Raw genomic sequence first — 288,358 nt, forward strand, 5'->3', positions numbered from 1 at the left:
TCAGGAGCTTTCTCAAATTCTAGCCTCTAGAGAGTGTTCCTCTTTGCTTGGTCCAGATGTATTGGCTTGGGGCGGTACCTTGTCTGGTAAATATCATGTCTTTGCTGGGTATCAGGAGATAACTAGACAATTATTTGGGGATGCTGAGGTCCCTTGGTGGAAGCAAGTCTGGAATAAAGTTTCTTGGTCCAAGTGCAATTTTTTCATGTGGCTAGTGGCTCACAATCGTTGTCTTACCTGGGATAATCTTTGTAAACGTGGATTTCAGGGCCCCTCTTATTGTGTTTTGTGTGGTAATGGAGAGGAGTCTGTCTCCCATCTGTTCTTCCATTGCTCCTATTCTACTTAGATATGGCACCTTTGGTGGAGCGCTTGGGGTTGCTCTTGTCGGCATGCTTCCTCTTTGCCTGAGTTCTGGGCTCGCTTGGGTAGTGCTCCCTCCAAGTCTTCTTCTCTCCATGCTGCTTGGATTGCTGGCCCATCTTTCATGCTTTGGCATATCTGGTTGGAGAGGAATCGTCGCATATTCCAAGATGTTCGGCTTGGTGTTTTGCATCTTTGGTGGAAAATATCACATTCTCTCCAGGAAACTATTCTTGTGAAGTGTGAGCTTGATGGGGGTATGGATCTGGTTGATCTTGCTATTTGTAATCGCCTCAATTTTCATCTGCAGAATGGGGTTGCGGCTCATAGGTTTCCTTCTATGTCCAGGAAGCTTCACCATCAGAGGAAGGGTCGAGTTAACCGGGATGGGCATTGGACTCCTCCTACCTGTGGAGTTCTGAAAATTAACACTGATGGTTCTTCTCGTGGGAATCCTGGTCCGGCTGGTATTGGCGGAGTGGCTCGTTGTAGTTCTGGGAATGTTAAATTTTTCTTCTCAATTCATAAGGGTGATTATACTAACAATCTCATGGAAGCTCAGGCTATTTTATATGTTGTGGAACAGTGTTGCTTGTGGGGATGGAGTAAGATTATTTGTGAGTCTGATTCCCAGGTGGTGGTGAACATGCTTTCTTCGCAAGAGCTTGAGGATGTTAGTTGGTAGCTGGCCACTGTTGTTAAGCAGATTCTTTTCTTCTCTTCCTCTTTTCAGTTCATTAGGTTCAAGTATATTCCACGAGAATGGAATAGACCTGCTGATTGTTTAGCCAAATGGGCTTCTAGTCATGATCCGGGTTGGAATGTTAGGGATAGGGGGCAACTGTCCTTTGAGATGGTGCAAGAATTTGATGATCTTGTTGCTCAAGATCGAGCTCCTTGTTGAGCTCTCCTTGTTGTATTCCTTTCTGTCTTAATAAATTTTTACCCCTCAAAAAAAAAAAAAAAAACATAGCTTGAACTTGCAAAACCTCTCCTGTTCCTCCACCTTGTGTGTCCCCACTCGGCTTGGGCATAGGTAGTAGAGCTATCTCCAAGTAAAATTCATAGAAAAGGAAATCTAGTCAACCCTATGCATTGTTTAAGTTGATTTCTAAGTTTCACAAACTGTTACTCAAGAAGTTGATTGTAATAGAACTCCCTCAACCCAAGTGAGCATGAAACCAAATTATCATTTCTTCAAAGGGTCGACTCTTCAAACACTAATTTATTCGGCAGGTGGGTTGTTTTATCCTCTAGCTCATTAAAGGAATTGCTAAGGACCCACTTGATCTACTTTATATCTTCTCCCCTTCGGATGCTTCTCTTAAACATTTTCTTCCTGCTGTACAACCATGGGAGATCTTCAAAGTGTAGCGACGACATAGAGGGAATATACTTCATTTCTCTTCGCCTGAGTAATCTCTTGGTTGCATGTGATATGCTGGAGATAAATATAAGGAACAAGTAATAGAATTGGAGGTAGTTAAATCATTTTTATAAGGTACAATGACAATCAACAATATAAAATAAATTACAAAAATATTTCATCCTTTGTCTACAAAGGAAGTATATATATGGTGGGTAGTTGTATAAGCATATATACATGAGTGTATAAATAGATATAGAGAGTATACAATGTACAGTTTTAAATCGTTTACTATAACAGTGTAGTAGGACAGGTGAATAGATTAAAAAAATAGAATAGTACAAGAAAAATAAGTAATAATGGAAGTTATAAAAAAGTTAAGGTATTATCTATAATGTAGGTGACAGTTGTAGATGTGAGAAATTAATTTTATAGTCAGGAGTAAAAGCTATAACGATTGGATGAAGAGAATTGTGAAGAAAGAAATGGAATAATAAGGTAGGAAGAATTATTTTACAGTGAGTAAGAATGAAACAGTTTAAAGAAGGCACAAAAGCATAAGTCATAGAGTAGTAATGAGTGAGTGTAAGCATGTAGTTATTAATATTAAGTTAAAAATTAGTTATATATGGGGTAATTTAGTGACATGTGTGGAAAATTGCATATAAATAGTAGTACGCACAAATGCATGTGGATATAGTAGTAGAAAACTGAGTTTAAAAAACATATGAATTAATATAAGTATGAATGTCAAGTAGTGTAATTAAAGCATAATTGAGTAATGTATGTATATATAGCTATAATTATGTTATAACAATAAGGTTGTAGATTTTATGTAATAGTTCAACAATAGAAGTTATATATTGTTAATGTAATAAATTATGGAAATAAAAGAAGTATATACAAAAGTAGAGATTGTTATGGTTTATAATAAGTGAAAATAAGTGAGTATGTATTATATTATATGATGGGCTAATAATACATATAAAATTAGTGTTTATTAATAGTATATTGATATATAAAATATAGTATAAAAAAGAATAGGTTATGAATGTAGTGATATCACATAGCAAGTAAATATACAAAATTAGTGATGACGATATAAGATAATAGAATACATAATAATTAATTAAGTACTAGTAAATAATATAGAGAGGTATAAAGATAGAGTGGATAATAAGCATAGTATAATGATAGTTAATTAAGTACAAGGCATGAAATTTATGATTATAAGAAATAGAACATGGAAGTAGTATTATATGATAGACAGGGTATATTATAAAAGTAAGTAGTATAGAAAAAGTAATAAAGATTTTATGGAAGTTATATTAATGAGACGACCGTAAGAGTAATGTAAATTGGATAGAGAAGTGCGAGAGAGCCTTCCAAGAGCTCAAGAGAGCTCTCACTAGTGCACCAATACTTGCAGTGCCTAACCCATCAAGGGATTTTTTTGTATGTATAGATGCTTCTTTGGATGGCATAGGAGTAGTTCTTATGCAGGATGTCGAGTTATTGCATATGATTCTAGGAAGCTTAAGACTCACAAGTTGAATTATCCTACTCATGACCTAGAGCTTGCAGCAGTAGTTCATGCTTTAGTGAGATGGCGACATTTTCTCTTAGGTCACCATTTTGAGCTTCATTCAGATCATCATAGTTTGCAATACATCTTCTCCCAACCAAACCTTAATGCTAAATAGACAAGATGGATGGAGTTTTTATGTGAGTATGATTTTGATGTTCATTACATCAAGGGTAAGGAGAATGTGGTTTCAGATGATCTGAGTAGGAAATGACATATGATATCTTCCATGACTACTACCACGGATTTGGAAGAGCACACCTTACAACATTTTCCCAAGGATAAGTTATATGTAGAGATTTTTCAGATTGCACATTCATAGAGACCCCTAGCGGGAAATTTTGTAGACTATTCTTTGGAGCCTAATGGGTTTTAATGTCATAGAGGATGCATTTATGTACCTTCTACAAGTGACTTGCGAGAGTTCATCATTTTAGAGGCTCATCGAGCACCATATGTAGAACATCCTGGTGTCAAGAAGTTACATTCAGACTTCAAACAATTGTATTTCTGGCCTAGGATGAGGGTACAGATTGCCAATATTATTGCTAGATGTCTTGACTGTCAGAGAGTCAAGGAAGAGCACAGCCATCCAAGGGTACTTTTACAGCCACATGAGATACCTATGTGGAAGTGGGATGTGATATCTATGGACTTTATTGTTGGCCTTTCTATGTCTTCTCATCATCATGATGCTATCTTGGTGATAGTTGATACATTGACTAAGGTCGCCCACTTCTCACTTGTTCGTACTACTTTTATAGCACTAGCAATAGCGTAAGTGTTCTTACGAGATGTCAAACTTCATGGCATCCCTCATAACATCATTTCTGATCAAGACTCTCTATTCACATCTTCATTTTGGAGTGATCTTCAAACAACTTTGGGTACTAGTCTTAATCTCAGTACAACATATCACCCTTAGACTAATGGACAGACAGAAAGGGTTAATCAGGTATTAGAGGATATATTGCAAATGTATGTGATGGACCATCGGGTCAAGTGGGGGGAGTACCTTCATTCTGTGGAGTTTTCCTATAAGAATAGCCATCATACTTCTATAGCTATGACTCCTTATCAGGCCTTATATGGTAGACCTTGTAGGACTCCTTTGAGTTGGGATAGGATTGAGGATAGAGTATCCATTGGACCATAGTTAGTCAGAGACATGGAGCATCAGGTTGATTTAATTAGGCAACATCTTAGGGAGGCTGAAGATAGACAAAAAAAAAATGCTAATGCTAAGAGGGCAGACAGAGAGTACATGGTTGGTGATAGAGTTTTTCTAAGAGTGTGTCTGCACAAGAGCCCGATCTATTTTGGAAAGGTTTCTAAGTTGGCACCTCATTTTGTTGGACCATTTGAGATACTAGAGAGGATAGGACTAGTTGCCTATCGTTTACCTTGCCACCTAGCCTGCCACGCATCCATGATGTGTTTCATGTTTTAGTATTGAGGAAGTATATTTATGATGAGTCTCAGATTATAGATTGGGGTGCTTTATAGGTGAAGTTGGAGAGACACATAGCTCTAGAGCCCATTCATATTTTGGGCCAACAGACCCTAACACTTTGAGGTAGGGAGCTAGACCAAGTTAGAGTCCAATGGGATTGTTATGATGAAGTCACAGCTTCATGGGAGGACACAACATAGATGAGAGCTTAATATGCATACCTCTTTGATGAACTCTAGGAGGAGGTTCATGCCTAAGGGGGGAGGATGTGAGGCCTCACCCTGGCCTATCATAACATATCATAGTAATTTATTTGCATTTTAGATACTTTATATTTTGCATTGCAGATACTTTATATTTTGAGACCTTGTTATATGTTGGACTATTTTGGACTGTTACTTAGACTATTTGATACTATGGGACACTTTATTTTATAGTAATCATTTATGATGTTAGAACTTATTTATGATGCTTGATGATTAGTTACATTCATGTACTTGGTTGGTTATTTTATTAATGAGTAGGAAATTATGTTTGAATATAAATGTTAGATGGATTTTATATATATGTATGTATGTATGAAAATCATGAAATATTGCAAAAGAGTTGTATCATGTTTAGTTCGATAATGGTAGTGTTATATATGCACAATGGTTAGAAATGGAAAAATGTTATTCAATTGAGAAATGCCTTATGTTTTGATTCAATTATGAATATAGAATTGATTGAGGATTTATATATGCATATGTTTTATTTATCTTGGACTATTGATATGTGGTTTGAGTATGCAAGAAATATCCATGGAAGAATGGAGAACCAAGACTATACCTTTGTATTAATTGAGATTGCCAAGGTTAGATCTAATGAAGAGATCTTGACCTGATTGCTAAGTATTTTACTTTGTGAACATAATGTGAATGGATGTTCTACATTGGATTTTTTTTTGTGAAAATTGATTTGCCACTCATAATGTTAAATGTATATTTTATAGTGTCACTTGAAACTTGTGTCGTTATATGTTTAAGTGGCAAGTTAGGTTAAGATATTGGAAAAAGACACCCAACCTTATTCCTAACCAGTTAGAAATGTTTAAGTTTTCATCCCCTTGCATAAAAATATCTTATGAAGGTTTTAATTAAATTAAATTTTGGATTTCAAGATTAGGATAACTTTAGAGGGCTTTGTTTGAGTCTTAGATTGTTCTTTTAGTGAAATTAAGTTACCTTCATGTTAGTACTATATGTTAGGGCTTTAATTTTGGCTTTATTGGAGTTGAAATATCTTTTCTAACACTTTTAAAATCTCATTTCTTAAGTATTGCGAAAATGGAAGAAGACTTACCCAAATTCCCACCTTATCTCTAGTGAGTTGATAATTCCAACCAAATAGGGAAACTTAGGTGGAGTTAAAGTTTTGTTCTCTTTCATGATGGAGAAAAATTAGGAATGCTTTTCTTTTAGAGGGAAACTGGAAAATAGAGTTGGCATTTACCCACTCTCTAGCTTTAGAGATTTTTGGTTTTGGAGATTGGAATAAGGAAGGATAGATGGCTCTTCTCAAATTGGTTCATTTACCATAGCTTGGAGAAAGGTTGGAGCTTTTGCCATGTTTTGAAAACTATGTGTAAATTTTTCTACAGATGCATATGTGTGTTGTTCATTGTCCCTGTTATATTGTTGGGTGTGGATGAATTTCTATTGCCTTATTTTCATTTGATTTTTGAGAGTATGATGTTATGGGTGTGTAAGGACATCACTCACCCTTGGGAGGGAAGAAGTGGCCTTTGGGTGAAGGGATTGGTTGTGCCTATCCCCTGAATGCAGAGCCTCTTCCCTAGAAGGAAGAGAGATAAGCATGTAGTATGGGTTGCATGTGCGAGTATTTTGTTATGCACTTTGGGGGTGATAAGGGGAGAAATTTTGTGAGAGTTAGTATTTATTTTGTATGCCTTGTGAAGGCAGATTTGGTTTTCTGTATTTGGCTTCTCCTTAGGGTTTTTAGTCACACCTTCACCCATTCTATTGGTTCCTCTAGTAACCTATTGTGTAAGCTCAAAAGGTGTTAAATGTTGTATCATGTATTGTTGATTTATATGTGTGTGCTTGATTGTTACTTGGTTGGTCTTGGTTCTCCAAGCTCGATGGGTGGTCTCTTAGAGACCTATGTTGGGAGGTGAGCTCTCCATGGTTTATAGGGTTGTTTTGTATAGGTTTTTTAAATGGATATGTGTTGAAGAAAATCTTAGAAGATTTTCACTTTCTATTCGAGATTTGAAGATGATTTATTATGAACATTTGTAAAATTTATGTATTGTAAAAGATAAGAAGTAGATCTTCATGTAATTTGTAAATTGATGTAAGGATCCAAATATGATTGTAATATTTGAAGGGACTTTACAATACTTTGAATATATTTTAGTTTAAATATTTCTTAAATTGTTTCCAAGAAAGAAAATTGAATATTGTTATTCTATGTGTGTATATGTGTATGTGTGTGTCTTGTTCAAGAAAATTTGGGCATGACAGGTTCTACTGAGGAGAACAATTGAATATCTAATATCATCTTTCATGTACCCTAGCATCATAGCCACCTTTCCTATTGTATAGCCCAAGACTTTCCTGTCAATTAAGTATGTAGATTGTACCAATTCCTTAGCCTCTTTCTCATTCCCTCTACACCATCTATTTGCGCATTCATAAGATATTTGAATGTATTGGTCTATCCTAGGGAGATGAAAAACCTTCTCAATATTATGCAACTTGAGATCAAGGACTATCTCTCCTATCACACTCTTGATGACCTTCTCATCTGGAACATAATGTTGAGCTAATGTCATGATTAACTTAGAGGATTGAACTAATATATGGTGTGAAGAAACATTCACTAACCCACTCTAGATTATGTTGATACCATTGTTGATCTTTCTTTTGGTTTGTTGCAAAGGGTCGAGAAAACATTCTAGTCAATGTGGCCAAGTTTTGTGTCTCAAATCTCCATGAGTCTATCTTGGAATTGGGAATTCTTCAAAGCTCCTTGGTATTTGAATGCTAATAACTTTGGTTCCATCTTTTATGCCATGGAAGATGTTGATGATGTCATTGTATATTCACAAAAGGGGAAACATTAATATCTTGATATAAGAAGGCCCTAATGATGCTCAGCCGAGACTTGAACTACTAAAACTAAGAAAAAATCAATTAAGACTAACAAACCCCCACTTAAGAGTCTATTTTATGCACTAGCACACTTATGTAGGTGTGCAAGGTGCACTAGTGCCTTTTTTTTTTGCATTGAGCACAATGTGTGCAATTGCACACCTAGTGCGCTTGTGCAAGGTGCGCATGTGCCCAAATATGTACATTACAGAGTTTGTATGTGTAAAGGGGTCTTAGTTTTTTTTGATGCAAACATGCAAACCTAATGATGGTGCATACATGCACATGTGCACACCTTTATTGGTGTTGTTTAACTTTAGAATTTGGTTGGTCTTGGAGAGCATTCAAGAGGACATGCTCAATTGCGGACTTAACAGGGGTGTGAGGGTGCACAAGTGAAGAGGAAGGAAAAAGGTAATGAGGAGATGAAGGGGGGTATATTTATAGACCCCTAACACAGAGATATTGTGCACCTCTGATGGTGCACAAGTGCACTTTTAGCACTTTTTAAAACAATAATCCACCAAAACTGATCTTTTTGCCCCTCTAACCTGCTCAACACTACCCAATAGGAGACTAGAGTATGTAGACCCTAATTTGGTCCCTCATAGAGGTTTTTAAAACTAGGGGGTCCCCATTTTGTGACTCAAAATGGGGCGTACATTGTGAGACCACAAATAAAGGTTACAATACACACTATTAAATGTGACCTTGTTACAGAATTTAAATACCCTATTAGGAGTGACCTTGTTAAAGGATTTTATAACATTCCATTAAAATGTCACCTAGTTAAAGGATTTACATAGACTATTAAGTCCTTATGACTATTAGGTCAACCTTGATTAAAGGATTTCAAATATTACTCAAAATGGTTAGAAAGTAACAACAGGTTTTATTTGTTAAGTAAAACTCACTTTGCATGTTTAGATCTCTATTCAGCTCCTAATATTGATCCAGTTTTAGGCCTCGATTGTCATCTCAATCTCAAATTTTCTTATCAGTACTTCAAGAAATCACTCTTCTCATCTTTTCAATTCAACTAAGCCTTCTACTTAGATTCTCCAATCAAAAACATTAGTAACAACTCTAACTCTCTGGAACTCCTTCCCACTCACACAAAGATTGTACACTCTACACTCTCTCTTCTTTTCCATGTAGAGAATTTGCCTATGTACATCTTCAAATAAGCAGTTTTGATCTTTTATCACTTGATCAACACCGTAGATCTTAGGATTCATGATTTGATCCATCAGATACAATGTATCTAATTTTCATTCTATTTATCTCATTTTTTCTAGAAACATCTCTTTGAATTCATCTCTTAGGTCATTTACCTAATGTTCTCCTGAAATTAAATGATCCAACTCATCAATCATTATCTTCAACACATTTTCCATATCCCAAGAAATCAACTTAGTTAGCTAGAATTTATGATTCCTCACAAATAGTTAAAATGATGTTCCTCAGCCAACACATTAGTTATGATACTCAGTCAAGTTGTTATAAAACTTCTTGCTTAGCATCAACACTATCACTCGATCAATACTAATGATTGGTTAGCACTAAATTTTCTCATCACTTACTCTAGCTTGGTTGACACTAGGATCACTTAGCATGTTCATCAAATTTCCTTAGTCTTTTACTTTGTTACTTGGTCAAGCATACACAAGTGATCTATCTTTGCTCACATTTTTAAGACTTGAACATTACTATCTTCTCCTCTATCAACATGATTTAAACAATCACTTTGTCTTGTCAAAGTCTAACTAATCAAATGTCCATTTGTAGTTCCCTCTTCATAGCCCAATATTTCCTCTAGATCCTTTTGTTGTGAACAAATTCTCAAACCATCTTCATCAATAAAATAGATATGACATTTAGATCAAATAGAAAATTATCTCACCAATAGATTTGACATGAATTACAACACAATTTGTTCCAATTGTAGTTTTCTACAATATCCCTCTTTGGCATTGATGGTAACACCTCAACAAAAATAGTTGCAAGTATACTTCAGATTATCATACAATCCAAAATTTGTATAGACTTTAAGTAACATGCTTAATGTATCTAATATGTTATTCATATCCTTAGTTTTCATTCTAATGCATATCTATGATTTGGTAATACCTCTTGAGAATTTATGAACTCCTTCTAAGTAATCACCCCCTCTTACTTAACATGTCTCTACCAACATCCAATTTCTCCCTTCTTAAATCTCCCTCTTTGAAGATAATCTCTCCCTCTTTAATATCTATAATATTTTTATGCAATATCTCCCTCCTTGACAACACTGCCAAAGACATTATCTCTTGCTCATACATCTTGATTATGTAGATAGTTACATGTTAGGTCTAAATTCCTCATCTATCATGTTCATATGACCAATCTATTATATTGTTCTTCTTCTTCACTACTACCTTAGGCAACTCCTAAAGTAGAATTGTCTACATCAATGTGTAATATAGTTTGATAAGTACATCTGATGCAATGCTTCTTTGTAGCTTAAGTAGCTTTGTCTAGGGGAATAACACCCAATTTACCAATGAGATATTCATGAGTATCCTTAGGTAAATCTTCAATGAATATATCAACAATTTTATCTTTTATATTCACATATTCCAATTTCACTTATTTTTCTTGAACTAGCTCTCTCAACTAATGATACTTGATAGCAATGTGCATTGTCTTTGTGTGCATAACAAGGTTTTTTGATATGTTAATAAAACTTTTCTTATCACAATAGATAACCAATGGATAAGTATGTAATCTCTTCCTTCATACCTTTCAACAATTGTTTGATCCAAATGATATTTGAACAATTTACTATTGTTGCCACATGCTCAGCTTCAACTATTGATTGGGAAAAGTAGTTTTGTTTCTTGCTTTTCCATGAAATTGATCTCTTTCATATAAAGAATGCACCACCACTTGTTTTTTTCTTGTCATCAACATTTCCTTCCCAATCATAATCAATGAATACCTGTAGTTCAAACTTATCATTATTCTTGTGATACAATCCATAGTCTTATGTTCCTTTCAAATATCTTAGTATTTTCTTTAATACCATCATATGATTGTCCTTAGGACTTGTTGAAAATATAGAAATTTTTCCAATATCTAATGCATTATTTGGTCTGCTATGAACAACATATTGTAGTTTACCTATCATTGATATGTATTTTGTCTAGTTCACATCAGTAGAATTATCATTCCTAGATAGTTTGTATCCATTAACCATAGGTGTACTCATTGGTTTAGAATCTTCCATCCCAAAAAAATTCAATATCTCCTTCATATATTTGGACTAAGTAATGAAGATACCTTCCTTCACTTGTTATACTTGTAGACCAATAGAGAATTAGATCTCACCAAACATTGACATTTCAAATTCCTTCTTCATTTCATCAGCAAAAGTTTTGCATAATGCTTCCTTTCCTCCAACTATGATATCATCGACAAAATTTTTAAATAACAATACCTCATTGTTCTTTCCAATTTTCAAATATAGATTTCTATTATCATTTTTCCTTGCAAAACCAATCTTCACCAAATAATTATGTAGAATTTTGTACCATGCTCTAGGGCTTGTTTCAAACCATGTAAAGCTTTGTGCAACTTGCAGACCATGTCCTTCTTGTCAAGATCCACAAATCCTTCAGGCTGATCTATGTATACTTCTTCTAGTATCCCATTCAGAAATATAGATTTGACATCCATTTGATATACCTTGAATCCTTTATAAGTAGAATATTCAAGCAGTCTTATTAATCCTTCCAATCTTGATACAAGGGAAAACATTTCCCCATAGTCAACACCTTCCTCTTGTGCATATCATTTGCATATAAATCTAGCTTTATTCCTTGTGACTTCACCTTTCTCATTCATCTTGTTCCTAAATATTGACTTTGTTCCACTAACATTTTTGTCTTTAGGTCTAGGTACTAGAGACCATGTTTTTCTCTTTTCAATATGTTCAATTTCTTCATTCATAGCTCATATCCAATCTTCCTTCTCCAAAACATCTTTCATAGATTTGGGCTCAAACTCACAAAGTAAGTATGTGTCACTTCTGAGTCTTTTTCTTGTCATAATACCAAACTCTATCTCTAATGATTTGTTTAGGTGCATGTTGCCTTCTCACATATTTTTCTAACATAGACTCTTTCCTTCTTTTTTCTTCAACAGGTTTATCTTGAAAGATAATTTCAAGTTCATTATCTCTTTCTTGTTCAAGTTCTGGTCAAGGTTATGCATGATCGGCATTGCCTTTTTGTTGTTTCACTTCCTTTGTTTATGACTTGGCATCATTTATCTATTTCTTGACACCCATTTTTTTTTCTTGGCCAATGGCTATTGCAACTCAACAGTCCCAATCTTTTGTGGATCTACAACTTTGATTTATTGTTCACACAAAGTGCATGGAGCACTATCATTCAGATATATGAATGACCTATAATCTTCAAGTTTTTTCTTACATTCAACTTCAATTTTTCTCTGTATTCATCAACTTTCACATTTACACTTTCCACAACTTTGTTAGTGCTAGAGTTCAAACACTTCTAAGCTTTATTGTTGGTAGAATATCCTAGGAATATACCTTCATCAATTTTAGCATCAAGTTTTCCATTCCTATTATCTTAAGTATGTAACATTTTCTTGCAAAAACTTTGAAATATTTCACATTAGGTGCATAACCATACCATAATTCAAAAGGTGTAGCATTTGTACCTTTCTTGACTTGCACTTTGTTTAGAGTATAAATAATTGTACTTACAGTTTCTCTCCACCATTTTTGTGACACATTTTTCTCCATCATCATTGTTCTAACACAATCCATAATTGATCTATTTCTCCTTTTAGTTATTTCATTCTAAGGAGGGGTCATAGGTGCAGACATATGTCTTTTGATTCCTCTATCATTGTAGAATATGTTGAACTCATTGGAAATGAATTCACCACCTCTGTTAGATCACTAACACTTCATACTATTCCTCATCTCCTTTTCAACTATGGCCAAATACCACTTAAACAACTAAAAAGCATTAGATTTTCTTTAAGAAACATCACAGTCATCTTTCTAGAGTAGTCATCAAAAAATAAAATGAAATATTTGTCTCCACAATAGCTTTGAACTCCAAGTGGTCCACATAAGTTAGTATGAACCAATTCCAAAATGTCATCAAATGAATATTTTTTTCTCTTGAAACTAGACTTTGTCATTTTTTCCAATTGATATTGTTTACACATAGCATTGTCAAGTTTCTTCATTTTAGGAAAACTTCTTACTCTTTTCATTTTACTAATGCTAACCAAATTTTCAAAGTTTACATGACATAACCTTTTGTGCCATAACCAAATATTTTCATATTGTGCAAACAAACATGTCTCATCAGATAGGTATAGGTAGAACAAGTTACTTTTTGTTTGATCACCACTTCTAATCAGTTTACCATCAAAATCGAATATTTTGGCCTTTCTATGATGGAATTCAACTCTGTAACCTAATTTTTTAAACTGTGAAATACTCAATAGATTATAGTTAAGTCCTTCAACCCAGTAAACATTGTCACATTTAATTTTATTGGGCAGTTGAATTGTCTCTTTACCTTTTACAAGACATGGGACATCATTAACAAATTAAAATAGCCACTCGTGCAATATCCTCAAAATTACTTCCATCACCAGTCATCTGATTAGAGAAACCACTATCAATTATCCATTTATCTCTTTTTTTCACATAAGAGATTAAAATAGTTTTCTCATCTTCATCAGAATCTTATTTCATAGCAATATATGCCACCTGTTCATCATATCTTTCTGATTCAGTATTAGTTTCTTCTTTAGCAATATAACAAGATTTCTTACCTTTGTCTTTGTATTCTTTGTTCTTCTTGAAGTCTCGCTTGTCTCTTCTTCCTTTATACTTATTCTCTTTTCTTCTGTCATTGTCCTCTCTGTTAGGATACCTTACAACAATATGACCGACCTTGTATTTTTTTTACATATGGGAGGTTTACCTTTGTATTTTCCCTTGCCTCTTCCAAATCTCCTAGCTATCAATGCCTCAAGTTCATCATTTTCATCATCAAAAGTATCACTATCATTTTTAACATGTTTTCCCTTTCCTTTTTTTCTAAGAACCAATTGTGATTTAAAAGAAGATTCAATAGTAGCAAGAGTGTAATTATCAAAATTTGACATCTCAAAAGCAGTAATCCTACCAATTACACTTTTCAAAGTTAGGTTATTACCTGGTGTACATCTTAGTTCGTGTATTGCAAAAACCCTAATAGCATACATAGGAAGTAGAGTTCTTAATACCTTGTTGATTATTGTTTCATCTTCAATCTTTCCTTTAGCTCCTCTAATAGTATTGACAACTTCTTTGATTCTTGTGCAATAATGCACTGTGTTCTCACCTTCTATCATTCTCATCTCATCAAAATTACCTCTCAGAATTTTTGATTTGGCTCTCAAGACATTATCATCTCCTCCATAGATGATCTTCAATTTATCCTACATTTCCTTTGAATTTGTGTGTTTGTTTAGGTCATCAAACTCAACATTAAGGATGATAATGCATACTCGAATATTTTTGACACTCATGTCAAAGTAGGAGATTGTTGATCTCAGATTGGTTTTGACAAGTGAGTGTCAACATGCCTAAGTTATTTACTTAGTTCATGCCAAACTAGTAATGCATGTCAAGCATAGCATGTAAATATTAGATCATGTCGAGTCATAGTGAGTGTCAAGCCACTCATGTGGTGAGTCACTCAAGTGTCAAACAAATAGACCATGTTTAGTGATTCAAGAGCCGATTAAATAGTGGATGCCAAGCAATATAAGTGTCGAGTCATAGCAGAAAGATTAGTGTATTTTGAGTATTAGAGACTCCAGATGCCGAGTAAGATAGTTTTGACATATTTGTTTGTAATGGCACAAACAACTATGTAAAACATTTTTGAGCCAACTTAAGGATGAATTATGATATTTTGGAGATAAGGACAAATCTCTAGTTGGATTTCCTATGCAATTACATGCAACCAATTAGAAAATGGGAAGGATTAAGTGGCAAAATGGATGAATCTTAGCCATAGATTCATACCTAAACCTAAGACACAAAAGTCTTCTTAAGGAGGATGAAACCCTAAACTTTATAAGAGTGTTGAAGGAGAAAAGATGATAGTTTGCATGTGCAAATAGAGCATTCATGGTGACTTAGAAGTTATGAAGTGAAACCACATTACAGAATTAGCTAGAGAAGAATAGAGGATAGAGAAAAGGATACATCAAAGAGACATCTAATCAAGAAGGATCAAGAAAACATTGTTTAGAGGTGATCTATTATCGGGAAAACAAGTTCCAACCACGAGATCTATGCTGAGACATTCCAACAGGTGATTTCAGTCAAATCTCTTAACAGAGTAGTCCTAATAGGCTATATTAAATCATTTAATAGGGTGCTTACTAAATTGTAAGTTAAAGTCCTTTAACCAAGCACACTTCTAACAGGGTTTTAAAATCCTCTAACAAGGTGAGACATAACAATCTTTGTAAGCCTTTAATAGGGTAGACCTCTCATAGGGTAGATCATGTTTCATGGTCAAAACATTGCAACCTTCATTGGATACACTTTATTGTTGTAGTAGTGAAGATTTGTGGGTGTCGTCCCCACCCCAGTTTTACCTTCTCACTTGGAGGGTTTCTGGGTAATCATATTTGTGTTATGTGTGTGAATGATTACATGTTTTCATGATTTAGATGCATATGCTTTACATGTTATTTCAGTTTACTCATTGAATGCATGAGATAGATGTGTGGTAAAAGTTGTATGGGTCCAAGTTTAAACTACTGATTTAGCCCTCCCAGAAGTTTACCTTTCCTATTGTAATTCCAACAATTGATATTAGAGCCTTGTTCTCTAAAAGAGAAGCTTTGCAACTTTGAGGAAAGATCTTGGAATGGAAGTCTACAAGTTGGGAAAGACTATTGAGAATCAGGAGATTGAAATACATCTCATACTACATAATTTGAATTAAGAAAGAGAAGACCTAAAGAATTCCTTGAAGAGAAAGGACGAAGTTTCTCTTGCAGAGAATGACACACAATACAAAGAGATAGTCACTACTAAGCTAATTGCAAATGGAGATTCTAATGAATTTGATGGAACAATTGCAAATATAATGGAAAAAGAATAGAGTCCAAGTTGAGGAAATCAAAAATCTCAAATTAGAGCAAGAATCACAAGCCATGTTGCTATGTGAGATAATTGAACAAAAGAAGAAATCCAAGCAAGGCAAAGCCATAATTGGGAAGACAAAAAGGTTCTGGCCAACAGACTAGAAGAGAAATCAATAGAGCTAACCAAGATTTCCAACATGCAATTGGATACTCTAAGTCAAATGATGAATGCCAACTATGAATTGAATGTCAAGGACATTGAGATAACTACATTGAAGTTTCCAAATGGACAATTGTAGAGTGATCTAAAGAGAGAAAAAGAATTTGTTGAAAGTTTCAATAAACCAAATGAAGCCATCAAATACTTTGAGAAATTTTTGAGATCCCCTAGATCCAATAATGATACATCTAGATTGGGATATACAAGCACTGAAGAAGGAGAGTCATCCAAAAATGCAGAAGAAAGGAACAACAAAAGTAAGAGCTCCAAACCTACTTGTCATAATTGTGGTAAGAAAAGACATACTGCTAATTTGTGTAGGAGCAAGACTACAAATCAGAATGTTAAGCCTAAGAGCGTGGTTCACTACCATAAGTGCAACAAGCAAGGCCATCAAGCACATGAATGTAGAACCAAGACCATGCATACACAAAGATTTGAAGGATACTACTACAACTATTAGAAGTATGGACATAGAGCTTTTGAATGCAGATCAAAACCTATATGGTCATCAAATAAAAAAAACAAAGGTAAGGAACAATGACAACTCTTATAGCTAGGATTATAATACAACATATAGTTGTCATTATTGTCAAGAATATGAATATGTTCCTGAAAATTATATAAGGACACACTTTAGTGGTAACTACCAAAGATGGTTGAGCCAAACTACATGTTTTAGTTATTTGAAGACTGGTCACATTAGTAGATATTGTCCAACTAGATCAAAGGCACCAAGTTGTAAATTTGATAAAGGCAAAGGAAAAGCAGATTTTGAACACATGAAAGATGAGATGAACAAGACATGGAAGAGAAAAGATGATTGCAACACATCAAATAGAGAAGGGATCACTTCACCCAATGGGTCAGGTGATCACACCTCATCAAACTAGGCAATCAAGAGGTATGTGGGACTGATATTTAAAGGTTATATCATACATCAGTTCCAAAAGGAGATAGAACTAAAAAGATTACATTAGCATGAAAAAAGGTGCAAGACATTGATAGGAATTCAAGATAAATCTTTAAGTTTTTCAAGTTGTTGCTGAGCATGAAATATTTCCTATGTATGTAAAGTGGAATGCTAGAAGATGCCAAGCTAGCAATCTGGCTAGTTAATGCCAAACTTGTAGAGGTTGTCGAGTGATGGAAATTTAAATGGATGCCAAGTGAACCTAAAATTGGTCGATGTCAAGCTTAGAGCTATGTAAGAACTCAGCATTAATTGCAAGGTTTTCAAAGGGTATATGATCAATTTTAGCTCATTTTTCATCATTTAAAATTTGAGAAAGAGCGAGCAGAGCAGAAGGCGATCTGGAAATCCATTCCAAGTAGTTGTAGAAGATTCTAGCAGTGATCTCACATCCATTCATTAGATTTCACAAGGTATTTATCAAGAGTTGAGCTATTCAGTTTTAAATTTTGTAAACTCTAGTTTCACATAATGGCATATAGTTCAAAAAATGTTGAAGGGAAGGAAGTTTTGAATATTCAGTTAGTAAGTAATGAAGTTAAGCAGCATATTTTCAAAGCTATTCCTAACATTGTGTATAAGCAAGACCCTTCTGGCACATTATTGATGATTTTTCCCAATGTAATAATGGTGCAAGATGTGAGAAAATGCTACAACTGTAAGATAGGAAGCATTGGGGATATAGAAATTAGGGAAGCATACAAAAAACATAGTGAAAGTGGTTTTTTGAAAGAAGAGTTCAAAATTCTTGAGAGGATGAGATTAACACGAGCCCTAGATTTTCCAAATGTATTTAAGACAAAATGGATCATAATGGTGCATAGTCGAATTCATGATGGTTCATTATGGTTGGACAATGGACCTATTAAAATTACTAAGAGAATAATCCATAGGGTTACTAGTTACCCAACCCTAGATCGGCCTAAGACATTGAGAAGTGATTTGAAAGAAGTGATTGAAAAGAATACTAGAGCTATCTGGAATAAGAAAGTCATGACAATAGATACAATCATTGATCCTCTAATAAACTTTGTTATATGGGTTATATCACACACGTTCTATCAATCCAATAGATTGCATAGTGTACCATGTATAGTTGTAGATGTTGGATACAAGATTTTCAAAAAAGATCATACATATGATCTAGCAAAGTTACAATTGTAACAAATGATGGAGAACATTGGAGCAATCAGGAAAACTAAGAGTGCGCAGTGCAAATTTGGTTCAATTTTGGTTTGTATATTCTTTTATGTACAAAACACATTCCCCTCGTTTGGTACTATTGGAATGGAAAACAAATAGATCAATAGTTATACAAATTGGTGGGTATATTGAGCAATTAGGAGAGAATTTTGAATCCTTAATGACTAGTTACTTTGAAGATTTCAAGAAGTATATGAAGGAAAGACTAAAAAGACTAAGTATGTTTTCTTGTGAATGTTAATTATACATTTGTACAAGCTACTGCACCAAGGGTAAGATGGTTGAGACCCTTAGGCTATGAAATAAATGTGGATGAAGCCTATGCAGCTATAACAGCTCTACTAGTAGAAGAGGTAGATAAAACTGCAAAAAAAATTGGAAACTATGAAGTGGCAACATCCAAAATCACCATGGAACTAAAAACTACTTCAGCTATTAAGAAAAAGGGCAAGCTGGTGAATAAATTGTTATACCCAAATATGATTATGATACCATGACATTGGAACAAATAGGTATATTACAGCAAGCCCTAGAAAGGAAAAAGCAAGAAGAAATGCTTAGGAGAGAACATAGGTAGAAGCAGGCACTACAAGACATTAAGGAGATCTTTCTAGATGCATTTAGCCTGCCAACTCTTGAAGAGACCAAGCCACTAATGGAATAGCTGATAAATACTGTGGAAAAGGTTAGTGATGAATACCTTGATACTAATGCCAAATTAATAGACTGGTCAGAAAAGAAGTTCCAAAAAAAAGTGAATGAGAAAATATCTGGTGACATAGGACTCACACAAGTTGCATTGGCAACTAAGTTTGAGGATGTGAAGAAGGTACTTGAGAACATATTCTCATTGTACACAAAATTATGCAACCCATCACTCTTCACCCAAGAGACCAAAAGTCACATTCTGAGTCTGGAGAGTCAAATTACTGCATCAAATATAAATCTACCAATGAATCCAAGTCAGAGTGAGAAACATTTCAAGACATTGCTTCAAACACAGAGTCAATTAGCTATATTGACAGCAAATGAGGCTAACATAAGAGCTAAACTAACTAGCATACAAGCAACCCTCACCCCACATATGGAATTTTTACACAAGGAGCTAGGCTATGTTGATACTCTACTGAAGAAAGAACCCAATATTTCTACTTTAGATGGTTTAGTTCACCTTGTTGTTGAGCTTTTCATCCAAATCAAGTCACTAGATGTTGCATGTGATAATTGGGATGCAGCCCTCAAGATAATATTGGATGCCCATAAATCTTTTTTGAGCAAACACACAATAAGTGTATAACCCATTAACATGAGTGTCAAAAGCGGGGGGGGGATTTTTTTAAAGGGAGAATAAGATAAAGGGGGAGATATATTTTTGGAGAGAAAGAACAAAGGGGGAGACATAAGGACAAGGAGAAATGGGGGAGAGCATCAAAATAAAAGAAGTATTAGATGAAAGCATATAAGCATGAAGTCAAAGTGTATCAATATAGACACATTTACTCGAAAGGAGTATAGAATTTTGGTTACAGCACAAACTTATCAACTTAGGGGGAGTTATCAAATTTTGAGGTATACAAGTTATTACAAAATTTTGATGTTTTGAAGTTTTGTATATAAGCTGAGTTGATATATGTTATGCTCATAAGATTAAGGATGATAATGTATACTCAAGTGTTTTTGACACTCATGTCAAAGTGGGAGATTGCTAATGTTAGATTGGTTTTGACAGGTGAGTGTCAACACACTTAAGTTAGTTCATGTCGAACTAGTAATGCATGTCGAGCATAACATGTAAAAATTAGACCATGCCGAGTCACAGTGAGTGTTGAGCCACTCATGTGCTGATTCACTCAAGTGTTGAGAAGATAGATCATGCTGAGTGATTCAAGAGCCGAGTAAATAGTGGATGCCAAGCAATACAGGTGTCGAGTCATAACAGAAAGATTAGTGTATACTAAGCATCAGAGACTTCAAATGCCAAGTAAGACAGTTTTGACATATTTGTTTGTAATTGCGCAAACAACTATGTAAACCATATTTGAGCCAACTTAAGGATGAATTGTGATATTTTGGAGATAAGGATGAATCTCTAGTTAGATTCCCTATGCAATTACATGTAGCCAATTAGAAAATGGGGAGGATTAAGCAGAAAAATGGATGAATCTGAACTGTAGATTCTTACCTAACCCTAAACCACCAAAATCTTCTTAAGGAGGATGAAACCCTAAACTTTCTAAGAGTGTTGAAGGAGTGAAGAAGATAGTTTGCATGCGCAAATAGAGCATTCATGGTGAATTAGAAGTTATGAAGTGAAACTACATTGTAGGATCAGTTAGAGCAAAACAAAGGATAAATAAAATGATATAGCAAAGAGACATCTGATCAAGAAGGATCAAGAAAACATTGTTTAGAGGTGATCTATTATCAAGCAAACAAGTGCCAACTATAGGATCTATGTTGAGACTTTCTAACAAGTGATTTCAATCAAATCTCTTAACAGATTAGTCCTAACAGGCTGTATGAAATCCTTTAACAAGGTGCTTACTTAGTTGTAGGTTAAAGTCCTTTAACCAGGCACACTTCTAACAGGGTGTTGAAATCCTCTAACAAGGTGAGACCTAACAATCTTTGTAAGCCTTTAACAGGGCAGACCTCTCATAGGGTAGGTCATGTTTTATGGTCAAAATGTTTTAACTTTCATTGGATACACTTTATTGCTACAGTAGTGAAGATTTGTGGGTGTCATCCCCACCCCAGTTTTACCTTCTCTCTTGGAGGGTTTTTAGGTAATCATATATGGTGATATGTGCATGAATTCTTACATGTTTACATGATTTATATGCATATGATTTACATGTTATTTCAGTTTACTCATTGAATGCATGAGATAGATGTGTGGTGAAAGTTTTATGGGTCCAAGTTTAATCTTGAAATTCCAACAGAAATCACTCTTCTCTTCTTCTCAACCTAATTAAGCCTTGTTCTTAGATTTTCTAGTCAACAACATCTTTAATAGCTCCAACTCTCTAGAACTCCTCACTCGCACAGTTACTCTACCCTCTTCACTCTACACTCTCTATTCTCTTCCATGCAACGAGTTCGCCTATGCACCTCTTTAAATAGGTAGTTTTGATCTTTTTTTGCTTAATCAATGTCGTTGATCTTAAGGTTCACGATTAGATCCATCAAATACAATGTATCTAATTGTCATTATGTTTATCTCTTCTTTTGTAGAAACTTCTCCTTGAATTCATCTCTTAGGTCATTTACCTAATCCTCTTCTGAAATTTAATGATCCAATTCATTGATCCTTATCTTCAATACATTTCACATATCCCAAGAAATCAACTCAATAAGTTGGAAAGTATGATTCCTCACAAATAGTTAAGATGTTGTTCCTCAGCCAACACCAAGTTGTGACAGTCAGTCATCATTGAATTACTTGGTCACTATAAAATTTCTTGCTCAATATCAACACTGTCACTCAGTCAATACTCATGCTCAATCAATGTTGAATATTCTTGGTACTTACTGTGGCTCATTTGATACTAGCATCAGTCGGCATGTTCATCAAAATTCCTTAGTCTTTTACTATGTTACTTGGTCAAGCCTACATAAGTGATCTATCTTTGTTCACACTTTCAAGACTTGAAGATTATTATTTTCTCCTCTATTAACATGATTTAAACAATCACTTTGTCTGGTCAAAGTCTAATTAATCAAATGCCCATTTGTAGTTTCCTCTTCATAACTCAATATTTCCTCTAGATGCTTTTGTTATGAAAAACTTCTTGAATCCTCTTCATCAATCAAATAGATGTGAAAACTAGATCGGATAAAAAACTACCTCATCAATAGATTTGACATCAGTGACAACACAACAATTGTTCCAATTGTAGTTTCCAACACATATTACAGAAAAGTCCCATTTTTATTGCAATAAAACACAATTTTCCTACACTTTTAGAGCTGAAACTAGCACTAAATGTAGAAGAAATGCATAAAAATGTTTAAAGAGACTTGGATTTTTCATAATTTTCTAGATAAGAAAGGTGTTAGACATTGCGAAGAGCTTGCAGAAGCAACTTACCATGATTTTTTGAAGAACTTTAAATCCTTAAAGAATAATGCTTCAAAATTCTACAAAAGCCCTCCCTGGTGGCACTCAAAGGAAAGAAGTGCAAAATGAATAAGTGTATCATTTTTTATTTATTTTAGGGTTACCTAATAATAGCAAACGCTTCAAGTGCATAAGCAAGATTTTGTGGGATTCTTCTTTTAAAAAGTTCCATATCATATAACTTCAAGTCCCATGGGTCATGAGGATACTTGTTTTAGGTTATATTTTAAAACAAGGACATTTACAATATTTTGATGCCTTAGGTTCAAGATAAAGTGAGATATGATAGGGTGGTGACATTAAGTTTAGTAATAGATATTATTTTGTGTATTATATACTTAATAATATTTGTTGATTTTGAATTATTATTTTATTATTTTTTCTATATATGGGAATTGTTGGAATCATATTTTACTTTGCACAATTGTTAATGTGAAACAAACAAGCCAAGGGTATTGGGACTTATTATGTTATCTTCTATCTGAAAACTAGGTAGTTTTTGTTTTTGGCAACATAAGGAATTTGTTTTTCCCTCATATGATAACTTACTTGGTCTTGCGGAGAGATAAGGGTGTGATAATGAAGAGTTAGACCTTTTCTTGGATGCTATGTTGGTTGAAAACATGAGGAACGAATATAGGGGTCATGGAGAAGATTTAGGGAAGGGCCATTTTTTGAATTTTCCAAGGCAATCGGAGGACATTTATGGATTCTTGGGGAATTTTGAGGATAGTTTTGATGAGTTGTTGGGTTATTTATTGGATGGTTTGACTTTTCCCTAGATGGTGGAATCTTTTAATTGGATTTTAGCTCCTAATTTTGAGACTATTTTTATGCATCCAACCCAAGTTGGTTGGAAGCTTATACTTAGTGAGTTTGTGGGCTCAATTTGTTTCTTAGTTCCACTTTCTAAAGTAGCTAGTTTTGGAGTGATTTTCTTGAATCCTATTGGTAGGTTTTCTATATTGTTTGTAACTCATTTTCATGAGTGTATTGCAAACATTCCATTGAAGCTTGAATATTTAAGACAATTTTGAAGGCTTATTTTGAGTTCACTTGGGTTGTTTGCAAGTATTGAGTTGATTTTATTTTTATGACTACGCATTAAATCCTTATGTGTATGTCTCAATTTAGCATTTGTAAGTGAATAATTCTCATTTGCATAGGTCATAGGTTATGAGTTATAGTTCACTTATACTTGTTAACGATGAAAGTTATTTTTCCTATTAACTTGTGTTATGAAATTGTTTCCTTTCTATAAATCAAATATATGTGGAATGTCCAAACATTAAATTTGTGTGCATTATTGAATTATTGTGCTTAAAATACTTGTGTGTTCATACAAGTTTTGGTGCATCACCTTTTTTATGAAAGTTTTTCAAGTTCAATGTTTATGCAAGTTTTATCCCTTTTCCAATTAATCATTTGTTTTCCATTAAGTTTTTGTGAAGTATCAAAGAGGAAGTTGGCCTTCTCTAGAGGTTCATTTAATTTTAAATAGTCCATATATTTTGAAATAATCTCGTGTTATTCCAAAATGTCATGTTTTTGTAACTTGAGAGTGTGCAAATTCTGGTTGGTAACACTTACCATGTTTGGTTATTATTTGATTTGAGGTTTTAATCGACATATTCTCTAGATGACTTAAAATATTTTAATATAAATGAAGTGTTTATTTATTATGTAAATTGAGAATTAAATATAAAAGGAATGGTTTCATTATATTAGAATACATAAAAATGATTACTCAACTAAACTTTCTTTCATTACATTTCAAGATTATTATATATGTCATTTGGCTATTTATATGTGAGCATATACACTTTGCATGTGCATGTTTTAATTGACTCCAACTAGCTTCAAATTTCTAAATATGTATTTTTTTCAAACAATGGAATAGGAGATAGTTACATCAATTACCCCCATACTTAGCCAATATCATCCTTGCATGAAAATGCATCTATGATTGAATTATTATAGATCTATTTATTGCTTAGGTAAATTATGGATTTCACTTGCATAAATTTTTGAGAGACTAGTGAAGTGTATGCATATTCAATTGTCCATTGTTGTCGTAATTGAGTAAATGATATTAAAAGTTGATTTATGTGCTATTGGTTATTTTATAATCTACTGCCAATGTGTTATCGTGGTTTCAATGTAGGGTAAAAGAAAGTTTTGAGGGGACTCAAAACCCCATACAAATAGATTTTAAGGGGATCTAGAACCACACCAACAAGAATATCTACCACAAAGTAAACAAACAAAAGTCAAACAACCCACTGCAATTCAATGAAAAATAACTAGAGTAAAGACATACCAATTGCAAAAGGGAAAGAACTCCCAATTAGCCCCGAGGGATAGAAAACCTCAACCAAATTAAAAAAAAGGAAAACATTAGGAGTTTCCATTACCTCCCTTCTTCTAGGAATGCATGAAGATTCATATCTAAATTGTGTTATTTAATTCAATTGTCATTGATTAATTTAATCCATGTTGGATTTTGGGGTTATTTAGTTAGTTTTAATTCGATTTTAAGCCATTTGGATAAAATTATTTTAAGATTATCCTAAAACTCCTTTTGGAAATTGTTTTTATAATTTGAAGTTGAGTTCATTTGATTCACTTTTTCAATTTTTAATTTAGGGAAACTCTAAAATAATCTTGTGAAGAATTTGGAAAGCTTTATGTTGGGATCAAGTAGATTGTCAAAATTTTGTGGGTAGTGGCTTGTTGGAATCATGGAAGGATCACTATGGTTTTGTTAATATTTTCATCCACTTTGGTGGAGTTTCTAGGATTTTCTGTGTATATTGGGGTTTTTCTCCATTTTTTGAGGTAGGGTTGTATGCAACTTTTTTGTTACTTTGTTTTATTGCTTGGTTATTGTTGCAATTCATGTGGGATGGTTATATGCATTTTTCCACATGTTTGATTGCATCTTATTCATGTTTGAGGCTTGTATGATAATGCACTTTTTGAAATGGAGTTTTTACACAGTTAGTCTTTCATTTTCTCATGTGAAGTCGAATTGTGAGATTCCATGTTTAGTTTTTGCACTTTTTTTTTAAGTACTTAATTTGTGTTGCATCAAAAACAAGATTCTAGCTAAGTTTGGCTTATTCTGAATATTGATCTTGATCATTTTATATGTTTGTAGTCAAATTTCAATGTTGGTTTTATATATTAGGGCTTTTTTATTGTGAATTATAGGTATACAATCAGTTGGTTTTATGTTTAATTGAGTGCAATTGAACATTTTGACAAGTATTGCCAAAAACTTATTTCAAAAGTGAAATTAAAGTTTTATGAGCTCTTTTGTTTTGTTTTGTTGTAAGATGTATATTAGATGATATAAGGATTCATGCTCTTGGCAATGAGGCCAATCAATCATATTATTTTTGAATAGGAAGAATAACTAAGAAGGGTTGAATTAGTTATGCGAAAATACTTACAAACTTTCTACTTTGTCAATAAACATATAAAGCATATCACTAATTAGAAATGTTAACTTTAGATCTTATAAACTTACTAAAAACTCATATCAAAGATAAACATAAGTACAGAAACATTAACACAATTAATACCAAGATTTATGTAGAAACCCAAACTAGGAAAAACCAAGGAGAAGGTGATTCTCATGAAAGGAACGTCAGTTAGGATGACACTGGTTAAGGTGATTTTTACAAGTGGCTCACTATTGTTTTTTCTCATTTTTGTTTGGCTCACTATTAGTTGGGCTAACTACCCTTATGAAAAGGATATATCAAAATAGATATGACAAAACATGAAGTGACAGTATTGCATCTGAATATACATAAAACAATTCAACAATTAAATTTTGTTACCATAATCATAGGAAGATTTGAATAATGATCTCTTCTATATATGCAAGTGTCTGATCCATTGTTATCTAATAGGCAAGCTTCTTCTTGATCTTTAATTATTTTTCCTAACAAAACTTTGCACACATACATCGCCACCATAGGTTTGCACTATATATGCTTCTATAGCTCATGCACATCTATCGTTCATAGACTATTATTCCTCCACACATGCCATGCATTCATGCACCATATGCAAAAGTTTTTCCTCTATTTATATAGGTATATGAACTTACATAAGTAATCCAATACTAAACGTGTATGATGGCCCCACCATAAAAGATGTTATAATTATATTAACGTATTACAACCAATTCTAAATCTAGGAGAAACTTAACAAAGATTTACAACATGTTACATCATAACCCTCAAATAGGTGGCACTTAAGATATGAAAAGGCATTGTACATTTAGTGAGAACATCACAATGACATAGAAAATTCCAAAAGATGAACCACAAAATATCTAAATCCACACATAGATGAACCATGATAGAATCTATTCACAATAGTTTGTGTACCAAAACCATCTAATGAACTGCACCATAGTCTAGATATCATAACCATTTGGATTGACATTGTAGCCTTAGTAATCACTTGGAACCAATAGACAACTTCATGCAACATTGAAAATTGAAAGCATACAATTGTATCAAAACATATATTTCATGAATAAAATAAAGTACACCTACCATGGATAACCAAAACTATTCATACTTAACTTGGCATGTGCATTATCAAAACACTTGTTACATAACCGATAGCCAATACATATATAACTAATATTTCTAACCAGTGACACCGCCAGAGTGTCAATATGAAGGTTTTGACATCAATGACAACTAGTGCTAGAAACAGCTCAATAAATCTAAAAATTGCTATCCATGTCCACATTGGGTTATGTAGACAAAATTTATCATCCCTTGTTCATTTATTTTATTGATGTCTCATAATGGGCTTGCTTTGTAGAACCATTTACATATGAGATGATAGTAGTCCATATGTACTTTGATTTCTATCCACTTGGAAATTTGTACTCTTGAATTTGAGGCAAATTGAGTGTACCCTTGTGCATGAATATTTTATTTTTATTTTATGGTTTTTTATACTTTGGTTGATTTTTCTTTTATAATATTTAATGATGTCGATGTGTGAGACCACATCCTTATCTTATTTGAGCTATGTCTATTTGACGAAACTTGAGAGACCCATACTCTAGGGTGAGACCAATTAAGTGCTCCTTGATATGCAAGTAGAGCTAAGACCTTGATTATATCATGGATGGTATTTATGGCCCTTACTTTTGCATTGTTTATTGATATCTATGTTGTGTTGAGACTACTTTTGATGTGTGGATGTACAATGTTGAGACCCAATCCTCAAGAATATTGAGTTGTGTCAATGATGGTATACGAGTGACCCATGCTTTTGGTTTGAGACCAATTGATCTTCCTCTATCTCCTTGTTTTATGGTTTGATCCTTCTATTGAATTATTACTTATTCATTATTTTTCTCACAGTTGTTGTAATGAGACAATCAGTTACTGTAGGCAATAGAATGGAGTGACTCTTCAAGGCAGGCTAGGACATGAAGGGGTCTCCATGGTAACCATTGGTAGAGTTCCTAATAAGAACTAATAAATAAAATATAATAAAACATAATAATTAGAAAACTTAAAATTATTATTTTGGTTGTCTAAGCAACATTGAGTCACTATAGTCATGGTCATTTAAGAGACACTGAGTTGGTATAGCCATGGAAATCTATAGAGGTTGAGCTGACACAATTGTATATATCTTAGTGGTGTTGAATCAATAGTAGATCCTTCTTGATGAGATATAGACTTCTCAAATCTACATAGATCACCATGTTTCATATGATGACACTCCATTCAGGAGTTTCACCAGCATACCTTTATATAGGTTTGAGTAGTGACCTTGGTGTACTTATATATTATCATTTTATATTTTAGTGATTGCTTGGGATTGTTGTCCCATCTAGTGAATGTTGCACTTGTATGGAGTTGCATTGTTCTACTATATGTGTGTGTGCATTATGTTCATTTTGGGTCGTGTGACTATCTACAAAAGCACAACAGGGTGAGTCTAAGGGTACCACATGCTTTGGTGGCATGACACATCAACACCAATTTACATGAGATGGACCATATCTAGTGGCTCAGTACTAAGCATGATATGATTGCCTTTATCCATTGTTTTCTTTTAGTATTTATGCTAGTTCAATAATCTATACTAGTTGTTTATTATTTTTGTGCCCTTGATCTTATATATTTAGTACTCCCCAATATGGAGCTATTTATTTTTTGGTTGTACATTGCAGTTGGGATAGGTTTTAGTTTAAGTTTCTATATCTTGGAAGAGGCTTGCAAATTGGCATTTGTGTCTATACTTAGGCATTTTCACTAGCTGACATCTCTGACTTACAAATTGGCATCTCGACCTCTCTAATTTAGGGTTTTTTGGTCTCAAAAAATCAACCAACTTTGCTTCAATGTTTGCATTTGGTGAACAAACATCTTCAAAGCTATATGTCATTGACTAGAAAATTGGCACCTCCACCTCTTTGGTTTGAGGTTACTTTATGTGGATTGGTGCCTACATCACAAATCAATGTATATCTGGTTAGACATCTCTTCCTACAACAACAAGTGGATAGAGTTCTTGTGCTTGTTTTCATTAAAATTCTTAGATGGTTTTATAGTTGAATTAATGAACAATGTATGCTTAATCATATTAGCAATACTTATCCTTCGGTGTTTAAAATTGTTGGTGTAAATAAGTATTTCACTTATTACACTTACTTAAGTTTACTTAGGTTAATGCATTATTTAATTATTTTGCATTATTTTATTATTATTTTAGGTGAGACACTTAAGAGTTTGTGTACTCTTATTGAGTTACGCAACTCTAATTATGCACATGGTGTCTACAACACAGGAGTATGCATCATTCACTGAGTTGTCATGTTGACAACACAATTATCCGCACTCCTCATTTAGCACATGTTGTCTACACCACTGATTTGCGTGCTACACCATTGTAGGCTTATCCTCACATCATCGCACTTAATCCCGTGCTCAATGAAGGATAACCCATATCTGGTGGACATGTGCTTAGTTGTATGACTTATCATGATGCTGACCTCTATGCATTCTAGAAGCTCTCCTAAGGCCTTTATATACAGGCACTCCTAGTGTACTCTCAAGTGGGCTAAGCTATCATATTGAATGAATATCGTCATTCTTATCATACTCTGTTTATTTTGGTCTACTATGTGCTTGTGTTGAGTTCTTTAGTTCTTGGGTGAATTATAGCCTAAGCCAAAGTTTTACAAAAATGAACCTTTTTAATATGGATACAGAGGAGACATTTAGTCTCCTCTATGGGTAGTCATGAGTTATTGTCAGCTTATCCTCTTGTGGTACATCAAACATTGTCTCAACTCTTTTTAGGTGATCTCGAGAGCGTGTGCATTTTGTTCTGAGTGTGTATTCCATTTTTCATGGATCACTTGGGAGTGTTTGAAGACTTCTGCTTGTGTTTGATCGTGAAATGATTTTTGTTATGATTATTATTGTTTATGCTTTTTTATAATGTTATGCACTTCAGATTGTTATTATTTTAAAAACATCAACGCATGTTTTACCCTCATTTCTAAGGGTTCCTTGGCATGTTATATATATATATATATATATATATATATATATATATATGGGGAGAGAGAGAGAGAGAGAGAGCCAAACACACAAGAATCTAACTAACTAGATAAAAAGATAGCACAAAAGGAAAAGCACCAAGAGAGAATGAAGAAAAGAAAAGAGAGGGTATGTGGACGAAACCTATTTCTATTGGCCTCATGGTCTACATAGACTGTAAGAGCTTCTTTCTCACCTCAACAATTTAGTTCCTTGCATCTCCTTCATCAAATAGATTGAATCACACAACCATTTTTTATTTATTAATGTCTCGATTCTAAAAAACCCAGATGACTCCTTTAGTCATCGGTATTTCTACAAAGTTGCCACATTGACCTTTATCTTCATGGTTCTGAGCACCACCACCCTAGCCAAAAAGTGAGTATCCTTAAAACCCTTACTTTGAGAGCCTATTAGATTTTTGACAAAGATAACTTAAATAAGAAGCTCACCCATCTTCATCAAGTTTTGAGGTGGAATATTTATTCAAACGAGAAAATTTCTAAAGCCTTCCACCAAGCCAACTCCTAATTTCACTCCTCCAATCCCTCTCCTTCTTTCTTTGAGACTTCCTTGGCTATTTTCCTTCCCTGTGTAGAAGGTTTCTCTTACAAGATCTCTAAGATTTTGGTTTAAAAGTGTGCTATGGTTGCCTTCGATTCCTTGTCCACCTTAGGGAATTGATTTTTTCCTCTTAAAGACTTGAGGGATATATTTTCAGAGTTTGAGGTTTATAAGGTTTTATGTTCTTATGGCACCCCTTACATAGGTGAAACAATTTGCTTCTTTATCACCAAAATTAAAGATCATGTTGCAAATATCAAAGATAATTGTATTCTTAAATCTGATTTAGTTGAGCATTCCTCTTCCACTAAGCACCACATATGCTTAGAGGACACTCAAACTATGTTTAAGGAGGACAACTTCTCTAAGAGGAATCTAAGGAAGGCAATTGAAACTGAGAATAACACCACCATCCTCAATGAATACAATGGGTGAAGCTTAAGTAATCCTTTGTAACCATTATTTTCTTCCCTCAAAAACCTCCACCCTTCTTCAATTGTCTTTCTTCCCCTTCAATTTGCTCCCCCTCCCCCCAACCACCCCTCTTGACCTTCCCCTTTTTTCTTCCTTGTCTAGTTGTGTGTGTTTCTCTACCCTCTACCTTGTTTCATTCCTTCTATTTTGTGGTATTTTCCTCTTCATTTTCTTGGTTGGTTGGCTACTTGAATTGTACTTGTCTTTTCCTTTTAGCTCTCCTTTCTTATTTTCATGCACCCTCTCCTCGTCTCCCTTATGTTGGTACTCATGAGCCTTTCTCATCTATTGTTGTTCTTCCTTCCCATCTTTCTTCGTTGGTTCTCCCCTTTTTCTCAGTTCTTTAGATGTTACATCTTTTGCTATGAGTGGGTTGGGCTCCTTTACTCTCTTAGTTCTTGTTCACTTGCCCTACTTCTCTTTTTATATTATATCATAACGTCTTTATATTAATGCATTATTTTTCACTTTTATTCATGATCTTGTGTAGGTATTTTAACATTTTGTTTTGCTTTTCTTAATCTTGTGTGTGTATTTATTTATGTACATACGTACATATTGCCATGTGTGTTGACCCTCTCCTCCTCCTTCCTTTCTCCTTCCTTTTCATTGAGTTTGAGGTTTGCAATCTACCATATTTCTTCTCCTTATGCTTTCTTGTCTCTTGATGATCAGTCGCAAAGTGTGATCTGAAATATTGATGGTAGAAAAACTCTAATGCAACCCAAAGAAAAACTAGTTAACAATCTTGATTTTAGTTTAGATTAGTTGCCTTGACCAATAAGCTATGCATTTTTTTGTTGTTAATTAAATAGGGGAAGGACCTACTTCAAAAATAAAAAACATCCCAATTAATCAATTCTAACTAGATGACTAGAATATTTATAATTTAAACAATTAAAAATATTTTGAATGATTACAAACTAAAGTATATAAACAATCTTGTGCTTGGAATAAACCAAAACTTGCAAATATTTAACTTGGGAGGTTATTTTTATAAAGAAATATCCTTTATATTGTTAAGTTTATGTATATTATTAGTGTTGCTAATATGTGTTACTTGTGTGGCACACGTGTATAGTTCATGAAGCCTTCTAGAATACAACATTGATTGCCTGTTCACATGGCTATATAGGGAGGGGCTTGTCTTCCACTCACTTAACTTGGGGAGGTTATTTTTAAAAAGAAATATCCTTTATATTGTTTAGTTTATTATTAGTAGTAGTGTTGCTAATATGTGTTGCTTGTATGGCACATGTTTATAGTTCGTGAAGCCTTCTAGAATACAACATCAATTGCCTATTTGCATGGCTATATAGGGAGGGCTTGTCTTCCACACACTTCTCTTTTGAATCCATTTTTTCTGATTCCATTTTTTCTTCACTAGCCTAGTCTAGATAAAATAATCAAAACTAATAATATCAACTCCCTTGAGTATTAATTAGTTAACCTAACTAGATCACTAGAATATTTATAGTTTAGATTATTACAAAATTAAATATGACATACACCACCACTAATCATTATCTTAACCTTATATTTTTCGATATGTCAATAATGATATTATTCTTAGTTTTAGTGTCTCTTCTATGTTGCAAATCCTCAATATAGCTAATTCCCTCAATATAACTAATCTAATCGTTAGTTTTCATGGTAATCATACATGTTACCTATGTGATACAAATTGATCTTATAGATTTCAATACCAATTATGCCTAGTCTAGCCTCAATTCTCTTATCTTCACTCCTACAAAAATTAGCTTCCAACTCATTTAATGTTTGATTTGGCGTTGGCATTTCTCTATTTGCTTCTGTGCTATGTTACCCTAAGTTTCCAAGACAAGGGTACGAAGAAATGGGTTTCCGAGACAATTTTTTTTTTGGCTGAAATAGGGGACGACAAGGGACGGCTATATATATATATATATATATATATATATATATATATATATATATATATATATATATATATATATATATATATATATTCATGAATTTCAAAATTACATTACATTGTCACATTCTTCATAGCAACATAGTTTGAAATTATCAATTTCATTCATCAAATCAGCATAGAACATAGCGTCAAATCGAATCATCGTTTAAGAATAGGAACATAGGATGGCATCAAATGAGAGAATCAATCTGCCATAGATTAGACTTTAGAGCCCTTTCTTATGGGTTTTGGAGGAAAACCAAATTTGTTGTGTCAAATCTTCCTAGACGGGTAGCAACCATCTTGTTTGGGCACTAATCAGCTACAACAATTTATTTCTGGGCAATTATTGTTGCTATTAGAGCATTATCAAAGGTGAAAACAATCTGAGTATTCCTCAACCCAGCAGCAATTATTTTCAGGTCTGCAATATGAATATCAAATAGAAATCTGATTTACAATCATTTTCAGGTCTAGTTTGTTGAACAGAAGTTGAAGTTTTAATTTTCAATCATAGTTGGATGCTAAGTTTGTAACGGCTTCCAAAAAAAAAACTTTCAACATGTGTTATATTAACATATTTTATTATTTTAATGTGGGGCCAGCAAATGGGCACAAAATCACTGTTTATTAATTTTATTTTTTTAAGTTGAATTTTATTTTAAAATCGGAAACTTCAAGTAGTCCCCAGGACGGATGGAAACGACTACGAAGTCCTCGAGACGGTCAACACCCTCTAGAAACGCGTTGACCATTTCCAAAGTTTTGGAGACGGGTTTCCAATTTTCTTGCTTGGGTGGGGATGGCTTGGAAACATTTCCGATCATCCCCAAGTCCCCAAAACGGGGACGGTTTTCGAAACTCAAGGCTTAGAGCTGGAAACGCATCCCCAAATAACATAGCTTCTGTGTTAAATTTACTTCCGACTCAATTGATGCTTAATTTGGTGTGGACATTCCTCCTTTTAGAATGATGGTTGCTTCTATGTCATGTACATATCTTGCCGTCAATAATATTATTATTATTTAACTGTTTCAAGTTTTCTACATTGTATTTTTTTTCCATCACTTCATCCTCATTCCAAATTGTTTGCTAGAAACAGATTGGCTCAGTTGCTTGCTTGTAGGTAAGTTTTGTGGCGGTACTTATATGATACTTTCAGAAGATAGATTACCCATGTTTGGAAGCTACAAGTACATGTTGAGGTGTTATGACCCTTCATTAAGATGGTAGAATGCGATCAATAATATGAAATCAACAAATTTTGTTTCTGAAGAACTGTGTAAATGAATTGATTAAATAATTATAATGCTGATTTAATAATATTTGATTTCAGATATGTTGATCAATAATCACTATTGAAATATATAAATATGAATATATTAATAATATTTAAATTTATATAAATGTACATCTATAATCATTATTTAGATATTTAAATACATTTATAAGTGGAAATGGAAGGCATTGAAGTCTACAGAAAAAGACAAAGGAAAAGGTAAAGCTCCGAGTCAGCACCACTAATGAATTTGTCAGCAAGTAAGCTTCCCCGCATGGCAGCAGTCAACTGCTAGACGCTGCATAATATATTGCATACTGAAAGGAATATGAACTCAAGGATGGTATTTCTTTTAATTAATATACTAACTAGTATATTTATATAAATATATCAGAATGAATAATATTTATAGAATTAAATTGGTATTATCTATACAAATAATATTAACTCATATTTATATAAATATTTCAGAATGAAAGATGTTTGTAGTTGGAATTAATATTTATATCATCATTTGAAAATTGTTGTTCATAATCACTAATTAAGAAAAATAAGATCTAAATGTAAAGAGATTGATATACTTTCTTATGAGGAGGAGATTGATATAATTTTTTGAGAAGGGATATAATCACCACAGGATGGCTGATTAAGATTGATATAACCTCCATTATGAGAGATTGGTATAATCTCCACAGGAACAGCTCGCTGAGATTGATATAATCTCCATAGTGCCAGTATATGAGGATTGATGTTGGAATCAAGTATGCGAACAAAAAATAAGAACAAAAGGTGAATACAAATGCTTATCATCACCCTACAACAATGATTTTGGAAAAGAGGTAGCCTTTTTCATGCCCTTGTTTGTGAACCCTAGTCAATAAACCCTTACTAACCTTTTCCACTAAGAAGTCTTCCTCAACTTCGATGTTCACATACACTTGTGTCTTCCCCCTGATATAATTTCAGCGTATAAAACCTTCAAATCAATGCCCCAATTCTCACCAAATGTTCCATAATGAGTTAACATTCAAAAAGGTAGCACCACCTTGCCACAATATTTTCTTGTTGATGACTCATTTAAGTGTTTATTGAACTGAATTCCATAACTGTAATTGTTTAAAAGGTTTGGTAGCATTTATTAATTATTATCATGAACAATACAATCATAAGGAATACCTACATTGGTAGAAACGAAGTGTCAATTGCTAAATGATTTTTGGTCGTCAGCCAATCCGAATGGTTTTATTCATATACCTTAATGAGTACTTTTCAAATTATGATAGTTGAAAGTTGCTCTTAAACAAATTGAGTGGAATCAAGACAAAATACCTGAAATGTCAGGAAACACTTTAACATGTTTCTAATCAACACCTTCATTAATAAGGGTGATGTCAACTCAAAAACTTGTGAGACGATGGCCTTGATGGACACAAAGTGTTTGTGTGGTATACATAGCTACAACAATCAGTGGTTTAGAAAAGGCCTATCAATATTGGAAAGTGCAGAGGAACAAAAATAATCCAAAACTGAAATGAAATAATTATTATAAAATATATGAGCTTGAGGCTAAATCTGATATACAACAAACTGTACACATTACAATGATGGAAATTACATTCTGAAAGATTGGATGTTCCTTTCCAGTCCTTGAAGATCTGGTGCTGCAAGATGAAACCTTCCATCTCTTAGTCTAAGGAAAACATTGGAGCCCTCTTTTGATCCTACGAATACATACAGGTGATCACTTCCAGCACCAAATATTTTGTTTGGAAGAAACCATAGCTTCAGATTTCAAGAAGAAAATGCAGCGGGATAAATTATCACCGTGCGTGCCTTAATAACCTGCAATACCAACAGCTAGAAATTCATAACATGACTACTATTGTTTCATTTCAAATGTCATCAAAATCAAGCTTATAGTAAGATGAAATTATTGCTCTGAAAATCAATGCCATCCATTCTGTCAACTAAGTTCAACTTAATAGTGTTCCTGTCTGAATGATTAAACAATGAATTCATAATTAATAATGCAATATTATTTTTATTCAAACAAAATCAGATGTTCTATAATAGAACAGCATCTCAGCAGCACAAGAAATTTATTATATTCTAACCTCAAAACCTCTGGGAAAAATAGTATAATCAGCTATTAAATTTCCGAGTCCAATGAAATTCAAAAAGCCATCTCAAGAGCTTCCTATAAAGATGACTACCAGAGAGCTCTTGGTAGTGTTGACTAGGAAGTGCCTTCATCTAGCAGAATTTTCCTAAAGGTTTTAGTTACACCTTCAAAAGCTCTCCAAGAGAAATAATCAAAATTCAACTTGCAACAAAGATTCAATGGAAATAATATATTTCAAAGGCAGTCCATTTTAGAGGGGCGGCAGGGAATGACAATTAAAAAAAAGGGAAAAGTTTGAAAATATTGGAAATTTAAATTATTCATATTAGAAGGCATTCATCATACTCATTATAGAATAAATGAATTGGATTGAGACTTAAAATGAGAGTCCAAACACAAATTAACAAAAATTCATTGTTTTCATTGTCAAAGTGCATATATTACAACAAATGCCCAAAGGCTACAACTACAAAATGACAAACGTGTTGAATGATACCATAGCAAATAGATACTGCTTTTTCTGATATTTGACTCAAAAGCATGTATAATAACCTAAGTGTGTCTGAATCTAGGTCATTTCCAATATGAAGTATTTGCTCATCTAATGCTACCACAACCAATCCTTCATGTGCCCCCTCATTTATGGCATCTTTCAGATCAGCATTCAAATGTGCAGCAGGAGTCTTGTAAATCTTGAAATAGCAACGCTCAATGCACAACCACCAACTTCTCTGCCCACTAAGGGTTGAGCATATTCTCTTGACAGACAAAATGATGATGTAGACCAACTCCTCTCTGCAAAAGAGTAATTGGCAACTTATGGAACAAGGTGAGTGGCAATCCTCCGCTCCATTGCATTTTTACCATACCATGTCAAGGTACTTTACACAGGACCCACTTACTCGTGGAAGTTTGATACTTTTTCTGTCAAGCTGCTACAGACTTTTAATGCAGCTATTGACCCTTTGGAGGTAACTTTCATTTGTCACTGAAAACTTCAAGAGCATCAAGGTCATTATGTTTTTACTATGGAGATTCCAATCTTTTCCAATATCATCTCTCTCCTTCACCTTCAGCAAGTTGTCTTTCTACAAATTAGTCAAACACTCACGTCTCTATTCTCAAATATGGTAACCATACTGTCTTTCAATTACATATATAGTGTATTTCTGACTATGAAAAATCAGAGACTGAGTGAGGAAATTAATTTATAAAGTTGCCATTTCAATAACTATTTCTACTTCTGTACTTATCATAGAACATAATCAAACTTCAAATGCAATCTCCGACGACTGATAAAAAGAGAATTTGTGATGATAAAGGAGTGGAAAGCAGCAATGATGGCTCCACCCTGCTGTTATGTTTCAAAAATGATATTAAATAAAGGAAATGTACCATTTTTTTCAGTAGTCATAAATTGTGCTTATTAATGGTTCAAACATTGTAAGTGAATCGAACATGGCTCTCACGATTTGCCATATACATGTGAATGCATGACACATTTAGAATTATAGCATACTGAGAGGCGATAAACATGAATAATAATTTTTTAATTTTTAATTTTTTTTGTAAAATAACAAAGCAATCCCAATACTTTCTAGCATCTTAAATAAATTACATAATTTCTCCTTGACTGTATATATTTTGATACTTGAACCTGTCGTAGAAAGCTCAATATTCACATAATAATTATATGGCATATTTTAAGGAAAATAAGAAAGTCTCCATATCCCAAAGCAAAAGTGAATATAAAATGTACACAGCTTGTTCCAGAAAATTTTACAGAAGTGTAATACTCTATAGAGAAGCTCAAAGTCAAATAAGATGTCACATATATACCCACACAAATGAGTGTGAAGCAATCATCAATATTGTCTACATTAAGCTAATCGCACATGCTGTCTAACAAGGAAATGGTATTAAATTAATCATATTAAGAATAAATAAAAAAGGCATTGAAGATTGACATTAAAAAATATTGTGTTTGTAGTTGAGATGACTTGAAAACAGTGGCTAGAAATAAGTCAACTTTCCAGCCATCAAGTATTGTGTTTCAGAGATGTTTTGCAGGCAAAAAAAAAGATGGATGGTTCAGAAATGCCTAAGCTATCCCAAAATGTGGTATCCAAAGAAATGCCAACTTCATCCACAAGATGCATTAATTGCAACATGGGATCACACATTATTTATGGGTGTTATTATAGTCAAACATGTTGCATGAAACACAATAAACTAGAAATAACTATTAAACCTTCATAGCTATTTCATCAATTTGTCTTGCATCACTGATCACATTTAACACCCAAATGGGATGTGGTTGTTATAAGATGTAATGCAAAGGCTGGGAAGTGGATAGAAGACATCCAGCAAGCAAAGACAAGCCACCAAAACCCTAAACGACACCTTTCTTTCAGCTATCATGACCCCTAATGACCTGCGGCCTCTTATTTATTCCAAACATGGGCTTATTGAAGTGCAGCAATCTGCATTTAATAAAGTCTTCAGCCCTTGCAAACAATTCTGAAATTAAAATGGAGCTGCCAATCATCAATCTCTGCAACAATGAAAATATCATTGACCTTTGGATGAAGTCAGAGCTCTTGTGCAATTCGTTGGGTGTTTCACCTAACTCACTAAGCTGAAATAACTTGGAAGAATTCACAATTCTTCAAGCTGAAAATTTGAAACCCACGTTTCAATTTCTTCTCTACACAAACAAAGGAAAACACACTAGTCATGAATGAATTGCTTTTTCTCTTGCCTTGGTTTTTTATAATTCTTCAAGAGAAATCGATTTGCATCTTCATAAATACACTTCTCATAACTTAAAAATTACTTAGCTTTTGATACCATTTTCTTTTGTTACAATTCAATTTTACTATTCAGTTACACCCTTTATTGGTGCAAATATTAAGTATACTTTATTAAACACTTACATCTCTTTTTAAATGAAGTGCACTGAAACCATAAAGTTATATTATATCACTGTCAAGCACTATATTAAATGGCTTTTAAGTCATTAAGTGGCCTCATTCACATAAAGCGAAATTATAACTTAATAATTGCACTTTATCACTAATTATTAATAAAATATTACTTTATTAATAATTCAAAATTACATAACTCAAAAAATAATCATTCTTTCTTACTTTTGTCTGAACCTAGGAATTAAACATTGTTTCTATTGTGCATCTGACTTGCTTCCTAGAAATAGTAAGGGTCCTGATGGGGCCTAAATTTGTTTTACAAATTGAGGCCTCCATGCCTGCATAATAATGACTCATATATCAAGGGGGAATGAAAAGACACTTGACAACTGAGATTTATGAACACAATAAAATTAGTGTTATCATAAGGAGAGCTTTGGAGTGAAGGGAGCATCTAGGGATGATGAAACTGCCGACAATATCAATCTAAGTGTGTGAAAATATGATACACGTGATTCGTCCACAGATATTATGGCCAAGAAGTTATAGATGTGACTTACTGGTATAATGGAGCAGTGATGGTGAAGAAGGCCACGATGAAATTCATTGTATATGGCCAAGCCAACATGGGAGTCTCTGTGTACCCGCTGGGAAGAAACCGAGTGCATCCTTGAGTCTTCCGTGGACTTCTCTTATGATTGCCATTTCCGATCCATCAAACTTCAAACACTTCTTTCCAAAGCACAAGTAATTGACTACCAGAAAAACCACTATGTTTATTCATCCTATGGCATTGCAAGGGTGAACATCCTCTACATTAATGAGAGATCTAATCCGGATATGATTTCACTCAAGAATCACTTTTGAGCTTCATTGTTGATTGAGAATATTGCTAATGAATTGTAGGGGAAACTCGGGATTGTAACAAGCTTCAACATGCACAAAGTATCCATTGCAGATTTAAGGGAGATTGATCAAAGCAGATTGGAAGAGCTAGTAGCAGGCTTTGGACTTAAATATACCTCCTTTGCTGGTCACACTTCTTCCATAGCTGGTTATACAGACATTAGGTTGGACATAAGGTTTGAGGGCACTAGCAGCTAGCATCTGTGTTCATTTTATGGCGGTTCTGAGGTGCCCAACCTTGCATTTGCATAAGACATTCAAAACATGGCCTTTGGACACATTCCCAGAGTGGCATCCAAGTGTAGAGTTCCCCGTTTGCTCGTCTTTGGTGCAAATCAGTACTGCCTAATTCAGATTTTCTGGCTATGTCTAATATCTCAATGTAATATGTTTTCTTCATCTGGGTATTAAACTGTTTGAAGATAAATTGTAATTTCAGATAGATCCAAAATATTAGTAATTGTGGGATTTTCCTGCATATTGCGATTTTGTAAATTTATTTCATTCACTATATTGCTCCAAGTTAGAATATTGCAAAAAACGAACTATTTTTTCATGTCCGTATGTTTCTCTAAACCAACTCAACATAAATCAGAGGTAAAAAAACAAGGATGCATATTACAGAAAATAGTAGCTTGATGTATGATATATAGCAAACTAGACATTAAACAACCAATGGGAGTCTTAAGGAGTTATATGTCTAATCTGGGAAAGAAGTTTAGGGAGTCTTTAAGTACCTTCAAGGCAATTCAAAATATTATACTGGCCACTAGGAAGGACTTGATTCGTTGATTCAAATCAGACAGCAAATGTAGTTTGGAGGAAATCTATCAGTGGTTATGTCTTTAATCTGTTTGAGGGTGTAATGCGTTGGACAAGCAAGAGACGGATTGTATCTGCTCTTTCAACTACAAAGGTAGAGTATATGGCAGCTAGTCATGTCTCAGCGGAGGAAATTTAGCTCCAAAGAAGATTGCATTCAAGTATTGGATTAAGTTGGAATACAATGCAGAATCAATGTGATAGCTGAAGTCATCAGCTTTAGAAAGAACCCTACTTCCCATTATCAGACAAAGAACATTGATGTGAAATACCATTCGTTTGTGACACTGTGGAGGACAAAGGTGTTATTGAGAAGGTGGGTATTTACAAAACCAAGGGAACGTAGAAGTATAAATGATGTAGGACGATTGTGGGGATTATACCCTAGCAATTAGTTCACTTTGTTTGAGCCCCATTATGATCCTTTGCAATGCATACATTAAGTGGGAGATTGCCAGAACAAGGTGTATACACCTTTCAGATCCTTACGTTGTAATTATTGTAATGCTGTAAATACTAGGTTTACATAGAAAGCAACACCATGCCTAGAAAGACTCAAGAATCTTCAATGTCAAATAGCAACACTTGTCATGTATCTTGTGATGTGCAAGCGGCCATTGAAAGAAGGGTTATTAGTGGAGGAAATGCATCTTTTGTTGGCTAAAAAAATAATAAACCATGAGGTGTAAATGTAATTATTGCCTCTCCATAGAGGGCTTCAAAGCTACACTCGATTAGTCTTAGGCATCCAGGATCTTCTCAAAGGAGTTGCTTACAATTCCAAGAAGAGTTTCTTCTATGGGTGCACACAGGTCCAAGTTGGAACATTTTGACTTTGTTGGCTAATGCCTAGTGGTTTTGAGCCCATGGCTTTGGAATACCTTTTGTTGTTCCCAAGATCTCTTAATCTAATAAATTGATGGCTTGGGATTGAAATTATACAGTGCTTTTATTTTAAGACTAAGCTGTTCGGTTAACTTCTAAATACAAAATTTAGAACCTCCATCAAAACACCAATACTCTAATCAAATTGAAACTATTTATTTGAGATTTATACATAACGTCCTTTGATGATGAGTTTCTTCCATAACGTATTTCTCAAGATGTGTCTAGTGTCCTCTTTGTTCGTTTAGGAGAATTGCTTCATTGGGCTCAATTTAATGTCATCATTGTCGGTGCTCTAAGACTGACTCACTCCATTCTGTAATTGTAATTAAATTTATATCAGATTAGATGTCTTTTGATTCAGAATTGTATAATTACTAATCTCTGATTTGATGGTTGCAGATTCAGATCTGAATATAAAAGGTTTCGATCAATCACAAATTGTAAAGTATATTCAATATTTATAAATACTGAAAATTAAAGTCTGATCATGTAACTCAAGGAAGGGCAGAGTATTTGCCAATTTCTATGCTTTCTTGTTTGACCAATTATAAGTATATATATCTTAATGGGGAGACATGCCTTGGATAGACGTGTCTCCACAAAGTGGAGACATGTCCATACAAGACATGTCTCTTCACAAACTATGATTAGTTATGCAGATAAACCGATTTCAATTGGTGTTTGTTATTTAGTTTGATTTTAAAGAAACCTCTACATAATGTCACCAATCTCCATAGAGAATTAATCAGACTTCGATCTTCTTATATATATACTTATAAGCAGAATACATGATCACATCTCAGTTAGTATAAGAACATGAAATGTCATATAATAGATCTATATGAGCAGATCGATATACTTGGAGAAGAAACACCGATTTAGCGAATGATGTTATAATAATCTGCATTCTAATATATATGTTTATGAATAATATAAGCGTACTAGGTATGCATGTATGTTTATTATACTATCATCCTATTTATCTGAACAAAGCTATTCATCAACACATTCTACTGGCATCTACAATGATAGACTACCTCCTTTCATGTATTCCTTAGATGCCCATCCTTGGGCCCTTCAAAGGACACCATCAACAAACCTACTAGAAGGTATATTTACAAATAATACATGTAGGTCACCTGGACATGTCCTCCTATACCACTCAACCTAAAGCTTTCACTTTACGTTGTGCATTTATTATAGGTGAGGATGGTATATTATGCCATCCGCACCATCTCCAATGTCACTGATCACATAGCTTGAGATTTAACCTTGGCTATTTGAGGGTGTGTTCACACCAGAAATGAGTTATAAGAGGGCATCATATTCATTCCTTGACTGAAATTGTTGTCTTTGCCCCACCAAAAAGGGGAGGATCAAGGGGAGTTTCATCTTCAAATTCCCCATTTACTATGAGATCCAAGGGAGATATTACTTCCTTTGCACATATTTTGGCAAATAATTCTTTACTTTCTTTAAAAATCCAAACCAACAATGTTTGACTGTTTCTCTTCTGGAGTACATCACCATTCAGCACAGATACTCATGTTACATTCCTAAAGATTATATAGCCCCTAGGTTAATCACCTTCTTCCAACATGTCTAAGAGTGTAATAGCTCTAAGAAACCTTTGCATACTACTACTACTACTTTGTTTATAGATGCAATTTTACCTATGAGACAACATCTCTTAGAGCTTCTACTTCAACATATTTCCCTTCAGCATCATGTTCCCTTCTCTTTTCAAAAAAGCTAGTTTAGCTTCTCATCAGCAACGATCTACTTGTGTCCAATTGCCCTCACCCCCAACACAAGGGTAGATGCATATTACAAAAAATTAAATAATCTAGGAGTTATTTCAGCCTTAGATGTTCTATGCAGTCCATGGGGAGTATCTTTCTTAACACTCCCGACCCTTAGCACTCCTTAATGAGCATTATCAAATCTTGTATCAATCCCTTCAAAGTGATTGATAATGGCACTAGTGAACATGAATATTTCCTTAATGTTTTCTCTTTGGGTTCTTGTTCCCCTTTCTAGGCCATACATGCTAATTTCTTAACCGCTATTGTTGGTGGTACCTTGTTTCTATTTCTTTGCTTTTGTTCTTCCCTTTTCTGGGGCCTTTCTATGTTTCTTTTCCTAGAACTTTCAATTGTAAACAGCTCTACTCTCGAGTCCCCTGAACCTTCTTCGGTCATTTGTGGACATTAATATAATTTCTTTCTCTGATTCTTTCTACCATAATTGTATGAATATCTTTCTACTTGCTTAGTTTATTTCATTGGATTAGCGTGGATCTCTTCAAGTTGCCTTTCAAAATCTAGTTGAAATACAATTTTATTCAATGAATTATCCAAAATCCTACATAATCTGATTTTGTTTATGTGAATGCTTTTATTATGGGCAATTACAAAAAGAAAATTCACTAATAGAATTTATTTAGATGAAGGGCAACGAGCTTGTTGAAGATTAGATCTTGTGTGTGAGATGCAGAGCTGGAACAAATGTGACAGAATGAGTATTATTTGAAATCATTTAAAGCATTACACACAGCTTAGGAGATGGCACGTTTAAAAATGCTAAGCATGCCATTTTTGGATCTTGATTAGATTAATCTGAAAATTATATGACCATCCACAAAATCATCACATTCACAAGAATTACTTGGTTAGACACTCATATGCATCCTAACCCTACTGCTACGGCTGTAAATAGTAATATGAAAAGAAGCATCAAAAGACTTCAAAAGGCTTAGTATGAATGTCAAAATACATCACATTTGGGGAGAACAATAACATCTTCCATCAAGTCACCATCTAAAATATATGTAAGAGGAATAGTAACCTTACTTTCAATTTGTGCACCACTGTTGCCAGAATGATAGACCTTTGAAAACCTCTATGGATGGATAATGGGATATCCTGATGCCATTGGAGGCCTTTGACAAGCAATTTCTCTCACAAACCTAGAAGTGTCATTGATCATACAATGATCCTCTTCAAATTCATGTGGTCTCCTACTGAAATTTACATGCATTGTATCATCATGTGTGTAATCCCATCTTCTAGGACTTCCTTCAGATGTACGAATTAATGGAGAATTCAAATTGTGATCAGTACAGTACTCTGACTGATCTGCTATATTTACAATCCCCACAGCCCCAAGCCTTCCATGAAGGGAACTCCGTGTTTTCAGAGGACCTTCATTCGCAACATTTGCCCAGAATCTATTTTCTACATTTCCAAATAAGGCTTCGGTCTTCAAAGCATTTGAATGTGGTGGAGATAGGCTGCTGAATGCCTCAAGAGTGGAACAAGGTGAAAGCGGCTGATTAGAAGAGCGAGTAGATGTTCCAATTTGAGGGTGAATCTGCTCACTGCAACACATGTAACACAGACATGAAAAATCATGTTGGTTCTAGAAAAAATCAGAAAAGCTTTAAATCTCAAGATATTTGTTCAATACATTTTGAAATTTCTTGAAAACCAACCTTAACTGATGCTGTTTGCTATTTATTGAATGCAAGGAGGCATACTCTGAGGTATTCATAATTCTCTCCCGTGGACCATGCATCAAATTCTGCAGAACATTTAGATGCGTGACAGATCTCAAGATACAAGAAAAACAAAAAAAAATTAAGTCTAATAAATTTATTATTAAATAATTATTGTGTAGTCTATATAATATAAATTACCAGAGACTTAATGCTAGATGTCGCAGCTGCTAGAGGGTCTGAACCCTGATGATTAGCATCTCTCACAAATGTATGATCAAGTAATTGGGATGCTGTTGGTCTTTCTGCTGGGTTTCTGTGCAAGCACTGGGCAATGAAATCCTTTCCCTCTGCTGATAAAGTGTCTGGTATGGATGGAACTTCACTCTTGAACACTTTGAACATTGCTGCTGCCTGAATTTTAAAAATAGAAATATGTAAACATTGTTTGAAATAATTATGTGAGATGTTAAACATAAAGGAATTCAAAGTCAAACCATATGCTGAAAACTTCGTTTACAAAGGCATAAAGTAAATAGGAAATAAATGCTGAATATTTGATTTAAAAAACCATAGTTCTAGCAGCTAGAGAAATGATGTAACAAAATTAATGAAGATGAACATATTTGAAATAGAATAGTTCTAGTAGCTAGAGAAATGATGTAACAAAATGAATCAAGAAGACAAACATATTTGAAATAGAATTTTAATTTTATAAGATTTGATCCCTGTTATTATATCATTAGTAGTCAACTATAGATGAACTCCATGAAAAAACATTTCACTGATAATATTTTTCCTCATTTATGTTCATATCAAGTAAAATGCAAGGTGAACCACTCAGAGTGCAAGCATTTGTTACTAGGAGAAACAATAGGTACCCCCTTGCCTTATAAATATTACAACATTAATGTGACAAAACATCATTACTAATAGTATATATTGACTACTTAGAAGTGTCATCTTGACATGATAAAAGAACAAATATTGAATCCAATAGAAGTTGAAACTGCCTATGAAATCCTTCACTCAACATAAATACACAATCAGGTCTAATTGAGTTAATCCCAAATTAAATGGCCTCTTTTACGGCTGTTTTAGGGGAGCCAAAAAAAAAAGAATAGAAAATGTTATTGTGCACATATTTTAATGTTTTTTAAGCAGTTTTTTGGCTGAAAATGTTGTTTTTGTCAATGGGCCCTTGGTCTATTGGTAAAGTTGAATAGTTCACAAAGAGCTCACAAGGGATCAAGTCTTGCTGAGTGCAAGGCTCCGACATCATAAGGGATGAGGTTGGGATCGTGCCCCGGGTGATTTTGACGGAGTGGATGCCCCTTAGTCCTTGGCTCTAAGCCAGAGAGCTTTCAAGCACGAGTGTACCCATATCAAGATCCTAAATAATTTAAGTGGTGGCCTTCGCTGGTTGGTAGCTAGCATGATGTGCCTTCGCTGGGCTGCCTCACAGGTATGAACCCTCCATTAAAAAAATGATGTTTTTCACTAATTGGGCTTGCAAATGCCTAAGCAAGCACTTGGGTGCCCTGTGAATGCCACCCAAAAGTGCATCCTAGGCCTCTAAATGCTTGTGGATGCGCTTTTGGGTGGCATCAATGGTACACCTGGATCAAAATCTGCATCAACCTACATCAGCTTCCGCCTTCGGGCATAAACAAGCAGCATTGGTAACTAAGAATATTTTAGTCCAAATGGCATAAAAAAATGCCAAAATACACCACCATATCAATATTTCAATTCAAAGATAATAAAGTCAACTTTAATCATCAACCATCACTGATCTAAAATATTCAAAAGCAACCAAACATATCATCATCATCCTATTGTGGCAAATTACAACCACAACCAATGTCATTGTCAGTGATACTAGCAAGCTCAACCTCATCATCACTAAATAGCTCGTGATCATCATTATCAAGTACAAGTGCATCGAAGCAGGCAATCAAATCATCCAACTCCACACACTTTGTTTCATCATCTCAATTCTTTGCCTCCTCTCTTTTATAAGTATTGTTTGTGTTAGGAGCCTCAAGTTCAAATACACGTAGACCAAGTCCTCCACCTTCTTAGTTGTCGATTTTAGGTTTGGAGGCTCAAATTGACTAGAATAGACCAAAAAACAATTTAAAAGTCAAAAAATGAATAAAAATGGTCACAAATTCCTCCTTGGCTTTTCAGCTCATGCACAAATTCACTCAAACTTCTTGTACATCATGCTTGGGTCCTTCATCGCCATTCCGCAACAAATTTACAAGGCCCTAGATGAATTTTGGACAAACCACATCTGGACCAGAATTTTGGCTGGACCAGACCAAGAGACCTTGGACTGCTAGGGAAGGATCTAGTAACATAGCTTATAACCATTACCAACATAAATGAGGGAAAAAGCCATTACTTGAATAACTAGTCATGAATATCATCTTGAAATGACTTAGAAATAAAGGATCAGTCCCCCTAAAATTAGAAATCCTAGGAAAAGCCTTCGATCAATCCTCTACTCAATGTTACTTATTCATGCGCCACATGAACTCAAAATCTAAATAAATAAATAAAATGATTTAAATATCCACTAACTACTAATAATTGACTTCTCTCTATAGATGGAATGATTTTTTAGAGAAAGTTTAAATATTTTAAGCTCTTGAGGTGTAGTGGTGGTTGGACGGAATGCTCAGAAACCACATAATTTGAGTCCAAATACTAAAAAAAATCGTGTTTGCTCATTAATAAAGAAAAACATTAAAGAATAATTACTAGAGAATATATACTATTCATCTCTTAGAAACATTGTCTTTCTAGAACCTGGTATATATGTCCTGATTTAGTTTTCTTTACTTTATGTATAGATGCTTGCACTGATACATCCCATCTCTTCAACATGTTATGAAAATGGTTCTCATTTACCTCCACAAGGACCAATAAGTATGTAAGTAGTTGTTTATTGTATGTTGTATAACCATCATGAAAATGCAGTCATGTTAACCTGTTAGTCACAAGCATTTGAGTCATGGGCATCTTCCTAAAATGCTAGGGGATATTCACGAGTGTGCCCCTGGAATACATAGTTTGCACTTGATGATGAGGCTTCTCTGTGGGTGCCTATCATTTGCAACACGTACAAAAATTCAGAAGATTCTTCCACTTATGGAGCACAATTAATAATGCACAAACAATTCTTGTTTCCAATTAGAACAAAAGGAAATTGGGTTATTTCTTGGATCTTCTCAGGTTCACTCTATTGGAGCTTAAATTTGGATAGAATATTAAGAACTAAACCACGGCAATCCAACTAGAGATTAATGGAAAAAGACTTGAACCCCAGATATTATGGACAGGATAGTAATCCTTTCAGGTTAAGTTATCAGTTCTGATTCAGATCCTTGTTTGGGTTTGAGGATTTGATTCATACGTCCCACAAAATAAAAAATTGAGATTGGGTTCGTTTTAGGTTTGTCTGTACCAAAACCATGTAAATATATAATATAATTGCAAATTAAAATTTATTGATTCCATAAATATTTATATATAACTATATAAATATAAATAATATAATACACAAATATAGGCAAGAGCCTACAACACAATGGTAAATTGTGAGCCTCTTAATTGGGAGGTCTTGGGTTTGAATCTACTCGAGGTTAATATATCCTGCAACATATTGACTAGGTACGAAAGGAAGTGAAAAGAATAGTACGATCTACTGAGTGTGAAACAAACCTACAAATAGCTTGTATCTTCCCTTGCAAGCTACAAAGTTGAAAGATATTTTATGATGGAAGCATGCTAATAATGGCATCAATATTCTCTATATCAACCTCAATGCCTCTATTAGAAATAGTCAATACAAATAGTTTTCCACTATCAACCCCAAAAGCACACTTTCATAGGTTTAAGGACATCTTATTCTTACGTATCCTCTCAAACATTTGTCTCAGTGTAGAAAAATGTTCATTTCATTGCATGGATTTAGCAAGAATGTCATCGACATAATTCTCAAAAAATTTGTGAATGTAATTATGGAATAATATTGTCATAGTGCATTGATAAGTAGCACCCACGTTTCTTAACCCAAAAGGCATACCAACCCAACAAAAGGTTTACCAAGGTGTAATGAAGGTGGTCTTATATTAATCATAAGGAAGAATGAAAATCTTCTTATATCCTAAAAATCCATCCATAAAGGATAATATAGCATGTCTTGCAATAGATCTAGGATCATATCAATTTGATGGAGAGGAAAGTCATCCTTCAAAGAGGCCTTGTTTAAATCACAGAAGTTAGAACACATCTTAATTTTGTTCTCACCTTTAGAAATAGCTACAATATTAGAGATCCAAGGGGAATAATCAATAGGATGTATAAATCTGACATCCGAAAGTTTTTCAATTTCAGCCTTAACAAGAAGAGCAATGCTAGGATTCATCTTATGAATCTTTTGCTTGATAGGCCTAGCATTAGGAGCAAGAATTATTATGACTCATGAGTAAGGATCTTGGGATCAATGTTGGGCATGTTCGAATACGCCAAACCAAAAATGATTGAGAAATCAAGAAGAAGATTAGTAAATTATTTGCATTCATCCTCATTTAAGAACTTTCCAATGTTGATAACCTTTTCAAGGTTATTAGGATCACTTTGCAGATCTATTGTATCAGTGACTCAGAGGTTTCTTTTCTCAGTGTCTTCCATGGGTGGGGGGAGATTGAATAATGTTTAGGATTAGTTCCATCCCCAAAATATGCGTCAGTCTTCAAACAATATGGACTTGTCTTTGTGTGATAAAATATTGTACTAATCCTTTCACTTCCTTGCCGCACTAATTTGTAGTTTGTTTCGCACCTAGCGCATCCATACATATCAAAAATAATTAACGGACACTTGCAGCGCTAAACTGGATCCCAAATGTAGTATGAACTAGACCTGGATCTGGCAACTTGGTTGACGGATCAAGTAACAAAAAATTTATGGAACCATGCAAGCCAACCCTGTCCCTAGTTTCCACTAATTATTTGGGGATGTAAGCAACAGGCCAAGAACTGATGCATGTTGTATTAAATGAATAGGGTAGTTCAAGTAGTCAACCCCACTCAGCAAGGTGTCTGATGGTGAGGAAATGCAAGTGCTCAACCAGGTAGGGACATAGTGACTTGACCTGTTCACAAGAAATTTTCTAATTGAGTAAGCTCATCCTTTCATAATGATTCAATGAGAAATTGATAGTCAAACAACCTTTTGGAATGATTTAGGAGGCTAGCAATGAAAACCACTGAGACAGATTATGAAACCAAGGGAGGCACAGACTTCACTGTAGGAATACTGTTACAATATTTTAACATAACAGTTTACCAACCAGAAATCCTGCATCTAAACAAGAAAATATAGTCCTATGGTATTTACTATTTAGTATTAACACATTCCAATAATCTGTCACTACGCAAATTTCCATTTAACACTTTATTCCCACTCGTTTAGATTCACAATCATTCAAATGAAAATATATATTCAACTTAACACAATCAATTCACTACACCTACATTGCACATATCTTATTTGTAATTTGTTGATAATCAATTTGTACAATTTCATGAATGTTTCATTAAGTAAGCCCAAACTTTATACATCACTATAATCATATCCATCACACAAATTTGCACGTATTAGAACTTGGTTTTCCAATTTCTAATCTGCATAACTCCTTTAGAACTTTTTGTAACCAAAGAACTACATATATTTAACAAAACTACTCTATAAAGTTCAACATGCCCATAAGATGTTCACCACAGCTTGCAAATTTCAAAGATAAGCTCGCTTGATATTTGAAATTTTTGAAACAATTGCCTTGCCTTAGATCCAATGCTTCGTATCCCATCACTAGGGTCATCATGAAACACAATTCAAAGCATTAAAAAAGAACAAAAAGAAAGAACCTATCAAATTCACACAGAAAGACGAACACAATCAAGTCCAGAACATTTGAGAAAGAACTAAATGAAATGTCATTATCAACATTTTCTATTCTTAACAAATAACTCACAAGGTTCTCAAGTATCATCCCTTTACATTTATCTCATACATCAAGTATGAAGACAAAACACATACCTTCTAAATATTATATCATAGTGACATACACACTTCAAGCTCAGAAATTGCAATGGTGCATAGGTATGCAATATGAGACCTGCCAAATTTTAAGTATTCCTAAGCTTTCTTTTTTGCCCTCGGCTCTCTTTGAAAACTCGCCAAGTTTCTGGGATAAGTTCTAGGCAAGTTTCCAGCAAGTTTAAAGTGAGTGCTCAACAAATCCAAGTGAGGAACTTGCCACACTCAAGGATAACAAGCTGACACAAGAACACAGATAAGACACTATCTAAATATGGGTTTTTGGCTTTATAAGCCTTACCTGCCCAAGCTAAAGAAGCACACTAGCATTTCAATATTGTTAAACAGATTGAAGGATTGTGGTTGCTAACTCTCGATCTGTTCAAGGTGTTGCCCCCAAATCCTAATAGGGACACTAAATCCGAACCCCCACTAGCCTCATTTGATACATGTGTAACTGTATTTTGCATAAATTTATATTTTTTCAAATCAACTTGAGCATTTTTTTAGTTTCTAAGTTTTTACCAAGTCAGCAATTTTTTAGTCTACCAACCTTGACTTTTGTCCAAGTATCACACTATGAATGCCATAATCCTACATAAATTGCAGATGGCAACCGTAATACCTAGGACCTAAAACAAATTGCATGTTAAGAGATCTATTTTGTGAACCATTGGCTTTCATTTTAATAGTTCAAATCACAGGCTATTCACTCATCAGTTTGGCAAGAGTGACCTTGCAATAAAATCAACCTGAAAGTAGAAGCAATGACAACAAAAATAAAATGTGGCATGTTAAGTAAAAATGCAGAATAAATAGAACTCAAATGTACATCAAGCATACAAAGTTGGAAAAAGAATGTTTTTTAATGAAGAAAGGCTCCAATAACAGGATCTGTTGAGAATGGCAGCTTAAATTACAAGTCCACAAATTCCATGCAAAGTCACCTGTCAATGGAGTGAACAAATCTTCATATCCTAACATCTGGTCCATCTGCTTCTATTGTGCTATCCAAGTTGATGTTAAAGAAAATTTCGTATTGCAACCTTCCATTCTTCATCACTCTTATCATGGGCACAACAATGTCTCAATCAAGGCAATCATGTGCCAATGCTACATGCTGATTATAGATATTGCCCTCAGCAAAGCCATGTCTAGTATCCTATACTTTCTGATGATGCTGTTCGGAGGTTTAGCCTCAAACACATGATGTTAGTACATGTACAATTGTCCTAGCAGAACATAAAAAGCATCCAACACTGCCGCATCATCGCCATCTTAGCTTGGAAGAGTTTGATAGAATAAAACAGATGAAACTGCCACAAATCATAGGTCCTCTTCACTGTGCTCAAATGGACATATAGTTAATGATGTTGAATCTATCCCTATCAACTACAACCCTATCAAGTGAAATTTGCTAGCACGGAAAACATCAAAGTAATTCCATACGCTCTTGTTGGTCTCACACATATGATTGTATCCTTCAAGGCTTTCTTGCTGTTTTTCTTATATGGAAAAGTATCCTTACATTGTTTGCTGTTGAACTTCTTGTCTCCCTAAGGTTTTGCACACACAAAAGATTCTTTCTTCTTGCTTCCTCTCCAAACAGGTTACAGAGACTTCTTGATGGCTTGGCTTCATTTTGTGATCAGCAACAGCGTGTGGTTAACATGGGTAAGACTCAGGTCATGGTCTTTAATTGCTTAAATACCTCTCATCTCCACTTCATTTTTCAGGGTCAGGAGATTGAGATCACTTCATCCTACACTTATTTGGGGGTTATGTTTTCCGGTCCACGTTTTAGTATGAGAACAGCTATTCTGCCCAGAGTTAATAAGGGTATGGGTTCTCTTGCTTTGCTTGAGAAACAGTGTTTCAAACATCACTTCCAGGATACCTTGTCTAAGCTATCTCTTTTAGACTCTTGTGCGGCCGACTGTTCTTTATGGATTTGTGGTTTGGGGCCCTTCTCTTCTCAGCTCAGATTGGGCTTCGATAGAGCGAGTTTAGACTTTTTTTTTGAGGCGCATCATCAGATGTCACAGGCTCACTCCTCACAGTGTCATTTTAGCTGAGTTCGGTGCTCATCCCTCCAGCCTCGTGGCCATCTTTGACTTGGTTTGTTCCCTTCATCACCTCCGTGGGTTTGTGGATAATGTTGGGGACCGTGACCAATACTCCTATTTAGCTTATTGTTTGTCTGTTTCCACTGTGAACGCTGAGTCTGGTTCTCGTGCTCGCTATTGGTATGCACAGGCTTCTTCTTTGTTGGGTTTGATTGGGATTGATATTGATCATTTCCCCCCTTTTCAGTTCTCATTAGATGCCCCCGCTCATCTTCTCCCCTCTCAACAAGAGCTAAATGAGCATGTTCGGCTTGACATCTATAGACGTTACATTAACACTACTTGGGTGAACCCCTCAGGCAGGTTATGCCCGCAAATGTCTTTTTATGCAGAGCACTTTTTGGAGATTTCTGATGGGATTATTGTTTGTCCTAGCTACCTCTCTCGGCGGTGGCCTCATGTCTTGCGGATCTCCTTAGGTTCTTTCAGAGTTGGATCTCACCACCTTCGAGCTTGGACTGATCATCATATTGATAGTGGGGAACGGATCTATATGCTCTGTACTTTAAAGAAAGTGGAAACTGAGGCTCATTTCCTTTTTCGATGCCCTATATACTACGAGATCAGAGGGAGATTCTTCTGTCTATTCCGGGAATGCCTCTCTCTCTATGACTTTTTCAGCTATTATGATCAGAAATGTCTTGCACTTTATCTTCGTGAGGCCACTACACTCCGTGATAGCCCGATCCAGTCACTGCTTCTGCACCGCCACTCATCTACTCAACTCATTACTACCTTTTTTACAATATTATCTCCTTTGCGTGGTGTGAAAAGGCCTTCTAGCTCTATTAGATCTACCAGGCTATCCAGATGTGTCAGATCTCGCTCCGGTTACTTGCATCAACAACACTCCTCTACGAATGGCTAGAGATAGTATAGTGCCTCTACATATTGGCATGTGTATCATTCAGTGACTGATTTCTTTTCGCCTAAGAATGACTCCTAGTCTCTCTTAGCGTTTTCTCTATCTCTCTCTCTTTCTTTGTTGTTGTTGCTTTGGTTTTAGCCATTTATTTTTGGACAACTTTGTGTGTTCCTACTAGTAATTGCCTCACTATTGTAATCTTTCAGTCCCATAGACCTTTTTTGGTCTTTTGTTGGCCATTAATATCATTATTTTATCTTATCTTATCTAGGTATAAATGCATTTGCAATCATCACCTCAATGTAATAGAGAACCCCAAAAGATTCAATAATCAAAAGACAATCTCTAAATGAATGTAATGATTATGGTCACAACTTGGGACCTAGTACTTCTCAAAGTCCTTATTGTTAAGTTTTAAGAATAATGCACAGGAAAAACTCAAGTAGTTTTCTTGTAACAACTAGTCATTTTGCCATAGTGGTTGCCATTAGATACACTTGTCTTCATTTCTATTTGAGGCTTTTTGTAGAATCCACACAAATTGATTCATCACCTCCAATCATTTTTCATTAGAACATCATTAATCAACACCTTGAAGGAATCCAATGAGACATTAACTCACTCTTTAGCACCCACCTACAATTGTTTATGAAAATAAACAATATATTTGAATGGATCTTTTGACTTCATTATTAAATTATGATATTTCAACCACATTAGACGATACATGCAAAGCAAATAAGGTCTAATATCATTGATCTAAATTAAGCTACTAATTTGAAGTAAAATACACCAAAGGAGGAACAGCAATAGAAAAAAACTCAAAAAAACCAAGATAGGCAAATGCTGAGCTAAATAGATATGTAGATTTTTATTAGAATTAGGAACTCATCTCTTGAGGTTTTCCTAATCTCTTGAGATTAAAAATCTTGGTTATTTGACTCCAAAATATTCAAGCCTTAGAGAGAGAGAGAGAGGAAAAACAATTGAGTGTCACACTTCATCAAGTGTGGACATGGAATAGGAGTGGTCAAGAGGAAAAACATGAAGGAAGTAGGGAGTTGGGTAAGGGTAGCCTTGACTTAGTCATTTGGAGAGAGTATTTATGCAAGTGGCAAAGTCCTTGCATCATAACCTTGTCAAATCTGAGCTATGCTTGGTGGCATTTGCCACATTCCTTTAGTAGATTCAATTACCTTGGCACATAGAGCTAAGATTTCTGATCTGCAACATAAAGCCTCCAGTTCTGCCTTGCCACTTGAGCATCCAAATTCTGATTTGACACACCTCTACAAGATCTCTATTTTGCCAATCTTGTTTGCTTGTAAATTTGCAGTCTCCTCGGTCAAGTTGCCATATGAAGGCCTGATTTCTGAATTGTGCTTGACTCGTGAAGTCTCCAAATACAAATTGACAAATTTGGCCATGAAATTCAAACTTTGTCTTGCCACATAGACATGTAGATCCTAATTTTGTCTTTAAACTGGAAATTGCCAAATCAAGTTGCCACATGGATGCTTGAATTCTGAACTTGCATTTTCCGTATAATGCCTCTATATCCAATTTTGTCTTTGACATATAGAGGTTTGATTTCCAAATCACCTCGACTCATAAGCCTTCAAATTTTGCAATGGCATTTGACACGAGAGGCCCTGATCTCCGCAATAACACTTGATACATAACTCTGTAGAATCCGAATGGTATCAAGACCACTTGCCACATAGTAATAGGAGATCCAACCTAACTTTGTGTATTTGCCACATAGCCTCGTGGATTTCAAAAATGACTTGACATATGGCCCCATGAAACCCGAGTTGCCACATGAAGGTATAATTTACAATTTGCTGCTTGCCACATGGATATGATATTCCAAAAAATCATATCGGCATGTGACACATGACACTGTGGATTCCAATCTGCAAAAGAAGGCATACAAACTCAATGAAAATGGACACGTATGGGTCGGCCTTGAAAACTAATCGAGCAATCCATGCCAACAAACAATGATTTAATGAAGATTGGTTTTATTGAGATGCATATATTAATTAATGGCAAACAATAACTAAATGAGGATCAATTTTGCTAATTGCCAAGGGCCGCAAATGGAATGAAAAAATTAGCATGTATTTAATTTTGTCTCTAAGAGACCAGGTCAGCCTTAAGTGAGAGACATGACCTTTAGACATTTGTAGCATATGCATACATACATATATATATAAAAACATACATATATATATATATATATATATATATATATATATATATATATATATATATATATATATATTGAGAGAGAGAGAGAGAGAGAGAGAGATCCAATTCAATGCCCAACTCAAAACAAATATTGATTGTAGATCAGAATAAAGGAGTGTAGACCAAAATCCTTTCAAGTGAGGCAGCTCATTGAATGAAGGCAATCATAGCTCAAGGGATATTGAACAACAGCTCAGGCCAAATTCAAATAAGCATCGAGCCCTTTTTGACAAATCAAGGTTGTCAAGAGAACATTGAACTCGAACAACAGGCATATTGTAGACTTGGAGACATCAGAAGGTTGAAACTTGAAAGAAACATCAAAAAACAAGTCCAGATCTCACCATTAGAAAACAGAATTTCAAGAATAATCGAACCAGGATGTGAAAATCAGACTTTTCTAAGAGCAACCCACTTCCAGAATCCAGATCTCTATCTTGGACTCAGACTTTTTATCACAAGTAGCCAAATAAGTAGACATTTTATCATATTAGATAAGAAATTCAAGTGGAAATCTAGTAATGATCAAATTATGTCAACTCTTCATTTTGTTCAAGCATAATGAATTTTTAAAGTATAGAAAGTTTGACCATGCAAAGGAGATGGGTGTTATTATAAGTTTTGTTTGTTTGCACTAACTTCACTTTTGATTTGAGAAATTATAAATTCAAACAATTAAAAAGACAATTTTGTAAGGTGAAAGGCTCGAGGTGCAGTACAAGATGGAGATGTTCACGAAAATGGAACTACTATGCCAAGGATTTCAAGCAAAGTACGATATGAATACTTTATGCACCAGCAAGCTACATGTAGTTCATCAATCAAACAAGATGCTTCTAAGTTAAAGATCAAGCCAGCGAAATGCAAATCCAAAATCAGGTTCAAGTCTTCAAGATGGAATTCAAAGAGTAAGTGCAACATCATGATTATAAACAAATGAAAAAGCCATTACAAACTTGAATTTCCTTTGGAAATACAAGTTCAATTGGATGCTCCAGCTACATGAAATATTCACATCACTTCTACAAGTGCAAGACACAAGGTTGGGACAAGTTCAAAATCATGTTAATGAGAAGGTTTCAAGGTGAAGAACTTCTAAGGATAGAAAGATTTCTTGAAGATGAAGCAATTTGGGAATATGAGCCATCACAATTGAAGGCGTAATAATGTTGACCATGAAGAGATATTTTCTCATCATCAAGAGATATTGATCAAGTCTATAAGATAAGCCTATTGAGGTGACACTCATTCATCTTCAACTAATTAGACCATGCAAAGTGTTCCCATTGAAGAGCTCAACAATATTATGATTAGATTCATTGAATTTGCCAAAAGGAAGAAAGTCAAAGGATATTATCTTCTAAAAGGAGATTTGTTGTAAGCTTGAGTGGCATTTTATCATCGGATCCTGATTAGTACCTTCTTCTAAGCTTCTACCTTACCTATTTTCTCATTGGCTCTTAAAAGCTATGAAATTTTCTTATTGCCCCACAAGGCGGTGCTTTCATGTAATTGGTCCAGAATTTAATGCTTGTAGCTATTAGGAAGATTAGGGTTGTATTGCCTTGATCTTGGCCTTTAATTCCAAATCAATCAGAGCCACTCATTGTAATTGAACATCTATAAAAGGCCAAGCCTCATCGTTTGTAATTCATTGGAGGGAGTAGAGTGAGGAGAGGTTTCAAGGTGAAGAACTTTGACGATAGAAAGGTTTCTTCAAGATGAAGCAATTTGGGAATATGAGCCATCACAATTGAATGCTTAATAATGTTGAGCACCAAGAGAAATTTTCTCATCGTCAAGAGATAATGACCAAGACTGTAAGATAAGCGTGCCAAGGTGGCGCTCATTCATCTTCAACCAATCAAATCATGCCAAGTGTTCCCATAGAAGAGTTCACCAATATTATGATCAAATTCATTGAATTTGCCAGAAGGGAAAAGGGCAAAGGAAATTATCTTCTAAAAAGAGATTTGTTGTAAGCCCATGTGGCATTTTATCGTTGGATCCTGGATAGGTTCCTACTTCTATAAGCTTCTAACTAATCCATTTTCTCATTGGCTCTTAAAAGCTATGTAATCTTCTTATTGGCCCATAAGGTGGTGCATTCATGTAATTGGTCCAGCATTTGATGTTTGTAGTTGTGTTGGGTGGATATTTTACAATCGACGGTTTTGTGAAAATCTAGTCGCAATATAGGATGACCAGTCAAAGCATATGAGATAGAGTCTCTCCTACCTTAAAGGGAAGGCTTCCCCTTCTCACTGTTCCTTGGATCAACTCAAGGTAAGCAAGAAGTTGAGGGATTTTGAAAGAGTGTTACCAATATTCTTTCCTCTTAACTTTCAGCAAAGAATCCACTTACTTGCGGAGCGAGTAATGGGCAAGATAAAATCTCTAACTACACTTCTATCTAATAGCTAGAAACGGTGATACTGATAAACTCACACCAACTCAAAGGTTGATTAAAAGTGTACTAGTTTGGATCTAAGTCATGTTTTAACCTATTCTATAAGAATAACCTCTACCATTGGGGCACAAAGACTTCCAGAAGTAAAGAATCCTAACTATTTTTCATGAATTTGAGGTGGTAATACAAGCTTCAGCCAAAGCTTCTAGTCTATGTATCACCACAATCGCTCCCAATCAAAGCTTTGGCTTTGATTGCTTCTTAACTCACTATGCTCTTATTACTGAACACACAATAATAACATGAATCAAAGACAACAAGCACAAATTACAATCAAAGCTTTTAGTTTTCTCTATCACAATTACTTCCAGTCAAAGCTTTTAGTTTTCTCTATCACAATTACTTCCAGTCAAAGCTTTGAATCCAATTGCTTCTTTTATTCACTTTTCTCTCAAATTCGTACTACACAATCAAAGTTATGCTTGCACAAGTTTGGCAAAGCTTTCCTATATACAACAAAAGATGATTTTATAATGAGGGGGTACTCCTTTATATAGGCAAAGGAGTTGAGAAGGAGGAAAAAGTGGGAGCAAATCAACCAACTTTGACCCGGTCTAACTAATGAGAGAAATTATTGGATTACATGCCATAAGGACATGCAAATCGAATTACATGTAATTACATATTTTTATGCAATTCATTCAAACATGAAAAACACTTGAAAATTTTGAGGTTGTTGATTCTGAACTGAATCAATCATGAAGATTGTTGATAAAGGCCTTGTACTTGATGATACAAACCCGGATGATCACAGGATCGAGAGTTCTTGTATTTTGCGCCACTGCATTCACTTTGATAATCATGGTGTTGCCTCTTTTCAAAGCCTCTGACTCACTTTGATGAATTGCCCGTTATCATTTGAAAACTTGATACAATAAAGCTATTTCTTGTTCAAGTTGTCGAGAATTCTCCTTTATAGATTGGCACATTCTAGAGTCTTTGACACCTTGAAAACCTTCTCGATGGTGTCTGAATGTATACTGATAACAACTTTCCATTAGCACCTTTAACTCTCTTTTTTCTTTTCTTTCTAAAGCAAAGTGCTTGGCGCATTCCCACACGAACTCAGGTTCTCTGACAACCATTGGAAAACTAGAGACCAAATGATTTATTGCTTCTTGAGATTCGAAGCATATCTTCTCGATGGGATTTCTTTGTTATTTGAAGAAGTTCTGACATATCTTGAAGAGTGTGCTGCAACATGAAGATGAAAACATCTTCCAATGAGATTGGATCCATGAAAATTTTGGGACTTCGTTACAATGACAAATTCATGAGGGATGAGTGGTCGAAGTATGGATTAGATACTTATGAAACACATATGATAGCTGGAAATGCACCGGAAAGCATATGTATTTAAGCAAAAAGGGCCAAAGTCAGATCTCAAGGGTGGATTGCATATGGGCAAAGATGGACTTTTGTGGGTATAGCCACTTTGGTGTTTAAAGAGTGACCTACCAAAATTGGATTCTCTGGATGTAATTACATGTAAAATGATTTACATGTAATTATGACTTGATGTTACATCCCAATTTTCGACCCAATTTAAAATATTCATATAGCCGTTAAAGTTCACATAAAGTCAGTTGAAATTCAAATTTGTTATAATCCTACAAAATGGTAAGATGATTAATCGTTATAATTTCCTATGAAGATGACATGCTAGTTAATTGTTATGATGCTATTATATTGTTATCTTGAAATCTTAGAAAACTGGTTATTCATGTGGGATGGTGGTTTGCCGTTATGGTGGTTTATGAATAATAATTTCTTATGGTAAATTGTTATTATATTGAGGAATATAATATAATTGTGGAGAATTCCCTTGCAGGAGCACATCGAAGGGGGGAAGCATTGCCAAAAAGAATTGGGCATGGAGGAGCACCACCATCATTGAGCAAATAGGTACAAGCCCTGAACCACCAAAGCTAAGGATAACGACTAGGCAAGCAAGAGTGTACGTTGGACGACCATGAGCTAACTTGTTAAATCAAATATCATTTAATAGTAAAAGAGATTCCTAAGCATGAATTGGAAATTGAACAAGTCTATACCTTTGTAATTGTGTTGTTGGTTGGAGCCTTCTAATGTATAATCATGTCTTATCATGTCGACATCATGATACCTACATATCTATACATGTACATACATGTATATGTGTACATACATAAACCAACTTTATATATATAAAGACGTATACACATACTTGATATTTGGCGTATACGTAAGACATATATGGTTGGGGTTTACACATGTACACGTATATGCATACATACATATATAGGTATCTATAGATACCATGATGCTATACACTAAGACATTATTATTTCTTTCACCTTGGCGGTGGTCTAATATTATTTCATGCGTGTCAACCTTTCATATTCTATTTTTGATTCCATCGGGCCTTATAAGTTGAGATGGCCATTTTAATTTATTTATGCCGATGACTCCTTGTTGATATTGTAACTTCTCCACCGCCACCTTCTTGTTTCTTTTTTATACCCGAGCATGGATTGCTTATTTAGTTGGAGACTCTTACTATTGTGGATATAGATATACCTCAACCTACTTCCAATCGAAGAATTGATCAATTTAAATCTCTTGTTTTGTTTACGCGTGAAATCGGATTGCAATCCTGTGATAGTATTTGTGATCTTTGAAATGGAATCAAATTCTTCTCTCAAGTTGTAGAGTGACGAGGCATCCTCATCTCGTATGGTGGATTGGACCACAAACCAAACGCCTAGTAACGAACCAAGCTTAACTCAGGATACGGGTTCAACTCTTGACAACATCATTTATGGTTCTCTGGTATAGCAATTTATTTACTCGTTCATGGTTTTGTTGAGCCTCAATCTTTGCTACTACTTCATATATTTCCTAGATCACGTGTTAAATTAGTTGTCAATACTAGCATATGTGAACCTGTATGTTGGACTGGGATGCTTCCTTGTTAAATTCATATATAAAATCGGCATGGAATTAGATGGGTTTGTGGTCTGGGTCAGTTGTATTCGTATGCAAAGGCTTTCTTTCATTTTGGCTGTACATGCATACTTTCATCAACAAATGGAGATTCACTTAAGTCTTCTCCTCTCTTAAACCGGTTTTCTTTACCCCATATCATGCTAGTAATCTGGATTGTTTTCCTATCACAGAGCTCTCACTATGATGAAGAGTAAATAAGTAACACTTTGGTTTGTTATGAGAAAAATAAGTGGCCATTAGCTGCTACCATTTGATTCTGAGGTATAAATTGTGGTTCCCATCTTCATGACAATAGCATTTAATCTCTATTCTTTTCCTTATCATATGGTTATGGTGCATGACTTTCATGATCCCACTCCACTACCTTTCAAAGCACTATCATTAGCGGACTGCTACTGGAAAGTAATATAAGTTTTATCTATAATGCTTCAAACTAGATTTCGGCATAATTGAGATGATTGTATTTTATAAACAATGATCAAATTCCATTTGAGGAACCACCCAAGAATTCATCCATGAGGACAAGCATGGTCGAGATGAAGGGTGCGAACAGAAATACTCCTACACAAAAAAGTAAACTTAAATCAGAAATGAATAATCACATCTAAACCTCTAAGTCAGCTCATGGTAGTCCACTATTTAGTTCTTGATGCCTAATCGAATGGTGGGATGACACTCTAGTACCAAGATGCTCGATGGCTGATTAAATTGCTCCATGTCTATTTCCGAGTAGGAGGGTCTTTCTCGTTAGATATTGTGTGGGGATAAGTTATGGTCTGAGTTTGGGAGGTTAAGCCCCTAACAATGTTTCCCCTCTCCACAAGATCTCCACAAGATGTCAAGACATGCATCACACAAAAACAAGTTAAGCTTTCAAACATTTATTGGTAACAGGTAATTTGCTATTATGATGTTATTCAAGTAAAAAGATATAATGGATTAATTTATATTGTTGAATTCAATTATTTCCTTTAATGAAAGCAATCTTTCTCATCAACGAAATTGGTAACCAACTAGATCGGTTGATCTTCCAATTGAACATGGAATATATTTATTTGCAAGAGATAAGTTTATCTGATGGATTATTATTGCAGTCTTTCATTTATAAGAATAATGATTATGAGCATATCTTCTAATCTTTTACGTTATTGCCACAGTTAGCAAATAGGAAGAAAAGGAATGAAACAATGGTATCCGATGCCCTAAATGATACAGTGGTATCAGACGTCCCAAATGATACAGTGATATCTAATGCCCTAAATGATCCAACGGAAAATTGATGCCCTAAATGATACAGTGGTATCTGACATCCCAAATGATACAATGGTATATAATGCCCTAAATGATCCAATGGTAATTGATGCCCTAATTGATACAGTGGTATTTGATGCCCTAAATGAAACATTGGTATTTGTCATTGTGATAAAGTAGTATAGTTATTTGTTCCTTAAGAGGTATTTTATGGACTAACTTGGGTTTTGCAAAAGCATCCCTAGACGACTTTCGGTTTTGAATTCTACGGTATGTAGATTTTAAAGTCCTTAGTAAATTCATTGATGGTATTTTCAATTGTTAGTTATGGAATTTTGTTTAACTGATTGTAACCGTTAATCTCATTCACATGAACGTAAGTGATATAACTGTCTTCCTATGAAAATAAAGTAATATCTATATTTATTTGATAGGTTAGTTGTTAGTTAAGACCCGAGAAACGTGGTTCTTACACTTGATGTAAACATGTAATTAGGTTTGGAGGATGGAATTACATGTAAGTGGGCATGGAGATAGTTACATGTAAATGCGGATGAAGAATGAGATGCAATGTGCTATGGCATGTAATCTTGGATGTGGAATGAAATGATGCACTTGCATGAAAAGGTGAAAAATGAAATGAAGTGAAATGCATTTAAGTCCTTGGGAAAGAATTTGCAATTTCTTCGAAAGAAGAAAAACAAAACAGCAACCAACCAACCAACAAACTAAACACAAAACGAAAAACATAGCTTTGGTCTTTGACTCAAACATGACAAGAAGCAAGTTGATCTCATGCAAATTCAGATTTAGAATTTGGGGAAATTCTAAACACTCAAAAATGTAAGTTCTCCTCTTATTTAAAGAGAAATTGCACTTTTCATGGCACATCTTGGACAAATATACAAGAATGAATGAAAATATGCAATCAAATAGAAAAGGGTTGAAAACTTCAACTTACTTGGTAATCAAGGAGCCAAAAGTGGAAGATTAATAGGTTTGAAGAATGAGTCTCCTCCAAATTTGAATCTTCAACAAATATATTGACCTCTTCAACACTTAAAAGTGATGGGTATTAATGAGCAATCAATGAGCCATTTTTTGCATGGATATGCCAAAAAACGTAGTCAAAGATCTCTTGAACACAACATTTTTTCAAAAATTTCCCAATAGAAGCAGTTTTTATCAAAAACATGATCTTACAAAGCCATTGCATGAGTCATTTTTGTCACTTGAGGGCAAAAGCGTGATCTTAAGAACCAATAGCATGGATCGAAATGCCCAAACGATTCTTCTTTGGTCCAAAATGTCATCAATAATGCCAAGAAATGGACTTTTTGCAAAAATGTGGTCTCAAAACACCACAAAATTCAGCGATTTTTGCATGGATTCCACCATTTAATACATGGAAATGCTCAAGGAGGTAAAAATGACTCTTGATGGAGAGATTTCAAACCATATCATGGGCCGATCTGGAGTTTCTATAGAAAAACATGTTCTTGAGGAGTAAGAACATGAAGTTTTCCCCTCCAATCTCCAAAATCGGGTTCTTACCTTGCATTTGCATGTGTCTCAAAGGCAAATTGCACTCTATAATGGAGATTGCACATTTTAAAAAGCATCAAAATTAGTCTTATCATGCAAATCACATTCTATGATGAGCAAGACATATTTTTAAAAGTATGTATTGGTGATTTTATGCAAATCACATTCTAGACCGGAGATTGCATATTTTAAAACTTGTCAAAAACAAGCTCATAGTGCAAAATTGCACTCTTGGAGGGGCACTGCATGTTTTAAAAAGGCTCCAAGATGCAAATCGCACTCTTGGAGACCCATTGCACATTTTAAAATGCATGCATTTACATGTTTAAAGTGTTTTAACATGGCTTTTTAGTGCAAAATCATGGTCTCTAGAGGCATTTGCATATTTAGATGTCAATGGGTTGAAAGACATGTAATTAAACAACTTAAGTGATCATTTAAGCACATGTCTAATTGATTTTTGAGGAAATATCACTTAATTGGGTCAAAAATAACATTTACATAATAGAATTAACCTATGTTCCCCAAGGACACATACCTGGCCTAAAAACAAAGTTTTAGAAATGGGGACATCCTAGGCACGAGGGGTCGGGTATGGGTTGTCCCCCAGCCATCCCCAAAAAACACAAATTACCAGGGGATGTCCCCGAAACTTTGGGACAGTTGGGGAAACAGCCATCCCTAATAAGGAAAGGGGACACCTAGACGTCCCCCAACCATACCAGTTACGACCAGTCGTCCCCAATTTGTGCAAAAAAAATTAAAAAGTGAATATTAATTTTTTTTAAGGCTCCTTACTAAGTCGTTGAGGTGGGCACCACCCCTCCAAATGTGGTAGAGGCAAAATGGAAGCAACAGTTTGTTTCAATTTTCTATGTTATGTTTTTTATGTTGAATGTGAACATGATTATGATACATTGATACTTATTACTTTATGGCAGCCCTCTAGCCTTTGGGCGTATAGCTTTAGGCATATTTAGATTTAGATTTTCAAATTTATCATGATATTGTTAACTAATATTAATATGCATTTTGACAATTGAGCACTAAAATTGGATATTATTTCCTAGATGGCATTCAAATGTTGTATGTTATGGTTCTATAATGTTTTAAACATGCTTTGTGCTTAGTTTCATATGAATGACATGTATATTTGCAAATTTCAACGTATATTTTAAAGTTCCCCTATATATATATATATATATATATATATATATATATATATATATATATATATATATATATATATATATATATATATATATAGCCATCCCCGTCATCGCCAAAATCACCAAAAAAAATTGTCGTCCCAAAAACCCGTCCTGTCATCCCCATACTGGAAACTTGGGGGAACATAGGAATTAACATATTATGAACAAATATCATTTCAAAAAGTAATATTTAATTAAACATAAAGTTACTCAAAACTAATCAAACTATATAGTTAATAAAGTCACTTAAGGTGAAAAATTAAATAGCAACTCAACTTAAAAATATAACATAAAGTGCTCTATAGTTACTTTAAGTGACAAATTTAAATGATGAAGAAACTTAAAAACATAACATAAAGTGTTTTTACGTTATATTTTTCAATAAGTGAATTTCAACATTAATATATAACATGATTTTTTAAATTATTCAATTGCAGCTGGAGAGTCCACCTTTTGGGCACTAAATGATCATATCTTTTGATTGCCAACTCCAATTAAGCCCTAAGATAGACCGATACAAAGGGAAAGTCAAAAGCAGTGACTTGAGTAGAACAAAAAGACCAAAAGCTAACAAACACACTAAAAAACACAAAAAATGACTTTGAAGGCTTCAAAAATCAAGCATAGGCTCAACAAACTAAAGAACTAAAAAGACTTGACCAAAGCCTTCAACTAAAGGAGTCATTATTTCAATTAGAGTCGATTGGTTGATCAATGTTATCCAATTAAATAATGAACTAACTCAGAGAAATGCGAAACTAAGTTGAAAAAGTTTCATTCTTTTACCTAAATTTTGTGGTGACAAAATTCAAGACAACAAGTTGTTAGGTAGATTAGGGCTATGTTGCCTCGATCTTGGCCTTTAATGTAATGTCCCATGCTAACTCTAGATTTAGTTATTATTAGAATGAGCCCAATTTGAATATTCTTATATCCTAAGTTGAATTGGCAAAAAGATATTTTAATTCTATTTCTACTTTATTACATGGTACAAGCAGAGCAGATAGTTCATTTATTACACATATTAAGTGATTGTCTTCTTGTATTGTTCATAGATCTTTTTGTGAAGTCTAATCTTGTTATTACTTCAAAATGAGAAGTGAGAAGACTCAAATGCAATACCACTTGATAGATTCTCTCAAAATTTATAGATTCAAGCCCTTATTCTATCTTGAGACCATGCCCTCTAGGTTTTGAAGGGGGAGACATTGATCCCTACCTTATACTGGAAACTGTTCTTTTGGGATTTAGACCACTCCTCTATGGTTGCTTCAGCCTTCTCCTCATTAGTACTAAAGTAGTGATAGGATCTAACTATTGTATGTGCGTGTATGCATATATGCTCATACTAATAAATATCAACATACTACTTGTACCTTGTTACAATATTGAAGAGTATTGAATTGACTTACAATATCCTCCTTTGATATTGTACTCTTTATTTCCTTTCCTTAATGCTTCTTGTATCCAATTCTGATTTATTTTGTTCCTTCTATCAATGAATGATGGGAAACCTTTCTTATAGTTCTGAAGTGAGAAGCTACACTGGATATGACATGTCTCTTGTCTTACATTAATCGAACCTATTCATTGTAGCTCATCTGCCCATAGTCATTATTGTTTGCTTTTAACAAATTTAGTATTAATATTTCTATTGAACAAGATGGTTGAATACTTAATGGGCCAAAAGGATAAATAGTTGTTTAGTAAATTGATTATTAATTTGATTGATTCGAGCTACATTTACCGGGTTTAGACCCTGGACCCTCCAACCAGGTCCTAGTGTGAACCTAGTGCAGGTTGCAAAATGGTCTATTTTGGGTCCTCATAGGATCTATGTTTGGACTTGTGGGTCTGTCCAAATGTGAACCATCACGAACCTAGGCGGACCCTGCACACGCTGCTAGGAACTCGTGGTAATAAAGTTGAAATGTGGACCCAAAAACTATTGAAGTGACATTTTTTATTATTTTTTCCTCCTAACCCTAGAACAACTCTAATAAGGAGGCTACAAACACATTTCATTTCACATTTGCTCTCTCATTTGGCTCTCTCCATCTTCCAAGTTTGAAGAGAGGTGATTGTATTTGAAGGAGATCAATTGTGGAGTTGCCAGTAACTTCCAAATAGCAGATTTAGGTGTTTAAGGTATGTATTTCAACAATATTCTTAAGTTTTTTGATAGATTATTTCAAGTTTTTGAAAAGTATTAGTAGAAATTTTGAAGTTCATTTTTTCCATTTTTGTTATAGATTGCAACAATGAGTAGTCAAAGCTCTATGGGTGGATCTCAAAAATCTAAAATTGATAAAGGGTCTCCTCGTGAAAATACACTAAAAGAATTTCTCAATGTTCTAGAGGTGGGGTGTTTGTATGGAAATGTAATTTTTGCAACTCAGAATATAGAAGCTCATATTACCAAGTAAAACTTAATTTTTTGGGGTATGGCGGTAAAGGAATTAATGTGTGAGGGTCCAGCAAGAAAAGATAAGGAGCTGCCACATAGACAAATAGAAGCATTCATTAAAGAACAAGAGAATGCAGATAAATTAGCTTCAAAAGGGAAAAAAGTGGTTATAAATCCAGGAAAAAAACCAACACCAACACCACCGACTCAACCAGCATCTAGAGATCTCTTTTTGCTTATGCCTTCTAGGGAGGATGATGAAGATGTCACCACAAGTCACCACCCGCAAGAGAGGCCCACTTGGTCAGGCATTTCAAAATAAGGCAAGAGATATTGTTGATGAAAACATTGCACATTGCCCCTATGTGAATGGTCTTTCACTCCACTTAGCGAGGTCACCCTATTGGAGGGAGATGGTGACAGCAATAAGTAATGCACCTTCTGATTACCAAGGTCCCAGATTTGAAAAGGTGTGCACCACCTTATTGCATAAAGAGAGGAAAAATGTAGAGGCCCAATTGATAACCAATTAGTGATTCTTGGGTTCAAACATGTGCAACTATTGTATCTAATGGATGGAAAGGCTGCAAAAACCATCCCTTGATCAATATTATTGTTGTGTCCCCAAGGAGGCAAAGTTTTTGAAGGCAGATGACTGTGTGGGGTGTAGTGATAATATTGTCCAAGCAATTGCAGATAATGCAAAAGTTTGTAGGGTTGCAGGTGCTTTGGTAGAGGTTAGATATGATCACATATTTTGGGCACCATGCATTTAACACTAGCTTGATTTGGTGATGCAAGCAATTGGCACACAAGTAGATTGAGTGAAACAAATTTATGAGGGTGAGGTGATTCAAATGTTATCAGCAAATCACCATATGTAACAAGCGATTTTCAGAACTTTATCCAAATTGGAACTATTGAAGCTAAATTTTAAAATTTGAATTATTTAGTTTAATAAAATTAATTTGTGTTGTTTACATATTTTAAATTTATGAGCGTGAGGAGATTCAGATGTTATTGGCAATTCACCATATGTCACAAGCAATTTTCAGAACTTTATCCAAATTGGAACTATTAAAGGTAAAATTTAAAATTTAAATTATTTAGTTTAATAAAATTAATTTGTGTTGTTTACATATTTTATATGTGTTACTAACTTACTATAAACATGTTATTAATTGTCTGAGGATCGGTCAGACACTGCACCAGTCTTTCCAAGCGGCAACACTCATACAGCGGCTCTCAATGACGATCTAAGACCCTAGATTATCCACGGTTGTATCCCTCTGTAGCTGATTTCTTTGTACCAAGGAAGGATCATTAGTCCTTACCTTGGTGTTTCTCTGGTTTTCTGACTTGTTTTGTTTTGTTCCTTCTCAATCACCGTTTGGTGTTCCTGCTTTGGCCGGCTCTTTTGATTGTATGCTCAGTCCTATAAAACCTTGTGGTCTTTCATTGGACATTAATATTATTATCTTATCTCACACAATCATCTTGAGGCAACTTGTGAAGGTAAAAGAGGCACTATCACAAACGGTCATCAACAACCAATGGGGCATTTGGAAGCAGCCCACTATAGTAAGGGCTCAAAAAGTGAAAGTAATAATATTAGATGACAATCGGTGGGTTTGTGTGGAGTATGTATTGCAATTCACCTAGCCAATCATGTTTATGCTTTGCTTTGCTGGCACTGATGAACTGTGCCTCAGGGATATCTAAGATGCCATAGACACCATATTGAAGAGGGTAGAAGTGGTAAGTTATAAACTTTAATTTATAATACATTCCTCCATCATTGTTTATTGAGAGATATCTAAATTTATAATTAACATAACTTACATCAAGATAACTTACAAGAACATTATTCAATATCCCAAGTGATATAAAGAAGAGAGAATGATCTTGATGACACCATTTATAAAAATGTAGAAGCAATTGTTTATTATCGCTGGAACAAAATGACCACACCTCCTCGCCTATGCTCTTTCTCCCAAATACTATAGTGCAGAGGTACTCGCTATTCCTGATAGAGTACCACAATATAGATATGTTGAGGTTGCTTATCAGGTATAAGAGGGCACTTAGTAGGATCTTTAGTGATCCAAAGGTGGAGGCAGCTGTTAGGAGAGAATTTGGATTATTCATCTTAGGGATAGATCTTCTCCCTCTTGTTACAACTGACCAAAGAAAAATGGACACGGTTACATAGTGGTATCTTCACGGTCAAGATTATGTGTACCTCCAACCTCTTGTCATTAAGATCCTCTTGCAAGTAAGTTTTTAATTTTTAAACTTTTTTCTTCTTATTTGGTCACTTGCATTGTAGAATTTAATCTTAACACTCTTGAGTTTATCTTGTATTTATTTTTGTTTGTTTTCTCTCTCCAGATTGTTAGCTCCTTTCTTGTTGAGTAAAATTGAAGTACTTGCTCCTTTATCCACTCAGTCAAGTGCAACCAGTTAGCTGCCAAAAAAGCTGAGCACTTGGTGTTTATTCACACCAATGTGTATCTCGTGGCACTATTCAAGTTCTTGCTAGAGCCACCATGCTTGATGTGGAATATAATGAGGACATGGCACCTAGTGGTGCTAGCGGAACCAGTTTGGATGATAATGAGGATCTACTAGCAGTTGTGGAAAATGAAAATACCAATGACTTTTTTGATACATCATTTGATGATTGATCAAAACTTTGATTATTGATGAACATTAAACACTGAATCATGTTTTAGTTTTCAAACTTTTATGAACTATATTTTAATTCAGCAATTAAATGTAATGATTTTCATTAGAATGATAGAATTGTGTTTTAATGTTTATCTTTTGGCATTGATCAATGATCAAGCATCAAACTATGGAATTATTTGGTTATGCCATGAAATTATTTAGTTTAAAGTTTTGTATATTTCTCTCATTTTTTGTATGTATGTATGTATATATACACACACCCGAGCCCCTATGACCCATAATGAAAGAAATTCCTCGAACCCACGAATCAGGTTCTTGTTCCCGAACACAAATTGTTAACTTAGGTATTGAAGTTTCCATTTATTATTGATAATATCATTTCCATATTATCATATTCAATGCTATGAACTTGTATCAGGTATCGATACAATCCATTAATTGTATTACATCAGTTATATGGTTACACATTCTTAATTATCAAATGTATTCCTTATTAAATAATATTGTGTAGGGGGAAATGTGAAGCAAGGAAACAAACTTAAATTCATCACATAGCCTAACACCTGAAGAGGATGCAGTCAAGGAGAAGGATATTAAATCTTAGTAAGTCAATGTGATCCAAATGATAACGGAGTACTAATGCAAACCAAGATCTAATAGTTATGAAGGTAGGTAAAAATGTCCTAAATCCTTGAGATCATAGTAAATTACTTCTAAATCTAAGAACAAGAATGTAAGATAAATGTAAATTACTGAATTCACAAAAGAAAATAAAGGTACTTACCTTAAAAAGAAGACCAACGATTGGATCCAAATTTCTGCCCACTGTGCTGCTTCAATCTGCAAACGGGTCTGGATCTAGGCCTAAAATTGTTAGATCTGCAAAATTCAGAAATCTTTTGTCTTTCTGGCAAAGTCGACTTTTTCAAGCAGGGTCAACCTAGCAGGAACGCAATGCGTCCCTGACCAGCAATGTCCAATCTCGAAACTGATTTCACACCACCAAAGCTCTACAAAAAAGGTATCTGAATCTGCAATTTGTTTTGTCTTCTAAAATCTGCTGACATCTGAAAATGGGTGTTTTGGCTGGCTATGAAGGGGTTTGCCTTAGTCAAACCCCCATTGTTGTCTATAAATATTGTGTAGCCGACAGGGTGATGTCGTCGGTAAAGATTTTGCAGCCAAAAAGTAGATTAGTATTGTTATGTAGCCGACAGACCCCTTCGGGAAGGTTCGGCGAAAAGTATTTATACCTCATCTAGGATCATTGTAAATCATCCTATCTTATCTTATGCTCTGTATGTAATCTTTGGCATATGCGAATAATAAAGAAGTACTACGGTTGTTGTTCTTATTCATTGTTTGTGTGCATCAATCAATTAATCTATGTGATAAACACCCATTTTGGTGTTCCCATCTCCACAAGTAGTCATTGAGTCAATAGTAAAGTGTGTGGTGCTTGTGTATGAACTTTGAGTATGCAATGCCAAGATCTAATCCCTAGATGCAAACCCTAGCATGAAAGTTGAGATGGAAAGATGAAGCAACAATGCACAAATTTGAGAATACCCAATAAAGCATACCAAGCCTCCAACGCTAAAGTATTGTAAGCCATACTTGTACTCCGTGTTTGCTACTCCATGATTGAATCTTGAATGCTTGAATGATAGAATGGAATAGAAAGATAAAGAACACTTTTTGCCTCAAAGGATGTTTTCAAGCCTCCTTTGCTTCCACCTTGCAAATGTACAATGACAAATTGGGATGTCCACGACAACTTGTCCACATAAAGTATGTATGTGCTTGCTTGATCACTTGATTTCATAACATCATGTCATATATGCCAAATGAAGCAAATTTGAGGGTGCTTATAAAGGATTCCAAATTAACATTCTCCCGCCAACCGACAGGACAAGAAAACTATGCCTCAAATCAACCCCCGACTCAGGGCCCAAAAAGGGGACCCAAAATGGGACGCACTATTTCCCTGATTGGTCAAGTAGGGACACACTACATCCCTACTAAGCAAGTGCATAAATCTCGAGAACTACCTCGAGGTCCCAAAACATGACCTAGATCTCGAAAATTAGTTGCAGATTCTGAGGAAGGATTAGAGTGATTGGAAAAAGAGGAAGGGAGGACCTAAGTAAATAGATCCTACCTCAAGTTTCGCATCATAGAATAGGAATGCCAAGGAGGACCTATTAGGTCCTACTTAAAACTTGTCTACGAGAAGTAACAAGTGAGATATGCAAATGCATCTTAAATGCGGATATAACATAAAATTGCATTAAATAGGTTCTAAATGGTGATAAATTAAAGTGCTTCCAATTTAAGACGATACAAATATTATATTATATTAATTTACTTATAATTACTATTAATTAGTTTTAATAATAAATTATACAAGTTTGATAATCTAATACAATATGTAATATTTTACTAATAAATTTATTATGAAAAATTATTTTCATTCCTTAACTTATTTGTTTATTTAATAATTAATATATTCATTTAATTATTTATTTATTTAATAATTAAAATGATTAATATGATCGATCAATGTATACTAGTTATATTGCTATATTAAATTGTTATTACAAACAAGGGCTATCACATTTAATTCCAAAACAATCAAAGCCACTCATTGTACTTGCACTATAAAAGGCCAGGCCTCACTATTTGTAATTCATTAGAGATAGAGTAGGTTAAGGAGAAACTTGTTGAAGTTGTTGCTACGATCAAGCCAAATTATTTTTAATTCATTGTTGGTCTTCATGGTGGATTACTTACATCATTTTGGAGTATTGCATCGTTTTAAACATTTCCTCACTTGAATAGGATTTGCTTAGGTTTATTACAAATAGTGTTTAGTTTAATGGACGATATTTTGGATGCACCTTTGTGAAACTTGTTTAGTCCATACCACTAGCTACTTGCTAATTGTAAGTTTGCCTTTTGTGGTCAACTAGAAGTTTAATGAGCTCTACTTCGATTATTGCTTGCACATTATCCATCCATTGATGTTGTTTATGGAATGGTAATAGTTTGAACATCTTACATTTACCTTAGGAGATCACATCATCTTGGTTGATGTTGATGGTTAAACTGAGTCTAGTAAAGTAACAAATGTATTCATTATCTCTTGCATTCTAGAAGTAAAATAGCTTTCTCAACCCTTATCCCTTTGCAGTTTGTTTGGTTGGAAGTATTTGTAGTTGATATCCATTGAATGAACAGTGTAAGTCACTTTGTGAGACCTGGCATATCACATCATTACAACTAAGTTAAGTCCACAATCAGAAAGAACCTTAAGGTTGTCCCATTTGATCTCACAATCTATATAAATTGTTTAAGATATGAGCATCCTTATTCACGAGAGAATTGGAGATTCTTTATTTTATTTGTAATACTACGTGTTTGAGTCAGTATGTTAAAGTGGTCATAAAACTCACATCAACACTAATCTACAAAAGACTTGATATAATTTGTAGGTCATCTGGCCACAATGTCATGTCCCCAAATTTTGATATAATAATTAAATTTAATTAATCAATTAATTGGTCCCAGAATTTAAATAATATAATAAAAGGATCTTTAATTAGTTACTTTAATTAATTAAGATGGGGCCCAAGTTATTAATGTATGAATTTGTAGTTCCGATTGATTTAATATATCTCGGACCCATTTTTACTTAATTGTTTTCGTAGGCAAGTGTGGTCGTCAACTATCTTTGTACACCCTCGGAACCCTGACATGTATTTAAGTACGGCGTGTGGGTAGTAGTTATGCAATTTTGGATTATTTCTTTGTACAATGGATTCCCGTTGGGATTCTCTGTTGTTCACCATTTCAGAAGTGAAAGATCTTCCCCACTTAGCTATTCCAGTTTTGGTGAGATTCAACCCTCACCCTATAACGTTGTGTTTTGTTTTGCTTCGGATCTGGCACGTCTAGAGCACCATTTGCAATTATATGTATATGTATATGTATATGTGTGTGTGTGTGTCTGTGTCTGTGTCTGTGTGTGTGTGTGTGTGTGTGTGTGTGTGTGTGTGTTGTTATCTAGGATTGTTACTCCTTTTATTGTTCTAAGTTAATTGGCAAATCTAATCATTCTTGTTTGGCATGCATACTTACTTTCGCATTCAACCTACTACACAAGCCACTGAGGTATGGCTAATAAATTTGGGTCTATAAGCTTATGGTCGCATGATTGAGCACTCCCCATCCGTACACCATTCGCTTCTCGCAACACGCAGAGCATTGTTCTGCATTATAGCATTACCCATCTGTACGGCCCTGCTTTCCCCATCTATACAACCAACCAGTCATCCTCCCCACCACTGTATGGTCTGCTTTTCTCATATTGTACAATCTCCATTATCCACCATGTGGCCAAAATCTAGACACTATACGGCCCCTCCTGGCATTGCATATAGTATGGCCTTGACATAGGCAGGATCACCACACCCACCATACGGCCTCCTGGCAGACAACTCCCACATCCCCTTCTGTATGGCCCCCACACTACCATACGACCCTCTCTGTGCATCAAGACACCATACAGCCAGCTAAATACTTACCCCAACTGTAGGGACATCTGACTAACAGTCGTACGACCAATTCTTGTCATTAGATTGAGCAATTAGACAGAGGTGACGAGAACGAAACATTATAGTGGTATTAGAGCTGGCGATTCTGCCAGCCTGTTGGGAGGATCGAGAGCTTTGACTGGGATTACACTATGACTCATTTTCCAGTCGATTGGAGGGCACATATGTTAGTCAAATACTCCAAGAATACTTTTGCATGCCAACTATTGGATGGTCAAGTACAGGATGACATATACAAGGTAGTTGGTGAAATCATTTACCACAAAGGCAAAATCTACACGATACCTAAGTCTAAGATGAAGCAAATGATTCAAGAAGAAGGTACTTGCACAAATATCATTAACCCAATACCCAACAATCAACCTAATGGAATTTCGGGTTCTACAAGTGACCCTTCGAATAAGCAAGCCCTGCCGGTAGTTGCTCAACCTCCTGGTGATGCAAATTCGTTCAAGGATTATTTTCAAAAGCAATCTTTACAGTTGGTTGATTATGAAGTCTATTCCCCGGTGGCTATCATGATGTATTACACAAATGAATTTCAAGTTTGGGATACTGGTGACTCACGACATGACAATATCCATATAAGAGTGGCGCAGCAAAAGTTTGATGGCAATATGGTGCTACGAAGGATTGATGTCATTTCACTCATCTCGCCTTCATGTTTGATTTGGGACCCTGGACTTGCTGGTGTTTCATCTAATGATGGATTGCTTGAGGGCAAGCAATCTTTGGGCAGCGAGGATTTGTCATGTCCCCAAATTTGAATGCAATAATTTAATTATATTACTTAATTAATTGGTATAACAAAAGGACCTTTAATTAGTTACTTTAATTAATTAAGATGGAGCCCAAGTTAATAATGTGTATTTGCGGTTTTGACTAATTTAGTATATCTCAGACCCTTTTTTATTTGTTTTCGTTGGTAGGTGTGGTTGTCAGCTATCTTTGTACACCCTCGGAAAGGTTTCCACGATAGGTATTTAAGCACGGCGTGTAGGTAGTAGTTGTTATGCGATTTAGGATTATTTCTTTTACTGCAAATTCCCATTGGGATTCTTTGTTGTTCACCATTTTAGAAGTGAAAGACCTTCCCTACTTGGCTCTCACGATTTCGGTGGGATTCAACCTCACCATATTCTATTTGTATGGTTTGGTTCAGATTTGGCAAATCAGAGCGACATTTTATCTATCATTGTATATGGCAAATCTGAAGTGTTATTGTTGTTTCTCTATGTGCAATCATTTGCAAATTGTTATTGGGAACAAGTGGTCTTCCTGTGTGGATGCATTAAATACTCAGGCATAGCGAACACATTTCGTAACCCTCCTCCATACACCATTCACTCTTGCCACATCCTTCACCTATCAAGGCACCCCCTTAGCCATACTCACCATACATCTCATCTAAATTGACCACCGTACTGTAATTTTGACTACCGTCCAAGCCTCCCTTGGACTACCGTACAGCCATCTCCCACAATTGTCTCTCCACTGTATGGCCTCTCGGCTGCCACTTCCATATCACCTACCGTACGACCATCATCACCTATCGTACGGCCACAAGGCTTGCACTCTGTTGAAACATCACAATATGGACACAACCCGTACATGCTTCCCAAACACCATACGGTCTTATTCCTATTACCGTGTGGCCATACTTGAAGCTCTGTAGGACCCTAGCTACATATCATCATCACTATATAACATCCATTTGGTTCACTATTGTCATTCCATTAGCGTCTCTAGCAACGATTGGCAATCATTCCTTGTAAAAGCGTGACAGTAGTAAAATGGATCATTATAGTAGTATCAAAGCTAGTGATTCTGCCAGCCTATTGGGAGAATGAAGAGCTTTCACTTGAATTACATTATGGCTCAATTTCTAGTAGATTGGAGGGCACATCTATTAGTCGAATACTCCAAGAATACTTTTGTGTGCCAACTATTGGATGGTCAAGTACAGGATGACAGATACAAGGTGGTTGGCGAAATCATTTATCACAAAGACAGAATCTACTTAGTATCTGAGACCAAGAAGAAGGAAATGATTCGGGAAGAAGGTACTTGCACAAATATCATTGAACCAACGCCCGACAATCAACTTGATTGAAATTTGGGGTCAAGCTCTATCGGTAGTTGTTCAACCTCGTGGTGATGCAAATTTGATCAAGGAATATTTGCAGAAGTAATCTTTACAGTTGGCCAATTATGAAGTCTATTCCCCGATGGCAACCATTATGGATTACACAAATGAATTTCAAGTTTGGGATCTTGGTGACTCCTTTTCACAATGTACTATAGCATGAGCTTGTTTTTGAGACCCTCCCTAGTTGGACTTCGATCAACCAACCACTTCCTTGAAAATTCTATACACAACCAAGTACAAGAACAAGTGGAGCACCTTCCAGCATGATGTTGGTAACCAAACTATCCCTTCCATTAACCACACACCAAGATAGGCTTCTCAAAAATCTTTGTTTTGTGTTGATAAAAAATCAGCAAAAAACTTTGAAACCATGGGTTTACCAAAAATTGTCAAAAGAAGCTATTGCAAAACAACAGCATGAATTTTGTAGAAAAATCATCAAACCCTTGATATAGTGTTGTGGTCTCATGCAATTTTGTGAAAAATCGTCAAGAACTCTAGTACATTTGCAGGTTCATAATTCACCCTAGAAACCCAAAAAATTGCAAGAAACCACAATTTTATTGCAAAATCTTCAAAACATTTTGTTGAAAAGAGCTAGGCATTATTTTATGAATAACTAACAAAAATCTTTGTTTCGAGGAAAAATGGTAAAAATGACATCCACCCTATTGAATAATATAAGATTATGGCGAACATTAGCCCATTTTATTCTTCCATGGGTTAACTAGACAAGCTTAGGGGGAAAAAATTAATTCAATATTTAAAAATGTCCAAATATTCTATGTACCACAAGGACATCCAAATATTAAAATGAAATTTTTAGAGTCACTTAGGAGGTTGGAATTTGTGATATTTGGAACTATTGTTACAGGATGAATTTTAAAAAGTTTCCAACGTTCAAGTGTATTGTGAGGTATTCACACCATTGGCCCATGAAACATTGGGCCACCCTCTTTTTCATGCATTTTAACAAGTGTTGGTTTATTTCTTTAGGCGTGGGCATTTAGGTAGGCTAGCAACATTTTTAGGAACTTCATTCAGTAAGAACACAATGAGAAGTCAATCTTGGAGAGTGAGTAATTCAAGCTACATTTTGGGTGCAAATAAAACCAAACATAGTGAAATAAGGCTTAACAAAATGTCATACATGGTACTATCTTAATTGTCTAGATTTTCTAAATAATTGGTAGTGATTAGCAAACAAATATAAATTTATAAAATGTTGTCGTGAGGAAGATATGTTGAATTGAGATAGACTTTGCCTAAGTTGATATGGATTTCCAACCTATGCTTCAAATTTGTCTAAGTTCGGGTTGATTTCCACTTTACAATTCCTTGCCAAAATCACCCTTAATTTCAACTGCACACCGGTTAAGATTAAGGGCAACACATTGGACTGAGGTCATATGTTGGATTAAGGCCTGATTTCATGGAAATCATACCTAGATGCCATTAATTTTAACTGATGTCCAATGGAAATCAAGGGTGACTTAGACAAGGTGCAATTGATGTGTTGTGGAAATCAAGGGCGACTTAGGTAAGGTGCAGACGATGTGGAGTGGAAATCAAGGATGACTTAGGCAAGGACATGTAAAGTGAAGTGGAAATCGACATGGACTCGGCAAATTTGAAGCGTAGGTTGGAAGTCCATATCAAATTAGACAAATTCTATCTCAACTCAACATATCTTCCTTGCAATAACATTTTATATCCCTTTGCTAAATGCTGCCAATCTTTTAGCAAATCTACATGAACAAGATACCACTATGTCTTACACAATTTGTTAACGCCAAATTCACTAGGTTTGGTTGTACCTGATTAAAAAAAAGTAAACTAGAATTTTATATGGTAGGTTAGTCATCATGGGTGGAAAAGGTGAAAATCCCAAGTCCAAGACGAAAGCTAAAGATGACTAGGATTTCAAAAGAAAGTCTGATGTGGAAGCTTCAAGACAGCAAGTTGTAACATGTTCAAGGGTCAAGAACAAACAAGAAGCCTGCGAGTCAAAAATCATGGAAATATAAATCAAGACAAGTCAAGGTGCAAGAATTCAAGGAACAGGTGAAGAATAAAATGAGAAAATTTATGAGAAAATTTCCAAGGGTAGATAAAGATAAGATAAACTTATCAATGTCAAACATGGTACCACAAGAATCTAGGGGACTTGAGAACATAGAAAAAAGCAACGGCCACCACCGGGAGCACCAAACGGTGTCCACAAAAAAGAACGAGCAAGAAAGGAAATAGAACAAAACAAAAGTAGATTAAATACTCCTTATAGACAAGAAATAACCCAGAAGTGAAAGATATGGTCTAGGGCAAGGCTGTCTCAAAGACCCGGTGGAGAAAGGGTGATGCTACTGAGTGTGCCCCCTGCAAGGCCTCACAGATCTAGTGTGATCCAAAGAAGGCTCAAGCAATCAATTCATCCCATTGGCCATAGGCACAAGCGTGAAGAAGGAGGTGATGAGCTGGTCCCCAAGCCGCAACGCCCCCTGGAGATAAAGGGCAAAACACCTCTGATCAATGTACCTTAGAAATGACAAAAGGGGTCTGCACTCTTTGAACAAGCAATAAAACCTCCCGCTCATCTCACAGAGGATTGGGCAAGGGAAAACAAAATGAGTCCCCGTTTCTACCTCTCCTAGGGAGCAGAGGTGGCAAACCCTGTCTTCTCTGTCAATCTAGTGGTTAGTTGCGTATGTAGCCAATGAGAGCCCACTTTAAAAGATCCAAAAGAGATGCATAGGGTATGGCCCCAACAGCAAGGTACCAAGGGCGTACAATAACCCCATCTTGTATATTGATGTAGTGCTCAACATAGAAAGCCATCCTTGGACGGAGTTTCCCCGGGGGTGTTACTCCATGTCATGATAATATACTAACTATAGATGTCGAGCCTAACATGCTCATTTAGTTCTTGCTAAGAGGGAAGAAGGTGAGCGAGGGCATCCAGAGAGAATTGAAAGAGGGGAAGGCAGTCCATCACAATCTCAACCAAACCAATCTCAACCAAACCAAGAAGAGCAAAGGCCTGGGCGAACTAACAGCAACCTTTGCCAGCAGGACCGATGCTTGACACCACCTCGGATCACATAGGTAAGAATATTTGTGATGACCCTCAATGGAATTTGCGAAGCTTTGAAGCTAAAAGAGAAACCAAACCAAATCAAGATGGTCCCAAGCCTAAAAGAGTGAGCCCCGAACTTGGCCAAGATAAATGTTGTGGAGAGTGGACTGATGACATATGATAATGCGTCGAAGGAGGATTTCGAATCTCTCAATTGAGAAACCTAATCGGACTCTAAGAGAGAGGGCTCCCATACAATAAAGCCATAGAGAACAGTCAACCAAACCAAGGAGTCCAAGAGGGAAATCTTGGTCATGGTATCCTAGAAGTGATGTCTCAAGCATTGTCTCAAGCATCGCCATGGAGTTGAGCACCTTATTGACCGCAGCCACATGGCAAGTATCAAACTGAAATGTGGACCGAAGAACTAAACCATCGGGCAAGTATAATAGGAAGTCACAAAAGGAGGCCCACAAAAGGAGACCAACCCATCAAGATGTCATTATAGCCCCTCCAGAAAAGAAGCCACAAGAAGTTTATGAAGAGGACAAGTGTTGTTTATCAAAGACTCTGAGATGAACATGTTAGTGTGGCACCCACTCCCCTCCAACCAATTAAAACATGCCCAATGTCCTAGTGTAGGAGGTTCATAATATCATGTCTAGATTCATTGAATATTTCAAAAAGAAAAGAGCACAGGAAAGAAATTCTCAAGTATGACTTGGTATAAATACAAGTGGCATCTTCCTATTGGTTCATTACAAGAGTGGCTTCTTCTACAAGTTTCCTTCTATAAACTTTTACCTAATCTCTCTTCTCATTGGTCCATTTGTTGGTGCAACTTATCTAATGATTGTGCCTATTCTATTCTCATTGGTCCTCAAAAAGCCATGTAATTTTTCTATTGGCCCACATATTGGTGCTTAGTTGTAATTGGGTGGGTATTAACATTTATTAGAAGGGATTGTGGAAACCCTAATTAGGGCTCTAGGGATTTTATTTGGGACACTGATTTGATTTAATTTGTGCCATTGATTCTGATATAATCTTGACCATTCATTGTAATTGAGCTCCCTATATAAAGGATTGCTCTCGTAAATTTTAAAGGAGTTATGTTGGAGATAGCAAGATGGCAAGAAAATTTTATAGTTGGGAGAGCTAAGTCATTTAAACAAATGCAATATGGCATGCAATGAGAGGTATAAAGTTAATGATCGTGAAAAGGTTGGCATATGGCATACAAATTACAACTCCCTACCCAGAGATATCAAATTTGAAATGTCTTAAGGAAGAGTCCACCTTGGAAAAGAGGTCAAGGAAGTTATAAGAATAAAGGTAATGAAGAGATGAAGAATAAATTTAAGGGAGCAGTATCAACACACCATTCTCGTGGGCATGATGCATTCCTTGGGTTTCCTTGCAAAGGATGTTTAGAGAGAGAGAAAAGGGAGAAATATTAGAGATTGATAAGAAAGATATTCAAGCTATGGACCTCAGGCCGGTAAAATACAAATAGAAGAATCCAAGAATTTGGAGATGTCAAATTACCTATAGAGAGATATTCATCCAATATGGATGATGATAATGATATTTTTGATGACCAATATCATATTTGTTCCAAGTATCAATATGGAAGATTGTTGACAGTTGACATTATTATTTTTTAACATTAAATTTTAATATATATCATGACACTCGAGTTTGACTAATATTTCACTGTTAAAATAGTGGAGTATTTTGCTATGTTTTTCAACTATCCGTTTAGTATCGTATTTTGAACTTAATTATTGCTGTGAATATGTAAATGTTTTAGCACGGATCTGCCCAGCCCCCAATATAATTTGCCCAACCATGCAAACTAAACCCTCAAAGCCAAACCTGAGCCCAAGATAGGACTGGTAAGCTTGCTATTTAATCTTACACCAAAGTTTGTAAATGGATGTCCTAGACAACCCTACACATTTTCCCACTTCTAGAGTGTGTTTGCTCTTCAGAAACAATGCCATCACATACAAAAGGTCCTTTTGCAGATTGAAACTTCTATACTTGATGCCCAGGGCAAATTTTCAAAAGAAAAATGAACCCCTACAAATGACATATTGTTACTTCCAAGTTTCTCTAGGAGGCTCACTAAACAAATCTTGTTATTTATAATTTGATAGCATCAAGTCATTCTATCCACATCCTCCAAATGTTTCCTATGATCCAGATTCATCTCAAGAAGCAGCACAAGACACATGTCAATGTTGAATGATGAACAAATATTTACATTAGAGAATACAAAGATTATCATCAAAAAGATATGTGCACAAGTAAATGTAAGCTTTCTTTGCTAAATATTTAAATTTCCAGACATTAAAAGAAAAGGTCAATGATCCAATATAATTTAAAAACCTCACGTGAGAGACCATAACCAAAATATGGTTCAGGCCCAAAGAGAACAACAATTATTTGATATGCATTTCAACAATTAAAATAATATTAGTGTTAGTTCTAGACTAGTGAGCTGATGAACAAGTCAACATCATATTACTAATTGGAAATGGCAACACCACAAGGAAGATCCAACCTATAAAAAATTTCACTGTTGAAATGTCTTACCCCTTCATATTCACTCCATGGAGGCTTACCCGTGGCCATCTCAATGACAGTACAGCCTAAACTCCAAATGTCAACAGCAAGATCATGACCAGTGTTCTTTTGCATCATGAGCTACAAATCATAAGCACAAGTTGCAATTAAACATTCGTAGAATTGTTAAAAATGCACCCTAGAATAAAATAAACTTGTAAAATCAATATACCTCAGGGGCCATCCAATATGGGCTTCCCTTCAATGAGAGAGGTGTTGCTGGACCATTTATCTGCAGCACTACTTGCATTAGGAATGGAGTTATAAACATCAAACCACCATGGTCATGTACTTTATAGATAGAGGCAATAAACACATGCTTTTAACATTGCAAAGAGCTCATACAAACTTCATTGAATGAGCTAGCAATCTTAATATACAGCTTCCTAATACAAGATGATAAGCCATAGACAAAATCTATTTTTATCTACAGGGCATAAAAAATAAATTTCACAAAAGAACAAATGCTTTATTTGTGTTTGGGTGTAGTTTTATCCTATGGATCCAAAGCAAAAAAGAAAAGTTGGAAAATATCAATGATTAAATAAAATAAATGCAGGAAATTGACAATACAAAAAGATTATTAATGCCACGTAGAGGGTTTGAGGGCCAACTGTAAAATGAATTATAATTTCCTTTTTATTGTTCCCCTCTTTGGGAAGGGCCTCGTTTTGGGCATTCTTGGGTACTAAGGAACTGCTGCAAGGTTTTATTGCATACAACTTGGTTGGCAGCAATAACCTTTCTTTAGAGATAAAGATGCTATGCCACCTTCTTGAAGGATGCCTCCCCACTCAGAATGAGGCAGTTTAGGCTTTTCAGGCAAGAATTAACAAGATAAACTGGTGGTTTTATGTTACATCCCAATTTTTGACCTAATTTAAAATGTTCATATCGCTGTTGAGGTTCACATTAAGTCAATTGACAATTAAATTTGTTATTATCCTATGAAACGGTAAGATATTTGTCGTTATAATTTCATATGAAGATAACATGCTAGTTGATTATTTATCATGAATTCATAGAATTAAAAAGGTGGTTAGCCGTTATGATTATTTATGATTAAATAACTTGTTGTGGTAATATGATTTAACTGCGGAGAATTTCCTTGTAGGAAGCACATCGAAAGGGTGGAAGCATTGTTAGAAAAGAATTAGGCACAAGAGCATCACCGTCGCTAGGCAAATGGGTATGAATTATGAATCACCCTAATTGAGGACCTAGCGACTTGCACATAAAGATACAATCGACGGAACCACATGAGCTATAAAATAAACAATTTAAAACATTAATTAACTTAATTAAAATATAATGTCTACGGTTTTGAATGATCTTTCACCATATTATTTTAATATATGTTCACCAACAACAATATATATCTATGTATGTACACATAGATATAAATATAAAGTGACACCATAATATTATTTTATTTATAATAAAATGATGCCACCTCACCAATATATCTACATGTGCGTAGATAGATATAAACCATAATACTTTTCGAATCATAACCTTGAAATCTTCTTCCATCCTTTTTATTCTTTTTCTCGTTTGAAACCGATTGAAAACTTGGCACATTTATTTGGCGTCCAAAAGCCAATACATTTCCTCTATGTTACGGCTTCTTGGAAGCCAAGGAGTCACATTACTCATTATATATTTTGAAGTCAAAGGAGACGGAAGGCAGCATTTTATTCTTATTTTCTTACAACACCTGACTACCTTGTTCTTGCATACGACTTCTGTGATCATTACCTTTTTATTTAAGAAGTCGAGAGAGAAGCGAAGGAGATATATATTATTTACCAAGCACCCGACTTCTATCTTGTTTCAAGCACCCGATTTTCCTCTCATTCGCAACTCCCTCTCTCATTTTCGACTTCCATTTACACCCGATATTCTGCAAATGTCAGTTCGAAATCACTGCCTCCATGGCATTGCCAACCCCTTCTGCCTTGTAATGGTCTTCTTTGCAAAAGACGTGATACATCTTTACACTGGACTTTACGCCTGAAGAATGTTTATGGAGGGACTGAATCATAGCGGCCAGCTAGGCTCATATTTTTTCCAAATTGTCACAGGTTATGTAATCAATCATGTTCCAAGCATAGTTGTATACTTCTTATTATTTGCTACTGGTTTCCGATTTCCGTAACAACTAAACTGTAGTTATAATCATTGGATAGAACCCCTTGAGAAAGAGTTATTTAAGATGCGATAAAATCATGATTTAAATATACAATTTGGAAATCATAAGCAATGATATTTCTGTTAGTTTTAAAGAACATATTCTTTCAAGTCATAGTTTGTGATAAGCGGGAAACATACAATATTCTTTTATCAGTTAAGGATCAATAGAAAGAGCAGGTTGCTCTGAGATTCAAACACCTGGGACTCACCCAGCAGTATAGCCAAGGAAAAGGGTGAAGAGGTGAGAGAAAGGTATCTCCAATAACATGAACAGAATCAGATGAGACATAATAATGTTTATCATTTTTAAAAGAAATCATTTAATAGCTCATTGCATGATCATGTTTATTGAATTCTCCTACTGTCAAGTCGAGTGGTGTGATTAGATACCAGGATGCTCAGTGGCTAACAAGGTGTTCCATGTCTATTCCGAATAAAGAGGGTCTTTCTCATTAGAAAAAGAATAGGGATAATTTATGGTCCAAGGTTGGGTGGTTAAGCCCCTGAAAATGTTTCTCCTCAACACAAGATATCAGGACGTGCATCTGATAAAGATAAGTTGAGCATTCAAACATTTATCGATAACAAGTATTTTTACTTTTATGATATTTATACAAGTAGAATTTATGATGGATTAACTTATATCGTTGAATTCAGTTATCTCCTTTAATGTAAGCAACCTTTCTTGTCAATGTAATTGGAATTCATTAGATTGGTTGACCTTCCAACTGAATATGGAATATATCTATTGGATTGATATTTCAATCTTTCATTTATAAGAATAATGATTATGAGCAAATCTTCTAATCTTGTGTTATTGCCACAATTAGCAATAGGAAGAAAAGGAATGATATAGTGGTATCTGATGCCCTAAATGATACAGTGGTATCTGACACCCCAAGTGATATAGTGGTATATAATGCCCTGAATGATCCAATGGTAATTGATGCCCTAATTGATACAGTGGTATCTAACGCTCCAAATGATACAATGATATTTGATGCCCTAAATGATACAATGATATTTGATGCCCTAAATGATCCATTAGTAATTGAAGCCCTAAATGATACAGTGGTATCTAATGCCCTAATTGATACAATGGTATGTGATGCCCTAAATGATATAGTGGTATTTGATGGTAATTGTCACTTGCTATTAATATAGTGGCATTTGATGATAATCGTCATTTGATATTGATGTAGTGGTATTTGATGATAATCGTCATTTGATTTTGATATAGTAGTATTTGATGGTAATTGTCAATTGATCGTAAGTGATATTTGTGGACTAATCTGGGTGATTGCAGAAGCATCCCTTCATTGATTTTTGGTTCAAATTCTACAGTATGTAGATTTTAATTTCCATAGTAAATTCATTGATAGTGTTTTCAATTCTTAGTAATGAAATTTTGTTTAACTGATTTTAACCATTAATCTCATTCATATGCACGTAACCAATTTAACTGTCTTCCTATGAAAATGAAGTAATAATTGTATTTCTTTGATATGTTAGCTGTTAATTAAGACCTGGAAAACTATATGTTACACTTTACAAAGATGTGAACTCTTTGCCCATAGGGGAGAAGGCTCGGGCGATTTCTTCTATTTGTCTATGCAAGGAGAGAATCTTCTTGTTCAGGAATCAGCATTATGCCTAGATGTTTAACAACATAAGTTTTTGTTCCTTGGGAGTTTTCTATGAAGCAATTTTTTCAAAGGTTATCTCATGACTTTTCCCACAGTTATAGCTTCTAGCACCTCAAGTAAGCACCAAGACTATCTTACAATTATAGTTTTTTTTAAAGTTCAATGTTATTCTAAGTTTCCAAAGTACGAAGAATTGTAAAACACAAAAAGATCAAATTTGGTGGAGGACTCAACAACATATATACTGAGGCCAAACATGTTTCCCATAAGTATAATGTGCTGTTAGAAAATGCTCACAAAAGTATATGCTTTAAATCGTCTTCTGAGTTCTCAACATATCTATACAAATGTGCCTTGGGGACTTGGAGAGACTGAAGAAACATGTATAGCTACTAAGAAACATTTAAATGGAGAAGAAATAAAACTACTTCCATGCTTAGGAGAAGAAGAGAGAAAGGGAAACGTGTGGAAAAGAAATACCATCATGTATACTTACTAACAAGAGTATGAAGTCTACTGAAATATTTAATTAAAAATAATTGTTTAGCCCAACAACAATGAAAAGGCTGACCAAAGAGTGTGCATAAGTGATCATGTTACCCTTTCCAAGCATGAAGATTCTTCCCTTAGATACTGATTCTCTACTCCTAGCACCGGATGCTGAAGTGGATTTGTCTTGGTGCATGGATTCTTTTGGGTTCTGCCTAGATGCACCCAGGAAGAACATTCCGGGCCTGGGGTGCTTGTGGAGGCACTTACAGCACCTCCACAAGCATCCACAAGCCCAGAATGAGCTTCCTGAGTGCATCCAGGAAGCATCCGAGAAGCATCTGCAGCCAATATGCTATTCCAACACCCAAATCACTTAAAGTTTGATTTTAGCATGTGGTTCATTGTTTTTTTGCTCCTTTTTGTTCCTAAAACCCTAAAACAGCCCTAAAGAGGCCACTCATTGTTCATTCTTCATTCTTCTCATTTTGTATATTTGTCACTTCGTGTTCGTGAAGTTTGAAGTTGAACTATCAATCGTTAAGTATCATGTCATGGGATGGTTTACTTTTATATACCTCTTGCATTTTTTTGCATATGTAAATTATAGTCTGTGTGGTGTATAATAATACGCACACAATCAAAATCGGATTGGAATCGGCAAGGTCAAATCGAATCGTGAATTGGCCATGAATCAGAATCAAATCGGCTATGAATAGTCAAATTTTAAAAAACCCTTTAAATTTAGAGATTTTAACAAATTAAAACTTATTTCTTGCACACTTTATTGAATATAACTTATATTACTAATATATCAGTCCTAGGCCTGATTTCTATAATCGGATTTGTCAAATGTATTATATTTGCTAAGAATGGGAGAGTGTTATTTGATTGAATATCCAATGTTCTAGAGGTCCATACGAATTCAGAACTATATTGCCTCATTGTTCTTCTATATGACACCACTGATATAATTATCCCAATTGTATTTGTTGCACATGTATAAGAGTACGTATTCTTTGGATGTTTCTCTTTCTAGGTTGTCAAATCCTGACATTGTGGGGAGAATTTGAATCCTTTCCTTGGTGGGTGGAAAATGGATAGTTCTATTCCTTACTAGAGATGAATGATTTACTATTTTACTCAAATGTATGAGAGGCATGAATTCTGCAGCTATTGCAGAGATACGATGATGCTAGGTAATGGTTTCAATATATATGTGGTGTTAATGTGTACCCCTCTTGACTCTATTTTGGTAACTCAAGCAGTGTTGACTATGTTCTTCCCTCCATGATTGAGGCTATTATGATGACTAAATGGCAAAGGGCAGTATATGAGGACGACGCGATGGATGTTTGGCTAGGGCGAATGTCTTATTGCACTATCTCCTTCATTTATTGCTCAGTTGGTATGAGACTCTGATCGCTAGTTCGTCGATTCCTTTGATGTTGAGCTGCCCATACCAAGATGTTGATGGTCTATAGTTTGACAAAACTGATTTATTGGTCCTCTTTGGAAACATTAATTCCACACTACGTTGGATTCACATTGTTGATTTCTACTACGGTTCTTAGTTTAATTATGTTTATATCCTCCTTTCATTTGATGTCCCTTCACTCCTACATTGGATTCACGCTAAGTTGGATTCACACTGTTGATTTCTACTATGGTTCTTAGTTTAATTATGTTTATCTCCTCTTTTCATCATTGGCCAATTCATGGAGCCAATTCAAGCGATTTTTTGCATGAATCGCATGAATTCGCGATTCAGGCAATTCATGGCAAAAAATCAGCTGAACCAATTCACGACTCCAAGAAAATTGTCAAGCCTAAATCAAATCGCCAAATCGGCGATCCTGGTGATTCTTGGAACTATTACTATATATAGATGCATCCAAAATCCACTAAAAAAATTGCACATCTAGTTCTCTCATCCACATCGGCAACTTAGATTCTCCCTACTAAAGTACAAAATAACTAAATATGCTAAATGAAAACAAATGCACCATTTCAATGAGACATAAGTTAGGCCATATGATATGATAAACAATAAACATGGGAAAATGGTAATATAAGAAAACATATTAAAAAGATTTTCTTACCTTACCCTATCCAAGAATAATAATAAAACGTACGATTTCAATTTTCAACGAGTCAATCCATATGACACTAGAAAACAATTAAAATGGAAAGATGCCATTATAAGAAAAGATATTCATCAATTCTTTCTTTGCATTCATGTGAATAAGAACATCATGAGATAACCTACTAGACAATTAGTTTTACATCTTTACATGATTTCATGCCAAAATGACCTAATCTCTAATCGACCTTGCCCTTGCAAATTAGACCAAAACTTAGAAGCCGGCAAAAGAAACCCAGATACAATAGCAAAAAAAATGTTCTTCAGGCTTCAAAACTCACACCAACTATAGCTCCCTATTGAAGAGGGTAAACCAATCTATTTCTTTTCAAAGTCTGATTTACGAATGAAGCCATGGCCAATCTAATTCTTCTTTGCAGTAAGGATATTATTCCTCGTCAAAGAATTTCATAGGCATCACATGCAACTTAGGAATTGCAGAGCAGTAGTAATTCCATCATTCTTTTAGAAGTATTCTTTGCAATAAGGATATTATTATTCCTTGTCAAATAATATCATGGGCATCTCATGCAACTCAGGAATTAGAGAGCAACAATAATTCCTTCACTCTCCTACTATTCCTCTGTCATAAGAATAGTATTCCTTCTCAAGAATATTATAAGCATCACATGCAACTCAGGAATTAAAGAGTAGTAATAAATCTCACCTTCACCCAAAAATGCTTTAGTGCGTAAAAAATGTTACCACCAATAACTAACACAATGAGAGCTGATTCCACAATATCAAGGTCTTTTTTTGATGAGCAGTATTTCTACAAATATGTTTTTTGTATCAAACAAGCATCTCATTATCTTTGTTTGAAAAAAGAAGCTATTATCACCATGATAACCTGAAAGCAGTACTTCTATAAAAACATATATACATGACTCTCCAAGCCACTCAACAATCACCCAAGTCAGAGTAGTGAAAAACTTTAAAAAAAGTTAAAATTGATCAATACCCAAGACTTTGTGCTTTGGTAGGACTCCCCAATCCCAAGCATGAGACTCCTCAACTTTAGAAGTTAAAACAAAGAAAAGATGTCCTCATTTGCAGGTCAAAAGTGTCGATAGAGATCTTTATCTCTGGAAATATGAATGTTATTACCATTATTGTCATCTTCAGCTGAAAAGGACACTTAAAGTTTAATTTGTAATATTATAAATGTAAATGACATGTGTCATTCACATGCATTGAGGCATGAATATTCGAAGAGTCTATTTAATTATAGGAGTTATGAGAAACCCAAGAGACCTTCAATTAGAATATGAAGAGTCTCTTCTATTGTTATATATTTGCATCAAAAGCGATAAGCATTGTACACTTGAACAAATCATTATCAATAAAGATATTTTGTGTTGTGTGGCTGGGTTTTTCCCTTCATTCTCAAAGGGTTTTCTCAAGATATTTCTAGTGTTTTTTATTTCAGTTTTTGTCTCTTTCTTATGTCTGGTTATTTTCATAGAATTCTGGACTCTAGTTTCAACATGGTATCAAAGCCTAGTTCTTTTGATAATCAGCATCAAGGAATTATTCTCTTATATTGAGTTTCAATCTTGGTCATGATCTATTTTTAATTTTTGGTTTTGTGTGTGATCCGTGCTCTATTTTCTGGGCTTCATGATTGCCAATGCATGTTGGATTTGTTTGTATCAAAAATCTCTTGGCAACATGGAAGAATGGGTATCTTCAATCTTAGAAGACCTTGCTCGAGATAGTTTTTTAATCACATGTTTAGAGGGTGATCAAATCTCCAAACAACAGAATTTTACAAAGATTCATTTTATCACTGAGGTGAATATGGAGACTTTGCAAGATGCGGTACAATGGAAGCTTTGTCTAGAGCATAGTGAACCTGTGAGGAAGCAAAGTCGTGGGCTGTTGATAGAAAGATTGAGGTGCGGAAATAGAACTTGAAATTCTATTAAAGTATAGGTCAAAGGTTTCATAGAGGAAGCATTTGAATAATGGAGACATGTCAGAGATAAGTATTTACCTTGTCTTTTAAAGTAAGATATGCTTATTGTGTATTTTTCATATCATAGTAAAAGATAGTATTTCTCGTCTAGTAATTCACCTATTGAATTCACTGTGACATATTTATGCATAAGTTTCGAGTAAAGGTGTGGCTGCTGTGATTTGAATTTCTGACATTAAGAGCTTTGAGCAATTACAGTATGCATGATTTTTTGGCATAAATATTTTCTTGTTTTCTTGTATTTTAACTAGCGTATTCATTGCGACATGTTTTGGCATGAGTTTTGAGCAAAGCATCACGGAATCTCTCAACGTCTGCATGTTTCTAGGAAAGCTTGGCTTCTACGGTTACAAATCTAAGTCATTTTTCTATGGCAATGATATTCATGTCTATGGAAATCTTTCCAGGCGACAAGTATTCCTCAATAAGGCAGCGATTTTGTAACGCCAATGCAGATTGAATATTTAATGTTTAATGCACCTGTCAACAGCTTGGGAACTCTTTTCTATTCACAACATGTGTCTAAGGTGTATTCTGAGGTGTCTTATTCAAAGGAATCGAGAAACCATTTGCACGATGCCAATTCATGGTTATTGCACGACGCCAGTTCATGTTTATTGCATGAAACATTCTTTCTTTCTCATTCTTTTCCAGCAATTTTTTCTTTCACATATTGTGCTTTGTATATTATTAACATTTATTGGGCATCATTATCAATGAGTGTTTCTTGTGAATGTGGATGCATGTCCTGTGTTTAAGAACAACTTTCAGTTTTATCGAGCAAGGGTTTTTAGATTTTGTTGCGGCTGCATTTCGGGCACTTAATTTTTGGGGAAAAATCATGGAAGTCTCAGCAGGCGATCCGCTGAAAGGGAGGACATTTTCCATAAGAGCTTTCTAGCAATGGGGTAGCCAAAGGCGAGGATACTGAAGAACATAATATCGGGTGTTGTAATGCTTCTAGGGTTTGTAACAAATTGACTCTTAAAATAATTGTTGCAATTGTTGTTAGTGTGAATCTTCTGCTTGAAAAGCACAATGGAGGGAATACGAGAGAAAATTTGGAAGAAACATTAAGTAGGTTTCTATAAAGCGGTTTCTAAGAACTAGATATCTGAATCAAACAAAGCATGCAGTTTGGTTAGAGGAGCAATTTTTATATTGTTCAAAAGTAAAAGTGAGAAAGAGTCTTGTATCTGCTTATTCCCAACAGTAGAGATTTAGAACAAAAGGAGCAAAAGGGCTATGATAATGAGTGAACTTGATCTTGATATGTGTAAACTCTGTATGGGTACAGGTTGTAGAGATAAGTATTAGATGAATTGCTTATATTTTTTAAGTTCTATTATAGTCAAAAACTAGAATGACTACCATTCAGTATTTATGTTGATTATAAATAGTGACTGATCTTTTATCTCTCATTGTTGTAGAATGCAACAAGAAAAAAACAATAGGTTGAGATGGAGATTTTTTCAAAGATATGTTATTGCATTCAGATACAAAGCTTGGCGGGAGCTTGTGCTTCAGAGGGAGGCTTCATAGTTAAGAGGGAGTGTCTATGGAATCCCCTTTATTCTCATTTATGATTGTGATGTTTGTGATATCTGTAAAATTTGAGACTTAAATGGAACTAAGTCTTGTTTTATGCATGTTTATATTCTTGTATGAATAAATGAGATTGTAAAATCAGCTATGATAACTCTTTCACTATGCGATAGTGAACATCATGTTGAGAGAGCCCATGATGTCATCACGTTGAGAGATTCTGTGATGGGAGTTGATGTCATGTTGAGAGATTCCATGATAGTTCACGTTGAGAGAGTCCGTGAACAAAAGCTTAGCTGTGAGTCTTGCAAATCTTTTCATGTTGAGTGATTCCATGAATGTGATTAAATCATACAAGGTTTCATGTTGAGCGATTCCATGAATAATTTGATTGGTATAGTTTTTCATGAATCTAATAGGATATATGGAATAAAATTTCATCATTAACATTTTGGTTGCAGTCTTGTGTGATTGTTCAACTAAAGATCTCTCTCTGGCTAAGAGGGAGTGTTGAAGATAGTAGCTGCGATAGAGATCTTTATCTTTGGAAATATGAACATTATTACCATTATTGTCATCTTCAGCTGAAAAGGACACTTAAAGTTTAATTTGTAATATTATAAATGTAAATGACATGTGTCATTCACATGCATTGAAGCATGAATATTTGAAGAGTCTTATTTAATTATAGGAGTTATGAGAAACCCAAGAGACCTTCGGTTAGAATATGAAGAGTCTCTTCTATTGTTACATATTCACATCATGCGATAAGCATTGTACACTTGAACATTTCATTATCAATAAAGATATTTTGTGTTGTGTAGCTGGGTTTTTTCCTTCATTCTCAAAGGGTTTTCCCAAGATATTTCTGGTGTTCTTTATTTCAATTTTTGTCTCTTTCTTATGTCTGCTTATTTTCATGGAATTCTGATTTTTTTTGATGAGCAGTATTTCTGCAAATACGTTTTTTGTATCAAACAAGCATCTCATTATCTTTGTTTGAAAAAAGAAGCTATCATCACCATGATAACCTGAAAGCAGTACTTCTATAAAAACATGCATACATGACTTTCCAAGCCACTCAACAATCACCCAAGTCAAAGTAGTGAAAAACTCTGAAAAAAGTTAAAATTGATCAATACCCAAGACTTTGTGCTCTGGTAGGACTCCCCAATCCCAAGCATGAGACTCCTCAACTTTAGAAGTTAAAACAAAGAAAAGATGTCCTCATTTGCAGGTCAAAAGCTTCGGTTAGAGTACCCAAGACTTTTTTCAGGATTTAGGCAGGTTAATTTTCCATTGCAGCCTTAACTTGTCCAAGCTGAGTCCAGTCGAGCAAATCCACCAGAAAAGATGCAACATATTATATATGTCCTACATGCATTCTTTTCTTTTAAGTTAAATACCACTGCCAACCTCTATTGCATGTATTTAAATTTTTATATAGTAATTCAAGCATGGAGATGTTATGATTCAAATAATTAAGTAATTTAAGCTTTGGTGTAATGTCCCCATTTTAGCAGTTGACCAAGTGTGTGTGCGTTAGCCTTGTTCTACATGGTCCCGAGGGCTAACGAAGGGTTTAATGGGATCTTGGAGTGTTTTGGCCTAGTCATTTCCAGTTTGGGCCAAAACGAAGTTGATTTACTCAGTTTCAGACATACTTACTATTTTTAGTAAGTCAGCAGGACACAATGCAGGTCAATTTTGGTGATTGGATTCGATACTCCTCGGTGAGAGCTTTCCGATGAGCTATCACTCGCATTATTCGGAGTCCGATTGCTAATGCATTTTAATGCCTGAAGTTTTATTAAAGTAACGTCTAATTTAATTGTAAAATATTAAAGTGTTACTTTAATATTTATTTTATGGTGATGTGTACCCAAGGGAGACATAAGGGGTATTTTAATATATGTTTTATATTACACATCTTTATCCCACATTGCCCATATGAGTTGAACGGACCCGTGGGAATAGAATAAAAGGAAGCATTTGTAGCTTCATTAGACAGGTTGAATATGAGAAGAAATTGGTGTGTGAGTTGCAGCTTTGTTCTTGGCATTTGAGGACGTCTATCCTCTCTTGTAACATTCTAGACGTCATTCCCTTGGAGTTTGGCCTTTGGAATTCTTTCTTATTGGCTTCATTATCAGGCAGTTTAGTTGCATTTCCGGCTATAGGCAGATTTGATATTTTGCTCATATCTTCTTCACTACTTGTCCGACGCTTATGCTGCTTGGAGGGAATGGTATTATGAAGGTAGTGGACTGATTGGAGGACAAAGTATTGTAGCAACAAGTTCGTAAGCATGGGCTGGAGTATTATGACAATATTGCTGAAGTAATTAGTGAGTTGATAAATCTGCCATGTATTTGGTTTTATGAATTCTGAAAATAACATTTTATTAGCAGCAGTTCATTTCCACTTTGCATATTGTTGTAGTTTCTTTCTTGTTTATGTTGTATGATACCAATTCCATGCACGAAACACAACAAACAAATAAACGTTTGATTTCCAGAGTTATAAGGGGTTTTAAGAAGTTGAATGCAAACTGTTTGACATAATTCCTTTCAGCAATTTGGTTTAGTTTTTGGGACATTCAGGGGTGCCCATTTCGGTGGTATCAGAGCTATAAGTCCTGCCATCCTGTGGAGATCTTGTAGATAGCCGGATAGAGGGAAAAGTGTTTGACAAAATGTATATCAGTCCAGATCAAGAAAATGTAATATTTAGATTACTGGGTACATTAGAGAAGGGGCGTCGTATGCAACAGGAGCAAAATAGGCGAATGGATATGATGTTGCAACTTATGGCAAAAAAGATGGGCATCAACATTGACGATTTGTATGTTGCTCCAGAGCAGAAGGTAGTTGATTCTTTAGATGGGATCGAGACACCACCGGGCTATGCTATTGGTGATAGTAAGGAGTCCACATATGAAGCTTTGTCAGAGGATGGTGATGTAGCAATAGTGGAATTAGGAGAATGCAAAGGAACTGTCATATCAACAACCACTTCTATGTCAGTTGAACCATCCAATGAGGAGTTTGGCAGTAAGCATGCGGTTGTAGATGTGTGCTCTGATGATAGTACACTTGTTATTGCTAATGAGGTGAGCAATATAGTGACAGAGTCATTTTATACTATCGATCAACAAAATGTTAATGTTCACTTCTGCGATAGTACTATGTTCAACATGGATGCCACATTGTCTTATGACAATTTGATGTTTGAGGTTGATATTGATCACTCTCCTAAGTGGAGTTGGGCTTTGTTTTCACCATCTACAAAGATACAGTTTTGTGTTGTAGCAGTTGGGGAGAAGAGATTTGCTAGATCTTCTATGGAGCCGCCTTCTGGTGACATCCAGACTTATACTTCATCAGCACAAGTTTTGGGAGCTAACTTGCACGACATGTGGTTGGTCCTGATGATGCTGATTTGTAGTTGGTTTAATGTCCACAAGGATGTCGCATACTACTTCAATTGGGATCCGGGTGGAGGTTGGAGTTCATTGTATTGCTGGATTGCTTGAGGACAAGCAATTTCAAGGAGGGTGGATTTGTAATGATCCCATCTTTTAGCTCTCACGTTCTCCAAAGTCTAAGTGGAGGATAAGAAGAAATTAAATTAATTTCTTATAAAGTCATTCAATTTAAAGGTGACTTTGTATTTAATTAATTTAATTATTAATTACAAGGGAGTAGCTTCTAGGGTATGTATTAATTATTGGAAGGACGGAAGCCCCTTGTCATTTAATTAATTATTGCTAGGGAGGGATTTCTAGAGAATGCATTAATTATTGGAAGGAGGAAGCTTCTAGCTCTTACAATTAATTAATGTTTTAGTTCCTTCTAGAAGGATGAAGAAAAGGATAAATAGGGCTGAAAGTCTCATTGTTGAGCATCAGATTATTGTATCGGATGATTATGACTTGCATTTGATAAGAGCTTGGATGTGTGAATCACACTCTCTTTTTTGGCAATAGGGGACGTTCATTCTCTGTTGTAACATTCTAGACGTCATTCCCTTAGGGTTTGGCCTTTGGAATACCTCTCTTTGTACTTGATTGCAGCATTTTTAGAATTAATATAATTTCAGCAGTTGGTTCAGCTTTTGGGCATTCCTGGGTGTCCATTTCATTTGGAAAAAGAAGGCACGAAAATTTCTTCAAATTGGAATACAATTTCTTTATCCCTGTATCAGGAAGATTCAAGATCTGTAAATCAGCTAAGGTTTTACTTACACATCAAGTACCACTTCTTTGAAATTTCTACTAAGACAGAACAAACTTCCATGTTCAAAACTGTAGCTTAAAACATGCCAAATGGAAAGAGCAAGCTCCTGGTAATCACTTTGTAAGCAGCGGCTCAACTATCCTAGCACTTAATCCATATGAATATTTAGACATGGTTCTTCCTCCATCTCGAAACTCTATTTAAAGTTTAGTAGCCCAACTGAGTTAACAATTACTTACATGTTTGGCCATACCAAAATCTGCAAGCTTTATTTTTCCTGATGTATCTGCAAGGAGATTTGCACCTTTTATATCCCTGCAGAAATAATCAAGATTAGAATTGTTTCAAAGCAAACAGATCTTTTTCATGTAATAAATTCAAGATCATCAGAAGACGACAAGGGATATAAAGACAAAGAAGTACATTTTGATAGATGCATATGCCATGCTTACATGCAATAAACCCAATTCTTCAACTTGCTATATTTTGGTCAATGTTTAGAATAAGATGTCTGTTTGCCAAATATCATAGCACTCTTCCACAGCGGAAGCAAAATTTGTAAGTATGAAGTTGATGCAAAGACTCTGGATGTTATATGTGGAACCATAAGAGCTCTTCTTATATATTCTAAAAGTGACCACTGACAACTACCAATAAGTTAACTGGTCAGCTATATAATTTGTGCATTGAATTGTTGCTGGAGGGAGTGTCGTGAATTTCCCATCATCACCTAAAGCTTTCTCAGCTTTGGCAAATGTAGCTCATTGCTCCACTATTAAATCCTTGTCCTATAAACTGGAGTTGCAAAGAAAAAACATTCAATTGTTTTCTGCTTGGCCACTACAGTAATTTCATAAAAACAGAAGTGTCCTGCACTCATAAAAAGGCAGGCAACCATGCAGAGAAGATAATTTTAGATATGGGAGAGGTTCACCTATAAAGTTGCAATCAGGAGAAAAACTATAACACTAGAGTTGATTTGGATTCCATGATGTGTCCAAAAGACATGATATCAACTGCAAAGTCCACAGTTTGTAGTACTGACAGAAACAAAGAGAAGTGTGTGTCCAACAACCTGACCTACCGCTAATCCAAATTCCATGGTAACCAAACAAACAGAAGAAACAAATTATGCAATGTAAAGTGCTGCATAAAACATTAAACTGTCATTTCATTAACAGTATTAAAAGTTATGTATGTCACCTCTCTATCCACCAAGGATCTGTGAAAGTCAGAACTTGGCATAAATTGGCACATGATAGCAGAATTAGCTCACCTAGCATGGCTCTGATTTAATAAAAACCCAATAAATTTTGAACATCAAGTTGGCAATTTTTGGTATCAATGATAGGCAAGGTGAGTCTAGGCCAATGTTTGCTTGAGGGGCGTTGGAAGGTCAAACCACACTTCACAGAAAATAGAACCTCTGGAAGGATGGTAGCTCAATGATGCATGGATGCAGTTTAATACATATGATATGACTTGATTAACCTAATCTATTGTGAACTGGACCAATCTTCTCTATCCAAAAGACCAACAAGAACATTAACTGCAGCATAGGAAGTGGCTTAGAAGCTTGCGCACTGACATCAGCAAAGAGCGCTAGGATATCAGCAAGGATCAAATATCTGTAGATTAGCTGGTGTTTGCCCTTTGTCTGCTGACAACAGAAAAGTTCTTTACGATATCAGTAGATGAGATTTACTTTAGTTTTGGCTAAATTCAAATGTCCTAAATGTCTCTTGAACTGTGACAATCATAAATGTTGTAAATCAATGACAGATGCACTGATGTCAGAGGATGTAACCTTAAGTTGACTTCTTTTTCACTCGTTTTTACTGTTGATCACAGAAAAGCACTTTGACATCTATTGAATGATATTGACCATTTTCAAATCTTGTACACTCACAAATCCTGTATATCTGCTGTGTACAGTTGATTGACCACAACTGACTGGTGACATAAGCATCTATGTTATCGACTATTAATCTGAATTTGGACTTCTTAACTGTATCTCATGCTTTACTGAGAATAAATTCTATGGACTGTTATTGTGCAACTTGTTGACCTTCATAATTGCACTTCTAGTTACAACTATAAGAGATGTTGTACAACTGCTTTTTCATTAGTTAATGATTTTAATAATTTTGCTGTAAACAAAAGATTTAGATTTAGTCCCTTGTTGAGCTAAATTTTTTATTCACCCATATTGATCCTGTTATTGAACAGCAGTATTTGTGACATTCCAAATTTTAGTAATTTGGTGTAAATTTTGAATCACCGCAAAGTTCTTCCACCATTTATAATTTTGAATGCTGATTGCTGACCAAATTCAGTAATTTTCCTCCAATAAGCTTTTAATAGGCCATTATATCTAGTAATATGCAAATAGGTAATAGTTCATCTGCCTATTAAAAAAACCAATATAACAGCAAGACTCCAAATCCACTTGAGCCACATCAAACAAGTTTCCATCCAGAAGATAAACATTTGAAAGTTAGCTTGAAATCAATAATAGATGCCCAATTGAAAGCTACTTTTATAACAGTAAGGTTTTCTGACAAGGTAGATTTATAGGTATTAATGGTAATTTCGTTGTTTAAACTAAATGCTACCAGAGTCTCAGAAAGGAAAATTCATGTCTGTGATATCTACCACAGATGATTCTGCCTGCAAAAACATAAAGAATTATTTGTGGTAGGATGTGTTGCAGCCCTAAAGAGATACTGTAAGAAAAATAATATGGTCGGAAGATAAGAAATAACAAGTCAAGTCTGATAATGATGACGAAGATGCATTAGTTGTTTTTCGTAATCACGTTTATAAAATATGGTAATTTGATTCAGTGCAAGTTAGAAAATGGCTGATAGGAAGGATCAAGTCTATATTCTTTACTGCAAATATTATGCATTCCAAACGCAATTCTTGATGATACCAAAACATAGAGTAGAAGGCCATCAAGCATTTAGATCAAATTATCAGGAAGAAAGAACATGAAATGGCAGACAAAATATTTGGCATATTCCTAGATTGAATAAGAATCTAAGAATTTATTGTCTATAACTTAGATTGCTAAGCAAGGGCATTTGGATTACATTTCACTTTTCAAAATGCCCGCCTCTGTGTCTGCTCCCTCTTAAACAATCGGCTCTAGCCCAAGTGCTTCTAGGTCTCCTGCTCAGGTTTTGGTTGGAATGAGAGTTTCTCTATTGGGTGGTGTTGCTTCTGCAGCCCATTCAGCCCCTAGGTCTTCCTGTGGTGTGTTGGGTGTGGCAATGATTTGGGCGATCTTAAACCTGATGGTGGTAGTGTCTCTGGTGGAGCTATGTTCTGGGCACACTTCACAAAGCCCAGGTACTATGATGCCCCCAAAGCCTCTTGCTGATGGGCACAGTTTTGCATGTCTTCAAAGTCTATTGTGGTTATCCCTTCAAAGGAGAAATCTCGACCCATGACTTGTGCAAAGACATCCTCTGTGGTGGTGTGTGGCCTGATTATGGTGGATAATGTGGATTTTTACTGGCGTTGCAGGTTGGTTTGTAGATTTGTTGGCTTCTGGCCCTCTCTTACTGATCTACAATGCTAAGTGTCTAATTTATGGAGACCTTTAGTCTCAAGTAACATCAAGCTTTCCCCCCATGCTAAGGGGCTTTTCTGAGACTCACTCTCTCTTGGCCAAACCCTAGACAACCTCTTTTAACCCTCTAACTGAACCGTTCAATGTGCATCCAGTGTGGACACATCTTCCTAATCTCCCCCTACATTTTTGGGAAAACTTTATCTACGAGGCAATCGGCAATTCAATTGGTCATTTTTTTAAAATGGATGAGGCTACAGCTGTGATGGACCACTCTACCTATCATCTCCTTCTAGTTGACATTGAAATCACTCCCCTCCCTAGCGAGGCGGTTATTGTGGTCAAGGATAGGTCGTAGGCTCAACTTCTAGATTATGAGGGTCTCACCTTTCCATGTCAATTATTCTTCTTTGTTGGTCATTTGGCTACAAATTGTTCTCTTGCTCATTGAATAGGTGCTACAACTGGTGGAGGGATGCATATGATGATCATTTGACTGTCCATGCATGTGAATCTTCCTCTGATGACTCTTCACATGATGATGAAGACACCTAAAGGGTGATGCTTCTATCGAACTGGACTCCTCTGACCCAATGGATCTAAACCCACCTCTACTTGTCGACGCAATCCCCTCTAGCTGTGTGGACCTTTCTCTGACTACTACTACTTGACGTTTGTGTCAACCCTTGGCTGTTGAGATACAACATTGCCAATATTCTATTCCTAATGTTGATTCTCTCTCAAAGAATGCTCCACCACTCCCCCATATGGTGGGGACCCCATAAAAGGTACTGCCTAGATGGTTGTCTGCAAGTAAAGAAAAAATCACTCTGCAAACTCTCACTCTCCTCCCCAAGTGGTAGGTAAGCTATCTACTCATTCAGGATGTAGATTAGAAGTTGTGTTGCTAGTTGTTGTTAATGGTCTTTCTTGACCTTCTTGTACATAATTGTTCTAGACGGGCCTTGGGATGTGGTGGTGTAAGTGTCAACCCCTTTGCTAAGTTGCTTTAATAATAATAGAACTTTCTAAACTATTGAATTCTTCGCTTCATTACTATGTTACCTTGTCCAACTCTAATTTGGAGGTACAAATTTTATTTTATATTTTATCAGTAAGAGGCCGAAGCCAAGATTAATTATTATTATTTGTTGTGATTAATTATTATAATTATTAGTTAAGTTCGAGTAGATTCGACTCTAAGACCTCTCAAATAAGAGGCTCACAATTTACCGTTGTGTTATAGGTTCTTGCCTATTTGGAGGTACAAATTTTACTTGATGGATAATTATGCTTTTATATATTGAATATTGTGGGAAATTTTATAATTATTCTATTCTTGCATTTACTATGTGTTATTATATGTGCAATAAATACTTCATCAAAATATTTAGTATTTCATTATATGGGTTCTATCATATGAAACAAATACTACTAGTGATATGTTGTTTGATGATTACTAGAAAATATCATGCAATGGTGAATGGAACTAAACTTGGATAATTAAGTGCCAAAGACTTGGTCTTTGTTAACATTATTAGAATAAAATTGTATTATTTAACTCATAATGGGCATTTAAGTCTCTTAAGTTGCCTAGTTAGTTTAGTTAGTGGCCTTCTATTATCTGGGTATCAATTAGATAGCTTACAATTGCTCTATTTCTAGTCTCAGTTGCCAGTTGTTTCTTTATGACTATTGTCTTTATATTTTCTTATTTAAGAAGCCTTCATTTCCTTTGCAATCAGCCAATTATCATTTCATGGTATTAAAGAAAAATCTCCATATTTTGCCACTTTTAAAATACAACTCATAAATTAAATACCTGGAATTTATTTCAATATTTTTTTAAATGATTTTTCATATTAAATTGTACTTCTCAGGTTTATGGGCGTAAGTGTTAAATCTGTAACTTGTTAGCATACTGATCTGATAACAGATCGATCAGATCTGATATAGCATGATAAATAAAGGACTAAGTCTTTGCATTGTTCCCTTTATCAAATCGGCGTCTATCCTTAGGATTTTGGTTTAATACTAATCTAACAACATTGTTTATGTTTGTGATTAATATTTAATTATTCTTAGAAAGTCGCTGACTTCTAGAGGTTAGGCAAATGACTTTGGAAGAGACATGTCCTTCCTAAGGACATGTCCCTTGATTCCCATACTTATAGAGTGTAAGGATGAAGTCTAAGAGCACACAAGAACAAAGACAAGTCTGCTCCTTAGTCATTACTGCTCACATTCGAATTGCAGAAGTAAAAGACAGAATTCTGAATTACATTTCTAATTCAATTGAAAGCAATAATTTGAAGTTAGTCTCAGCAAATCAAAGGAGAAGAATAAGATTTAATCTAGTCTATATTCAGTCATAGGAATTGCAGAAACTTTACATGGTATCAGAGCTCTAGTAGTCGAACCTAGGCTCTGCAAAATTCAGTAATCAGACTTTATATACATCTAGCAACTATATACTATCTTCAATGGCATACACAATCAAACTCGAGGACAGATTTGATGGGAAAGAACACTTTGGTGGCTGGAAATTTAGAATCATGATGATTCTTGAAGAGAATGATGTAAAACGATTTGTTGATGGAGCATCCAAACAACCTCCAGTTGAACCTCATAAATCTATTTGGAGCAAAGGAAATAGAAAGCCCATTCAAATCATATTAGATGGAGTAAAAAACGATATCATACCTATGCTTACAAAACATCAAACTGCATTTGATATGATGAAAGCATTACCAAATGCATATGAGGTCAACAATGCAACTAGGGTTCTCGCACTGAAAAGGCAACTAAATCACATTCAAATAAAGAAAGGAGAATCAATGAATTCTTTACTTCTTAGGGGTTGCCGGCATTAGAAATTAACTGTCAAGTATAGGAACCATTATTAGTGACACAGAATTAACAGTAATGGCTATAGATGGATTACCAGATTCATGGAAGACTTTTGCACAAGGAATAAGTGTTAGAAATAATCTTCCTAACTTCAATAGACTTAAGAACGATTGTCTTCAAGAAGAATCCAGAAAACTAAAGAAAGGAGGGAAACTAAAAACAGAAGATGAAAAACTTCATGTTCTTAATAAAAACTCTTATAAGGGCAAGAAGAAGCATTTCAAGAAGAAAAAAGGAAATCAAAAGAATGGCAAACCCAAGAAAGATCTATCCAAAATAAAGTGTTTCAAATGTGAAAAGTTTGGACACTACAAATCTAATTGTCCTAAGAATTCTAAACAACAAGCAAATTGTACAAATGTTACTAGAGAAGAAGATACCTATGATCCTGAGAATCGTGTATTGTACTCATCACTATCAAATGAAATTTCAAGTAAAGCACAAGTAATTGATAGTGGATCTTCTAGACATATAACAAGATACAAAGAAGCACTAGACCCTATTTCACAAAAGGTCAATGACAAAGTTACCATTGGTGATAATTCAGCACATCCCGTCGAAGGAATTGGAAATTGTACCTTGAAACTAAAATCTGGAAATTCTCTTCTTCTCAAAGGTGTACTCTACGTACTAGCAATTAAAAAAAATATAATCTCAATTACAACACTTGAAGATGATGGGCATAATGTTGCATTTGTGGACGGAAAAGTAATAACTTGGGCAAAGAACCCCTCAATCAAGAAAGCAAAGTTGATTGGTCAGAGAAAAGGATATTTGTATAAATTGAAATCAGAATCTAGTCGACCTATTCAAGCCTTAATTCATGAAGCTGGAGACATAAATGAAATTTGGCATAGAAGATTAGGGCATCTAAACTTCAAAACCTTATCAACTATGGAGAAGATGGTTACTGGTTTACCTAAACTCAATAAAGACCACTCAAGCATAAGCAAAGGGTGCACATTGGGTAAGAACACCAAAAGTCCATTTCACGATAGCACTAGAAAAACAAATAATGTTTTAGAATTAATTCGTTTAGATTTATGTGGACCTTTGTCTGTTCCTTCTCTTGGAGGATTCTGGTACTATATTTTGTTTATAGATGACTTCTCTAGGAAAACATGGATTTACTTCCTAAAATGCAAAAAATCAGAAGAAATCCTAAAGAGATTTAAAGAATTCAAAACATTACCTGAAAACTTATCAGGACATAAAATTAAAACTCTTAGAACTGATAATGGAGGGGAATATACCTCAGATTTTTATAAAAGGTTTTGTAAAGAAACAGGAATTAAGAGGGAGTAGATCGTTCCTTATAATCCAGAACAAAATGAGGTAGCAAAAAGAAAGTATAGAACGATTATAGAAGCTGCTAGAGCTATGATATTTGATCAAAATTTGGAATATTACCTTTGGGTAGAAGCTTCTTGTACTGTTGTCTATATTCAAAACAAAAGCCCTCACTCCTTAGAGATAAAACTCCTAAAGAAGTGTTTACTAAGGTTAAACCCAATATAAGTCATCTTAGGATTTTTGGGTGCCCCGTATATATCCATGTTCCAAAAAAGAACACAATCAAGTTAGAACCCTCCGGGAGGAAAGGCATTTTTGTAAGGTATAGCGAAACATCTAAGGCATATAGGATTTTCATACCTGGATCGAAAAGTATTGCACTTAGTAGGGATGTAATTTTTGAAGATCTAGCATTCAAAAGAGCCCTAAGTTCTGAAGAACCTTCTCTTTTACCTAGTTCTGAAAGAAATAGTGAATATGGGTCCCAGAGGGAGAACTTAGAAGAAATTGAAGATGAAATTCAAAATCTAAATCTTGAAGAAACTCAAAATTCAAAGAAATGACCACTTTGGGCCATTAAAATAGTCGAGGCAGCTCAAGACTTTGCTGCACCTTCTGGAACAATCAAAGAAAGCAAAAGATCTAAAAGATTCTCTAGTTATACAGCAAACATGAGTGATTTATCTAAAACAGAACCAACCAATCCTTCTGATGCTATTAAACATACAGCTTGGAAAGAAGCTACGAAAGAAGAATACCAATCTATTATGAAGAATTATGTTTGGGAAATTGTTCCAAAACCTAAAGGAAAATTTGTTGTTTCTTCCAAGTGGATATTTAAAATAAAACATGTTGCTAACGGTAGCATTGAGAAGTATAAAGTTAGATTTGTAGCCAAAGGATTTTCTCAGAAAGAAGGGATTGATTATGAAGAAACCCTTGCTCTTGTTGCCAGATATACCTCCGTAAGAGCAGTCTTAGCAATTGCAGCATCTAAGGGATGGAAAGTACATCAAATGGATGTAAAAACAGCATTCCTAAATGGAACGATTACAAAAGAAGTATATCTGGAGCAACCTGAAGCATTTGAAACTCATGATCCTAACGTTTTTGTTTGCAGGCTCAAGAAAGCTCTCTATGGGCCTAAGAAGGCTCTAAGGGCCTAGTATGAAATAATTGATAAGTATCTCACCGGTTTAGGATTCTCCAAGAATGAAGCCAATCCAAATTTATATTATAAAAGAGATAAAGAAGATATGGTAATTTTGATAGTGTATGTTGATGATTTACTAATAACAGGTGATGATCATCTTATAGATCAATGCAAGAAAGATCTAACTAGAGAATTCGAGATAAAAGACTTGGGACTCCTTCATTACTTCCTAGGACTGGAGGTACAACAGAATTCTGACAGTATTATACTTAATCAAGAGAAATATACATTAGACATTTTGAAGAGATTTGCAATGTGGAACTGCAAGTCTATGTCTTCTCCAATGGAGACTAATCTACATAAACTTAAAGAAGCAGCAACAAAATCACCTTCCATAGATTCTACTCTCTATAGACAGATGATTGGCTTCCTTATGTACTTAGTAAATACAAGAACTAATATTTGCTATGTTGTTAATGTGCCAAAGAAGATTCACCTAGTTGCAATTAAACACATTATGAGATACTTACAAGGCACTCTTAATTTTGGACTCAAATACGAGAAGGTTGGCTTAGATTTAGATGGATTCACTGACTCAGATTGGGGTGGAAGTGTTAAAGACAAAAAAAATACTTCAGGATGTTGTTTCAGTTTAGGATCAGCAATGATATCTTGGATATGCAGGAAGCAATCTTCAGTAGCTCAAAGCTCCACAGAAGCCGAATACATTGTAGCAGCAATAGCCTCTCGAGAAGCAGTTTGGCTAAGGAAGTTACTTGTGGGATTATTTGGGCAAGTCATGAATCCTACAATTATTCATTGTGATAATTAGAGTTCCATCAAGCTTTCGGTGAATCCAATTTTTCATGATAGGTCCAAGCATATTGAAATTCCTTACCATTATGTAAGAGATATGGTAGACAAGAACTCTGTAAAATTAGAATACATTTGCACTGCAGATCAGACAGCAAACATACTCACCAAACCTCTATCTAGAGTGAAGATAGACCACTTCAGGAGAAGACTCGGTATGGTTGAATTGTAATCTATTTGTATTCTTTAAATTATTAATAAAATAATTTTATTTGTCAGGCTATTGACTGTTATGGGCTCCACCATTTGTATTCATTATTTAAGAGGTAATGATCTCTAAGAATCTGAGATAATGAACACTTGTATAAAAGACATTATGAGAGATGACGATCTCTTAGATAATGTGTTAATCAGTAGAGTTCTGCTGTAAGATCTAGATGAGTTCAAGATCATATTGTGATGTCACAATTTGGATAAAGGAAGAATTTTATTACTCTTCGGGTTTATCCTGTATTCTGGTAGGTCTTAAACTCAGAATCATGTTGTGATATAGAAATACCAGTATCTATGAGTCACAACTTGGATAAATGAAGAAATTAAATTAGTCTTCAGATTTATCCTGTACATTGTATTCTTTGCAATATTGTTATCAATAGTAGCAGTGATTTGTCATACTACAGCTTTAGTAATATGACATTGTATCATGTGTTCTATGATACCACACGCTAAGGAGATTCAGATAGATATAGAGTATCAATTCTTGCTTGTTCATCTTTATTGATGTTGCTAGATATGATCTCTTTCAGTATGATTATCAATTTAAGAGGGAGTGTTAAATCTGTAACTTGTTAGCATACTGATCCGATAACAGATCGATCAGATCTTATATAGCATGATAAGTAAAGGACTAAGTCTTTCCATTGTTCCCTTTATAAGATCAGCGTCTATCCTTAGGATTTTGGTTTAATACTAATCTAACAACATTGTTTATGTTTGTGATTAATATTTAATTATTTTTAGAAAGTCGCCAACTTCTAGAGGTTAGGCAAATGACTTTGGAAGCCCTTGATTCCTATACTTATAGAGGGTAAGGATGAAGTCTAAGAGCATAGAAGAACAAAGACAGACTCTATATCTATCTGAATCTCCTTAGTGTGTGGTATCATAGAATACATGATACAATGTCATATTACTAAAGCTGTAGTATGACAAATCACTGCTACTATTGATAACAATATTGCAAAGAATACAATGTACAGGATAAATCTGAAGACTAATTTAATTTCTTCATTTAGTCATTACTGCCCACATTCGAATTGCAGAAGTAAAAGACAAAATTCTGAATTACATTTCTAATTCAATTGAAAGCAATACTTTTAAGTTATTCTCAGCAAATCAAAGGAGAAGAATAAGATCAAATCTAGTCTATATTCAGTCATAGGAATTGCAGGCACTTTACAGTAAGAGAAAAGGCAAATCCGAGGGTGTTTTGTCCCTATTTCTGCAAATTGCAGGTTTAATGTGTTTTGAAAAATTGCAGCATTGTTTCACAAGGATTACTTCTATTATTGAAGTACGGCCGCATAAGGTTCCTCCTCTGCATGATCTCTAGCTGCTGATCACAGTGTACAAAGGGCTTCTGTCTGCATTTGCTTTCTTTTCTTTCCGTGATTTTTTTACCATATTTGAAGGATCTCATCTCCAGCAATGTCCTCCGAAGAAAAGTCACATAACTGTTTCTTCGATGGACCTGGTCTTTTTGGCACTGTTACGCAACCTGGTATTTTGCCATCACGTACATTTTCTTTGGAGCTGCAACACATTTTTTGGCTAGGTTCTATCAAACTCGCCTGCCTCTGCAAGGACGACATATCTTGAACCAAAGTTTTCGCGATTTTTTAGAAATCGTGATTGCTGCAAGTTCTTTTTTATGATGTAAATTAAAAAATCGTGGTGTGATTTTTGAATAAGGTTTATTTTTTCAAATTATTTAAATATCAAGGGTTTCAGATTTTCATTGTAGGGTTTGTCTCAGTTTTCCAAAATAATGAGGTTTTCACATTTTAAGGATAGTGGTTTTTACAAATTGCAAAAAAATAAGGGTTTCAGATTTTCCCCTCAAGTTCTTTTTTTTCCAAACAATATCGGTTGCATATTTTCGGCTAGGGTTTCTGAAATTTATTTTTTGCAGATAATTTTTTCCCAATTCTTCCAATAAAATCAAGGGATTTTTCTGAGCAGATTGCTTTGGGAAGTGTGCCAAAAGGGTTTGACAAACTCTGGCCTCAAAAATTAGATTCTTCACAGTTGGTAGCAGCTGCTCACTAAAGGTTTTCTGACTTTGACAAAAAAATCAGCATCAAAGCTTTTTGAGAAGCTGATCTCAGTTTTTGTCATTGGAAAATGGGAGGGATAGTATTGCTTACCAACATCATGTTAGAAAGCAATCAGCACTTCAACAACAAGGACTAAATACCTAGAAGCAGAGGATGCTCTCAATTTTTTAGTTCCAGTGTGTAGACCAGGTTATTTGGGTAACACTACTAGCACTACAATGGCAGGCAAAGACCAAGACAAGTTTGATGAGCATAACCATGAAGTAGTTATCTTGCTCAAGTTATCAGCTACTGATGAGATGCTTCCAGAAGTGTTGTCTGGCACGACTACTGCAGAGATTTGGAAGCACCTGAAGAGTCTCCATGAAACATTCAACAAAGGCAAAGCATTCTTTCTAAAAAATATGCTCTTATTGGTCATGATGGAAGATACAAAGTCTTTGCAAAAGCGTCTTATGAAAATCAAGGATTTAGACTATTTCTTGATGATGACATGCAAAATTTGATTACGAATGAGTTCATAAAGTTTAAGCATGCAATAGCTCTATGTAACGAAGCTCTTTGTCATCGGTCTACAAAAAATGATCATAGTTGGTGGTATCTCCATGGCCAACGATTCCAATTGTTGCAGCCAAGTCATCGGTCTAGGAAGGATGCTCATAGTTGTTGGTACCTCCATGGCCAAGGATTCCAATTTTTGAAGCCCCTTCAATCAAAATTATATCACAAGCAAGATTTATTTATAATTTTAATTTACTTCATCTGCATAGGTTGCTAGTAATTTTATCTTTAATAATTTTATTTTAATTGTGTACTTTGTCTGGACTTAGTAGGTTGCTAGTTCCTTTTATTGACTCTGTAAAGCACAAAAGGTTGCAATCAAAAAGAGAGAAGAACGCAGTATATGTGCATTCCAACCTGTGTCTACCTTCACACAAATGGAATGAATACAAAGAAGGGGAGTCAAAAATGTGGGATATACATGCAAAGCATATGAACCTGGATGCATCCACTTCTCAGCTTGCAATTGCTAAGTTAGAGGATTTGGATGGCAATAATGCTATTCATATAAATGATCCCACTGGCCTTGGCAATATTTGTGAATCAAGTTTCAACTAATGTCATTGGCATTGAAGAAGAATAAAAAGAATCCATTAGATGATTGAAACTTACTACAAAGTTCCAATTGTTGCAAGCTGAACCAGTGATACTTGAACTTGATTGATATTTTGTTATTTTGATGTTGAACTTGAAGTATATGATGCTATGATCATGATGCTATAATTACAAGTTTGTGGTGTTTTCTTGTTTATATGTATTATGTGACATTCTAATCTTAATTCATGCTTCCAGGCTGCATAAATATGGATATATAAAAATGTTGTGTGTTTCTGTACTGCTGAACCCAGATGAACTAAGATCCCATTTCAAAAAAATTGTGCCGGCCAACCGGTTCTTTGACTCCAAACCCAAACTGGCAACTTGGATAAAAAAATGCAAAAGAGGGAAAAAGGAGATATAAAAGAACCAAAACTTTGATTTATAGAAAGTTTCTTAATAAATCAACAGCAGAACCAAAGAAGCCCTGAAATCTACAAGTCCTGCTATGCAGAGCTTTAACTAATAATTTTGAGCTTCAATTAACAAAAAGGAGTGAGAGAGAACCTGTGAACAGTTTTCTTGCTGTGCAAGTATGCCAGGCCAGAAAGAATTTGGCGTGTGTATATCCTTATTACTGACTCAGGCAGTGGCCCAAATTCTTTAAGAATCTTGAAAATTGAACCTCCAGGAACATATTCTAAATATATATAAAATGCATCCTCCAACTGCACAGTTCAGACAAGCCTAGTTATAATAAAACTAGTGAATATCAAAACAGCACATACAAATTACTACTGTATGTCATGGTAAAGTATTGAACAATAATAAATGCAAATAGCAAATGGCATAGGAATATTTGCTCACAGTTTCACTGCCATAGTATTGCACAATATTAGGATGTTTCAACTGGCTAAGAAGATTTATTTCCTGCAAAAACAGACAAGCACTAAGAAGTCAAACATCTTAGTTTTTGCATACATCCTAAAAGAACATACACAAATAAGATATGATATTTTGTTCCTTCTATTTCAACAAAAATTACAGGTTTGCTGCAAAAGGTTTGACAGTCTGAGACCCACTCTCTTACATTTGTACAAGCCTTGTCAATCTCCTGACTCAATGGAAACATTCAACATTGCAATAATGTTTAACAACAAAAAACAGATATTTCTAACTGCTTTGCCTAGACAATTTACCGAACAAATTATATTTCAACCTTCAATTGTCAAAAATTAACACAACAAACCAAAATGAATAGACAATCATCAATAGGACTTGCACAATGCTCTGAACAGTGAAATCTTTGAATTTTATTAAATGTCTATTGTCAACTTCACTGTAACAATGCTCTTTCTAGATCCAAATGTAGAATTTAGTGGAATTTACTGATACAAGTCTCTTGGCCCAATTTTAGGTCAAAATTTTGAAGAAAAAATATATTTAAAATTTTTTTTTAAAAACTAGGTTATTGTCACTTTCAACTGCAAAAACTGACACGACCAGCTATGCATGACTTCCTCCTCTTTGAAAGTTGTATATGATAATATCCACAAAAGATGAAAGTACGCCAATGGACCCCAAAATGTACATTTACTTACACTAGAGATGTACAAGTAAGAGGACAATAGGTTATTAAAAGTAACTAAAAACGTGGCACCAATGAAAAACAAGATGTAGTAAACCTAAAGCAGTTAATTCTGAACCATAAATCTAAGAACCTGCACATCCTACAGATAGCTTTGTAAAGAAATGACCTCAAATAAAGGGTCAAGACAATAGCAATTAAAGGAGGAGATAGGGCTGTCCACTCCGAACCTCTCTGAACATCTATTTCCATCAGTGTGTGACAAGTGGTTGTATCCAACAGACACTTGATGCCTCCAATGCTTCTAATTTCTAGTGGGTTCAAACTCAAAGACGTTGAAGTTTGAAGCTGTGATAGAGATTTTCATCTCTAATTTTATGAGATAGAAATATTATGGTCATCTTCAGCTGAAAGAGATATTTGTGATTATATTTAAGTTAATATTATGCAAAAAGACGTGTCATACGAAGAGGCATGCATATGGAAATGTGAAGTGTTGAATATATGAAAATTTGAAGGGTCTTATTTTTGGGACTCAAAGAGACCTTCATGTGAAAGATGATGAGTTTTATGCAATCTACTTATATGATTGCTTGGTATATTGTAAATCAATCAAGTGGAAAGCCATGTACTTGAATATTTTATGATCAATAAAAGATGTTTTTGCTGGTATGGCTGGGTTTTTCCCTTCTAGTGGAATGATTTTCCCAGAATAAATATTTTGTGTGTTTTATGTATTGTTTATGCTCTTTTATTGTTGTTTATCTCTATTTCTGGACTAAAAAGCTTAACATGGTATCAAAGCCTAGTTTTGATATAAGCAATAAAGGAGAATGTGTTAGCCCAAATGTGAATATTTATGCTGTGAGAGAAATTCACGGTTGCCTTCTTTAATACATATGTTTATTCTTATTATGTTCTTCTCCATCTCTCTAGGATGTAATGTCATGGCATCGACATGGTATGAGTTGGCATTGTGTTCTCTTCTGAAAAATGTCTTCATCTCTTCAGAATCTGGAACTGTCATGTCCCCATTTCGTGATTTGATCACTTGTTTCTCAGTGTTATTATTAGTTATGTATCTTGGGAGCTGTTCAAATTCTTGCATTACGTGGCCTTTAAGATCAAATAAAATGGTGTATCGACTTTTTTTCTTCATCTGTCTCCACCAAGTTTTATGTGTAATTGCTGTCATTCAGTGTGCTTGGCTAAAGGAATTCAAAACTGCTGACAGTTCATTGTGTAATCGTGTATTTTCCTCAAAAAGAATTATTCGTTCAAGTAAGCAAGGGCAGAGATTATTGTCATGATAGTGGACGTTTGTCTCTTCATAGTGCTTGTCATCAGGTTATCTTGGTGCCGTTGGTCATTGACAGCAAGTTGATCTTTAAGATTTGATGAGGATAGCTATTTTGGATTGGCTGAGAGATTCCTACATGTCTACACGTCAATAAAGTGATGGAGAAGTGTTATTGTTTTCTATGAAACGTCAAAGATAGAATGCAAAGGGAGTCGACCAGCTATTACTTTCCATCAGTGATCATATGTGGCAATAGGAAGATGAAATGATCTGTTCTGGCTTTTGCACATTATGACCGGGAATAACGTCAGGAAGCTTGTCTCAATCAAATATATATTGTCAGGTGCAGTGCCATTAGAGCTCATCAGATTCCATCAATATCTTTGTGGACATCTTCAGTTTATTTGTGCAAACCTTTTCATTGGTAATGTCGGTTCTATGAAGGTATGGAGTTTTTAATTCTTGCATTATTAGAGGTATATATGTATATATGGCTGTACAGGAAGTTCATCAATTCTTATGTCTGGATTTTTTTGTTTTCTGTGATAAGTGTTGTTGATCTTTGTTGCTGTATTACTCGATCTGTGAACATAAGGTGAAGAAGATTCAACAACCTTGGAGCATAACAACACCACCTGTTTATTTCATGAAGTGTAAACCTTGAATGCTATATTTTCTTAGAATAGCATTCTGACAGACGTGATTTTTTTATTGTATTTAATCAGTTCTATGAAGTTTTATGAAGAAACAGATATTATGGTCAAGACAATAGAAGCAGCAGCTATTTAAAGCCTTGGATAAGTTTTTGGCATCATTTTCACCTTTAAGAATGTGACGTAAAAGCTCCTACGAACATTTGCAAAACGCTGAAAATTTTTGATGTTGTTTGAAGGGGTTGAGTCAGCTGTAGGTTCCATTTCCTTCTTTGACAGCAGGGGCTCCTCAGTCACTCATTGTCAGCTATGTCTAAAAATATGCAAGACTCCATTGCCACGAAGGCATTTTGTTGGCATCTTGCTGTGGAGGCACTTGCTATCTGACATCGGCAAAAAGAGAAGGGCATAGGCTATTACCGATTGCAAGATGCTGATGATCAGTTGAATGAACAACCATTTATAAGAGGTTTTATGTGCTGTGCCGTCAGTTATGATTGCATCATGTGTATACTAACTTAACTTCATGCAAAACCTTGTGGTTAGACTGGCAGGTTATTCTGGAAGATCCCAGTTCTAATTTTTTTATGGTAACATTCTTATTGAGTAACACACTTTGTTCATATGAATGTTGGGCTGCATTTTTATGCATGTGTGTTGAGATCAAACTTCAAAGAGATAAGTATTCTAACTGGAAAGAGAGTACATCTTTGTTTTGATCTCAATGATAAGAGGATCTTATAAGTTGTAATGAATCTCTCTTGGTTGCAGGGTGCAATGGGCACTTTATTAAAAGGGAAAGATCATATTTATAGAGAAAGACTATTTAGTTTCAGAGGGAGATTACGTGACAGCAGGAGATGTCCAATCCTTTGCAAGTTTATGCAATAGTCAGCCATCTTATTGTGATGATTAAAGTTGTCCCTGCTGAGAGGGAGTCTCTGTTATTAAAGTTGTCCCTGATGAGTGGGAGTCTTTATTAAGAGAAAATCTTAGTTATTAAAGTTGTCCCTGCTGAGAGGGAGTCTCTATTAAAAGAAAATCTCAATTATTAATGCATTCTTCTTTGAAAGAAGTTTGAGGTCAAAGCCCTCGCTCCACCCTCTGCGAGTAGGCATGGTGAAAATGTATTCTTCTCTAGGAGAAGTCTGAGGTGAAAGCCCTCGTTCCACTCTTTGCAAGCGGACTACCCTCTACGAGTAGGCATGGTGGAAATGTATCCTTGTTTACAAGAAATTTTAAAATAAAAGTCTTCATTCTACCCTCTGCGAGCATGCATGGTAAAAGTCATGTGTGTGACTCCATTTTATGTGCTTATGAAGTAACTATGGTGGGATTATGTTATGCTGAGATAACATGAACTTATCATCTTTGGTTGCAGCTATGTGTGCGTGCTCGACTAAAGATTTCTATCTTGCTAAGAGGGAGTATTGAAGTTTGTAGCTGCAATGGAGATTTTCATCTCTAATTTTATGAGATAGAAATATGTTTGTTATGACCGTTATGGTCATCTTCAGCTGAAAGAGATATTTGTGATTATATTTAAGTTAATATTATGCAAAAAGGCATGTGTCATATGAAGAGTTATGCATATGGAAATGTGAAGTGTTGAATATGTGGAAATTTGAAGGGTCATATTTTTGGGACTCAAAGAAACCTTTGTGTGAAAGATGAAGAGCTTTATGCAATCTACTTATATGATTGATTGGTATATTGTAAATCAATCAAGTGAAAAGCCATGTACTTGAATATTTTATGATCAATAAAAGATGTTTTTGCTGGTGTGGCTGGGTTTTTCCCTTCGAGTGGAAGGGTTTCGCCAAGATAAATGTTTTGTGTGTTTTACGCATTGTGTATGCTCTTTTATTGTTATTTATCTCTATTTCTGGGCTAAAAAACTTAACAAAAGAAGCAATTGATCAACATAACAGCTTTACATATTACGAAGTAATTGGTAAATACTTGCTTGATATTAACCGAGATCGAAAGGTCACTTTACACAAAAGAATGAGACGATGTTTCCTTAGGAAACGATTGTAAAGAATAGAAACATTCTATTCTAGAGAAAGCAAAAAACGAAAGCAAACTAAAGCTCATTAGATATTTACAATAGATAACCATTAACTAATAATAGACGACTTATCTATTATTGTAATATTACAAGCCCCTTGTAAAAATCCATACCTAACAATAAATAGCAATCTCTTGGAAAAAATGGGTCAAAATCCACTAATCAGGGTATCTTTCTACACGCAATGTTCTCAGTAGCAGATCCTGTAGCAGACTGACTACCAAAAATAAAGTATTCCTCGATTTTAGCATTCCAAATGTAGCTGAGATGCTAAACCCCATCCCGCAAAATGGTAGTCTACTTCAACTTAAAATTGGTGGGAACATATCCTCAAGTTCAATTATAGAAAGGGCAACCTCAAACCCAGTGATCACTGATTTCAGAAAGTTAGGCTGAATGATGATGTCATCTACAACCCTGAATAAATGCTCTCAACATATAAAGCCAACTTGGGTCCAAGCAGTTGAAAAAGGAGATATCCAAGAGACCTAAGTTTATTGTCTGTATATATTGTCTATAACAGCCCTATCAATGACCTCCACTAAGGAAGAAGACAAGGAAAGCATCCTAGGAGTAGTGAAAGGAAAAAGTTGATCAATTAAGATAGTCAAGGTAAACAATGATGCCATATACAATCTACAAGAAATATTCCTGATAATCAGCCATCTTGGGCTGGATGGTAATAAAAGAGGCATCCAAGTGACATGAATGTATTGTTGGTATACATCCTTTATAACAGCCCTATCAATGAGCTCCTTCAACGAAAGGAGACGGAGAGACATTTGAATCCCTGGTGAAAGAAGAGAGATGTCATTAGATCGAGATTGCAAATTGATGTCAAAAAACTTTTCAGCACAGGATTTTGACCTCGCCTTGTGCTAAAAAGAAATAGCCATATCGGGTACCTGAAGTGGTCCTTGTTTAACAAGTCCTATCATTTCAAGTACTAAATTTTATGATTCTCTCAGTAACTAAAACACCGTAGATTATATTTAACAACTTTGTAGGCATGACAATTGTGTGAATCTAGTCCCTATGTAAACAATTGAAAAGATGATTCTTCATATGGAATTTGACAGTTGGTGAAAAAGTGATTCCCCCTACAAGGGTATCATGCGAAATTGAATGAGAGGGGCACTTGTAAATAGATAGTGTAGGTTTTAAACTTTTCTACATACAATTAGCCAAAAGTATTTTATGTTATCTAATTCTATTTCAGGCAATGCTTAATTTTGTAGACAAAAGCTTAAATCCAACTTCATGCTTTCTCTGAAGGTTATTGTTGGTGCCTTTACATAGAGTAGATTAGAGATGCATAAAAAATCTTATGAAGCTATGCTGCATAACATGATTGGAACCTTCAAGCTATGCTGCATGATATTGTTGCAAAATAAGCAATTGTTTATGTAATAAAACAGTCGGCTACCTTTCAAGGTGTATGTTAACAGCTGACTGGTTATGTGTAGTGCCTAAACAAAGTTTTCTTTTCAGCTCATATTGCCAAACTCTTTTAGGCCACTTTTATGTGTGTGTTGGTTATTTCAATGATATTGGAGATTATTGATGTATGACATTATATTATGATTTGATTTATATCACGACCTATTGGATAACCTATTGTAAGTAACTTAACAAGTGATGACTAAATTACATTGAGAGATTAAAATAAATTAATAAGATGTGTGGTTCCTCACCCATGCCTTGAGTGCTAGTACAAACTAGGATGGAGTTGAGGTGATGCTTGATTGAGGTCTTTAATAGTTGGTATCCTTGTCCGGAAGAAAGGATTTCCAGCGCCACATAGACTCACCAGGGAGACGGGGTCCAGAGAGGTTGCCAAGTAACCTTAGAGTTGGCTCGTGTGATGAAACTGCCCTCTATACATCCTAGGTTTCTTACATGTGTTGTTGCCTCTGGTTTAGTGTGCACTACCTATACAGTTGAGTATTGATTCTAAGATTAGATAGCTTCTCAGGAGTCCATCATTTGATCTATGTGATTGGTTTTATGGTTAATAATATGGAGTATGCTGTTGTCTCCTCGGCACAAAGGAAGTGGGCCTTTTTGGGTTCCACAAAGTGGGTGGTAGCGTGACTTTAATCATTGAGATATGTTTTGACTTCCTATTCCAGTGCTAGATATTCCGTGTAGCAATTACATTATCACGATTCATCTTTGGAGATTTGTTCCATCTTCTCATCTTATTCCTGAATACAGATTTATATATTGTTCATGACACCTTTACAAGATGTATATGTACTTTGATTTGTATCTCATACCCTACGACATGTGCAATGGATGAAGAGCTCCTTTGTATTTGGATAGTATATTAGTTGGATTTGTGATTTTCAAATGTAGTGATGTTCTTAGTCATTCATCTACATTATGTGATTTGTGTTATTAATTGTACTTAGTGGAATTTAATATATATGTAATTCTACGTTATGGAACTCTTGAGATTTATAATCTATGTTTGAGTTGCATTGTGTGTATGTGGCATCTTATTGTTACTTGCTTCCACATTGTTGTTACATTACTGTTTGTAAACTCTTAACGAAAAAAATTATTCAGTAAACTTAGTTGCACTATTTAGGTTAATCCCTCTTGGGTTCCCTAACGGGGCATTACACTATGCTCATGATTCAGTGGCAGTTTCCTAAAGGGCTCTGTGCTAAAGAGGCAACACGCCATGCTTATGTTGAAGTACTATGTTAATAATATAATAAAGCTACATTAGTTAGAGCACGTGTCTCATATGCCTCCCTAGTTTGGCAAGCACCCAAGACAATTTTGAATTTCAAAACTAATTACTAAAGATTTTGAGGATGAGGGTACAACTTGAAGAAAGTATTGTTGTAATTGACAAGTTGAATGAAATATTTCAAATTTCAATAAGAAATGCAAAATAATAGCTTAACATCTTGCATAGTCTACTGAAAGTGAAATTCTAGTAGATGTGAAACCTGTGATTCTGAACTATGCTTTTGAGATGTTATTGAATATACTTATAGTATTTAAAATACTAGAAGAATTAATGTTTTGTCAAATCAGATTTTGGATTTGGAATGTGATTACTAAGGGCCAGAGTACAAATCAGAAAATGACAAGGAAAATAACAGAAAGAAAGTTTTTTTAATATTCTTTAAATTCTTTTTCTTTCAACTTTGAATATGCGTACCAGAAAACACACCTCCAACTATATATGGAAGGCCAGAACCGAAAAAATAGGCATACAAAACATAAATAAATGCTACCCTATAGCCATTTAAAGGTGCAGTTCAAAATGTGTATGTATATAATCATAATAGCAAGCTTTATTTTATTTAAGAGTATGCTCTTTTTCAGTTTTTACAGATTACAGAAAATAAAGGAAAAGGACCTGTTCCAATTGCTTGATACTCTCGGAAGACTTGGAATCATCAGTAATCAGAGGGACCTCTTTCATGGCACACATATCTCCAGTTTCTCTGCACCATTTCAAAATGCAACATACATCAGAAACTGCTTCATTAAGGAAGTATGACTCTAAAAACAAATTAAATTGTAATCATAAAGAACTTAAAGAAAATGCATGAGACTCTGCATCAAGAGAAAAATTCCAACTTGCCTGTTAAAACCAACATAAACTGTACCAAACGTGCCACTGCCAAGAAGCTTTCCTTTTTTCCATTGGCCTGGATTAATTGACACCTCCATTCTTAGAGAAAAGCGCTGGACAACTTGAGATGGAGAATTTGGTGATGTAGCAGCACCAACAGGACTAGCATTCCCAGGTGGAAGGGGCAATCTGTGTACAGTAACATTGGCACTATCATCATATGGTCCTGTTATGAAATTTGGATGTAATGGAGACACTGCACCACTGTGAATTCTTGATTTTATATGAGGACTTCTAACCCTTGGACTCTGAAGTGGAGATCGATCTGGGCTAAGGGGAACTTTATCTGCTGATGGCTGCATAATGGTTTCACCCATTATATTTTGGCCCAATGATGGAATTGATAAAGGAATTCCAAGGTCCTGTTCTTTGGTAGTTTTGAAATTCTTTGAAAGCAAGAAGTCACCACTGCTCATACGTCGAGGGCTGACGGCAGGACTTGAAAAGACAGTTGTAGGAGCACTTTTAGCCACACCACCCAAGTTCAAATGCAACTTGCTACCCATATTCCTTCGGGCACTCTTATGCCCTTTCAATGATTGACCCTCTGGTCCTAAAACAAATTGAACTGATTGTAAAGAAGCGTGTTCCAGTGACTTATGGTCTGTGTCAACGAAGGAAAGCCTGAAACATAAAAAGGTTGTGTTAATTGTAGTATGTACTCCCACGTTTCCATACAGCCTGAAACAATATAAAAATATTGCATTAAACTCTCCCTCTCTCCCTCTCCCTCTCTCCATGGACAAATATGCATACCTAAACAACACTTTTGATTGATAACTGTATACTACTTGTTTTCTTGGATGTTGCATTAGCTAGAACGAGCTTAAAGAGGACTCAAAGGATGGAATCTTGTTTCTCTCTCTCTCTCTCTCTCTCTCTCTCTCTCTCTCTCTCTACATTGACACATATGCATATCTGAAAACTGCACAATGTTTATGCTCTTGGATGTTGAATTTGATGGAACGAGCTTACAGAGGGCTCAAAGGATGGAGTCTTGTTTCTGGGCTCTCTCTCATAACTTGCAATATAATATATATATTGAAGACAAAAGAATAACTTAGAATTTTATAAATGTTCGATATATAATTAATGAATAATAAATATACAAATGTTTTTGATTTATTGAATTAATTAATATGAAATATAAAAACGATGTAAGAATATTAATTACAATAGCAAGCATAAAATGCATATCTAATGTATTTCTTTTCAAGTTAATATTTTGATCATTTTTATGAATTTCTGTACTAAAGAGTGTGAGGAAAGGCTGGAATTAGGACCAAGGTATCCCATTTACAAGAGTAAATGGGAATGCTAGAGTAAGTCGTACGCAATGAGATCGGACTTCTTAAAATGACGAATCAACAACTTCAATCAGCAAATTGGGCACTCTAGAGAATGGAGCCTATCATGCGCAGCTGACAACTTGCAATTGTCATTTAATGAGGATAAGCTGCCTATGATAGGGTCATACTATTTGATTTTTAAGTGCTATAAATTAAAAAATGAAAACTTCCTTTCATTGTGACTCATTTTGCATACCAGATACATGCTTTTGTGTTAGCTGTCTTAATGCTTTGGTTGTATTTCAGTTCATAGGGTGATGATCTTGGGGATGGTCTTTGACCATTTTGTCTAGTAGGTTGTTCTAAGTTGTAACAAGCCATTTGTTCTTCAGGCTGCTCACTCTGTGTACTTAAGTGATATATAATATAACAGAAGAGTGGTTTAACTATTCTTTCCTTAGCCCTGTATTCATAATCATATGGTGCAAACACATCCAAAAACCCCAAAATACCAAGTAAATAGCATTCACTTTTAACCAATTCAATCCCTGGCCAAGTAAATGCAATCATACAATACACATTGAAAAAAATCTATGTTGTGAGGTACAAAGGGGAAGGATAGATAAACATATGAAACAGAATTATTTGCATACCTCTATGCACTTCAAGACAAATATTGAATAAAATAAATATAACACCAAATGGAAAGTCAGAACTGAAGCTCATCATCTCACTATTATAATTTATATATAGCATGATACAATTACCATTACCTAGCCTGAAAGAAGGACCATATGGTGCTCTTTCAATGAGGCAAAAAGTGGGTTATGGTACATATATAAAACCTTCCTACAACCTCTATGTATAGTTTAAACAGGAAAAATTTGGATCCAGATGATTGTCAAATAATAGATAAAGGCATATTATCTTGTAAAAGTATGTATAGAAATGGGTTGGAAGACTAATATGGCACAATTAAGGCTATCTTAATGAAGTGGGTTTGTTTTAAATACCAGTAAGTCACTAAGGCAAAATGTATTTGTCACACTATTATATGTAGTATTTTTCAAATGTTTGAAATTAATATATGACTTTTAAACAAGCAGAAAGACATTATAGAAAGGCAAAAACTAAAACACTGCTGTCACTGATATAATTCACTATCAATAGAGCAAGTGATGATATGGCATTGGAAAACACAGTAATATGAGATTAAAAGGCTACTCTGATCACAGGAACAATTTGGATCCAGATGATGTCAAATAATAGATGAAGGCGTATTATCTTGTAAAAGTATGTACAGAAATGGATTCAAAGACTACTATGGCATGATTAAGGCTATCTTAATGAAGTGCGTTTGTTTTAAATACCAGTGAGTCACTAAGGAAAAATGTCTCTGTCATTCTATAAAATGTAGTATTTTTCAGTTGTTTGAAATTAATATGACTTTTAGTTTTAAACAAGCATAAAGACATTATAGAAAGGCAAAAACTAAAACACTGCTGTCACTGATATAATTCACTATCAATAGAGCAAGTGATAATATGGCATTGGAAAACACAATAATATGAGATTAAAAGGCTACTCTGATCACAGAAACATCCATTATAATTTAGAGAAGGACCAAACTTAATGTCCAACTTTCTCACAGTAGACAATTTATGAGATCTCTTGCCAACACAAACAGAAAACAGGTGGTTTCTAATGGATCCCCCCAATCAAAAACTGGAAGCAGGCAGCTTAGCAATTTGTTAACTTGAAAACCTTTTTCAGTCAGCTTCACAGTGACATCTTTGCATCTGCATCAAAGAGGATCAATGAACTGCAGGTTGCTTCAAAAACAGCACAAAAAGCCTAGCTCCACCAAGAAAATAATTGTTTCCTCTATAGCAAGAAATAGTGTGCATCATTAAGGTGGGCAAATTTGATATCAATTTGAAGATTGTTTGTGATTTTACTGCAAGAGAACAGAATTTCCTGACTTCTTCCAACAAGACCTCATGCTAGAAGAGTTGCTGAATTTGGATCATAGAGCATGCAAGAAAGGCCGTGATACTTTCACTGCGACAGTTTTTGTTGAGAAGTCAGCCTACCGTCCTTAACATTCTTACCCTATTTAAGGAGTGCAGTGTCCTTTCCTGGAGTTGTTCAGCTGGTGTTTTCGTAGCAATGGCATAACAGTGACAGTAGCAGATCCAGATCTGTGTGCAGCTGAGAGACCAGCAAGGAGAGGATGTTATATAGAAGAAAATAAGGCTCAGCTACGTACGAAGTCTTCATTGATATTAGCACCAAGTTAATTATTTGACAATTGAGAGATTTGTAAATATAACTTCATCTCAACGAATTTGATCAGGAGATTAAATTGATTGTTCAGTCAAACTGAGTATTACTCCAGTGAATCATTAACATAACTCGGCACTTTACTTGATCGTCTAATTTCTCTTAGTTACAGTCATAACAGATTTTCTGTCTATTTAATAAGCACAAATCTGAATTATAATCATGATGCATACAGAGTTTTGTTTCTAAAATTTAAATCCAGAAAACTGTAAATTTTTTCAATTTCAACAGTATCGAGGGATCAGATTTGTGAGTATTTGTTGTTAACATTTTCTACAGTATGTATTTGTCGATTACCATGGTAGAAGCTCATTATTTTGATTGAAATTTTCATGTTTTAAGCTACCTAGTTTTATAAATATATTTTCTGAATGCAGAACCTGCTTGACATGGTCTAAAAACTAACACCCTGCCATCCTTAGCACCTTTTCCCTATCTGAGGCAGTTCGAGAGTTTTTGCTTGGATTGAGATTGAAATTTGGAAGATACAAATCCTGATTTAATCATGATGCATATAGAGTTTTGTTACTAAAATTTAATTCCAGTAACCTGTAAATCTTTTTAGTTTCACTAGAAGATGATGCAGTATTGAGAGTCCAAATTTGTGAATATTTTCTGTTCACATTTTCTGCAACATGTTGTGGTAGGTTACCATGGTCAAAGACAATTGTTTTGATTGAATATTTTCATGTTTTAAGCTACCTAGTTTTAGGAATAAAGTTTTTGAATGCAGAATCTTGTTACCATGATCTAAGAACTAACATCCTACCATTTTTAGCACCCTTTGCCTATTTGAGGCAGTCATGGAATCTTTGCTTGGATTAAGATCGAAAGTTGGCAATACCCTATTTTTAGAATGAAAAATCGGAAAAAAACATATTTCTGCTTAATTAGAACAGCCAGGGGCATATCTGGAAGTCAAAACCTATCATTTCAGCATTTAATTCCTTCCCCTTTGCAAACAAGGCCAGATTAGCATAATAAGAAATTTTTGTATTGTCACCAATTGCCTCCCTTTGTTGCAGGCTTTTTAACACCATTTCTTTCCCATAAACAAGGTCACCTCATCTATTGTACAATTGTTTTCTGTAACTCGGAGTTACTCTGCTATCTACCGCGAAGTACAAAATTAAACTGAAAACCCTGGAATTTTTAGAAGGGCTGCAACATGCTTGGGATAAAGACTTCAGATATGTTGATATTGATGAGCACTCCAAACAATTACATTCGAAAGATGTCTGGGATCTCTTAATGGCATCAAGCCTAATTGTTCTGGCTGCCTTTCCTAGTAACTTAAAATACTATTCATTAAAAGTGTAATCTCACACAATAACAAATACTCAAAGACTTGAGATTGTCAATCTCAATCCCAAGTTTTTACAAGAAAAATTGTCAATTCCAGAGGCTGTGAAAGAAATGAACATTTGAGAAGCATTAAACACCTTCAAGGCCACAAGAATTGATAACCAGTGGTTCATCAAAGAACATGGTTCTATATGCCACAAACAAACAAACAACAAAACAAAACAAGAGTGGAGTTCACAAAGAGAGCAGAGTTTAGGGAGAAACAAAGAACGAAATTCTACTTCAAACTTGAACTGCGGGCTACCAAATGCCAAAGATTTTTAACGATGATTGCCTGTGACATGCAGCATGTCTTTTAGAAAACAAACACTACAAATGAGCAAATATATGTTATTCCAATTGTGCCATTAAGGAACTTCTGAAAAGGAACAAACCAATCTATAGGTTTCTGAGTGGGCAAACGGCTTAAAGACTTCAGAATGGTCAATGATGGTTTCATATCCCAAGTCGTTTCCAATTTCCACCCATCAAATGCAGACATGGGAGCATTTCAAGGTTGGGAGTTGGGCAAGCTAGTCCATCCCGTACAAGTCCTTATTCTCATATCCATGCCTTTGGATTTTCTTAAAAGGTCTGTAGCTAATGGATAATAGTGCTGGAATGAGTAAGGATGATAATTTATCTATCTGTTTCAATCTTCCTTCCATTTTACTATTCCTACAGAGATAAGTGATGACTGCTGAATTTACTACTGCCCTCCAGCCATTTTTCAGATGGAGGGAAGTCATAATCATTTGATCCAATGAGGATGATAAGTAAAGTTGTATCTTCATACTTGGCTGCAATTCAGACTTTTCTTTAACCCGTTCTACTATCTTAAACATCATACCCAAAACAAAAACACTGGAGGTGGTAAAGGAAGTAGTTGTAGTGACAATAACATGCCTTAGAAAATAAATAAGGATAATCATAAAAGATATCCCCTTCCCAGTCCACCAAGGAGCTCCAAAAGGCAAAAAGAGTATGAAAGAGAATAGGTATAAGGAGAATAACAACAAAAACCAACTCAGAGGTCTTCATGGGCCTGAATCTTTAACACCCTAGGGTACACCTCTCAAACATATCATTATAAACTTTGTTATTCAGGTTCAAGTTTGTCAGTTTGGTTCAAAGATTTGATTAATAAAAGTTGGGGGTAGCATTTATTTTGGGTTCATCAGTACAAAAACAATTAAAAATAAGAGATATAGAAATGTACAACTGAAAAATGTATAAGTAATGCATATTTCCTAGTATCTTTAATGTAGAGTAAAATATAAAAGCCTTACACAAAAATACTATATTGATTAAATTAATATATAATAGTAATAGTAATACTATGTTATAAGAAATAATTAAATAAAAATAATACAAATGATTAATAAATATTTAAATTGATTTTAATACCTAGCCTTCTCCAAAGATTGTGCAAGGCCGAACCAGCAACTCTAGGTGCGACCCAGCACAGCTGCAAGAAACCACGATTTTTGAGGAATTTTTTGCCAAAACCTTCCAATGATTTTTTTCAGAAAAAACAATAAATCCCCTGAGACCAACAACACAAGTGCTGATTTCCAAAAACGGTTTTTGAGGATAAAACCAAAAAAATGAATAGGAATTTTAAGGAAGAATTGATCAAAACCCAAGATACAAAATCTCAGACACAGATCATATACAAAACTTGGTTTTTAAGGAAAAAATAGTAAAACCCTTTTACAAAACGATTTTTAAGGTAAAACATCTTACAAAAACCACAATATTTTTTTTAGGGCAAAACTTATTACACCCTCCCAAAAAAACTTTAGAGGAAAAAATTTGTCAAAACCCACAATATAATTTTTTAGGACAAAATTATTAAAACCCAATATAATTTTTTAAAGGGAAAAATTTGTTAAAACCTGCCCACTAATTTTTAAGGACAAAAATTAGAAATCCCACCACCGTGAATATATGTGAAAAAAAAAAATCAAAAAACCCACCAACACGATTTTTTGTGGAAAAAATCAGAAAATACATCAGCGTGTTTTTTTTGGGAAACAAATCAGAAAACCCACAGTATTTTTTAAGGGATATTCAATTAAAAAAATTTGGTATAAAATTATAAACCCAACATAATGTTTTTAGGGACAAAAGGTTTATTTTCAAAACCCAAAACCCAGAATTCTGTTAGGAGAAAAAATTATAAAACACAACACAAGTAGCAAAATAAAACACTTCAGAAATTCATTCAAAACCCTAGCTGTACTAAAAAGGGCAGCAAAGAAACCTGGAAAAACCCTAGACACAGGTATGAAATCACCAAAAAGAAGTAGAAACCCTCAATTTTGTGCAGAAAAATTGGGCAAGACCCTCCAGCACCAAAAAAATGCATCTAAGCTCGCAATCAATACAAGTTGAGAAACACAAAACACAGGCTCTGACGAAAGAAATCTTATGCGTGACCTTATATCGCCTAATAGTGGCAAACAAAGAAACAATGCAGGCCAGAGACAAATCTAAAAACTGTGAGCATGAAGCTGCAACAATGGCCAACCCAAGAAAAAGTAGCATGCAAAATCTTAAAAATCTGTCAGAAAAGTAGAGATAGTGCAAAAAGAAGGAGTCCAACATAGGCGTGCGGACTGAATATGCAGAATGGAGGTCGCAATTTGTTGAACCCTGTCACATGGGAATGATAACAGACACGGATTCTGCCAAAACCAAAGCAGCAAAGAACAAAAATGATTGGCCTTTGTAACAAAAACAACACCTAGAAAAACCCTTGCCTTTGAGGCACAAACCTAGAGAGACCCTAGGTCTTTTGTCATCAGTTTTGGATTCCACATCATGCATGCATGTTTGAGGGTGGCTTTGGGCTTATTATTATGCAGATATATTCAGTTGTGCTCTGCTTTGTGCATGTTTTTGTTCAAATCCGGCCATGGAGCTATTTTGGCATTTTTTAGGAGGGTTTGAGTTCAGTTCAGAATGCAGTTGCAATTGACTTCCCAGCTTGCTTTTTGGGCTTGACCTTCCTTGCCTTGGGTGTTTTTTAGCAGTTCTTTCTTTCTTGCCTTATTTGCTTCTGCAATTTTAGGCATCCTCTTATTGAGCTCACATATCTTTAGACTTAGTAGCAGTATCATTCCTTTGGTTTTGAATAGAGAGCAGATTGATCCTTCTCACATCAGTGTGTTGTCAGTGTTGAGTTTGTGGATTTGATTTAATTTATTGTGGCTTTGCAAACCCTTTGATTATTTTTATTCAGGTATTCAGCTTTGGTGTAAGTTGTTTTCATTGATTCAGCATGCATATTGTGTTATTAGGGCTTTAGTGATTTGAATTCTGGAAATCATTTAACCTTTTTGAAAAATTGAGGCTTAACCTTCATGCTAATCTGGTATTTGAATTTGAGTTGAGAGTATAGATTCTCTTATTCAGAGTCATTGTGAATTATCAATTGTTAAGGGTTTTTTTGAGGATAGAAATAGGTTTTAAATCAAGCATATCTTTCTATCCTTTTTCTTATTCAAAAAGATAATTTTTAGGTGATATTGAGAGGAAGTCAGCCTTCTCCAGAGATTGATCTTCGCCATAAGCATACCCACAAACCTGAAGATCATTCAATGTTGCACAGGATTGTTGAGTTTCATACACAAGCATTTCAGTTGCAATCCCTTGTGATGACATGACTTTGGGGGGAAAACCCCTCAAGCTTTTCCAAGATGTTATTTATTATTGCAAAAATTCCCAGCGAAAAATCCAGGGAAAGTGCTATGATTTTTTTTTTTAAAGCCAAATTTTATGAAGCCCTATCAACCTACTCTAATACCATGTTATAAAACTTGATACCTTGATATTAAACAATGGAGACGATGTTTCCTTAAATAGAAAAGTACAGGACGATGTTTCTACAGAAAATAATTGTTAATTGAAAATTTGAAAATGAAAAAAGAAACTAATTAGTAAAACTAAACTCACTAAAGATGACCATTTAAAACATTGCATTATTATTCTAATAGCAAAACAATATAGTAGATGCCTATTTCCAGCCCAATTTAGAAGATAATGTTGGCTCGTAGGAAAAACACGTGTTGTCAGCTATTTTGGTCAATTTTTTGCCTCATGAGTGAGTAATTGAGATCCCTTAGTAAGGAATGTCTTCCTATTCTAACAAGCCACAAGCAAAGATTTCCAAGTGATAAAGTAGATGGTTACAAAGAAGTCTTGGAAGATTTTCCTTCTAACAAAACCAACAGCGTTATAGAATCATTGCAATCATATTCAGATGCCACCCAATCATTGCAATCGAATATAAACTTAAGCTAATCTCTCTAAAGGATGAACATCATAAATTGTTTGAATTATTATATCGGCTATAAATGGAATTCAAGGTAATTATTAGTTCACCTATGCATTTCTCAATAAGATCCTCTAGGTGGAGATTGAACATCATAATCCAACCGTGACACGCAAGAAAGCTCTAACAACACCCTCCTCTAAGGTAAATCCACACCAAGGGTCTCATTATCACTCAGAAAAAGAATTTGAATAAGGGAATTTGTGACCCTTGATTTGGCTCCTTTATAGCAATTTATTAGTATGTGGAGACATTTATAGGAGAACACCTTTTCAAAAGGATTGAGACCACTACACAGTTATCTAAAGATTGATATTTTTATGATTAATTTGAAGGAATTTCTGACATTGACCAATAACCTTATAATGCAATCATTTGAAGTGACTAGTTTTAAGTCCTTATCCTTACAAATAGTTAAAGTGATTAAGTTAAGGTTTTTGTTGTTCATTAATTACGGATAAAAGTTTCTATTTAGTTACTTCAAATTGTAAAGAAGATACATGTTAGTTATAAAATAATCGAAAGATTATTTTGTGTATTGAATAATCAATTAAAAAATTACAACGAGCTTACAAGCTCATATATACAAAACGAAAATAAAAAAATTAGAAACTATCAGAAAATAGAAACTATCTACATATGATAGATAGAGCATTATTAGAAATATTCTAATACCCTCCCATAATGCTTAATCTATCAATAACACCAATAGCCTCCCTGAACTTTACAAATTTATTAGAACCGAGAGACTTGGTGAAGATATCAACAGATTGCTCTAAGGTGGGAACATACAGCAACTGAATAGATTTGTCTTCAACCAGCTAACAAATGTAATGACAATGTGTTTCGACATGCTTGGTTGTTCATGATAGACCGGATTCTTTGCCAGTTTGAGGACTCCTTGATTATCACAGAATATAGGAGTTGGTCCTAATTGAGGAACATGCATATCTACAAGCATCCACCAAAGCCAAACTGCCTCACAAGCTGCCTTAACTGCTCCCCGATACTCTGCTTCAATCGAAAACAAGGCCACCGCCTGTTGCTTCTTACTAGTCCATGTCACAGCAGCAAATCCTAAATTAAACACATATCTTGTAGTGACCCTAGCTAATCACTACTATTATTATACTAGGGAAATTAATTACTTCAAATAAATGTGTTATTTGGGATTATTGTCTAACTCTATTACACCAGGAAAATTAATTAAATAATCACAGCTAATGCATATAATAAGAAGTCTACAATATCTCATTATTCATCAACATTTGTAGCACTGTCAACCAAACATATAATAATCAATGGGAACCTGTTTGGCGACCCAAAAAGCCTGGCGCCACCATCTTGCAATTGAAAAAATGGCATCCACCAAGTACAATATCGGTGTGCTCAGACTTGGCGATGTCCACTGGTCGGATATGAGCACCGAACTTGTGTGGAGCCGGCAGTAGAAATGTCTAGGTCTGCCGCAGAGGTGTAGTTTGCCGCTAACGATGCCAAGATCCGCAAGGAATGCCCTCTCCTGCCCGGCGGTATTGACTCTGTCTAAGATCGTGGTGGCTGGTCTGAAGTTTAATATTGGCCCAATTTTTTTAAATCGCGGCCTGTTCATTTTATGTCATGACCTTTCGAAAGGAGCACCCGCTAATCTTCACCCTTTTATCCTTGGACCTGCGAAATGGATAATCATGCGTCACCGAGAATCCGTGGCATAAGAAACTATTGAGAACTCCGTCTATGAACTGTAATTTATTCCCCCCCTCTGATTGGAGACGGATATCAGACTCTTATCTGGTTTGATTGATATTCTGGCTTCTTCTACGAATTTGCTCCAATCTTGCAATGACTTGAAGTATGGCGATCTATTCTTCTTGAATCTCCCACTTGGCCTTAGGCCACAAATTTTGCCCTGTCAAAGTGACTGCAGTATCACCTTCAGATTGCAATAATTCGGATGATATTCCACATCCTCAAAATTGCAGATCTAAGAGAGTTTCCGTTCTCAGAGACCTCTAAGAATTTGCAGGCCGGGGACTACAAATTGCTCCAACTAAAAATAGAAATCGAATCATTAAACTGCTTGCTTTCAAAAGGGAGCCCTATGTCCTCTATTTATCTCCTTGCCGAGAAGTTTCTGGAAATTATCCGGAATCATCTTGCACTACAAATATTAACTTTATAAAATTAAATAATTAACTTTATAAAGTTGGAATACAACCTTTATTTAATATTGGAATGAGTAGGCCCCGCTTACTTAATTTGGAAGACAAAATCGACCCTCTTCCCATAATTATTTGCCTACGAGAGTCAATGATAGGCAAATCCCCTGTTATAATTATGTTGCTAAGAGAGGGACATGACAGTCCGCCCTTCCAGATATTGCTTGCCCTCAAGCAATCTCAAAGCTGGATGCTGCAAAATGGTCTCATTCTCCCAAGTAGCATCTTCGACTGGTAGATCCTTCCATTTAACCAAATATTCTCTGATTACTCTTCGGCGGAGCTGTTTTTCTCTGCTTCCTAAAATGAATTCCGGTACTATGATCAATTTCCCTTCATCATCCAAAGGCGGCAATACGGCAGAAGGTATCACATTCTGTCCCAATGCCTTTTTGAGACGTGATACATGAAACACATTATATACTTTGCTGTCTGCTGGAAGTTCAAGTTCATAAGCCAATTCCCCTATTCGCCTAATGATCCTGAAAGGTCCATAATACCTGGGTTTAAGCTTCTCTGACCCACTCTTTTTGAGAGTAGATTGTCGAAATGGTTGAAGCATTAGGTAAACCATGTCGCCCACCTCAAAGCTTCTCTCCGTCCTCTTTTGATCTGCGTATTGCTTATACTGATTCTGTGCTCGAGCGATGTTATCACGTAGAGAGCTAATGATATCTTTACTTTCTTGCAGTAAATCCCCAGCACGTGGAACCCGAACATCACTCATCAATAAGTCAATGAAACTGGGTGTATCATAGCCGTATAATGCTCGAAAAGGTGTCATTTGGATAGACATGTGGTAAGTGGTGTTATAGCAATACTCACACAAATAAATCCATCTTACCCAAGCCTTCTGCTGATCAGCTACGTAATTCCTCAAGTAGCCTTCCACCCATTTGTTTACTATTTCCATCTGTCCATCAATTTGCGGGTGATAACTAGTACTGGGTGTGAGCTCAGTGCCGCATAAACGAAACACCTCTTGCCAGAAATGACTCAAGAATCTACTATCCCTGTCACTGACAATACTGCGGGGTATCCCGTGTAACCTGAAAACCTCCCTGAAGAATACTTCAGCTACCTGTACTGCAGTATAAGTAGTGGTGATGGGAAAGAAATGAGCATATTTTGTTAGCCTATCCACCACCACATAAATACAATGACGTCCTTGAGCCTTGGGCAACCCGGTAATGAAGTCCATGGATATGCATTCCCACTTCTGACACGGAATGGGAAGTGGCTGTAGAAGCCCTGCTGGAAAAGTGTGCTCCTGTTTATTCTGTTGGCAAACGGAACACTCACGAACATACTGCAAAACATCCTTCTTAAGTCCTTTCCATGTAAACCGTTCTCGCACTTGTCTATATGTTTTAAAGTATCCGAGGTGACCAGCTATAGGTGAATCATGAAGAGCTCGCATAATGAACTGCCTCACCTTCGATCCTGGGACTAAAAATACCCTGCTTTTGTAAATAATCAATTCATCCACAAGTGTATACCTGGTATCAACAAGTGTCCCATCAACTATCCTAGATGCCCATGAATCTTTGGCATATTCTGCAATAATCAAATGCTTCCAATCCTCAGAGATCTCAATCATTGAACTAAGATGTGGTCTGCATGACAAGGCATCTGCTACCACATTCTGTGTGCCCTTAACATAAGATATATCGAAGTCATATGCCTGTAACTTACTGACCCATTTCTGCTGCCTATCATTGAGATCCCTTTGGCCGAGGAAATGTCTTAAACTGTTGTGGTCAGTTTTTATGCAGAATTTGCCACCTACTAAGTACTGCCTGAACTTAGCTAGTGCATGCATGATAGCTAACATCTCCTTATCGTAAATGCTGAATGATCTCTCTGGCCCATGGAGTTTCCTGCTTTCATATGCAATTGGGTGTTTATCCTGCATTAAAACAGCCCCAATACCATCTCCTGAGGCATCACACTGGAGTTCAAATGGTTTCGAGAAATCAGGCAATGCTAGTACCGGACATGAAGTCATGATCTCCTTGAATCTGTCAAAACAAGCCTGTGCCTTTACTGTCCAAACGAAAGCTCCCCTTTTAAGCAAATCTGTTATGGGGGCCGCGTGTCGTGAATACCCGCAAACAAATCTGCGGTAGAAGCCACATAACCCAAGGAATCCTCTTAACTGAGTTAGGTTCTCAGGAGTAGGCCACTCTACAATAGCACGAATTTTATCAGGATCCATCCGTACACCTTCTCGGCTGATAATATGACCTAAGTATAACAACTCAATCATTCCCAAATCGCATTTGGACTCTTTGGCATACAAGGATTTTTCTTGCAAGGTCTTCAATACTGTTTCTAGATGCGCCATGTGCTCCTGCCAGGTTCGACTGTATACCAAGATATCATCAAAAAATACCAACACGAATTTTCTCAGCTGATGATGGAAGACCTTATTCATGGTAGATTGGAAAGTAGCTGGTGCATTGGTCAATCCAAATGGCATCACTACAAACTCAAAATGCCCACAATGGCACCTAAATGCCGTCTTCTCAATGTCCTGTTCTCTAACTCTAATCTGGTGGTAACCTGATCTCAAATCAATCTTACTAAAGTAGCATGCCCCATGCAGTTCATCTATTAGCTCATCAATCCGTGGAATAGGATATCTATTCTTAATGGTTTTCTTATTCAGCATCCTGTAATCTATACACATCCGTAATGAACCATCTTTCTTCTTAACCAAAACTACTGAAGAAGCAAAAGGAGACTTACTAGGTCTGATGTGTCCCATCGCGAGAAGCTCCTTGATGGTTTTTTCTATCTCATCTTTAAGCCTTTTGGGATGCCTGTATGGAGTGATCATAACTGGTTTAGCGCCTTCTTCTAATTCGATGATGTGCTCGATCCCTCTATCAGGTGGCGTACCAGGTGGAATATCGCTGAATACCTTACTATACTTTTTCCTCAATATCTGTATGTTGGGATGATATTCTGTCTTTGGTTGTTCCTCCCGTGTAGGCATGAGAGTACACATGGCTGCCCATTCAAGATCCTCATGTCTCACCAATCTTTCCAATCATCTAAGGGAGATTGTTCGGATATCACTATTCCGAATAGCTCTCAATACATGCTGCCTCCCATCTACTTCGAACTTAATCTCCATGTCCCTGAGTCGAAAGGTAACTTCACCCAATAAACGTAGCCATGTCATGCCTAATACGATATCCAAATCACCCATATTGACCACGTGGTAATCCGCTTTGAACTCATAATTATTCAGGCGTAAAGGCATGTCTCTGACTATCTTGTTACACTTAAGAGTGTATCCGTCAGTAACCTGTACACGAAGACCTTCAAATTCTTCTGTCTTAATACCACGACGCTCAACCAATCTTGCATCAATGAAGTTATGTGTGGCTCCGGTATCAACCAATGTAATCACCTTCTGCCCTGCTAGGACACCACGTATCCTGAAAGATCCTTCCTGTTGAATACTAGACAAACGCCCTTGTTGTAAATGCAATTCAGGTTCTTCTTTCTGTTCTGACTTCCCCGTCTCTTCCTCAGATTCTGAACCAGTGTGTTCATCCTCTTTTGCCGTACCGTCGGAGTCTGATCCTTCGTAATATGCCCACATAACTCTATTGGCTTTTCCTTTTGGTCGCAAGGGACAATCATGATCCCTGTCATATGGACCTTTGCAATAGAAGCATAATTTCTTCCTTCGCAAGTCATTTAATGCTTCTGTATCTAGGGGTGTGGTAGATTTCCCTTTGGTTTCAATGCTCTTCCCTTTATTTTTATCAGACTTCCTATTGTCTTTGAAAGAGGTAGTACTCCTGGGAGTGAACCGGCTAGAAGGGGCTGTAAGTTCCATACTTCGTGCTTTCCTCATGGCTTCCTGCAGTGTTGGTGGGTCAAATGCCTTAATCCATCCCTTGAGGGGTTCAGACAATCCTTCTGTAAATAAGATAACTAACCTCCTTTCCGATACATCTGGTACCATGACTGACAACCTTTGAAATTCGCTAATATAAACCTCTAAATTGCCAAATTGTCTTAACTGAGCAAGGTCGCAAAAATAAATTTCTGGATCCTTCTTATCAAAACGTTCAACCAATCTATCCACAAAGTCCTGGTATTATGTTACCTGATTGTGCTGTAAAGTAACCATTCCATGTGACCACCAATCATGAGCTGCACCTTCCAGATGCAAGGTGGCATACCTGATGGCATCTATTTCTGACATAGGCCTTAACGCTAGAAAGGTGTCCAACTTATGAATCCAAGCTTGTGCTGTCATCTGACCACTCCCATCGAAAAAAGGCAAAGTAAGTTTACTGACAGCTCGTTGTAACTCACTTTCATGACCTCCTCTAGGTCTCCTATTCTGGCGGCTATTCCTCATATGTTCTCTTCTTTGGTTTAGATATCGATCAAAGTTCAATAATTCACGCACATGCGGGGGTAAGGCTTGCCATTCTGCCATAGCAGCCCTAAGATCATCCTGGAAATCTTCTGGTGCATCGTCTTCTCCCATCTCCTGAGCCTCTTCCCTTAGGAAGGTGGGACGAGTAGGCCTATTTGCTGTCCATGATCTGCGCCTAGGAGCACCTTGTGATCCTGCCACACTTCTATCATCGTGATCAGATGTGCCTCTTCCTTGATCCTGAATCCTGGGCTGAATAACTCTTTCCATTATGGTAGTCAAAGCCTGTAGTGTCTGAGTTATTTCTTGTTGTCCGGTAGTCATGGTTCTGTAAAATTCTCTGGTTTCATCATCGTCGACTCTGGGAAATCTTGGCGGACTCTGTCTTTCACCCATATCCCTGTTCTTGAATACAACTCCGGAAATTAAAGTACTTTTACCCAATCAGGATGGCAGGACTACTGCTCTGATACCACTGTAGTGACCCTAGCTAATCACTACTATTATTATACTAGGGAAATTAATTACTTCAAATAAATGTGCTATTTGGGATTATTGTCTAACTCTATTACACCAGGAAAATTAATTAAATAATCACAGCTAATGCATATAATAAGAAGTCTACAATATCTCATTATTCATCAACATTTGTAGCACTGTCAACCAAACATATAATAATCAATGGGAACCTGTTTGGCGACCCAAAAAGCCTGGCGCCACCATCTTGCAATTGAAAAAATGGCATCCACCAAGTACAATATCGGTGTGCTCAGACTTGGCGATGTCCACTGGTCGGATATGAGCACCGAACTTGTGTGGAGCCGGCAGTAGAAATGTCTGGGTCTGCCGCAGAGGTGTAGTTTGCCGCTAACGATGCCAAGATCCGCAAGGAATGCCCTCTCCTGCCCAGCGGTATTGACTCTGTCTAAGATCGTGGTGGCTGGTCTGAAGTTTAATATTGGCCCAATTTTTTTAAATCGCGGCCTGTTCATTTCATGTCATGACCTTTCGAAAGGAGCACCCGCTAATCTTCACCCTTTTATCCTTGGACCTGCGAAATGGATAATCATGCGTCACCGAGAATCCGTGGCATAAGAAACTATTGAGAACTCCGTCTATGAACTGTAATTTATTCCCCCCCTCTGATTGGAGACGGATATCAGACTCTTATCTGGTTTGATTGATATTCTGGCTTCTTCTACGAATTTGCTCCAATCTTGCAATGACTTGAAGTATGGCGATCTATTCTTCTTGAATCTCCCACTTGGCCTTAGGCCACAAATTTTGCCCTGTCAAAGTGACTGCAGTATCACCTTCAGATTGCAATAATTCGGATGATATTCCACATCCTCAAAATTGCAGATCTAAGAGAGTTTCCGTTCTCAGAGACCTCTAAGAATTTGCAGGCCCGGGTTCCATAGGAGTGAGAGCAGGTTTGCTATGCTGCATTCTAAACCTGTCTGGAAGACTTCTAGCATACTTGGACTGAGAAAGAAAGATACTGTGTTCAGTCTGCCAAACCTCAATTCCGAGACAATAGTGCAAGAGTCCCAAATCTGTCATATCAAAAGTGCTACACAAATCCTGTTTGATTTTCCATGATCAAATGTGCTAAACTTCCAGCGATGATCAAATCATCCACATAAACAACGATAAAAAAGACATCATCGCCTACATGTTTGATATATAAGTTTGAATCCGATGGACTCCTCTGAAAACCATGGTCGGTTAAATATTTATCAATTTTCATGTACCAAGCCCGAGGAGCTTGTTTCAAACCATAGAGAGCTTTGACAAGTTTACAGACTTTGTGTCCCTGACCAGCAACCTTAAATCCAAAAGGTTGCGTCATGTAGACCTCTTCCTGTAAGTCACCATTCAAAAAAGCACTCTTGACATCCATCTGATGAACTTTCCAACCGAACTAAGCTGCTAGAGCAAAAACAAGCCATATGGTACTCATTTTAGCCATAGGAGCAAAAGTCTCCTCATAGTCAATACCTTCCCTTTGCGAGAACCCTTGAGCAACAAGACGAGCCTTATACTTGTCTAAGGTGCCATCAGCTTTATATTTGACCTTGTATACCCATTTGCAACTAATGGGCTTCTTCCCTACAAGAAGATCAAAAAGAACCCAAGCTTGATTTTTCTGAATGCTCTGAAGTTCAGCTTCCATAGCCTGTTCCCATTCAGGAATACCTTTAGCTTCGGAATAAGTCTGGGGCTCATAAACACTATGAATGTTAGCCATAAGACCAAAATTAACTGTTTGTTTGTGCTTATTTCGAGAAACTCTACCTACGATCAGCTCATCATCCCTTAGATCACTTATAGTTTTAACCCACCTTTTGGGTCGGAGAATAGAAGAGCTGACCTCTAGAGGAGCTGGAGGAGCTGGAAGAGGTTCAGGAGCAACAACGGGAGGAGGATCATTCTCAAGAGCCTCAACAGGATCAACATTAGGTGTTTCAGGGCAGGCATTATCTGTATCATTTTGCTCATCAGATGGTGCTAAAGGAAGGGGAACACTGTGAGGTTGTTCCCCAAAACATTGCTCAGAAGAGGACAGAAACGGTCCTTGAGTTTCATCAAAAACATCACGACTAAAGATAAGATGATCAGTGTCGATATCTATCAATTTGTAGGCCTTATGGTTGTCACTATACACTGTCATCATGAGTCTCTGAGTCTTGGAATCTAATTTGGAACCTTTAGCATCAGGAATCCAGATATAGGCAAAAGAGCCAAAAATCTTCAGGTGACTGATCTTGGGCTTACGACCAGACCACAATTCTTCAGGAGTTTTGTTCTTGATAGCCTAAATAGGGGAACGATTCAAAAGGTAAACAGCAGTAAACACTGCTTCTGCCCAATACTTATTAGGAACACTCCTGTGTTGTAACATAGAACGAAACATCTCAACAATCGTACGAATGCAACGCTCAACAACATTGTTTTGTTGAGGAGTGTAAGGTGTGGTGAATTGGCACTTGATGCCATGTTTAGCACAAAAACCGGAGAATGCATGAGAACAAAATCCCCCCCCCCCCCCATTTATCTGTTCTAAGTGAAATGATACTGCAGCCAAACTCGTTTTCAACCAACAACTTAAAATTCTGAAATGTACTAAGTGCATCTGATTTTTATTTAAGAAAGTACACCCACATTTTTCTACTAAAATCATCAACAATAAGCAAAAAATATTTGCAACCAGTAACTGAAGATGTATTCATAGGACCAAAAATATCAGAATGAAGTAACTGAAGTACCTGAGATGCACGACAAGAATCTCCATCTTTGAAGGGAGTCCGATGTTGTTTTCCAGCTTGATAGGTGTCACATACTCCAAGATGTTGTGGCTGAATCAGAGGTAGTCCGAAAACAAGTTCCTCCTAAGATAGCTGAGAGAGATACTAGATGTTGATATGTCCATATCTCTGATGCCACAAAATCTGAGAGATAAATCACGAGCTACCATAACTATTTCAGGAGAATCACCAGTGTCAGTAAGCCAATTGGACCCTCCCAGCTTCTTCAGTTCGGGAGTGAGTTGCTAACGACAATCTTTCTTCGTGTGGCCGTACTTACGGCAGTAATGACACTAAACACTCTTCTGCTGAAAACTGCCCAAGGATTGATGGGAACTAGCCTGTGGAGATGACTAAGATGGCTGAAACTTAGCTGCAAAGGCTTGTTCTGACGAGGGTGAGGAAGCACGGCTGCCAAACTGCTGCTTCCAATGATCCTACTGTAGGAGTTTGGTGCACAACTCTGGAAATTTCAGATCAACATTAGTTGAGGTAATGTTGAGAGTCTCTATGAAATGCTCATAAGATGTTGGCAAGCTTTTCAAGGTAATAACTACCATATCTTCTTCCTCCATTGTCCGACCGATGGCTTCAAGCTGATCACGAATGTCCTTAATCTTCGTGAGATGTTCCTGTAAGGACATACATTCATCCATCATAATGGAAAACAATTGATTCTTCAGAAAGAATGCTCGACTCTTGTTGGATGTTTCATGCAACTCCTTTAAATATTTCCAGATGTCTGCAGCTGACTTGACAGAGGGAATCTGAGGTAGCTGATCATCTGTGACAGAGAGCTTGAGAAGCATAACAGCATCGCGATTCCGATCATCAAACTTATCTCATCTGTTGTAACGGAGGTCCCATTTGGCGTGCTAGCGGGGCAAGACAAGTTTATGTGCCTAGAACAAGTGCATCCAAATGACAATAATCGAAGATGGTTAACATGCGCTACTTCCAATAATTGTAATTGGTGGCATTAAACCGTTGACTGTTTTCTAGCATCAAGTTGGTCAAGGATGCCATTTGCACGAAGGTCGAGGCAATTTTTAGGCTGACCCAAAAAAAATGACAAGACCCAAAAGAGTAGACGGAAAACCCAGAAGGAATATACTATCGATTTTTGGATCCGCTGGTTCGAAAATTGAGGCACAAAAATCAAGGCACCCAAAAAAACGGACGACAACTCAGTTGAGCTCTCGAAAAACCCACCAAGAATCTATAATCAAAAAAAATTCCTGACTCCAAAAATTAGGTTTCGGGCAAAACCCTAGCCAGCGGCTTGGAAGGTCGAAGTTGCAAAAAAAATGGCGGATTGAAGGTATTTGATGCCTTGACGTCACTGCTAAACCCCGGACGTCGTAGATGAAGTCGTGTTTGGTGTCTGAAAACACGACCCAACCAAGAAATGGACGTAAAACAATCTAAAAAGAATGCAAGAATTCATGAGCTGGTTCAGACGCGAAAATGGAGACTGTTCTTTGCATCCACAGCAAAAAAAACCCAACTTGAGCTGTTCAGACGCAAAAAAAACATTAGTTTGCTTTCTCAACAAAAAAGAATGCCCAATCCCAAGCCATAAGCCAGTTTTGTTGTAAAATCACTCGGGATTTCCAGAGAAAAACGCACAACTTTTCCTGTGTGAAAATCATGATGTACAAACACAAAGGCAAATGCAAATGGGCAGACTAGTCTTCAACTCTTCCAATACACAAGTTGCGATTTAAAAAAAAAAACTCAAACAAAAACCCTAGTCGAAAATCTCAGGGTTTTGAAAGCAAGGATCACAAAATAATTTTGAAAATTGGCTCTGGTAATTTTTGAAAAGAAATTATAATTTTTGAAAAAATTAAGAAATAAGCTCTGATACCATAAAATAATCGAAAGATTATTTTGTGTGTTGAATAATCAATAAAAAAATTAAAACGAGCTTACAAGCTCATATACACAAAACGAAAGTACAAAAATTAGAAACTATCAGAAAATATAAACTATCTACATACAATAGATAGAGCATTATTAGAAATATTCTAATAAGTTATTCTCAGGTTTACCTCTTCTTATAACAAGTAAAGCCTGAGGGTCCCATTTTATGTAATGCAGATTAAATTATGCAATTGAACTCTTATTAAGTTTTGGTTTGTAATCAAAACGCACTAAAAGAAATATGAAAGTTCAATACTTGAAAGACTTTCATGCTTCCTTGGTTCTTCATCTCCACAAATTGTTTGGGCCGATTCCCTACACCACCTCTGCATGATTGTTTGTCATTGTGTTAGATGGTTTACAAGATCTTTGGTTCACTCTAGATCTCTACATTAGTCTAAGGTATCTTTCCTTTTTTATTTGAGTTAACAATCATCCATGCCTATTTTTCAGAAATCTTTTCTACTTTCCTGCAAATATGCATTTAAGCTTGGAAATTTCACCTTTGCATTTTTTGCAGCTGTTTTTGCAAAGTAGAGCCTCCCATGCTAACAGAGGAGGAACTACATAGCCTCATACTGTTCCTAACAAATCTATCCTCTCGTTATGAGAAAGCTGCAACTTTTTACGCAAGAGTTGGCTTTGATGGTGCAAGCTGAACTTGACAGGTTTATTAAGGCACAGGCACAGGTGCTTCCACAGTTGTAATCATAATGGTCAGCTGATGTAAATCCTTCATCTCTGGACTAATACGCATACATTTCTTAGTGGGAAAGGAGAGAAACCATTTATTCTAATTCAAAATTAACAGAAAAGGGTAACACTTAGTGGTAGAGTGTTAAGGATACGAAAACTCAAGACTGGTCAGCTGATGTAAATCCTTCATCTCTGGACTAATACGCATACATTTTTTAGTGGGAAAGGAGAGAAAACATTTATTCTAATTCAAAATTAACAGAAAAGGGTAACACTTAGTGGTAGAGTGTTAAGGATACGAAAACTCAAGACTGGTATACCCAAAGTGTTATCTTGGGTAGAGACAAAATATTATGCTCATTGAGTACGAAGTTAATGAAGAATGCGTACATATCAGAATTAATCCAGATAAACTACTTGTCTAAAATTAACTTCCACATTTTGAAATTCCAGTTCTGAAATTTTGCGTTCAACACTTGGTCAAGCACTTGAACTAAGGAAAACAGTCCCTGGTCGTATAATTTAGTTCCAATATCTTAATTTCCATCATTTTTCTTGGGTAGGGAGGAGAACTTCCATATGTTTTTGTCAACTTTCGTGCCTATTGAAAGGAAAATTGAAAACAAACCTAGTGTGACATTGCAATTCATAAAGAGGAATAAACCATTAGATGCGATGATTGCGAACACCTCAGATACTGTCGAATGGTGCAGAAAAACTAATACCAAAAATTACCATTACATTGTTGCCCGGCAACTTGGCCATAGATGTTAAAAAATGAAGCGAAACATAAATTTCAGTATTGTTAATGACCAGAGCAATCTTGTCTAAAAATCAAAAGAAAAGCATCAAAGCACAAATTCGTTCAATCTATAGGTTGAAATGCTTCACAGTTAAGAAAATCTTGGCCTGGGAGAGTATTTACATAAAAGGACAGCAAAATACCAGTGTCTCTTTCTTCAAACTACAATCCGGGATGATAAGCTTTATGGCATATGCTTTGAATGAAGCTGTGTTCGCCAAAAGTGGCATATAAATAAAGACAGGAGAATTAATCAAAAAGGGGAAGAATAGTGGGCTGTGGCAAAAGTGGAACACAGAAAAGAGAAAAGATATAAGCACAGAGGAAATAGATATCTTCATCCATGTTTAGGTTTACACTCCGTAATCCATCATCAAAGTACAAACCGGGGTATTATGCTTATGGCATATGCTTTAAATGGATAGAGAGAAGAGGATTAAACAAGGGGAAGAATAGCAGGCTGTGGCGCAAGTGGAAGTCAGATAAGAGAAAAGATATGAAGTTATAAAAACAGGGGGGATAGATATCTTCATCCATCTTTAGGTTTACACTCCATAATCCACCATCAAGATGAAGATAAAAAGGAAAAATTACCCATGGGGTGAAGCCTTTGTCTCAGCATCAACTTGAAGTTGCCCAATCTTCGACCTCGGCGTACCAGAACGCTGGAAGCCCTCCTCTGACTCATCACTGGACAGTAAATCCCAAGACTCTATAGGCCCCTCCTCCACAGTCACCATGTTCCTCTGCTTGGGCGAAGGAAGGGGCGAAGGAAGGGGCAAAGGTACGGCTCTACCAGAGCCACACCAATTGTTGGGGGAGTTATTTCCCATTTCCTCATCAGTAACGTGCCGCAATTTTCTGATCCTGGTTAGATGCGGGCCATTTGGTTGCCCTTGTTCTTTCATGGAAGAGCCATTACTCTTGCACTCTCTGTCTATGCGACCTCTTATCAATTCCTTTAAACTACCCTTTGGTTTACTCCTACGACCACTGCCCTTGGAAACTGAAGCGGATTTACTCCACCAATGCATTTTATACTCCAGTCATTAACGTGCAACTGCGCGCCCACAATTTAACCAGGATTGGAGCTGAAGGAGGACCTGAGAAATGCAAACGATATTTTCAAACAGGGATCTTTTCTTTGTCAGCAATGTTTGAGAAGAGAAAGACGGCACTGTGTGTTCATGGGGAGTTCTCCGCTTGCCCTGGCCGCCAGTAAAATACCAATTTGTTCCGATCCTGTGTCAATTGAATGACTTCCCATTGTTGACTTTCTTTACTAGGAACAGGAATGACCAGGCTCGGGAGAAGTGCTGACTCCTACTCTTACTTGTATCCAACGGCAGGAGCCGTGTCGCAGCACTATGATCCTTGTGCGTCCTTCGATAAGATTTTATGGCCCAGCTGCTGACTTTTACGTATCTCCAGTAAAATTCGCACTACCAACACGAAAAGATTTGGTCCTTTCCTCTGCATTTCCTTAACTACGGATTAAGGACAAAACTTTCAAGAAACACTTTTCTTTGGCTGAATGAATGAACTCACTAATCAGAATATTTCTGATTAATGTGAGAATAATTTGGAGGAGGGTTCTTTAAATCATTTTTCAAGTCTGCAAAATCTTATGTTTCTTGATAAAGATTTATAATCGAAAAGCACATATTGGTCTTACGAACGTCATTAAAATTTCTTTAATTTAGTTAGTAAAAGTAATGATAAATTAGTAATTCTTGAGTAATGATAATAGTTTCTTTAATCTTCTCGATGTTATCCAAAAAAAATAGTTTAATATAAACTATGTTGGTTTTTTCTTCGTTCATTGCGTTGGTTGGTTGGGATAGAGGTTGAATTAGCCATTTGATGGCTAGAGTAAGCTCAATTTTGATGGAGCCTCTAAGGAAATCTTGGTGTTCAGGGAGGATGCATCTTGAAAAATCATAATGGATGGAGAATTAGAGTTGCATCATTCTTGAACTCTCTCATTTTGATGATGGATAGTAGAGTATGATCGAAAGCATTGATGTTAAAAATTCACATATGATCTTACCAGAAACATAAACAACAACACAGACAACAAAGTTAAGACCTAGGCAAGGCTCTTAAGACTTAAAATATGTGCAAGTTTTGATATAGAGAAGATATAAGTTGGTGGGCAATTCCATGATCATTGTTAATGACATAAGCAAGGAGGACTATCTACATTAGAACATGAATAGAATTCTAACTCACATTTTTCCTTTCCTTGATCATTTGGATGATTATATAATAAATTGTATGTGTAAAAAAAAATACTGTCATGAATAAGTTGGTAAATTTTGTTATTTTTAGGTAGTTTGTTGACAAGTGTGTGGACGAGTGGGAGAAATTAGGTCCAAATCATTTCAATGATGACATTATTCAGTGAGGAGAACAAGCCCTTAAAAATGGAAACAAGATAGGTGGCTAGGCTTGTGAAATGAAGTTTGAATGTCCTTCAAATGTAGCTTTGGTACTTATATTATTGTGGAGAATACGAGGAGAGATGGTGAAGAAATTTTATTGTTGTTGCTCCTCATTTGCAACAATGTCACATGAACTCTTTTGAGAAGATGGATACTATAATGACAATAATGAGGAGGCAAATATCTTTTCTAAGGGAAATTGATGTGGGAGCATCTTGGGTTCATTGGAAATCTTGTATTAATCAAAAAGATTTGCTTTGTTTTTTGTTTCCAAATTCATGTTCTTCTTGTTTTGTTTTATCTGTGAGCACGATTTCTTGAAGTGGACCTATCATAGATCTTACACCTTTGATCGTAGGTCTTGATGTTTCATCACTAGCATGTTCTCATTCATTCTTGCGCAAGGCGTGTTCTTTATTAGCACCTCATGTAGCATGTGGAAATGTTCTTATGTGAAGTTTGTACATGCATTTGATCCCCATGGCTTTACATGTGTATTCTTGGATCTCATGTGGATCTATCTCTAAGCCCACATGTCTTCTTATGCTTATTTGTGTGGCCATTGATTTTTCTTATGGGATAGGACCTATTTGTTGTAATAAGTTTTCTTAATTTGAAAATTGTAATCTCTCAATTGATGTGTGTGTCCTGATGACTATATTATGTAATGTGGTCGATGTTTAGAAGTAGTAATCTTGGAAGATAAGATCAAGAGGTTAAGCTCTTAAGCATTCAAGATTGTATGCTAAAATTTTGTTGTAATTAGAAGGTTGCAATCGAGTAGGCCTTATGCCCGACATATTGTAATCAAATTCCATTAGATTTGCATGAAAACAATTGTATTTTGTCTTTCCACTCTTATTTATGTTGTGCTTCTATGTGTTCACTCTTGTTGCTTGGTTTGAGACATCTCATTTGGGGATTCTCCTACCTAGCCTATGTCAAAAAACTTTGATCTTCATCTAAAGAAGGTTCTCAAATTAGTGTTCAAATTTTGATTCATAGATACAAGTGATGTTGGGAGATCTTTGTTGAATTATAACACATAGATATTGAGTTGACATCAACATATCTTAATTTGTTAGTATAAATAGTGTTCTTACCTAACCAATTAGTTGTTGGCACTTTCTAGATTTACTTATTCACAAGTAAGCTTAAGTTTACTTTAGGCATTTTTGTCTTTTGTCTCACTTAATATAGTTGAGACTTGTGTATTTCTATTTAGAGACACCTAATGCATCTTTGACTTCCATTTACATGAGCTCACTTTTTTTCCAAGTAACACACCTATTAAGGGCTAGTCAATAGTTATTTTATACCTTCTCACTTCACTTGCTTGCCCATATATGCAAATCTCTCTATAAATTTTAGTTCTCTTTGAAATTATTAATTTTTCTTTGTTTACTAGTGTTTTATAGTTTGGTATTTCTTTGTAATGCCTCATCAAGGAACCCTAGGGAAAAAGGGTAAAACATACACAAGAATACATGGAATAATTATTTTAGAATAATAATCATTAGCCATGCACGTCGTGAAATGATATTGAGATCAAACCTCAAGTCCAATAATCGCTAGGAAATATTTCACATGAAAAAGTCAAAAGATAATGAAACCATAACAACTCGTTATAAATCTCATCTAACACTTTAGACACGATAAATGGGTGTTTAGTCTCACCCAAGACCCTATCAAAGATTTCAAAGTTTAACTTAGAATATTAGACCATTTTGTAGATCCTATGCATCACAAATGAGCTTCGTTGAGGAGTGATGTGAACTTCAATGACTTGAGCACTAATGAAATTGACCCTAAACCACTTACAAGGGTTTCATGGCTCTTTTTTCTTTGCAACATAGTGATAATATGGTCAAATGAACACTTAGAGCTCTTAGAAACCCTATCAAACTAAGTTGAATGACTAAAATGTCCATATGGAGTAGTGTACATTTTTTGGGAACATGTGTGACATGTATCATTCCTTCATTCATGTATGAGTCTATTTTATTCTAAGTGTCTCATTTCTTCACTCTATTATTTGAGAATTATCTCTTTTGTGTGCATTTGTCCTAACTAATGAGCTTCTAAACTTCACTATAGACCCTATAGGATACAATAAACCCTTTGGTAAGGAAAAATACAAATACAATACACAAATTGGAAGAAAATGGTAAAATCAAATGAAGACAAGGTATACATAGTGTCCTCAGAGTTACCAGGTGACTCCTACACTCAAGGGTGGGATCTAGTAGATCCTACGCATGTACAATCCACCCCAAACTTCCCTAAACCAATTCAAATGAATAAAATGGATTCCATGCCAACTAAAAATGACAATTAGGCATTGTGATACACCTATTGGGTTGTCCCAAATGAGCCTAAATGGGCTCCAAATGTCACCAAATGTAACGCCCCACCTAGGAACCCAAAATAAATAAACCTAATATGTTACAAAGTTTACTGAATTATTTTTTTAAAAAAATTAAACAACATCAATGCAACAATGAGAAGCAATATACACATATACATCAAGTACACATAAGTAATTACAAATACAATTTCCCATTCCTCAAGGATTCTTCCACGTTGAATCACATTTAAGAAGTTTGTATTAAATAGTTTAAGTCTCAAGTACAAAGTCACCCAATCATAAAGATATAACAAATGCATTTTCAAATAAACAAATGCATAAGTACAACTAATAATATGAAAGCATGTCTAATGTATAACATCCACTACACATGTCACAGTGTATGTGAAAATAGATACAAGTACATCAATATACAATACAATATACCATGGGATCTCAAAACAAATGATACATAGATACCTCCAATGAATAGAAGTCTCCAAAATAAGAATAAGAATGATAATGGTACAACTGTATCAATGAGCATCCAAAATCTATCAATCTAAGGGGGACCCAAATGGTAAGAAGATACTACCTCCCGACCCCATGGTCACCTAATCAGGCTCCCGCTCCCACTGTGTAGGAGGGATAATGTACGATCCACACATAGATAATCAAATCATAAAATAATCCTAGGCAAGGAATCTTGATAGCCAAATCTACCTCAAGGTTAACACAAACTACTCAAGAAGAAGAGAATCAAAATCGAAAGGACATTCATTCCAATACCAACATCACATACCAAAATCAACAAATAGATATTAAGTTCAAATCAAATACAACCACCTCCAAAGCAATGTCAAGTGTCACAAACACAATAATCGACAGATAACAAGTGTCATCAATAAAACTAAACCACCAATCACTACCTCCAACAATAAAAACACTAGCAATGAATAACTTATCATTCATTAATTAAAGCCAACTATCAACAATAAATGACATCTAACCAATGAGTAACAAATCACAATAAATACACCATCAAAAGTAATATCAAACAAGTACACCACTAGAGGAAAATATGCAAAAATCATGAAGGAGACTCAGGCTACATACTATGGAGTGTCATTGCATGAGCCAACTCTAAGGTTACCCTAGCAGTCTCTCAGGACCCCGAGCCCCTACTGAATCTATGCAGAACCAGAATACCCTCTTATGAAGATGGAGAGACTGGTCATACCTATTAAGTTATCATCTCATTCTCATCCTTAGTCTATACAAGCACTCAAGGCATGGACAAGGAAAAATCTGTAACTTATCTTTTTTTATTTATCTCAAGGCATGGGGGAGGAAAGTATTTTAATTACTATGTTATCACTTGTCACATAACTTACAATGAGTTACCCTAGCCTCGACCCCCATTGCAAGCCACTCCCATAGACATGCACCTAGACTACCTTCCTAAAATTCCCAAATTAGAATTGTGTCTCATACCACAAAAGTAATATTGATCAAATTTGACTCCTTAAATTGAAAATAATATTGGTTCTCAAAACCCAAGTTCTCACAAATGCCTAATAGCATAAAGCTCATAAAACATAAATCTTGATTCAAATCATAAAGTTCATCACGACATCCAATCAAATAATCATAAAAGAAATCTCAAAAAAAGCCTCTAGTTCACATCCTAACTTGGCCAACTAAACAACCTACAAAGAAAAACCATCACGAAAATAAACATCACAAGACTATAAATAGAATATTAGAAAACACATAGTTTTCAGCTACATGATTTAATTCCATCAATTTCTCTTGTCTAGTTTGGGTCATAAGGATGTGTTTAGAAATAAAGTAAGAATATACATGTTAATATAAATTGTTATGCTAATATACTTATTTAAATCAATAAGTGTTTAAATGTCAGAACTCTTTGTGCATATAAAATATCATGCAACATTATCATGTTTTTTATTTAAATAATCTTAAATCATGAATGATTTAACTAATAACATAAGTGTATATTATTAGATAATTTTATTTTTATTTATTTATTTATCAGTAAGAGGCTGAAGCCAAGATTAATTATTATTATGTGTTGTGCTTAATTATTATTATTTATTAAATTTGAGTAGATTTGAACCCAAGACCTCCCAGATAAGAGGCTCACAATTTACTATTGTGCTGTAGGCTCTTGCCTGTTATTAGATTAAATATTAATATTAGTTTCATTTCTAAAATATTAATTTGACTTATACTAAGTCCAATATTAATATTTGATTTTTCTCTAATTCATGATGCAACTAGAGATAACTCAAATTGAAATTATAATTTTAATCAACTTATTTACAATTTCTCTCATAATATTAAATATTCATAACTAGAAGATTACACAATAAACTCTGCTGTAACTTCTCTTAAAATATAACTAAATACAGTTATATATTTATTAATTCCTCACTTGCATTAATAAATATAAAATCATTTATATGCAACTAATAGTTTGACTAAACTTAAGGATTCTTTAATACCAACATCCACTTTATAACTAAATGAGTAGTATTAATTTAATTTTTGAAATTAATAGCTACTTGAACATAGTAAAGAACGCATGGTAACATTAGGAGATGACTACCTTCAAATCTAATTGAAGTGTGACTATGATAAGCCAATATAGAAAATAGACATCAGAAGATAGATATAGTAATGATCTTTATGCCTGATACCAACACTAATACACATAAACCATTTTAATTCATCTCATAGTTATAGTATTATGCTTTCCTCATAGCGAGGAACATTTGACATGATTACAATAGTTAGGACACGCATGCTCAAGGTACATGCATAAGCATGATATAACATAGGTCAAGTACAAAAGAGGGGGAGAGGGGTGAAGGTAATCAAATGAAATTTTATGTTGAAACTAATGTCAATATTTGGTCCCTAATACCAATTGACTATACCACCCAACCATGTAGTATTGGCAGGCCCACCCCACCTAGCTACAAAGATGAACACGTGGCCAAAATATGGATTACACACATGTTAACCATAGGATAATCCTTCATATACTCATAGAATGTAATAGTCCATGTGTTCTTCTCACTCCATAATGAGATCAAATGATAAAGAGATTGATAGGGATGTGTCATCATGTGGCATCAATAGCCCGTAGGGAATGTGTGATCCTTTTGCAAAGACAAGAAGTTCAATAACCAAATTCCATCTCTCGTAGATGATCTTCTCTTTCCAAAGCATAAACCTAACCAATCATAGATTAATCCTTCATATACTCATAGAATGTAATAGTTCATGTGTTCTTCTCACTCCATAATGAGGTCAACTGATAAAGAGATTGATAGGGATGTGTCATCATGTGGCATCAATAGCCCATAAGGAATGTGTGATCCTTTTGCAAAGACAAGGAGTTCAATAACCAAATTCCATCTCTCGTAGATTATCTTCTCTTTCCAAGTCATAAACCTAACCAATCATTGAAGTGTGAGGGGAAAACTCATACACATACATTCATATTCTTTATCCCATTTCATCTCAACCACTTGTTCTTCCATACTCCCAAAGGCTAACCAAGTGATTTCTAATGCTTGGTGACACATTGGAAACTACTTCGCAATTATCCCTATGATCTACACCCAAAGATCATTGTACTCAAGATGGACATGAAAATATCAACACAATCACATGGTCCAACAAAAAATCATTTATAATTAATTTTCTTTAACACATATATGCTCATCTCATTTTGCTCATTATTGTGAACCATAAACTCATTGCCATCGAAGATGGTGTGGGTTAAGAATCAATCCAATCATTAACTTGTTATGAACATGTAGAATATAGAATTTCATGTCGTAATCTATCATTTCACATTAAAATAATATCATTCAACACATAATACAAATTTAATCTATCTTCTCATTATTGACAATATATGATCACAATGCCAATTGAGCACAATAGAATCAATCCAATAACGAAGTCTTTCACATAATATCTTCCACAAAATAAATCATATTTAAAACAAAAAGTTCTAGCTTCCATCAAATTCCCAATTCAACTACAAACCACTCGTAGATGTCATCCATCATTGACGACCCTCCAAAAAGCTTAAAATTCCAATACAACACATAAAAAGAAAAGAAAATCCATTAACCTATAACCACACAACACTCAATTAAACTGAAATAAGTTTAGATTTCATCCAACTATGAAATTTTGGGTAGAGTTTCCTCATTTCAAAGATAGTTTTGAATATTTGAACAATATATTTAGATACTGAAATAAAAAAACTATATATGAATTATAGAAATGACTTAAATCAATTTATTAGCCATTTGTAACAAGAATTATCTCTCAAATTGAGAAACAATGGAGAAAATCAAGATTCATACCTCTAACTTAAAGACATGTTAAAAATTAAAAAGGAAGAAAAATACACGAGAACAATTCATTAAATTTAAACAAAAGAAAGAGTTATCCCATAAAAATCCTTCGAACTCTGACCCACAAAATTGTACTCACCAAATCATCCTATCTTAACACTCTCAAAAAAATGGCCTTGGAGGTTTTTGAGAGCAAGTTTAGGAGAAAAAGTTATCTAACTGTTAAAATTTTGAATTCCTAATATAAATTTCATTTCACTTTTTCAAGTGGGAATATAAAAAGCTAGGATAATAAGGCTAAATTTCTCCCAAAAGACCCTTAAATTAAAAATCACGTGATCCACATTAAATTGACTATATATAAGCCATGTTTTCCCTCAAATCTAAAAACAAACATTTACACTATAAAATTCAATTAAATACCAAATAAAAAATTTAAATGCCCAAACAATTCCTTTTCAACCCTTAGTAAACCAAAAACACCAAACATTGGCTCAAACATTATTTAATCGTATATGATCATTAAGAAATATTTAAACTTAATAACACATAAATAATAATGAAACCACAAAATTAATACTTAAACCATAACTCATTTTTATAATAAAATTCACACTAAATAAACATTAACACGAGGAGGATCATTTGTAGAAAGGTGTGGTTAGAAGGGGACTCTAATAATATCGGGAAGATCTTATTTATAGCTTATTTATATCATCCCAAGATGATTGAGTTATGTTTCCTCCTCTCATGAAGCCCAAAAATTCAATGCATAATTTATTCACTCCTATAAGAAACAAAATGTTTTGTGAATCCTCATTGATATCATGTTGAGTGCTCTTTTATAGGATGAATAAGAACCTTGATATGTAGTCCTCCAAAATTTCATCCTCCTTTGTGTCATCTTGAAGATGTCATCCCCTCTTAAATAATTTTCTTTACAATATTCTTTGTTCTTATCCAAGAATGTGGCCTTCATTCCATCTCCATCATGCACATAATCTCTTCCTAACCTCACAAATCATCTCAATATTGACTCCTTAAGAGTGACAAGAAATAATTTAAGCTTATGGGCATTAGTAGTAGGATCCTTTGTTACTAATCCATTAAATTTGGGAAGAATTGAAGATGGTATATTCTTGAGGTTGTTATTATCATGTTGATTAGTGATAGGAAATGAAAAATAGGAGGAGGAGTTGTCATTCTTGGTAAACCTCTTAGTTATGAATTACTAAGGCTTTCCTACTATAAACATGTTTATGATTGAATGGATTATTAGGCTCAGATTAATGTGCAAGTTGGCCAAGATTTCATAAAGATGACTTCGTCAATAGGCTCTTCAAAGATGTTCAAACCTTTTGAGGAGGATGAGGAAGTTGGCAAGTATTAAGTAACATAAACAAATAGGTCTCCTACTCCTCCTCCTCTTCCTCCTTCTTATTTTTCTTATCCTCCTCCTCCTTCTCCTTCTCCTTATCTTGCTTCTACTTCTTCTTTTGCTTTTGCTTCTCCTTCTCCTCCCCCTTCTCCTTTTCCTTCTCCTTCTCCTTCTCTTGCTTCTGCTTATGATTCTCCTTCTCCTTCTCCTTCCCCTTCTCCTTCTTCTTCCCCTTCCCCTTCTCCTCCTTCTGCTTCTCCTTCTACTTCTCCTTCTTCTCCTCCTCCTTCTCCTTCCTCCTTCTGTTCTTCTTCCCCTTCTTTTGTTCGACAAATATTTCTTTTAATTTATTATTGGGGTTATTGGGAAGAAATCTCTCTAGCTCTCATCTTCCTCTTCCTCTTCCCCTTCTTCTTCTTCTTCTTTTCGAAAATCTAATGGGAAACTAAGATGCTAAGAGGAGGGTGGGGGCTAGGGGGTGAATCAAGATATCTAAACTTTTACCACTTCAAACATGAATCACATTCAAACTTAATTCACTACACATCTCAACCTTAACCTTAACCATGCATCATCATATAACAACATGTAATATCAGATCTAACATCTAATAGCATGAATAACACACATAAACAATTGATTAACTCATAACACAAGATGTGGTAACTCAAAAACCCTCCAATGAGAAGGTAAAATTGTAGTGGGGATGACACCCACAAAATCTTTACTACTGCAACAATAAAGTATGCTTGTTAGGGCTATAATTTTGATCACTTTTGATGATCTACCCTATGAGGGGTCTGCTCTATTAAAATCTTACAAGACTGATAAGTCTACCTTGATTAAAGGATTTTTACATCACAATAAATTGAGCACTATGTTAGGAGATTTACAATAGGCCTATTAGGACCACTTTGTTAAGAGATTCACTTAATACACTTGTTAGATTGTAATCAGTACCATGATCCTTCGGTACACACTTGATTTTTTATGACAAATCTTCTCTTTTCAATATGTAATCACCTCACTATGACTAATATACAATATCTCTTCTTTGTACTACTCGATCGCCTTAGTCCTTCAACCTTTGTTTCACCTTCAACTCTACAATCCTCTCATTAACAACTTCAACAACACAAAATTGTGTCTTAAACCCTTCTTTTATAGTCATCTTGATAAACTTTGAGATCTTGATCAACGATTGGGATCCATCCTTTTTATCACTTAGTCATTACCTTCTTAATTCTCACCTCAAACTTAGAAACACCTTTCCAACTCAATGAAAATGGTTAAGATATGATTTTGTGTCATTCCAAACTCAAATACAAAAATTGTGTTCCTCGACACATATAGCTTCTGGCACTTAGCTACGCTTGATCCTTCATGTTATCCCTCAACATGAACTTTTCTTGACATATACAGTGTATTCCTATTTTGCTCGGCTACTATAGCACTCGGTATTCACTATTCTTTCCTTTTGGATAACTCAACTTGTGTGTTGTCCTCTGAATTTCTCAGCAACAACTAGATTTCCCAATGACATTTATGTGCACTTAGAAACTATATCTACCTCGACACATACTAAACTTGTGAACTTCTTCAATTTGTAGCTCGACCTATATGGTGGATCGATCTTAGTGATAACCAACCAACCTTGCCTAGAAAATGAATAAATGTTTTGCACTAATAAGCAACAACCTTTGGGGTCAACAATCTCCCCCTTTTGAATTAGTGGCAAAAATACTTATCATTATAAAAAATGCATACATGACAAAACTTCAAAATTGTAACTCCCCCGTTTGGTGTGCTTTATGCCATAGTGTGGTAACTATATACATTTCCCTATTTCTTGGTATACAAAAATTTCTCTCTGGTGTTTCCCTGTACAATATTTCCCCCTTGTTTTTGTCATGGTTGCCTCATTGTAACATTACGTTGGGGACTGGGGACTGTACCAAACTTAACAAAAAAGGGTGGTGTCATTTCATAACAATAGACATTGTATTATCCCAATTTGTCTTGAGTGTTTCAAGAACTTGATGTTCAATCTCCAATCTGGTAGCTAAGTTCACCATATTTTCTACAATAGACAAATTCATATTGTTCTAAATTAGATCCTTGGCAATCTACAAATGTCTTTGCATTACCTCCAAATGAGGTCAACAAAGCTTTTATTGTTGTAATCTCTGCTCTTATTTTATATTCCTCTTATATCAACTCAGACTATTTGCCTTGCAAAAATCTTAACTTTGAAAAATGTACTAAACTTGAACTTGCATCCAAAGTCAATGTATTTACACTCTACTATAAATTAACATCAATCTTATCCATTTGATTCCTTATGTATTTTGGAAATGATAAAACGTGACATAACTTCATAAATAATGTATTTACATTCTGAAATATCTTTTCAAAATCATTTACTGGAGTATAAAGTTCAACCTATTTTACTACAATTTCTGTTGCAAAATTTTCCACCACCTTATTGTCAAATTTTTTCACTACCCATTGCACGAATTTTTCTTGAGTATTAATGTTAGGGTGATTAACTTGCTTAACAAGATTTACCAACTGATCAATGATGGGGGCTTTGTCATCCAAGTTATCAACAACAAAAGTATCAAGAAATATATCTTTGATATCATGTAGTATTTTCCTATGTTGATGAGATTTTCTAACCTCTTCTTGCTTAGCTTTTCTATCCAACAAGTCACTAAGTTCTCTCATTTGCTCAAGGCTTAAATTTGTTGGATCCACAACATGAATCACAATCTCTTCATCTAAAGTAATAGGTTTACATTTTTATGCCTTGTGGTTAATGCTTCGCCTTCTTTTTCATTCTCTTGCCTTTGGAGTCTAGTGTACTGGAGCTTAGCATAGTTTGATGTTCTTTTATTGATATCTCTAGACTTGACCTTTTAGTCTCCACTCTAGTTTCCTCAGATTGTTTGTGCTCCACATTTGTTCTTGTCTGTTTAGTATCAATACTCATAATCTCTTCTGTACAAACTTGTTGTACAAATTCATTATGCTCTCCTTATCACCATCAGTTTGGAGTTCACTAATGGGACTCCATTGTCCAGCCTCCTTAATTCCCTCAATCTAAGGTCCTAGAGCACTCGATCTCTCACCAGTATCAAATTGAGTCACTCAATCTTCTTGACTCTTCTCACTCTTCTCTCCCTCTATATTTACATTGTTAGTGTCGTTAGTGGCATCATTTTGTTGTTTAGGCACTTGTGCATTTCTTCTTCATTGGCTGACAGACTTTGTTGCTCGACATGACTAGAATTTCCTTCAACTTGTGCCTGATCTGGACTAACTGTAACAACATGAATAGTAGAAATAAAAGGTGTTTATTCTACCTATTATGTGGACTCATGTGCACCAATCTTAGGATAGTCTTTAACTTGCACGATCATAGGATTTGGGTCCATCAATGTCTCACAAGCTGATGTATTGTCTCAGTCTACATATGACTCTCACTTTGTTTCTCTGGCACAACTCTGAAATTTTCCTCATTCAACATATTCTTGTATGGGCTCATTTCTATTTCATCGTCTATTACCATTGTTTATGTCTACCCTTCACTCTATTGTACCATATTGTGAATAGTGTCAACAAGATTTTATGTATCATCATAAATATCTTTTTTGTTGTCAAATTCAATCATTTCCTACTCATCTTTTTCTGCCTCATCTTTCAAATCATCACCAGGAATCAATCCAAATATTTTCTTCCACATTCTTTTTCTTTCCTCTACAACATTTTCTTCTTTTCTCTTCAAAATCAGGAAAGCTCTCCTCTTAGGAACAAATCTAGCATTGTAGTCTTTCATGGCTTTGGAATTTTTTTTCTTATTCAATTTTGGCATCACTTGGGCAAGTGTGCCTTCCCTTATTTTCCTTTCAGTCATTAATGCAAACTTCAATTTCTCATCTATTCTTCTATATAGCTCATTAGGTATCATATTTCCTAGCTCTAATGGAGTATATTTGAAGTTTGCCATCATGTCAATTAATGCGTCTTCTACTTTATTCTTATCATCCTTACTCAATTTGTCAAAATTTATAAAATGAAATCCAAATACGCCTGCACTCCCCCTAATGTTTTCACATACCTCATCAATTGTCTAAGGTTTCTTATGCATAGTAACTCTGAACTGACTTGTGTCCTTTGATTCAGTTCTTTCTTCATCATCGTCCTTTGAAATTACAAGCCTTCTTCTCAACTTATTTACAAGTTTTCTTGAGTCATCATTATCTGGGGTATTCTTTCTCTTAGTTGAGCTCTTTCCTTGTGTTGGTTTTGTCACTTTGACCACTCCCTTATTTTGTGACTCAAAAATGTAGTAATGTTTGCCCTTGTTCTCTGCATGTTTACTCTTTGTGTATAAGGGGTAGGCTTAATATCTTTCTTCTTCCCTTTGTTACCCCGTGGCTCGGCCATAATTATCTCTTTCCCTTTTCCTTTGTCTTCCTCTTCTTAATTACCTTCTTCTTCTTCTTCATCATCACTTGACAAGTCTTCACCTTTGCATTTAGTTATTTGTAGTGGTACCTCTTGCTCGACACCTTCTTCCAGAGCTCTCTCCAAATTCTCTATCACCCCTTGTCATTTTCTTTGCATCTTAGGGACTTTTGTCTCCATCTTAATTTTCACTTTGACAATTTCATATGTATTGAATGGCTCGACATCCTTGTCAATGGGTTCATCTAGAAATGATGTGATTGTTGCAAAAAAATCATCAATATTGATTTCATATCCTAATGGCTTTAGCTATGCAATTCTAGGGATGACTACTAGAACATAGATCCTATTTGTATCCACTAGAAAATAAATGTTCTCATAGTACTTATCCACTAAAGATTTATGGATCCTTGATGTAGTTTTCATCTTGTGTTTGAACTCCTCAAAATAACCATCCATTATTATTTCAAAATTGTCTCCCACCTAATCAATAATCTCATTAATCTTATATGTTATCATCTTCTTCTTAATCCATGTGATATTACCTATGGTAGGAAAATAATTTTGCACATAAAAGAATATGCAAACTAGTAGTGAACCAAACTTGCACATTATGTTCTTTGTTATTTTTATGCTTCACAAATTATCATCTAGTTGTTGCAATTGCAGGTTAGCAAGGTCATAGGTATGATCCTTCTTCAAAATCTTTCATGCAACATCAATGGCCATGTAGGTGATGCTATGTAGTCATCTTGATTGATAGAACTTGTGATAAATAACCCTCACTGCAAAGTTTGTCTTAATGTCTTTGATGGTAGAAATCATTTTTCCATGCTTGTTCCACACTGTCAACGTGTTCACTTCGATCACATCCTTGCTTTGACAACGAATTGTCTTCACTTTATCTATAACAAGATATCTAGTCACTCGATGAACAATCTATTTTGTGATCTCAACTAGTCTATCTTCTAGCCATAATTTCATTTCGTGAACATGGCTCAAAATGATCTTTATCCACTAGATTTTGAAAACCCTCAAAAAATCTAAGACAGGCGTGAGTCTAGCCTTGATAATATGCTTATGCTCTTCCTTCAATTTCCCATCAATGCACATCCTCTTACATGCATTCCTCGACTTGAAATCACTAACTTCATCAATCTTATATCTATAATAGGATTTCACATCATGGATCATAATTACTTTTGGCGAGATAAAAGATATGACACCAGACACATCTCCTTTCATTGCAATCTCTAGATATTTCTTAAACTTAAGTGGCTTTACAACTTCATTTTGAATTAATTGCACATTACTAACCTTTTATGCTTCTCATTTCTCTGCAACAATTGAATTTGATGCCATTTTGACATTTGGGGTTTGATCTTGCAACATTGCTTCACTCAATATCAACACAATTACTCCAAATTACTCTCAATACCAACAAAACACACTTAAATCTTCATAAATTCACTCAAGTATGCTTAGGAATTGCTCAAACTTAATTAGCTCTTAGGAACTCAAATGTAATGTGATCAAAATAAATAGTAAAATTTACTATATAGCTCAAAATTTTAATTTTAGGGCCTCATAAATGTCCAGTACGCATAGTAAAGGCACAACAATTGTCTTGCCATTAGTGCAAAGCTTAGTAATAACACTTCACACTCCTTAAACTCGACCAACGCTATAACTTGGTAAACACTAATAATCATGCTCAATCACATTATATTTTTCATCCTCAATATTGACACTTGACCATATCTAACTTAGCAACTTGACGTCCATACACATTACTCGGTTCAAAATTCATATTTGTCTGTATGCATCTAATACCATGCTAATTTAGAGTTTCATGGATTCAATATAAGCAACTGATGTATGATTTAGAAATTTGAAATATAGTTCCATACATACCTCTTTATTCAGTTTGAAGTGGGGGAATCACTTGATCCATTGGATTGGGTAATCACAACTTCATCATTTTAAATGTTGCCTATATCAGATTTTTTCTTCCACATTTGATTTATTTGGCTTCTCACCTCTTCATCATTAACCTTTTATCTTCCATTGTTTTCTTCATTATTGGACGTTGGTGCTTGGTTCATATAGTCTTTTCTTAGGTGAGTGACCTTCTTATAATTAAAACACACTAGACCAAAGTTTCTCTAGTTTCATGATCTTCCTCTGAGATGCATCCTTGCACAATTTGTTGCAATATGTCCATAGTTTTCACGTAATTGGAAATTGACCCAAATATTGTAATCCCAATTTATAGCATTGCCTTATCGATCAGGTGTCCAATTGTCTTTGGCATTAGATCTACAATCTTGTGCCTTATGACCATACTCCTGACAAGTATAGCAATAGCTTTCAAATCTAGATGCAATTGGTGTCTTACTAGTCCTAAATCTACATTCATGTTCTTGATGTCCATGCTTGTTGAAATTGAAGCATTTACCATTGAATTTAGGCTTAGGATTTGACTAACCAATTTTACTCCTGCAAACATTTGCTATATGACTTGGTTTTCCACATTGATATCATGTTAGATTCTTGTTCCTTGGTTTTGCATTCCTTTGTTCTCCATGCTTTGATGATTCTCCTTGCTTGGTAGATGATATAAACTCAGTATAGCCTAATCCAATAGTATCATGAGGTCTTCCTTGTGATTTTAGGTGTTCATCAAGTTGTCTCATAGCCTCTCTAGATCTGTTCATTCTTTCAATGATTTCCTTTTAAGCTCTCAACTCATTTTTTAATTGATTGTTCTCATATCTTAGATTTGAAATCTCTTCCACCTTCCTAGCAATCTCATGATTGGCACTTAATACCATGTCAAATTGATTGTGAGTTAGCCTTTATACTTCATTGATCCTCTCATCAAGACTTATAGCCATTTGTCTTTTGTCTTCATTAGTCATTACCTTGTCTTCTTCAACCTTTTTATTTCATTTAGTAATTTAACATAGTCTCACTAATTGTATTTCATGTTCTCTTTTTAGTGCTCTTACTTCTTCATTCAGGATGTTGTCCTTCTCCAATAGATATGCTATTGTTGCATCAGTTTCACTAGATTTTCCTTCATCACATAAGTCCTCAATATTTTTTTTCATTGTATTGTGTGTCATTTTTTTAGATAGCCATCTCCTTCCTTCTCTTCAAGGATTTCTTAAGTTCCGCCGTTGCAAACTTAACTTGCTAAAATGCAATATGCAAATCAAGCTTTTGATTCTCAATCACCTTTCCCAATTTGTAGGCTTCTCTCAAGTGGTTATACTTCTTGCTTGAAGAATATTTGCTCTAATACCAATTGTTGGAAATCTAATGGGAAAGTGAGATACTGAGAGGAGGTGGGGGTGGAGGATGAATCGGGATCTCTAAAACTTTTACCACTTCAAACATGAATCACATTTAAACAAAATTTAACACACATCTAAACCTTAACCTTGACCAAGCATCAACATATAACATGTAATATGAGATCTAACATCTAATAACATGAATAACACACATAAATAATTGATCAACTCATAACACAAGATGTAGTAACATAGAAACCATCTAATGAGAAGGTAAAATTGTGGTGGGGATGACACCCTCAAAATCTTCACTACTGCAACAATGAAGTGTGCCTGTTAGGGCTACAATTTTGATCACTTCTGATGATTTACCATATGAGGGGTCTTCTCTATTAAAATCTTTCAAGACTATTAAGTCTACCATGATTAAATGATTTATACATCACAATAAAGTGAGCACTTTGTTAAGAGATTTACTATAGGCCTATTAGGACCACTCTGTTGAGAGATTCACTTGATACACTTGTTAGAAAGTAATCAGTACCATGATCCTTTGGTATGCACTTGATTGCTAATGATAGATCTTTTTTTTTCAATATGTAATCACTTCACTATGACTAATATGCAATATATCATCTTTGCACTACTCGTTCTCCTTAGTCCTTCAACCTCTAATTCACCTTCAACTGTGCAATCCTCTCACTTACAACTTCACCAACACAAAATTTTGTCTTAATCCCTTCTTTTATAGCCATCTTAAGAAACTTCTAGATCTTGACCAATGAATATGATTCATCATTTTTTCCGCTTCATCTTTCTATTTTTCTAATTGCTTGATCATACAACACAGGGATTAATGATCGACAATTACAGGCGTAATTTCCTCCTTCATTTGTACCTCAAACTTAGAAACACGTTTCCAGCTTGGAAAAAATGGTTTACATAAGATTTTGTGCCATTCTAAACTTAAATACAAAAATTGTGTTCCTTGGCACATATAGCTTCTGGTGCTCAGCTATGCTTGATCCTTCATGTTGTTTTTCGACATGAAATTTTCTCGGCATATACTGTGTATGCCTACTTTGCTCAACTACTATAGTAGTCAATATTCACTAATATTTTCTTTTAGATAACTCGGCTTGCATGTTGCCCTTTGAACTACTCAGTAAAAATTGGATTTCACAATGATGCTTATGTGTACTCGACAACTGTATCTACCTCAGTACATACTAAACTCATGAACTTCACTATGTAACTTGAACTGTACGTTGGTTTAGTTTCACTAATGACCAACCAACCCTACCTAGTAAATGACTAAATATTTTTCATTAATAGACAATAACCTTTAGGATCAACACTTCTACTTCTTCTTCTTTACAAGAAGGCTTATTAGTGACTACTAAGGCTAAAATGGGTTAACAAAACTACTAATTATAATAACTTGAATGGAACATGAAATAAAATAAAAACTTTAACTAATGATTGCAATAGGTCCTTATCTTGAAAGTATCCATGAAAATGACTCTAAAAATGTATACTTTCTCAAATGAATTTATTGTTGGAAATATAAGGTAGGCTAGGTTACTAAGAGGGGAAGGGTGAATCAGGAACCAATAAAACTTTATCTTATTTCTCCAATTAACCCTTCATTAATTATTTTGATCTAACTGCATGCATGAAAGAATGAAAGCAATAAAAAATTCATAACACATTGACACAAGATATGGTGACCCATAAACCTTCCAATTAAAAACTAAAACTGGGGTGGGGATGATACCCACAAGCTTTAGTACTATAGTATAAAGTTAACCTGCTAAGGCTTACAATTGATCACATCTGATGATATGCCCTGTTAGGAGAAATAAGGACTGTTAGGTCCACCTTGTTAAAGGATTTACAAACATACAATGAAGTATGCACTCTATTAGGAGATTTAGCAAAAGACTGTTAAGTCCACCTAGTTAAAGGATTTGACTGATGCACCTGTTAGGATGAATCAGTGGTTGATCTCTGATCTGCAACATTGATTTGCTAAATGAGATTCCTTGTATTGTAATGATCACTTGACTATGATAGATAAATATCTATTGTCCCTTATACTACTTGTAGCCTTCTTTAATTCGCACTCATACACTTCATATTCCTTCTTAATTACATACTTGGATATGATACAATGAGTTACATATATATCAATCCAAATAACTACTTACTGGAGTTGGCTACAATACCAATTTCATCATAATTCACAAAGTCGGCCCAACTACTATAACTTAGGTTCTGAAGACAAACTCGGTGATGTTCTTATACTCAGCAAACACTATCAAAGATCAACAAACTCTAGCACTCGGTTGAAGTTGAAGCTCGGTCCATACTGATCACTTTTGAGTAGCTCAAACTATGTCAATACTGTGTGACTCGATGAACACTAAGAAACTCAGTAGCAACTAAATCACTCAATTGACATTGCATGACTCAGTCAACACTAGATTAAATTTGTTAACACTGCGAGCTCGGTAGGCACTGTAGAACTCGATTAACACTAGAGTCTTCATCACTTCTACTAGATAGCTCAGTAGACATTGCTATGCTTAGGCTATACTGCAAATTGTCTCAACTGCTTAGTAAACACTATGTAGCTTGACATGAACTATAAACTGATTGTTTAGCTCGGTAGCAACTGAAACACTTGGTTAATGTTGCTGGATGAATGATATGTTGGGTAGTAACTGTAGAGCTCGGTAGCAATGTAACCAACTGATTAAGTGTTGAGTCACTAATAGACAAATTGATTTTTATGTCAACAATCTCCCCATTTGGCATTAGTGACAAAAACACTTATCAAACCAAAAAAAAATTGAATAAGTCAAAGAACTTCCTTAATCAACATTCTATGTCTTCAACTCGATTTTGACTTCTTACTACTGTAGCTTGGTAAAATACTATATTTTTCAAAATTGCTTTTGTAAAGATATTTTTTGCTTATCTGTACATATTACTATACTACTCCCCCATACATATATCTCTCCTATACATATATCTAGAGCATGAATTCTTCTCCCTATTTATCAATAATATTCTCCTCCTTATTATTAATAAGCATATACTTGCCCCCTTTTTGACATAATTTCCAAAGGTATATAATACCAAAATGTGACAAGAGATCATAATGTACCTTCAAGATTAGTACCATAGTTTTGTCCCAATTCTCTTGTAATACCTTACTTGCATGCAAAGCTATCTGCACTTCTACTGACAGTTCCATCATGTGGTCAGCTACAGAGAAGTTGTTATTGTCGGCCTGGTTTTTCACCTTGTATAATTTTGTTACACTTTATAGTGAAAAGCCATTAGTCCTATGTTTAAAATGTGAGATGTGTTAAAACCCTGGATGAAATTATTAAAAAAATTCATGAAACTGTTGTTATGTGCCCTAGTTTTTCAAAATTTCAGAGAGAAGTGTTTTATAAAAATTACATGGGAAGCTTACTACCACGAGCTTTTATCTTTACCTTCCCATGTTTATTTTAAATTTACTTTCTTGGAATTTAATTATATTTTCCCATAAAAAAACCCTTGCTTTAACCATGGTTCTACCTTTGTTAATTCCTTAACATTTTCTCGAAGTATCTTAACCATTGTAGGGTTTGTGTTTGATAATCGTTGATCTTTGAAGATCTACGGTGAGTGCTTGCCTGCAATATGAATTTGCTTGACCTTTAGCAAATGTGGGGAAGCACCTGCTTGCCATGTAGCACTTTGTGACATTGCCCTTTAAATGCACTGCAAAAGCTTGAGATGTTAGAATGGCTTCACAATTGTTAGGTAAATGTCAGAGCACATTGAGGATTTCAAGCAATTTCATTAGTCAAGCCGAGCATTGGGGTCACTTTTTTTGTATTATAATCATGACACTGTTGATCTTTAGAAGATCTACAATAGGTGTATTATCGCAATGTAAAGATGTGTGAAGTTTAACTGATGCAGGAAAATGCCTTAGCGATACGTGTACTTGGTGATGTCATGTGTCTCAGTTTTAAAAAGGCATAAAAAATAGTTGGCAAATGTCAGACACACTAGAAAAAGCAACACATTCCATTGGTTACTCTTGTTGACTGGGTCATAAAAGGTATGAGATATATGCATTATTAATCTTGGGAAGATCAACAGAAGGTGCATCCCCGCAACATAAAAGTGACGAAACTTTAACTAAAGTGGGGAAGTGCCTGCTTGCCATGTGGACAAGTGGGGTCAGTCATTCAAATAGTCATTTAGTCACACCATGATGGAAAGCATACTGACATGGTACATGATGATTGATGGAGTGGTCCATGTGTTCATTGAGTTGGAAGGTGATTGTAATAGTGGGCCCAAAATTTTCAAGTCAGATTTATAAATTTATAAGGATCTTCATGATTGTTGATCTTTGGAAGATCGACAACTAGTTCATACTTGCTTCATAAAATGAACGAAGTTTAAGTAAAGCAGGGAAGCACCCTATTGATGTGTGATAATTCCCAAAAAGGTTTAATGCAGTCATTTTAATTTCAAACTAAGCCATCCAATTCTTGATGATCGACGAAGGAATTTTAAACTTCATGGTGTGACATGGAATATGACTATTGAAGCATTAACTTAGATCAATGTTGTTTTGTGCGATCTTGATGTCATAATAAAACTTCCAATTCTCCATTATTGAGCCATAAGATTGCAAAATTTTCATCTCGTAAAGATTTCTAGAGCTAAGGGCAAGATTTTCCAAGGGTTTGACATATTGCTGAGTGATTTCCAAAGAAGAAAAAGCAAGAAAAATGGGTAAGTCACCTGAGCTTCTGGAAAATTAAGAAATTGTAATTGCATCAGGGTAAATTTAAAAAATGCCTCCACGAAAAGATTTTTCGAGAAAAGTAGATTATTTAAAGAGGATGGTACATGATGATTTCTTGGAACAAATGCCACAATCTATGAATGAATTAGCTAGGGGAAAAGAACTTATTCCAAAAAGCCCTAGGTTATTGGTTAGTGAGGGTTTCTATGATAAAGAGAATTGGTTAAGGGATGCAAAAGTGTTTGTTGGAGGATTAGAGATTTTTTGGAAATGGTTTGCAGAAAGAAAATTAGATACTCTAGTAAACAATGTATGAGAACTCGATATAGGTAAATTGATTGTTCTAGGAGTTTTCTTTGATGATGATTTACTGGTAGTAATGGCAAAAAAGTATGACCTAATTACCATAATTGTAAAGAACCATGTGGCTAATAATCTCTTTAGGGTTTCACCCAAACTAATCAGAGAAGTTTTTTAGCTAAACCCTAACCATGTCGTTCATGAAAAAATAGACATAGAAGACCTCCAAGCTAGGTATGATGCACAGAGAATATATCTAAGGGGAGGACCACTGTAGGAGCATTTTATAAAAAATTGATCATTGCCCTTAATTACACAAAATACCCCTGAGCCTCTATTGGAAAAATACTTCAACCCTAGGGCATAGGCCTTATATTTTTCTCTTTGCAAGATCTGTGGCATGGACAAGCAAGATCACATCCTAGGCTCTATTGTTTTCATTATTGCTCAAACTTTTCAATATGGAATGAGTTCAATTTTTTATTTTGGTACTCGCTTAACATAGGAGATTCATAGTGGCTTAATAGGAATTGGAAAGGCCAAGGTTGATAAGCCTTTCTATTGGTACTCCATGCTAATGTATATATGCTTATACAAGGGAGTTACCTTTTTATCTAAGGAGATGAAATTGGAATTGGAAAGAGAGGAAGAGAAATTCCCTATTCAATTATGGAGTGCGGATATGACATGGGAGGTGATTAATGTCAGTTTTGTCAGGTTTGACAGATATTTTTCTTCTAGGCTCAAAATTTTGTTAATAGGAGATAACCCTAAGATACCACAGCCTCTATTAAAACTAATTAGACCTAAAGACCATGCTAAAGGGCTGTTGGTGAGCCACAATTAGGGAGATATCATCCCATACATAGTGTCCACTATTTCCAGAGTTTATGGTTTTTTGGGAAAACCACATGTGTTACCAAACCAAGTGCCTTTAAAAATGGGAATTAATGAATTATTGTGGCAAACCGAATCAGTCAAGGAAAGATATTTGTTGGGTAAATCTAAAGGTATGTTTTCCCCCAGCTTACTATTGTTCACAATTTTGTTTTTGTTAAGAAGGGATGGAGGAACTTGGGGAAATTCTTAGGTAGATATCAAATGGCTCAGTCCCATGCTCGTTTTCTAGACTCAAAGGGATTTTATGACCTCCTCATAGAAAGAAGTAAGGCTAAAATTCAAAAGCAAATTGTATACTTTCTTGAGGACATAATCAGAAATAGGTTCTCATTGCAAGAACAAGAGCTTAGGAAGGAAAAATGGATAGTTTACTGTAAATTTTTTGACTTTATAAATGCTTTTGAGCCAGATTATGATCCCTTAGCAGACAAAAAATATTGCGGTATGAAAGTAGATATGTTGATGGACAATTTTGTTTGGATTATGTAAACATTGAATGAGAAGAAAGAAATCATGACATAAGCATACCCAGACAAGGTCATTGAGGTGGAGAGGAGGTTGGCAAGTAGAATGATTTTGACCTCAAGGCAATATACATTGCAAAAAAGAGTTGGGTATTTAGTGGCTAGGAATGTACAACATGTTCCTCCATACAAAAGACCAAGGTCTGAGAGCTCACCTGACACACATGCTCCCAAAAAACAAAAGTTGGAGCTAGGATCATCTTCTAATGTTGAAGAATACTCGCCCACCTAGACTCCACTCAGGATAGACGATGAAGCATCCTTGAGAGAACAATTGAGACAAATTGGAGGGGAGAGGGATACTATGGTTGAAGAAGGAGTACCTAAAGAACCTCCCATGCCATCACTTGATCTCACTATTGGAGATTATTAAGGTAAGGAAATAGATCCTGTGATAGCACAGGCTGCCAACAAATTTATTGATGATGAAATTTTTGTGAAATCTAGAGCTTTTGCCCAATTCTTAGGAGGAAGAAACATTGATAATTTTGAGAATAAGTGTAAGCTAATAAAATCAGAGCAAACTAGTAAAATGGACTCTAAAATTGAAGAGGAAGTTAAAGCTAACTTCATGTAGGAATTTGCACAAATAACCCCTGAAGGGGGACGACAATTATTAAAGGACTCAGGAATTTTAATCTTGCTTGAATGGGACATAGCCAATGCTATGATTTTTTATTATGTCAGGAAAGCAAAAGACACTCAGTTTAAAACTGAGGAACACATCCTATAGGCACACAAAGGATTGAAATATAATAATGATCTCCAGGCATTGGTGATATGGTCCATTGAAAAAAGGGACAAGACTAGAATACATGAAGTTTCAAGTGTTAAGCATACAAGTAGCCTCATGGTGTATAGAGCAGAGGAGGTAGACAGTGAGAAAGTATCCAAAATGACTAAGGAAATGATGGACTTTAGGGTTGTGGTTGCTAAAAAGGATAAAAACAAATTCCTGGAGCTCAATGCTAAATTTGAAGAAATGTTGAAAGCATATGAAGGGGAAATAAGATACATCAATTAGAGGCTTAGGTAGCCCAAATGGATAAGCAACTGGGAAAGAGAAAAGTGGGAGAATCTAGTCGGCCATGAATTACTTATCCCTACCCCCCAATTGAGCCATTCAAGTCAACTCCCTTAGTAGAATTACCATATACAGAGGTCAAAATTTTATACTATTGAGGAATTTGAAGAAGAAAAGAATGAACTTTGGGCCTTGCATGTAGAATAAAATGACTTATATGAGGACAAAATCAGGAAGACAATCTTATATCTAGTAGATAAGATTGAATGACCAACATTTTATGAACAACTGGTACAAATAATGGACATGTGGACTAAAATAAAGAATGGTGAAGATACTTTAAAGCCAATCACGAGTAAATGGGGTAGTAGGGACAAGAATATCACCCTTTTGTTGATTTCGGTTATTAGTCTATCTTGTGAAAAGACAGAAAAAACCTTTGATGTGGCTAATGATCTGTCTGATTTTGATGAGAAAAGGGTTGCAGTACAAAAGAAGATAATAATTTTTTTTCAAAACATCTTGCTGAAAAATTTGAACTTTTCCCCATGCACTTAAAAAAATAGATAAACTAAAAGAAAAAGGAGGAATAGGGCAAAGAATTAGATGATTTATTGTGCCTTAGAATAAATGGGGTTATAAGTGAAAAAGGGCATGTGTTATGGGTAATGACAACTGAAGAAATTGTTAAGGTGCAATTATTCTATAATTCTATTAGAGAAGATTTTGTTGAAATCAATAAGATAGGAGATTTTGTGATCAAAAAGCAATGAGAAGTTTTGAGTTTTGATTGGCTAGATGACACAATTTTAATAAATGGATGGAAGATTTTGTGCACTCAAAATAGTTAGTGATTGGAAAAACTATTGAGGAGGAAACAAACCAAGATGAGATGCAAGCAATTGATACATCAGTTCGAGCAGAAGAAGACAAAGAGGAACAATCAACTGGAGTAATTTGCACAATTTTCCAAACTGATGACATGGTAACAAGAGAATCAGACATAACCATTGTTTTAATAGTGCATGATGACGTGTATGGAGATCCTTGAATTGAAGTAACTTTACAAACATCATAACCATGTCCATCACAAGAAACTCCATTGGTTACACCCTTTGAGGAATGCCAACAACCTCAAAGCCAATCATGAACCTCTTAGCAACAAAAAGTGTAGCGGAAAGTGGTCCCACAAAGGAATATTCATGATGTGAAATCTTTTTGTTGCACTAGTTTTTGTCTTTTGTGATAGTAGCATTGTAGATATCTTTATGTCTTAAGGACAACTATTAGTACTCGCTAAGCCTAAAGCTTGTTTCATCTCACACTATATAAGTGAGATTCTAAGGCTAGAGAAGGTGTCCGATTTATTGTATAACTTTTAGTTCTGCTAGTCTATTTCGGTCCAATTTTCTTGATGTCAACTCTTTGATGTATTTTCTCTGCAATTCTAAGAATACATTAATTTTCTAGGATCATGGTATCTTGTTTTGAGTTGTTTTGAGTATTATCCAATGTTACATAATTTTCAAAGAGAATTAAATCAAAGATGAACTATCCCCATATCTTTTCTCTCTGAATCTTGTCTCCATTTTTATTGACTAGGTTATTTTGAGATTGTATTAGCAAAGCTTGTTCAATTTAATGCAACTAGGATAAGTTGTATGTCAATTCATTATTGCTTTGATTCAATGAATTGAGTAAACGCTTCAATGAATGTGATAGGATCTCTAGGCATTAAGAAGGATTTATGTAAGAATGAGTTTTAGGGAAAATCGTTGATGATATTGATTGTAATGCACTCAATTAGGTCAAGAAATTAGATAGACTTTGAATCCCAATGGATGAGGCACTGATCAATTATTTCAGCTAAGCATATGAAAAGATCATAGATAGATGTCAAGCAAAAATCTAAAAAAATAAATATCAATTTTATTTTAAATGTATGAAAAATGTCATAACTGGTCAATACTTGTTTACATTTAACCTCATAGTCTTAGTTAGCTGTTATTGCCCAGAATTATTTGTAGATTTGAGAAGAATTGTGACCAATCTGCTATAGGGAATTAATAATGTTATAAAATGTATGAAACTAATGAAATGTGAATGTAGTACCAAGCTTTGAAATCTTTTATCCCTAAGGAGCACCCACCTTGGTTTTGCAAAGCCAAAAAAGTACAAAATCTTATATGATTTTGTTGAAGTTGCATCCAGATCTGAAGACTTTCTAACTAATCATGGAAGTAGCTAATACTTAGGTTATTTTAATCTTCACCATCTTGGTATTAGGTATCCTTATTACTTGGTAGTGTAAAAACACCAACGGTTATCATGCATGAGAGTCTTTGCATGTGCAATGTGCTTTTGCAGTTCATCCATGTTTGGAAGAATCATGCCCTAAATTTCTACAAGTGTGGCCCTGATTTTGGCTTGTTCCCTCAATAATTCTACCTAGAGATTTGTTAGATATTTGATCTTTGTGAAGTGTGCAGAACTATAACTCATATCAAGTGACAGTTGGCATGCACTTGCCTTCAAATCCTCATCTATCTTGGATAATTTATCCTTGATATCCTTTGTGAAGATAGATGTATCACTCAATTTGACAAACAAATAAATAACATTATTGATAGATGTTTCTAGTGTAGCAAGAATGTTAGATAGTTTTGCTTGATCTATAGCAATGTTCAATACTACTTGCTCCAACACTTTATTTTCAAAATTTCTTTCAGCTCTCTATAATAGTTTTTCTTGTCCATTCATTTCCTCATTATAGTTGTGGACAATTTCAGCTAACTAATCCAGAATAGGTCATTTCTCATCAACCTCAATATTTAGAGCATCAATAAATATGCTCTTTATGTCCTCAAGGACTTAATTTTTCTTCTTTTGCTCTTCTCTAAGCTTATGTTGCTTATCCCTTTTCTTCAAAAGTTCTCCCAGGGTATCCATTTGATCAGGAGTGAGGATAGAGATATCCCAACTTGGAATAACAATGTCCTCATCCAAATCAATTTGTTCCTCTTTAACCTTTTCCTTTGAAATTATTGATGAAACAATTTATTTTCCTTTATTGAGAACTTCAATGCTCAGTAGAGACTGAGTCTCAACTATCATTGCACTAGATGTGGATACATTGATATTAAGACAATAGTAGAAATAGATGGAATAACAATAAATGTAATGAAAGATGGAATACTTGTTGTACCTAGTTGTTGCTCATTAGAACCTGATGTTGGATGGACTAGTTGCTCGGTAGATGAAGTGTTGGGCACTTCAGTCAATGAAACACTTGGCAGTACAAATCCAAAGATTGGTTGGGTGTGAGGTAATCCAGTGGTAACCACAACCAACTTGACAGAAGCCTTCTCTGAGCCTGATTGCACTAAGGCTTTGCTCAGAGAATAAGGAAATGAAGTCATAATTTGTGCTACAATCTTCACTGCATCAAATTCTTTAATACTCTGTATTTCTGGAAGGCTTCCTCTAGTGGCTTCCTATTCTTCCTCCTCATCATCAAGATCAAAATCATCTATCTCATCATCCTTTATTTCTACTTCTTCTTCTACATCCTCATCTCCACCATCTTTGTCATCAACATGCACAACAAAGTCACTGGGTTTGTGTAAACCATAGATATTTTTCCATGTGGTAGTAGTAGACTTCACCATAGATTCAATGTCTTTGAGAAGTATCAGACATGTATTGAATTTGAGAGTGAGCTTCTTCTCATTCTTCTTCAAAGATTACTTCACCTCTTTCTCACTAAGACTTGACATAAGTTGTCTCAAGGTTTGTTCACAGATGTCCTTAGCATTCTTCATTGCATTGTCCCATCTAGGTTTAAATGCCTTCAAAAGTTCATCAAGAATATGTTATGAAAGCTCATAAGGTGAGTATTTCCACTTACCCAATTTTTCCATAAGGGTATCCTCAATCTACTTTTTCTCTTCTTCATTCCCAGTCTCATACTTAAGAGACTTAAAACATGCCATACTTGCTCCTTCTTCCATCTTCTTCATTTTTTCTTGAAGGGTAGGTGCAAACCTCTCAAAGATAATTTGTTCAGCTTCGTCTTCACCCAACTTTAGCTTCTTTTTGGACTTTGCTAATCTTCTTGTAAACACTATAGGGAGGACTTAGTAGGTTTGGTTATAATAACCTTCCCTTTCTTCTTGGGAGGCTCCACTTCCTAGATTCAATTTCCTCTGCTTCATCCTCTTCATCTTCATCTTCTACATCATCTCCTTTACCCTCAGCAATCATGAGAGAGCTAGATGACTTGGTATTCTTGATTATTTTCTCTATCCTTTCTTTCCTCTATTCACTACTCGAGGTAGCTTGATCTCAAGCTCAAATCTGGCCTTAGCCTCATCACAAGTGCCAAAATATGTAGCTTTAGCATCCACAGGTTCATTCACTAGAGCTTCAATGATATCTTTAGTGTCATCAATGTTAACCTCACATTCCAGAGGCTTAACCCATGCCACTCTATGTCTAACTGCCTAAATGTGAATCATGTCACAATCAATCGTAAAATAGATATCATCATCATAATCTTCTACAAGCTTCCTGGGAATCCTAAATCTGCTCTGCATTTTCTCCTTAAATATTTCAAAATAGTTCTCCATAATGTTGTCAAAATTTTCACCCATTTCTATTATGAATTCATTGATTTGGTATAGCACTAGAGTATCTTTCTTCCATACTAAAGATCCTTTAGAAGGGAAAAACTTCTTAACATAAAATAATAAACATGTCAAGGGAGAACCAAACTTACATAGATTTTTCTTTGACACTTGGATGTTCTCCATGTTCTTATTGAATTGATCCAACAAGAACTTGGTAAGGTCCTTTCTTTATTCAACATGGGCAATCCAGTGATCTTATGTATCATCTTCTTGGTTATTGGAATGGGATGATCTAATCATAATGTCCATTGTGAACATGACTCAGGATAAATCTTATCCATTTCGCTTGAAAATCCTTTGGCATATGCAGAATATGTATTAAACCCTTTATCTTCAAATGTTTATTCTCTGATTTGAGAATGCCATCCACACATTATTCATTGAATGCTTCATTCATCTCTAGGGTTCCAAGCTCCTAAATAGAACAATGATATAATGAACAAATATCATGGACAAGAAGTACCTTCGGTGGAATTTGAGATTACACTCCAGTGGCATCTAGTGTCTCTGCAATTGTCGAACTTAGTTTGAATGTGGGAGCTTTACAATCCACTCCATGAACCAGCATTTTCGAACCTTTCTTGACTTTGTTGCTTGAAGATGCTATCGCTTGGTAGGGTTTTGAATATGAGAGAATCTTTAACAACAACTGCTTAAATCGCTCAGAGGCTCTAAATTCACTCTTCACTCTGTGCTCTAAAAATTCATGGTGAAACAATACAATTGATTCCTTCCCTTTAACGAAGTTCTTCTTTTTGATCATCATTAATGCTTTGTATGCATACTTGCTCGATGAAAAGTTATCCTCCACTCGGTTTGGTCTTTAATGCTTGGAAGACACCTTCAACTCAGTAAGGTCTCCTAACTCAATAGGAACTACCAACTCAAAGAACTCGGTAAGATTACCACCATTTAGTCTAAACTTGGTACTCAGTAGAGTCACCAACTTAGTGTTTGCATCCTGAAAATATATGTAACCTAGCCTTGCTCGGTAAGGTCTTGAGTTTCACTCAATAATCCTTGTGCATCTTGAATGTTGATATGGATCTTTTTGCTTGCTAGTTGGAACTGGTGTTAGATGAATTCTTTTGAATCATAGCTCCAATGATCTCCATAGGAACAAGGTTGAAACGGTTGGGCCACCCAATACGTTTTGGGTGTCAATGATTTTAGGACTTTGGTTTGCATTCTTTGAAGATTTTTGCACCCATTGCTACCTCATTTGTTTTCTGATATTGTCAACTTTGGCCTTCTTTTCATCTTCAATTCTACTTGTGTTCATATAGTTCTTGGCAAGGTGTCCAAGTTCTATAAAAATAAAACATCTTTTTGCAGTATCTGTTTTCCTCATGTGATGTTTCACATAGTTTTCTCCAATGTTCCAAAACTCACCATAGTAGTGACATCTACAACATGTGTTGTAATCTCATCCAAATATTGCTTTCATAATTTGTTACTTTGAGTTCCACTTTTTGGTCTTACACTCTGAAGATTTATGTCCTTGTTTATTGCAATTGTGACACTTGACTTCAAATTTAGGTTTCTTTGTGCATTCACTTGCTCTATGTCCATGCTTGTTGCAACTGTAATACTTTCTATTGAATTTTGCTTTTCCATTGATCCAACATTTGTTTAATGTATGATTTATCTTACCACAATGATTGCAAGTAGGTCTTTTGTTCTTTTGAGCTCCTTGTTGAGATGATTCACCTTCTTCTATATATCCTAATCCAACTTTGCCTTTCTGTCTATATTGATTTTTCTTACTCAATTGGTGCATATTTTCTTGAGATTTCATCATTCTTTCATTGGTTTACTTTTCAATATTGAGATCATTCTATAGTCTTGTATTCTTTGTCCTTAGATTGATAAGCTGTTGATTTGCATCATTGAGTTGATCAATAAAGTTTGTTTGCTAAAGAGATAGTTGTTGAATTTCATTGTCCTTTTCTCCTGTCACTTCTTTGGCTTTGTCTTTTTCTTCCATGACTTCACATAATCTAACTAATTGGATTTCTTTCTCTCCTTTCAGCTTTCTAACTTCTTCCTAAAGATTGTTAATTCTTCACTAATAGGTCTTTGATTGCTACATCAGCTTCATTTGAATTTCTTTTTGGACATAAGTCTTAAATTCTTTCTTCAATGTAGAGATTGTCATCCATTTGTGCTGCAAGATCTTTCCTTCTTTTCAATGATTGAGAGAGTTGCTCCTTTGCTTTCTTGAGTTGTCCAATGGCCAATTCTAGATTTAAATTTTCATTCTCGATAGCCTTATCTCGCCTGTATACCTCCATTGCCTATGATCTTATCTCAAGTTGTTAAACTTATTCTATGAGAACCAAATGCTCTAATACCAATTGTTAGAAATATAAGATAGGCTAGGTTACTAGGAGGGGAGGGGTGAATCAGAAACCAAGGAAACTTTATCTTACCTCTCCAATTAATCCTTCATTAATTATTCTGATCTAACTACATGCATGAAAGAATGAAACCAATAAAACATTCATAACACTTTGACACAAGATATGGTGACCCATAAACCTTTTAATTAGAAAGTAAAACTAGGGTGGGGATGATACCCACAAGCTTTAGTACTATAGTATAAAATTAATATGTTAAGGCTTACAATTAATCACTTTTGGTGATCTACCCTGTTAGGATCAATAAGGACTGTTAGGTCCACCTTGTTAAAAGATTTACAAAAATACAATGAAATATGGACTCTATTAGGAGATTTAGCAAAAGACTATTAAGTCCACCCAATTAAAGGATTTGACTGATGCACCTGTTAGGATAAATTAGTGGCTTATCTCTAATTTGCAACTTTGATTTACTGAATGAGATTCTTTGTATTGTAATGATCACCTAACTATGATAGATAAATCTCTATTGTCCCTTATACTACTTGTAACCTTCATTACTTCACACTCATGAACTTCATATTCCTTCTCAATTACATACTTTGATATGATACAATGCGTTACATATATATCAATCCAAATAACTACTTACTAGAGTCGACTACAATACCAATTTCATCATAATTCACAAAGTCGGCCTAACTGTTATAACTTAGGTTCTAAAGAAAAACTTGGTGATGTTATGATACTCGAAAAACACTATCAATGCTCAAAAAACTCTGGCACTTGATTGAAGTTGAAGCTCAGTCCATACTGATCACTTTTGAGTAGCTCAAACTTGATTAACACTATGTGACTTGGAGAACATTGAGAAAATTGGTAGCAACTGAATCACTCGGTTGATGCTACATGACTCGGTCAACATTAGATTCACTTTGTTAATACTAAAGATTGGTAGACACTATAGAGCTCAGTTAACACTAGAGTCTTCATCACTTATACTAGATAGCTCAGTAGACACTGCTATGCTTGGGCTATACTGCAAACTATCTCAACTGCTCGGTAAACACTATGTAGCTTGGCATGAACTATAAACTAATTGTTTAGCTCGATAGCAACTGAAACACTTGGTTAACATTGTCGGATGAATAATAAGCTCGGTAGTAACTGTAGAGCTTGATAGCAAAGTAACCAACATATTAAGTGTTGAGTCATAAATAGACAAATTGACCTTTATGTCAACATTAATAACTAGGTACAACATAGTTTGGACATCTATATTGAACAAATATTCATTCCAAGGAAAAGTTCCATTTAATATGTTAATGCAAGGGCATAATCTTGAAATGACTCTTCATAATCTTTACACTAAGTCTTCTCTGCAGTCATTCTAACTTTTGCCCAATAAATGAAAACTATAAGAAAATTATCATGTAAAAGTAAACCTATTAAAATCATATTCACCAAAGCATAATTTATCTAAAAACTAAGTTTATGTTTACTAGGAAACAACTAATCTGCAACCTTGGTTGTAGGAACAAATATAAGAGCTATTTTTTATTGACTATAGGCACAAACACATGACTAGACAACAACTATGAACATAGTAAAAATTAGAGGATCACTCTCCAAGTAGGCCCCCTTGGGTAAAAGAATCCAAATAATTAACACACTATATGCTTTAAATATCTTGAAATTAAAAATCATATTGTTGAGAACAATTACATCAATATAAATCTGATACATAATTATTTATCCTCTACTCCTTATATATCTTTTGAAGAGTATCTCCTTATTTATACTAAAACCTATAATTAACTAACTCGTTTACCACTTCCTACAAAAGGAGTGGGTGCAATTATTATATTAAAGTGGGAATGATAAAAATTTTCAATAAGAAAGAAAGAACCTTCATTTTATCCATAGGAAATAATATAGGATAACTAATTCCTATATTTATTGTACATTAAAACATCACTAACTGATCCAACCAAATGGTAGGCGAATTAGTTGGGTCTTTAGTGTTGTCTTTATTTCTCTCTACATGTTGAATGACTTGGTTAAATAATTTGATGTGATACATTGACTTTTTTCTTAGTGGTTTATCATTGTTGACCTGTTCCTGTAGCTAGGGGTTAGTAGCATAAAATTTGTAAATGTGTTTATTTCCACATTGCATTCATCATTAAATCTCAAATCTCATAAATATGCATACATCGCATGGCTATAGAAAATAAACTACTTGGGTCGTGTGAACCCATCATGCTTTAATTATTCACAAAGGAATAATATAAATATAATTATGATTCAAAACATCAAGTATTCTTATAGTATTTATACAAATCCATAACTATATGACCATCACTCATTGTTAATACTATTCAAATTTTTAGACCCACAATAGTAAAAGAGTCCTTAAGAACATCTTAAAACTTATAATAGTCTTAAAAAACAAGCAACATAAACATAGATAAGCATGGCCATTATATTGGCACATCAAAGATTACAATAATTTCTTTGGAGGAAATGAAGTTCTATAGGGACAAGAAGCTCATGGAAGTAACTATTAAGAGATTTCCCAAGAATGTCCAGGAGAAGAAAATATCAGTTAAGGTTACAAGAGTTTGTATGATCCCAAGAAGATCAAATTATCTTAGAGTGAGGATCTTAGAGTGATTATAGGATACTTTTCTTTATATGGAAGCTTAATCAGGGTTTACAGACACCATTCTATGATGTGAAGCCACTTAGCTATGATGTGAAGGTATTGTTTCCCTTCTATTTAGTCTCTTCTTTGAATGCTAGTATCATGGATCACAAAGAAAGCCCTAGGAAAAACTCAATCCACCATAAGGGCCTCATATTATTTAATTTTTTAACATTTCAAAGAATATTCTATAGGATCCAAAATCCCTTTTTATTTATGAGTCTAAGGATGAAAGGGAGGGTAGTGTTGATTTTGAAGATGAAGGTTGGAATATGGATATTGAGGATGTTGTTAGGGATACCTCTCTCCTAAAGAAACTAAACATAGTTGGAATGTCCTCTACCTTAATTGGAGGAAAAGGTAAGGGGAAAGTTTTGTGATGCAGGAGCATCCTGGGTGTAAGATAAATCTTGCATCACCCAAAAATATTTCCTTTTTGTTTCTTGAATAAAGGTTGTCTCAGTGCAAAGTTGTTGTCTATGAAGGCTTGCAACTTAGTAAGTCATTCATACAAGCTTAGAATGTCCCAATTTTAGGGGTGGATGTTCATCTTAGATATATGAACCCACCAGCTGAAGCTTGGTGCCATATCATGAGTATTCATGAAGTTATTACATATTTTTGGTGTACAGTTTTGGTATAAAAACTTCAGGCTCAAATTTGAAGATCTTAGAGGCCTCAAATGGGCTCTGAAATGAGGTCAACTAGAGCTTGCACCAATCAAGCCATGTAGAATAGAAGATGAAAATTCTAAAAAGTGATGATAATAGCTAATTGGAGCAATGGTTCAAAAGTTATGGCCTTTTGAAGTTGAGCTGACCAAAATTTCCAAAATAAGTGTAAAAGGTGTATCAGGCCGACTATATATGTAATTTTAGAGTTAGTTTGTCTCAAGGGTTAGGGTTTTATGTCTAGAAACTTCCCAAGTGGTATAAAAATGCCTATTTAAGGAATGTCTATACATTGTCTATGACAACTTTGGGTGATAGTTTGTAGCTCTGAGTTGCAAATTACTCTAAGGAAGGCACCCATGTGGGTTTTCATATTGTATTTCAAAATTTTGTAATTATGCATTTGTGATGATAATAAGAAGCCCACATTTTGTTCTCACCAATTATTGTTATTTCTTTGTTTATGTTATGTGTTTGTGGTATTAAGGGGAGCACCCTTCATCAAGTGGTATTAGAGTAGGAGTTCTTGAGTGTGTAAACAAACAAATCATTGACTATGAGGTAGTTGGACCAAGACCATGGTTTGGGCTGAGTATGTAGATAGATCGTCGATTGTGAGAAACTTTTCACGAGCATTTCAACAGAAGCACAAAAAATGCCTCCATGAAGAGAGCATGCTAGAAGAGTCATCGGTGTTACACCTAAGGGTTTTAGTGTCTTCTAAAGACATATGCAATCATTGGAAGAACAAATGTATAGAGGAATAAATCTTGTCGTACAAGATGAAATTGAGGATGAAGGCAAAGAAGAATAAAATGCTAAAGTAGAGGTGGTTCTAAACCCAGAAGAAGAAAGGCTTTTCAAGGCCATCCCCAAGATTGGAAAAAGACATAAGTTTGAGGTTCACACATTTTCAGGAAATATTAACCTAGAGGAGCTAATCAATTGGATCAATGAATTGGAGGGATACTTTGAGTATGAAGATATTGAGGATCCTAATAGGGTCAAGTTAGTGAAGGCAAAACTAAAGGGACATGCAAATATTTGGTGGTAGGAAATTTAGTTGGAGCAAAATAGAAGAGGAAAAAAATTAGTATATGGGACTGGATGATAGCTAAATTGAAGCAACAATTCATTCCCATGGATTATGAGCTTGATCTGCTAAAGAAAATGAAAGGGTTGAAGCAAGTAGGAAGATTTGTTCAAGAGTATACTGAAGAGTTCTACTGAGTTCTCATTAGAACATGCCATGTGGAAGCTAATAAGGAGAAAGTTACTCATTATCTTAATTGGTTAAGGCTAAGCATTCAAGAGGAGCTAAATCTGGTTTGAATCACTAGTATTGAGGATGCATACTAGTTTACCCCAAGAGTAGGGGAGAAGTTGAGCAAAAATTTTGATAACAAAAAAAATGGTAGAGGTCAGGGTGGAATATTTGGTGGATGGTCTTATGGAGGTCAAAATGATGATCAGAAGAACAATGATTAGGCTAATAGTAAAATTCAAAACAAGAGGGGAAATGATTCTAATCGTTTCCATGATCAAAACAATAGAGATTAGAGATGAAGAAGAGGAGGGCAAGAATCTAGAAGAGGAAGTTTTTGTGAAAAATGTTTTCCCTATGGAGAAGAAGGGCATAGAGCATTTGAATCTTCCCAATGCTAAGGAAGGATAGATGGAATAAATGAAGGCCATGCTAGAGTTGTAGATGCTAATGAAGATGAAAAATCATCACATTCTAAAGATGTTGAAAGAGGAGAATTCCTAGTTAATCAAAGAGTCTTGTTGAGTGGCGAGAATGAACTTGATCAAAGGAGGAGTTTGTTTCGCACAAGTGAAGATAAGTGTTGTAATGTGATCATTTATGGTGGAAGCATTGACAATCTAGTGTCAGAAAATATGGTCACAAAGTTAAATATCAAGAGGAAGAAACGATCGTGTCTATACCATATTTCTTGGGTGTACGATGACCACAAGGTCATGGTCAATGAGCAGTGCCTAGTGAAGTTCGAGATTGGAAGCTACCAAGATGAGGTACTTTGTGATATCACACCTATGGATATGTCATATGTTTTTGGGTAGGCCATGTTAGTTTGATAGGCATGTTGTATACGATGGGAGAGAAAATACCCAAACTTTGATAAAGGATGGAGTGAAATATAAGTTGGAGTCATTGAAGGAGAAAGAAGAAAAGGTGTCAGTGTTGCCAGAATATATTTTATTGAATGAAAATAAATTTCTCAAAGGTATGAAGCGCGAGCATATGTGTTTTGGTGTAATCCCAAAAGATGGTAAAGAAGAAGTAGAGGAGGTTCTTGTAGAAGTTTTAGATTTGATGGGATAGTTTCCTAATATTGTGTCAAATAATGTACCTAATGGAGTACCCCTAGTGAGGAAGATCAATCACCAGATGGACTTGATCCTAGGAGCTAGTTTTCTGAACAATGCAATGCACAAAATGACACCAACGAAAGTGAAGAGTTGAACATACAAGTTAATGAGTTGTTACAAAAAGGGTTGATTCGACAGAGTTTGATTCCACATGCTATACTAGAGTTTTTAGCACTAAAAAAGAATGGAGAATAAAGGATGCGCACAAATTCATGAGCTATCAACAAGATCACAATCAAGTGTAAATTTCTATTTCCAAGGATGGATTATATTATGGACTGTTTAAGTGGAGTTGTGAATTTCACAAAGTTGGATATGAAGAGTGGGTACCATCAAATTCACATCAAAGGAGGAGATGAGTGGAATACTACCTTCAAGACAAGGGAATGATTGTACAAGTGGTTAGTCATGCCTTTTGGGCTAACTAATGCACCGAGCACTTTTATGAGGCTCATGAATGAGATACTGAAGGAGTTTCTAGGTAAGTTTGTCATTGTTTACCTAGATGGTATATTGATCTTTATTAAGACATTGGAGGAGTATTTAATGCACATTCATAAGGTGTTTGATAAGTTGAGAGAGGAAAATTTATTGATAAATTTGATGAAGTGCAATTTTTTTAAGAAAGAGTTGATGTACTTGGGCTTTGTAGTTTCAATAGAAGGTTTGTAAATGGACCCTGAGAAAGTGAATTCTATCCTTGAATGGCCTAATCCAAGGAGAGCAACTGAAGTAAGATCTTTCCATGGACTGGCTAGTTTTTACAAAAAGTTTATAAGAGATTTTAGTAGTATTTGTGGGTCATTGAATGAAATAATGAGAGGGGATAGAAAAGAATTCCAGTGGACTGTAGGAGTAGGTAAGAGTTTTAATTTTTTGAAACGAAAAGTTACAGAGCAGCCTATTTTAGCACTTCAGATTTTAATAAGGTGTTTCAAGTAGACTGTGATGCTAATGGTGATGCAATAGGAGCTATTTTGAGCCAAGAAGGTAGACATGTTGCTTATTTCAATGAGAAATTTAATGATGTCGAAAGAAAATATTATGTTTATGATCAGGAATGTTATGCTATAGTTTAGGCATTGAAGAAGTGGAGACACTATCTTTTTCCTAAGGAGTTTGTTTTGTATACTAATCATCAAGTTTTGTAATTTTTTAATAGTCAAAGAAAATTGAACCAAAGGAATTTGAAGTGGGTTGAGTTTTTTCAGAGATACATTTATTTTGAAACATAGGAGTGGGAAGTCTAATAGAGTTGCAGATGCTCTTAGTAGAAGACAAGTTTTGTTGATAGAGATGCAAATTGAGGTGGTTAGGTTTAAGGAACTCAAGAATTTGTATCCAGAGGATCCTAATTTTGGCGAAGCTTGGAAAGCTTGTACATAACCTATTACACTTGACATAACAAAGTGGTTAGATTTTATAATCCAAGATGGTATGTTGTTCAAAGGATGTCAATTGTGCATTCCCAGAAGTTCTACACGAGAGAATCTCATCAAGAAAAAGCATAGTGGAGGGTTGGTTGGACACTTTGGTAAAGATAAGACCATTACTTTGGTCAGTGAGAATTATCGCTAGCCATAATTGTAATAAGATGTAAAGAAGTTTATGTAGAGTTGTAGAGTATGTTAGATGGCAAAAGGCGTGAAGTAGAATATTGGGTTGTATCCACCATTACCTGTACCAGAGAATCCGTGGGAGGATGTCAGCATATATTTTGTTCTTGGTTTACCAAGGACACAATGAGGGCATGATTCAATATTTGTGGTGGTTGAATTTTTTTCAAAGATGATACATTTCATTCCCTGTAAGAAGACTAGTGATGTTGCTCATGTGGCAGAGTTGTTTTTCAGAGAAGTGGTGAGACTACATGGTCTGCCAAAGAGTATAGTTTCAGATCAAGATACCAAGTTTGTTGAATATTTCTGGCAAACACTATGGAAGAAATTAAAGATAGATTTGAAGTTCAATTCATCACATCATCCATAGATTAATGGACAAATTGAAGTTATGAATTGGAGTTTGGAGAGTTTACTAAGATGCTTGGTTGGAAATAAGCCAAAAGGTTGGGATCTAATTTTACCATAGGTAAAATTTGCATACAATAATTTTGTCAATAGAAGTATTGGTATATCACCATTCCAAATTGTGTATGGAAGCAATCCCATTAATACTTCTAAATTGAGATATTTGGATAAAGGAGAGATAAGTAGTGTTGAAGTGGAATATTTTGCTAAACATTTGAAGAATATCCACGAGGAGGTGAGCAAGAACATTATTAAGATGAATATAAAGTACAAAGCTAAGGTAGATTTGAAAAGGAGGTATAAGGAATTTTAGTTTGGAGTTAAAGTCATGGTTCATTTGAGAAAGGAGCAATTTCAAGTGGGTACATATAATAAGCTGAAAATGAAGAAGTTTGGACCGTGCAAGATAGTAAAAAGGCATGATTCTGGAAATGCCTATGAAGTGGAGTTGCCTGCTAAACCAAATATTTCACCAATATTTAGCATTTTAGATTTTACAAAGTATTTTGAATGAGGTGATGGAGATGAAGTTGCAGAAGTGTAGTAAAGTATTCAAACAACTAGTTTAGCTACAAAGAAGATTGAGGAGATACTAGATAGTCATGCTGGAAAAAGTACAAGGAACATAACTTATGAAGAGTACGTGATCAAGTGGAAAGGGAGGCTAGTAGAAGATTTGTCATGGCTAGCAAGGGAGGAGGTTAACCATCTTGGTTTTCCTCTAAACACCTAAGACGTGATGGGGTCACTTCTTAAATTACCTCTAGTGTTTGATGCAGGAGCATCATGGGTGTAAGAGCAATCTTGCATCACCCAATAATATTTACTTTTTGTTTCTTGAATAAGGGTTGCATGTGAAAGATTTCTACTTAGTAAGTCTGTCATACAAGCTCAAAATGTCCTAATTTTAGAGGTGGATGTTCGTCTTAGATATATCAGCCTACTAGTTGAGGCTTAGTGCCATATCATGAGTATTCATGAAGTTATTGCAGATTTTTGGTATAAAAATTTCAGGCTCAGTTTTGAAGACCTTCAAGGCCTCAAATGGGCTCCAAAATGGGGTTAACTTGAGCTCATGCCAACAGAACCCTGTAGATAAGAAGATTTAGATTCTAAAAAGTGGTTATAATAGCTAATCAGAGAAACGATTCAAAAGTTATGGCCTTCCAAAGTTGGGCTAACAAAAATTTCCAAAATAAGCGCCAAAAGTGTATCAGGCCAACTACATATGTAATTTTAGAGTTAGTCGGTCTCAAGGGTTAGGGTTTGATGTCTAGAAACTTCTCTGATGGTGTAAAAATGCTTATTTAAGGAATGCATGTATATTATCTAGGACAACTCTGGATGATAGTTCATAGCTCCGCACTACAAATTACTGTAAGGAAGGCACCCATGTGGGTTTGTATATTGTATTTCAAAATTTTATAATTCTGTATTTGCGGTGATAATAAGAAGTCCATATTTTGTTCTCGCCAATTGTTGTCATTTCTTTATTTATGTTATGTGTTGTGGTATTAAGGGGAGCACCATTCATCATTTGGCTCTATCCCTAGCCTTTGGAAGTAAAAATGTGAGAAATCCTAACCTTAATCATGTTAAAAGTAAGGTAGTTTCTCTTGAGGAATCCCTAGGGATAGGAATTCATGATGAGCCTATTCCCCCCTTTGATTCTAAAGAGTCTCTATGTCCTTCTAGATAGAAGGAGGATAATTCTCACACCTTTGTCAAACTAAGTGAACATTATTTTATTTCCAATAACGATATTACTATAGGGGTTTTAGATACTAATAGACAAATCTTGGTGGATTTATATTGCCTAAATAGATGGGATTTCCATGAAAAAAATGTCAGGACCTTAAGTAGAAGACTCTTATAAGAAAAATGTAGGAGATCCAATCCACAAGGGTTGTTAAGGAGTGTCTTAGAATGCCACTTATAAGGAGATATGAATAGAGGTTGAAAAGAATCATTTTGTTATTTCATAATACCAAGAAAAAGGTGGTGAAGCTTCCTCAAGATATCATTGAGTTAAAGAAGGTTGTAAACAATATGAACCAAATGAATTCAAAGGCAACAAAGTTGTTCAAGAATTTAGCTTAGGTACATTTTGTTTATTGATCTTGTTTTTAATTTTTTTGTTTGTGTTTTTCTGGTTTCCTATTTTGTGTTGCCTTTTGTTGATGTTCTTTCTATTCTTTTGGCCATCTTTTTGTTGTATATACTTTTGGTCTTGTAATGTAGTTTCTATGATTTAATGATTTAGCTATTGTAATCTTATTGTATATGACTTTGGATCCCTTTAAAACTTATTTTTTATTTTAATAAAAAAATCACCATAAGGACACTTGTTATAGGAAATTCAAATAGGGTAAGGGTAACTAAAACTACTAATGGTGGTAGCCAGGGTTAGACTTGAATCTTGAAAATGGACAAATTTCACTCAACTAAGCATGATGAGGCTAATCTTAATGAAATCAGTCAATATGCCATCTCTAAGTAACCCCTCTTATATATGTAAGCATGCTTAGACATATGATTTAGGTGGAGTTGATGCCTAGTACTTGTAACCACTATATATTCCCATGTCAAGTGTAATTGCTCATATAAAAAAAATAGATGAAGCACATATAAAACATATTTTAACATAATTCATTTAAAATATAATTTTAACAAGTAACCATTCTCGTGTATTCAAATATTAGCACATCACCCTTTTTCACATATAATCATCTTCTCAACATCTCATAATAAACTCGTCTACATTAAAAATATATTTAGCATCATTTACTAGCATCAATGATAATCAAGAGCATATATTAGATCATTGAACCATGTTCCTAACACCACATAATCAACAACATGAAATCTCATAAATATTATAGTAATTAATTTTGTTGGTGTAATTAAATATTCACTAATTACACTTACTTAAGTTTACTTAGGATAATGCATTGCATAATAGTCTGTGATTGAGACACTTGGGAGTTTGCACATCAATTAAACACATGGTGTAGGAGAATTCCACTCTAGGTGGTCATAGTTGTTATCTAATTCCACCTTTAGTTTATTTATCATATTATCATCCTCATCATTGTACATACTTTATTGCATAATGGAGGATGATTCACCTTTTGTGGACATGTGATTCCATCTTGTGTGGGTGATAGCTTATCTTCTCCTTATCTTTGTCTCTTATTACCTCTCCTATATAAGGAGGCCTATTATGTACATTTAAAATCAATCTATTGGATGTAAATCAAGTCCATTATCAATAATAGCATTTTTGCATCTTCATTCAATTGTCTTGCCAATCTCTTGTGGAAGTTATCTTGGTCTTTCATTTGATCCTGGGGGTGTTGTAGAGTCACCTAAAACTCTAACATGGTATCAGAGCTCTCATGGTGTGAATACTTCTTCTCAAGAAGTGCAATCTTGGCTTGACTAATTGTTGGTGCAGCATTTGGCAATTTGGACATCACAATTTGGAGGAGATTTCAAGAGTCCTATTTTGTGACCTTCTATTACAGGTGAAAATTGGAGGTTGTTGGTGCAAATCAGAGGTTGGCATCATATAGAGGAGGTCCAAAAATCCTTAAATCAAATTTTGTTTCATCCAAATCTGAAATCTAAGGTCAAATCTACAACCATTTGATTTTTGAAGGTGCAGTGGCGGTGATTTAGAAAAAATAAAATTTAGGGGCGATTTTCAAACAATGATATCTCCCTCATACAAACTCCTTTTTTCGAGAAATTAATTTTTTTTTGGGGTAGAATTTTACAATCTACACAATGGTGCAGGTGATTTTGGATCTCTATCTCTAAGTTTTTCTGAAAATCGCAAATCTTATTTTCTGCAACTTTCAAGGCTTTGTTTGGGCACATCTGATAACATTTTCAGGTGCAATTTTTTTTTGAAAGTGCATGATTTTTCCTCTACTTTTCATACTTGTAATAAGATTTTAGAGATTTTGAGTGGACATATCACTTTCAGAAATAGGTCTTTTTTGGCTATATTTTAACTTGGTGAATACTTGGATTTCAGTTTTCTTAATTGAGTCAATAATTTGAAGGAGTTGTCAATTGATTTCAGTCATCATTTGATTCATTATGGATTTTTCAAAAGTTACATTACTCACTCCATATAACTATCATGAATGGAAACAAGTTGTTTCTAATCAGTTGATGAGTATTGGATTACTTAGACTGATTCTTGGATAGGATCTAGAACCAGCTATAGGTGTTGCAGAAAGAAGGAAATGATTTGATAGAAGAAATAAAGCACTTGGCTCTCTTAGATCTACCATCTCCAATCATTTGCTATATCATATTGCATCCTACACACATCCTCATGATGCCTGGACAACATTGGAAGGAATCTTTGGTAAACCTGATAGAATAAGAAAATTCAAATTGGAGAATGAGCTTGTAGGTCTAAGTCCACGTGATTTTGACAATATTGAAGACTTTTTCTCTAAGTTAAATTTCATTAGATTGGAGCTTTCTAATTGTGGTATTATTAAAGATGATGAGCAAATGATATTATATATTCTTTCCAAGCTAGGTCCTGAATATTCAATCTTTGTTTCCACATTCTATACTACTATGGATGCCCTTAGTAGTGCATATTGTATATGAGCAATGTTAGTATGCTAATAGAAACCAAATTTAAATAAAGCTTCTACAAACTAAACAAAATTCATAAACCTCAAGATAGACTAAGATGAACTCTCAATTGAGAATATGAACCATTAATGGGCTCTCTCAATGAGAAGCTCTCCTGTTGAGTAGCTTTGTCTAAATAGATAGGATGTATGCTCAATATGCTTCCAAAGGCTTCAATGGATGATTGTGGATTTTTGGTGTGGATAGATGGCTTTAGTATGGAGTTGGCTCTCAAAATAGCATTATAACTTTACTTCATGGATTGTGTTATTTTGCAAAGGGGAAGGATCCAATTTATAGGCAAGAGGCTTGAGGGATTGAGGGCTAAGATGCAAGGATGGGAAAAAGCTCATGGAGGGCTCAGATTACATGAGAGGAGAGCACATGGATTGTGCTTTCTTATAGCCAATCAAGGAGTGACACATGTCACATGGTGAGAGGATGGAGGAAAGGGGAAGGATGAGTCAACAAAGGAGGCTCAAGGGATAAAATCTTCATAAAGACCCTCATAATGACTTGTAAGAGCCATAAAAGGGCTTGTAAGAGTCATTTATGACTTAGTGGACTTCATAAAGTTTTATGGTTGAGATATTTTGAGGGTGATGAGAGCAATTTCGACTTGGACTTGATTAGGAAGGTTTTAAGCTTGCTTAGGCTTGTGCAAATGATTAGAGGATGGATTAGGATGGTTTAGGATTAGCTTAGGGATAGACAAGTGGATGGCATTTAATGAGGGTGGGTGAAGGAGGAGATATTTGTTAACTTTGGCTTGGGTTAGTAATTCTTAACCCATGTTTAGGGAATGTGACAAGGTTAGGAGGGGATTATGATTAGGTTTAAAGACATCTTCTAGAAGAGTCTAGACTTTGGATGAGGATAAAGACTTTCTAGAATAGTCTAGAATTTCCTAGGATGAGGATAAAGACTTTTTAGAAGAGTCTAGAACTTCTTAGGATGAGGATAAATTAGATTTTTAGGAAATAAATAAAGTTTTATTTATTTCAAGGGTTTGGGTTGAGGAGATATTTATTAAAACTTTTTTAATAAACATGAGGATTAATATTTAACTTTAATTAAATATTTTGAGTTGGGATTAGGGGTAGGAAATGATGGGATTAGCCTTTAATCAAAATTAAAGAAGGATTAGAAGATTTTGGAAGAGGTTAGTGGTCTTAAGAAAATTGGCCAAGTTTTGGGCAAAAAATAAATTTTTTATTTATTTTGGATTTTTTGGTCAATTTATTAATTAAATAATTAATAAATAAGGAAATAATGTTTAAATAAGATTTAAACATTTTTGGGAGGGATTCCTTAATTAAATATTTTTAATTAAGATAAAGGGATTTAATGGCAGAAAAATTAATTAATTAATTAATTAATGATGATGTCATCAGGGATTTTTCAGAAAATAAAAATACTTTATTTTCTAAATTTTTTTAGGTGTCTACATTTTGCCCCTCTTTGATGTGATGCCGCAAGTGGCATGGCATCAAAGATAAGAAAATAAGATGCCCAAGGCTAGAGCAGAAGAGGAGAGAATGGACTGCGAGATGCCCCCTCAAGAAGGCGGCGGGGAGAGAAAGCGAGGCTCGACAACTTCTTGAAATGTACAAGAATTTGAGATGAGCAAGAAGACTCAGATTGGCAAAGAGAAGGGGCTGAATTAGCTCAAACTCTCACTATGGGAGAATGATAAAGGAGAATCAAATGCATAAGAGGAAGCAAGCTTAAGACTTTAGGGAAGGTGGAGGATGAAGGAGTGGAGCGCTATAAAAAGGAATCCAAGATAGGGAGATGGATGAGGGGATTATAAAGCTGATGCAACAGGATTTCAACGAGTCAGATTGGTGGAAGATGGGTTTCGGAGATCCCTAGGACTAGGATTGTGGATCTCGAAAGATGAGGCTTGGTGGATTGATTTGGATTGGTGGATCCCTAAGACTAAGATTGTGGATCCCTAAAGCTAAGAGTGATGAGTGATTCAAAGAGATACTGATGCATAAGCTGGGGTAGGAGAGAGGGATGCTGGATATGGATGGGGGATAATGGAGATGAAGGAAAACCATTGAAGCTTTTTGAGCGGGGGGATACTTCAAAGAGAAGTACCACCATGTAGTTGAGCACTAGATTTGCTATAGGACTATTGGTTAATTGCCAAGGTTACCAAGAACATCAAGGCCTTTTCACCAACTGTCCAAAGGATTGACAAACTAACTCAAAACAAATACGCAAGGGTTGCCCGAGCATCACACATGAATCCCAGAGGAAGCAGTGCGGAACCGACACTAGGTAACCCACAAGCAGAAAAGAAAAACAAAAGAAAGACTTGATCAAGACCTTACACTCTAATTGCCCCATTCGCAGCATACCATGATATGGAAGATCGTGGCAACCTTGAGGAGGGAACAAGGAGATTGCTTGGAAAAGATACTTCAAGACCCAAAAGGGGAGATTCCAAATTAAAAGAAAGTAAAAATCCAAAAGAGAGCCGTTTGCCAACAAGATGGGTAGAACGAGGTACTAACGGACCAAGATCAGACTTGAGGAAAGCTATATCTTGCAAGGACCTATCGGAGAACACCTAAGTTGGTGGATCGGGATGAGTGGTGCGTCTGGCAAGCTGAACTAAGAAGGATAACACTTTGGTGACAGGAGATCTAGCTAAAGGATGCATTGAAATAGCTAAACAAACTGTGTGGTGTGTACAAGATGCTGATCAAGGAGGAACTGATGCAAAAGCTGGATAGATACAACGGTACTAAGCTAAAGAGGATGTACAAGCTGACAGACCAAGATATTTACAAGCGGGCTAATCAAGATATGGTACAAGCTAACAGACCAATATAGGTATGATACAAATGGATAAAAAGCTCAGGATGAGAGGATAGCGGGATGGTTTGATGTTGTGCAAGATGCGAAAGCTAAGGGTGGGGTGATAGCGAAAAGATATGGATTTGGCAGGATGCATCCAATGATGAGGAGAGATTTTGTGACCAAGGATAGCTAGAGGAGCAGGATGAGATGGATGGATAGGATGGTAGATAGCTAGGATTATGATGGATATAAAGAGATGACATTGGGTTTGCATGAGGATAGCCTAGAGCTAGATACCAATGACAAGGGAGGATGGACAAGACAAGATCTCCAAGGAATATAGTGCCCCCAATCAGAAGATAACATGCAGAAGGAGGTCTTATGATGGATGTGATAGGATTGAAGCTAGGATGGAAAAAGCTGAAGGGGCTAGGGAGATGGACGATAGCTGGGATGGTTGGCTAAAGCTACAGGAGATAAGTGGATGGTGTGAGATGGAAGATGGAGGGTGGAGGATAGGTGGATAGATTGGAAGATGGAGTTCGATGTCAAGAGATGACCAAAAGCATGAGGGTGATAGGCTAAGCTAGAGATGGCGGGATTACGCATGACGCTTGTTTGCCAAGTTTTCATCATGGTACTTGTCCAAGGCGCTTGAATTGCCAAGTTTTCACCAGTGGACACTTTATTTTTCTTTACTTTTTTTTTGACTTTTTGACTTTGGACTTAGTTGGAATGATTTTGGCTTTCTTCAGCTATTTTGGCTTTTTTGGGATTTTTCACTAGCTATTGGAATGTTCAATTTTGTTGCTAGCTATTGGTACACCGGATGTGTGATTTATGCAATAGATTGGATTAGATGGGATTGATGGTAGGAGATGGAGGGATGAAAAGGTTGGAAAGGAGCATGAGATGGGGATGCTTGCAAGAGCAACATTGGCACATGTTGGAATAGGTGTGAAAAGAGCATATGGGGGATAGATGGTAGATGCGGGCGTGATGGAGGATTTGTGGAAGTGTGCTTGGGGATATAGGCACCCAAGATGGAGTTAGGAGATGGGGGACATGAGTCACTAGATGGGGGATTAGCAATGGTGGATGCCATTATGCATTGGCTTTCAACTTTTTTCTTGGGGATCCACATGGTTTTGGATTTTCTTTTCGTAGGCTTTTGCATTGTTTTGCATTCTTTGATTGGATTTTGCCTTTTTGGAATATGTATTTTATAATAGACATATGATTGCCTAGAATGTGGATTTTTAGCTTTATGCATTTTGAAGTTGGCATTCACATTGCTATGGTAAGCTTTGGGAAGATGGTTAGGAGAAGCTTTGTGAGATGGAGAGGATATGAAAGAGCATGTAGGGGGATGATGATGGATGATGTGCCCTGATATGTGCCTTTGTTGATCTTGCATAGGAATGGATGGAATAGGATTTTTATGATGGCTAATAGGAGGATGGAGGATGGTAGATTTTGGGACATAGGGACCCAAAATGGATTTAGCAGATGAAGGGGGGATATGGTAGGTTGTTTTGGGTTGCAAAGATGGTGGAGGGGGGATGATATAAGATTTCTTGAAGGAGTGATGGGAGGCTGGCATGGTGGGCTTGGAGATAGGCTTGGTTTGGGGGTGTGGTGTACCAACACCTTTAGATGGTGATCCTTTGGATACATATCCAAGACCATGAAATCCTAGATTTTTTTGTGCAATAATAGGCTCTCTGATTCCTTGCTCTTGTGGTCCTAAACCTTGACCTTGATAATGCCATCGATTGAGCATTTGAACAAGCTGAGGAAACTTTTTGCTTGCAGAAAATGGTAGAAGTGATTTATTAGGTGTATTGCAATGGGGAGATACTGTTCTTAATTCTTCTACTGAGAGAGGGCCACCGTGGATGAATGTAAGTGAACCAAGAGGGTAGATTATAGATGGTGGAATAACTTGGATAGGTGGTAAGATGGAAGCATGGAGCGGGGGAGATGGAAGGATAGGATCTTGATGTAGCTGGTGGGATAACAAGATATCTTGTAGTGGAGGAGATATGGCTTGAGGTTTTGGAGATGGAGGAGATGGTTACTGCACTATGGATGGAAGACATGGTACGATGATATCTTCATTTATGCTTTGGGGGATGTCAACATGCTTTTGGGCAGGATCTTGATAGGATTGGTTTGGAGTGGATGGTGCGATAGGAGGTGAAGGGATGGATTCTTCAAAGGTAGCGGATGGATAGATGGGGGATTCAGTAGTGGAGATGGGTGAGTAGAAGATGGATGCAAAAGGGTCATTACGAGAGATTTGGGAAATGCTTGGAGGCGATGTGGATAGGATTTGGAGGGATTTGATAGGTGGTGGGATTTTGATGCTTGTGGGAAGTGGAAGGATTTTAAGCAATTTGATGGATGGTATGGGGATGATAGCTATGGGAGATGGAGGTGATATTATAGATGGGGAAGCTTCATCACTGACTACTTCACATGGTTGGATTAGATGACATGGCTTATCAACTATTGGAGGCAACTTTTCTTGTATTTCCTCTAGGAGATTCCTTGGAGACTCGTGTGTCGAAGGTGGAGGTGGATTGACAGGAATAGCTATTGTGATGGGGGTGGAAGATTGGAAGCTTGGTTGATGGGGTGATGGAGGGGAAGTTGGAATATCAGATGGCATGACTAGATAGTTTGGAATAACTCTTGGATTTTGGGAGATGCTTGGGGGAATGTTTCTAAGGCTTTCAATATACCCGTCATAGTCAACAAGATTTTCATCATCATTGGAATAGGAGGTGGCGGGAGCAAGGACAATGTGACCAAACACATCATGATAGGATTGGTACTTCATGCTTTGATGATGAGTTTGATGGGGATGGGGTCTTGCATATGGATGAACACAGAAGCTCATGGTTGGATTTGGGTTAAGCACAGATTTTGGATTAGCTAATGAAAGATTTCCTAGGGAGAGTCAAAGTTGCATGACAGACCTAAGGAGGATTGGCTAGAGATTTTTGGTTGTCTTGTGGGTGGAAGACTTCAAGGGTATGCTATCAAAAAGTGAGAGTTTTGCTTTCCTATGTGCTGGATTTGGTGGTGGTTGTGTCAACTTGAGGATAGACTAATGATCCTATGGACATGACACGAGATTGACCACTTGTGGATCCCAACCTTTAGCTCAAGGTGATGAGGGATGCAAGTGACAAAGCTAGATTACCCTAGACAATGCTCTGTCAGAGGGATAACCTTGGTGAGATTGGTTGATTGATAGGATTGATTGGATAGCAAACTCTGGCAGAGTAAAAACAACTCTTTAAAGGCTTGGGTGATTTTGGATTGGGTTGCTAGCTGGCTGGGGGGATGATTTGGATGGACTTTGGATTTGGGATTGTTCTAAGGCAAAGAACTAGATAGATTCGGTTGCAGCGGGGGAGCTTGGATGATTTTCTGATAAGGCAGTGACTACGCTAAGTATGCCTTGAGCTGGGAGATTTTTGCTTTTTTGGAGTTTTGACTAAAGTTGGCAAACATTCATTCAAAAGCTATGAACAAACAAGCAGACAAAATTTTGGAGCAAGCACGTCAAACACACCAACATCCTAGGAAGCTTTCTACAAGGATGAAATTTGGTTTAGCTAGGGAGTCCTCGATATACGCAAGGTACGTGAGGCCCAAATCCGTAGATGAAACCAAAAAGATGTCACACAACCGAGAGGAGCGGTAACCCACTTCTCCTCTTTCACTTCTCAAGGGTATAAAGTTCTTTGAGGCTTAGCCCGAGTGACAAAATTTTGATCCCAAGAGAGGTGTCTTTGGATTCACCTCCCGATCTTTATACTCCGCTGAAATGCTGGAGTTGAGGTCGTCCCAAGGGGTGATGAAATCCCCAAGTAGGCCTCCTAAAAAGCTAAGACAAGATTTTGGATCCTAATCTTATGCACCCAAGATGGCCTCGAAAGACGACAAGGGGAGAGAAGACTTGGATGACCTTGGGCTAAAAAACATGCTTGTTCTTTTACCAACTGACTCTTATGTGTGCTAATCTAGACTTTGCAAGCACTCATGTTTAAGAGACAATGTTTAATTCCAACTTGAAGCGCCAACAAAAGTAAATCGATCGAAGAATGCAAACAATAAGAAGAGTTAGGGTCAACAAAAGCAAACTCGCGCGCCCGGAGGCCCTCCACGTCAAGTATTGATTAATTTCCTTTAAAGCATTCAAGAGTTGGTGTGATTTTGTTTTAAGCCCAAAGCAAAGATGTGTGAGACTCGATTTTGTCAAGCGCGCGCCCGGAGGCCCTCCACGTCAATAGTTGTTCAATTTTAGTGCCCAAACTTGAAGTGTGATCGATTTAATCTAGAGTTTTGGTCATTTAAATTTTTTGATAAAGTTAAAGAAAAAGTTCAAAGACCAAGTGAGTGAGTTAGATTGTGGAACATTTAACACCTTTTTCAAGTAGACCCATCCCCATGAATGGCGTTGAGATTGCAACCAATGGTTAATATTTGATGGGTGATTAGAAAAGAGGTGAGTCCAAGGAACTACTCAAATTGATTTTTGCAAATTTGTGTTTAACTTAACGAAGTTTCTTAAATGTCCAAAAATCAAACTTTGCCTAAATTGCATGTGGAAAAGAGATTTGTTTTGTTCAATTTTAAAAGCTCCAAATGAAGTGTTTGATATTGCAATGGTTAATTGATCCTTGGCATTCAAGATTGGATTTGTTGTTTTAATCATGCATTCAAGGAAAATTTGATTTTAATCCATGGCATTCAAGAGTGATTTTAGCAACATGCATTCAAAGACAAGTGGTTAAACATTCAAGTTTTTTCCTTTGAGCATTCAAGATTGAGATTTTGTGTGTTGTTTTAAGAACTTTGAAGTGCTTTGTTTTAACCTTAGATCATTCAAGATTGTTTTGGACTCAAAAGTGAAAATGACTCTTTGGACTTTAGTTTTCATTCAAGATTTTGTGTTATAGTTTGCATATTTTAAGCCCCAAAAATGATATTCCTAGATTGTTTTGATGCATGAAAAACCTAAGAAACATTCAAAATTTTGCAACAAGACATTTGTTTGGAACAAATAACAAAGCTTTTTAGGACAATTTTGGCAACCATTTAGGACTCTTAGTTTTCATGAGATTTTTAAAAGAACTTTAAAATATTTGCAAATGAGGTTAATTTTATCCTTGATTGATGCTTTGAGTTTGATTTAGATTTTAGTGTGCACTTAGTGTTGATTTTGAACCTTTTGAAATGGAAACTTGAAGTTCTTTTTAAATTCCCAAAAATGAAGTGTTCCTAACTTTGCATGAATGCATCTAAAACCTTGATGTTGCAAGGATGCAAATGATTGGATTGGTTTAGTTTCACTTGTTAAAAGATTTTTTTTTTTGGCAAATTTTTAGTTTTTAATGGATTTAAGTATGATTTGGGGGTTCGTTTTAAGCACTAAAAAGAAGTGTGTATGATTTTGCTTCCTTAAAAAAAAATGGCCAAGATCTCCCACAATAAGAAGAAGAAGAAGTAGATGGAATAAGAAGAATATAGACAAGAAGAGGAAGAAGAATTCCAAGTTCTTTGTCCACCTATAAGCTTGAAAAATCTGCAAACACTATGAGATATACTATGAGTTCCTTTGTATTCTTCATGCTCATGTGGACCTACAAAACCAATTTATACAATCCTACCAATCACAAAAACAAGCAAAATTAGCCAAAATCAGCAAATGACATACAAAACTTGACTAAAAAAGCTAATGAAGATGACCCATGCGGGGTCCCACCGGGTGTGCCAAAATGTATATGAGCAATGTTAGTATGCTAATAGAAACCAAATTTAAATAAAGCTTCTACAAACTAAACAAAATTCATAAACCTCAAGATAGACTAAGATGAACTCTCAATTGAGAATATGAACCATTAATGGGCTCTCTCAATGAGAAGCTCTCCTGTTGAGTAGCTTTGTCTAAATAGATAGGATGTATGCTCAATATGTTTCCAAAGGCTTCAATGGATGATTGTGGATTTTTGGTGTGGATAGATGGCTTTAGTATGGAGTTGGCTCTCAAAATAGCATTATAACTTTACTTCATGGATTGTGTTATTTTGCAAAGGGGAAGGATCCAATTTATAGGCAAGAGGCTTGAGGGATTGAGGGCTAAGATGCAAGGATGGGAAAAAGCTCATGGAGGGCTCAGATTACATGAGAGGAGAGCACATGGATTGTGCTTTCTTATAGCCAATCAAGGAGTGACACATGTCACATGGTGAGAGGATGGAGGAAAGGGGAAGGATGAGTCAACAAAGGAGGCTCAAGGGATAAAATCTTCATAAAAACCCTCATAATGACTTGTAAGAGCCATAAAAGGGCTTGTAAGAGTCATTTATGACTTAGTGGACTTCATAAAGTTTTATGGTTGAGATATTTTGAGGGTGATGAGAGCAATTTCGACTTGGACTTGATTACGAAGGTTTTAAGCTTTCTTAGGCTTGTGCAAATGATTAGAGGATGGATTAGGATGGTTTAGGATTAGCTTAGGGATAGGCAAGTGGATGGCATTTAATGAGGGTGGGTGAAGGAGGAGATATTTGTTAACTTTGGCTTGGGTTAGTAATTCTTAACCCATGTTTAGGGAATGTGACAAGGTTAGGAGGGGATTAGGATTAGGTTTAAAGACATCTTCTAGAAGAGTCTAGACTTTGGATGAGGATAAAGACTTTCTAGAATAGTCTAGAATTTCCTAGGATGAGGATAAAGACTTTCTAGAAGAGTCTAGAACTTCTTAGGATGAGGATAAATTAGATTTTTAGGAAATAAATAAAGTTTTATTTATTTCAAAGGTTTGGGTTGAGGAGATATTTATTAAAACTTTTTTAATAAACATGAGGATTAATATTTAACTTTAATTAAATATTTTGAGTTGGGATTAGGGGTAGGAAATGATGGGATTAGCCTTTAATCAAAATTAAGAAGGATTAGAAGATTTTGGAAGAGGTTAGTGGTCTTAAGATTTAAACATTTTTGGGAGGGATTCCTTAATTAAATATTTTTAATTAAGATAAAGGGATTTAATGGCATAAAAATTAATTAATTAATTAATTAATGATGATGTCATCAGAGATTTTTCAAAAAATAAAAATACTTTATTTTCTAAATTTTTTTAGGTGTCTACACATACAAAATGCCTTCTCTTGGTGAATTTTCAGCTCAACTCATAAGGGAATAAGAAAAGTTAGCACACATGGGTCAATTGAAACCTTCAAAGTATCAAGTGTTGGTTGCAAATGACTCCTCTCCAAAGGCTCCCAAAGGAAAAAGAAACAAACAACACAAGGATCCTAAGCAACATGAAAAAGGTGATGACTCTCCTTCACAACATAATATTGAATCCAAGTCCTCTTCAAGAGAGGAAACATCTAGAAGAAAGAGAGATAAATGTGCTTATTGAAAAAAGCTAGGACACGATGAGCATAAATTTTTCCATAAGAAGATTGACGAGCTCACTTAAATTCTTCAAAAGAATAATATCTAGTTGCCCTCATTAGTGTCTTCTCCTTCTTCTCAATATTAGACAGCTGCTACATCTACATCATCATCAAAAGGCAAAGGAAAAGCACTCATTGCTTCCATGCATCTTGAGCAAGGTAAATGACTTCTTGATTGAGGTGCATCGCATCATATGGCATCTTCTATGGATATGTTTTCTTCTATTGAGCCTTGTACTTCTCCACCTATATTGATGGGTAATAATACATACATTAAGGTTTGTGTGAAAGGTTCTTTCCTATGGGAGATGGTACATTTAATGATGTTCTTTGTGTACCATCCTTGACCACTAATCTCCTTTCCATTTACCAAATTACTCATGGGGCACAATGTAAAATTGTTGAGTTCATTCCTAATTATATCTATATTAGGGACATGGAGACTAGAGATGTCATAGCTATGAGATTTTTTGATCATACATCATGCTTGTATTCTTTTACACATTTTGTTGACAATGATGATGATATTCATGATGTACCTAACCCTTTATCAAGGGCGAGTAATTCATGTGAGGAGAACATTGGACACTTGAATCATTTTGTTCTTGAGACAAGTGTTGAACTTCCTACTCCTCCACCTCCTGCTTCTTTAGACATGAGCTCTACTATTCAACAGAATGATCTTTATGCTTTAGATCTTGCAGTGTGGGATGAATTTCTGGATGCTCTTTCAGATGAGTCTCACAATGTAGATTTGGTTAATACATCTGAGGATGTTTCTCTTCAAGATACTTCTTCACCTTTTTTGGAGATTGGATTTCCCAACTCTTCATGTTCTCTTATTTTTTCAGATCAGATAGGTCATCTTGATGGTGTGACAAAATCTTTAAGCTTGGAGACACCTATTCAGTCTTCAAAGATGCATACATGGAGACCTTCTTCTTCCTTCCTTACTCTTTACATGGAGTGGCTTCTTCATCATTTGATGTATTTATCTCTTCCTAAGGGGAGACATGTTTCTTGTAGGCATTGGATTATATTTTGCTTGCAGGTACTCTTCATTTACATTGGAGCTTCTTCATTATGGGGGGGAATATCATGTCTCCTTATTTCCTTCCTACGGGGGGATCATTCTTTGTATATACATGATGTATGCAATTTTTTTTTTTTTTTTTTGGGGGGGGGGGGGGTTCTTGAGTACTCCATCCATCCATGCATCTTGTTTTCATCTCTCTTTTTCGGGGAGGGTTTTTCCCATGAGGTTTTCTCTCTTTCTCCACTTTATGAGAGATTACATTTCATGTATTGCTTTTCATATTGTACATGGGTACCTAAAATGGCCTCGTAGTTGGGACCCATCTTGCATTGTGATTTTAAGTGCATCCCCCTAAGTTGCACTTAAGGTGGGGTGTTGGTGTAATTAAATATTCACTAATTACACTTACCTAAGCTTACTTAGGATAATGCATTTCATAGTAGTATGTGATTGAGATACTTGGAAGTTTGCACCTCAATTAAACACATGGTGTAGGGGAATTCCACTCTGGGTGATCATAGTTGTTATCTCATTCCACCTTTAGTGTACTTATCACATTATCATCCTCATCATCACACATAGTTCATTGCACAATGGAGGATGATCCACCTTTCATGGACATGTGACTCCACCTTGTGTGGGTGATAGCTAATCTTCTCCTTATCTTTGTCTCTTATTGCCTCTCCTATATAAGGAGGCCTATTATGTACATTTCAAATCAATCCATTGGATGTCAATCAAGTCCATTATCAATAATAGTATTTTTTCATCTTCATGCAATTTTCTTGCCAATCTCTTGTAGAAATTATCTTGGTCTTTCATTTGATCCTGGGGGTGTTGTAGAGTCACCTAAAACTCTAACTCATTTGAATCTAGAATACATCTCTAACTACATTGATTAGTATTTAATATCAAATATACTTACTTCATTTTGGATTTCTGCATGGATGCATAAATATAATGTCTCCTTGTCGTGATAGGGTTGGATTGGCACTAAACACTCTGCCTCCCTTCCACAACAATAAACTTAGTTCTATAAGTTTCAAAGGAAAAGATGGAAATATGTCATATATTACTCTTGAAACGTCATTTGACCAACATTAAGATTTGCCCATTCCTTGGATTTATGTAATGAGGCAAATAATCCTTACTAAGTTAGTTAGTTCATGAGAACTTCACTTAGTTAACCTTGTTCATAGCATGTACGTCCATGACATTCTAAAGAATCCCCCTATTCTCAAAAAATATTTCCCTAAACTCCATTCTTGTCAACCCCTTACTCAACCTAAATTAATAACAACTCTATTTTCGCTAAATATTCTATGTATCAATTTTTAATTTAATATTTTTTTTATAGCTATTTATATTATGTTTTCTTTTGTGAAAAATGGGGTAAAATTTTATTCATTCAGCCAAAGGAATACAAAGGGCCCTAGGCCCAACAAAGCAAGAGAAACACATTTACAACTACTCAACCTTATCCTTCTCTACTAACTCCTCCAAGATTTCAAGATAATCGCCAAGAATCCTATCCTTTTTAGCAATATCCCAACCAACTCCATTCTCTAATGCCCATTTTTCTAAAACATCAACAACTCCATTCCATTCCCTAGGAATATGACTAAAGGAGATGAAATCCACATACTTACACATATACAATATCTCTCTAACAATCATGGCTAATTTCTAGATAACATCAACCACCCTTTGGTTATTTAACATTTCTACAACAATCTGAAAATCCGAATCAGATATAATCCTCTTCCGTCCCAAAGCACAACTCTTTTCAATAATTGTCTTAATAGTAAGGGAATCCATCAAATTATTAGAATGCACACCTTTATATACAGAGAAAAGAAAGATAACCTCTCCATCCTTACCTTTGCCTATACCTCCAATACCCATATGCTCAGAATTCCTACAAGCAGAACGATTAGTATTAATTTTTAAGATAACATTGGAGGGGGTTTCCACCTCCTTTCTCTCAAAACCCTTCTCTTGACCTAATGAGATATCTTGCCACATTTTTGCCCACTCTCATGTCCATTGAGCCCAAATTCCTCACCATACCATAATCTCCAAGGTAAATATTTTCAAACATATCACACTTAGCATAGATGGTCTCCTGAAGACTGCTCATAATCTTCTGCCACAGTTGGATAAATCCCAAATTAGAGTTACAAAAAATCCTATGATTCTGTTCCAACCAAATATTCTAGAAAATGAGAGTAGGAACAATAGCACAAGCCACATGGAGGATAGTAGACCTAGTAGGAGGTCTACCAAGGCTTTCCTAGAATTTAATTAGGGAGGTAGCTTGGAAGCAACCATGATGCCACACTTGCCACCACATATGTCATATTTCTCTTGAAAATGGATAAAGGAAAAAATAAGTGGGAGATAAACTCCTCATTTTGCATATAGAGGGAACATCAAGAAGGCCCCCGAAATCCACACTTTTGAAGGTTTTCCCAAGTAAGACATTCTTCTGAGTAACCGACCATAAAAATAAATTACACTTAGGCCAAGAAGAGCTATTCCAAACCTTCTTCCACTAGGGCACTTCCATTAATTCATGACCTTGTCTATCTAATTGAGCAAATCCTTACACAACACTAATTTTTTCTTTAGGACTCAAACCTGGAGCAAGAATATCCTTATCCCTAGCAAAAATGTAGAACCTACCCTTGAGGATGCTAGCAAGCTTGGCCCGACTCTCCATAGATCCACCTAGAGGCTACTCATGTGAGTCTTTCCAGCAAGTCACTTCAACCAATCCACACTGTTTGAGAGTCTTAAAATGTTCCACCTTAGTCCAACCAACATTAGTAAAAATATGAAAAAGAGGTTGGAGATGAGGATAACTAGAAAGAGTGGGGGATATCCATCCCAACAATATTGCTAGAAAAAAACACGTGATCCACCATTACATATCCAAAAAAGGCCATCCTTAATAAGTCAAGCCCCCTTCTTAAGAGTGTCCCAAATGCATGAGCCCTTTCTAGCCATAATTAGTCTAGGGCTATCCTGACAGTCAACCCATGGAAAATACTTCTGAGTAAGAATATTTGCCCAATCTCGATCATGATTATTACACCACCTCTAGTATAACTTAGCTGCTAGAGCCTTGACAACAAGAGTCATACACTTGAGTCCTAGACCGCCAACAAACTTTGGAATGCAAACTATTTCCCAGTTGATAAGACTCCACTTAGAAGATTCCTAACCAAAGAAATTGTCAAGATAGAGCATCAAATTCTTTTATATCAGAGACTGGGGAAACTTGCACAAAACACCTGTAAATGGGAAGAAACATTGTCTTGAGTAGGATCACTCTCCCAACTAAAGAAAGCCATCTGAACGTCCAATGACTAACCTTACTCCAAAATTTATCCAAAATACCCTGACAATAATCATTGTGCCAAGCTCCCAAAGCTAAGGGGACTCCCAAATACATCAAAGGAAGAGAACCAATATGAAATCAAAGAATCCTAGCAATCATGTTCTGAATAGGCTAAGGAGTATTAAAGAAATAAATGGAGGACTTATCTTCATTGATTTTCTACCCAAAAGCTTTCAAATAGGCATCTAATTCCCTTCTAAATTTCCTTGCCTTGTTAATTATATCCACAACCATCATCCTAGTGCCATCCACAAATTAAAGGTGAGAATAAGATGGGAGATTATTTTTCCATTTCCATCCTTGGATAAGCCCTTATCTAACCTAAAATTTAATAAATCTACCAAGGCCTTCTGCCATAATGATAAACAAATAAGGAAATAACATATCCCTTTGCCAAAGCCCTTAGGAAGTAGTAAATAGCTCCATAGATTCCCCATTAATAAGGATAGAGAAGGAGGGAGAGGTTACAAAACTGAGAATCCAATTCACCCACTCTCTATCAAAACCAAAAGCTAATATAGTTCTACTTAGGAAATTCGAACTTACCCAATCATATGCTTTAGCTAGATCTAGCTTGATAAACATAGCCTTTTCCTTGGAGGTGGCCATAGAATGAATAACTTCCATTACAATTACAACACCGTTGAGAATCTGTCTACCACTAACAAAGCCTCCCCATTCCTCAGAGATCAAAGTGCCTAGAAGAGGCTTAAGTATTTTTGCAATCAGTTTAGTGATGATTTTATAAGTAACATTACATAAGGAAATGGGTCTGAATTGATCCAATTTGTTGGCTCCATCAGTCTTGGGTATGAGAGCTAAAAAGGTTGGATTTAGAGACTTCAACATTTGTTTGTTTCTATGTGATTCTTGGAGCACTTATAGTAGCTCAATTTTTATAATCTCCTAAAATTCCTAAAATAATTCAATAGGGAACCCATCTAGGCTAGGGGCCTTACCTTTATTCATACCAAACATGATGCAGAAGCATCTTGCATAAGAAAATAAAAGGGGAAATAATTTTTTTTGTTTATTTTTTATTAAAAAATAAATAATAAAAAATAGTGGAGAGAGAGAAAGTGATGAAAATTAGAAGGAAAAAAGAATTAGAAAATTTTTAAAATGGAGAAAAGAGAGAAAACACATTAATAAGGTGGCATTATTAAATGTAACTTGTGGCTAGAGGGTTTATTTAATGTAACTTGCTAGTGGCCAACTTCTGACTTGGTTTGGTATAAGTAGAGGGCTTTGTCCTATCATTATTCATTCATTCATTTGGAGGAGTGAGTGTGGAGAGTAGTTGAAGAGTGAGATTTTCCTATTTTTGTGGATAGAGTGTTGAATGTGAGGCAATTTACAGTAGGATTGTGATTGATCATCCAACATAGAGAAGAGCATGGAAGATGGAGTAGCTGAGCAAGAAAATATTCCAGAGTGTGTGGATAGAGCGCCAAATGTGAGGTAGTTTACGCTTGGATCTTGGATAAAGTTTGAGAAGGGCTAGTAGTTGAGACTTGGAAAACAAGGAGATTACTTGGTGGACTTGTGAGCACAATTGAGATCTTCCTTGGAGGTTTCTACTAGAGTGTGGATTTGGACTAGCTAGAGTTGGGATTGGATCTTTTAGAATTACTATTGTAATTGCTTATTTGGCTATAACCCAAAATGCCTTATAGCTGGGCATGCTGAATGTAAATCTTATGATTATATTATGAGAATTGGCATTATTTTGGATCTAATTATCTGTGTTATTATTTATTCTTCCACTGTGTATTATTTTCTGGGGGCTAGGACATCTCCTTTGGGGATTCTCTTGCCTTGCACTGCATCAAGTGGTACCAAAGAAAAGGTTGTTCCTTAGCGTGGAGACAAATCATCAAAGTTGAGGTAGTTTGTACCAGGACCTTGGGAGGACATGCAAATGGATCTATGGTTCCAAAGATGGAAGGTTGATCTTGTTTGGTAAGATTAATCTGTTGGTGATTTGTTGTAGAGGGTTTGTGTATTGCATAGTTGTGTTCTTGGATTTGTGATTTGGTTCCTAATTATTCATGCAATGTGGTAGGTTGTGATTTGACTTGCAAACAATTTGGTTTTGTCACAAGGAGTGTGGGAAGGATTTGTTGTGGAGGGTTTACAAAAATCTTGGAAAATGGCTCCAAGAGGATTAGACCCTAAGATGATTACGAATCTCTGTGATGTGGTACAGAGGAGGTTTTCTAAGACTTCTACTCGGTTTGAAGCTATCTTGGCTGATTAAGTTAAGGATGGGGTGAGGAAGGCATTCCACAGATGTTTGTGGAGCTAGAGTCTTCTGATTTGGAAGAGAGTTGTTTGGTCGATTAAGAGACTTATTCAAGAGAGAAGATGACATAACAAGGTTGAGGTGGAAGAGGTTGGTTTTGTTGACCAATTTGTGGAGTCTGATACAGAACCTGTAGAGCAACTGGAGGTTGTTGCTGAAGATATTCCTAACCTTGTTGATGTTAGGATAGAGGCTTATTTTCATGATTAATTGATTGATTCTGACATGGAGATTGTAGAGCACTCGGTCATGGATGATCTAGTTGTTGTTGGTGGTGACTTGTATGATGCTGGACATGCAAATGGATCTATGGTTCCAAAGATGGAAGGTTGATCTTGTTTGGTAAGATTAATTTGTTGGTGATTTGTTGTAGAGGGTTTGTGTATTGCATATCTGTGTTCTTGGATTTGTGATTTGGTTCCTGATTGTTCATGCGATGTGGCAGGTTGCAATCTAACTTGCAAACAATTTGGGTTTGTCACAAGGTGCGTGGGAAGGATTTGTTGCAGAGGGTTTACAAAAATCTTGGAAAATGGCTCCAAGAGGATTAGACCCTTAGATGATTACAAATCTCTGTGATGTGGTGTAGAGGAGGTTTTCTGAGATTTCTACTTGATTTGAAGCTATCTTGGCTAATTGAGTTAAGGATGGGGTGAGGAAGGCATTCCACTGATGTTTGTGGAGCTGGAGTCTTCCGATCTGGAAGAGAGTTGTCTGGTCCATTAAGAGACTTATTCAAGAGAGAAGATGGCATAATAAGGTTGAGGTGGAAGAGTTTGGTTTTGTTGACCAATTTGTGGAGTCTGATACAGAACCTATAGAGCAACTAGAGGTTGTTGCTAAGGATATTCCTAACCTTGTTGATACTAGGATGGAGACTTATTTTCATGATTAATTGATTAAGTCTGACATTGAGATTGTTGAGCACTCGGTCATGGATGATCTGGTTGTTGTTGGTGGTGACTTGTATGTTAGAGAGCATCTTGCTATGAGAAGTGAGACCGCTGGTGTTGAGAGTTTGGGATGTGTTGATGGAGATCTACATATTATTACTGATATGGAGTTTGTTCCTATTGGTGTGGATTCACTAGTTGTTGTTGTGGATGTGGATTTATTGATGAAGCATTATGTTCAGTTTGTTCTTGGGAGTGAGCATATTGATTGGATGATTAAGATTCTAGTGGTTGATAGATGGATACAGATGTGGATGATTTTCATGTTAGTTTTATTATCCTTGATGGAGTTGAAGCCTTTGATGAAGATGAAGATGGTTACAAATATTTCTCTTGGTGTCAAAGTGTGGGACACACTTTTCTATCTACCTAGGGAATCTGATCCAGGAGCATCTTGCATCAAAAAATATAGGGGGAAATAATTTTATTTTTGTTTATTTTTAAATTTTTTTAAACAAAAAAAATTGGAGGAGAGAGAAAGTGACAAAAATTAGAAGAAAAAAAGAATTAAAAATAGAGAAAAGAGATAAAATGTATTTAATAGGTGGCATTATTAAATGTAACTTGCGGCTAGAGGGTTTATTTAATGTGAGGGTTTATTTAATGTAACTTGCTAGTGGTTGACTTGTGGCTTGGTTTGGTATAAGTAGAGGGCTTTGTATTGTCATTATGCATTCATTCATTTTGAGGAGTGAGTGTGGAGAGTAGTTGAAGAGTGAGTTTTTCCCAAGTTTGTGGATAAAGCGTTGAATGTGAGGCAGGTTACAATAGGATTTTGATTGATCATCCAAATTAGAGAAGAGCATGGAAGATGGAGTAGTTGAGTAAGAAAAGTTTCTAGAGTGTGTGGGCGCAACACTAAATGTGAGGCAGTTTACACTTGGATCTTGGATAAAGTTTGAGAAGGGCTAGTAACTGAGGCTTGGAAAATAAGGAGATTTCTTGGTGGGCTTGCGAGCACAAGTTGAGATCTTCCTCGAAGGTTTCTAACCAAAATGTGGATCTGGACTAGCTAGAGTTGGGATTGGATCTTGAGGGATCTTGTAGAATTACTATTGCAATTGCTTATTTGATCATAACTTAGAAGGCCTTACAGCTGGGCATGTTGAATGTAAATCTTATGATTATATTATGAGAATTAGCATTATTTTGGATCTAATTCTCTATGCTATTATTTATTCTTCCACTGTGTGGTTATTTGCTAGGGCTAGGGCATCTCCTTTGGGGACTCTACTACCTTGCACTGCATCAAAACACCACTTTCTGCAACTTAGATAAAGTTATAAGGCTTAAGAGAGCCATATTCATTTCATGAGTAACTAGATGGGGAATATAGTCCTAAATAGCCCTTGCCTCAATCATAGGAATGGGATCACCCCTAGTAAAGAGAGTGAATACATAACTAATGACCTCCCTAGAAATATCCTCCATGGAGGAAAACTAAGCTCCAATAGCTAAGACAAGTGAGGGGAGAGAATTTTCACTTCTACAAGCTTTGACTAAGTTATGGAAAAAGGCAGTGTTCATGTCTCCCTTCTGAAGCTAGTCCACACGAGACTTTTGCTTCCAAAAAATTTCCTCCCAAAGTTCCCATTTCTCTAACTCCTTAAGTGTTGAAGACTCTGCAGAGATCAAATCAGAGGTCATCCCCTGGTCTACAATCTGCTGAGTGACACTCTCCAGCCTACACTGAGCCTCCATATTTTGTGTATGCAAGTTCTTAAAACATTGCTTGTTCCACCTTTTAAGTCTAAATTTCACATGCTGCATCAGCTTCTCTAAAGTGAACATAGCTATACCATGTGCAGGTTTACCCTCAGACCACCAAGCTATCATAAGCTCTTATAAAGAATGACCCCTTAACCACATCAGCTAAAATCTAAAGGAAAGGTTTTTAGTGCCCCTAAAGGAAGTGACAGATAACTTAATAGGCCACTAAAAAGAGCTCTTATAGTCAAGAAATTTTGAGCTGATAGACCACCTAACATTCATCCAATATCGAGAAACTAAGAACCTATCCAACCTGATGGAAATAGCCTCAATGCCACTCCACTTGTTGGTCTAGGTAAAAATATCATTGTTTGGTTTAACATCAATAAGAATCAAGATACCAATGTTATCCTTGAGAAAATTTGATGAAGGATCCAACCAAGCAACCCTACCTTTTTTTTCATCTAATATGGTATTGACATTAAAATCACCAGCCAACCACAATCCATAGGAGAAATGGATCCAACGAGTAAACAAAACTAATATCCATCCAAAGAAGAGATTTACCCACCAAATTACTTGGAGCATAAATATTAGAAAATACACGCCTTTCTATAGTACCAAAGTGAGAAGCAATTAACGAGATAGAAGACCTACTCAAAACCACCATAGAGGTGACACCTTCTTTGGATTCCAGAGATAGGAAATACCACCAGAACTACCTTGAGCACCCACTCCCTATCAGAAATCTTGGGGCAACATCTTTTGCACGTAGTTAGCTAAAAAATCAATTATAAGCTTGATTTCCTAAATGAAAACAATATCTGGAGACTAAGACTAAATCAATCTACAAATAGCCTTTTGTCTAGGGATGCTATTCAACCCCATAACATTCCAAGAAATAATCATCATTTAGGGGGTTGGGAAACGTGAGAATCAATGGGCTTCACAAACCCCAACTCAACCAATGTCTCCCCCATCATCTTGACCTTCTCTTGATCAGTCTTTCTTCCACTCCTAGATGGCTTCTCTAAAGGCCCATTTTTTTAAAAAAAAATTTGCAATCCTAAAGTGGGATGGTACCTCTCACAATATTTGTCATCCTATTTAGGACAAGGAGATTAGAAGCTGAATTCCTTGTATTTCCCATAGGATGTGCCTCCCCAAGGAAATAGTTCTCCTACTCCATAGGTGGCTCAATCATAACCATTTTTCCACCCTGTTGTCCTTCTATTGGTTGAACTAGATCCCTTGTCTCCTCAACCTGGGCTTCCTATTAAGCCCCTCCCCCATAGGCAAATTCAATTAGAGTACCTTCCTCTTGAACCAAGTCATCAAGAACTTCAAACCTGTTAAAAGTGCCATCATTCTATCTATTCATCCAAGTTCTCTTTTTCCCTTTCCCTTTGTTGCGAGACTTTACAAGGATAAATTCCTCCTTATTTGTGAGGTCTTTAGGAAGAGGGGTCTTATCCTTATCTTCCCTAGATGAAGATGCAGAAAGGGCCAAGGATGGAGATGGCTTATTCCTGGGGCATTTGCATTGTAAATTTCCATATTCATGACATATCCTACATCTAAACGGTAGTCTAGTAGTCATATTCATGGATCCACAAAATAGAGCCCAAACAAATTTCCATAGAATTGGCAAAGGATTATTTAAATCTACCTCAACACAAATATGTGTAAAAGAGACTACCTTGTGATCCCGAGTCTGCATAGTTGAACTCATCAATTTCCCACTCAACAATGATATTGAGTGAAGGAAATATTCTCTCCAAAATTCCAATGGTTGTCTTGGAAGGCAAACCCACACTGAGACTCAAGACAAGATTTCTTCCATAGAGTTGAACCTTATGTGACATGGATTGATGAAGAGACCCACTTGATTGAAGAAGGGTCCCCTTCAAAAACCTTATTTATGCTTGTCATATTTGAGAAAATACCCAGAAAATAGTTGTTGGTCGTTAAGAGAATCTCCATATTCCCTTTAGGATTCTAGATCCAATGTGCCCATGACTCCAAAGCCATAAGAGAAAGACGAAGACCCAAAAACTTACAAATTAGTGCATGTTTGTCCCAGTATTCAACATCCTCGAATACTTACTTTGGTTGGATTACCAAGATTGGGTGATCCTTTGTCCACTCTAGGCATCTATTCACCTTTTTAATAATTAACATCCCTTTAGAAGAAGCATTCTCCATCCTAGATTGGGAGTTATTAGCATACTTTTTGGCACCAATTTGTATAGACTGAATCAGATTAACTATCTCCAAATCCACCACTAATGTCTACAAAGAAGGGGAGTCTTGTTAGCCCATGAAAGACCAACACAAATGACTTAAATATTTTAGTAACCCTCCAATAGGCTATGCCCACCATGCATAGCCAAATCAACCTCAACTCCACTCAAATCTACCAATCCACATCCACCTAGCCATGACCAAACCTACTAAACACCAAACAACATGCCCAACTCTGCCATGCCAAACTCCACACATGTACAATTTGATTGCATCAAGCACAGAGAAACACTCAAACCCACCCATGACCTCACAAAAAATAGTTTGTCCAGGGAAGTAATTGTTGGAAAATATCCAACACTCCCCTTGGGATTCGTGACAAGGGATTAACTGCCTCCTGAGTGCTATAATTTGAGTGCTTGTATCGAGCATTGACAAATTGGTCTTTTGGTGCAATGGAAACCCCACTCTAACAAGTGGTATTAGAGCTTGGTCACAGGTTTGAATCCTTAGACCCTTGGCTAGCACTAAAAGGGAGATTGTTGGAAAATATCTAGCACTCCCTTTGGGATTTGTGACAAGGGCTTAACCACCTCATGGGTTCTATAATTTGAGTGGTTGTATTGAGCATTGATAGATCGATCTTTTAGTACAATGCTAACCCCACTCTAACAATAACCAGGTAGCGCACAAAAAAAAGTGTAGGCTAGGGCACGCTTGCCCTAGCTGCACGTAGTCCACTAACACCTTATGACACCATTGCTCATTTATATTTCTATCTTATGTTATGATAAAGAGATGGTTGGGTTTTAAGGAAAAACTCTAGATTTGGCTTTACCATTGTTGCCTTGTGATTGAATTATATTCTATCTTTGATGCTTCCAGATGAAACTCCTTTGAGTTGTTTATTTTATCTATCAAACGTTTGATTGCTACTCCCATGAAATGAAATATTTTAAAGTTGTAATTATATGTATTAACTTCCCACAATCCACAAATGTGAAGAAAACACATTTTTAGGAAAATAAAAAAGAACTAAAAATTGGAATTAAGAAGGAACATAAAATACATAATAGAAATATATATCAAGAAATAAAGCTAATAGGAAGGGATCTACTAAGAAGCATATGGAAAGAATTAAAAAAAAACCATCACAAATGAAAAAATTCAAGAACTAAATATACAAAATAATAATTAAACCAAATAAATATTGTTAGAAAACTATAAGCAAAGAAACTGAAAATAAGAACAAATATTGATTAAATATGAGTATTTGAAAACACAAAAATAGAAAATAAGAAAATTAAAAAGAGGGTGGAACAATATGAACCAAAAAGAACCTCAATAATAAAATTTTCAAGAAAGTGAAAAAGAGAAACAAATATTTTCTAGACATGACCCTTCATAGCATTGCGTCAAAAAGATTTTTGGGAACATGCAAAATAGAAATCCTAAAGTTATTTGTTGTTCGTGTATTCCCTTGATTTTATTTTTTATATATTGCATTAGGTTGCAGTATTGTAGGGTGGTGCCTCAAGCATTACAGGTGGTCATCCTTCATTTCCTTATTGGTCAAGATTAACTAGTGTCGTTACATGCAAGAATGCATAGGGTAGAAATTGAGCATTGGGATTATCTCTCACATGTCATCCCTATGAATAATAATCCAATAAAAATAGACAAGGGATCATGAGGTGTGGGAAAATTTTCTAAGAATGTGACCTTGTGTTCCCTTATAGGAAGTGACTAAGTAATGATATAAGCTGATGGATTCTAGGGTAGAAGATTGAGGAAGTTAGTTACATATTATGTAAAGGAATGGTAGAAAAATGAAATTTACAAAAGAAATTACAAAAAAATCAGTTGACCACTTCTTATGATTTTCTACTCAGCCATGTGAGGAGATTAAGTAATAAGGGGGTTGACATATTATCTAAATGAGCATTAACAATTAATGTTGGAGATGCTCAAACAAAATATTTTTGTTCTTTTACATATAATGACTGATATCATGTTGATATGAAAGATAATGACCAAAGGGGTGTGCATTTATGTTTATTCTAGGGGACTTGCACAACTATCCTAATGTGTTAATTGAAATCTTTCAAAGAAAAGTGAAGTGTATTTTTAAAGGGAAATTGTAGTGATTTTTATGGAAATTTTAATGATTTTGTGTGAGTAAAGTGGTGGTGTGTTTGTTCTTTCTACAAAATAATCAATCTAGCACTTGGAGTGGGGACAACAATGGATGCTAATTTTACACTATTTTTGAGGAAGAAACAAGTGAGCTTCTTTGGGTTGATCTCCTTGAAAAGGATGAAAGGAATTTTTAATATCAAGGATGGAGAATTTTTGCAAATTTCATAGTGCTTGATGGGAGATGTTTTGAACATTGCTAGGCATAGGTACAAAATAAACATGGATATTATTATTATGGTTTTATTGTGGGGTCTTGAGTTGGTGGAGGATGTGAATATTTTAAATGGGTGATTTTGGCCATTTTGATCGAGGGTTCTTTGTTTGAACTTGATTTTGTGCTTGAATGGATTGTCCTTGGTATGGGTTTTGATGTTCAAGAAGGTATTATGGACCCCTATGAAGATGAGTTGAAGGAATTAATCTCATTCTTGAGGTTCCCTGTAGATTTTAGTAGAGAAATGAGAATGGAAGAAGCCATGTTTGGGTGGAATCACCTGAAGGCTTTCATTCATGTAGAGGAGGAGGCATCTACCTTTTGTTTTGACTCTTTATTGGGCATTTTCCTCTATTTTGCAATGTTCTGTTACCATCATATTTTAGCATGTAAGCACTTTGTAAATTGATGAATTTTGCTAAATGGAATGTGATCTTGTGATCTAAGAGTGTTATATATTTTACCTAATTCATTCAATTGAAACCCCTTTTAAGTTAACTATAATATTTTAATGGGATATACTATAATTGTTTATTTTCTCGATATTTTGAATCACACCTAAGTGTATGAGTATGAGAAAAATAATTTTTTTTTATTGACTTATAAATTTGATAGGAAGAAGTTCCTTGATTCAGATTTTGGTTGTAGAAAGAAATTTTTAAAAATAATCAAAGAATAAGAGAAACTAAAATTAGTATAGAATTGAACCAATATTAATAGCCTAATAATAATAAAAGAAAAAAATTAATAAGAAAAAGTAAAAATTTGAATACCTGTAGATACATAAAACACGTATATTGAAAGTTAAACATTAGTATATCAAAATACCAAGTTGAAAACTACACAATAATAATTTTAAGTTGTTGATTTATCTTTCAAATGTTCTATTTCTATCCCCATGAAATGAAAATGTCTTTTAAGATAGTAATTGTTGCTTCTTTTAAGCTATTTGTAGTGTTTCCTAAATATTTCCTAGTCATGACCTTTTCGATACTCATATTCAAACATTGTGGGGTATGGAAGAGTGAAGTGTGAAATGTCCCCCACATTCCCTTGTGATGTCAAGAAAAATAATGAAGAATGATGATGGATTTCAAAACATGAAGGTATTATAAATAAGATACATATTACATTCCCTCAGATCAACCAACGATTTCAAGAAATTAAAGGAGTAGTTATAGGGTGTTAAGATGATAATAGATAGTGTTACTTAATGTTCCCTCATAACTAAATGCAAATGACGAAGGCGTGTGATTCTAAGATAACATGTCTTGATGAAAAGTCATATCAGATGTTCCCTCACAAAATTGAATAAAGAAATGTACTATCTTAAAATGGAAGCACATCATTGTGATGCCTTTTAGCTCTCCTTAGTGTGGTGGTGGTCTCTCTCTCTTCTCTCCAAATATTGCTCAAATTTTTAGACCATCTCCCATTTTCTAGTATGGCCCTTGAGGTGCCATTTTATCACCTTTTTGGCCATAATTTTTGGTCATTTTATTATATTCTAGATTTTTCTACACTTTCTTACATACCTTAGGGATCTCTATTTATGGACCTCCTCAGGAGTAAGTCAACCTAGGTTAACCTGTCCTAGAATAGGATGACCTAGGTTGAACTCTTTCTCGAGGAATTTGAATCCCAAGGCCCAAAGTATCTTGGGTCTCTCAATTGTTTAATTTGGTTCTTGGGTTGGCCTACTATTTTTTTGATCTTGAAAACTAGTATATAAGGAGGCTTGGGCTTCTCATTTTCATCCATTAGGATATATATCAGCACACGTGATCAATCATACTCACATACATACGACTTAAAGAAATCATTCTTCAAGCACTTCAAGACATTCATCAAGATCAAGCATTTCCTTCTTGCATCAAGCTTCTTCCTTCAAGGTGGTAGTGGAGTTTAACTTCTAAGGAGAAGATCAATCATTCAAAATTATTCAAGTTCTTCCATTCTTCATCAATTCACATCATATTCACACCCATTCATGAGGTTTCTACTTTTATGGTTTCATTTTGGTTTACTTGAATCAAGGTTATTCCATTTGCATACTTGATCACATATCAAAATTAATTTTGTCCACAAAGGTAATTATATGTCTTATTGAGATGTTTAATCCTACTACATTCTAGAATTTCCTTTACTAATATTTTATATTTAAATTTTCGAGTTGATTCCTCAATCTAGGGCTTGACCAAGGAAAACCCTCATCAAACCAAAACAAAAACCAAGTTTTATTATGTGCAAGAGCGGGATATCAAAATTGCAACCACAAGTATGAAAACTATTCTTCAAGACCTTTTTGGAGAAGTTAAGTCAATTTTTTTACATTTCCCTAGGAACATGTTCATCTTATCATAAAGTGTTCAAACACTTTACCACCAAGTTGACCTGTTCCTAGAGGTTTGAGGAAAGTAGGGTTTTTTGTCATGGTTGTAGATTCACAATTGAAAGTTTATTCATAGGTTTGAATCAACAATTTTCTCTCTAAAAAAGGTACATTCCCTTGCACATTTAAAGGTAAGTTATTCACCATTTATTTCATTTTTTAGAATTGACCTATTTCCATATTTTAATTGGATTGATTGTATATCTTTAGCACCTAGATCTATCTTACTCTTGTCATTAAATCAATTGGTTCAATTTATACATACATTGCTTATTTAAATTAAATTAACATTGTGTGAAAGAGGACTTGCTTGAGTACTTCCTTCATACAATTTGAGTTTAGAATTATCATCCCTTCATCTTACTTGGGTTTGAATAATCTAACTTGGGTTATATTAAGAGTTATGTTTGGAAGACCACATTTCTCTTGTATTTTAATGTTTATAAAGTGGAAGTCTAATTTTCCACACATCTTATTGAGTTCTTCCATTTTCACTCTAAACATTTTGGTAAACCTAATATGTGCATCTTTCTTAATTTTATGGAGTTAGATTGATTCTTTGTGCATTAGATATCCTTTTGCATTTATATTATTTGCATTGTGAAAAAGAAAAAGAAAAAAATGCATCCTACATTCTTAGATTGCATTGAATTTTGTTTGAAACTATAAAAACAAAAAAAAAAAACTTTTGTAGACATTGTATTTCATTTTCAATAATTTTATTATCTTTGTTTTCAATCTTTCATCATGATCTTCAAGACATTTCATTTCATGCATACATTGGTGAGACTTTAGTTTTTCCTTTAATTGATTCTCATCTCCCTCCAAGGGTAATCTTTTCAAATATGGTGTTAATCAACCTTTAATGAGTGATAACATTCCTAACCTTGATAATCCTACTTTTTTGGGATGAGCCCTTGGATAGAGATATTGACTACTTTTTCCCTCACGAAACTCTTTTAGTCCATGATTATTCCTCTCCTAAAGTGTTGTTGTTATATGGAGCCTAATCAAATTCTAAAGTTAATTTCCCCCCACTTCATTCGGTGAAGTTTCTCCACAAATTTTACTATGGGGGTTTGCGGGCAATGCCCCCATGCTTTAAGGGTTAAGGGACAACACCCCTTGGAGGGTCTTGGGGAAGTGCCTTAGGTGAGGTACTAGGGTCAATGACCCTAGGCACATTCCCTATTGCAATATAGGGAGGGATCAAGGAGTAGCACCCTTGAAGCCAAAAACAAATTTACTATTGTAAAAGGCATTGGGAGTTATATTTTTTCTATTAGTCAACTTATTCTAGCCCTAATTTGTAAGCAAACAAAAAATCTTATATAAGATGAATTAGGGTTAGGGATGTCAATATGTATGATGAGATAGTAGCTTCTTGTGACACTATTGAGTCGCAAGGGGTTATAGATTGTAATCAGGTTATAATCAATGGATAATAAGAATATTGAATTCACTGTTTGGTGGATGTAGCCCAGGGATTGGGTGAACTGAGTTATACCTTTGTGTCTTTTGTTCTCTATCGTATGGCTTATTATTTTATGATATTGACTATATTTGCATGTAATTGTTATTTGTGTTCCTCTAATCCTAACAAGCATTCTTTCTTCTATCCTTCGATGATTCTAGTATTTGGGATGAACCCTTGGATAAGGACATAAATTGCTCCCTCCCTCATGAGGAAATATTTATACAATTGAATGATAGCATACCTGTTTATCCTAATTACCAATCACTTCCTATGCATTTTATTTATATCCCTTCTATTAATGAGGCCTTGATGAGTTATGTTTGTCCTTCTCCTAAGAGTGCTTTAGAAATAGAAGACCACATACTTTATGATTTTTATTCTTCCTTTCAAGATACATCTCAAATAAAATTAGATCTTGTTGAAAAGATAATTATTATGAATTGATTTTCACAAATTAAACCTCATACCACAAGGAACTTAATCACATTAAACCTATGGGTGACTTATCAATTCCTCAAGATTGCGAAACCTCAGATTTCACATCTACATTTTGTACCAAAACCAATATCATTGGATTTGAAAATAAAACACATTTATTTGATGTTAATATTGAATTCTTCCATTTACATTTCAATCCAATTACACCTAATAGATCTTCTTTTTGTATGCTTTATCAAATTCATAAGACTAGTCAATATCTTTACAATATAAATAACTCATTGCTTATAACATGTTTCACATGAATTTTGATGATGAATGGTGTCTTTTTCATGATCATTCTACTTGATATATTTACATCCCTATTAGGTTCCTCCCCACTATGTGATATTTCTATTCTCTCCTTTGCAGGCTCATTGTCCTACTTTATAAGCGATATAATAGTTGATATTTCACTTGTCTCCTTATTTGGTAGGCAAGGGCCCTATATCATTTTTCTATCTATATAGTGGGATCCATTTTCTCCCTTTGTTGACTTGTTTACCTTTTATATTATGACATATTTTCTTGCATTCACTTTTTGTGTTATATAAGGATTAACATCCCTAGTACAATCTTATGTTTGCTTGAAATGATATACTAATCAAAACCACCTAGGGAGGCATAATGTGTTTTTCTTCTCTTCTTTACTTGTTCAATCCATCCAATATCCCTTATGAACTTGAATTTCTTATATTTTGATGTTATCTCTTAATTGTGTTATGTAGGAATTAACATCATAAGTGCAATCTGATGCTTGTAACTGCATCTTTGTTATAAAGAATCTAGCATTTAAGGCATAAATTGGACATTCTTTCCTATTTTTCTTAAGGACCCATTATCTCTTTGATCAATAAGTAGATATAAAATGGTATCCTTTCATCTCCCTCTTTCATTTCTCTATATAATTTTATTATTTTATGACACATTATTATATTCTGGTATGTAATGTTTTTCACGAAAGATGTGATTGTTGCTACCTAACAATGTCTTACATGCCTTGGATTTTAATGTTTATCATTTATTAATCATCTATAGTTTACTTAATATGTGATACATTTTCTATCATATTATGATGTTTGGAATTGAATATCATATGATGTTTCTTGTTTGATATAGTGTTTTTGTTTGTTTGTTTGTGTATGACTAGATTATGGTTGTTTCTTATAGCTCATATATATATATCTTACAAGATTTTATTTTATAATCCACCATGGGCTTCTCATTCTTACATGATGCAGGAGCATCCTAGGTGTAAGAGTAACCTTACATCACCCACAAATATTTCCTTTATGTTTATTGAATAAGGGTTGTCTTGGTGTATTGTTGTTGTTGTTTCTGGAGGCTTGCTACTTAAGTCATGCATACAAGCTCAAAATGTCCTAATTTCAAAGGTGGAGGTTCATCTTGGATATATCAATCTTCTAATTGAGGCTTAGTGCCATATAATGAGTATTTGAGAAGTTTTGTAGATTTTTGGTGTGTGATTTTGGTAGAAAAACCTCAAGCTCAGTTTTGAATGCCTTAGAGGCCTCGAATGGGCTATGAAATGGGGTCAACTCGAGCTTGCACAAGTTAGGCCCTATAGATCAAAAGCTAAGGATTCTAAAATGGGGTTATAATAGCCATTCAGAGAAATGATTTGCAAGTTACGGTCTTCCAAATTTGGGCCAACCAAAATTTCCAAAATAAATGTCATGATTGATTTGAGCCAACTTTATAGGTAATTTTATGGTTGGTCGACCTTAGGGGTTAGGGTTTGATGTCTAGAAACTTCCTAGGTGATGTAAAATTTCCTATATAAGGAAGGCCCATAGATTATCTAAGACAACTCTAGGTGATAGTTCACGACTATGTCTTGCAAGTTATTGTAAGGAAGGTTAGATTGTTAGATTGTTATGTCTTCCACAAAATATAAGTTGCATGGTTAGATTGTTAGCCAATAATTGTAATACAATAGAAAATAAATTAGTAAAAATAAAGCTTGAACACTCTATGTTAAATTTGATCTTTATATTGAAAATGTAGAGAGATAAAAACTAGGCACAAATGCCAAAGCTCGGAGACAACGTAATAAAAACTACAAAGATGACAAATTATGAAAAGGTTTATACAACATAATTTTTATACCTGTCATGTGTCCCTTGATTCTAACAGGTGTAAATGAGAGTTTAACATGTGGAGACAACACAATATCAAAAAATGTGATAGAGTAAGTTTAAATAAAAATTTAACAAATTCACCATAGTTTCTCACTATAAAACTTTAACTATGGAAAAAATATGAGAGTTAAATGATAGAAAAAATCACAAGAAATAGTGTAAAAACCTAGAAACATTTTTGTTGTTTGAACCAAGTGAAAACAATAGTTTGTAAGGAGAGATGATAAACTCTGGAGATTCCAAAATATACAAATGATAAAAACTAGTTGGAGATGACACTGCACAAAATGCAGTTGATCGAATGTGTTTATTGGCTTGCAAGTTATGAATTTTAAAAACTTAAGTTATACAATAGGGACATGGGTCCTACCAGGCATGCCAAAATGTATGTGACAAAATGTGACCTATTGAGATTAATCTCAATCAAGAAAACATTAGTAAAATAATGATTCAATCATATATATTCATTCATGAACAAAAATTATATAAACTTAATCTACAACTAACATCTTCTCACAACCGTGGAGCTCAACAAGTGCACCCATGACTTGTTGGTTTCCTCGTGATGAGGATTGTGGGTCTTCTCTCCCCCAAAAAAGTATATTTTATCCCATAGTGAAAAATTTATATATGAATACAAGAATGATCAATAAACTACATGCAAGATTCTACAGTCATGGAGATCGAATGCTTCAAGAGGTAGTTGTGAATCAACTACTCTCAAACCATTTAATGCAAATATGAAATGTAGGTGAGCTAGGATATAGATGAGTAAATGCAACACAAACTAATGCAAGATTAAATGCAAGCGAGAAGAAGATAATAACTAGTATCTAAATGAAGCATTAATTAGATGAATGCACCTAATTACCAAGACAACGTTAGTATGCAAAAATTCTAAATGATCTTGAAAAAATACTAAATGTTCTAGAATGAAATTGATAACATAACACTAATGCAAATGAGAGATTATAAACGCTTGAGACCAAGGCTCTATTTATAGAATTTTGGGGGGCCTTAAGGAGATGGCATCTATGTGGAATCTACAAAGGTGCCACAAGGGAGACACATAAGCCATGCAAAGTCCAAGTTTTCTCACACATGTATGAGAAACTTAGGATGTGATGGGTAAATGTGTACTTGAATTACACATGTAAGCGTGTAAGAAACATGTAAGAAAATGCCAATAAAACACTTTTATAAAGTGTAAGAGATGTCATAAAAATGTAAGAGAGCCTTGTTTAGGCAATTTTAACATTATTTGAAAAAGACAATATTTGGGAATTTTTTCACACAAGTGTGAGAAAATAATTAGAACTAATGGTTGTAGGAAGTAGGAAATTAGTCCAATTAACCTTATTTAATTAGTGGATAGGTCTATTAGCTAGAAAGTGATGATAGCAGGGTAGGACCTAGGGCTAGATTAGGATTAGATGAAATAAGATTTAACTTAATGATACAGGAAGATTAAAGTATGTAGAGGAATTAAATTAATAAGTTTTATTTAAAAGGAATTAATGGAGCAACATGTATTAAATTAAATTTAATACATTAGGGGCAAAGTATTTAAATTAGATTTAAATACTTTAGGAGATGAACATATTTAATTAAATAGGTAGTTGGACATAACAATTATAATCAATTAATTGATGATTAATATTACAAGAAATATTAAATATATTAATATAAGTGTTACAATACATTTTTGGGTGTCTATAGTTACTTAAACAAAATTAAGGCTATACTTGAAACTAACTTTTGCACTACATAAAATAAAGAACAAACTATAAATGGTTGCAAAATACTTCCTATTCTGGCAACATCTCTGACAATGGCACCAAAAATGTTGGTCTCCTTTAATGGTTTTAACAATTAGGCCCTAGAATCATAGCCCAGAGATTGAATATCTATGCCAAGTAGTTATTGAATCATTATGAAGACTCTGTTTTTGTCAACCAATGGATGTATACTTGAATAAGGCTAGCAAAACATATGCACTAGGAATACAATTGTAGCCATGCTTTGTATGATGGAAAAGGAAATGATATTGAAAGTAAAGTGCATGAAATACGATCGATAAAACTTGTCAATTAAACTGAATGAAAATGATTAACAACTATGTAATTTTTGACAAACAAATAAGAAACTGCTCTATCTGCTTTAGATTTAGGAATAATCACAAGATATAGTTTGCAATGGCTATAGGAATAGTCAACTGCTAAGACATCAATTTTTTTTTTAATGAAAATAATTACTAAACATTAAGACTAGAATCCTCACCAAATGACCACCCTTTGAGTGAGTCTTCCCAAAGATCAACTAGATGCTACAAACTAGATTGTCATCTTATTTATCCAAAATATTGTTGCATACAAAAAGAGCTAAAAATTGTTCTAATAGCCTAAAAAATAAAATTATAATATTTCAAGTTCTAACCTCTTGAGAAGGGGTATCTGAAATTTATTTATAGAAAGAAGACTCTTAATTGATTCTAACTAACAACAAGTCCACTACCAAGCTATTAGGACTGCATAATTTACAACATAAGAAAAGGAAGTTAATCTCCAAGTAGGAAATAATCAATATAATTCTACTGCAGATGAAATCTAGTATATTGCTCCCCCTAGATCTACTCTACTTCAATAATGAACACTTATGTCTCACTATTACTCTTCATGTGTTGTAATTAATCATTGCTGACTCTTTCAAGGTTCTTCTTAGTGTAACTTTGTCTCCAACTAGTTAGTTGGCATCAATTCCCATGTTGTAAGACTTTGACCATTATTGCACCTCCATTAATTCTTGTGTCATGAAATTAGCGAGTACAAAACATAGGAATATCCACTTCATACTAGAATGGTATTTATTTATTGCACACAACATTAATATGAATAAATCACAGAGCAAGGTCACACATCATCTTTCACTATTGTAATAAAAAAAGAAGTATAAGGATAAGTTCATGGCTAATTTAACAAGTTTAGAAAGACAACATAACATCACTGACAAGATTATACTGCGAAGATGGACAAGGTTAATTCAACAGAGGATTATAATGAAGAGGACAAGGGGATGGATACGGAAGAGGAGATTGTTGTGAAAGAGGAGGGTAATAGCAAGGTTCAGACTCACGAGAAGGTGTAAAGCCCGACTAAGAGGAGAAGGGGAATTGAAAGTGAAGTTGATTAGAATTTTGGCAAGGGTCAAGAGACATATCCCATTGCCCAGGAGGTCAGGAAGGAGGATTATGGCAAGGAGAAAACCACTATTTATTTTGGCTCCAAGGGTAGGAAAACGATCTGGAGGAACTTTGAGTCTCAGATTGCGAAGATGGGCATTGTTAGAGAGACCATTCAACCCAAGGTCTTAGAGGGAGATGATGGTAAAATCCATTTGGAGGAATTGATTAATTCAAAAATGATGGTTCTTAGCGACAATGCTAGGGAAGTGGGGATGAATCTCCTCAACAATGCCCATAATAGTATGGTGGATAACTTATGGTCAATTAAGTGGAATTTCCATGAAACTGAAGAGCTAAAGAATAGGATTACGAGGTTGGAAGGGAAGGAAGGAGATGATGGGTCTAACAGAATTAGCATTCTGAAAACTAGGGTCACTGAGATGGATAAGAGATTGGACAGGATGGAGTGCACTCTTCATAGTTCGGCTAACCAGAGCCTTATTATTATTAAAGGACTAAATGATAATATTTTAAAAATGTAAGAGATGATGAAGGTGGGTACAAATAGGAACATTGACATGGTCAACGAGGAAAATAGGTCTCCTAAAGTAGATGCCAACCCCATGGATGACATCTCGAGCTATAAAGTGAGATTGAACAAGAGGAAGAGGGACAGGGAGGATACCCCAGAATAAAATCAATTGATGATTGAAGTAGCAAAGACCATGGTGAAGTTAGAGCTCAAGATTGTTGAACTAGTCAAAGATGTAGTTCCCTGATTTGTTCTCCTTCTTTTCTATTTTTTCCCTAGTTTTTGTAGTTTAGCTGGATTTGCCTGTTCCTTTAGAGGTTGTTTTGTCTTAGGACTAGTTTGCGACCTTCCATGGCTTGTTGTTTATTATTGTTCTACTTTATATTCTAAACTTTAATTTGGTTTTATTTTGTTTACTATGGGGTTTTAGGCACCCATTAAAACTTATTTTACTTAATCAAAAACATCATTGACTAGATCTATTTAAATCCTATAATAGTATCTAAACCCCTAACATAATTAGTAAAAATGTAAAAGATATAGGCAAAATTGAGGCACTACGTGAGCTTATCAAAACCCCTTTTCAATATATGTTTGTATTCATTTGTTTTGAGGAGAGAATATGAATTGTGTTGTCTTCAAACTTGGGTTGGTTTTTAGTTCTTGCATTGATGAGTATACAAAGAAGAACAAAGAGGAAGGTAGGGCATGAATAGGCTGAAATGTATATGATTTACTTTATGATGTCAACATAAATACATTATAATGTGATTTTTGTAAACTTGAAGCTAAAAGTATGTGAATTTTATGATATTTTTTGGTGTTTTCATTTTCGAGGTTCACTTTAAGGGGATATCTCTTCTTTCATCAATAAACCACTTCACACAATGATAAGGTTACTTGGGTGAAATTGAGTATTTAAAAAATGGCTTTGGCTTGTAGGCTAGACACGAGTTTCAATATTTTATCATTTATAGGAGATGTGGAAAAGTTGGAGAAATGGTTTGAGTAGTAAAAGGTATATTTTCATTTATATTCTCTTAATTTTTTAATTTTTTTTCATGCTAAGTTGCAATTGAAAAGAGGGGCATTGAAACAGTACTGAGATTTTTTATTTTTTTTTGTACATTGGAAAATACAATAAACAAACTTTTAAATCCTAGATCAATTTTAATATGTAGTTTAGGAAAAAATCTAACTTATGTTATCACAAAGAAAAACATTAGGATTTTAGAGGAGCTAGCTAGCAAGCTTAAAGCTCTTTATAATATTCAAATGGAAGTGGATACATAGTGAATATAATGAAGAAAAATATACAACTCATTAAGAATTACGATCATCGTAGGAAACAGTGATGATGAGTGTTGATGTTTGAAGTTGTAGTCAATGGCGTTAAACTATCACATGTTCAGATGGTAAGAAGGATAAGAACAACCCTCACTTTGCTAATAGTAAGGATGAAGAGAAATGTTGTGCTTCCTTGGAGTTAGATTTTAAAGTTTCTCGCACTACTATGAAAGGTGAGTATATGACTAGGAAAGCATTTCTTTATATCAAGTTGCATGTCAGTGGTGTCAAATTAGATGATCTATTTGACACTTGTTCATATACCAACCTGATCACACAACCTGTTGAGTAGAAAATAAGGCCTTGAAAACTTGAATGTTCTTAGATGAAAAGAGGTGAATAATAGATCTCTCGTAATTCAATTCAAAAAATCTTATATCATTTTTTTTTTCAAACTCCTATATTGTATTGAATGTATATTTGATATTTTTTAATTCATTTAGATGAAAATATAGGTTATGTTCAATGTGTATCTACGTGGAAGCAATAACTAAATCCATTATATTGTAAACTAGCAGTTGCATGTTTATGTACATGCAACAAAAAGCCGATAGGAGTGTATTCTTTTATTCTTATTGATTTTGAGTGGCTTGTATATGTGGAGGCCAACATCTTTTTGTAACACCCTTGATGACAATGTGCTTTCTTTAACAAGTAATTTAGTATACATTATTATTGAAGCTTTTTAAATCTATTTATGTTAAAATTTTGTTTTCCCCTCATATCCAACTAGATAGGCTTGTAAATATTTATAATTATCTTTTACTAGAACCAATTGTTCTTAGAGAACTCTCTCTACTAAAATCCAATGATTTGTATTTTTATGGTTAGAGAAAATCGATCCATTGCAAAAATGCTTAATAAATTTAAGTGGAAACCTATGACTTGGGTATCATGTTAAAGTTTCAACTACTCTTAAAAAGAGCCACATGACTAAAATTGTAATATAAAAACTATCAACACTAATCTATTAATAATGAAGCTAATTGGATGATTTAATTAAGATATACCTTGCTAAAGAGTTAAAGAGATTGTAATTGTTCTTATTCACAATGAATAAGAAATCTATAAAAAAATTGTAATTCATTATATTACAATAATATTTCACTAATTTTTAAGAAGATAACCATACCTAAATTCAATGATATTAAAGCATAAGTATAGAGAAGAGTAGAAATTTACTTCAATATGTATAACTACTACCAAAAAAATATGTATTAAATATAATACACCAACATTTAGAATAGAAAAGTTCTTTGAAATTTAGATAAGAAATCTCTTATCTATTTAAATTGTTAATATCTACATCTACTTAGGGAAGTACATTTGGAAGGATAAGATAAAGGCATAATAAAATAGATGCTTTTGTCATTTTTTCTATTTAAAATGGTTTTTCCTTATTGTAATTGTCGTAGGCAATATACTATTGCATTTAGTTGATCTGATTTTTCAATTAATTTGCACCAATCACGAATGACAATTTTTATGTAACTGACATGTTTCTAAAATTTTTTAATTTATTGATGAATTTTATATTTTAAAAAAATTAATTTTCACCACTATGATTGGTTGTTTTGATTTTGTCTTATATAAGACCCCTTTCTTCGGAGATAGCTCCACTACTCATTTTCATCGGCAAGATTTTAGGAATAAATTAATAAACTATATTATGTTGACAAAAATATTATGTATTTAATTTTTATTTAGTTTTTACAAATGCAATCATAATCTTTTAAATTTAATTTTCATTTAAGACACATTTGATTTTTTTTTTTAAACATTTATCCACCTTGAATTTTAGAAACTGAATTTGAAACCTACTTAAATATTTTTATATTGAATTTATATATTTACCTATAATATTTTTGCTATCCAAATATTATTTAGAAATCATAATTACAAATTATTAAATGATAAATAATTTTTAAAAATAAATCTTTAGATATTGATATTTTCAAGAGAGAAGAAAAGCTATTTTTAAAGTAAAAGTGGAATTAATCATATATTTCATCTAAAAGTAAGATTTTGGATCTAGTTCTTTCTTAAGTTGTTTGATTGGAAAATATATGTAAAGTTAATTTACATATAAATTTACAATTCTATATTGAAATGGATTTTTTTAAGACTTTTGAAATTCTCAAACTAAAGTAGAATATTGTATATTAAAGGAAACAAATAAACTTAAAGATTGTTTCCCTATTTATTTTGAATAAAAAATTTAGAGAAGAGTGGAAGTCAAATGAAATAGTGGAAAATTAAGAGTGACTATTTTGTATTTAAAAATTAATAGAATCTTCTAATAATTCAAAATTATTAGTGATTCCATAGTCCACTTTCTTTATCAAATGAGATTAGCTTTCTACTAGCACTTATTAGAATGTAGATATAATTCAATGATGTTAGGAGTTTGCTCGGAAATGTACTACCACTTCATTAATTTCATTAACTCTCAAGGTAATTTTTAACTTATTACTAGATTATTGTTTTGTTTTAACTTCCAAAATAAAAGTGAGGATTTTAATGAGATTATTTATAAAATTATTATTTATTTAACTAAATTTTAATATTGAAATTAGATTAGCTGATTTGAAATATTTATTTCAATAATAATTTTATACACATCTATCTTTTTATAATACATTTACTCTATTGATTAAAATATTATAATATTTAATTACTATTTTTATTACAATACATTCTTTGGCAAGTACATGCCACTATGTGGCACTTGTTCATATCACATATCAAAGCTCAACAATGATATTTAAGTGAATTTATTTTTATTTAACTTGACATTTATTATTTTATTCTTTTTTATTCTTTTTGAGAAATAAGAAAGTTTTATTATTAAAAATCTAAGTAGTAATTAGCAGCGAAATAACTATAAAATAGATAGCTGAGTAGAATATGAACCTTTAAATAAACAACATATCCTTGACATATCTTGACATAATCACCAACAAACAAACAGACAAATCAATTTACCTCTTCATCAGTGTATAGAATAGAAGTGCACATTTTTACAATATATCCAATTTCAATGAAACAAACAAATCAATTTACCTCTTCATCAATGTATAGAAATGATAAATAACTTCTTTTGTATTTCATGATTGCATTAATTTTTATTGGTGTGCAAAAAAGAACCCCTCATTTGACTTGGAGATCTTGATGGGCATTGGAGATAGTTGAAAATGTATATAATTATAAATTTCATCAACCATGAACTTCTCATTAATGTAAAAATAACTAATTAAAATATTTACTGTTAGAAGAGCTATCTAATGAATATAGAAATTCAAAATGATTCAACTCATTAATTCATACATTGATATGTATTGAGAAAACTTTATATGATTTACAAACAAAATAAAATTGAGAAAAGATTACATAAACAATCTCCCAACAAAAAGACTTACTGAATCTAATATGGTTTTGGATGATCATAGTAGAGCAAATGCATACATATAATAATAAACCATAGGAGGAAAGATTACATAAAAAATCTACCAATAAAGAGACTTATTGAATCTAATATGGTTTTGGATGATCACAGTAGAGCGAATGCATACATATAATAATAAACCATAGGCTAAATAGTAAGTAAGATAAATTAAAAACTGAACAAATCCAATTGAAATAGAAAGGGTAGAAAAATAGAATCAATTTATTTCTCTAATCTATAATTTATGTGGTCCAAGAATTAGAAAGAAATCAAAATAAATAAATGAAAAAATAGGAAATAACTAAAATAGTTGGAAAACAATTCTAAGTAGTCGAAAATTAACTTTAACGACGGGGCTGACAAATTTTTGGTAAAAATTTGTAAAATTCAGGAGCAAAGCTCCTACATATAAACTTATCGACTTAAAAATATTATTCATATTATAAATAAATGAGACTTTTTAATCCCTTATGCTACTGAATGTAGGGCTTTATTCATTGAAATGATCTCAATTAAAGAAATCCAAGACCAACACCTACACTGTAACAACACCAAAATAGTTGGAAGAACCTCCTTCATCCTCAAAGACACTAAGACTATGAAACATTATTTAATTCAAATAACAAAATGATATCATTGCATAGGGATTGAAACAAACTTTCTGATGATTTGAGAGCATATTCTAAATGTCTTGTGAGAAATACAAGATCTCTATATGATACACACTAAAAAATAATATTGAACCATGACCAACAATCATCAAATTTATAAACATGCCAAAAAAATCTAAATTTAAACTCTACTAACAAAGATGAGTGCTAATACATAGAGATGTTGAAAAATGCTAAAGAGAGATGGATAAAAAATATAATATGAAGAATGAAACCATTGAATTTGAGAAGATGGTAAAAGACATCATCTTTATTTATACATTATTAGATCCTGCCATGGCAGAAAACTTAGGCATTTATGAAAAGTTAATGATCTTATTAGTTTGTCCGGTCAAGGGCTTTTATTTTTTTCATTTTTTTTTCACTATAAACATTTTTTTTTTGATATTTTTGCAAATTTAGTGAAATTTATTTTTATGCAATTTGATTGGCCTATGTGTGCTACAGTCATGAATTTGGAAGTTTTTCATTTATTTTTTATACACAAAATAATTTATTTTTCTCTTTTGCCAAACTTTAGATATCAATACTAAGAATATAATAATAATAATAAGAATGATGCATATTGTCAAACATTTATAGATTGTGGTTACAATTGTATTTCATATTATAAAAATCAACACAAACAAACAAAACAAGGCAACATGATAAGCAATTAGAGATGACATTTCTTGTCTTTTATGGTTGTTGAGTTGCATAAGTTTGTTTCAAATAGATACGAGGGGATATTTCTCTTTATAGTTGTGGCTTATAAATTATTTTGAGGTCAACATTTGTCCTATATGAGCATTGATTATGGAATCCTCTAAAATTATTTTTTCCCTATTTATAGCATTGGTTGATTGTTTTTAATTCACATTTCTAAAGACTTTCATCTCTTCTTATTGAAGTACAACGTATGTCTAGGATTTTTCTAATTTTTATTTTCTTTTAGATTATATTGTGTTGTAGTTGTATTATTTTTTGTGATTATCATATTTACATGAAATCTATTTATGGAAGCTTGTCCAAATCTATTGTTTAGAACATATTATGTTGTAGTTGTATTATTTTATGTGATCATTATATTTACATGGAACTTATTTATGGAAGCTTGTCCAAATTAATTGTTTAGAATCGATTTATATAAGTGAAATCTATTTATGAAAGTTTGTCCAAATCTATTGTTTAGAATTGATTTTGTTGTAAAAGAATTGAATTTATTTTCCAAAAATTGAGATTGGTTTTTCAAAATTTTAGATCTATGATCTATTGTGTAGAATCGATTTTGTTGTAAAAGAATTGAGTTTTTTTTGCCAAGATTTGTGCGTATATTTTAGATCACAATAATTTTGTGCATGGATAACATTTATAACAATATAATGTACTTGATATATGGCTTCTAACTATTGTGGAAAACTATATTGGGAATTTGAGTATGGTTTGTGATTAGGGTTTTTTATGTTTAGTGTTGTTTGTGTAAATTTGTTATCTTTGTGTTGTTTGTGTTAATGCGTCTTCAGGTGTTTAATTGTATTTATAGGATGCAGATCTGACATAACCCACTTCAACTCTAAACATGAGAGATCTTTCAAGATACAAGTGAAATCTATTGTTTAGAATCGATTTTGTTGTAAAAGAATTGAGTTTCAAAATTTGAGTTCGATTTTTCAAAATTTCAGATCTATGATCTATTGTGTAGAATCAATTTTGTTGTAAAAGAACTGAGTTTTTTTTTGCCAAAATCTATGCGTATATTTTAGATCACAATAATTTTGTGCATAGATAAAATTTAGAACAATATAATGTGCTTCATATATGGCTTCTAATTATTGTGGAAAACTATATTGGGAATTTGAGTACAGTTCATGATTAGGGTTTTTGATGTTTAGTGTTGTTTGTGTAAATGTGTTGTCATTGTGTTGTTTGTGTAAATGTGTTGTCTTTGTGTTGTTTGAGTAAATGCGTCTTTGGGTGTTTAACTATATTTATAGAATGCACATCTGACATAACCCACTTCACCCTTGAACATGAGAGATCTTTCAAGATATAAGCCCATCCACCTTTGAGCCTTTCTCTGTAAATCAATTTTTTGTTTCGATGTATGGGGTAATTATTAAGGATATTTTTTAAGATCTTTCCTTTAGGTGTTCTTAGTTATTTCCCTCATTTTTAGCACAACTTTGCTTTGATGTTATAATATCTTTATAATCTTGGCACAACTTTGCTTTGATGCTATAATATCTTTATAAGGACGATACTTATCACCTGAAACTTATCAATAATTCATTATATTGGAATAGCCATGATTTTTTATTTAAGTGCATCTCCTTATTCTAATGTAAGAGCTTTATTCAATTTGGGAAAGTCTCTTCAGAAATATTAGTTTAGAGATCATTTTCATGTGTCCATGTCCATAGGAGATTTGAATGTTAAGATTAGAGAATTTTTAGATTACTCTTTTTTATGAGCTTTTTACAATACCTCTAAAGCTTGGAATGCCTCTCTGCCTACTTCAATACTTAACCTCAATAGAGCCCTCAACTCTTCCTCATCTGACTTGACACCCTTTCTCACCATATAGTTGTCCACCTCATATGCCTTGTTAGCCTCTTTTCTACAAAACACAAGTAGAGCAGGGCTGTAAGACCTTAGCTTGGGGGAGAGATTCAAACTCACCATTTTCTTGACCATTTCAAAGGCCATGTCACCATCCTCCCAAAATTGAATTATCATCTCAATCCCAACTATCCTAGCCACCTGAGCCCTGCCATCAAGATCCAAAATTTCCTCCACTCCTTGATTGGGTATCCTTTCCATGACCCAATGGAGATTTTCTAATAGCTTCTTTCTCTACAGGAGGATCCTTCCATGGTCGCCCTTTTTCCAAGGCCTAAATCTTCTCCCTATAAATCCCTATCGATAATGATAATGATCTAGTGTTTACAGATGGTCAATTTAGTATTCAATCATTTCAAATCACAAAAACCACTAATTGAGTGGTTTAGCTAAGAAAATAGCACGTTCATCTGGCCTCGTCTCTTAAAAGAAATGGAAGAGATAGTAGAAAAGGGTATACATACCTGCAACTTTAGTGTTATACTTAGAAACAATGTCAATTTCATACATATTGGGCAAGAAAGGAATTGAGCAGCTGATTACCACATGCCTCCATCTTCTTGATTTGGATCTCAGACCATGAATCCATTTTCATTGATCTCATAACACTTATGTGGATGCTGAGGTCCCTGTGCTTCCCTAAGCATTCCAAGCACATGAAGATACCATAGGACACCAACACCCATTGGGGATTCTTTTGTGAACAATCCACACATGTCTTGTTGCCTACATGAGATTGGAGTTCCCTTAGCCTTCTTGCTGAAGAAGCCATTATAAGGCTATATTTATAGTGGATCCTCCTCCCTGATAAAGAGCCTCCTTAGATGGCAAAATTGGTAATGACGAGATCGCTTACCTGAGGAGCCTAGAGAGGATATTAACTGCCCTTCTGGAGTTTGATTTATTTTCTTCACACCCCTAGTGGTTTGACATTCATTCTACTTAGGAGAATCCATAAAATCCACTATGATGAGCTTCACTAGAAATGTGAACAAGGCCCGCTATTTTTAAAAAGATGATTAGTTTGGTGCTTGATAAATGAAAATTTATCAAGTCTTCCACAAAAAGGTTTGGATGATACTTTGTATTTTAAAAGAGCATAAAAACTTTTCCATGTAGGTTAAATGTAATTGTCCAATAAAATTAGTACTTGCATAAGCGTTGAAAGGGATATCCAATTTAAGGTAATATGGTTGTGGTAATGGTGCATTTGAAATAGAGGCTCCACATGAAAGCAATTTGAACATGAGGCAAGGAAAGCCCCAAATCATTCTAGCATAAGCTCACATCCAATTCACAAAGCAATTTGGTTTTTACTATCAGAGCAAAGGTGATTTTGACTATAGCAAGGAAGGCACACTTCACTAATCACTAGAGTCACCTAGCTTAAGTGATGGGTGTGTATGTCCTATTAAAACCATTTCTGTAACCAAGCTTTGAACTCTAGTAACTTCATAAGCTTGGATTAGCAATCAAGCCCCAAAAGTCGACAAATCAAAACATAACCAATAGTCACATTCCCCAATATAAAGGATTTCCCCCCTTCCATTTTGAGCTCAAACTAATGCCCAATATGAGTGTATTAGAAATGATTGACACAATGAAATTTTAGTGAATATTCTCCCCTATTTTAGGACATTGAATATTTAATACAAGTGTAGAAATTGAGCTGAGATAATAAGTTTTCTTCTTATGTAATTTGTAGTGATGCCTTTTCTATCTGACAAAGACCATAAGTTTCTTTCAAATGGGATTAGAATACTACGTATTTGTCATGTTATATGATAGGAAGAATGTTGACATAGTTATGCAAAGATCTATAGTTAGTCTTTTACACGGTGGGTAGAGCATAGTATCATCTACACCAATGTTAGTGTGGGCCTTAGAGAACATAATAATAGTGGTTTCTGAAAGAATTTCAATAATTCAGGTTTGTATAACTATAGAATCCAATATGATGTGATGGAAGTATAAGTTGTGTCACTTGGGACACTCACATTATCAAAGGTATTGAATGAGTTGATAGAAGTTGTAGAAGGGAGTAGATGAAGATCACATGGGCTTGGTGTTGACATGTTATTCCCACTTAAGAACCTTCTTATTATATTTTCCACCATTAGAATATCTCATTGGTAAAAGAAAATATTTGATTTATTTATTAACACAAACTTTCACCAAATTTCTTAAAAAATAATAATAATGTAAAATTCAATGTTGACTATTGTTTTTTTGAAAGTAGCCTTCAAGACCATATTTTCATGTTAATGATATTATGTACTACATCTTGAATGTTAATTTATTGCTAGAATAAATAAAATATAGCAAAACAACACAAAACTAGAGACTATTATTGTGCATCTTCTTGATTTTTCTTTTCAATCATGAAAACTTGTGCTATAGACAATACTTGCGACATATTTTTCAAAATCTTGAGCAATTACTTCCTCTACTAGGAGAATTATACTAGTGAATAATATAACTAGCTTTAGAAATTTCAAAGACTATAGAGTCTGATAGTTGGAAAGTTGATAACAGAATTTACAACCTAAAAATGGATAAGCAAGTATGTATTCCAAGGCCACAGTGGGACTGTCCCATTATAGGACCAATTGAATCAACTACAATGTGACATGTCTTCATATTTGACTGTTCATGTGTTGAGCAATCTCTAAGGACACTGATAGGTAAAGACTTTCTGAAAAATGCTTTAGGAATAATATTCTAAGCTGATATTGTTTCACGATTCTTGTCGAATTGTATGGACTTGGTACAAGAAGCAATAGTCGTTGAGAAACTAGCAAATTCTTATGTACAAGAGTACTTTGTGCCATCAACAAGATACCATGAAGTAATTTGTGCATATCGAGGAACTCAACATGCATCTATTGCTGGTGGCCTCTTTTCCCATAAAGCAATTGAAAAGTGTGAGATTGCATCATGCATCTATATGTTGTGCATCTAGCTATTACTAATGAATGTGATCTTGTTCTAGTTCATGCATTAAATGCACACACTACTCGCTTGGGTGAACATCTTGTGACAAGAGTGACAAATGTGTACAATGCATTCATGTCTTTATACATAGATCTACCCAAGGGAACTAGTGTTCCATCTAAAAAAAAGCATCCAAGTGAGAAACAACTCCCAACTAAAGCAGATATGACTACTCCAACTACAAATTTGATTGCTCCAACTCCTTTAATTGCAAGCTCTTCATGAATTATTTGATTGTCTAGTAGTACTATAAATTGACTTCTACTCATAAATTGAAAGTACTAATGTCCTAGTTCAATTATCACATTGTCCTTTTCCAATGGTTACATGTATGTATGAAGTGTGAAAAATAGCACAGATACTATTGTCCTTTGTCTATTGTTACATGTACCTATAAAGTATGGAGAATACTGCAGAGACTAGGTGCTCTATCTGGGGACTTTATGTTATCAATGAAAAAGTAATATGAGTATTGTATCAATATATGAATAAAAAGATTATGAAAGTAATGTCTCTTGTAGCTTTGTTATGAATCTAATTGGTTGTAAACTTAGGATGCTACAATTACTATAGAGAACTTTAGAACTTGAATGCTAATTATACTATTAAGATGCAATGAATAGTGGAATGCATTATTATTTAAGAAATGAATATATGAAAAATTAAACATTGTAATTGATAGTCATCTGTTGCACATTTATGGAATAATATGTATGGAATCATTTATATTAATGATATTTGTATGATTATTGCCATAAAAAGTATATCAATGAAAGAATCACACTAAGTTGAAGATATATCTTAGAAATAATTGATGCTTGATAAATTATAAGAAATGGTCCTTGCTGCAAACAGGTTTTTCATCTCCACATTACACAAGCATGGATTTTCTTGATGCATTTGTTTCATTAGATTGCAATACAGATCACCTCTCTAAAAGTCCAAAATCTAGTATTCTTGAAAAACTTCTAGAACTTCCAGACAAATGCCAAAAATATTTTTATGATAAGCATATTATCATGTTCAGATATGATGGATGGTGAGACATTCATCCAATACCAAACATCAATCAAATTTGTGTTCTATCCCCATTCATGACTAATGGTGAATTAATTTACCTAAAACATTTGGTGCAGGAATATAGGGAAGCTCATATCATAGTTCATTGTCAAGATATCACAAGACATTTCCCTCCTAGAAATCACACTGCAAAAGAATTGGCAGCCATTCAATCCAACATGCATGGCATTATTCTGTGAACTATCACCATTTAGGATGGTTGTTGAAGATGAAACACTTTTATCCATAATAAACCTTGTGGTAACATATCCAACCTTTTCACTTGAATGGATTATAAGACATAACAACACGAAGATTCTTAGACAATGATATGATAATGATATAGGAGCCTTGGCAGCTAAGACCACTAACCACCATTACTCATGTCATTTTTTATTTGTATTTGAGAATAATTTCATGCCACTTGGCATTCATCTTGTAGCGGATATTGGGAGATGGCACCTTCTTTACTGATAAACTAATGATTACAAGATGACAACTACCACAATAATATAGTGATGATTTATAAGCTTATGCTTATTTTGAATGAAAGTTCACAACTTGCACGTAAAAGCTATAATATTTTCCATTGTGACATAGTATAATATGTATCTGGTCATTTCTATGTCATTTGTTTGTTAGTGACGTATCCCTTTAGGCTTCAACAAATATACTACAATATGTATCTAGTAATCGCCATCTCACTTTATAATATATTAGAAGTTATTTTGAATTTTGACTATTGCAAACATGCATATAGCTTTGTTTAGCTAACCATGTTTTTGCAAAGTTTGCTAAGAACTAGTAATAGTTTGATCAACTATGCTTAATATGTGTACAATGATTATGCTACATAATAGATTATTTTGGCATATGTAGAATAAGAACTAGTGACCTAATTAATTACATCTAATGTTGTGAGGGTTTGATTATGCTTTTCTTAATATGATATTTTGATTGCAAACCAAGAAAAACAACAAGGATCAAATATACAAGCTTGGAAATTGAGTGAAGAACAAAATAGTAAGTAAAGTTATACATTTTATTAGAATCCAGGAATTTCAAAGTTACAAGTTTCTAAAATCTGTTTGTTTCCTTCTATATTATTTCCTCAAGATCCATGTTAGCATTTCATAAGATCTCCATTGGCATAAGTTTTTGTGTTCAAAGTAATGATTGCTAACAAATGTACTGCAATATGTATCTAGTAATCTCCATATCATTTTATAATATATTAGAAGTTGTTTTTAACTTTGACTATTGCAAACATGCAGATAGCTTTGTTTAGCTAACCATGTTTTTGCAAAGTTTGCTAAGAACTAGTAATAGTTTGATCTACTACGTTTAATGTGTGTACAATGATTATGCTACACAATAGATTATTTGGGCATATGTAGAATAAGAACTAGTGACCTAATTAATTACATCTAATGTTGTGAAGGTTTGATTATTATTTTCTTAATACTATACTTTCATTGAAAACCATGAAAAATACCAAGGATCAAATACACAAGCTTGGCAATTGAGTGAAGAACAAAATAGTAAGTAAAGTTATAGATTTGATTAGAATCCAAAAATTTCAAAGTTCCAGGTTTCCAAAATCTGCTTGTTTCCTTTTGTATTATTTCCTTAAGATCCATGTTAGCATTTCATAAGATCTCTATTGGCATAAGTTTTTGTGTTCAAAGTAATGATTGCTAAGAAAAAAATTCAAAGAAACGGTGTCCTTGAATAGGTCTCAAAGATTCAAGCTTACTAATTGTATTGTCTTCTTGACAAGCTTACAAAATCTACAATTAGAACCTCATAGAATAGATTAGAACACATTTCTAATGTAATGTAAATATGTGTGTATTGCAACATGTCTTAACAAAATTTTAATTGTGATATAGAAACACAAAAGAAGAAATGGAGAAGACATATAGGGGTGTTCGCAAGAAAGTATCTGGTCGATTTTCAGTAGAGATAACATTCCCCAAGCTACAAAGACAAAAATGGCTAGGAACATTTGACACAACATAACAAGCAACCTTTGCATATGACATGGCAAACATGTCAATGAGAGGCAGTAATGCATACACCAACTTTTGCCATGTCAACTATACACCTCATAATCAACCTTGCAATGTGCAAAGCACTCAGATCTCAACTATAATGAGATCAAACAGGAAGAAAACTAAATTCATGAAGTCGTTTGAATTGCAAGAACGTACTGAAAAAGTTGAAGAAAGTAAAGGATATATGTCATTTTGCAATGGATCTAAAATTTGTCCACAAGAAAAGTCATATCGAGGTGTTTGGAAACGTTCAAGTGGTCGTTATGTTGCACAAGTGTGGAATCCTATACAAGAAAAGCAAAAATGGCTAGGAACATTTGATACCAAAGAGGAAGTTGCTATCACATATGAAATGGCTGTAATTTCCTTCAAAGGATACAAAGCCATTACAAATATTGTGTGTCCAAAAACATAGATACATGAAAATATTGTGTGTCCAAATACATAGATACATGAAACAAAAAGTATCTCTGACTTAGAGAAAGAACAACTTGGATTGACCCTTCAAGTTGAACGATGTCCAATAAAAACAAAAAGAATGGTCCATTGTCTATGGTCTATATGAATGATCATTTTGGTCATTCAATACCTATCATTGAGAACCAACACTTTCTGACTCTGATGCACATGAAACCTAACATCCTTGAAAGTTTTCATAGAAATCTAGTACAAGATCTTTCATGGAAAGAACATATCAATTCCATATATGCTACTAGCATAGATAACATGTATTTTTCAAAAAGTGACACAAAATTTCACTATCCATTATTTGAATCGACTTATCCTAGTGCAACTGGACTACCCAATTTTGAAATGAGTTATCAGAATATACGTCTCTCAAATTTGGTAAACACATGCCCATTGCAACTATTGCAACAAGATGTTTCCCCCATGCACCTGTCTCATGAAAAATGGAATGCTGTAGTTCTCAACATGGATTCAATTATAGAAAAATATGCTAGTAATGTTTCCAATGAAAATGTTCCTTCATTTCTAAACAATCTTGCTACCAATCCTAACAATATAGACATGTATGGTGTTAACCATGACACATTCAACTTCTCCAGTTTCCATGTGACATCATAATATATAGGCCCTAAATATCATGGTCTAAGTGATAATAATGTCATTGAGTTTCACCATTGAATTTTATGATTTGAATGGTACAGACATAGAGCATTCTCAACATTATTTTTATTGCTTGATGACATAGTCAACATATCATATTTGACGTGGAGATGTGAAGAGAAGGTGAAAAAAGCATAAAGATAACATGGAGACATGATCAAAGAAAAGAATAGTAGCAATTTTTGTATTTGCTACTTGTGTTTTTTATTAGCATTTTTCTTGCATTTTTCCTTTTTGAATATTTCATCGATGACTATATAATATTGTGGTGGTGATGTGTAGAGGAAAGGTGAAAAAAGCATAAAGATAACTTTCAATATTTCCCTATATAATATTAAATTTTGATTTGGACTATTATCCAACATGTGTCATGACTGGTTTTGAAGCATTGCAAATTAATGGAAAAGTCTAAAGTAACAAGTCTATTTGTTCTAGAAACATTTAATGTTAGTAATATACCTTCCTATATGTATGAATCCTTCTCTATAGTCACTGTGGCCTCTTCCATTACTGACGTTGGTTACAAGCATTGAATGGAGGAACATTTAACATGTTTCCACTCAAAAAATGCCAAAATATTGAAGTATTATTGCATATTGTGGTTGGGGAAGAAATGCACAATAAATTTGTTATTTACATGTCATGCACACTGTATACATGCAAATATTACAAATTTTACTAGTGTTATTGAAAGAGTATAATTGTAAGGCATATAATGTACATATTTATAAAATGTAGTAAGAAGTTTCTAAAACCCACGTGTCAACGTCTACTGTTTCAATGAATACATTGGAAACTATGTAAATCCTATTTATATGATTTATAATTTTAGCCTTTTCAACTTGCCGAACTGATTGACGTGTACAATGTTCTTCCTAAACACTTGTCCTGCGCAACTTTTGTTACCATATATTAAGTCTATAAGGTATGCAATAGTCATGTCTATATATCTAAGAAGTAATGCAGATCTATACAATGCACATATTGTACAAGCATAGTTGTACTACAATGAAGAACTGCTGGTTCACAAAAAGTGACATACAAATGCATATCTCTTATTGTACACTAATTCTTTGAAATAACCAAATTGTTTGATGACTAATGAATATGTTTTCATTGTTCATATTATCCAAAAGTTGGTACAACAATGGTTTTACATTGAAAGTATACCTAAACCAACTTCTGGTATCTGAAAAGTTTATTCTGGCTTCGTTTCTATGAACCTAAGAATTGGTACTCAAATCTCAATTTGTATGCCTTTTAACTCTCTATCTACTATAATATTTAAAGATCATGGTTACTTAATTATAATGCTATGGTCAAACAGACATAAAGCTACTGACATGTTGTAACATATGGTTCACATATTGGTGTGGCAGGGTGGACCTAATGTAAAGACATAACCGTGGTATACAAAGGTTATAGTTGCATATACAAAGAATTCTTTGAACAAGAATCTTTGTGGTGGTTTGTGAGAGAGCCATGTCTTTACCAGAAATATTCATGCTCGTAGAGATATCAATTTTGTTGGTGCTCTTTTTAATTGTCAAAGAAACACCTCTCTTCATTGTTCTGTTGGCATCAAACGTAATAATATTCTATTTGTCTCTGTACATAATTGAGAAATATATGTAGCATATGAATGTCAAACATAATACGGTAGAAAGAGGTATTGAACTTGAGCCTCGTATTTTGTACGAATGATGTCATAAACAATGGGTGAAGTAATTTAATTTTGAAGATCAACATAATGTTGAAGTTCATGCAAACTATTAGTTGTAGTCATACAACCACTTTGTTTAGTAGTTTCAATAACATTTAATTCTCATTCCCAATATACATTTGCCATGAACAATCACTAAAGTGTCCTAATCTCATGAGGTTGCATGTTTGACCTCTTCGTCCACCCTGGTTGAATTGTATTGTTTACTGCACTTTCCATGAAAGGCACAACAGGGTGCATCAACTGTTATGCTAAATTAGTGGGAGAATACAATGGTCCAATACTCAGTAGTGAGGCATTAATTACAATGAAGCCTCTCTATCACACCCACGTGGATGAAGAGAACAAGAAAAGCACTGACTGTGCAACATTGGCTAATATCTATGATGGTTTACTATCAAAAATGCTATCCCTAGATAATATCCCATTTGATAATAGAATGGTTCCCAATGTAAAATGTCTAATGACAACTACAAGTGGCAATTGCTCTCTAACTCGGTAAACATTCCAAATCTTCCATAATTTAGCCCAACCAATATGAAACTACCTTTGTGCCACCATTTACGCTTACACCATCAGGCTTACTAGACAACATAGTTATGCAATACTCACTTCCAAATGATATCAGAGAACCTCTGTATGAGCTCTATAATACTTTAGATATCCATTCAAGTGTTTTCTATTAGCATTTTTCTTTTTAATATTTCATCAATGAATTCTAATGATGTGACATCTTGTGTGTGTTTTAGTCTACTATCATAATCTATCTTTTTCTAATATGCGATAGTAGAAGAGATAAGAAGTATAAGTTTTTGTACTACCGACATGTCTTTAGGTTAACATTTATCATTGTGAATAGTGTATACAATTATTCCTCTATAGAAATAACAATGTGGAAGTACACCTTTCTTGTCATGACAACAATAGTCCGAATCTAAATCATTCTATGAAAGTTAAATTGTGCCATACTAGATACTTGTGAATAAATGGGACTAAATATTGCAATGTATAGTATAGTTTCTTATGGCATGTGTACTTTTAAAGAATAAAAAAATCAAAGTACATAATCCAAGATAAATAAAAATAGTATATTGAAAAAATGCATCTTGTCATGCAGGAAAGAAATATCCATATGTAGAAAAGAAACATTGTGCAAGTATACAAGTGACAAGAAAACTAAGGTGGTACTTGTCCTTCCTGAAACATAAAATGATAGAAAATGAAATATAAATTATAGACATAGAGCATTACAAGCCAACAAGTCAAGATAAAACTTGCAATATTGACATTGTACTAGAGAATGAAGGACTATGTAGAGTACCAACATTCATGTACAACATAGGAGATTGCTTATTTGACTCCTTGGAATTATTGCTAAATTATATATATACATCACTTGAGCTAAGAAATAGGACCATTGATTACTTCTTATAATGCAAACAAGAAGGTGAATCAGAAGCATTGCATTCATATAGTACAAAACTTCATCCACAAATTCTATACGAACTGCACCAAGTACATGATCTAGAAACATATTTGTGTAGAATGCGACTTTCTACAAAATAAAACATACATAATGGAGAAGTTAGACTATGGGGAGATATATTCTGCATTCATTGATTATCCAAGTGGTTAAACATACAAATATGCATTTGGTCAATGACAAAAGGAAAAAAGTACCTCCACTTCAATGAATCAATTCAAGAAGAGGCATACTTAATCCTCTTTCATGGTACAAATCCTATTGCTGGTCACTTTGAACCACTACTAAGATTACAGTAAAAAAAGTCATTCATCGAGCACATATGCGATGCAACAAACTGAATAGATTTATAAAAGAGCATAACGCACAACACATTGTAGACATTGCAAACAAAAATAATATAGGACATGAAAAGGTGCACATTAAAAATATCAAACTAGAAAACCCTAATAGAAAGCATGCACTTCGACTATGTCACCTCAAGAGATTTATCATAGATTCTCCAAGTAATACTATAAAAATTAAAATAGATGCACTTCGACTATGTCATCTTAAGAAATTTATTAAAGATACACAAAATAATACAACAAATGATGTAAATCGAAGCAAAAGCACTCAAAATAAGTCAACATGCACATTTGTAATTGAAAGAGCAAAAAAAATAGGTAAGACAATGTCGTCTACTAAAAAAACAAAAATTGGATTATCACCAATAGAAATATTTGAAACAACAATCTAGGATACACCAAAACACATATGCTCAATTTTCAACTATTGTGTTTCATGAAAGACATTAGATCAATGAAACAAAAGGAAAAGAACAAATACTATATGCTAACGCAAATAAAATATGAAGCATCAATTAATTTTATCTGCTGAACATTTTTATTTGCATTGAAACAATTCAAGTGCCTAACATATAGTACACCAAAAAATATTAGAATTAATGAACCAATACAAGATGTGCAAATCTTGTCACAACTAGTGTCAGTGAGAATTGCATTTGCTTAAATATGGGAATTGGGATACAAAAGATCACAAGTGGGACTAACAGGTTCTATTATCAATGTTACTGTGAACATGAACATCATACAAAATGCACTACCACAAGCAACCAATAGCACAACAACTATTGTCGTTGCTCTCAAAATATGTATGGAATACAAAAATGCATTTCAAATAGGAATGATGCGGTCAAATGTAGTGATGCAGGCGCTCTCGAAACTCACAAGTACACCACTAGACATAATGGAAAATGTTAAAATAAAAGATGATTGGAAAGAAGCTCTTGAGATTAATGTTGATAATGAAATGACATATGCAAGTTGTGAAGGTGAAACATCCTCTCTAGTCAGTGAAAATGCAACACATTTAGATGATGACGAAGAACATAATAAGCCTTCAGAAACTCTAGTACATGGACTCACCAAATCTAGATCCATACATGAAATGCAAGACAAGATGATTGATGTCACACCTGTACAAGAGCACCACCCAATTGGAATATTCAAAGACGAATATGCTGAGGAAATGAATTTTTCCACATTATTCTTTGAAAAACCACATGACAAAGACATCATTCAAAGATTTTTTAACAAAAAATTGCACAATGGGAACTCCTGCAGTCAAAAAGGTACTTTGCATACCACACAACAAATATCTACTTCAAGACTATCAAGATATTGGTACAACTGGTACTTTCGACAATGTGGATAAGAATACGAAAGAGACAATTGAAAGGATGCAAATTGCAAGCGAAAGATGTTAAGCAAAAACCCAACTTGGAAAGAATTCTCAAATTGGACATTGGATATGTTGACTTTAAAAGAATAAGAATATCTCCAAATTATGTACACCAACTTAAGAAGAATATTTTTGCAATGATATGCCAACTAGGGCCTCCAACTTTTTTGTTACCTAGCGTAGAACAAAGTTGGGATGCACTATTAGGTGCACTCGAACAATTGCACAATGTGCATCAGTCAAAAATTCAACAACAACAAGAGTATGAAACAAAAGGTGACAAATTCAATCTGATAAAGAAAGATCCGGTGACTTGTGCATGATACTATAGACACAGAATATATGCAATGAAGAAATTAATTTTAACTAATGAATAGTTCTTTGGAAATATTGTAGATTACTTCTTAGTAACTGAATTCCAGAATCGAGGAAATGAACACGATCATTTCCTACTTTGGGTAAAAAATGCACCAATATATGGAATGGATAGCAATATATCCATCACAGATTTTATTGACAAGTACATTACTTGTACAACCGAACATATAGAGCCTAGTCTTCGTACAATTCACAAGCACCACCACACAAAGTGATGTAGAAGACTAAGAAAGATTTCATGCAGATACAATTTTCCTTTTCCACCCCTCCAAAGGAAAATAATACTTGAACCATTGTCAGAGAAGAATGAAGCAACAAGTATCTTTGCAAAATTAGAAAAGGTAAACTATGACTTGTCATACACATTTCAAATGTTCTTAGATGAAGTTGGAACCAGTGAAGAAGAATATATCTTGGCTCTAAGATCAACTCTACAATGATCAATGCTCTTCTTGCGACAAAAGCCATCAAAATTTTGGAACAATAACTTTGCGAAGAAAATTCCACAACTATGGAAAGCTAGTACCAATGCATAACTTGTACTGAATGCATATGCTACATGTATTGTAGCTCATACATGACAAAAGTGGACAAAACAATGACAAATACATTTAAAAGAATACACAATGGCCACCAACAAGATAGTATTAATGTAATACGAATGATAACAAAGCTAGGAAATGCACTACTAAGTTTACAACAAATGTCATCGTAACAAGCAACACACATAGTTCTATCATTGCCACTAAATCATAGCTCAAGAAAGTGCATATTCATAGACACAAGAGATGATCACAATCATACATTTATACTCAAATGCAATAAAGAATTACTTAAAAGAACCTGATGACTTAGAATATGTCCTCTCTAAATCCTCAATGGACTACTATTTAACTCGACCTCCAATCCTTCATAGCATATGCCTTGCAGAATTTGTCTCCGAGTACAAAAAAAAGGGCACAAAATACAAACAAAAAGCAAAACCAAGAATAATACGATTTATCAACTTAAATAAACACAAGGACCTACAAAACTATTGTAGAGAACAACTAATACTATATGTGCCATTTACAGTCAATGAGAGCACATTGAAACAATGTTTTGCATCATGGGAACATGACATTTATATTATCAAAAAATAATCAAAATGAATCAAGCAAAATTTAATCATAACACAACACCTGCATAGGGTGACATGGAAAAAGTAGTCAAAGATCTAGATACTGAAAATGACGGCATGGATGGCCAAACCCTCATAGTCAACAAACACAAGCAAATTGAGCAATATGACATATAAAAAGACATCCAACACAAGGTACACAAGATACAAAGTGACATACGTTATAACACATTTGAAATCAACCACCATCCACAAATTATGGACAATAATGAGTACTACAAATTGAGGCAAATGCTAAATAGAGAACAACAAGAAATCGTCAAATATATTGTTAAAAAAAGAATTAAAAACAACAAAAACCCATTGCATATGTTCTTGATAGGCAAAGCCGGAACTGGAAAGACTTTCATTGTGAAAGTTATATACCAAGCTCTCCTTCAGATCTACAATAAGTACATTAATAGTGATCCCAACAAACCAAAGGGCCTAATAATTGCTTACACAGGAAAAATAACATACAACATAGGTGGAGTCACATTACATTTAGCATTCCACATACCTTTTATCACATCTGACTTCTTGCCACTCAATAGTGACATACTAGATACAATGTCAAAGCACTATAATCAGTCACGTGTACTTCTCATTAACAAGATATCATTAGTTGGTGCCACATTCCTATGTTATATTGACAAACGATTGCGTGAGATAATGCAAATGCCCACAGTATACTTTGGAAACGTCGATATAATTTTTTGCAGAGACTTGTACCAAGCACAACTAGTACTTGAATCAATCGTATTTGAAAATAATGCAACTATGTTAGAATTGATGCCTTACAATTTATGGATAGACAATGTTAAAAGTTATTTGTTAACATGCACAGTAAGGCAAAAGGATGAAAATTTTATTAATGTTCTCAACAAAATATGAATAGGCATGTAAACAAATGAAGATCTGCACTATATCAATGAACAATACATGAGGAAACCACCATTAGACCCAACACTACCGTTCATTTCTATAGAAGAATCGATGTCAATGCTTATAATACAAAAATGCTTGCAATAGTTCCTAGTGAAATGACTGCCCTCAATGCCATTGACAAACATGATGAAAATAATAGTGCATTACACCTACACACACGAACAATTTCTCTCTTGGATCAAATACATCTCAAACCAAATATTTTGGTAGAACTATATGCAGGAAACTATAACACAAAAGATGGTTTAGTAAATGGATCAGATGGCATATTCAAAGCATACACAAAATATAATGATTTTGACATAGTTTGGATAAGATTTAACAACAATACAATTGGATAGAAACAACGCAAGAAACTCGTACAATGCTATACAAAAAAAATGAAAATGATTGGGTACCGATACTATGCATTATTCGACCTATCCAAAAGGCATCGATCAAAAATAAAATTATTGTATGAAAACAATTCCCTATACATATAGCATGTGTAAGAACAATACACAGATCACAAGGGCTTACAATGGAGGCAATGGCTTTTGATCCCATAGGCGTGAGACAACACATATTAACATACACAACACTATCATGAACTAAAACAATTGACTCATTATTCCTATTAAAACCTCTAACATCAAAAAATTTTAAAATCAAAGAGAGAATACATCTTGAAATGTCCTGCCTACAATCAAGTGCAAAATGGAAATTCGAGAATGATGATACATGTTCTCATAACACACCATCCATGCTATTATGCACACCAAACACACGTAGTTTAAAGCCTCACATAAATGACATAACTAATGACTATGATATAATGTCATTTGACATCATCTGCATTTTAAGAAGTACACATGCAAATCCTTAAAATAAATGACCAATTCCAACATTTCAACAACTTCAATGCCTACCACATACATGGTATAATGACACTAGCCAACAAAACCCTAGTCATTTCAAAGATAAAGCAATACAACAAAAAAAATATAGAATCTATTACAATAACAACTTTGATCAAAAGTAATTAACTAAATATATGTAATCTTTATGCAAGACCTAACACACCCATTGAAGAATATGCCACTATTGTTCAACAAGTCACTGCATATGTCGAACCAATGACTAATCTATACATTGTAGGCGATTTCAACATTGATATGTCAACAAGAAACACAAGGAAATAAAATCTTGAAAAGTATATGCAAGACCAAAACATGAATTACATCATAGAAAAAACACAAAATGTATACAACCCATCAATTGATCACATCTGGACAAACTCAAGTAATATATGTTGTTTTTACAAAGTAGAAGCATACTAGACTGACCACCTTTTTACATTCATAAGGTTCCATACTCCACTCTACAACCAAACTCAAAATTAAATAGCAACAAAACATACAATAATGCAAAGACATCTTACACCTAAGACTTTTTATGTATCAAAAACAATAACTCCAATTTAATAGTATATATTTCAATGTTCTACATTTCTATGCAACACAATAATAGAAGCAAGCAAAAGACCAGGAAAGGGAACACATGTCAAGCAAAAGCAAACAACAAAAGGGTACTGAGCTTTTCTCATCTCCAATAACATGAATTTTCACATGAAAAATGATCAATCAAAACATGAATTTCTATTATTTGAAGCAATGTTAAATATCAACCCACTATAATACTAAACTAACACCATAATACTTTGTGCAGGTCTAAACTAGGAAACTCCAATGCAATATCAATTGAAGACTTGATTGCAAGAAAAGTAGGAAACACTCTTGAAGGAGACATACTTGTCGTATATATAGCAACATTGGATAGATATAACAAAACATGAGAGGTGCTATGTGCAGACTTGACATACTTTAAAGGAGAAATGACAATAACTTTAAATGTGACAGGGAATCTCGTACAAGAGTACAAAAACAAGATAGTTCCAAGAACATCCATTGTAGTGTCAAGATTTAAAATAGGACACAAAACAACATATGACTACAAAGATTCTGATTGCATCTTGACGCTCCAAGATTCAAGCACAATTGAAACTATACAACAACTTTGCCAAGAATACAAATGCAAACCAAGTACCACAATCAAATAGGTACTCATGAGCACAAATGCTTGCCATTGGTACAATAGGCGCACTAGCAGTTGCATGATGACATACAGACTCTCAATATGTTGTTTACATAAAAGACAGAAACAATGATGATGACAAAGTATAGGTAAAAAGCACACTAAACACTCGTTCTTTCTAGGCAACATGTATAATAGTTATGTTTCTATTGAGTACAAAGTTCTAAAAGTAGAAAATAAAAATCTCTTGTCAATGATTAGCTCCAAATCAACTCTGCATTCCAAGAAGAATCCATGCAAATAAAATCCAATTGCAAAGAGGTGAGACTCCTACAATGTTGTTTAGAAACATTGTACAATGGAACCACATGGATAGAACATTTCACATAGGGGTTGCTACATACATCTGTACACTAAAAGACAAGAGAACATTGGATGCCTTGAATGCATTGCTACAAACAACACTACAGGTAAGAAAACTCAGATAATTTAGCACTTCAACTACTAATTAATTCATACACAAGCTACATTAATATCAAAACATATCTTGCAGGTTGATGGGGTTCTCAAAGTAGCCAACTCATTCGCAAATCCATTTCATGCATTTTGTTCCCAATGCAACTTAAAATTTGAGGATTATGGAATGCTAGAAGACAAAACAGCTCATTGCAATAGATGCAATCAAGAGGTTGCATATGTATATTCATTATACCTAAAGACTATCATCACAACTGAAAACAAACAAATCATCCAGTGTTCAATAAACAAGTCCATTGTTGAACAACTACTACCAAGCTTAAAAGACACAAAAGTTGAGGACTACACATAGGACAAATCAAAGTTCATCTTTATCCTCCAAAATTTCGCTATGAAAGGTCAATTCACATTGAACCAAAACTATGCCATCAATCATGTTGTGACAAATGGCGATTGAACAATTGCTCACAGAAAAAGGTAGATATGACTAGTCACAAATTAGCATTTATTCAAAATATGAAAAGCAAGATATTATGAGATATAATTACAATATACTAACATGCACAAAATGGAATTTGTAGGTATCATGGATAGCTATAATGGCATATCAAGCTATAATTAATGCTAGTTACAATAGATACCGGTAAGTATAAAATAAGACATATAATCAAATAATGTATATGCATGAGTTTCATATCCAAGTACACTCTCTGTGTCATCTATGTATAATGAAATAATGTATATGCATTGATATGCTACGAGACACTCTTGCGCTATCAAGTAGTATAACATGATTGAGTAGATGCTTTGCTAATGTAAACTATTATTGAAATACAATGGCGAATTACATCACATGCTTTATCCTATTGCATATCTAATGTATAAAACACTATCTAAATTGCTACTTGTCATATGCAAAAACTATACTTAGGCAGGAACTTTGACGCTTTGCGTCCTTGTTTGTATACAACATAAGGATGAATTAGCTCAATTAAGGCAATTTTTTCAAATTTAACAAAAAAGGGTGTTGTCTAGAATTAGACAAGTAGGTAATTAATACATGTAAACTCTCACATAGACACACAAGATCCATACAAAATTCAATAAGATTTGTTTTGACGATTAAATTAACTAAATAAATTTTGACAAGATGTGTTTACACACATTAAAAAGTGTATATCTTGAGGACGGATATGATTTTTTTTCTTTATATGATCAATAATAGACCAAATGCCTTTACTATTTTGACTTTCAATATTTTTGCACCAAGTCATATTTAGATGACAACATTTTAGTCTATAAAAGACATGCCCTAATTCATTTAACTTCTGAAATAATTTTTTAAGAATAGTGATACTAAGTCACTATTTGTAATCTATATTCTATAACTAGTGGATACAAAATTTGTAATTTCTTAAGAATCACTTATATAAAACCAATGAATATTTGCAATCTATATTCTACGACTAGTAGATAAAAAAGTCATAATTTCTTAAGAATTTCTTATATTAATGTTAGTTAATATATGATCTATATCTAAAAATGTAGTTAAAACGTTGCAATTTCTTGGAAATCACTTATATTAATACTAGTCAATATACACAATCTATATTCAACAACTAGTGGATTAACAATACAAATGAGGCTCATTGAATGAAGTAGTAAGATTTCTCAAAAGATTATCCATTCTAATATTCTTTTGACTAAGTTGTGGTTTTATTGTACAATTTCTTCCACTCAACCATAGAATTTCTTTCACAAGAAAAGGCATAAGAGAGGATTGATAGGTTTGAATAATCTCCAAACATGATTAAATATATTAGAAAAACTTTCTATTTATAAGAATCAAATTTGAAATAAAATCTTACATGGTTTACAATGAAAAATGAACATTAATAAATTTTTTATGAACTAATGTACTTATATATAGAAAAGTCATGTAAAAAAAACCATAAATACCATTATCAAGACAAATTTGAATAATTTTTTAATAAATGAATCAAATCCAATTATATGTGGACCTATTTATTAATTTTTATTGGGCTAGCATCTTATAACCTATTACCATTGCATAGAACATCTATAATTTCATTGCCATTATCTAAAAAATCTACTCGAGGTAAATTTCATCATTAAGACAATTTAAGACAAATCAAGTTTATAAGAAAGAGTACCTATAACCTCATTGGTATTATGGAGGCAACCTATTTTGAGATAAATATCATCACTAAGGCAATTTAAGACAAATCAAATTGAGAAGAAAAATAAATATTGCAATGCTTTTGGAACTTTGATTATGTTGGACTTTTTCATTGAAGGTGTAATATCATACTATATGATCCATTATCAACACAAAGAGAGCATAAAGATGGAAGCAAATATGAAATTACTAAAGTTCATTAAGTTCTTGAAATATTTATTTTGGATTTCACTTGGTAGAGTTTTTTGTGTCCAAGTTTCCCATAAACATTTCAAAAAATTAAATCTAATTAACTCTTCACTAAGTACAAAATTAACATATATAGACATTAAATTTTCCTAGTGTTAATGATTATGTGTTGTACTTTTAGATCCCATTTAATTGTGTACATAGGTATTAAATTTCCACACCCCATAATGATCCATAATGATTATCGTGTGTACTTATGATCTAATTTAAATGTGTTATCCATACTAACTTTCTCTCTACAACTCTCTCACACTCCATAATGGTCCATAATGATTATCGTGTACTACTGATCTAATTTAAATGTATTGTCCATAATAACTTCCTCTCTACAACTCTCTCATAGTAATAATATATCATAGATATATAAGATATTTCAAAAGATAAATAAATCTTATAGTTTTCTTTCCAACTCTTTGTCATCAATGATAATAGATTATGTTTAGAAACATATTCATAGATCACATATAATAGAATATTTTGTTAAAAAATGGATTCATATAGATCATAGAAAAAATATATTATATATAAGAAATAATAGAATATGCTCATAAACATTAATAACAATAAATTCTAAACATTTTGGCACAATGCACCAAAAGTTAAATTTATTTTTTCAAATTTTCCAATTTTAATCAAAGCTACCATACCTGTTTCATCTTAATATTCAATCATATAAAATAATTCTATGAAGTTAAATCAAGAGATACAACATGATTTCCTTTGCCACACTTAGAAATGATAATTGCAACATAACAATTCACTTTAACATTTAAAAAATAAAAGAAATAATAAAATGCAAAACGAGCCCACGAGTGGATAGGAATTACTAAAAAGACGCATATTTATAGTAAAAGAGGAAGACAAAGCAGCGTGGATTTCGTTGGCTGTTTTACCAGTTTTTTAACCTTCTCGCACGTCGTTTCCACGCTAATATTTTTTTGTAATAACAATTTTTTTTGGTTTTGTGCATCGGAAGGCGTGGATAAGAAGCTGTAGACGAGGCTTTGTATGGAGGGTGCAAAGGGACCGTACGCAGAGGGCATTGCAGCCGGCTTGTTGGAAGATCGCGGCAAATGCGCAGAATGTCTCAAACATTGCAGCACCGATGTAACAATTCGATTTGGAATTGTTAATTTCTAGAGCTTGTGGGGTTGTTTAATTGCAGGGCGCAGGGGATTTGGGGCAGAAGAAGAAAACAGGGGCAATGTTATGTTTTGGAGTAGATCGCGAGTTGGATCGGTTTGGGGTGTTACAAAAGATAGAAGATTGAGATGTGTGTGGGGTAAATGGTTTCTGAAGCTCGGATTGGAGGATATTGAGGCGTTTTTGAGATTGGACAGAGGCAGAAGATTTGGGATACGTGTTGGGTAATTGGTTTCTGAAGCTCGGAGTGGAACATATTGAGGCGTTTTTGAGATTTGGCATGGTCAGAAAATTGAGATGCTTGTGGGGTAATTGATATGTGGAGCTCGGCGTGGAAGACATTGAGGCATTTTTGAGATTTGGCAGGGGAGGATCATTGAGTTGCGTATTGGGTAATTGATTTCTGGAGCTCGGAGTGGAAAATATTGAGGCGTTTCTGAGATTTGGCGGGGGCAAAAGATTGAGATGCTTGTGGGGTAATTGATTTCTGAAGCTCCGAGAAGAGATTATTGAGGCGTTTGTGGTATTTGACAGGCATGACGGCCGTGGAAGGAGACGAGAGAGTGATTGCCGCGGCGCAGCATATTGTGAGAAGCCTGGGCACTACCGCGAACATGACGAATGATATGTTGAGGATATTTTCGAGCTTCGACAATCGGTTTTCTAGTATGAGTGAACATAGCCTGGCGCAGGCGCGCGGGGAAATTGAAGAAAGGCTGGCTTTTGCGGAAGAAATGGTTTTGCGGTGGGACATGAATTCGTCTGAAGCCGCGCGGCAGTCTATGATTTGGGAAGGGGCGCCGGATGAAGCGGCTTCTTATCTCCACGCTGTAGATGAAGTTCATCGCCTGACGGAGAGCCTCGCCACGCGTCCGCTTCCTGAAAATGGGGATGATAATGGTGGTTCTGGTGGAAATGATCTAATTGGGCGGGCTCAGAATGTTCTGCACATTGCTATGACGCGGCTGGAGCAGGAGTTTCGTAATATTTTGGATAAGGAGAGTGGAGTTTTCGAGGCTGAGCGGCTGTACGAGAGAAATCAGGGTCCCGTGTCTAGGGTTTCGTTTTGCTCTTCTTCTACTCACGAGGAGGATTCGGTGGACGATGCATCCATCAGTTCTCCTGCAGATGTAAATGGCAATGGGGATCGTGAGAATTTCAACGTCATCATGGATTTAATAGCTCCTGAGGTAATTCCCGCCCTGAAAGACATAGCTGAGCGTATGATTGCTTGTGGTTATAAGGAGGAGTGTTGTCAGGTTTACATTTTTGTCCGCAGACACGTCCTAGAGGAGAGCCTGTATCGTCTTGGCATAGAGAAGCTTAGTATAGAAGAAATTCAGAAGATGGATTGGGAATGTCTGGAAGGGAAGATGAAGAAGTGGAACCAGGCTGCAAAGATTGCGGTGGGAGTTGTTATGGCGAGTGAGAAGCACCTGTGTGAGCAGGTATTTGGGGAATTGGGATGCGAGGACGGAACCTTTGTGGAAACTGCGAAAGGGGGTATTACGCAGCTCCTGAATTTCAGCGAGGCTGTGGCCATCAGCCGCAGGTCTCCAGAAAGGCTTTTCAGGATCCTTGATATGTACGAGTGCCTTTCTGATCTTTTACTAGATATCAATTCTATATTTTCCGACGATTGCGCTGTGAGTACCAGCATCAGAGTTGAGGCCCTTGGAATTCTGAGGCGCCTCGCCGAAGCGGTGAAGGGCACGTTTCTTGAATTTGAGAATGCTATTCAGAGAGAGACTTCGAAGACTCCAATCCCCGGCGGGGCTGTTCATCCCCTGACTCGTTATGTGATGAATTATATAAGATTTATTTTTGACTACACCGATACTTTGAAACTCCTTATTGCCAATGAGGGAAAGGAAAAGGAAAAAGATGTTAAGAGGCGGCTTTCCAATGACTTCCTGGATTCTTCTGAGGATGATTGTCTGGGCGATAGTTCAAATATCTCAACTTTGGCTTATCGCCTTTTATCTATTACATCATTGCTTGAATCGAATTTAGACGGGAAATCAAAATTGTACAAGGACGTTTCACTTTCCCATCTTTTCTTGATGAATAATGTTCATTACATTGTTCAGAAAGTTAAAAGCTCTGAGCTTAGGGCTCTTCTTGGTGATGACTGGGTAAGAAAGCACAGTGGCCAGGTCCGTCAGCACGCGACAAATTATCAAAGAGCTGCTTGGAACAAGGTATTGTCTTACCTGAGAGATGAAGGAATTTGTATTACTGGAAATTTCTCCAATAAAGTTTCAAAGGATGCTCTTAAAGAACGTTTCAAGAGTTTTAATTCTGCATTTGAGGAGGTGTATCGGAATCAGACTGCATGGTTGGTTCCAAATCCTCAGCTTCGTGAGGAGCTACGCATATCTATTGCAGAGAAACTCCTTCCAGCTTACCGGTCTTTCACGGGAAGATTTAGAAGCCATTTGGAAAGTGGAAGGCATGCAGAGAAGTACATGAAATACACAGCCGAAGACTTGGAGAACTACCTATTAGACTTTTTTGAGGGTTCACCAGGTTCCATGGGCCGGAGAAGGTCTAGTTCATGAGGGTTCTATCATTCTATTTATGTTGTATCATCCTATTTGTTTTCCTACTTCCCAAATTTCCCTGCTTTCAATTTTGTTCATTACTCTTACACTTGTTAAAGAATGAAAGGTACGCTAGAACCAGATCCATACCTCATTATGTATGAATTTTTTTAGTTAGGACCAGATGTTTGCCTCATGATCTATGCAGGTTGATGCTTCCCGTGGAAACACCTAACTGTAGAGGCGTTTTAGGTTCACTGGTGTAGCATCCTAATGTACTTGTAAAAGTTGATATTACTTGTTATGTTCAGCAATTTTTCGTTTTTCTTTGAATGGGCTATAAACGATAAAATTTCAATCGACCATTTTGAAAAGAATTCATTTCAGTTGCTTTGATTTTTGCCTTCTTTGTTTATCCGCTTGGCAAGATTTTACTTTTTCTTCAAATGATTAGTAAAGTGTTTCTATTTATTTTTTATAATCATTTTTTTTTTTCTGTTTTATGAGGCCAACAGTAGGGCAGTGCTGCATTTCAAAAAACACATCACGGGAACAGGTCACAGTAGCAGATGATCGCCTTCATTTCATATTAAAACCATTAATAGTGCTAGGAATAACTGTTTAATGCTTTTTGAAAATACGAGGCATGTTGGTATCTGTGCTCAACTGTATATTTATTTTCAGAAATCTCTTACTGCCCTTTAAATGAAGCAGAGTCTTCAAAAGACTATGCACATACATATCTACATGCCCACAAACATGTGTGTCCGTATACACTCCTTTATACCAGCTTCACCAAATAATCAGGATTAACTTTGGATCAAATGTCCTATTGATGGATGTAATCTCAGTTTAGCTGTAGTCTACACAATTATTAAATCAAATATCCTGTCAACAGTTTTGTCTCAATTTATAAATAGTTACTTGATCTCTTTTCCAGAAAGCGTCTCATGCAACAGAAACTAATATGCCATGCCAGTATCAGATAAAATCAATTCGAAAGGAGATAAATCCTTATTGTTGAATACAGTCGTTTCTTTTCTTCTGTCAGATGGTGCCATTAAGAACCTCATATGAAATTTGGTATCTAATATCCGATTAGATTTTCCTTAAATTCTATGATGGAAGAAGATGATTATGTGATGCATAACAGAAAAGAATGAGGGACAGAGAAATGATTTATTGGGTTGAGGACACATAAGAGGATACAAGATTTGCTCAAGATATTAGCAGCTGCTCACAAGGATGCCCACAAGGATCTGCAGTTGAAAAATGGTAGGTACATACTTCCAAAACTCACTTTAGATATTCCCACACGAAGAAGTAGGAAAATGCAGATAGAGATCTTAAAAAATCCCTTACCATCTCATTATCGGTTGGAATTACCGAGTCTGCCTCTTTGGAAGCATTTAATTACTCAATGTAAAAAAAATTGATAAGAACCCGTTTTAGTCCCCAACGCAATGAGTACCTTCAACCTTCATTTATTACTTTGGACTATATTCAGTTCTATTAATGTGGTCTTTATGCACCCTTGCTGTTTGGCTTGTTCACCTCTTGGAACTGGCTATCAGATCAGCTGGTTTCTTAATTTTTTTAATCAAGTATTAAAGCAGATTGAATAGAGAGAATTATATTGATAGATAATTTCCTTTATATGACCGTGGATTCATTGTTAGAGGTCTCCCTCTTTTGGGTGAATTGATTACCAATAAATTACATTCCAGTATGTTCCCAAATAGGTAGCCATTGGAATGCTCTCTGATGTTGCTTCTCCCTGGCAACAACCATACAACTAATCCAAAATTGATGGCACAAAAACCTAGGGTCATCCCTTGCTGGTTTGTCAAACCTTCTTCTGGACTCGGTTCAACATTTGAAGCATCACTAAAGTCCAATTCAAGCATACCATGTATTGTTTGATATTGTTTCCTTTTGTTTCTAACTTTTTGTCTGTCATTGTACAAGGGATATAAGCATTTATTTCTGAAGGAAATGGCTCCATCTTTCTGTTCCTTAGTAAATACGAGCAGGATTGCATCATTCTAGTTCCTTGAATCTTTTTTCAAGCAGAGAATAATAGCGTCCTTTTCTAAAGATTTAAACAGTGCTATAAGTGTATGTTAAAGCATGACTCCAAGCTTCAAGAATTAAAGCTGAAGGGGATTATTCTAGCTCCAGCCTAGCCAGCATCGCCCCTGGGCATATGAGTGTTAGTGAATAGATTATGAAATGGCTCAAATTTTCCAGAAAGGAAAACAAAAAGCACCAATAGTTGGAGAAATTATCATTGGATTGATAACCTTCCTCTGAATTTTAGAAATACAGCTCCCACTTAACAGGATATGCAATGAATTAATACAGGGTTCAGGGTCTAGTTTTAATCATAAAGCAAAGTGGAGAAGTTAACATTTACCCATAACTATGAAAATAAATGCAGAGAACTAAATTTAAAGAAATGAATACAGACCATCAGGACAAAACTTAGAAATGGATTTGTTTGGCTATATGCAAGGAGAAGTTTCAATTTCTGATGACCATCTTTAGGCCCAAAGGAAGAAATGATTGGTGCCCCTTCCAAAAAGAATGTAACATTAATAACTAAAAGGGAGAAAAAATCAAAGGGATTAGAAAATAATTTTAGGTGGACCGTATATAAATCATTATCTATAGTATTTACCGATGGGGCACTGTGAAAGCTCAAGGGTGAGTGATAACCCTCTTTTTGAAATATGTGATTCTTCATTCCATGACAGAAATATATCCAGTTCTCATGATGAAAATGAAACAGCAGTATGTATTTTTGAAGATAAATCTGAAAGTACTGTTTTTAAGAATGTGTTGTATGAGCAAAAAGGAGATGATCACATGGGTACTAAAACTGAAATTTTTAGTTGCTGTGAACAAATGAAGAATGTGTTGAGTCACAAAGATCGTTTTCTGCAAATGTAATAACACATTGCCTTCATATTGGTATGTTCCAAATGCTGAATTGAATGACTTATAAATATGAGAGGAGGAGACGTGTCTCTTCAACATGTCTCTATGGTTAACCATCATTATATAATATTATATATAATACTATATATATATATATATATGGAAGAGTATTTGTCTAAATGATGGTTTACCGACAACGATGTATCTCATGATCGAATCAAGCCACTGAAGCTACAGCCTTAACAGAATGATCATTCTTAAGCCACTAACTCATGCTTGAAAGTTTCTGCAAATGATGAAGTGTTGGTTAAGAATTACTTTTCAGCTCATGAAAGTGAAAATTTTGATCCTAAGATCCTGAATTGTTTGGTGAAGAAGTGGAAACAACCTCAATAAGTGGTGGTGTTTCCACTACGGAAGTGAAAGTTGATTTGAGTCAAAGTGTGCAATATATGATTATTCAAAAAGACCGGTTTACTGTTCAAAACAAAGCATGGAGCTCCATTGGTTTTTGTCAAAAGGTAACAGAAATCTATGATGGGAAATGGCTTTTCGGTTGTGAATTGGCATACAAAAACTCCTCCGATAAGTTGATTTTTTGCCAGACATTGATTTTGTTTCCAAGTCTGCTGGTATTTCTCAAGCATATTCCCTTCCTTTGTAGAAAGTTATATTTTTCGCAGCCTATAAATGTTTTCACATGATCTATCTGAGGGTCTTTTGAGGTAGGGCTTCTTCCTGCCCAGTACATATGTGTAGACAAGTTTTGGATTCCAGTTTTGCAGTTTTGCAGGTTTTAGTCTGTTCTCCCTTGTTAGTTTTGGTTTGCTGTGTTCCTCTCTTCCCGTCTGCATGCAATGCCCTACCTTTTATTTTGATCAATGTTTACGGCAACTCTGTTACCCAACAGACTGGGTTCTGGTCATCACTTTGAGTTCTGAATTCTCTTCATCCTGTTCAGTCTTCATCCCCCTTCAGAGCATGTTATCCCAATTTTAATCATGACCCATCTTTATTTTTTTAAAGAAAATGTCTGTCTGTTTTGTTTAAACCCCTCTAACCATATAATGTCAGGTAACCAACTTCCATTGGAAGCCTCTTGAGTAAACAGGCCACTTCCTAACTTTTGATTTTGCCTGATCTTTTTGGTTTTCGAAACCACACAACCCTCGACTCTTCTGTTCAGAACTTGCAAAAAGCTGCGATCATCCAACAACGGGGTTATCAAAGCAGGACGATTCTCAAAAAATGGGAAAAAGGACGGAATTATATTTGAATCTGCTTCCCAAATTTTCAATCTGACTTTTAGCTGGAAACATAGTCAAAGCTGGCAGAAATTTTTCATTAGTTTGAGAGAAAGGTGGTACAAGTCATTTAATGCCCAATGCTGCCGAGTATATTTTTTAGGGTGTCACACACTTATCCATGGAAAAACATGCCATGATTAAGGACTTTCATGCATGTCAAAGATATTTCATGCATGCCGTCTCTGACTTTTGGTTTGATTTTTAAGATGGGACTGCAAATACAGATTTTTGGAATGAGAATCCTCAACTAGTTTTTCAACTAGACTTGACAGAAGAAGAAATTGAACAGTTGGAGATTATTTGAAGCCTTTTGACAGCTGCATGGGAATTTTTATCTTAAAGGACTTGTCTTTGAACTTATCTTCAGACATTAACGAAATGAAGATGATATTTATAATCTGCGTGTTGTTAATATCTTCTTCTTCTGTTTGAATGGACTTTGAGCCTCTGTGATTATTTGTTAATGTCCATCCTATTGCAATAGATTCTGTGCATGAATTTGCGCCAGAATTGTGTTCTTGTAGCTCAATTATACTAGAATAAAAGGGTTCTTTCTTTATCTTTAATATGAGTGATGTTCGTGGTATGGATAGTTTAGTTTTATCTTGAAGGTCTGTTCTCATTTCTTTAAATTTGGTTCTCTGTATTTCGTTTCATAGTTATGGGTAAATGTTAATTTCTCCTTATTGTTTTCCAGTTAAAAGAAAACCATGTATTTAATTCATTGCATATCCTGTTAAGAGGGAGCTGTACATTTAAAATTCAGAAAAAAGTTATCAATCCAATGATAACTTCTCCGACTTTTGGTGCTTCTGTTCTTCTTTCTGGGCAATTTGAATCATGTCATGTGTTTCTTCCTGAAGGACAAATCTGTTCACTAACAATGAGATGCTTCCTTGTAGAAACAAGTGGGATTTACACTTTGCCTTATATACTGTTTAAATATTTAACCCCTTAGGCTGTTATTACACAATCAAATTTTGGAGCGAAGTGAGTCTTCCCAATCCATCTACACTACAGGTGCATGTTATACAAAAAGGCATTATTTATATATAAACACAAATATACATGCATGTCATATAGCTTGCAAATTGAGAAGTAAATTAAATAAATGATTTGCAATTGTAACTAAACATGCAGGGTTTATGAAATATGCACTAACCAGTATGACTGCACTGCAGTTATTTGTTATTATAAAAAAGTTGCATGTTATAACTTATTTTCTCTCTTTTTATCTTTTTCATTTTTTAATTTAGAATTTTTCTTAGAATAATTTTTTGTTGTTCTTAGCACTCTGAAGATCATGTTTATAATGTAGATAGTATATAAATGGCTATAAGGGTGTTAAATTGAGTTCAGTAAGATTGATATTCATAAGTTTCATTAAATGGTAAATCATCACTAGATAAATATTCTTTATATATATTACATATTATTATATATATAATATATATATTACACATTATATTATATATACTAATTTATATATATATTACACATATGGTTAGTTATATTAAAATATACTAATCAATGATGATTAGCTACAGAGACATGTCTCTTCATGAGACATGTCTCCTCCTTCACATATTTATTTGAGATCCAAATCTGCATTTGAAAATAATCAATTACAATGGCAATGAAAATTACATTTGCAGAATTCGATCCATGTTACTTAACATGATATCAGAGCCAAGCTGCAAGTTTAAGATAAGAAATAAAAGATAAAATGAGAAGTGGAATTTCCTTATGAACCTCTTATTGAAGATTGTGGTTGTAACAGATATTTGCATATCTGTGATTGCATCACTATTATGGTTGAGATAGTTTCTATGTACACTTTGTTGTGTTATCGTTTCCATTTCTAAGACTCCTAAGAGTCTAACGTTAAATCACTAAGTTTTAAATAAAAATAATATATTGGGGCATTAATCAAGAGATGCTGGGCCATCAAATTGGATGGAATGAAATATAAAAACCAACGACCAAAGTCCTCATGCCTGGGAATAGGAAGGGTAGCACTGAGAAACTATATTATATATAAGAAAAATATTACCACCAATGTGGAAGGATTGGCATCATCAGAGAAGACTAATAACGGTCAATCATAAGTATGAAGGAGAGTTGGCTAGTTTGATGAATTTGAAGCCATGAAGACCTACTGTCTTGATCAATGAAACCGAAGAACAACACAACAAGAAGTGGCAGACTCCCATGACTACCAACCCGTCTGATCGCACACAATGTTTGTGACTGCAGATGACTTCGAGTTTCGAGATATTGTACAAAAATTGACAAGAATGCCAATGATGCAGAATAAGAATGCAAAGTTTATGGATTGATTCTCTCATGTTTTCCATCTGTGAAGATATCCCTTTTGTATGTGGTAGTCAGTGAAAGAGTAGTGAAGGATGTAGGGAACCGTATTATGGACTTTGACAATGGCGTAATTTTTCTGAATTGGTGGAGATCCTAGATAATGCATGATACATCATTGATTGGCATCAAACAACTTGTACTAAATATACAAAGTGAACCCACCACCTTTGATGTTGGAAAATTATGATTACAACCAAAGCTAAGGGGATATACGATACAACACGATAAAGAAGGGGCAAAATATAATTCATTCCCCATGTATCTCAAATCCCTTTGTGTTCAGCGGGTGATGTGGGCAGTTTGATAGTGCCCATGAAAATACAACATTCAAACTAGTAAAGGCATGTCGTCCACAAAATGACTGGAAATAAGTAATAACCAAATTGTTGTAACGTCACCGCTAGTGAACATTGTGATCCATCATCCTCTATCTGTCTATGGACATTGTGACAATTTATACAATGATAAACTGGTTTGACTTGGATGAGTTTTATCCATAGGTACATTGGGAGAAAATGAATCAAATCGATAGAATGTGGAGCACGGATCCATTGGCGGGAAAATAAATAAAGCCCAAAAGAGGTGTTCAACAAATAATTTCCTGATTACTTACCACGTAGGACTGGTGGGACCTACTATCATTTGCTAATAGAGTTAAAGTCATTAATTACCGTTGAAAAATGGAGGTTTCCAATCTGAAAGAAGCAAAGAGCAGACAATTTAAGTATTGGAAGATTACATCATTTTTGAGAAGTGCAAAACGAAGTACAAAGGCCATTACCATTCTCAGCCCTGACACATCAGTTTTGGCGGCGAGTGAAATAGGCTCCACTTGATTACTTGGAATCTGTCAAACGTTTGACATCCATGAATATTAGTATGAACTAGCAAGTAAACCACAAGTCCTCAATGTCATAGGAAAGAGATAACTTCTAAAACAAAGAAGGTAAGTCAAATTAAAGATATCTGAAAGTCATTTTGTGGGTACCATAAGGATTGGGAGTAAGTACAATGATTTTTTTAAAAATTTGTGTTATGAATTTGTTTTATATAATTCATAGGTAGATATAAGCGGAATAATATGTATTTTATATTATGACACTTGAGAATATTTGAAGTGATATTTATTTATTTAAAAAAAAAATGTATGGAAAGATTGATTCAAATGGTATAGTATCATAAAAGGAGATCTGATTGACATAACTATGTTTTCTATAATCTTTATAATGTTGGTATGTAAGAGAATGATCTCCATTTGATCTTTGACCAACATGACTAAGATTAAGGATTCCCCAAATATTAGAATAATGTAAAAGATATAAATTAGAGGAAGTATTGATATTAGTATAAAGAGGAAGTATAGAAGATTGCATCAAAGATGTTTATGTACATATAAGTATTTTCTTTGAGTATTACATTCATCTAATCATTGCATTCAGCCTCGTATTTGTAATTCTATATGTACTATAAGAATTATTTTCCTTGATCTTTTCCTCCGAGAATGTTTTTGCAGGAAAAAGAGGGAGATTGAGATTCAGAGGGAATCTGACATTTCATTAGAGGCAAACTTAAAGAGAGGGAGTAAACCAATGTTGTGATGGAATCTTTAGTGATCGATAAATTGTAACAGTCAAGAGCACTAAAATTCATGCAACTATGTGACTGGACCTACCCCTTGTGTACATCATATGAAAGTGGTGACTTCAATTAAACCATCTATGATAAATAATAAATGATACTTGATGTATGAGTTATAGAGTCATTCAAATGGTGCAATCACAATCATACTCAATCAAGATATTGGTGTATTGTGGATGAGTTTGTTTTAGCTTCAACTATTAAGCTTAATGAATTTTTGGAGTTTAAATGAATGAAAGGAGCAAGTTGGAACTTACAAAGAAGTCATCAAATTTGATGTGATATAAAAGTGTTCAATGATATAAAAGTGAGAATTTTACATTGTGGGGGGAATAATAGGCAATGTTTCATTCCCACTTGAACCATCCTTAGAAAAGGAGACATTCCGTGACCCTCATGGGCAGATTAGTACTTGTATCTTCTACATTTATTTGTAATTCTATACATACTATAAGGGTTATTTGCTGTGATCTTTTCCTTTATGTTTGAGGATATTCTTATAGGAAAAGAAGGTTGGTACTTTACATATGCTACCAAATATTGTGTAGACTCAATATAATAATAGTAGCGCTAGAGACCTTGATGATCAAGATGGATAAAGTTAGGCACTCAAAGGAAATATCTTTGATGATCATGAACAAAAATTTCAAATTTTGGTAAAACTCATTCTTGACTAGCATATTAGAGAAGAAACGATATTAGGAGGAGAATCGGTTAGAGCATATCTATTTGAACAAGCCGGAGAGCAATACTAGAAACAAGAGCATGTGGGAATTCTACATTGAGGGGAGGTGAATGCTTACCTTAACCAATGTTGCATTCCCCGTTGAAAGCAGTTTTTGGTATCAAGGATAAGTATTTATTATCCTTAAGCATATGTTTATCTATTTAAATATCTCTCTTATTTGAACTATTTTCCTTTGATTTTCATTTGTATCTAAAGATGATCTTGTAGGAAAACAAGAATGGTACATACTCAATCTTATGAAGGAGCCCCAAAATAAGTGATGATCTAGAATTAATTAGTCTTTCAATGATCAACAAAAGAAGAAGTGAGAATCGTCAAGAAAATGTAGATTATGATAGAGTATCCTTCTATAATAAGAGGGAGTTTGTCACTTCATCTAAGGCAACATTGGAGCTCAGAAGATTAATAAACTCAGAAGATTAATAATCAGAGGGAGTCTAGAAATACATGTGGGTAACTACCTCATGGGCCTACCTCTATGTACATCATGACGAAGTGATGACTTATCACCAAGAAATTAGAAAATTGGTATCAAATTCAGAGGGAGTTTGACAAGCATCCTTGGGGGAAGAAATTCTTGTGGAAGTAACTAGAGGACCTGACCTCCTAGGATCGATATTCAGAGGGAGAAATTATGAGATGCAATCCTTCATGGATGATATCCTCTTTATGAGAAGAAATTCTAAGTAATGCACTCCTGTTATTGTTGCTTCAGTCTCGGGTCAAGCTATGATATCTTAGTTTAGTAGAAAACCACTAGTTGTTGCCTTGAGTTCTACTGAAGCTGAGTATGTAGTTGCCTCCATGGGAGCATGTGGAGCATATCGAGACTCCTTTATCACTATATAAGAGATATGGTTGGCAAAGATGTTATCAAATTAAGTTATATTAGTACAAATGAGAAAAATGCTGATATTTTTACCAAGCCTTTTGCGAAGTTGAAAATTGTGTACTTCAGAGCTAAACTTGGTATGACATTTTTGTAAATACATTTATTAACCAATATATTCATGAATATAAAATTGTGCTTGCAAGCTTGTGTTGTGAAAAGTGATGACTTTTCTTGTGAAAGGTGACGACCTTTCTTGTGTTCTGATCTTATTTAAAGTGACGACTTTATTACAGTTGATCTGTCTTTGAACAGAAATGTTTGAAGTTATGGTTATCCTTGTTCTTCAGGTTAGATTTTGCCGGACACATTGATGACCTTCATGGTTCTTTGGGCGAGATTTTGCTGAACACCATGAAAATCAATAATGGTTCTTTGGGTTGGATCTTGCCGGACACCATAATTTAAAACTATCATAAACCACACTTAAGGTGGTGGTTATTATTTTATTATAGTTGCTTCAATTCCTTTTATAAAAAGGGGGGTTGATAAATTTAACCTCATAGTGAGTTGAAGAAATTTCCATATGTTAAATATGTTAATTTACATAAGTGTGATGATGAATTCACATTGATATGCCATTCTAGGGATATCATAGTGAGATGATATCTTCTTATACTCAAGAACATAGTATGTTCTATATCAATCCTTCCTAACTAAGGAGTGTTAAATTGTAGTTCAGTAAGATTGATATTCATAAGTTTCATTAAATGGTAAATCATCATTAGATAAATATTCTTTATATATATTACATATTATCATATATATAATATATATATTACACATTATATATATATATTATACATATGGTTAGTTATATTAAAATACATTAACCAATGATGATTAGCTATAGATACATGTCTCTTCATGAGACATGTCTCCTCCTACACATATTTATATGAGATCCAAATCTGCATTTGAAAATCATCAATTACAATGGCATTGAAAATTACATTTGTAGAATTCGATCCATGTTACTTAACAAAGGGGTTCTGTTGCTGTCATACAACAGTGTAGCAATGATATTATATGTTGGAAAGAAATTAGGATGTTGTTTAGGTTGAAGACATTATTATTCAGTCCAAACCAAACCCTATTGGACACCAAGATATTGGTGCGGGTATGGATATTGTGGTTCACCATTTTATATAGATCCTAGGTATGACACAATTTGGATATTTAAAAGTTAGGACAAAAAAAAAAGTAACTACAATATCAATGTTATATGAAAGAAGTAGGAAAAGAGCGCAATAAAACACTAGAGATAATTGATAATTGATAATTGAAAAGCTCTTTGTGATTATGCTGAGCAATCTATTCACCACTTGTTGCTCCTTTGGATCCTTGATTTGATTCTCTCCAAGTTTCTCCTTCCTTGGGCTAGATTCTCCTCCTTGTCTGATCTGATCTTGCAATGGGAGTCTCCCTTCCTTACATTTCCTCTTCAAGAAGTAATAGGGAACAGTGCTGGATTTCTCATGGTTGTCTATGCTTGGTTGCTGGGAATCTAAACCAATTATAATGCTAATGCCCATAAGGAAATTAAAAAATTACTTATTCTTATTGGGAGGGTAACTGTTGTGCTGACTTGGGTGTGACTGGTGAAGATTTCCCCATGTGGACCAGTTTGGTATATATCCCTTCTTAATAAAGATGCCCAAGTAATGCATAATTAATTGTCCTCTTTGTTGACAGATATCTGATTATTACAATATCATCCTGCATGGGTTTTCCCATCCTGGGGCCAACAAAGCAACGCATTCATCATCCTTTATGCTCCTGGCTGATTAGTTCTGCTAGAGTCCTGTTATATGTTCAATTACCTCCAAATTTGCACTGCTTTGGCCCTTGTTTTCCATAACTTCACCTGATATGCCTAGAACTCTTTCATTTCCTCATGTTTGTCTTTGTGGCTCATTCCTCTCTGTTTCCCATCCTTGTCATCTGGTTCTCCCTTATAATTTTGGCTCTCCTTTTCCTGCTTCTGCCATGAGTGGTGACTATTTGCCTTTAACAAAAGCTGCATGGGGATGGGGGTACTTGGGTACTGGTATGGGTACGGCTACAGCTATTTTTCAAAGTAGGGGACGGGGATACTTGGGCACGTCAAACTTTTTTTTAGTATAATTTAATATTTATAGAAAATCTGAAATTACGAGTCATGACAATGGTGTTTTAAAACAAGAACAATGATAAATTTTGCAAATAAAATGTACTGTTTTCAGTTTTAGTTTTAAAATATGTTTGTAATAATAATACATAATAAATGTTTAGATGTATAACAGAGAAGGCAGACTTTAAACATGAACCACAAGATCATAAATCATATAACAATGACATATTGGAAATGATAAAATTTTGACTCGATCAGTATCGAGTTTATAGTTAATCAGTCTGATCACATATTGAATTAAGCTTGATAAACAAAAAGCTGATACACAAACCAAAAACCAAAACAAAATCAGAAATCTTAATCAAGGTTTTTAGCTATGATGCTCCTCACTGAGTGCCGGTACTCGGGATATGTGTATCTGGTACTTGGGTATGCATCCCCATGCCACCTAGCCTTTAACTGTCCTCTTGTGATGCATTGAAAATTAATGTGATCATTTGGAACATCTTGAATTGCTGGGGTTAAAACTGTTAAATTGAGAGGATCAAGGACTGGTTTTGACCTCTCAATTGACTTAGCTTGGGTATGGCAGGACAAGGCCATCTCCATAGGAGTTGTTGGTATTGAAGTTTGAGGAAAGCATTGTTTCTGTCACTGGAACTCCTACCATCTTTTAAGGATTGAAGGAGGGAAAATGAATAGCTTAAAGCATTTTACGAGGACAATGAGCTCATTCATAAACTTCCTGCCCTCCACGGAATGAGTTATGTTTCCTCGTCATGAAATTTGTCACATTGAAAGGTACCTGGTAGACACATGAAGCTCTACTATTTCTTCTTTCTTGACCATTTCCTCCATAATCCATAACAGGCTGATGAGCATTCCATTCCTTCTTTTTTAACGTCTGTCAAGCATATTGTTTTTGAGTACCAGGATGGGAAGCTTGATATGACTCATAAGCTTGATTTGGGCTCTCATCTCCCTTCTCTTCCCATTTGGAAAGCCTTAGGTGGGTCTCCAAATCAACACCTACAGATCTGTGGGCCTCAAACCCCCAAAGAAAGCGCCTGCTGGCCCCAAAGCGCTTCTCCTTTTTGCTGTCCCTCCTTCAAGGGATTCTTTGGACTACTTTGGTCCAGATCCCTAAGCGCAAGGGCAAGTGGATTGTGAACATTGGAAGCCCCAAAAAACCAGCTAAAGGAGTTAATGTGTGCTTCTGTCCCCTGCCATAGCTCCATCCTGTCCCCAGCAGTACCCCTTCTACAGGTTCCCCATTCCCCTGTTCAGTCTTGGGTTAGCTTCTCTGAAAATTTGGAGTCCTTTCAATCTGCCTCTTCTGCCAATGTGATATCATTAAAGGTCTATTTTCTGAGATAAAAAGGTGAAGGATGTGTGCAGAGATTGACTAGGCCAGGAAAGAACATGAAACATGGAGCCAGACCATCTGTATCCCGATTTAGAACAAAGTTAAGTAGTATGTGGTGGGCTTGGAGCCCAGATGGAGAGGCTAGAACATGATATTCGATATATGGTTTGCTTCCCCATGGAGCCTGAAATAATTGGTAAGCAGGAGAATGTCTGCATCAAAGAGACCATTGTCAGCACTGGAAAAAGGTAGAATTTGGATATTCGGGAAGGACCAAGCGAAAGAACAGTGGGCAGCAGTGTAAAAATGAACTTGATGATGGGATGAACAAAGCAGATTTCCATGTGAAGAATGCAAAGCTGCCAAATCAATTAGAACTGGCTTACTGGTAGCTCGATGTTCATTTTGTTCCATATGTGCTGTGCTTTGCTGGTTGCTATCTGATCTTTGTTTGGCTATTGTTTTGCTCACAGTTTAGCTTTTCTGTTTGAAAAGCCTTGTTTGGAGTTGTTTTTCCCTGGTCTTAATACTTCAAACCTGAATCTATGTAGAACATTATGGGTTTCTTTGAAAACCATTGTTTGTACATCAATCAAAATAAGAATAGAAAATAGAAAATAGACTCGTGATTTTTGTTTTTTTGAAGATCATTTACCACTTATTGAGGCTCCTTATGAGCAACCACACTAGAAACAACAAATGGAAGACCAAGAGTCACAACTTAGAATCTACTTTTTTATAATGAGACAAATACAACCAATGGAAGACCAAGAGCCACAGCCTAGAATTCCACAAAGATGTCCCTCTTGAGATTTGAACTGGGGTCTCCACAATGAGAACTCATTGCTTTAATCAAGCTAAACCCCTTACACAATAGACTCATGATTTCAAATCATGTAGGTTTATATATATAACTTAACTGTTCAAAAAAATAGTAATGGTCATAGTGAGAATAATTGGAACATATGGTCAATATTGGTCTTTAGGAAGAGCATCCAAATTAGAAAGTGGTGCATTAGAAGCAGAGAGTCGGATGTGCACTATTTTAGAAAGTGAAGTGCACTATTTTAGAAAGTGATGCATTAGAAGCAAAGAGTAGGATGTGCACTATTTTAGTTGTGTTTTTATTATGTTTTAAATTTGTATCGACTGTTTTACCTGTTCCAGTACTGCTTCTAATTAGTTTTTCTCAAGGTTATCGGGAGACGGGGAGACTTGGAGGTCTCCGGTACTGGCACTGGTATGACTTTTTTTCAAAAATACGAGACAGATACTTGGAGATGGCATTTTTTGAAAAATTTAAAGAGTCTAATACTAAATACAAAATAGTAAAACTGTAAAACTGAAAAGCTAAAATAAATACTAATAGTAATGTCACATTAATATAGAGTCAAATAGTTCAAAACTCACAAAATTGCATTATTGTAACTCACAGCCATATCTGATTTCGAAATATCGCATATGATCATCATCATATCAGATTAACAATCATTGAGACTATCATTACATATTCATATTTTAAATTCAAAAAAAATATAGTTTGATGCTAAATTGCTGATATGCAAACAATTAACAAAAATGAAAAAACTTATTACTGGAAACAAAAATAAGAAATTTATCTAGTATCTAGTACGATGATGATACTATTATCTACTCCACAAAGTTGTGATCACCATTTCACGGTCTTCAGCTATCATGCTCTCCAAAAAATCATCACTCTCCATGTTGGATTCCATGCTATTATCTAAATAAAGTTCTAAATATTTCTAATTCTTGCTGGTTGGGTTGCATTTTGGAATAAAAAAATTTAGAAGTGTTTCCAATGTTTTCTGTGTCATTAAATAAAATATTAAAATGATTAAATTATTTAAATTGTTATTGGTTTTTTTTATTACATTATAAAACATTATTAGGAGGGCTAAAATACATAGAATAATTTAATATTATATCTCCAACCTTTTTTGAGGTCTCCGAAGATGCCTAAAGTTTCTGAGACAAGTCTCCCCTGGTTTTTCTTATTGCAATTGAGAACCTGAGATAATAAAACTAGGAAGTTAACCATACCACTTTTAGTACCAGAACAATACTAGGCTGGCTTTATTGCCTTGGTGTATGATGTATATACTCTCGAGCACACCTAGTTGGTGGATTTTAGTAAACCACAAAAACTGCCATGCTATTGAATTTACTTCAAATGGCAAATGCATATTGTAATTTCAAAAGTTTAGAATCTGTGGTTAGTGCTTTATCACAGTGTAACGCAGGGACTTGCATCCCCCTCCCAAACTTCAGAGTACCCGTCCCCGAGATGTCCCCTCACCGGGTTCTTGAATTTCTAGTTGAATTTTGATTTTTGAATTTTATTATTGTGTATGTAATATATTACTATGTTGAATGTTTAATGGTTCTAGTTCATGTTGCAATTTTGCTATGTTCAAGTATTTTAATTTAGTTCATGTTGCAATTTTGCTATGTTCAAGTATTTTAATTTGGTAATGTTTTACTAAAACATCATTTCATAACTAGCATTTCAAGTTCTATATGTATACTGTACAACACCCCTTCCTGCCCCATCCTCCCCTTGCTGCCATCCTCTGGCTGCCCTTCCGCTGTCCCAAAAATGAAGCCCATTTTCCCCCGCCTTGGAAAGTCATCCCAATGTACCCCAGTACTGGTGTTATACTGCTTTATCACAGAGGAAACATAAAGAGCACTTGGAGCAATAACTAGGAGCTTAATGACAACATAAAGCAATCACATAGAGATTGACAGAAATAGTTTATCCTGAAAAACTCCAACGTCAGGAAATCAGTGGGAAGTGACAATTACATAGCTTCCCTAACACTTTAATGGCCAAAGATTAGATCACTTGAACATATTGTTCTTTATGCACACAGTCCACTCTCTGCTCCTTTTCTTTCTGTCTACAATTAATTCATTCTCCGTGTCGCATCTAAAATTCTTCAATACTCTCGTCCTCAAACGTCAACCTGTTTCCTACTAATGGTGCGCAGGGAGTGCCCTTTTATGCCATAAGGACTCCCAGCTGTTCCAGAATTGAATAGACATAAACAGTCTGTTGCTGCTCTTCTTATACAGTTTCTTAAGGTACAATCACCACTCTAAGCAGATTAGTGTGAACACAATTGTCATTTCAGTCAAAATTGTTCCATGTGTTAATTTGGCACCTACACCTGTTAGTTTTTCTTTTGTAGAAGTTAGCAGTACAAAATTGCTCCATGTGTTAATTTGGCAGCTACACCTGTTGGTTTTTCTGTTCTAGAAGCTACAGTTACAAAATTGCCTCCTCTGGAAATTAATGGAGGCTAGTGTTACTAGCACCTTAAGGCTCTGTTTTTGACTGATTTTAGCTGAGGGGGGAAGAGGTTTTGCTTTGTATTGATATTTGTGGATAAATCCTCCCTTGCTCCATGGAGGTTTTCAGTACCTGGAAAATCTGTGGTTTATTAGCGAGCTCATTTTTCTCCATGAGGTAAGCATTTTGCTTGCCTTGGCATCTTTTCTTTTGTAGAAATCAGCAGGTTTGTACTCTTATGAACAGAGACTAAATTGTGAAAAGGGAGACAAAAATATGTGATAGTGCTCATGGTAACACATTACTAAAACTTGATTGAAAAAATAGTGGGTTTCGATGTTTGGATTTGTACATCAATGCACATATGAAAAGGTGGTAGACTTGGAACCATAGTTGCATGGAGATGGGGTTACTGGGGTACATTGGGTACGGGCACAGGTACGGGTACAACAATTTTTCAAAACAAGAGGAGGGTAATGGGTACGTCAGTATTTTTATTAAAATATTAATATTTTATAGGAAACCTAAAAATATGTCATGAAATTTAGAGTTTTCAAGAACGGTTATGTTTGTAGATGGGTAAGTTTTCATTGTTTTAGTTTCAAATTTGCAATATGTTTGAAAAAATATATGTGCTATATGAAAATAAAAAAATTGGAAATCTTATATGTTTTGAATCTCAATTCATAACAGCGAAGGAGGACTTTAAATATGAAAAAGAAGATCATAAATCATTTAACAACATATTGCAAATGATAAATATTAAACTATGATATTGCTATCAGGATTCAACTGTGTGATTTCAAGTCAAACTTAGGCTGGAGTAGTACTGGGATGGGTGACCCCTCGGGAAGTCCCGGTGCTTCACCCCTGTGAGCATCCCCTAGATCCAATGAGTGCTAAGTGTTCCGTTTATTCTCATGAGAGATGGATTTATGTTGAATCACTACTCATGAAACATGGTTCAATGAGTTTGACTCAAAATCACACAGTTAAATACTGATAGCAATATCACAATATGACGTGCTGTGGAAATTATCTCCGACTTATCAAATATTAAACTTCTAATCTGATTAGTTATAAAGATTAGCAGTTTACTCTTCATTGCTAATCAATTGACAATATTGTATCATAGTTTAAAATTGATTACGCATTAAATTATGCTTCATAAATAGCAAGCCATTAAAAAAGCAAAAATCAGCATGGAGAAAATTTTACTATTTTGCCTAAAAAAAAAAAAACTAGTGTTGACATGGCGTTCTCCCATGCAGGGTACGTGCCCCAGCATGTACCCGGTACGGGAAACATGTCTCAATATCCAGTACGCGTACCCATGCAACTATCCTTGGAACTTGTGAAGGAAGCCCACCTATAAATAAGGCACTTGGCCTAAAATTCTGTATAAGATCATTAGACAAGATTACAGCCATTAACAATCTGCTCTTAAGTTGGGTTAGGGAGCTAGAAGTTGATTGTTGTGGGACTCTCCCCTAAGAAAACTATTGAAGGTTGATCAAAGGCTGAAGATGAAGAGATTCTTTGTCGCATTAATGGATATTCTTGGCGGTAGAGGCTAATCTCTCACAAAAAAGTACCAAAGACGAAACAAAGTCAATTTTTTTTTTCCCCTTCCAGATTCACGAAAACATAGTGATTTTTTTTCCAATTTTTTTTGTAGTTGTTTTCAACTACAAACTATGCAGATCATGAAGATCAAATGCTGAAATTTTAAAAAAAATCTATGATATTTTCGATCTTTTCAAAATTGGTCAACTGTACATTTTTGTGGGAGGATAGCCGCATCCATTCTTGGCTTCCTAAAGATGATATATTCTATAATATGTCTTGTAAATTCTTCCTAAAATATCCACCTCTATGATCCAAATGAAAACAATTGATTCATTGAACATGGTGGCTATCATTATGTAATTTGAGATCCCCAAAAATGAGGTATATTTCATATGCACAATATCCATAGGTCTTAGGAAACGTTATGAATAAAAATGATGTAGTATTTGGGTCCACTTGAAGATGACTTTCTCATAGTGTTGGAATATTTAATGCTTTAGGTTGTCTTGTGAGCCTCCTCCATACCCACCTACCAAATCTCACATGCCTTGTTTGCAACTCCAATGCACATAACATTTATTTTGGGTAGGTGAATTTAAATTTTGAAAATGAGGTGGAAAATCTGTGAGCAACAAAATGACAAAAGGAGGAAATGTTCTTTCATTTCGAAAAAAGAAGAGTAGACATTTTGTGTGATTTAGAGTCTTACAGAGCAGCAACAACAAAGTATTTTCAAACTGTACAACCATGCGGGTTGGAAGTTTGTTTAGTTTTTGTAAGTGAACGTTTGGTTCTGTTGAAGCAATGATTGCTCCAGGCATATATTTGTATGCAACCATACTTGTTGCAAGTTTATTTTATTAACATTAGTTGTAGTTAGTTGTTTTTTATTTTTGGGATTCCAGATCTGTAGTAGTTTGATCTTGATTAATAGAAAGAATGCAAGCAAGCTAACTTGCCCTTCTCCAGTGCTTTGTATTGGTAGTGTCTCGATTTCTTATTCCGTTGTGTGTTTAAGTTGCTTGGCAAAACAAAGCAACATCTTTGTTCTTCTTTCTGTTTTTTTTTCGGAACATTGTTTGTGATGTTCAAATGGGTTAACATGCTACTTTGTAGGGTGTTAACTTTACTTGGCTTACTCTTGGTTTGTGCCTTTGCCGAGTAGCTCCTATATTGATCGAGTGATTCCGTCTTAGTGTTGTTGAGCAGCTTGGGGTTAACATGTTGGTTTTTCCCCCTTTTTTTGGTTTCTTCACACATAGGTCCACGTGCCAATATAAATGAATTCCAAAGGTTGTGACACATGATAAGTAGTGTTTTATGGAGAATCCTTTGATCATTATTTCCAAGCATCAAACCTTCCATAGCTGAAAATCTTGACTCAACAATTACTTGGCCGACTCAAAGCTTTTAAGAACTCTTGATTTGACAAATATGGGGAAAAACTCCGCAAATTTATTGAACAAGTTTTTAGGTATTTAAAGCTATCCTCATAAAACATGCATATTATTGATTTCAATTTATGTTACATATTAATAATTTTCTTTTTCATGTAGATCAAAATTAGAGTTCAATACAACATAAAAAATGAGTTAAATAAGCTAAAAGTGTAATGCTAAAAAGCTAGCATGCTACAAATATTAATAACATTTTTAACATTTACAATACTAATTAATAGCAACACTTGTGATAGGACGAGGTGAACACTAAGAAGGAAAGCAAACCAAAAATGGTAAGCTCCTTAGGTGTTACCTGTGATGATGTAGATGTGTCTAGATAGCTAGAGGATGTGTGCTCGGTTGTGCCCAAGCTTCAAGTGATGGGTTGTTATCAAGCATGGAGTTGAGTGGAGGATTCAACAATGGATGTGTAGGTGGGCTTTGACATGGCAATGGTGTAGAATGGCTATATTGCAGTGGCTAGTTGGGCATTATAAGTTTGCATTGGTAGATGATGGACTGTGAGAGGGGAAGGGCTCAATTATAGGCTAAGGGGTAGTGAGATGGAGGGTGAGGATGTGAGGATGGGGAGAAGGTGAGGAAGGGCTAGGATGCAATGAGAGGAGAGCACATGGATTTTGCTTGTTTGGAGCCAATCAGGGAGTGACACTTGTCACGAGGAGGATGAGTGTGAGGGGTTGGGCAAAATGGATGGTCAAAGGGAGTAATGAGGGAGGAAGAGTGTGTAAGAGGGATGTAAGATGCATCAATGGCATGTAAGAGCCATTAATGCTCTTGGATAGGGATGGAAGAGGACAGGGGAGACTATTGACTTCAGTTTGGGTTAGCGAGTCTTAACCCTTGCTTAAAGTTGTGCACATGTTTTAGGAGGAGGATTAGACTTAGCTTAGAAAGGGGATTAGGGGTTAAGTGGCTTAGTTTTGATGGGATGAGTTAGTTAAGTGGCTAAGTGAGGTTAGTATGGGTGAATGGGTTGGATTAGGGTAAAGATAGGTTTTAGGGATGATTTAGGGGTTTAGAATGATTTATTTAATAAAAAGGGTTTTTGAGAAATTAAATCAAATAGATTTTGATATTTATTTAATTTAATAGAGGAATGAGGATTTAATTGATAAAGTGATTTTGGGTTATCATTTGATTTTATCAATTGAACTATAGTTAATGAAATAAATAAATAAACTAGGAGATGATTATTAATTAATTAAATAATAAATATTTAATTAATAATATCCTAGGAGATGAATAAATAAGATTACCTAATGGGGTAATTAGGTTTTGTAGTCTACATTTTGCCCCTTATTGACATAGTGTTGGGGCAACACTATTTCAAAAAAGTTCGAATATAAATGACGCGAAGAAGACTTTTTTAAAACAACATGGTTGCCTCAGTTTTGAATAGAAGATAGACTGTACTGCATGATGCCCCCTTAAGAAAGTGGTGGGGAGAGAAAATGAATCTCGTTGATTTATTGAAAAGTTATAACAAAGTGAGAAGAACAGGGGGATGTAGAAGGGCAAAAGGAGTGCGAAAAATGACAATGAAATGGTAAAAATAACATGGTGATAGGAAACAATGGGTGTAGGAGGAGTTAGAGAGGGAAGAAGGGCGCCATAGGAGGTCTATAAGGGGGGCTAGGAGGGGTAGAAAGGGTCATTGGCTCTCATACTGACGACTATATATTGTTGTTTGGAGCTTTGATTTGGATGACACGATGGCTGTGCAGGGACACCCAGAACATCAAACCAATGTGGTATGATGAGGACGAGTGTTGTAGACACCAAACTGATCGGTTGCAAAAAATGACAATGAAATGGTAAAAATAAAATGGTGAGAGGAAACAATGGGTGCAGGAGGAGTCAGAGAGGGAAGAAGGGCACCATAGGAGGTCTATAAGGGGGGCTAGAAGGGGTAGAAAGGGTCATTGGCTCTCATACTGACAACTATATATTGTTGTTTGGAGCTCTGATTTGGACGACACGATGGCTGTGCAGGGACAACTAGAACATCAAACCGATGTGGTATGATGAGTACAAGGGTTGCAAACACCAAACTAATTGGTAGGGTCAACAAACTTTGCTTAGTCATTTATGCATTTACTTTTGTAGCGTTCTTGCAATTTAGAAAATATGTTCTCGTAGGGAGGGGTCCGATAGGATCGCTAGAGGGATTGATGGGACTGCGATCCCGCAAAGTCGTCTAGAGGAAAAGGATAAAAGTTAGGGTCAGAAGCCATCTTCGTGAGATCATAAATTTGGCTAGCAATTTGTGTGAGAATGTGAATCTGCCTGCAATGTTTTATTGGGTAGCGAGTTCGCTAGCGGAAACACGTTCTTGTTTGTAGGAACGTGGTCTCTAGCATGCTACAAATATTAATAACAATTTTAACATTTACAATACTAACTAATAGCAACACTTGTAACAGGACAAGGTGAACACCAAGAGGGAAGGCATACCAAAAGTAGTAAGCTCCTAGGTTGTGACTTGTGATGACATAGATGTGTTCAGATAGCTAGGAGATGTGTAAGATCCATCAAAGTATAACTTCTAGGATGGTTGTTCTTCAATCAAGTAGAGGTGTTCATCTGGGAACTCCATAATAAGAGGGTGATCAACAACCAAAGGCACATCAACCAATTGATTTGTTATAACTTGACCTTTGATAGCCTTTCTGTTGACATATTGGATGTCAAATTCGCTGAGAAGCATGACCCATTTGTTAGGATAAACCACGGACAAAAATAAAAAACTACATGCAAATATAACCAATAACAGAAAATAATAGATCACACAGAAATGAACACAAGGCACCAAGATTTAACGTGGTTCACCCAATCCCTGGCCTACGTCCACCAAACAACAAGTCCGATCTTATTACAATCCAGTGATTACAACTTGATTACAATTCGTAATCCCTTACAACTCAATACCATCGCAAGAACCAATTTCGCATCACAACATAATGAAAAATACCTAACACTAAACCCTTTTATACAAGTATTTTATTCATTTTAGGGTTACAACATGTCGGCCATATGTCGGCTACCATGTCGGCCACGGCCCAAATTTTTTTTTCGCCCCGAACCCCACTATTTATGAAGTATGTATAGTACTTCCCTGATTAGTCACCATAATCTAACAATCTCCCACTTGGGGATTGATCAGGCTCCACATGAAACAACAATCTCCCACTTGGAGACTGATCTGTACCAATACCACTACCACATGGGGCTCCCACTAGATCAAACCACCCTGGACTCTGCTGTTCTTTTATTCATGGTTAGTCTAAAAGACCAACCGAAGCTGAAGAGGAGTTCAGCTTCTCCCTTGTTACAACCTTTGTCAACATATCTGCTAGATTGTCATTGGTATGTATCTTCTCCAGCTTTAATTGTCCATCCTCCAAAACTGACCGAATGAAATCGTACCGCAACTGTATGTGTTTGGTCTTAGAATGCAGAGCTGAATTCTTAGCAAGATGAATGGCACTTTGACTATCTGTGAACAAATAATTATCCTTCTGAGGATGTCCCAATTCTTCTAAGAAGAACTAAAGCCATATCATCTCCTTGGCTGCCTCTGTAGCAGCAACATACTCTGCCTCTGTAGTGGATAGAGCATTAATCTTTTGTAACCTAGAAACCCAACTCACAGCTGCCCCACCAACAGTAAAGACATAACTTGTAGTACTCCGCCTGGTATCAATATCCCCTGCCAAATCTGAGTCAACATAGCCCTGTAAATCAGTAGTAGAGCCTCCAAAGTGTAAACACTTATTGGATGTTCCTCTCAAATATCGGAGAATCCACTTAACAACATTCCAATGCTCAAACCCTGGATGACTCATATACCTGCTAACGACTCCCACTGCATGTGCAATATCTGGCCTAGTGCATACCATAGCATACATCAAGCTTCCTACAGCTGAAGCATAGGGTACTTTGGACATCTTATCCTCCTCTTCCTGTGTCTTGGGACACATCTCCTTAGTCAATTTCAAATGACCAGGTAAAGGTGTGTTGACAGCTTTAGCATTCTCCATAGAGAAACGGTGCAACACCTTCTCAACATAATCAACCTGACATAGCGTCAAAGTTCTGTTCTTCCTATCTCTGCATATCTTCATACCAAGGATTTGTTTTGCTGCGCCCAAATCCTTCATAGCAAATGTATGTGCTAACTGGCGTTTTAGCCCCTTAATATGATCCATGTGAGACCCAGCTACAAGCATATCATCAACATATAAACATAAAATAATGTAGCTATCATCATCCAACCTCTTAAAATAAACACAGTAATCTTAATGACACCTGTTATATCCACACTCATGCATAAAATTGTCAAATTTCAGATACCATTGCCGAGGTGCTTGCTTCAAGCCATATAAACTTTTCTTCAATTTGCACACTAAGTTGTCCTTACCTTTGACTTCAAAACCCTGTGGTTGATCCATATATATTTCTTCATCCAAATCACCATGAAGAAAGGCTGTTTTAACATCCAACTGCTCTAAATGCAAATTTTCAGTAGCCACAAGACTTAAAACAGTATGGATAGAAGTCATTTTAACAACAAGAGAAAATATCTCATCAAAATCAATTCCCTTTTTCTGTGCAAATCCTTTTACAACTAACCTGGCCTTAAATCTTTTCTTACCTCCTTCCTCTTCTTTCAACTTGTAAACCCACTTATTCTGTAAAGCCTTTTTACCTGCAGGCAACTTGCACAAATCCCATGTCTTATTTTTCAGCAAAGAGTCCATTTCATCTTTCATTGCAGACTCCCACTGAATCTTAGTATCCACCTGCACAACTTCATCATAACTTTCAGGTTCACCAGCATCAGTAAGTAAAATAGAATACAAAGAGAGAGAAAACCCTTGTGGAGGTCTAATTTGCCTCGTTGACTGTCTAACATTTACTAGTGTGTGTGGTATTTGTTGTTGTAGTTGTTGCACATCACGAGGAATGACTGGAACATCAGCTTTTGGAGTATCATCCAGCACTACATAATCATCTTCTTTCTTCTCATGTTGCTGCAACAGATCTTTGTACAACACTTTCTCATTGAATATGACATCCCGACTTCTAACAATTTTAAGATTTTCAAAATCTGAAAGCCTATAACCAAATTCATTAATGCCATATCCAACAAAGCCACATTTCTTTGATTTAGCTTCTAGCTTGGTTCTATTTTCAGAGTCTATATGAGCAAAAGCTTCACAACCGAAGGTCTTGAGAAAAGAATAACTCACCTTCTTACCAGTCCATGCTTCCTTTGGAATACCACAGCCCAAAGGAGTAGAGGGACCTATATTAATCAAATATACTACAGTATTGATAGCCTCTGCCCACATGAGTAGGGGCAACCCAGCATGCAACCTCATGCTCCTTGCGCGCTCCATTATAGTCCTGTTCATGCGTTCAGCCACTCCATTTTCCTGTGGAGTCCTTGGAACAGTTTTTTGTCTACGAATACCATTAGTGGAGCAATAATCTTCAAATTCATGACTGCAATACTCACCACCATTATTAGATCTGAGACATTTTAATTTCTTACCAGTCTCATTTTCAACCAAGCATTTCCATTTCTTAAAAGTTTGAAATACATCAGATTTCTGTCTAAGGAAATAAACCCATACTTTTTTAGTTGCGTCATCAATAAATATAACATAATAATGAGAGCCACCAAGGGAAGATACCTGAGCTGGTCCCCATACATCTGTATGCACAAGCTCTAATTTCTCCTTTTTGTTTTCCTTCCCTGTCTTTACAAAACTCACTCTCTTTTGTTTTCCATACACAAAACTTTCACAGAAATCCATATTCACACATTTCAAACCTGGTAAAACTTTCTTTGAATGAAGTACTTTCATACCTTTCTCACTCATGTGCCCAAGTCTATTGTGCCACAGCACTGTATCAGAATCTACAGCAACTATTTGTTCTCCCTGCTCAACTGCAGCAATTGTTCTTGAACATTCATTTTTCTCTGAAACAATCAAAGTAGAAGGAACAATATGACCTGTACAAAGATATAAGGTGCCTACTTTCACACATTTTGCTAATACAAGGGAACCTTTTGAAACCTTCCAATTTTTATCATTAAAAGTAACTACACAACCCTCATCAGCGAGTTGCTCGGCTGAAATTAAATTTCTACTCAGCCTTGGAACATGTCTTACCTCATGTAGTAGCCAATGATTCCCATTCTGCAACTTAATCTTAATTTTTCCCTTTCGAACAATCTGACAGGGTTAATTATCCCCCAAATAAACAAGCCCTAAATCCCCTTGGACATAATCAATGAAATAGCCAATTGTAGGGCCCATTTATTGTTGCACCAAAAGCCATGACTATTAGTGAACATGGAACACCACATAATTAACCACCTGTGGGCAGGGGAGCACATTGCATCACCCAACAATCTCTCCCTCGACGCGCATACCAGGTGCTTACGCGGGTCGGGAAGGCATCGGGGAGATTTGAACCCATGAACAAGCCAAAACCAGAATCTAAAACCTATGAATCATCAACACTCTCTAAAGATAGAAGCAAAGCATCCTCTTCGGATTTGTTACTTACCACATTTGCCTCCTTGTCTCCATCTGATTTATCTCCTTCATTTTTCTTTCGATTCCAACAATCTTTCTTTTTGTGCCCTGGTTTCCCCCGGTACCAGCAATCATTTGGTCCTCTCGATTGAGACCTCCTCCCCTTTGACTTTCCTTTTGATTTCTCACGATTTTCAATGTTATTTCCTCTCTCAGTTGTTCTACCCCTACTTTGTGCATTCAAAGGACTTCCTGATGTAGATCCACCTGAAGACTTTCTACGAGTTTCCTCACTTAAAATAACACCGATCATATCATCATATTTTAGGGTACTAGATCTAGGAATAGAATTACTCACCGCCATTACCAAGCCATTCCAGCTTTCAGGCAAAGAACACAAAATCAAGAGAGCCCTAATTTCTTCATCAAAATTGATACCCATAGAAGATAACTGACTAGTAATAATATTCAACTCATTTAAATGATCTGCAACAGATCCACCTTCTGCCATTTTCATATTAAATAAACGCTTCATGAGAAATACCTATTTGAAGCGGAGGGCTTTTCATACAGTGTCGCTAGGATTTTCATCAAATCTTTTGTCGTATTTGCTTTTGTAATATTAAATGCCACCGATGGTACCAAGCATAACCAAATGCTTCCGAGTGCCTTTCTGTCCAAAAGATCCCATTCAGCCTCTGAAATAGTTCCCTGATTCTTGGCTTTGTCTTCCAACGGCTTCCATAAATCCTTCTGATATAGATAGTCTTCCATTTGCATCTTCCATAACTGAGAGTTCTACCCATTAAACCTGTCAACCCTCAGCTTACCCTCATCAGCCATCACTCCCACTCAACCATGAGACTCCCACTTAACCGTGAGACTTTCCTGCAGAGGATAACTGAAAGACAACCTTGCTTTGATACCACTTGTTACGATAAACCACAGACAAAAATAAAAAACTACATGCAAATATAACCAATAACAGAAAATAATAGATCACACAGAAATGAACACAAGACAGTAAGATTTAACGTGGTTCACCCAATCCCTGGGCTACGTCCACCAAACAGCAAGTCCGATCTTATTACAATCTAGTGATTACAACCTGATTACAATCCGTAATCCCTTATAGCTCAATACCACCGCAAGAACCAATTTCACATCACAACATAATGAAAAATACCTAACCCTAAACTCTTTTATACAAGTATTTTATTCATTTTAGGGTTACAACATGTCGGCCATATGTCGGCCATAATATGTCGGCTACCATGTCGGCCACGACCCAAAATATTTATGAAGTATGTACAATACTTCCTTGATCAGGCACCATAATCTAACACCATTTAGTTAGATGCCTTGTGAGTACTGTGCATGACAACATATATTTTAATGGATCAATCTTGGATATTAGTTGCATAGTGTGGCTTAACATATAATGACGTAGCTTATGAGTAGCAAAGACCACAACTAAGAAAGCCTTTTCCATTGGTGTGTAATTGAGCTCGCACCCAACTAGAGAGCGACTGATGTAGTAAATAGCCCTTTCCTTTCCTTCATCATCAAGTTGTGCTAAAAGAGCACCTAGTGCTGTTGGGGTAGTTGTGATGTATAATTTGAGTGGGCATCTTGCAACTGGAGGAACCAAAATAGGTGGATTAGCCAAGTACTGCTTGATCAGTTCAAAGTTACCTTGGCAAATAGGATCCCACTTGAAGTTTGATCCTATTTGAGTAAATGTGTAAATGGTTGACACTTATCAACGAGCTGGGAGATGAATCTTCTGAGTGATTGTAGTTTCCCTTGGAGAGAGCGAAGTCTAAGTGTCTTAGGAGGAGCCATATCCATGATGGCCTTGACTTTTTTAGGGTCAATCTCAATACCATGTCATGATACAATGAACCCCGAGAGCTTTCCAATTATAATGTCGAAGACACATTTCTTAGGGTTGACGATGAGATGATACTTAGCCAATTGATCAAACACTTCCTCAAGGTGAGATAAGTGATCAAGGGCATTAAGAGATTTGACTAGAATATCATCTATATAATCCTCAAGAGTTTTATGAATTAGGTCATGGAAGATGACCATCATGGCATGTTGATATGTTGCCCCGACATTCTTTAATCCGAATGACATCAAGTTATAACAAAATGTCCCCCAAGGGGTGGTAAATGTTGTCTTATGCTGATCTGCCTCTGCTATCTGAATATGATTGTTTCCTGAGAAACCATCCATGAGTGACAAGAACTCATGGCCTGCAATGAGATCAACAATCATGTCTATGTTTGGCAACGAGAAATCATCCTTTGGGCAAACTTTGTTGAGATCTCCGAAGTTTGTGCAAATCCTAATATCACTAGAAGGATTCATGACAGGTACCATGTTGGAGATCCATTCTGAATAGTCAATCGGGCAATTGATCTTCGCCTCTAGTAGTTTTTCTAGCTTTGCTTTAACCAATAAAGAAACTTTGGGATGCATCTTACAATTTTTTTGATTAACAGGCTTAGCCTTTGGATCCATGGCCAAATGGTGCACCACTAATTTGGGGTCCAACCTTGGCATGTATTTATAGGACCATGCAAAGCAACCAAAATTTTCATGAAGGACTTTGATGAAAACATTTGCTTGTTCAGGTGGTAGAGATGCTACAATGTATGTGATCTTTGGTACCTCTGTTAGACTAATATTGACCAATTTGGTTTCTTCTGTCAAGACTAATGATATTGTAGGCCTATGATCCTGTGGTAGAAGGATGAAATCTCCATCCTCGGGTGCCTCAAAAAGGTTTTCGTCATTGGATGCATCTTTTATTTTCTTTTCAGTTTTTGAGTCATTCAATGGTGCTCCAAAAGAGTTTTCACTAGAGGATGCTTTTGTTTTTGTTTTTTGATTTTTAGTTTCGTTTTTATGTTCAATTTCGTGACTAGAGATTTCCTCCTCCTCAAAATAACCTTTTGGATCCAAATTGTAGACATAAGCGGATTGCGGAGGTTGTTTCTTGTGTGGTTTTCAACCCCCATGAATCTGAGGAGTGCATGCTCTGTGGATAATTTGTCAACACGGACAACACTTGCTTGGTTCCAATCAATGAGTTCATGGTGAGCGAGTGGTAAGTCTATAAGATTTAGGGATAATTGATAGAGCACAAAGGCTCCTAGGATAATTTCATCAAGGAAGATATGTCATAGGCTTTCTTTTCTACTTCCTTAGGAATGTCTCGACCTCAACATGATTGTTTTGGATGTTTATGAAGGCATGACCCTCTTTCGTGGTGCCCCTAGTTGTGGGGAGTCTGTAACCTAATCCTATCTTTTTCTTTTCTTTGTATGCTTCCATAGGCTGCCTAATGCCTGACTCTTGATGACCTAGACCACCTCCTTGATAATCCCATTGCTCAGTAGCAAGGCGATGTGACCATGGGTATTTTTGTTTGAAGTGATCAAGAAGTTCTTCACTTTTTGGAGGTGGCTCTCTACATAGCCATGTACTAATGTCAGGCATTGTTTCCTCTCCGTCGAGGATACCTTTGGTAACAAATGTGGTAGGTCCTAGTTATCTAAGTTGAGGGGTTGTATCTAGCTTTGGCCCCTGATATGTAGGGCACCCTTGAGTATGTGGATCAAGGGGTAGAGCACTGACAACAAAAGCCTTAGAAAGATTGTATTCTTCGCAACCTTGGTAGTTGATCTTAACCGTGGAAAGGGTGGAGGCTAAAATGGTATTTGGATCATGGCAGGTGCCAAAGGAACTAGCCATGGTGTGGCCAATTTTGATTCCAAGACAATGATTGGTGTATGAAGCTTCTACCACATTGCAATAAGAAAAGGGTTAGGGATCTGCGTGGATGGTTATCTCAATGCCATTATGCAGAAACTTGATGCACTAATGATATGTGGATGGAACAACCTTCATGGTGTGAATCCATGGTTGACCAAGGAGGATGTTGTATGGAAGGTTAAGATCAACTACTTGACAAACTATTTTTTGAGTAGCTGGGCCAACTTTGAGAGGTAGCAAGATGGTTCTTTTAGTGGTGCGCTCTAAGTTTTCATACGCTTTGATGCTGACAACCTCATTAAGGATATTTGCCTCAATGTATCCTGCCTATTTGATGAATTTTAAAGTGCATAGATTCAGAGCTGATCCATTGTCTATTATGACCCATTTGACTACAAAGTTAGAAACCATGACAACTATGTGAAGTAGAAGTATATGATCAGGCTCGACTATTGGGATGTCGAAAGTTTTGAAGGACAGAGCACATGATGTGGATAGGTGGCTGACCAAGTTGCAAAACTTGGTGGCGTTGACATCGGCAGGGATGCGTGACTCATGGAGAGTACTGTCAAGGATCTCTTGATAAAGTGGGCTTGTATGTAAGTGATCTAAAATGGAAATATGAGCTGACATATTTCCAAGGTGTTCCAAGATGTTATATTGTGGTCCTAATGGGGGTGGTCTTGATGAAGGTGGTCTCAATGGGGTAGATACAGATGAGCTAGCTATGTTGAGTCAAGCTTGTCGTGTGGTGGCCGCACATTGGGATTCTGGTCCTTTGATATTTATAACATTTATAGAAGGCTTGACTTCTAATATGCATCTGATGAGGTTTCCATAGTCCAAGTATGCTGAGGTATAATTTTGAGATTTGTCTCGGTTATCACCTTATTTTTTTTGAGCATTGTTGGGTTTGTTATTGACAGGAGTGTTTGCAGGTGCTTTTCTTGTGTTTGTGTTTTGGGGAGGGAAAGTATTTTGGTATATCAGTAACCGTGCATTTGGTGAGGCATGTGCCCCCATTGTGATCTCTTTTTGATCAATAAGGTCTTGGACATAGTCCTTGAGTTACATGCATTTGAGGGTGGTATGCCCCTTGACACGATGAAATTTGCAGAACTCATTATCCTTATACCAGGATGCCCTAGAATAATTATGTTCTAAAGGTTGTGTCTATGGATGTCGAATAAGGTTATCCTTGGCTAGTTTCTCAAAAATTGTATCAAGGGGTGCACCCAACGGGGTGTATACACAAGGTTGCCTCTAAACACATGGTTTTGGTCTAGCTGAAAGTGTGATAGCGTTAGTTTGATTTTGATGGCTAGGTACTTGGACATTGTGTTGATTGTTTTGTACAAGTGGTTGCTGATAGATTGGTGGTTGTTGTTGATAAGTTTGTTGAGAAAACATGTTGGGTATGCTGGACGCTACTTCAACGACATGTACATGTCGAGTGTCGGTGACGCCATCAGTAACTATGTTCTTATTTTTGTTCCAGTACCATAGTTTGTCATTGTTTGGACCGCGATCTTGGGTGTGTTCCTTGTAAATCTTGATGACACCATCTTTGATGAGCCCCTGCTCAAGTCCCATCCCTTTTTCCTTAATGTCTTTATACATTTGTAAGCAGTTCATAACCATGTGATGGGAAAGACTAGGATGCGTGTTCTTAATGAACATCTTGACAAGGTGATGTTTGGGGATGGTGCATGAGATCCAAGTTGTGAGAGTTTTCCATCGTTGTAGGTATTTTGCGAGGTTTTCTCCTCCTTTATGTTTGGTATGAACTAGATCTACTATAGATAACTTAGTCTTGACCAAATGAGCATACTGAGCCACAAAGGCTTTAGAGAGATTGACAAAATTTTTAATGGTGCCTTGGGGTATACAACCAAACCATTCAAGGGTGGGGCCCCCAAGGCTTTTCAAAAAAAATTGCATGAGGAAAACATCATTATAGGCCACTTCCTGACAGTGCATATAGAATTCTTTGACGTGTATGATTGGGTCACCTTTCCCCCTAAATTTATCAATTTTGGGGTTTCAAAGTGTTTAGGAAAAGACGTCATCGTAATGGTCTTGTCAAATAGGTATGCACAATCATTTTCAAATTTGAAAGTTTTGGATTTTGTTCCATCTTTGAGGGATTTGAGAGCATTTTTCATCTCTTCCCATTCAGAGTTCATAGGCGGGATAACGGGTGCCCTCAATTGTGGTGCCCTTGGTGTGAGGTATGTAGCGGATGACGAAGGTTGATACGAAAAACCTTGACTGCCATATGGTGATTGTTGAAATATGGGTTGCACAATTATTGGGATGAATGCTATTGGTTGTTGGAATGGGATTTGGGCATACTGCTGCATCTGCTGGGTAGACTGTTGATGGGGGAGTTGTGGTTGGGGGACATAGGTGTGGGGTTGATGTTCGACTAGATAACTCTGCGTAGATGCTTAGACACTATTGGTGTGATGATTGCAGTTGAAAAGGTGGTAGTGTGGATAGTACATGGGCCATGCTTTGAGAATGTATACCTTGCCCAATATATGTTGGTTGTGCTCCTGCATGAGAAAGTAATTAAGTGTTAATGGGTGCTAGGTAATTGATGTGAGGAAGGGTGTTTAAAGCCAAGTGTTGTGATAAAGGGATGGCTTGGCTATTGCCTAAGGATGTCATAGAAAAGTAGTTGGTAATGGGTGGTAATGAATAGACTTGAGGTGAAAGGGATGGATGTGTAATAACCCTCCTCAAATCTGCCCTGAAAAATGCTGATGAAAGCTCAAAGAATTTCATCAAACAATTCACATGCAAGGGACGTATGACTGATATAGTATTTCAGCTAGCTTCAAATTACTTTTTTTACAATTTGCATCGATGAAAATCTTGTGCTAGAAGACTACAATGGACTACACAATGACCTAACATGAGTGTGCTACTAATTTTGACAATATTCACTGCATATATATGATCTAAGCATGAGAAATGAATGCCTATAGCCAACTGGCATTTTTACAAATAGTTGGTATGCAAACTAACTAGTTGATAAATAATGATATTAAATTGATTAAATGACACCAGCAACTATTATCTTCTTAATTGCAATGAAAATTACAATGCTCATGAAATATGGCCAAGACTTTGGCATTTACATGGATTACAAAATGATAATGCTGGTATAATGCACACTTAAAGCTGAAAGCTTATAACACCCTAAAAACAATACTAACAAAAGAACCTGGTTGTAGATGGCTGAAATAATTTCCTTCTATGCTGCCCCTTCTGCTTTGCTTTTTTCGAAATGCTTTTTCGGCCTACTTTTTCGTACCCACTTTTTTAGCCTGCTTTTTCGGTTTCGCTTTTTTCGAACAGCTTTTTTCGTACCTGCTTTTTCAGCCTGCTTTTTCGGTTTCGCTTTTTCGGACTGCTACTATGTTGAATCTCAAGACCATATCTTTCAATGGCATCAAGATTTCCAGCTTGAAGGGATTTCGTCCTCCA

The 288,358-nt window shown here is 35.1% G+C and overlaps 1 protein-coding gene and 1 pseudogene across 5 annotated transcripts; one reads left to right on the forward strand and one right to left on the reverse strand.

Annotated features, from left to right (window-relative positions):
* Nucleotides 1–35,831: 35,831 nt before the first annotated feature.
* LOC149567134 (mitogen-activated protein kinase kinase kinase YODA-like) lies at nt 35,832–144,834 on the reverse strand. Of its 4 annotated transcripts, none has more exons than XM_089820335.1 (12): nt 143,978–144,834; nt 120,659–121,333; nt 120,431–120,518; nt 112,307–112,369; nt 112,007–112,167; nt 98,499–98,574; nt 84,200–84,259; nt 83,998–84,108; nt 45,839–46,051; nt 45,635–45,723; nt 44,994–45,520; nt 35,832–36,318 (listed from the first exon to the last, which is right to left on the reverse strand). In XM_089820335.1, the coding sequence occupies exons 1-11, from the start codon at nt 144,415–144,417 to the stop codon at nt 45,043–45,045; spliced, it is 2,454 nt and encodes an 817-aa protein (XP_089676461.1). In that variant the 5' UTR covers nt 144,418–144,834; the 3' UTR covers nt 35,832–36,318; nt 44,994–45,042. The 4 variants fall into 4 exon arrangements, with proteins under 4 accessions (XP_089676461.1, XP_089676464.1, XP_089676462.1 ...); XM_089820338.1 differs by having other exon boundaries at nt 35,993–36,333; XM_089820336.1 differs by lacking the exon at nt 35,832–36,318 and adding an exon at nt 36,999–37,668.
* A 107,159-nt stretch (nt 144,835–251,993) lies between these two features.
* On the forward strand, nt 251,994–255,190 carry LOC149567135 (exocyst complex component EXO70A1 pseudogene; annotated as a pseudogene). The gene has a single exon (XR_016362349.1). The product of XR_016362349.1 is annotated as an exocyst complex component EXO70A1 pseudogene (transcript).
* Nucleotides 255,191–288,358: the final 33,168 nt, after the last annotated feature.

This window comes from Cupressus sempervirens, chromosome 3 (assembly GCF_028749045.1).
Source record: "Cupressus sempervirens isolate cs-2001-9-10 chromosome 3, ASM2874904v1, whole genome shotgun sequence".
Classification (NCBI taxonomy): Eukaryota; Viridiplantae; Streptophyta; class Pinopsida; order Cupressales; family Cupressaceae; genus Cupressus; species Cupressus sempervirens.

Bases quoted from the DNA above. Each gene is read 5' to 3' on its own strand.
- LOC149567134 (XM_089820335.1), bottom strand. From the start codon at position 144,417: ATGCATTGGTGGAGTAAATCCGCTTCAGTTTCCAAGGGCAGTGGTCGT. The intron at 84,260-98,498 runs GTAAGTAATTGT...GTAGTGCTGCAG, and splicing joins ATTTTGGTATGGCCAAACAT to ATAAATGGTCCAGCAACACC. The intron at 46,052-83,997 runs GTAAGACATTTC...TTTAAAATTCAG, and splicing joins CATGGAGTGAATATGAAGGG to GCAGCAGCAATGTTCAAAGT.